Raw genomic sequence first — 243793 nt, forward strand, 5'->3', positions numbered from 1 at the left:
TTGAAATCTGCTGAGGGTGTTTGTGTCATAGCACACAGCAGATATTAATATTTAATAAACATAAATTATACCTCCACAGGGAATTAGACGTCAGACAGCACACAAAAGCATTTATTTGCAAATGGTGTTTGTTAGATTGTGATGGCAAATCTTGGTGATACCTTGCTGAGTATCGTGGGACATACAGTTCAAGAGCTCCGGCAAAGCAAAAATTAGCCATCTCTGCGTTCATTTATAAGCTGCCCACTGGAGCCAAAATACTTTGAGTTTCTTCAATGGAATGAATTGCAACATAAACTCTGATGTAAAACTTTGCCTCCTTTTATAGCACTTTAACCCCATTAGTGATTGAGGCTTTTTCAAAATATTCAATTTTTTTTGTCATAATATGTCTGTGACAGTGACAGTGTGTTCGTGACTTTTTGGGCACTTTATGTTTTTGTTTCATTGTGCCTTCCTGCTTTTCCATTAGGTGAGCCCATACATGTAATTTACCATTTTTAAAGGACAGATATTGCTTACCTGTCTAGTATCCTATATGTTTACACAACAAATACGAATAATATTTATACTTATAATATAACTATATAATTATTAATAATGCTAATAATGTTGATGCACATTTTAATTTCCAGTGCAAATAAAGTAAAATAAATCAGATTCACTTATACGTCTTAATTGTTAATATACCCAAAATGTCTAAGATTTCAATACATTTTCTGGAAGTTATAGGACAAGTATCGCAAGGTGTGATTTACAGTTTAAAGCTAAACCTTTAAAAAAAATTGGCCTACACAGACTATAACTCTAATGGAATCTTAAACTACTACAAAAAAGTAAATATTTTAACTCTAAATAAATTAGATTGCCCAGGGTATTTAACTTTTATTTAAAGGAGAGCTATGCTTTTATATAATAATCTTTTCATCATGTTTTGATTGGAAATGTATACTTTGTTAAGTATATACACATAAAATGAAAAAAAAAAAACAACAACAAAAAAAAACTCCCTATCCTTAGCATATGACAGGGTCATTCAGCTATATACATCCACCTTGGGGCAGACATTGTTTGAATATGACAGCTTGAATTTGATGATGTCACTGCACTGTGCAGGAGGGAGTGAAACAGGGAAGACAATAGAGACTATACAGAGAGGTTTTCAAACACTCTCATCAAACACTCTACAAAATAAATAAATAAATAAATACAAATGAAAACTTGAATGCATTTAATTATGCTTTTTTCCCTTGGAGATATCTCTAAAATTTACTTGTAAAACCAGCAGTTTTCTTGTCTGCTGCCTTTGCAAGCCCTCCCCTTCTAAACCTGCCCAGACATTCTGCTGCTGTCCAATCACAGACTTTCTAATGTAGCTCAGTGAGAAGCCTTTGCAAGGCAGGTGCTCTGAGTAGTTGTTGCACTTGAGTTTAATTCCACTGAGCTTACCAAACCAGGAAGTAACATGACCTGTTGTCTGCTTGAAAGCCAATGAGGTGTAACCAGGTTAATTCATAAAAGTGTCAATTAGTACACACTCTTAACATATAAAGCTTTTGAGCTTGATAAGGTGCTTTGGAGCTTTTTCCTTTTCAAGCCCTCTCTAACCCTCTCTAACTGGAGCCAAAATACTTTGAGTTTCTTCAATGGAATGAATTGCAACATAAACTCTGATGTAAAACTTTGCCTCCTTTTATAGCACTTTAACCCCATTAGTGATTGAGGCTTTTTCAAAATATTCAATTTTTTTTGTCATAATATGTCTGTGACAGTGACAGTGTGTTCGTGACTTTTTGGGCACTTTATGTTTTTGTTTCATTGTGCCTTCCTGCTTTTCCATTAGGTGAGCCCATACATGTAATTTACCATTTTTAAAGGACAGATATTGCTTACCTGTCTAGTATCCTATATGTTTACACAACAAATACGAATAATATTTATACTTATAGTATAACTATATAATTATTAATAATGCTAATAATGTTGATGCACATTTTAATTTCCAGTGCAAATAAAGTAAAATAAATCAGATTCACTTATACGTCTTAATTGTTAATATACCCAAAATGTCTAAGATTTCAATACATTTTCTGGAAGTTATAGGACAAGTATCGCAAGGTGTGATTTACAGTTTAAAGCTAAACCTTTAAAAAAAATTGGCCTACACAGACTATAACTCTAATGGAATCTTAAACTACTACAAAAAAGTAAATATTTTAACTCTAAATAAATCAGATTGCCCAGGGTATTTAACTTTTATTTAAAGGAGAGCTATGCTTTTATATAATAATCTTTTCATCATGTTTTGATTGGAAATGTATACTTTGTTAAGTATATACACATAAAATGAAAAAAATAAAAACAACAACAACAAAAAACTCCCTATCCTTAGCATATGACAGGGTCATTCAGCTATATACATCCACCTTGGGGCAGACATTGTTTGAATATGACAGCTTGAATTTGATGATGTCACTGCACTGTGCAGGAGGGAGTGAAACAGGGAAGACAATAGAGACTATACAGAGAGGTTTTCAAACACTCTCATCAAACACTCTACAAAATAAATAAATAAATAAATACAAATGAAAACTTGAATGCATTTAATTATGCTTTTTTCCCTTGGAGATATCTCTAAAATTTACTTGTAAAACCAGCAGTTTTCTTGTCTGCTGCCTTTGCAAGCCCTCCCCTTCTAAACCTGCCCAGAAATTCTGCTGCTGTCCAATCACAGACTTTCTAATGTAGCTCAGTGAGAAGCCTTTGCAAGGCAGGTGCTCTGAGTAGTTGTTGCACTTGAGTTTAATTCCACTGAGCTTACCAAACCAGGAAGTAACATGACCTGTTGTCTGCTTGAAAGCCAATGAGGTGTAACCAGGTTAATTCATAAAAGTGTCAATTAGTACACACTCTTAACATATAAAGCTTTTGAGCTTGATAAGGTGCTTTGGAGCTTTTTCCTTTTCAAGCCCTCTCTAACCCTAGTTAACTGTAGCTAAACTAATCTCACCTTAAAACTAAAAATAGCCCAATCTTGACAATCCCAGCAAAACAGGTTTTCTGACAGCACTTAAATGGCTGTCATTCGTGGTATGGTGTGCATAAGTGGTGCATGTCTGTCACCACAATAAAATTAACAAAAAAAAAATTCTTCCAGTTTCCCATATTTTTCTTACTACGGTATTCTTGACGCCTTTATATCCAGTTTGTGGAGTAGGCTCAGTGAAAATATAGATTATTGTCTCTAGTGGAGCTCCCTGTACCCCGGCTGGGAACCTCCGCCAAGGATCACTTACTAGCTGGAACCAGGGAACCCTCAGCATTTCTGACCCAGTCATCGTTGCTTGACTGGGGTCCTCCTAGAGCCTCTCCTTTCTGGAAAAGGGAACCAGCTCTATTGCCCCCCAGGAACTGGTCGATACACAGTCCTGGGAGCTATAGTCCTTACAAGGATGTTCCACACTGAATCCTCTACGAGCTTGAACAAGACACTGAGTAGTGAATAGTCCTTTCCACTCCCAGTAACTGGGTGACCCACCATTCTGAGAGTACAACTAACTTTATTGAGCCAAACTCAGCCTTTTATACACATACCCCAGCATGGGGTCTCCATACAATAGAGTGTAAACCCTGCCCAGGTGTCTCTGTGTCTGGAAGATAGAGTCAAGGACCGGTAAGATAATTATCTCCCAGATACAGAGAGCCACACACAAAAAACAGAAAAGCACCCCAAAACATAAGTAACACATACAGAAACCCCAATGTTCTACATCCCTAAATATCTGAGCTCCCAAGCTATCCAAATAGCGCTCAGATCCAGGCAGTATAGGGGAATCGCCAGCGAGGTAAAGTTCTGAACGGCTGCACACATGGTCCATGCCCAAAATAGTTCCAGAGTTATTAGTGCTTTGGTCGGTCAACTTTCAGGGTCTCCTGCAGCCAAAATACAAGGTGCTTTTCCTGGCTCTAAGGGCACCTTTCCTCCAAAAAGCACTCTCCTGGCGGGTCTCAAGTTGTTCAGAACACCGAAACAAGATGACTGGGAACCACAAAGTCCTTTAGCCAAAAATAGATCTATAGCTGCCGTGGCTAAGTACTGATGAGGACCGTTTGCGGGTTAGTTTGTGTGAACAACCGCCAGGAAGCGAGCCTTCGGTTCAATTCGGGAGAGGGAAAGTGCCGAACCACGGGCACAATGGATAAGGCTCTGAGGGAAGCAAGGCAGGCTAACTCCTGAATGGGGTCTCCAGACCTGGACCATAGTCTGTGGACAGGAGGCCAGATTTCACACTCCTCCAGGAGTGGCAAACATTCATGGAAAGGAGCGTTTGTCACATTCACTTTTGTCTGTGAACATTAGTTGAGAAAACAGACAATACAATTATTTAAATGTCTAAAATTCATACCGACCCACGGCACAACTTGCCAACTTGCTACTAGAAGTGCACTATCCAGAAAAACAAGCAACTTTTGCCAGCAAACAGTTAAAAAATGATATATAAAAAAAGAAAGTTTTAAAGAAAATCAAGTGGTAACCCAAATGATGTATCCATATCCCCCAGACTACGAGGATCAGTGTGGGGGCCAAAAAAGTGAGTATCTCACAGAAAAGGAAAATAACAATATGATTCAAAATTCCACACTTAGTAGATTCTTTTTTAATGAAGTAATTTCCCCTGGAGCACACGTAAACGTGAACATACGTACATCTCATTTGCACCTGTGGAGTAACCATGAATGTGGTTTTTACATGTGTGCATTCCATGTGGGGTATAACGGGAAAAAATACAGAGGTGAACAGAAACTTTAAAAATAAGGAAAAACACAATAATAAAATTGAGAACGCAAGAGTAGTCTGTAAATACAGTGTACCACTTTTATAAAGACACAAAACAAACAAATAAATGTTATTTTCAGGACACGAAGATTTGAGAAGGGAACATAATTTACGTACAGATAACAGGATGCGAAAGGAGGAGGACAGCTGTGTAACAGAATAAGAAAATATTGATGAAGTAAAAGTAATCAGGAATATTTATTGTTGTCTGTGTCCCTTGTATTTTGACTTTTTGTCCTGTTTTTCATATATGCAGATGCTGATGCAGTGGAATGAGAAATGTAGAGGATGGGGACAGATATACCTGAATGTTTAGCCTATCGACATTCTCTCATTCTAAGAAATTTAGAAAACTGAATAAAATTGGGAGAAAAATTGTTAAGAGTTCAAATTTGGTACCAGTGATTGTATTTGAACTACAGTAACACACACTGTCACAGAGGGTGCCTTGCCATTAATTCATGACTCCCAGCGGCATGACCACTCTAGTGTTTTGGAGTAGTCATGGTGCTTGGAGTCTGTATGTGCAGCATTTCAGGAGTTACAGGCTGTCTAATGTTAATTCTGTGCATATTTGGCGTCTACATAGCATACTGGTGACCGGTGATTGATGGGGGCACAGGCCCCTCTTTCCCAGACATACCTCCCACTGCAGGGGGAGTGATGTCACTAGAGGAGAATCAGGCTGAGAAAGAACTTGGTCTCTGAGCTGGATAGAAGGTAATTCTAGATATTCAAAACTGACAATCTCAGTCAGGGTTACAGAGAGGGAGCATGGAGACCAGCGTACCACGGAATGGAAGTTAAGTAAATCTTACCTGGTTGGGCACCTACATAAGGGACACCTAGAGGAACACTGTTGTGTTAGGAATACATGTTTGTATTCTTAATTCTATTGTGTTCCTGCAAACAGTGAATGGGCTTTATATATAGATGTTTTATAAAAAGGGTAAGTGTTTGGATAAACATTGATGTCATTTTCGGCTTCTAGTATCTTGGATTATTCTGTCAGCTTGTACTCCCCTACCAGAGTGAAACTTACCACCCCGTAGTTGTTATATCTGCAACAATCCCAGACCTCGTAGGACAATCCTGATTTGGGAACCGCATTTTGCTATTCTACTACCCATTCATGGGCACGTCAGACTTGCTTTCTGCGTCCCCTTCAGATAAGCGGGACTTCAAACTATTACATATGGTTTTTATTTGATATGGTACTCAGTGACAGGTGCCACACAGCTTGTGGCTATCATAGAAGAGATCTCTTACAATTCTGCTGATGCAGCTAGACAATATCAAGAGTTACTGGTTTTGTGAGAAAAACAAACAAAAACAAACAAAAAACACTCAAAACAAACACTGTTTACTTTAAAAACGGAACCTTCTTGCAAAGGTAAAAGTGGGATTCTACCCGCAGTTTCCCTATTGTATAGCTTGCTTGTGAGCAGGTGTCTTTGACCTTTTTATAAATAACTAAACAAGTGAGTTGTATCTTCAAACATGGGCTGTGTTTACATAATAGAAATACTCTCTAAGGTTGTAATAACTATTATAGCACAGAAACATCACCATTATGTTAATGAACATACATTCAAATGTAAAACATGCTGTATGTATAGCAAACATAAACATATTTTAGAAAACATGCATTAGAAACTTAAAGGACCAGTCTACACCTAGAAAGCAATTCAGCTTGCTGAAATGCTTTATGGGTGAGAAGTATCCTATTTTTACTCCAGTCTATAACATTTCTGATTTCTATGAGAAATCAGCACTTTTATAAATAAGCTACTGAACACCCTGTCAATCAAACACCCTGGGAGGTCTGCTGCCTCCTTCAATTAGCTCCCCATAGCCAACGGAACTAACAGGTATGCTCTACTTGAGTATGCCTGCCTCCTCCCACACAGACATCAGATCAGATTCTCGAGCATGAGCCAGTGCGTGTTCACAAGCCAGTGTCAATGAGAAGCCTCTGATTGGCTCATTCCTCAAGAAGAGAGTCTCTTCCAGGCAAAAAGGAGAGGACTTGCAAAGGCGGCAGTGCATAAGAACTGAAACATTTGCAAGCTCTTTTAAGATCTAGCCCCCCCACCCCACCCCCCCCCCCCATGAGTACATGCATGAAAAATGCATGCATGTATTTACTGGGGGTATATCTACTAAATATTGAATATAAGTTTAATATTGCAATTCAGTTTGGAGTGGCCCTTTAAATTTTACTATATAACAATCACAATCACAATGCACAGTGTGACCGAAACTGTACCTTAATTTCAGGGCACCTTTAGTTTTAGTTGTAGATGTAGTTTTCCTGGCCTGCCTGAGATTTGTGGGAATTACACTCCATTGTATCTGCTTCTATTTGCAGCTACCATAATTAGTTGAGCCCCCCGCCCTTCCCTCCTGAGTCTCCTACGCAAGGAAAAGGGCTTAGTTTGGGGTCTTGTTGACTACGCTGGCACCTCTTGCTGTTCTGATTTCTCTATGTTATAATTTATCACTGTGACTTTAGCAGAATGCTTAAATCAAACTGACCTTGATTTTATTTTCTCACTTCTATATACTCATTGAAGTTGAAATAGTGAGTTGTGCTGTGATTTATTTCAAATTCCGATATTTTGACCTAAATTTATATTATCGATTATCCAACCACAATAATTCTCATAAAAAAAACAACCTACAATATGTCAATATGTAGTGATGATAGATAAAACAACTTTAAAAGTTTTTGACCATATGTTCTTTTATTATACCTCAAAGTAGGTAAATTCTTTCAGGGGATTTATAAAAGTAATCGGAAAAAGTTTCCTATATTTTTCACTGTTTTTCTTCTGTTCACAATTACTCTAAAAATGGTCTAAAAAGTAAATGCTTTATGGTACCTAAATGTTGCCATTTTTCTTAGAGATGTGCATTTCAGAAAAGGCCACTAAATGTAAAGTAGTAGAAAAAAGAGACGTGAAACAAAACACTTTCTTGGTTAAAAAAAAATGACAGAAAGACTGATAAATCCATTGTGTCGCAGAAAGAAAAATGGACAAATATGAAGCAACAGATGCCAAAAACTGACGGATGTCAGAGACACCAGAAATATTACAAAAGAAGTGCAGAGATGCTTGCAACAAATTGATACACCTCTCCATTGTTGTTTGTTCGTCCACCGATTCAGTCAGGGGAGGGCTGGCAGCCTTAGGCCTGGGGGGCAAAACCAGTCAAGTGGCCCATTGCGCCACCAAATCAGTTCACCATAAATGCCCACCTTTTCCTGGTTTTATAACGGATATTGATGTTATGCTAATCAGTAGCTCTTTGCCATACCCACTCCTTCACGGCTCTGACTTTCAATGTTGTCAGAGCGCAGGCTGAGAATCTCTGAGCCTGTGCTCTGACTCACTAACTGAGCGCTGGAACCACGAGGGAGAGGATATGATCTGACTGCACCTACTGCTGGTGCGCACCAGTGGACCACCAGCGAATCGTTTAAATTAAATATGCTGGTGTACCCAACTTGTGAGCTGTGTTGGCCGCCGGGTGCCTCTGTTGTCATGGCACCCTGCGTGACCGCACAGCTTGCCCACCCCAACGGCTGGCCCTGCTGACACACACTGACGTTACTACTTAGACATCCCTCAATATTAATACAGACATCAGAGTAAACACCAATAAACTGTGGAAACAGAGCTGATCCCCCAAATTTATAAAGGTTTGCTTAGAGGATGTATTGTAAGATTAAATCATGCCTCCTCCTCTCTCTCCCCCCATGCGCTGCTCTGTAGGCTGGGAGGAAGTGAAGAGTAATCACAGTCTCCCAGCACAACGCCACCTGTGGCTGCATGGGGAACAGCTGTTTAATGTAATGCTTGCAGGACGGCCAGCTGCCGCAGAACCTCTTTGTTTACGTCTCTGCAAAGGGCTCCAGGCACTGCTTGTTGTGAGTGTGAGCCACTGTAAATTAGGGGCAGAGGGCAGAGGGCACTTGCACTGCGGTCAAGACGGGTCTGGGCAGGAGGAGAGTGCAGTGCAATCAGTGAACTCCCCTCCTGTGGGTCACCAGTAGACTGGTGCACCTGCCCAGGATCAGAGCCGGTGCAAGGATTTTTGCCGCCCTAGACAAAATATAAATTTGCCGCCCCCCCATGTGACATCACAATGCCCCACCCATATGATCTGCCATATGAACTAACGCCAGTGCTGCACACAGTGTGTGTTTACATTAAAAAGCCTGCAGGGACCAGCTATAGACACCACAACCACTTCATTAAGCTATAGTGTCCCTTTAATGTGAGGTAAATTATAGATTAGTGTCACTAATAATATACTAGATTGCCTACTTACAATTAGATGAGGATGATGATGAGCTGCAGTTTGGCTCCACTGGTCTGGTGTAGAACAGGATCTCTGGAGGCTGTTTGCAACTGTGGTCACAAAATTCAATGTTCTGGGAGAATTAGAAGCAGCTCCATTTTTTGGGGGCCTCTTACACAGCTCAAGGTCTGGGCCCCAGAGCCTGACGGTGAGTATGCCCATAAGGCCCACTCATAAGTCCACTTATATGTTCCACCCACCCATGAGTTCGCTCACAGGGAGTGGAGTGTGTAGGGGATGTGTTATGAGTTATTGTAGAGGATCTAATATGTGTGCTTATGGTATGTAGTTTATAGGGATACCAGTTTGTGCAGGTGATGCAGTGTGTTTGTGTGTAGTGGAAGCAGTGTGTATTTGTGTATAAGGGATGTATTATGTGTTTCTGGTTGTGTGTAAGGGATGCATTGTGTGAATCTGTGTTTGTATGCATAAGGGATGCAAGGTGTGTGTCTGTATGTGTGTGCATTGAGTGTAAGAGATGCATTGTGTTTCTGTGTGTATGTAAGAAAAGCAGTGTGTGTGTGTTTGCATTGTCTGTTTCTGTGTATGTGTGCAAAGGTTGCATTGTGTGTGTGTGTAATGGATGCATTGTGTGTTTCTCTGTGTGTAAGGGAAGCATGTTGTGTTTCTGTGTATGTATAGGGATGCATTGTGTGTTTCTGTGTATGTATAGGGATGCATTGTGTGTGTGTGTGCACATAGTGTGCCCTGTCTTGTCCTCTGTCCTATAGAGCTGTCCCTTCTGTCCCTTAGAGCTTCTTAACCCTCCTACTTCTTCTTACTCCCCCTTCTTCTTCTTACTCCCCCTTCTTCTTACTCCCCCCTCTTATTCTTACTCCCCCTTCTTCTTCTTCTTATCTCCCCTCCTTCTTATTCCCCCTCTCCCTCTTCTTACTCCCCCTCCCCTTCCTCCCTCTTTTTCTTATCTCCCCTCCTTCTTATTCCCCCTCTCCCTCTTCTTACTCCCACTCCCCTTCCCCCCTCTTTTTCTTATCGCCCCTCCTTCTTACTCCCCCCTCTTCTTACTCCCCTTCCCCCTCTTCTTCTTACTTCCCCTTCTTCTTCTTACCCCCCTCGTTTTCTTATCTCCCCTCCTTCTTACTCCTCCCTCTTCTTACTCACCCCCTTCTTTTTCTTATCTCCCCTCCTTCTTACTCCCCCTCCCCCTCTTCTTATTCCCCCTCCCCCTCTTCTTCCCCACTTTTTCTTATCCCCCTCCTTCTTACTGCCCCCTCTTCTTACTCCCCCCTCCCCCTCTCCCTACTCCCCCTCCCTCTTTTCTTACTCCCCCGCCCTCTCTTCTTCTTACTCCCCCCTCCCTCTCTTCTTACCCCCCTCCCCTCTTACTCCCCCCTCCCTCTCTTCTTACCCCCCTCCCCTCTTACTCCCCCCTCCCCTCTTCTTACTCCCCCCTCCCCTCTTCTTACTTCCCCCTCCCTCTCCTTACTCCCCCCTCCCCTCTTCTTACTCCCCCCTCCCCTCTTACTCCCCCCTCACTCTCCCCCTCTTCTTACTCTCCCCCTCCCCTCCTCTTACTCTCCACCCTCCCCTCCTCTTACGCCCCCCTCCCCTCTTACTCCCCCTCACTCTCCCCCTCCCCTCTTCTTACTCCCCCCTCTTCTTATTCCCCCACCTCCCCTCTTACTCCCCCATCCCCTCTTCTTACTCCCCCTCCCCTCTTCTTACTCCCCACCTCCCTCTCCACCTCCCCTCTAACTCCCCCTTCCCCTCTTACTCTCCCCCTCCGCTCTTCTTACTCCCCACCCCTTCTTCTTACTCCCCCTCCCCTCTTCTTACTTCCCCTCCCTCTCCTCTTCTTACTCCCCCTCCCTCTTCTTACTCCCCCTCCCTCTCCTTACTCCCCCTCCCTCTCCCCCTCTTCTTACTCTCCCTCTCCCCCTCCTCTTACTCTCCCCCCTCCCCTCCTCTTACTCTCCCCCCTCCCCTCCTCTTACTCCCCCCTCCCCTCTTACTCCCCCCTCACTCTCCCCCTCTTCTTACTCTCCCCCCACCCCTCCCCTCTTCTTACTCCCCCACCTCCCCTCTTACTCCCCTACCTCCCCTCTTACACCCCCTCCCCTCTTCTTATTCCCCCCTCCCCTCTTACTCCCTCTCCCCTCTTCTTATTCCCCCCTCCCCTCTTACTCCCCCCACCCCTCTTCTTATTCCCCCCTCCCCTCTTCTTATTCCCCCCTCCCCTTTTCTTATTCCCCCCTCTTCTTATTTCCCCCCTCCTCTCTTCTTATTCCCCCCCTCTCCCCTATTCTTATTCCCCCCTCTCCCCTCTTCTTATCCCCCCTCCCCTCTTCTTGTTCACCCCCTCTCCCCTCTTCTTATCCCCCCCTCCCCTCTTCTTATCCCCCCCTCCCCTCTTCTTATCCCCCCCTCCCCTCTTCTTATCCCCCCTCCCCTCTTCTTATCCCCCCTCTCCTCTTCTTATCCCCCCTCTCCTCTTCTTATCCCCCCTCTCCCCTCTTCTTATCCCCCCTCTCCCCTCTTCTTATCCCCCACACTCCCCTCTTCTTATCCCCCACACTCCCCTCTTCTTATCCCCCCTCTCCCCTCTTCTTATCCCCCCTCCCCTCTTCTTATTCCCCCCACCCTCTCCCCTCTTCTTATTCCCCCCACCCTCTCCCCTCTTCTTATTCCCCCCACCCTCTTCTTATTCCCCCCCTCTCCCCTCTTCTTATCCCCCTCCCCTCTTCTTATCCCCCCTCCCCTCTTCTTATCCTCCCCTCTCCCCTCTTCTTATGCCCCCCCTCTCCCCTCTTCTTATTCCCCCCTCTGCCCTCTTCTTATTCCCCCCTCTCCTTATTCCCCCCTCTCCCCTCTTCTTATCCCCCCTCTCCCCTCTTCTTATCCCCCCTCTCCCCTCTTCTTATCCCCCCCTCTCCCCTCTTATTCCCCCCACCCTCTCCCCTCTTCTTATTCCCCCTCCCCTCGTCTTATTCCCCCCCTCTTCTTATTCCCCCCCTCCCCTCTTCTTATTCCCCCCCCTCCCCTCTTCTTATTCCCCCCTTCCCCTCTTCTTATTCCCCCCCCCCTTCCCCTCTTCTTATTCCCCCCCTCCCCTCTTCTTATTCCCCCCCCTCCCCTCTTCTTATTCCCCCCCCTCCCCTCTTCTTATTCCCCCCCTCCCCTCTTCTTATTCCCCCCCTCCCCTCTTCTTACCCCCTCCCCTGTAGCTGGCCGAGCCGGTCTCCAGTCCGCGGTCCCGGCCGGAGTGATGGGAAGGTGCACGCTCAGTGTGCACTTCCTGTCAGTCCGGCCGGTTACAGGAAACAGAAACTCCGCGCGGAACACGAGTTTCTGTTTCCTGTAACCGGCCGGACTGACAGGAAGTGCACACTCAGTGTGCACCTTCCCATCACTCCGGCCGGGACCGCGGACCGGAGACCGGCTCGGCCAGCTACAGGGGAGGGGAGAAGCTGCTGCAGCCGTCTGAGCGCTCTTTACAGAGCGCTCAGGCGGCTGCAGCATTTAAAGGGCCGGCCCACCGCGGCCAGTCCTAAAAGAATTTCGGGCGGCCTGGGGGGCAATTGCCTCCCTGCCCCCCGGCCCAGCCCGCCCCTGGATTCAGTAGTTCGACAATAGCCACAGTAATTATCATGATAACATTGCAGAAAACCCTTATAGTTTGCCGAGGACGCATTCTGAATTTACAGATGGCTCATAGTTGGGCTCTTCAAACAAGTCCGAGATACTCAATAGATTCTTTTTCGCTGCCGAGGTGTCTGCCCTAAATCACAAAATTCTGGCCTGTTAATAAGTCCTGTCCCAATGAAAGGTTTGACGAACACTGTTCTAATAAGGGTTTACACTGTTGTTATTCTTTTCAAATTTTTTTTGCAAGAGATAATATATGGTACGGCACAACAAGGTAATGAAATTATTGTTCTGTTGGTTCTACATCACCTACTTTTATGGTGGCCTTCCAAAGGCTTTGTAAGTGCTCTTATGTACCTTCCTCGCGATAATTAAAGAGCAACGTGGCTACTATTATTACACCATCAATGGGTGCCTCAAATCATATATATCTTTACAGATTATGCTGCCTATTTTTTGGAAACCTATATAGTGAACAAGGACTTCTAAAAGAGATGGGGCTTTTTTAGATGAAGCATATGGTATCATACATTATAGGTTCCCCTTGACCAGAAGTCACTTCCTGTACTATCTGCTGGGCAGTCCAAGCATTGTGTGTAATGAATACTTGGTGGAAGGATATTAATTTTTGACCTGGATTAGGAGACTGTTCGGAGAATGACTGCTGTCAACTATAAAGTTCATCGTACATCCAATTACTATTGCCCTAAAAACAGATGTAACTACCCCGTTACCTAAATAATGTTCAGTAGAGCTGTAGAGTACAAGGCCCATTACGCACAGCTATTGCAATAAAGGATTATTACCCTTTTTACTTTGTATTTTATTCACTGTCTGCTGAGCACATATAATCCCACCACAAGCAGTAAAAAAAAAAATTAGCAGACATAAAGAAGGCCATTATCAGTGGTCACAAATATTTAAACATTTACCATTTACCTTCTCTGTGATCTCAGAAAATGCCAAAGTTCTGGACACCAAGCACATTTTCACACTGTTGATTCCAGACGGGAGATTGTGTTTTGTGCATTACTGCTGAGAGATTTTCCCACCCTTCTGATTAAATTGATTAGTAATTAGCCCCCTGATGTACTCAAAGAAGCTTTTAGTGCAGCTGAAGCATCGATCAGCAAGTTTGCATATCCCTAGGGACACTTAGCACAGGGGACAACACACACTCTCTTAACACTGTCAGCGACCCCTATCTATCATACGCATTACCGAATTGAACAGCAGAGTACGGATGACGTTACCTTTTATTTAAAAAAAAAAAAAAATTCTACAGCTCTTTCCTTGGTAATCTATAAAATATTTTTTTAGATACACAATTCAACATGAGCTACCAAAATAATATCATTAACAACAAATTAATAATAGTCCTTTAAAGCCTTTACAACATCAATACATTTAACCTCTTCTAGGTAGCAATGGAGCAGACGCTGGGCAGCGAAGTTATGAACGTTGTCCCATTGCCAAAGTTGTCACTATCATTTTTTATTTTTTTTTCCATTAACCTGCTTGCACTTTGCAATATATGCGCTTACTTAGTGTGTTTGGAACTGAGAGTAAATTATTCTAAATTTAAGCAGTCAATGCTCTGTGCATCTTGATTGAAAAGGGGTTTTGGTTGGTTTGTCGAAAAGCAAAACCGGCTTCAGATAGGTTTGGAATTTCTCATAGTCTATAATGTATGTTATTCTTGGGAACTCCTGTTTGCTCAACTACTAGTTCACTGGGGAGTGGAGTTTCCAGTTTACCTAGTAGCTGGCGAGACACCAGTTTCGTGTTTACGGAGTCCGTTAGAAATCCCCAGTGACCTTTATGTGAGAACCTGCCTATATTCTAAAGTAGGAATATTTAACAATATAATATTTTACAAAAATAAGATAAAAAAATATGGTTCAGAAAATTCACTGTATGAAACGAAGCACCTCTGAAATACTATTTGCTCAGAGAGAAGATTTACTAAGCAGTGATACGTTGGAGACATTTAACTCTAGGGAACCTTTCTTTGTTATTGTAAATGTCCTCATTTTCGTGTTGATGAGAAGATTCCATAGAGCAGGATAGACGTAGGGATGGACATAAAAAATGTCCTCTTAGTTCAAAACGGTGGAAAAACAGCTTTCTTCGCCTCAGTGACTGCCGCACGCAAACAGTACTATTTTTCCACTTTGGGGAACATGTGCGCAGTGTGTGTATATTATTCAGTATATAATAAAATGTATTGAAGATATACAGACAAGATTATACACCATGCATGTGCAACTTATTGGGCTATTAACCCACACACCATTTGCTGTTGAGTGACAACCTTGCCCGAAATTATAAAGAAAGTGAAAGAAAAAAAATGAAATCTCTATCAGTTTACTTTTGCCCCTAAATGATTGGTGCAAACCAGCATGGTGCAAAAAAAACCCAAAACAAACAAAAAAAAACACTACCTTTTTCTCAATCTTGCCGCAGGACTATTAACAAATTCACCAACAGGCTTATTTACTAAAGAGACAACTATGGAATTCTGAGTGAAATTAAAATTTAAATCCAAAGCAGACACACTGGAAGCATAGCAGTTCAGATATTTTGGCCTTAAATTTGAAAATCACTTTGAATTCACTTTCAATTCAGGTCAATTCTCTCTTTAGTGAATAACGTTGCAACTCTTCAATATTTAGCAAATTTTTTGCTACGTTTGCTGAACATACGACTCTTAGGATTTCATATTCAGTTGTTGTGTTAGGGCTGACTGCACACAGAACAGGTCCCAAGCAGCCTCTAGATGCCTGGAAACTATGTAACGCTTATTATATATTTATGTTTGTTTTTGATTTATTTATTTTTTGCAATGTTTTGAACGAAGCATGAACATCTGAAACATATGCAGCTTTTCACTGTTATAAACAGCCTTTAATGTTGTTGCATAGTTTTTGTTTTGTTTTCTCAAAACAGTAGCAGTTGTAAATACATTTTTTTTTTCAGGTCATTATCTCATTTTTGAGCTACGGAGTAATCCAGGACTAAGGGAATTGGGGCCAGATCCAACATTCCCACCATGCAAAAATAAAACAGGCAACTGCACAATAATTGGTAGTTTTGGCATTCAACACAACACATAAAAATGCATTAGCTGTAGCTAAAAACACACAACGACCTATATTGAAAAAAATAAAAATTAGACAAAATGAAACAACAACATTTCAGTGGGATTTGCTCTGGTTTTGAGGGGAGTTTTGAGGGGTGGCACATTTCCCATCGCATTTCACACCAGCTTCTTGTCCAGAGCAGGTCTATGCTCCTCTTAGACCCAAACATATACAGACGCAAATACAAAAAATCCACATTTCTGTGTTTTTGAACAAAATTCAGCTAATATTAAACAATTTAACTCTCTTGATGCCAGATGATAATGGTACCACATTACCAATGTGCACCCTATTCACACATAGATCAGATTAAGGAATATACATAAAATTAACATATATGCAGAAATAGCCCACTCCGCAGTGGCACATGCCTTCTGTAACAAACAGTCCCTGTCTTGGCACCATGCACCTCACATCTATTTCTGCCTGGTACTACCCAGTAGCAACCAACAACTGAGAACAACCTCCTTTACAACTATTGCCACACCATTATCTCATCGGGTACCATATTTATCATGTGTTTCCTAATGCCCAGCAATGGGTCATGGTGGTACAAGTGGTGTAGGCTAGTATGTAGAGTATGTTTATGATACTTCATGATGAACCATCTACCCATCCATCAATTGCTAAGCTGGGGAAGATGCTACGGCTGGAGCAGTGGTGGAGGTTTATCAAAGTGTTATGATCTGAAAAGTGGTTCCAATGGTTTCCACGGTGATTGCCCCACTTTTAGTATTTTGTACCATTTTCCATCACTTTGTTAGATGCGGTCGTATAATCCTAGCCAAAACAAAGTTCTAATGACTGGCAACCACTCTCCTTGTATTGCCCTCACAAGCTGGCTGTCTCATCTGTTTCTTCACCTGTGCATGGGGTGGTTCTCTGTCCCACTTCACTGTTTTTCTGTTTATGTAGTAATTGTGAAATGCATCAACATGAGATGATGCTTTGTTGCAAGGTTCGCTTCCTCCATTACTAGTTCTGTCACATGATCTATCAACAATTCACGCATATACGCTAAACAAGACAAGGTGTCAGACCTTCCGGCATTCGCTAACCGTGGACTTCCGGGTTCTCGGAGCGCGGCCACTCCCCCTCCTATGACGTGGTCGTTCCCAGGGTTCATAGAGAGACCGCGTCAACACCACAGTGCTGGATCAACTCGAAAGCTCCCGCGAACTTCAAACTGAATATTTACTTCTACTGTGTATCGGACCCGGACTGTTTAATCGTTTACCCTCCTTCTCCTCTCCTACGACCTCGGACTGTTTTTGGATATTCTCTTGCCTGCTGCAACCTCGATTCTCTGTGGAATCTCTATCACCAATTTGGATTATCGCTCCTTCATAAGTTAAGTAAACCAGATTGGCTCAAGCTTAATATATAACCATCCTAATTCTAAGTGGTTCGCTATCTGCTCCACATCAACTCCTAACCTTGTTTTCAACACCTACTTATTAATTATCTGCATCCTAATTTAGAACTTCTCGCTGGTTGTGTTAAATTTACCTCATCTTAAAACAACTTCAACACCGCTGCTGTTTATAACCTGCCAGGAATTAAAGAGACAGTTCAATTTGATTATCTTTTTTTTATTTAAAGCAATAAACATTATCAAACTCAGAAATCTGCAGTTGTTTCCATCTTATCAACAATTGAGCATTACAGATTGATCCAGCCTAATTAATGGATACAGCAGATCTCACTTCTGAAATCACCAGATTAAACCAAAGAGTGGATACTCTTACTCAAGGCATGCAAGATCTACAGATCACCAATGAAAGAATCCTTACTTATGTAAGGGACTTGCAAACCCATACTCCTCACACAGTTACACACTCGGCTAGTGACCCTGCTGTCTCCAACCCCGAAAAATTCTCTGGAGACAGGTCCCAATACCGAGAGTTCATCAATTCTTGCAAGTTGTTGATTGCATTAAAACCCCGATCATATCCCACTGAAAGATCTAAAGTTTGTTCTGTTATTTCATTTTTGAGAGGTGAACCCATGGCCTGGGCTCATTCCTTTCTTGAGAATGATGATCCCATATTGGATTCTCTGGATGAATTCTTTGAAGCCATGTCTCTTCTTTACGAAGACCCAAACAAACAAGCGACTGCAGATTTAACCATTAGAACACTGCAGCAAAGAAACCGGCCTGTCGAAGATTACATTGCTGAATTCAAACGATGGGCACCAGAAACTCAGTGGAATGACATAACTCTACGTAACCAGTTCCGTATTGGGTTATCTGAAGCTGTCAAAGATGAGCTCTCCAGAACTGAACTACCTACTACACTAAATACACTTATTCAACTGTCAATCAGTATCGACAGAAGACTTAGGGAAAGAAAAGCTGAGAAATCACTCACTAGCTCTCTATGGAAAAAACCCTTCACCTCTTCAAAGGCACCGGAGAAACCTATAACTCCCGCTGAACCTATGGAAATAGGGGTTGTGAGAAGTCCTCTTACTCCAGAAGAGAGAACCAGAAGAAGACAACTGAACCTCTGCATGTACTGTGCTTCGCAAGAACATGTGGTACCAGACTGTCCCCTATTGAAACGTCCAAGAGGCGGTAAGCATGGTTCTACCACGACTGTAATGAGTGTACTTCCTTCTAAACCAACCTCTCATTTCTCCTCTGTCTCTCTCATATTACAGTGGGACAAAGAAAGAATTACGACTAAGGCCATTATTGATTCCGGTGCTAATGGGGTGTTCCTGGACTCATCCTTTGTTACAAAAAATAAAATTCCTTGTGTTCAAAAACGTAATTCCGTCTCTGTCAGAGTTATTGATGGCTCCTTAATCTCCTCGGGGCCCATTCGCCTTGAAACTGTCCCTTTAAGGACTACTACTAATTATGTCCATTCTGAATTTCTTGTTTTTGATGTCATAAATTCTCCTCTTTATCCAATAATATTAGGGATAGACTGGTTACGGACTCACAACCCACTTATTACATGGGCTCCTTTCTCTCTCACGTTTAACTCTGCATATTGCCAGGGAACATGTCTACAACACATCCCCATTTTGCATGTTACTAGGGAATCCACTATACCTTCCAGCTATTCAGAGTTCGCTGATGTGTTCAGTAAAAAGGAAGCAGAGACACTTCCTCCTCATCGACCCTATGATTGTCCGATTGACCTTGTTCCTGGTGCTCCTATCCCTTTTGGACATATTTATCCTCTCTCTGAATCAGAGCTAAAAACCCTCAAGGAATACCTAGATGAAAACCTCCGTAAGGGGTTCATTAGACCTTCCTGTTCACCAGCCGCTTCCAGCATGTTTTTTGTAAGAAACAAGGACCAGACTATTCGGCCAATCATCGATTACAGGTCTTTAAATAAAATAACTATCAAGAATCGTTACCCTCTTCCCCTGATCAATGAGTTGATTGAAAGATTAAGAACAGCTACCATCTACACTAAACTTGACCTTCGTGGGGCATATAACCTTGTTAGAATCAAGGCCAATGATGAATGGAAAACGGCGTTCAGAACCCGATATGGTCTTTACGAATATCTTGTCATGCCCTTCGGGCTATGTAACGCCCCTGCAACCTTTCAGCATTTCATTAACGATATCTTCCGAGATCTCCTAGATGTTTGTGTCATCATTTACTTAGATGATATTCTCATCTACTCCAACAACCTTGAAGAACACAGAAAACACGTGAGATGGGTATTATCCAGATTAAGAACACACAAATTATACGCAAAACCAGAAAAATGTATATTTGAAGTCAATGAAATCACTTTTTTGGGATATGTTATCTCCCCTCATTCAATAAGTATGGATACCTCCAAAATAGATTGCATTGTCAACTGGTCTACTCCTACTAATACTAAAGACTTACAACGTTTTCTGGGATTTGCCAACTTCTATAGGAAGTTCATTAAAAATTACTCCAAGGTTGCTCATCCCCTCAACCTGCTCAATAGCAGTAAACGGTCCTTTGCTTGGAACGAAGAGGCTCAAGCAGCCTTTGATGAATTAAAACGGAGATTCACAAGTGCTCCCATTCTTCAACTACCTAATCCTGCTTTTCTCTACGTCATGGAAACGGATGCTTCTGACACAGCTATCGGGGCTGTCCTCTCTCAACACCAAACGCCTCAAGATCCTCTCCATCCAGTAGCTTTTTTTTCACGATCTTTGTCTCCTGCTGAACGAAATTATCCTGTAGGAGAAAAAGAATTATTAAGTATTAAAGCTGCATTCGAAAACTGGCGTCACATACTTGAAGACACACGCACTCCTGTAATTGTTTATACCGACCACAGGAACCTTGAATATCTTCATTCCAACAAAACACTCTCTGCCAGACAAGTACGCTGGAATCTTTTCTTTTCCCGTTTCAATTTTCAAATCATTTACAGACCTGGATCCAGAAACAAAAAGGCAGATGCCCTGTCCAGAATTCACCAAGATCTTCCTGTAACCGAAACTCAACCTCCTAAAATCATAGGTATTATTTCGTCATTAATTGATGATATTAAACATCTTAAAGAAGAAGATCTTGAACTTCCCAAACAAGGCAATCTATCAAAAAAGGACGGTATGTACTACTTCAAAGACAGGTTATACATTCCTCCCTTGCTTAGGAATAAAATACTCTCCTTGATTCATGATTCCCCTCTGGCTGGTCATCCTGGTACAAGGAAAACACTGGAGCTGTCTAAAAGATATTACTGGTGGCCTCGCCAGGACAGAACCATAGAATCTTATGTCAAAAACTGCCCAACCTGTCTGAGATCAAAATCTGACCATCATCCACCATTCGGTCAATTACTGAGCCTACCTGTTCCAGAAAGACCTTGGCAGTCCATCTCAATGGATTTCTTGGTAGAACTCCCTCCTTCGCAACATCATACCACCATTCTGGTAGTGGTAGACCGTTTCACCAAGATGTCCCATTTTATTCCTTTAAAGAAATTACCCTCTTCATCTGAACTTGCAAAAGTATTCATCAACAACATCGTGAAACTCCATGGTCTTCCTGAAGAAATCATATCAGACAGAGGAACACAGTTCACCTCCAAATTCTGGAATGAGATGTGTTCCTCCCTCAACATTCAACGTAAATTATCTTCAGCCTATCATCCCCAAACCAACGGACAAACAGAGAGAGTTAATCAATGTGTTGAACAATACTTGCGGTGTTATTGCTCTCATTTACAAGATGATTGGATCACGTGGTTACCAATGGCAGAGTTCTCATACAACAACTCGGTACACACTAGTAGCAAAATGACTCCATTCTTCTCAAATTTTGGATTCCATCCTTCTTCATTCCCCGATCAAGGACTTCCTTCTTCTAATCCATACGTCTCCAACCATAACTCGTTCATGTCTGCCCTCTTCCTCAGGTTACGTGATAACCTTAAAAATGCATCATCTGCTCAGAAAAAGTTTTTCGATACTGGTAGACGACCTTCCCCTACCTACAAGGTTGGTGATCTAGTATGGCTCTCTTCAAAAAACATTGTCACCAACCGTCCCTCAAAGAAACTGAGTTCACTCTTCCTTGGCCCTTTTCGTATATTGTCGCTCATCAACGAAAACGTGGTTAGATTGAAACTTCCACCTACCATGAAACTACATCCAGTCTTCCATGTGTCATTGCTTAAACCACACCACTCCGACCCTTTCATGAGGGATGTTCTTACCACTCCTGATCCCATTCTGGTACAAGGTGAAGAGGAATACGAGGTCCAGAGGATTCTCGACTCACGAATCCATCGTGGTTCCTTACAATATCTTGTCCGATGGAAGGGCTACGGAGTTGACGAAGATTCATGGGTGTCGTCCTCCGCGGTGCATGCTCGTCGACTTATCAATGCGTACCATGCTCGCTACCCATCCAGACCTCGTTGACAGCATCCGGTGGCTGCTTCTTATGAGGGGGGTTCTGTCAGACCTTCCGGCATTCGCTAACCGTGGACTTCCGGGTTCTCGGAGCGCGGCCACTCCCCCTCCTATGACGTGGTCGTTCCCAGGGTTCATAGAGAGACCGCGTCAACACCACAGTGCTGGATCAACTCGAAAGCTCCCGCGAACTTCAAACTGAATATTTACTTCTACTGTGTATCGGACCCGGACTGTTTAATCGTTTACCCTCCTTCTCCTCTCCTACGACCTCGGACTGTTTTTGGATATTCTCTTGCCTGCTGCAACCTCGATTCTCTGTGGAATCTCTATCACCAATTTGGATTATCGCTCCTTCATAAGTTAAGTAAACCAGATTGGCTCAAGCTTAATATATAACCATCCTAATTCTAAGTGGTTCGCTATCTGCTCCACATCAACTCCTAACCTTGTTTTCAACACCTACTTATTAATTATCTGCATCCTAATTTAGAACTTCTCGCTGGTTGTGTTAAATTTACCTCATCTTAAAACAACTTCAACACCGCTGCTGTTTATAACCTGCCAGGAATTAAAGAGACAGTTCAATTTGATTATCTTTTTTTTATTTAAAGCAATAAACATTATCAAACTCAGAAATCTGCAGTTGTTTCCATCTTATCAACAATTGAGCATTACACAAGGTATACATTTTCCTCTTTATATATATATTCAGTAATTTGGCTGATTTTTAAACGTGTATGTTCTGCTTTGACCATTCAGTGCTGCCTTACTGAATCACACATTTGTTAGGAAGAGCAGTTTGCAATTGTCACTGATAATAGCCATTGGCAACATTGGTGCTGTAGCGACCTCAGCCAATGCAACTGCAGTCTGGGTTGTTGCAAAAAGAACAAAAAAGAGGTTGTCAATTTGCTTTATATTGTAAGCTTGTTTGGTCAGGGTCCCCTTCACCTTCTGTTCCCGGATGTCATACATGTTTTGTTAAAACCAAATGTTTGTCTTGTTTCCTATTTACAATATGTTGATGCTACATAAAGACTTGTGATTGTAATTGAAACAAAAAAAATATTGCCAGTTTTAATGGCACACAAAGACACTGGCCCAAAAATCGACACGTTTTTCTGTAAAGAAAGAAAATACTTTTTTAGTCACATCGCTGTGTCAGTATTCTGTAAATAAAGATTTATAACATGTTACAAAATTACACACACCTATCTGCAGCTCTGTACTCATTTCTCTGCATTATACACAGTTTATTACCTAAAGTATCCCCCCCCCCCACCCACCTTGTTCTTGTTCTCCATCTGCCCTTTTCACTGGCAATCTTCCCTTCACCACAGTGAGGTGATGCTGGTCAATTAAATACACAATACTAGTTACCTTTTTATAACCCTTTCATCCTGTTATATATCTCTCATCCTGTTATGGGCAGGATGAAAGGTATTTTAAAACTATCGCTAAATACGTTTTCATTTGTCCTTTCCAATACGTTAAAGTAGATATTTTTTATAAATCATGTTGCACATGCAATGTACAGCTATGCTGAAGGCAAAGGAGGGTCTTTTTCCTCTGCATAAGACCACTCTCAGTCTCTTAATTTGCTTATGTCTAGAACTACTACTGCCCACTCCCCCCTCCCTTATTAAAATCTTATCCAGATCGTTCAGTGGTCTGGAATCCTCCCCTCGCTCCAGCATTTGCTGGTGGAATGGCTAAGGCCAGTACCCTGCAATGGGCCCCCAGCACTTGCTGGCAGGTCTGCACTGCTCCGATCAGTACAGATAGTGCTTCAGAGAGGGAGAGAAATAGAGAGAGAGAGAAAAAAATGAGAGGAGGGGATCAAGGAAGCGAGCGGAGGGTGAGAAGTGAAAGGGGGAAAAAAAAAGGATGGAGGAAAAAACGAGAGAGCGGAATAAAAAGGGATATGAAGAGGAGTAAGCAACCTCTGGTGTGCTACAGCTAGGACTGCAACACACATAATTCTCAGCCAGGCATAGCATGGTGGATGCGGGAGTCCATGAGGTTTCAAGGGGCAGCATATAATGAAAAAAAGAAAAGAAGATAAAATGCCAACGAAAGATACTTCAATAAAAATAGACAAATAAAATACGTAAAATATTCTATAAAAATGTATAAAATATTTCTTGTTTGGATAAACTTTCAGAAGTCAGTCTATCTATCTGTCTATCTATCTAGTTCTTTCAGGAGGCTTAGTTTCACAAGATAACAGCAAGACGTTTGTTGGCCTTAAAGAATAATTCACAGGTGGATCGATAATAAAAAGGTAGGTAGGAAGGTATACAAAGTGGAAATGGATAGAGCTAAGAAAGGCTCTGGGCCAGAGGATAACAAATAGTGAACGTTTTAGTATATCAATTTGGAAGAATAACGAATCGTGTTCTTAAATTAGCCCGGGCTTGTCAGCAGACAGTTGTCAGTCAGTGGCTGTGCTCCAATCACATTTTTATCACCTGAATGATGGATGCTTCTAAGAACTCATGGGCCAATGAAGTTAAAGTTGCACCCAGATCTAAAAGACATGAATTAGATTTACCTCACAAAGGAGGAATTTTGTGGTTTGTTAGGGGTGTTGGATATCTTTGTTATTTTTACAATCTTGCTGACAGGCCCATTAAATCCTTTTCTGGACTTGAAATCCTCTAAATGTAACAAAACAGCCAAAAAAAAAAAAAAAAAATGTGTTCGCTTTCTACATAAATGGATTTAGAGTAAACTCATTAATGTGACTTTTTATTTCAGAAAAATGCGTATTTATACGGCCTACATCATAGGAAGAAAAACACTCATTAAATTCCTTGCAGTAGTTTTTTAAATCAAAGAGGCCAACTTTTAGCCGGTTTGTAATGCCACACGACAACCTATTAGGCTCTACCGATAGGAAACTACACCATGGCTACCATCCAGGTAGGCATTTATCAAGTTTACTGGCCTTTCCTGAAACTGCTACTGAACAGCACCATCTACAGTTGGGGTAGCCAAAAAATAAATTTTAAAGTTTTGAGCAGTTATATCTTCCATGATGCTTTACCTACTACAGTCTACATCAAAGTAAAAGTGATTTTACAAGAAATGTTTAGTGAACCTTATGCGATCACTCAACGCCACAAACACGTAAGACATACGTACAAGTAGGTTGTTCTCAAGTCATTTCAAGTCTGAGTCACAAAATTGTAAGGTAAATATCTACCTTGTATCCAACCCCTGCAAAATGTGGGAGATGGGTTCATCGACATAGAGGTACCGAATTTCAAACTATGTGATAGTTTGGGATACAATTGCGATTTATGTGTATATGCACAGATCAGGTCTATTTGTTAGTTTAAGTTCATATGTCTGACAGATGATCAGTAAGCCAGGAACTAGTTCCTAGAACTTGGAGAAAGAGATTTATCTTTTGTAAGATACACTTTCAGATATAAATAGTTCACGTTACAGTGAAAAAGATTGCCATGTTATGGAGTGCTAAAATGCACAGGATTACATAAAAGAGAACAAAATAAATCATTCATAGTCATCATGTGTCCAGGGAGCCAACATTTTATTCTAGTCTTTACAATTATTTAATACGTGTATTTTTCTATTGTAAAAAGGTCAACATTGCAAACCGCATATTGGCAAGAAACCCCTCTCGGAACAGGGGATTTAATGTCATGTTGACCTAACTTTTCTTTTTTCATTTTATTATTGGGTGCAGTGAGCTAATGCGACCCAGACATAAATTCGTTTTCTGATGCAGGTCGAGATTGCACTTATTTTTATTATGGTTGTTAACATGTACTACAGGGGAGAACAAGCATTATATAATAAGTGATGGGGGTGGGGATTGTGGGCATGTGCCTTGAATGTATGGCATGCAATGAAAAAAACACAATTCCATTTTGATGCAATATGTATCATAATGTTGCACACACAATATGCGCCCTGCCTTTCTCTACTTTCTCTTACAACAGGGTAATCCCTAAATCCTGAACTGTAAGGGGGTACTTGAGAACTGGGTTGGGAACCACTGCTCTAGAGCATAGTTAGATGGGCACTTTTGAGAGAGAGGATCATAGGAGTTGAAGTTAATAAGCGACTGGAGAGTTGTAGATTATTTGCTCTGAAGAACATGGCTTCAAAGCGCTGGTCTTAGGACTGGATAGCTAGATAGATTAGGCCAGAAGCTCTTCTGCAATGCAATGGAGAGAGGCGATGTCATGCATGACATCATCAGGAAGCCGGTGCAGAAGCCTGGCACCAAACATTAGACTCTGCTTCCTGGAAACAGTAGATGTTATTTAATAAAAAAAAGAGAGAGAGAGAGAGGTAGACTGAGCCCCGGAATGTTAAAGTGCTAAATCGTACAGCATACAAGATCTCACTGCAATACAAAGTTATCCATGCCCGGTATATCTTGTAGTGCACTGCAATAGCATAAAGAAATTCATAGTGAAGTGCAGGCATAGGCAACCTTTGGCACTCCAGATGTTTTGGACTACACCTCCCATGATGCTTTGCCAGCATTGTGTGTGTGTAAGAGCATTATGGGAGATGTAGTCCATAACATCTGGAGTGTCGAAGGTTGCCTGTCTCTGGTGTAGTGTATGGGTGAATAATCAGCCTTATTGTTAATGATAGAGTGATGATAGTGGTTAAGGATACAGTTAGGGTAGTATAGAGGTTAATGTTAGTAAAGTGGTTATTGTATGTGTAGGAGTTAAGGGTTGGAGATGATATAATTGTTATGGGGGTATGGATGTTGAAGAGTTAGGTCAGTTGGCGTGTTAGGGTAGAGAAGGAGCTTAAGGTTAGTGATAATGCAGTTTAGTGTAATGTAGGGGTTAGGTATTACTGTACTGTTAGAGCAGCATACATGCATTTAATTGCCTGCAGTTGCTGCTTTGGAGTGTAAATCACAGGAATCTCAGGCAGACTGGTTGCAGGTTGTAAGTGCCAATTCATCCTGAGGATAGATCTTCAGAACTGCACAGAAGCAGATGTTATCACGTCACCAAACTTCAGTAAGGAGTTAGAGAAAATGTGCCTATATTTAAAAAAAAAAAAAAAAAAGATAATAATAATGATAATAATAATATATATATATATACATTAAAATAAATATAGCATATATATATTCTAGTGGCCCTGACTTGTGCCTGTAACACAGCACAGGATTTGCATGTCACACTTCGAGACACTAGCCCTATGATAATCTTCAGACGCATGTCTGGTACCCATTTAGTGTAAGTTCTACTGTTCCCATGATGTCACCTGCACTCAGCTCACACTAGACACTGGCTATGCTTTCCCATGCTGTTATTACAGTGATAAATAATCAGATAGGTATGATGGAAAGAAATGCATTTAGTCTCGTGCAAACTGTGAGGTCCTTGCAGACAGCACTAGCTGGTTAAGGAGTGTGATAGTCAAATACACTGTACTGCCTATTGCAGTGAATGTTAACCTCTGGGTCGGGACGGACCCAGAATTTGGTTCTCATGCTAGTTCAGTGGAGCCGGGAATGGCTGGGGCAGAAACTTCATGTTAATCAGGCAACTGACTACAATAAGTTGGTTAATGTTGCAGCACTGCCTTCCCAAGTGTAATGAGACCCCTCTGACGATGGGAAGAGTCCACTGAAGGGTTTTTCATTATTCATTGTATTATATTTTATATAAAAGATGTAGAAAGGATTGCATAGGACATTTTACAACTGAAGATCGGGTAGCCAAACTAAAGCCATTATTAAATTGTGATCCCAGTCATAACAAGGTGAATCTATACAATTAGTTGTAATCGTGTGATATTTTTACTGGGTCCCCATTGGTTTAATCAGTCTACTGCTGTCCACTATCACCCACTTACTATTACATGCAAAACAAAACCTATTTGACACTGTGATGAGTAAGTACGGTGTGATGTAGACTTTATTTTAGTATTTATACTCTTACAGTTAAAGAATGAGTCACTGAACTAATGCTGCAGTTAAAGAATTGAATCACTAGGCTGATTCTATGTTCATAATTGTAGTGGAATGGATGTCCTAGCTACACTTTTATTTCCTTTTGTTCAGCTGTCCGTACACCCCCCGTTCATTTACCAAACCAACTATGTGTGGGTCCCCAGATTCCTTTTATATTTTGGTCACCCTGTGCCCATTATTGGTGCAGGATATGTTGAATGTATTGCTTGTCTGTTCCTCTCCCCCTCCCCCTTTTCCTGTCCTGTTGTTTCCCCAGCAGGGCGTTGTCCCAGGGACACTGCCAGACCAGTTTAAACTAGCTGCTTTGTCCCTCCTCAATTCCTTGTACTATAGTACTCTATGTACACTATTGTATGTAAATGAGGCTGTTGGGGGCTTAAACAATGTGAGCTATGTCTATTAAAGTTAGTTGCTGTTTTAACCTTAACCAAGTGTCGTCTTTTGTTTGGGGAAATGGATATAATCTGCTGATGGAAAAGGTGTCCAGGGCTGTAAGCACATTAGCCTGGTCCAGGGTGGAAAAGGCCCTCAGTCATCCCAGACAAGCCTCGGTGACTGGATATGAAGTGCTCAAATGTCCCTGGTATAAGGAAGCAGACTTGGCAGAGGTACTCGGTCGGAGAACTTGAGCTCCGTCACAATAATGTTAGTCCCTTTCAGAAAAAAGTTCAAAACTATCTCTATACCTAAATAGATTTACAGGAGTAATCCTTCTCTGAACCAGAAGTGGTTACATTCAATTAACACTTCTGTACACCAAAACCAGATACTTAATAATACAGGTAAAAATGTGAAATGAGAACCTGTGTACATTGGGAATTCTGATCACGACCTTCCTCTTTTTGTGAAGAAACGCTTTGGTCCTTTGCGCTGAATAGGCAGGATAGCCCCCAAAAGTAAGCTTGTTTTATATAAAGGGGAGATGACCATGTAAGGTGGACAGAGATTACTATATAATGATGTACTTGGCAGAGATAAAAAAACCCATGCACATAAATGCTATACCCCATGGGCCATGCAATTAGCTTTCATACATCATAGAGTTGAAGTCTAGGATTCAAATAGTGACTTAAGACAAACAGTTGATGGGCATCTACCTGCCACCAGAGATTGCCAACCTATCTTTAGAAAATCCCACTGTGAGATTATGCAGTGTTGGAGAGGTAAACATATAATTGTAGTACTGTCCAATTCGGAATTAAGCAAACCTGTCTATGGATATGCAAGGTAGACTCAGACACAAGCAAAACAGAAACAAAGGTAGACCATACTTACTTTTACTTGGGTTGGTTGTGTCTCCATCAAACACAAACACAGAATCAGTAGACACGGCATCAGGAGCTGCATCAGGTCCAAATCACAATAAACCCTATAACAAGCTTTGAGAGTATGGGATCTTGCATTCCTTGTAGTTATTAAAGGGTATATTTAGGTTCTTTCCTGGAGCAAAGTTCACTCGCAAGTCTATAACAGATACTAGAATTACAGAATCTTGAGAACTTTAAGGGTTTGCACAGTTCAAGTTAGGATACAAAGATGCTAAGCATGACCTAACATGTTAGACTTTGCATGGATGCAAGCAAGTCCTCCAAATGGAGTTGATGAGGACAGCTGAATTTTCAAAAAACAAAGGTAATGCAAGGTGCGAATGATAAACATAGAAGGGGATTCTTACATTATATACATTTCAAGATGTGTTCACTGGGTTGATTAATTAATACATTATTTGACCAGGGCTTGGAGCCTCTCGACTTTATGGGTAACAGTTGAAGCGATGGTGAGCTTATCTATTTTTACTTGGCTATGGCAGAGATTATGGCTATGGCTATGAGATTGAAGTACTGGGGTTAATGTATATAGGGACCAGGGCACCAGGTATTCCATGGTTCTCTTATAGGTATACCAGGGAGGCTTTTTCAACATGAGGTTATTTGGTTGTCCTATGGTCACCATTACATCCATCTTCATTGTTTGTGCAAAAAGAATCACCATAAATAGTTAAGGCAGCAAAGTTGTGTTTATTTTCTTTAAAGTTACATTTACTGCACATTTGTGTTCCCATCACCTGCGTATCTCCATAGTATTCATTACGTAAAAAAAAATTCAACATCTTCGCAAGTGGCCCTCAAAATGATTTTTTACATGTGATCTCCATTTGGCCACAGCAGTGGTGGTAACCACTACCACATGAGAAATTTACTCACAATTACTTTAACATTATGCTTTCCGTATGTAAACATTTCATGGTCGTGGCTGGAATGGATAAGGCCTGTGGCTATGTGTGGCCATATTGAAAAAACATCTTCTACGTGACTTGCACTTTAGGGAATAATTAACCTGCATGTTTACTTTCTATTTTATTATTGTTTGTGTTTTTAAAAGTAGCATTTTTATTAAGACTACATAATGAATCTGTTGCCAAAAAGCGTGTTTTACATTATAAAATTATAACCGCATCAGCTACCTACATGTGGCTACGTTAAATTTTAAATTAAACAAACATCTGTCAAATACATTTTTCAGTGTGTAAATATTTGATTTATAATCTCAAATGTGCTGAGATTTTTAGCAGAAGAGCAAGGCTAGACCACAGCATTAAATCAATAGGTTAGTAAATAGATTTCAGCACTCTCCACTTTTCATTTTTTTTATTTTTTTTATTTGTTTATTTATTTTAATAATTCAAGCTGCCAGAGTAATACGAAAACAATTAGGGATGGATTACCAGAAGAGAGCGGAGAATTATGATAGTCTAAGGAAGGAGACATTGCAAGCAGCATTAGAGAGGGTAAATAAAGATGGTGTTTGGTTATTTCTAAAGGGAACACAGATAAATATGCTGATGTAAAATCTAATGCCGAATCGAGATATCAGCGTTCAGTCAAACTTTTTTTTTTTTTTTTAAAGGAAATAAGGTAAGCAATTTATGATCAATACATGAGTGTCAAAAATAAAGCCTTCACAGAGGGAGGGGGGGGGGGGGGTGATGAGAAATGTAGGGTATTGGTGGGCAGGCTTATGATGTAAGAGCTAAATTACTACATGAAGAAAACACTGACATGGTTCAACATTTTTTTGTTGTTCACTTTGGGCTGCCAAAATTTGAAGTGAAGAGTGGTGAGCTCAGGAATGAAAGAGAGAGAGAGAGGGAAGGGGGTGGAGAAATAGACAGAGAGAAATAGAAGTCACAGTGAGAGAACAGACTATACAAGCCAGTGGTCTTGATGTGCAGCGATAAAACTTGTAATGAATGGATTACTAGCAACAACTAAAGGAAAAGAGCTCTGCTGGAGGACACTGTGCCAATCTAGGTAATGTAAGCGCTTGCAGTACTAGGTATAAGCATGGTGATGATTTTATGAATGAGGTGCTGTGCGTTTTTCATGCAGCTGACTGTCTGACTATGTCTGTGAACTGGTGACCCTGCATCTATCTTCTGTCTCTCATTTCCAGCTCACCACTTTATACAATTGTTTTGTTTTTTTCTGCTCAGTTTGGCTTACTTTTATCCACTTAATCCCCATATTTCCCCTCTCTATTTTTTACTACCTATCTTATTTTTTTTATTTTTTTTCCCCTTTTTACATTTTTTTTTTCTCTCTAAAAAACAACTGTCATGAACATTTGAGATCCAGGCGTTCGGCTCCTGACTTGACCTTAGACAAACCGTTATAAACTTTTTTTTTTCCCAGTCCATGCCAAAAATTAGATAGTAAGCTTTTAGGCTCATAGAGTGATCTGTTTTTACTTTTAAACACAAATGTTAAAATCAGTGAACTTGGCGGCAGTCGAAACATACTCTATTCTAATTTTGAAGTCACTTAAGCTTTCTTTAAAAAAAAAAATAACTAAAATAATTTATTTTTAAAAGTATGTAGTTAAGCTGCTTTTGTTGTTTTTTTGTTATTTTTTTTTTTTACCAGCAAGTCAGCAAAAATGTATAATAATTACAAAAATAGTTTTATTTTCTGTCCTTTGAACAGTTTGTGCATTGCCCCATGCTTTAAAGTTTTAATTTTAATTTTGTTTCATTAACTGCATTTATCATATCTAGATTTACACGTGTGTGTCTTTTAAAGTAGAATTTATTCTACCTGTTTTTTAAAGCAGATTGAATAAAGTAGTACAGTATAAGTAATCCTGAATCAGAGCTTAGTGTGAGGGTCTGCAGAGGGGCAAAGAGATTTTGTTTTAAACATTACTGTTTGATGTCCTTGAAAGGGCAGGCAGGTGTAAAAACAGACACGTTCTTTTAGATCTACATGCAGCAAAACAAGGTCACTGTAAAATACTCTCCCCCTGTGCCTCTTGTAGACAGATATAGGGAGAGGGAGGCTGATTCTCCTTGCAATGTGCAATTGCCCACCTGAATAAGGACCTGCTGTTGAGAGGGGGGTTTCACAGAAACAAGCAAGGAGTTTTAAAGAGAAATGGAAAGGGGGACAAAAGGAAAAAGAGGAGCTTTAGAGCATGAATAAGAGGAAGGGGTACTAAAAAGGGTGGCCAAATAGGGGGGCAGATAGGCGAAGAAGAGGGGAGATCATTATCAGAAGATACCGAGGTGTGGGTTACGAGAATAGAGAAATAAAAATAGCATGTTTGTAATAGATGATATAGAAACAGTTACAGGTAGGTCAGTAGACAGATGGAACGTGTGTGCAACATGATGCTGAAACCGATACAAATCCAACTAAATTAGATGCGCTCACTGTCGGGTCATTTTCCAGATGATGCGAACCAATAGTGCTTATTAATGTGTAGCCAGCATTTGGATCCCTGGTACTCACCGAAATGTTAAATGTTAGAGACACCTGAGGGTTACAGGGTCCAGTGCAAAGAACCTCACAGGTAGGTAGACAAGCGGTCCAGTAAGTTGTGGTGGCAGACAGACAGCTAGGCATAGAGATAATGGAAAAATATAATCAAAACTGATTCATTATATGTTGTAAAGAAAATATACATTGTACAGAATATTTTAGATTGATGTCTAGATAAATTAAATATGTTGTAAATGTATGTTTTAAACATACAAAGAGACCAGTTCCTAACTGAAATGAAAGTTTGCACCTTTGCAAATATACACGCAATACAAACTGAATGTATTAAACTTAAACAAATTTTAACCTCATTGGCACCCTGAAAATCAATGTATGTATTGAAGACAAAACCATGTCCATGTGTTAGAGAACATACGTAGGCAAACTTACGATTTAATAACAGATAAGAGTCACTCAGCTTATCTAGTATACTCATGTCTATCTTAATCGCCCAGACTACACATCTGATCTCATTTCCTACTTAGTCAGGAGAACATTATGTTATATGGTAAATATTCAAGGAGCCAAAAGCCTGTCATAAAACAGATATGGTACTTATATCAAGCTGTCAGAAAATAAATTACACACTAGTGGCATTAAAATTAATAGTGAGGAGTCTGAGGAATATATTTTGATTAAATGTATTATTTCAAAGTTTTATCTTCGGATTTATAAAGAAAGAAGACTGTCACAAGCTTAACCATTCTCTGTAGAAAGATGAATAAATAAAGATCACAGTGTCATGTGAACGCGGTGTGAGAATTTGATACAATGCCACAAAAATGTTACTGTGCAAATTGGAAAAGGTTGGGGTATTGAAAAGATGATGTAATTGGCTTGAAAGGTGGCTTGAAGATTGAGTACAGAGAGTTGATCAATGTTATTCAATTGGGGAAAGTTGGTGAGGCTTGTACCTCAGGGTCTAAGTCTTCTTTTCTTTGATCTGTTTATTAATGATTTCGGAAGGGCATTGTGAGAAACATTTCAGTGTTTGAGATGACAGAAAATTAGAGGGACACTAAAACATTGCTGTGTTGTAGGGACTGACATGTTTGGTTAAACACAGCAACTAGACCACTAGAGATCCCTATGGGAAAGCATTTAATTGGCTGAGATTATCAAGATTGATGATCTAAGCTTAGGAGGTGGGGGAGCAATGATGAGACCAGCATACTGTGAGATATAAGGTAAGTAAATGTTAACTTTTGAATCTTTTTAAAGTGACATTATAGGCACCCAGACCACTTAATCTCATTGAAGTTGTCTAGGTGCAGCGTTCCTGCCCGCCTTAGCCTTGCAATGTAAAACATTACAGTTTTAGAGAGACTGCAATCTTTACCTTGCAGGCTTAAGACTGCCTATAGTGGCTGTCTATCAGATAGCCTCTGGAGGTGCTTCCTACAGTTTCACCAAGTTTGACTCCATAAAATGACGCTGGATGAAGACATCCAGCATCAAACAAAACTCCATAGGAAATCATTGATCCAATTCTTTCCTATAAAATGCACGTACACTAGCCGCACCTGTGCGGCATTGGCTGACGTTGGCGGAGGAAAAGCGTCACCCAGATCTCAGGGACATCGTCGCTGGAATAAGGTAAGTGAATTAAAAAGTGTTTTAACCCTTTTATGAATGAAGGGTGGAGTTCCTTTAAACCCATGTGTTCCTTTAAACCCTTGTGAGGTGAGGGCAACTATAGCATCATCAATACATGTTTGTATTCCCAACACTATAGTGTTCTTTTAAGTAATATAATATAGTCTCAGTGGATGTTACTTCTCTTTGAGCAGTTTTCAATTAATTGGAGGACTATACAAGTTATCTGTAATATAGATATATGCAAATGTAAAGTTATGTATTTTGGGAAGAAATATATGCTGGCAAATTTTATTCTAAATATGTCTCAATTAGAGAAACAATTAAATTAGAATAAATTATTGCTTACAGTAGTCATAGCTGTGCAAAATACACTGTGTCTGTGCTTAGGATTTCACTTGAATATTCTATACTATTATGAATACCACTTCTCAAAACATACACTATGACACTAGACAAAATATAGGTGTGGGCTACAATAGTATTGGAAACTTAAGATTAATTATATTTATAAAATGGGAGAGTTCTAGTGCAGGTTTTTAAAATTCTATGTTGGCACGCCCCCTTGTAAAACACAAAAATAGGACCAGGTGCTCAGAAATTGTGTCTAGCTGTCTGTCAAGAGTTTGACAGAATTCTCCTGACTAGCTCCCCAAACACATGCTTGCTGTTCAATTATTCCCCTTCTGATCCTAGGTTCTTCTAACCCAATAAGATATGCGAGGCCTGTACTTTAATACTCGGTACTAACGGGGAATTCAGGCTGGCTCTTCATTATGTAATAGCAAAGGAAGCCTTTTCTTCCTCCCGTGCACTGCCGGGTAGAAGTTTGCAGTCACCTCATGTAGATGACCACCCATATCCTTCCTCCATTTTTATAAAGTTGAGCAACTCCAAGTAAATAATCAAAATAAAGCTCTGTGTCTATGTAAATTTATGTATATGTATGTAAACTATAGAGAAATTTGTCAAGCTCTGCCCTAGAGGTTTAGAATCTACTTTTCATTCGAAGCCTCTATCGCGTTATGATTTAAAATTGTTGCTCAAACACTTTATTAAAGTTCTGTTATTTATATATTTAATGCCTTGTGAGCCTTATCCATAAGGTCCCCCTCTTTAAAATAAACAGTAAAATGAAGTATAACTTACCTTAAATTAGCTTACAGCGCGAGTTTTCACTTGCTGTATCACAGAGAAGCATTTGATAGGATAGTGTAACTTGTTTAGAGCACATGGAAGGAAGGAAGTGGGGAGGGAGGGAATAGAAGAAAATATAATGCAGGGTATAGAGAAGTGGGAGGGTTTAACTGAAAGAGGGAGGGGAGACAAATTCTTACCCTTTCAGGCAGTGCGGAAAGCTGATTAAATCTGATGCGATGCCAGTGACAATACATGTGAATTTTGCACAGAACTCACATTGGGCACCACGTTGGTCTCCTTGTGGCTGGCCCCACCCCCCTCCTTGGTTGAGATCATCACATTTGACGATCACAGCCAATCCAATTATTTCTCATAGGATAGCATGGCCAATCAGGATCTCCTCATAGAGATGCAGAGAATCAATGCATCTCTATGAGTCACATTCAGTGCCTTCATGCAGAGCGTGGAGACACTGAACGTCAGTGCTACACACTGTGAAGCACTGACCCAGAAAGCACCTCTAGTGGCTGTCTGACTGACTGCCACTAGAGGTGTTTTCTCTGAAAAGACAGTATTTATATTAAATAGCCTGCAGGGACAGGCTGTAGACACCGGAACAACTACATTAAGCTGTAGTTGTTCTGGAAACTATTGGGTCCCTTTAACTCATCATCCGTTTGGTTTCAGTTTTGGTTTGCGTTTCAAAAACAAAATAAAATCGAAATAATTAAAGTTCCACTTACCTTCACCTTTGGTTCTCTGCTGACCATCACCCAGTGGAGAAATTAAATTTTTCTGCCTAATGCAGATGCAGTGTAAAAGATGTCCTAAAAATGTAAAAGGTCACATTCTCAGAGCAAGTTGGGAATCTGCAGTCAAGAAAATACCTAAAGGTATTGGCGTTTGACAATTTGCATTCTAGTTTTACATCTACTGTATATATTATGAAATTCCTGTTTGTCTTTCTACGCTATTTCTTGTAACCTGCAAGATCTCTTGCAGGATAAAGGATACAAAACGATACTGAAACATGTAAGGCTTTATAACCCTTCAATATTTCAGCAAAATATGTAAAAAAAAAAAAAAAAAAAAAAATGATGCACATTGACAAATTCCAATTTTTCAATTTTAGGGTATCCACGAAAAACCTGCAAACAAAATACATATATTGTTCTAAGATAATAGGCTAGCTATGTATAATTGCTACACATGTTATATTATCTTTTTCTAAAAAAAAAAATGATGTCGCCAGTGAGGGGGTTAAATTGGGTATCTAGGAGCTGTCAGTTTGGTTGTGTAAAGTAAACTGAATAGTGAGTCTCCTTGGGGAGAAGAGCAATATACAGCTAGACTAATATACTTAACCCTTTAGTGCCCGCAGACATGCCTTGCTCACTGCTTTTAAATGCTACATTTTAAGGAGGAATCAGTATCTTCTCATTTTAACCTCATCTTTGATCCTCGCTTAAGACCAGTCCACTTTTCTCTTCACTGTTGTTTAACAATCAAAACTGCGTCTTATCGCAATCCTTTAGCTTTCACTCCTGAAGACATTAGGTTGATTTACTCCTAAACCAGTGGACCGAAGCCCACTCATGCTGCTTTATCGGATAATTTCTGTTATGTTTAGATTGCATAGGGTGATACACTTGAAAACAGAGCCCTGTGACGCTGTACACAGAGCTACTGTCAGCCTAGAGTGTTTAGATGGAGACACAGTGGTAGCGCACTTGAATTCTGAGATACAGAGATGTCAAACATGTTCCGGGCTTGAAACACGGTAACAAAACTTTGCAGTATAGCACAAAGGGCTACTCTCTATCAGGCCTGCACTGCAGGAGCAGAGACACATGCAGAGGTGTACTGATATACTGCACACAGGCTAACCCCTAACTGCAGGGGATGAGACACTGTGAAGCAAAGTCCTGTATTGTAGCAGGAAATGCTATTACCGCTAAGGCTAGATTGCAGGTTATTATACGCTATTATAGATTACTGTCATGTGGATACCAGAGCTACTCATGCTGTGTGGTGGGGTCAGTTTAACTCTGTACTTTAGCAATCATAACGCCCAACATTCCACATGGACAGCGCAGGGACGGTCAGTGAAATTTTAAGATGGTGGGGTGCCAGATTTCTCCCCCAGAAATTTGCTCCTCCCTATACAGTACAGAGATACTCACATAATACAGAGAGCTGAGCAGTGGCGTAGCTAAAGCTTTTGCCGCCCAGGGCTGCCCCTGAGTTTGCCGCCCCTATCTCGACCCACATTATGTCCGGTGCAGTTGCTACCGTCCGTGGCTGCATCAGACATACCTCTTTTAAGTACTCAATGCCTAGCCCAAAACAACATTGTAACGGATCGCCTGGCACCCACGACTGAGTACCTCCGTTAATGGATGCTCCTAGTGCTTCCTGAGGACTCCAAGCACTCTGGCAGACACCACAATCACCGAATCCGAGAAACCTTTAAATTCTCCCAAGCATATGAATGCTGCAGACCATTGAATAGGAACCATACGAATAGGCTTGTACTCCTAGCAGTCAACTGGAACAGCATGCAATAAATCCTTCCCCCAATAATGAGACGACACATCACTTTGAGGGTAAAACAGGAACTCTGGACTGGCTCATCCAGCCTGGCTTTTATTTCCAACTCACACATACAGGCCACACCCAGGGGGAGGCATAAAAGAACCAATAACATAGATGTTACCTCCCACACATCCCCTCCCCTTAGTGTGACACATAATCCCATTATGCATACAGTGTAAAATATACTTTTACACAACTTTCATAACTTTAAAACCATACATCACATTCACATAAAAATACATATCCACAATCAATCCATTCAGGGGAACAACATATTAAAAAATGGCATGAATCCGACCAGGGGTTCAAAAGTTACTAAAAGTATCTTTTGTTCCTTTCTGGCTGGCAGAAAAACATCCCCACAATGCACCCTGGTTTCCTCCCTTCTGCCCTGGAGTTAATTGGAGAAGTAATCCAATTACCCAGGACTAAAGGCAGACTCCATTAACCACATGGTTGCAAAACAACATAAAACACTTTAAAATACATAAAGTCACATTTACACATAACACACAGACATTTCACCTATCCCCAGATAGCTGGGATCTGCACGCACAAAACTACCGAATAGCGCGCAGATCCTACTCACACAGTACAATTGCCATGGAGCTAAAGTCTTTCCCATAGTCTTTCATTATATGAATAGGCTCCATGGTATGGCTATCTGGGGTATCACATTCCCATAAAGTCTGGTCCATAGTCCAAAGGCAAGAGGCGGGCAATCAGCCCCCTCCAAGGACACGTGGCGAGGTCGGTTTCGCCACAAACATTTTCAAGCTTTAAATTTAAATTTTATATACACATTTAAAAAATATATATACTTTTATTTTTTGGCAGGGAGGGAGGGTGTGTGTGGAGGGGTTCTGATGAAGGTGTAAGGACGGAGTGAGATCTGTGCAGGGAGGGAGGGGGACGGTGCAGGGGAGAGAGGGTTACTGTCAGGGTGCAGGGGAGGGAGGGGGAGAGGGGATATTTGCAGGGGAAGGAGGCGGAGATGGGATCTGTGCAGGGAGGAGGGGGAGAGGGGATCTGAGCAGGGAAGAGGGGATCTGTGCAGGGGAGGCAGGGGGAGAGGGGATCTGTGCAGGGGAGGCAGGAGGGGATGGGAACAGTGCAGGGGAGGGAAGGGGACTGTCAGGGAGGGAGCAGGAGAGAGGATTTATGCAGAGAGTGGGATTGTCAAGGAGGCAGGTGGAGAGTGGATCTATCTAGAAAGGTGGACTGTCAGGGAGGCAGGTGGATCTGTGCAGGGGAGAGGGAAGCTGTGCAGGGAGACGGGGGCTGTCAGGGAGACGGGGGAGAGGGAAGCTGTGCAGGGAGACGGGGGAGAGGGGGCTGTCAGGGAGGCAGAGGAGGAAGGGGTAGAGGGGACTGTCAGGGAGACAGGAGGCGAGGGGGGCTGTCAGGGAGGCAGGGTTAGAGGGGACTGTCAGGGAGGCAGGGTTAGAGGGGACTGTCAGGGAGACAGCGGGAGAGGGGGCTGTTCAGTGAGACAGGGGGCTGTCAGGGAGACAGAGGAGGGAGGGGTAGAGGGGACTGTCAGGGAGACAGGGGGAGAGGGGAGCTGTGCAGGGAGACATGGTATGAGGGGGGCTGTCAGGGAGGCAGGGTTAGAGGGGACTGTCAGGGGGAGAGGGGGATGTGCAGTGAGGAGGAGGCTGGGAAGAGCTTACATGATGTCTCTGCCAGGCTGCTCTTCCTCCTCACTCGCAGGACAGGAGGCAGAGGAAGTGACCTCACTTCCCATGCCTCCTGCCCTGCTTCTTCCCCTCACTCACTGGACCGCACAGAGGAGACCTGGCAAGCAGAGAAGGATCGCTGCCAGGTCTCACTCAGAGGGTGGGAGGAAGTATGGGAGTAAGCAGGGACCTTGCCGCCCCCCAGAAAATGCCACCTGGGGTGGAACCTCCCCCCCACCATCCCTTGCTACACCACTGGAGCTGAGCATGATACAGAAATACTCATACTATAACACAGTACATGTTTCTGTAAAATGCTTTAACTCCATCTCTCTATCGTCCTTGCCCTCCCTTACGTGATATCATCTTCAGCTGTGCACCTGCAATGCAAACTTTAGCTTACTATTGAATATCGCTGCTGTTATGAAACAGTTCAGCCTTTCCATTACAGCATTAAGTTACTGATAGACTCCAACCATGTCAGCTACTCCTGACTCTCTATTAGCTATAAGTACACAGTGTACACATGTGTAAAGCAGGGGGGCTGATAGACTCCTTATTAGCTTTGCAGCTGGCTGTATAATTAATCTACATTGGTAATAAGCCAATAAGTAGCTGACATGGTAAACAGAATCAACAATTATTGCAGATTAAAACAGACTGAAATCAGAATCAGACCAGTCCTCAGAGTCACAGTCCCAGTCCTGCAGTTTGAACCATCACAACTTTTTAAATAGCCGCAGCATCAGTGTCTCCGGTCTCAGCTGTAGAGTGACAAAGCACTGCAAAAAAAGATGGTGGGTATATGCAGTAGGAGTTATTAAAGCTGTTAGTGACAAGCAGCACAGTGACCTGTGTCAGAAATCTCCCCCTCCCCTTGTTACCACTGGGGTTCCCGGGCTTAAAATATATTTATATAATTATATATTTGAGTAATGGCCCTTGCTTACTCAGCCTTCAGGCAGTCACTAGAGCTATTGCGGGAGAGAAATAGATAATAGTATAAACATACATTTGCCTAGAGCCATGAGCTGCTGCTGTGCTCTCCCTTTGCTGTTCCAAAAATGTCTTCTTGCTTCTCTCTTCTGTAGGCACTGTAACCCCACCCCCTGGTGCTATCAGCCAACAATGGAACCTGAATAGAGAGGCCAACAGTATGCTTCCACTCACGGGCAACTGTCTTTGCTGCCTGAATAGCAGCACAATGGAAATTCCTGAAACCTATTACAGAATTAAATATACACTATTTTTCCTACCATATTTTTTGTCATGCCACCCTCCCCTCCTGAACAACAACAAAAAAATATTTTAGTGCTTCTCAACTACTGCAAATATTTTTTCCCCACATAAATACTGGTGGGGTGCTGCCACAATTGTCCCTATGGATGAACCTCCACTGGGACAACAGTTTATGTAACTAAAATGTCATTTAGAACAAGAACAATGTATCTTATTTATACAATCAAAAAAGAGAAGGTAGTGAGGAAAGCTCCTCGTGGATGCGGGGTACTTCACCTCACAACCACTACCCCCAGTCTGAATATCAAACAGTTAAAACTAAAAATAACAAAAACTTTAATGAAACACGAATGATCAAATACATACACCCTATAATCTCACCCCAAATCGTGAGGATTAAAAGAAAAATGAAAAAGAGGGACTGTAATTATAAACTGGCAAAACAGTACGGCAAAGATCCTTATAGGGATCTATAAGCTTGGTGTATATCGACTTCATAAGAACAAAGAGGAACCCCCTGGACGTCCAATCGTCTCGGGTGTGGATAATCTCACACAGAATGGCAGTTTGTATGTAGATAAAATCCTGAGACCTCTTGTGGAGGCCCTGCCTTCATACATTAGGGACACAAAACAAGCCCTAAACAGACTATCAGACCTCAAATTTCCATCTACAGCGAGTCTCTGTAGTCTGGATGTAGAATCCCTCTATTCCTCCATTCCTCACGATAGGGGGATTGAACACGTAGGATTCTATCTCGACCAGAGATCCTGTAGAGATGACTCTCATACAACTTTTGTTCTACGTTTGTTGGGATTTATTCTGTCACATAACTATTTTTTGTTCAATTCCAAGTTCTACCACCAGGTGAGGGGTACCGCTATGGGCACGGCGTGTGCCCCATCATACGCGAACCTTCACCTGGGATGGTGGGAACGTTGGATATTTACCTCTGACAATGTGACAGAATATATACCCAAGATCTTGTGGTGGGGTCGCTACATTGACGATGTTCTAATCGTCTGGCAGGGGACCCCTCAAGAATTTTCTGATCTGGTGACCCTCCTCAATCAGAATGAGGAGAACCTTAGATTCACGTTTGAATATGGGGGACGCTCTATTAACTTCTTAGATGTGACCATTACCATGGATGAGGGAGGCACATTCCAATCCACACTCTTTAAAAAACCAACTGCTACAAACTCGCTTCTCCACTGGGGTAGTTACCACCCGAGACCACTGAAGGAAGGCATTCCCACGGGCCAATACCTCCGTCTTCGCAGAAACTGTAGCGATATCTCAGATTTTAAACTTAAAGCACAACAGCTTAGAGCCCACTTCAAAGATAAAGGTTATCCGAATCGCTGCCTGAAGAAGGCATACAAAAGGGCACTAGGGACCCAGAGAAGTGCACTCCTCAGTGACAACCCTGACAACGAAACCACTAGGGAAGCAGGCAAGATACGTATGATTGCGACATACGACGCAGGCTGGCCCGAAGTTAGAAGGTCCCTGGACAGATTTTGGCCTTTATTATTAAATGATGTCCATCTTAAACATGTCCTGGGTCCACATATTGATATTACGGCCAGACGGGGACGGAACATTCGCGACATGCTGGTACCAAGCCACTTCTCTACCCCAATACAACCGAGAGCCACCTGGCTAGGCACTCCACCCTGTGCCTCATACGGCTGTGGCAGGTGTGTAGCCTGTAGATACATCTCTAAAGGTTCAAAAACTGTAAGTGACAGTACAGGCGAAGATTCCATAAAGATAAAATACTTTTTTAACTGTAACAGTGTATCTTTTATCGTGTTCCTGCGGACAGAAGTATGTGGGCAAGACCTTTAGGGCCTTCAAAGAGAGAATCTTGGAACATGTAAGGTCCCCAAGGAATCGCCTAGAAACACCTGTATCTAGACACTTAAAAGAACATCACCATGGTGATCCCAATAACCTCAGGTTCTGTGGCCTTGAATTAGTAAGGAGGAACCAAAGACGTGGAGATTTTGACAGAACCCTTAGACAGAGAGAATCCAAATGGATATATAGACTAAAGACACTCCAACCAAGAGGTCTAAATGAGGGCTTTTCTTTTGCCCCATTTATCTGATTAGTGATGTTTCTATATACCCAGCTCTCCAAGGATATGGACCAAGTGCTTAGGTCCTTCCTTTTTTGAACCATGCCTCTTCTTCTTGTATATACCACTCTATCATTGTACATAAAAACTTTGCTCATAACATTTGATCGAACTATTTTATTTTATTATTTTTTTGATACATAATTTACTGATGATTATTAATTTTGCCTCTTCTCTCCTATTTGCTTGCCACCACTAGATATGAACACATGATACTAGGATTAACAATCTATCTATCATATCCATCATCCCCTCTTTGTAAAGAATCTTCGGGGTGACGGATGAGACTAGGATTATATATGTAGTTTATACTCTATTATGATGGAGACCGATCCTAGACGTTTAATAGGAGATAAGAATTGTCCTGTTAGATCCCGATTTAGGGATTATAGCCCTGCACCCAAGCTTCTAAAGGCTGTCACATTCAACTTCCTTTAAGTTGCAGAGCTTTTTCCACTCCCTAAATGAAGCGGATCAGTCTCTTCTAGTGGTTCAACCGCTTCGTCCGAATATTAAGTCTAGGCGCATGCGCCTACAAATGGAGACATACATTAACGAATATAAAGTCCCCGCGCATGCGCTAGAAACTAGACACGGACATGCGCATACCTCTCGCATCGGCCAGCTGTAATCAAGAGCACTCGGCTGGCGGGCACTTTTGAACTCCTCCCTCTAATTGACAGGTAGGGAGTTCTGGGTATTTAGGGCACGGAGGGAGAGGTTTAGTTTGCACTACTTGCCCTTGAGAAAGGCGGTTAGACCGCCGAAACGCGCGTTGGGCAGCTTACTTTGACACATGTTATTAAGATTTAAATGATCCTGTAACTGGACTACTGTTTTCACTGACTGTTCTGACAGCTTGCTGGATACCCTGCATTTAGAGATCTAGGTGTGATTGATCCCGTTTTTTACTATAGGGACCACTGTTACTTGAGCTAGGATATAGGAGCTGGTATGGGGACAGAGCCCCCCTCTTAGCTCTGTCTAGATTCAGCTCTTTTCCACACTTTGTTTCCTCTACATCTGATCTCTCTATCCTTTCGATTTATTTCCTTTTGGTAACACTAGACATATCAGGTCTTTGATAATTGGAAACGTATAACCACATGTACCATAGGAACTTCTGAAGTCGATACAGGGAAACCTAGAACCTGTTTTTTCCTAGGACTGCCTAGTATGGGATAATCCTTTTTTTCGCTGTCTCCTGGCTTGAATGAAATACAGATAGGCTGAATCTCCTTGGGAGGTTGTTTCCAGTAACTAGGTTTTTTTACAGTTGCAACTTTGTTTAGACGTTTCACACACTAGTTGCATATATGTGACCACTGTTGCTGTTTGCTCTCCCTATAAGGATCTTTGCCGTACTGTTTTGCCAGTTTATAATTACAGTCCCTCTTTTTCATTTTTCTTTTAATCCTCACGATTCGGGGTGAGATTATAGGGTGTATGTATTTGATAATTCGTGTTTCATTAAAGTTTTTGTTATTTTTAGTTTTAACTGTTTGATATTCAGACTGGGGGTAGTGGTTGTGAGGTGAAGTACCCCGCATCCACGAGGAGCTTTCCTCACTACCTTCTCTTTTTTGATTGCTACATATACCTAGGGTTAAGCCCTATACTACCCCTGTAACCCTTCCTCAGCTACTGGTCAGAGTTTTTTCTCTGACTGATAGTCTATTTGATCTTATTTATACAGACTGATTTCTAAACACATCTATTGCAGTGTTAAGACACATTATTATGAGTATTATTGCTGTGGAGCCCTGTTATACACTCAGGCACATCAACAATATGGAGCTATTAGAAAAGAGGCACTTGATAACAGAAGAGAGGAGAAGAGGGATTTGGGCCCAAAATAGGGACTGTCCCTTCTAAATAGGGACACTTGGAAGGTATGCTGCATGCAGAACTGCTCCTGTCATAATAAGGTTGTAAAGTGTGTGAAACCGTAATAAAATCTTGTTACTCTAAATGCATGGCAGCTCTTGGAGCAAACTCTCAAAACCCTCCCATTTTCATGCTGCACTCAGCCAGCATCCTTCCCTTGCGCAGCTTCAATCTACTGGGGAGAAGCCGGGACATGTTCGTTGTGGACGGAAAGGAAGAAGGTTCATAATCCTGTGGGTGGGAGAGCCTATCTGTAGGAAGGAGGGGGTGGAGATGTTTATGAATACTTAGAAGAATGATGTAACCAGTCTGCTGAAATATGATCACGATAAACATAATAGTAAAAAGGGAAAAGATTAGAACCTTACATATAGGGCCTGTTTTCTAATAAGTGAATTGTGGTTTAGTAAAAAAAATAATAATAAAAAAAAAATAGATGAGCTATACACAAAACTGGGAATTATTGAGAATTGACAATGGAATTGCAAATGTTAAATAATTCTAGCCATGCTGGAATAAAGTCTTACACCTAGATTTCGATGTCTATCACAATCATTTAGCGACAAGCTGTTAATCGTTTAAAATTATTGTTTTTATTATTAGAGATTACCAGCTGTTTATATGCTACCAACATTAAATGTTTAATGACTGGTAATTAGCAGCTGCTTATAGTTTTAAATAGACTCTCCACTATTTAAATACAAAAAAAAAATAATTATATAAATAAATATATAAAATCACTGCTAAGCAGATATACCCCCAATGAAACATGCATGCATGTCACTGTTTATTTTTTCATTGTTGGTATATTTAAAAACAGCTTGCGACAGATCTCTTGTCAGCAGCCTTTGTAAGCCCTCCCCTACTTACCAAACTAGATTTTCTGTGGTTGTCAAATCACAGACTTCCCAATGCAGCTCAATGAGAACTCTGTGCAAGGCAGGTGCTCTGGGCAATTGCTGCCTCCTGAGTTTAACTCCACTAAGCTAACAAAACCAGGAAGTAACATGACCTGTTATCTGATTGACAATCAGGGGGTGTAACAAGGCTAATTTCTAAAAGTATCAATTTGTATTGCAATCTGCACTTTTTGTAAAATGAGAAAGCTAAAGTGCTTTAGGTGTGTGGAGTGTCACTTCAATGGATTCCATATAACATAACAGATAGGTATACAATATACACCATGTATTCCTGGACACATTTCACATATACACGTTGATGGGCAGCATATGGAAAGTGCTGTCCTATACGTGAAGTCAAATTCTGTTGACAGTAAGTCTGGTGATCAATAATACTACATGGTCCATTTTCATGTGCTGCCATTCAACAAGTTGAAACTATGTGTCCATGAAAACATGGTGGATAGGGCAACACAATCAACAGGAGTTGCTCAAGACCAAAGACCACCTGATTCTCAGGATAGAAAATAAAAACGACCACCTATCACTATTTGACTGAAATAGTCAAATGTTGCCTCATATAGGTGTATAGAGGGATAGACAAGTTAAAAAATGCAAATTCTCAATACCAGAATGCAACACGTTTAAAGGGACACTATAGTCACCTGAACAACTTTAGCTGAATGAAGCAGTTTTGGTGTATAGAACATGCCCCATGCAGCCTCACTGCTCAATCCTCTGCCATTTAGGAGTTAAATCCCTTTGTTTATGAACCCTAGTCACACCTCCCTGCATGTGACTTGCACAGCCTTCCATAAACACTTCCTGTAAAGAGAGCCCTATTTAGGCTTTCTTTATTGCAAGTTCTGTTTAATTAAGATTTTCTTATCCCCTGCTGTGTTAATAGCTTGCTAGACCCTGCAAGAGCCTCCTGTATGTGATTAAAGTTCAATTTAGAGATTGAGATACAATTATTTAAGGTAAATTACATCTGTTGGAAAGTGAAACCAGTTTTTTATTCATGCAGGCTCTGTCAATCATAGCCAGGGGAGGTGTGGCTAGGGCTGCATAAACAGAAACAAAGTGATTTAACTCCTAAATGACAGTGAATTGAGCAGTGAAATTGCAGGGGAATGATCTATACACTAAAACGGCTTTATTAAGCTAGAGTAATTTAGGTGACTATAGTGTTCCTTTAAATTTAAGCTGATCGGGAGTTAAATCGAATTCCAAAATTCCGTGCTGTAATATACCCAAATTACAGACTGACTGAACTGCACAATCAATTCCGAACTATTTTCGGGGGAAGGGATGTTAATATTCTGAATTCTGCTTTTAGCACCAAAAAAAGAGATGATTAATGGGAAATAAAGATGATTGATGGCTATGTGACAATCACCAAATGTTGATGATGTTGTAACAAGTCAGCAATACAGGTAAATATGATCTGCTGAAGACTTACGTCTATCTTCTGTCCGTACTCCCACCTCTGATGCTCGCCTTCAAGATTTCTCGAGGGCTGCACCGTTCCTGTGGAACTCGCTTCCCTCCTCCGTTAGATGCCCACCCAGTCTCCACTCCTTCAAAAAATCGTTAAAAACCCACTTCTTCATAAAAGCGTATCAATTAAACTGTTAATAGCTCCCGACTGATTCCTCTTCTGCAACTGTCACTAGTCTAATACTATCCTTACCTTTTTGTGTCATTTTACCCCACTCCCTCTAGCATGTAAGCTCATTGAGCAGGGCCCTCAACCCCTCTGTTCCTGTGTGTCCAACTTGTCTGGTTACAACTACATGTCTGTTCGTCCACCCATTGTAAAGGGCTGCGGAATTTGATGGCGCTATATAAATAACATAATAGTAATAATAATAATAATAGTAATAATAAATACAGGGGGAGCAGTTAAAAAAGACATATGTTTTTATTTATATATATATTACATGTTTAGTAAATATGTAGTATATAAATATATATATATATTTTTATTTCTCCTCCAGTTTTTCCTTATATTAGTTAAAGGGACACTATAGGCACCCAGAGCACTTCAGCTCATTGAAGTGGCCTGGGTGCATAGTCCTAGGTCCCTTAACCCTGGAAAGGTAATTATTGCAGTTTTTAATTAACTGCAATAATTACCTTTATGGGTTAACTTCTCCTCTAGTGACTGTCTACCACACAGATGGACTTCCGGGCTCGAAGGCGACTTTTGGTCGCCTTACTGACACTGGATTTCCTCACGCTTTGCATTAGGATATCTAGCATCACCGAAAACCCCACAGGAAAGCATTGTAAAATGCTTTCCAATGGGGCTGTTCTAATGCAAGCGTGGCCATTGCCTGCACATGAGCATTAGATCTCTCCCACTGATGTCAGCTGAAGGCGGACCCCTGAGCCATTGCAGAGGGACATCTGTGCTGGACTTAGGTAAGTGACAGAAGGGTTCTGCACCACGGAGGTACGGGGGCACTATAGGGAGCTATAGTGCCAGGAAAACAACTTTGTTTTCCTGACACTATAGTGTTCCTTTAATTTTCCTCACTTCATCTGAGGACCAAATAGCGGGAACATGCTCCTATTATTGCACTGCCAAGTAAATAAAATGCAAATATGATGCTGCTTATGAACAAAACTATAAAAAAAACATTATATTTGTCAGGAAAAGTGTTACAGAGGTAATATGAAATCATTGCACAAACATAAAACGAGCAAATACAAAATGATCTTTCTGGTCCTATTCATTAACAGGACTGTACAAATGTTTCAGAAAAGGTCTCGTATCGTAACTACAATGGCTTCTTCACCTTAATAAAAATACAGATTGCAGAGTTTATGTAATCAAGCTCAATAGAAGTTTTTTTTAAAAAGTGAATAATTTTAGAATGGCTGGCTATACAAGGTTATAAAACTTAATATAGATGTTATTAATAATAGGTTGTTAAGAAATCCTTTTGCCAGTTTGGAATTGGAAATTCTTCAGCATGGGTTTTTGCCTTCTTTTGGCTCAACAGAAGCGGCATAAATGCATGAAAAGTTAAGCTGTATTTTTTATTCAATTTAAAATACTATTTTGTGCTTTGCTACTGTGCTACCCTCAAATTATCCCAGGCTAACTTGTACTTGTTTTATTTTTTATTTTTAACCACCACCACTTCTACTAGAAAGTTGTTCTAAACTAATGAAGGCATTACGTACTTAAATGCATTCATGTTTATAGTAATATTGTAGCTCCACCCAATATTCATTCCGATTTTGAATTATTTAAAATAATTTTGGTGGCCCTAACAAAGCTTAAGGCCTGGGTCCCCAGGGCTTGCTCCAGAGTTTGCCTACATAGCCAACCCCTCAGTCTGCCAATAGGATCCACCCTTGAGTCCACCCACAATGATAAGTAAGGTTGATGCAGTATGAGTGTGTGTGTATCTGTAAATTGTGGGAGAGCTGTATGTGTGTGTGTGTGTGTATAGCGCATGCAAACTGTGTGTATGTGTATTGTAGATGCAGAGTCTGTGTGTGTATTGATGCAGAGAGATGAAAGTGTGGGGAAAGTAGATGCAGTGTGTGTCTAGTGGATACAGTGTGTGTATGTAGTGGATGCAGAGAGAGAAAAGTGGATGCAGTGTGTGTATAGTGGATGCAGTGTGTGTGTGTATAGTGGATACAATGTGTGTGTGTGTGAGTGTGTGTATAGTGGATGCAGAGTATGTGTGTATAGCGAATGCAGAGAGGAAAGTGTGGGGAAAGTAGATGCAGTGTGTGTCTAGTGGATACAGTGTGTGTATGTAGTGGATGCAGAGAGAGAAAAGTGGATGCAGTGTGTGTATAGTGGATGCAGTGTGTGTGTGTATAGTGGATACAATGTGTGCGTGTGTGAGTGTGTGTATAGTGGATGCAGAGTATGTGTGTATAGCGAATGCAGAGAGGAAAGTGTGGGGAAAGTAGATGCAGTGTGTGTCTAGTGGATACAGTGTGTGTATGTAGTGGATGCAGAGAGAGAAAAGTGGATGCAGTGTGTATAGTGGATGCAGTGTGTGTGTGTGTGTGTACAGTGGAAGTAATGTGTGTGTGTGTGTGTGTATAGTGGATGCAGTGTGTGTGCGTATAGTGGACGCTGTGTGTACAGTGTAAGTAATTTGTGTGTGTATAGTGGATGCTGAGTGTGTGTATAGTGGATGCAAGGTGTGTGTATGTGTATAATAGATGCAGAGTGTATGTGTGTGTATAGTGGATACAGTGTGTGTATATAGTGGATGCAGAGAGAGGAAAGTGGATGCAGTGTGTGTATTGTGGATGCAGTGTTTGTACAGTGGAAGTAATGTGTGTGTGTATAGTGGATGCTGAGTGTGTGTACAGTGGAAGTAATGTGTGTGTGTGGGTGTGTGTATAGTGAATGCAGTGTGTGTGTACAGTGGAAGTAATGTGTGTGCATAGTGGATGCTGAGTGTGTGTACAGTGGAAGTAATGTGTGTGTGTGTATAGTGAATGCAGTGTGTGTGTGTGTACAGTGGAAGTAATGTGTGTGTATAGTGGATGCTGAGTGTTTGTACAGTGGATGCAAGGTGTGTATGTGTATAGTAGATGCAGAGTGTATGTGTGTTTATAGTGAATGCAGAGAGAAGAAAGTGGATATAGTGTGCATATAGTGAAGCAGTGTGTATGTGTGTGTAAAGTGGATTCAGAAGTAAAGGAACCCGGGCTATACCATGTAAACTTACCATGTAGAGTAGAGAATGTACTAAATTAAAAGTTTGTTTATTGATTACAAGCTGTTCACTTTTATTTCCTTTATTTTTCCCTTACAAACATTTACACTCAAGAGCATTAAAGCCCTCTTCATTCACAGGCAAACGTTGCTTAGTAATTAATTAGTATAACACAGCAAGATTATTATTGAATTATATTTGATAAAATCACAATGCATTGCATATGAATAGGAAATATTTTAATCAGATCGGTAACAATATAAAATATAGGTAAAGCCTATTCAAATCCATAAATGGGAGATACATAGTTATCTACAATTATATAAATCTATGGGACTTTAAATTGCACATATAACTTCACCTTTACTTGCAAATTATTGTGAAATTGTGGATATTATTTAGTGTGGCCATTTTTCTGTGTGAGCTTCTTTCTATGTGGGCTGCTTTCTGCGTGGACAATTTTCGGAGTGGGCAATTTTCCATTTGGGCATTTTTCAGTGTGAGCAATTATCTGTGTGGACATTTCTGAGTTTTTTTTTTCATGTGAGTTTTTTTTTCTGATCACTTTATAGTGTATGCAGTGTGAATAGTAGATGCAGTATGTTTATAGTGGATGTAGTGTGTAGTGTGGATGCAGTGCGCATAATGCATCTAGAGTGTGTAGTGGATGCATTGCCTGCAGCCAGACAGCAGGCCCTCTGCTTCACTGCCGGAGGTGGAACTAGTGATCGCAGTCCTTCCCTCCACACATTAGCCGAGATACGACCTGCCTGTTTTATGACGGCTTAAACTTACGACCAGCTCTCTAGCGTGGGGATTCAAGGGATTCCCCACGTTAGAGAGCTGATCTATGTTAGGGGAATTTTCCCCGAACATAGATTAGAGGAATTTTGTGAGGATCCAAATCTTAATTTTCGGTACTTTATTCCTTTCATTTAAGTGTATATCAGCAGTGCCTATGTTTTACCACTAGTGGCCTCCTTAGTCACTAGTCTATCTATCTAAACTCACTCTCACCTGCATAGCATGATGAATATATCTGCTATAAAAAGGCCACACCCGACTAAACCAAACTGCCTTTACATTGATTGAGGTTGTGGTTCTGGACATGACTTGACTTCTGTTCCTGCCTTATACTGAGACACCTGCTCAACTCCAAATACATTTGGACCATCTTGATCTATTGAACCAACCTGCTTGTTTCCAGACTGCTCTTTTCTTAGAGGCTTGGTAACAAATCCTGATTTCCAATTCCAACCTGCTTTATTTCATATTGGACTTTATTATCTTTTTACCTTGTTTGCACACCAACTTTATAACCACTGGAGTCAACTCAACCAACTTGCTTTATTCATACTGGACTTTGTTGCCTGTTTACTTTTGTTGCAAACCCTTTTTACTCCAACCCCTTCTACTTCAACACAACCTTCCTGGATAATATTGACTTCCCTAATTATTTGCATCAATCCTGCATAACCCTACTGCAATTATCTGATGACCGCATTACTGCCTCCAACTAAAAGACTCTGAATAACTAAACGTCTATTTAACCTGAATTCATTTTATCTTCATATTCTGTTTATCTCTGTCTCATTATGTGTGCCAGGAACCTAATTTCTCTTGTATGTTTTGCCTCTCTTAATTTACCTGTTATTTGATAACCTGTTTGAGGCATATTGCCTAAACGCTTATGTTCTTTTTCCAAAGCTATAATTCCGCTTATAGGTTCTCCTTCTTCCTCCAAACCTATAATTCCATTCTATAGGTTCTCCTTACCTGTAATTCTGTTTAATGGTTCTCCTCTCTGTTCCCTTAATTCTACCTATAATTCCGTTTTTAGGTTCTACTTCTCCATAACCTGTCCAGGGCTTATTGTCTAACCCTTTAATCTGTAAAACCTCATTATTCTTCCCTGTAATTTCATTTATAGGTTCAACACACTCCCTTTGTAGTTGTTCCTTTAAGTCCTAATACACTTGTTATTTCAAGTTTAAAAACTGTCTAACAATTCCAATAAAGAACCTAAACTTAACCCCGGGATAAGTCTCTTAACTGACCTAAGCAGAACCATGACAGATTCCCTGCTCTGGTGCGTATGTCTACGTTTGGGTACATTTCGCCAAACATACACAAGCGCACCAAAGCAGGGAATCCCTCTAATCTATGTTTGGGGAAATTTCCCCGAACATAGAAAAATGCACGTTCCCCAAACATAGATTAGAGGGATTCCCTGCTCTGGTGCACTTGTCTATGTTCGGGGAAATTTCCCCAAACATAGACCTGCACTGGTGCGCATCCTCACTTACCATCCAATTAGTTTTACAAACGGTTTGTAAGAACGGAACGCGTTCGGTAAGTGAGGACTAGCTGTATACAGAACTATAGTATCCCGTTAAACAATTCAAAAACAGTTTGGCTATATGTAAAGGGGAGATGGCCTAGCACTGCCGGCACTGTAAACACAAGAACTACTAGTTAATACAACAAATAATAGTTGACCAATAGCGAAGTCATCATGTAATTAAAATATCAACTTCCAATGGTGTCTGGGTAGAAAGTCTTGTGAGCTAGTAGTAAAAGCTTAATGACTGAGGCAGACATTTTTGGAGAGTGGCCTGTATTAGCTAACAAAGTTTGGTGTAAATATCAGTTTCTTTGATGGAAAATTGTTTTTTTGTTTTAGAGATCGGTCAGATGAATTGATGAAAAGTTGATGAAAAATTGGGGAAAAAATATTCTTGGCTTATTTGTCTTTTTGGTTGCACGTTTCCAACCAATCCGTGTAGAATGTATGCTTTAGAATTCAATAAAACAAGACCTGGTTAAAGGGTCAGGTTATATCCAGTTTTGCATTATACACTTGCACCTTCACTATTCAGAAGTAAGGTTCAGAACTGCAGCCCAAACCCCTCTTGCCAGCTGTCCCATGATAGTGGCCCTGTGGGCAAATGCATCCCTGCACTCCTTACCAGCCTTCCCATGCTTCTCTTTGTCAATACATATATTGCTTATAATTTCACTAGTTCTCCTCTTCCCCCTTTTGACTAAGTCATTAGATCGCTCTCTGTCTCCCCTCCCTTCCCAGTTTTGTGTGGGTGTTTTTTTTGTTTTTGTTTTTTTTTCTCATTTTCCTCCTATTTTTCCACCTTTGCCAATTTGGGAGGCCTCATCCCTGGAGTCTAGTGGAATGTGAAGTAGAGAGTACATCTGCCAGCGCACACTACTTCACAGCTCCCTCATGATCTTTAATGCTTTCAGGATGCAGGGTACCGGTATAAAATGCAGCATTACATTCTGGCAAGCTGCATCATTATGACGGGAGGGTCCTGTGCAAACCTGTGTGGCAGACACATTATAGTAGCAGATGTTTATTCATGCTGACAGAAGCTCTCATTCTCGATCATAGCAGGTGCTACCATGAGGCAGATTAGGCATTTTGCTTGTTCCCAGGTTGGTGGGGAGATCCCATATCTGACACACCTCCCTTCACATGTAGTCCCCATGATCACACAGCATCCATCATACATGGTAGAGGTTAAGGAAGGAAACTGGTGGAGACACAGTGGAAGAGCTTGTGAAAGGTGTTAAAAGTAGAAAATAGTGAAGTAAAACATGTAAGAGACTGTTGGAGTGGGGAAATAGTTTGGCAGCGAAATATTTGGAAGGATAATTTGGGGAATAGAGATTGAGGGGAGAAGAAGGAACAGGCAGCAAAAGGACAGAGGCAATAGAGATGGAGAAAAGAGACCAGGGGTAGAGGTGGGTTACACAAAAGGACAATAAAAATTCTCGAACTGGTTCTACTGACACCCTCCATTGTAACCTTTTAAGAACGCTGTGGCGTCTTACCTGGTGTTCACTGGGAGCCGCTCACTTCCTCCACTACTTACAACAGAGAGCCAGAAGCGCTCTGTTTTAGCCAAACCAGGTAGTGCAGGGCTTTGCTCATTGGCTCAATCAGTTGATGCTCTCAATAAATAAGCTAGTGTTTCATTGTAGGGCTTTTGCATTGGAGATTCAGACTCTCTGACGGAGGTAATGTAAACAAGTGATGGTGCCCAGCAAACCCCAGGTAAAGGGGCACTATAGTCACTAAAGCAACTTTAGCATAATAAAGCTGTTATTGTGTGTATATATCATGCCCCTGCAGTTTTACTGCTCAATTCTCTGTCATTTAGGAGTTAAATCACTTTGTTTATGCAGCCCTAGTCACACCTCCCTTGGCCGTGACTGACATAGCCTGTATAAAATAAATTGTTTAATTTTTTTAATCAGATGTTAACCTACTTCAGATGTTCTTAGCTCCTGCTCTGTACATTGAACTTTAATCACGTACAGAAGGCTCCTGCAGGGTCTAGCAAGCTATTAACAGAGCAGGAGATAAATGAAACAAAATTTACAATAAAGGAAGTGTAAACATTAGATGGCTCTTTACAGGAAGTGTTTAGGCAGAATGTGCAAATCACATGCAGGGAGGGATGCATAAACAAAGTGATTTAACTCCTAAATGGCAGATAATTGAACAGGGAGACTGCAGGAACATACTCCAAAACTGCTTAATTAAGCTAAAGTTGTATTGCTGTCTTAAACTATTTGACAACTTACAGTAGAGGGCCTGGGAGAATCAGAGCACTCCTGGCTCGGCACTATTGTAGCAGTTATGAAACTTGGGGAGTTTCTTTAGACTTTCTTTAGACACAATATAATTCAAAACACAGTGCACTAGTAATTGTACTTGTGATTATGTCTAGTTTGATCATGGGTAACTGCATACAGATGTATCGCAGCAACTACTTTCCATCAGGATGATATGCTTTTCAGTCCATACAACGCCAGGGACTCTGCAGCACACGCTATAAACCACATACTAAGCTACATTGTCACCACATATTGTAAGGATATTAGAGTCCCTTTTAGTGAAATCTTAAACCAGCAGTAATGGATTCGAATGACATCTTGTATTTCCAATTAGTACGTTTCTATTTTTACTGGAATATTAGCTCAGAATGCTTTTTGGAAATGACTGACTATATATTGCCTTGTTGGATGATTCCCATAACATTCAAGCACTTTACAATTTCCTGGGTGAACTAAACAGAATGATTCAGATATACATTGAAAAACCTAAAAATGATACCAATAGCAAAGTAAAAAGACTATTAAATGCCCCTTTACTAGTTCATGAAGTTGTCTTTGTAAGCATCTTAAAAAACCCACAAATGAAAAAAAGGCAAATAAAAGGTATGTGTATATATACAATTTTTTTTTTAAATGAAATTAATCCAATTCATGATTTTATTTAGCTAAATGAAACCGATGTTGTATATTTACATTTCTTTCTCACTATCTGACAATGACACAAACTAATACATACACACACGCTGAACCAGGTTTGCTGGTTCACGCACTCCTCCACACAGTGCTGAATTTGAAGATTCATGTACTTGGAGTTGAAATTGACGCTGCGCTTGAATACAAAATTGGAGTTTGTGGTCTCACGCACGTGCTTTCAATTAGACTTTGTCGGAATAAATAAAACCACCCCTACAATTAGGCTGAGCCACATATAAATAGCTGGGAAAGGAAGGAGTACGTAACAGCCTGTCCTACGTGTCATGGGGCACAGGGGCTTCTATCATACGGGCCATGGGGCACAAAGAATCCATCCTGCTGGTAATGGGCCAGGAATCTTTGTGAGAACAGACAAACAAATAACCACCAGGTAGCTTGGCCCTGCTCCAGTAGCCCCTGATGTTAATCAGGCTCTTCCAAGTCAAACAGACTTAAAGCCAGAGGTCACCAAGGGCAGAGTTTAACTCAGTGTGTGGCAGAGGTTATCACTATTTGCAACAGGTGGCAAGAGACTTTACAGACATTGGAATCAGCTCTCCATGTGGCAAGATCTATCACGGGTTGTACAATGATCTGTAGAAGGTTACTGAGAAGTGGTTATGGTGTTAGCTGCTCATGCACCATAATGCTATTCATGATGTGCTATGTTTGGTTAAATAGCTGAAGGATGGCACTACAGACATCAAAGCAGAGGAAAAGAGGCATCTTTATATCAGGAATAACAACTTTTTTGTTTTTGTTTTAAGTTTTAAAAGCTATTCTTCTGTCTCTTGAAATATGCCACCCCTGGCTTAGTTTGCCCACATTTATTAACATTTTATTATTTATTTTTCTGAATAAAACTGCCTCTCAGTGCTGAAATGCATATCTAGTATTATTATTATTATTGTCATTTATATAGCGCCAACAGATTCCATAGCGCTTTACAATATTATGAGAGGGGGGATTTAACTTTAAATAGGACAATTACAAGAAAACTTACAGGAACGATAGGTTGAAGAGGACCCTGCTCAAACGAGCTTACAGTCTATAGGAAATAGTTGGTGCGCTAGAAATGTTTACTTTATGATGTGTTACACTGCACATGCTGAAAATTCTAGAGATTTGCAGCAAGTGCAATAATTTTAATGGCGAATGTCTTCTTACATTGTAATATTTTTATTTTGAGTTTTGAATTTTTTTATTTTTTTTTTGTTAAAGCGGCCATATCACCTTCAGGGGTCTTAGCATATTTTGAAAAGACACCTAAAGGTAATATCCCTATTCAGTGTGCAGAGGTTAGTGGGTGTAAGCAGAGGTTAGTGGGTGTAAGCAGTGGTGAGTTACACTTACCCGAAGCTCTGTCATAATCTTTTTTCTGCTTCTGCTAGCTAGTGCTGGTTGCAGTAATTGACAAATGTGGTGATAGAAGCTACGCCTTTTGCAATATTTTGTCAACTTTAGGCTTGCCCAAAGATAAACTAGTCCCTTCTTTGTCTAATGATATATTTTGACTAATATGGGATTTAATTGAAAGCAGTATGCATATACCATACAAATGACATGTTTTTGACACACGCATGAATTTTATTATAGTGACAGAGCCTATTTAACATCTCCCACATTTAAACTTTTGGATTTTTTTCATCTGATACCACTGCAACCTCTATTTGTGTTATGTTTTTTTTTGTTTGTTTGTTTGCTTTAAAACACAATTAATACAAAAAAAAGAGAAATGCTGTGAAACATATTGAGTAAAGTGTGAGGTTAATTTATACAATTACTGACAAGAGACAAGAAGAAAGTCACTGGGCTGCAAAAGCAAACCACTGAACTTGTCTTGTTGAACAGAATTTTGAGAACTGAAATATTGAACAGTAGATAGGATGGTCATTACTAAACACCTGGACTGGTGTGAGTTTATGCTGAACAAATTGAGATAGGAAACATTAACAGGAATATTTACTAACGTGGGAATTGTTAGGAATTCCACGTGCATTTAAAGTGAAATTTAAACTTAGGGCTAGATGAACTGAAATCACAGCTGACTTGGACAATTTATCAGTTTTCACGGTTTTGGACTAAACTTTGAAATTAATTTTTAATACACTTTGAATTCCCAGCGATTCTCACTTTGTAAATAACTGAGTTATGAAAAAACTTCAATATATCTTTAAAACATAAAAGATTATTATTTAAGTATTTTGGAACCAAGGAGACAAAAGGTTGATCATCTCAAGTTATCCCAAGAAGTATCACTAAGATATGCACTTCAATCTATGGTACTTATTGTCCTATGGGATAATGGGGCAGTGCAGGCTTCATATTCCTCTTTTTTATGAGTCTGTTCTTAAAAGCTCTCGTGTTTAGTTATATTTGTAACAAATGTCTCGTTGTATTTTCCTGGAAAAAGCCTACATTAAATTATGCAATGCAGAATGTAATTTGAATGAAATGTATTGTGTTTCATACAGAAACTGTCAGAACAGAGAGTCCAGAATCTTATTACAATCTAAAGGCTCATAGATCCTGTATTGACAGAAGCAGTGACAGATAGCAGCACTATGTTCAAGTTGTTTCTTAAATGAGCTACTCCTATGTCTGTCCCCTGACCATTCTTTTGTTCCTTGCAGGTTTTCCGAGATTTCCAGATCTAAATGAGAACACATCAATGTGGGAACAATCAGAAGGAATGTAACTGACTGTCATCTGCCATCTAGCCTTTGCAAAAATATCCTTTGTTTATCTGGAAACTAATTATAAAAGCAAAGGGACATGGATCTATAACAACCATGACTCAAACCATGCAATATCATCTTTAAAGCTGCTGTACTCCAATAACAAATTTGTTGCACAAAGAAAAACTCCAGAATATTATAGATCATTCTTCTAAAATAGCAATATTTGTTTACACGCATTAAGGAACATACTGATTTGGAAGGGCTGTGACTACACCCATTGCTTTTCTTTGATTCTTTGTGTTTCTGCTGCCTTACTCTTTAGAAAAGTTTACTTTTCTAAAAGCAATTTTTTTGTCGTGCTTAAATACATTGACCTGTATATGCAACATGTGACTATTATCTTGTCGTCTTGGTTGACCGCCTGCTTGATACATCTTTCACTGTTGTTCATTGTAGTTCCCATCTTTGTTGTCAAAAGAACTAAGGTGTCTTTGGATCATCTTCACTCTTCTTCTTCTTCTTCTTCTTCTTCCATCTCTTTCTTGCTCAATTTGTGTTTCATACTACATTCATAAATCACTCTTCCACCTTCTTCCTGGCAAGTTTATTCAGTGGGACCTCTTGTGCTTCCTTCTCATACTCTTACAAGTGTAGAGTCAGTGGCCACCTATGAAAATGGGCAGGTAGTAATATCAGGGAGGAAAATATTAAAGGAGAATATGTGACATTTGCAAGGTGGAAAAAATGGCAGCAAATATCATGTGGTAAGCATATGTTACACATGTGCTAGCTTAACATCTGGCTAAGAACATATGTTAAGAATCCTTTGGGGGCTGTAACATCACACATTCAACAATCGGGATTCTTCACCCCATAGCTCCTGCAATACGCAGAGAAAACGGACCATTTTAGTATTTCTCAGTACAGACGGTAAAGACTACGATCTACTCGGAACAATTACCTAGTTAGAAAAAGAAAGAAATCAGGGTGTTTTTTTGTTTTGTTTTTTTTGGATCTGGCAAAAGGTTAAAAAAACATAAGCAAAAAAATTAAAAGATTAAGGCAAAATTACATATGAGAGAATTATGTGAGTTATACATGTCCGAGACTCAGAAACTGAGACAAGAAATAAGAAGAACCCAAGAAATGAAAGCCCGAGTTCACAGACATGAAGTAAAATGATTTTCCTATCATACACGAGAAGAAGGGAAGAAAACATTAAGTAAAATAGACAGCTATAGACAGTAAAAGAGGCCTTATATCTTCATGCTGCAATTATCTGAGTGGTTGAGACTAATTTAGGTTTGTTAGGATCACCTGCAATTGTGCTAATTATTTGGGCCACCTGTGTGTGATGTACCTTGGGCAAATCAAGATGCAATGTTTGAGCTTAGCTCTTCTGACTATTTTCCTCCTTTCCTGTTGTGGTAGATCCCACAAAGAAGACCCCACTCTTCAGCGTAAGCGGGAAATGCTGCTAAAAGCTGAATATTGGAGGGTAAAGTCACTGAAAGAACCTTGCTTGTTGGGTAGAGACGCAAAGCCTGGAATCACTCCCCAAAACCATCCTTATGGAGCCTACTCTATGCAACACAGCTACACTTCTGGAAAAATTAAATTAAGTTGCAAGGTCCATGGATCAGAATCATGTGATGTGGACACTTTCAAAAGAAAAAAGGAAGACCTCAGACAGAGTGTAGGTGCAATAAATAAATTACAAAATAGCACTGCCTGGAATACAAGGCATCAATATAGGAACAATACCTTGCAAAATAGAAGTATTGCCAAAAAAAATAGCAAACATAAGACAAGCACTAGGAGAGCAATCAAAGTATTATCTCAAGCAACAAGAAGGGGAAGACACCCTCGAGATGCTGAGTTTAATGGCTCAAAATGGATGTTGACTAATTTCTCTATACCGGTCATACCTCAAAAGGGGTCCATTGAGGGCTCCCTATATTTTTCTGGTGTACGTAGTCAGATGGTGTTAAGTCCAGATGCAGAGCTGCGAATCCCTCGTGAATGGTTCACTGTGGAAGTGTGGGTGAAACCTGACGGAGGACAAAACAATCCGGCAGTCATATCAAGTAAGAACTGAGCCAATGTCCATGTTTGTGTTAATGTTCTGTGTTTTAGCAGTTTGGTTGCCATCTGTTAATGTTTAGAACTGATCGTTCCAGGAACAACTCATTCTTTTCATTATCTTAAGGTTGTTATTGTGTGTCATAAATTATTGTCACGAATTATCTAATTCTCCTCAGATACATCAATTTTGAAAATAAACTATATGCAGGGACAATGCCCAAACAGACAGATTGCTTACAGCCTTTCCATATGTATATCTTCTCTCTTTAAAAAAAAAAAAAATGTTATACCTTGGCCATTTTTGTCTAAAAGTCACAAGTTTAAATTAAGATTACCCTTTTAATAGATTGATGCATCTTAATTTTTGAATTACTTTGTGAAATCACCAAAATATATAATATACAAAGTAGAAACACAAATATTGAAGAATCCACAAGTCACTCTTAATGCTATTGAGAATGCCCTTATTTGCATTTTCTTTTCAACTTAGAATTGTACATCTGGTTGGCGTTTAGAAGAGCAGAAATGTGATACCACCGGGTAACTATAGTTCGTCTAGTGACAACCTCTGTAGCTTATTCAATAAATTGTAAACTGTCAGGGAGTTTCTAATTTTAGGCCAAAATAACTATGCTGGATGCATTACTGAGTTGGAGTCTTCTTTTTTTCAATTCAATTTTTTTGGCCAAAAAACTATCTAAAAAGCAAGTATGACCACAGTGCATGCTCTATCTTTTCCTGAATCCAGGAACAGTGACGAAATTACTTTGTAACACTCACAATTTCTCCTCTTGCTAACTCCACTATTCAAGCAGTGGCTAATTTGTGGTATGCTGACCTTAGTTGTGCAAGGCACCAGGGCAAAAATGTCACATTCCATTGGCGTCAGGCACCAGGGGACACAGAGCAGACAACCCTTAAAGGATCAAAAGAGAGGAGAGCAGTCACAAGGTGTGCTCCCAAAATCTTGTAAATTGTAACCATACTATAGAACTGAATTTTTTTTTTAACTTGGCTACTTTAAAACTGTATTGTCTACTCAACGCAATTCTACCAAACATATGCCACTATAATAATATAAAAATTTAAAAGTTAAATACATTGAACACTTGGGATCTCATGTTTCGAATTCCATTGTTTGATGTTTGCAGTGTGAGGGTGTATAAACTTATAGAATCTGATATTTTACATTAAGGACACCTACCTACCACAAGGTTGGTCGAACATTGCTACATTATTTTTCAATAAAAGCAGGCTGATATGATGAGTGTGATGGAGCTCCAGTACTCTAGGTGAGTACATCCGTCAAAGTTCCCAGTCACTAGACCAGAAAGTGCTGAAGTGACTACAGACCTGGCCCCAAACACAAAATAACACTTGGTGAAGGGGTAAAACAACAACACTTTATTGGGACAAAGGCACATATTTATAGGGACAATCACAATGGAGATAGGGGATGGGGTGTAATATAAGGTGAAAATAGAGTCCCTCCCTGGTGCTGTCTGGGGAATAACTCCATTAACTGGGAATAATTGTATTAACTTCCAGAAAACAAGGCATCTTACAACAGTAACCCAAAAACAAAACTTTCTCCAACAGTATATCAACAACCTATACATCTTCAGACAGAGCTAATTCCCATGAGCAAAGTGTCCAAAAAAACATCAAGGGAAGTTTAACTGGGCCATGGCCATATTTAGATCTCGCGTAGAGTTCCAGGATGCCACCAACTAAGGACCATTCCCCAAAAAAGTCTCCCCCTGGTTATCAGTGTGCTTCGATTGTTCATGATCTTCCCCATCTCCTCTCCAATTAGCTCTCTGGTGCCTAAGGAGTTCATGGAATATGAGAAAGAGACAAGGAGAATTATTATTCTCTTTTAAGGGGAGTTACACTCTGAGTCCTGCACCACTTGAAGCATGATTGGAGCAGGCTCCATCACAATGAGTGTTGGCAGGACCAGAAAATGATTACATGCAAGCCCTTTCCCTGCCCAATTTTGTGTAGTGCTGACAGGTTTTGGCTTGGCAATTAGTGATGTCGCGAACACAAAATTTTCGGTTCGCGAACGGCGGACGCGAACTTCCGCAAACGTTCGCGAACCGGGCGAACCGCCATAAACTTCAATGGGCAGGCGAATTTTAAAACCCACAGGGACTCTTTCTGGCCACAATAGTGATGGAAAAGTTGTTTCAAGGGGACTAACACCTGGACTGTGGCATGCCGGAGGGGGATCCATGGCAAAACTCCCATGGAAAATTACACAGTTGATGCAGAGTCTGGTTTTAATCCATAAAGGGCATAAATCACCTAACATTCCTAAATCACAATGGATATGGATTGACACCTGACATATGACATATTGACACCTTGACATATGGATTGACACCTGTCCTCAGAGACCCTGATACACACTGACACAGAGCAGAATAGGGACTGTTCCCCCTACATAGGGTCACTTGGCAGATATGGATTGACACCTATCCTAAGGATCCCTGATACACACTGACACAGAGCAGAATAGGGACTGTTCCCCCTACATAGGGTCACTTGGCAGATATGGATTGACACCTATCCTAAGGATCCCTGATACACACTGACACAGAGCAGAATAGGGACTGTTCCCCCTACATAGGGTTACTTGGCAGATATGGATTGACACCTATCCTAAGGATCCCTGATACACACTGACACAGAGCAGAATAGGGACTGTTCCCCCTACATAGGGTCACTGAAAAAAAAATAATAAACTGAAAAAATAAAATAAAATGGTTGCAGCTTCCGAATGAATCTAAAATGGATGCTGTCCAGTAAGTGGGAGGGTCTGCTAGGGAGGGTGTGCTGCTGATTGGCTGGAATGTGTCTGCTGATTGTGAGGTACAGGGTCAAAGTTTACTCAATGATAAAGAATAGGGGGCGGACCGAACATCGCATGTGTTCGCCCACGGTGGCGAACGCGAACATGCTATGTTCGCCAAGAACTATTCGCCAGCGAACCGTTCGGGACATCACTATTGGCAATCAGCAGTTAGCATGGGGCCCATTGGATATATCCAAGGCCAGAGGTAGGCAACCTTTGGCACTCTAGATGTGGTGGACTACATTCTACATTTTGGCAGCAATATTGTTGAAGAGCATTGTGGGAGATGTAGTCCACACCCTTTTTAGTACCAAAGGTTTCTAGTACCAAAGGTCGCCTACCCTTGTCCTAGACCAGCATCCGATTATTCCATTAGTTCAATTGTGTAGCACTACAATTCACCCTACTCCTCATTACACAGCAGTGATATGGAATATACCCATACACAATTATAAACTAAATCAAGAATAGCCATCAATTTGACATTTTAGGCCAAGCCAACACTCTCCATCCCAGATTTTTTTCCCCAGCTTGTCTATTTTGACAAATATATAAATTTGATTTCAGTTATGAGCCTGTTCCTATCCATGCAGAAATAGTGTAAGTGGGTAATTTATTAAACTGTAGACTGGAAAATAGAATAGCTAAAGCCTTTCCCCCTTCCCTATTTTTAGGGGAACTAACTACTACATCTAACTACAGTGAACTAATTCTTTGGTGTGAATTTGTGCACAGAATAATGCATGGAGCCATCAATAAGTATGGTGAAATGTGCAGTACAATGTGACCTGACATCACAGCTAAGGGAATACCAAATTCTGTACAATGACTATAATCCACAACATTCCAAAATGCAAAACTGGTATACTTTAAATGAAGAGGTGTGGCTGGAGGATTGGTCAAGGTATCGGACATTTTAGGTGATTTTATATTCATTAGAGGGTGGTTGTAACTAGGTGCCGGTTTAATTTGGTGCCACAGGGGGCAGCAGAAAGCTGATGCACAATAGCACATACATGCAGAGGCGAGAACCTGCCAGCATCATAGAGCTGTCGCACTATGAAGCCTCAAGTCGTTTTAAATCAGACAAAACGTTTTGATGAAGCTCACAAACTCTAAATGATATGGGCCCAGGGAGTAATTGCCCCCTGTTTTGTCAACCCTCCCCTACAAGCACACTGCACAGTACTGCAGTTTTATTGCCGTGGAGCTCTTTGATACACTTATATACCCTGCCCTTTCTGTTCTGATTTTCTTTATAATCAGTGCCTCAAATATGTCTGAATCCTATACTCATCTCTGGCTACACATCCAGGGGCAAATTTATCAAGTCAAAAAGAGGTAATATTTGTGGCCAATTATTTATTTATTTATAAAATATTTTACAAGGACGTATACATTGAGATTTCTCTCGTTTTCAAGTATGTCCTGGAACCACAAGACTGCCTTGTTAGACTAAGGTACAATAATATTACACAAAAGGAAAACAAATTTAAAATGTATATACACTGAACAAAATTATAAACGCAACACTTTTGTTTTTGCCCCCATTTTTCATGAGCTGAACTCAAACATATAAGACTTGTTCTATGTACACAAAAGGCCTGTTTCACTCAAATTTTGTTCACAAATCTGTATAAATCTATGTTAGTGAGCACTTCTCCTTTGCCGTGATAATCCATCCACCTCACAGGTGTGGCATATCAAGATGCTAAATAGATAGCATGATTGTTGCAAAGGTGAGCCTTAGGCTGGCCACAATAAAAGGCCACACCAAAATGTGCAGTTTTATCACACAGCACAATGCCACAGATGTCGCAAGTTTTGAGGGAGTGTGCAATTGACATGCTGACTGCAGAAATGTCCACCAGAGCAGTTGCCCGTGAATTGAATGTTCATTTCTCTACCATAAGCCGTCTCCAAAGGCATTTCAGAGAATTTGGCAGTACATCCAACCGGCCTCACAAACATAGACTACGTGTAACTACTCCAGCCCAACCCAGACCTCCACATCCAGCATCTTCACCTCCAAGATCGTCTAAGACCAGCCACCCGGACAGCTTTGCATAACCAAAGAATTTCTGCACAAACAATCAGAAACCATCTCAGGGCGTGAAGTTTGTCAAATGAATAATCCAATAGATTTAATATGGAACACTAAATATTGTAATTTCTCTAATTCCTTTATATGGAAACAAATATCTCCTATATGGAATAAAATCACTAGGAGATTAGGACTATGAAACAAAATGTTTGATTTTCAAAATGTGACAGTGACTGAGAGGATTATGACGTTAAACACAAGGAAATCCAGAAATATAACCTAGATTCTAATACAAGAATTCCACCTGACCGTTACTGAAACTTTCACATACATAAGAGTTAAACATTTTTTAGAAAGAGTTGAAATTACTTCAGGTGGAATTATTTACAAATTTATGAAAGGATTGTTACAGGAGAATAAATAAAAAATATATATTTGTCACGATGCATAAAACTCATAGAAGTGAGTAAAACCTCTACAATAATTCCAGCCATTAAAAGATGGGAGAAAGATTTAAAGATTACGATAAGAGAATGGATGTCCTCAAGTTCCAAAAACTACAGATATGTTCATTCACTCTCACTTATGGAAACTCACTTTAAAATGATTAAGCTATGGTATTTGACCCCAGTAAGACTATCTAAGTTTGTTTCAGATTCAAGTGAAAAATGTTGGAATTATGGAGTAGCAACTGGAAATTATGTTCACACGTGGAGGGCTTGTACTAAGGTTTTATGACAATGGACTCAAAATGTTATATTCAGATTAAGTGAGGTCAAATTTCCAAAAACCCTTGTAACAATGTTACTACAATTACATTGGCCAAAATTGAAGCAAATAGATAAATTTTTGATAAATCACTGTTTGATTGACACTAAAAAATTAATAGCAAAAAATTTGGAAAGGAAAGAATGATTTCACAATTTCTCAGTTAAGTGCTCAGATTTTATTTTAGTTAAAAATGGATACAAATGTATAGAGGAATCTTCCGATTTATGGAAGAAATGGGATACAACATTGAATAAGGTGATTAAAGATGGTAAGCTGGACAGTTGATTTCTGTTGGTTCTTCCTACTCTTTACTTCTCGTGAGCAGATTGGACTGGGGACTCTCGCTAACAGGACAGTGTAATGGCCAACGATGGCCATTGGTATGTTTGTAGGTTGAATGTTGTCATTATAATATTTATGTTATTTAAATATATTGTTGTATAGTAATGTCTCATTTCTTGTTGTTTGCTGAATATACAAAAAAAAAATTAAAAAATAAGAAACCGTCTCAGGGAAGCTCACCTGCATGCTTGTTGTCCTCATCGGGGTCTCGACCCGACTGCAGTTCGTCGTTGTAACCGACTTGAGTGTGCAAATGTTCACATTCGATGGCATCTGGCACTTTGGAGAGGTGTTCTCTTCAAGGATAAATCCCAGTTTTCACTGTACAGGGCAGATGGCAGACAGTGTGTATGTTGTGTAGGTGAGCGGTTTGCTGATGTCAAAGTTGTGGATCGAGTGGCGATGGGGTTATAGTATGGGCAGGCGTATGTTATGGACAACAAACACAGGTGCATTTTATTGGCATTTTGAATGCACAGAGAAAACAATGTGGCCCATTGTTGTGCCATTCATCCACGACCATTACCTCATGTTGCAGCATGATAATGCATGGCCCCATGTTGCAAGGATCTTTACACAATTCCTGGAAGCTGAAAACATCCCAGTTCTTGCATGGCCAGCATACTCACCGGACATGTCACCCATTGAGCATGTTTGGGATGCTCTGGATCGGCGTATATGACAGTGTGTTCCAGGTCCTGCCAATATCCAGCAACTTCGCACGGCCATTGAAGAGGAGTGGACCAACATTCCACAGGCCACAATCAACAACCTGGTCAACTATATGCAAAGGAGATGTGTTGCACTGCGTGAGGCAAATGGTGGCCACACCAGATACTGACTGGTTTCGGACCCCACCAATACAGTAAAACTGCACATTTTAGTGTTGCCTTTTAATGTGGCCAGCCTAAGGCACACCTGTGCAGTAATCATGCTGTCTAATCAGCATCTTGATATGCCACACCTGTGAGGTGGATGGATTAACTCGACAAAGGAGAAGTGCTCACTAACACAGATTTAGACATATTTGTGAACAATATTTGAGAGAAATAGGCCATTTGTGCACATAGAAAAAGTCTTAGATCTTTGAGTTCAGCTCATAAAAAATGGGGGCAAAAACAAAAGTGTTGTGCTTTAAGACTTGCTTTTCGAACAGAAATCTCACTTTAACAGTGTGCTCACTACTGCAAGGGATACTGGGTAGGCGTATGCAAATGAGCTCAACAAAGAACCACATTTTTGTCTCATAATTCCACTTTATATATGGATCCCTTGGAGTATATGTCTGCTGTATACAACAGCTTTGAAACACAACTCAGGAAGGGAAAAAAGTGTGGATGAAAACCCCTTCCACCTGAAGTAAGTGGATAGTTAATACATTTCTAAAGCTGTCCATGAGTGGTTCACTGGCTTTGCTCCTCTTCCTGAGTTGTGTTTCAAAGCTGCTGTATATAGCAGACACATACTCCAAGAAATCCATGTATAAAGTGGACTTATGAGGCAAACATACGCCTACCCAGAAACACCTGGGGACATCATTCTACTCATAAACTGCAATATTTACATTGCGGGGTTAACTCCTCCTCTAGTGGCAGTCTACTAGACAGCCACTAGAGGGCACTTCCTGGTTTATAGCACAGATTTTCTGTGCTATAGCGTCGCTGGACGTCCTCACACTACATGAGGACCTCCAGCGTAGCTGAAATCCCCATAGGCAAGCATTGAAAGCATTTTCAATGCTTTCCTATGGGGAGCTCTAATGCACATGTGCATTAGGTCTCGCCCGTCGCCGGCCGTGCATGCGTAATAGGTCTCCCCCGCTGGATGACGTCTGCGGGGGAGGAGCGTGGGCAGACCCTGAACCAGCGCAGAGGGATATCAGCGCTGGACTCCGGTTAGTCACTGAAGGGGTTTTAACCCCTTTAGCAACTTGGGATTGGGGGTGGGAGGGAGAAGGGACCTGCAGTGCCAGGAAAAATGATTGTTTTCCTGGCACTGGAGAGTCCCTTTAAACATAAGGCTGGAAAGATAAAGAGTGTGTCAGCGACAGTCTGGTTATCTCTTTTAATATGTTATAATGGTGGACCAAGTAATTACATTTTAATACAAAGAGACAGAAGGAGTTATAAAATATAGTAAGTTTATGATGGTGGGTTTGGGATGCAGGTGCATACACCACATCCCCATATTCAGTGACCGGCATTAGCATTTGTTGGCCAATCTGTTTCCTTACTTTAGGGATTAGGCAGGATTTGTTTCTGTACAGGGCACCAAGTTTTTGATAACATTTTGCAGCTATTTTTTCAATGTGAAGGCCAAAAGATAGATTGGGAACCAGCAACATATGTAGATACAGACTGCTGTCAGTGTGCTAGTTGAATTTGTTCTGATATATAGTTGTTGATGTTGTAGTTTATGTAATTTAGGTACAGTTACAAAGACCATTGTAACAGTTTTGTGAGTGTTTAGAAAGAGTTTGTTAACCACAATCCACTTTTCTACCTCTGTGAACTGGTCTTGGAGCATGGCCTCAAGCTGCGGTAGATTGGGTTTACTAGCGTAGATTACAGTGTCGTATGCATACATGTGTACAGTACCAATGAGCTGAGAATGGAGAAATCACCATGGAAAAAAATAGAATGCCTCTCAACATATAGCAGATTACACCCAGAATAGCACCTGTTTTGCCTTGATAAATCTCCTCCGCATTTGAATGGTATATGCTTAAATGGGAAAATTTCAGGATTCAGTGTTCCACATTCTAAAACCTTATCCTTACCTTAACTGTTACCTTAATTAAAAATATTGAATGGTATATATGGAAGTCTAACTCCAATGAAATTGTTTTATTGCACTTATATGACAATGCCTGTAATACAACAGTGGAAACAATACCATCTTGGATAACAAGAAAGGTCAGAAAGGCCCAGAGAAGATATAAAAGAATCCTATGGCAGAAAATAACATTACTTACGAATAAAATAACTGTTCCTAAAAATAAGCACTGTATTGAATATTCAGTATCGCAGCACCAGAGTGGTAAATAAGACGTTGTTATATGTTAAAAAATGTTGTTAAATTTTACTTGCAACTGCTGATACTGGGCAAGATATTGGCATTATTTACTAAAATGCCACTTAAAACAGTGGTACGCAAGATAACTAGACACCAAAGTATGTAAACATATATATGTATAGCTCACAATTTATTTAGGCAGTTACTAAAAGCAAAAGTGTCAATAAGGCGGTCAGAAAGAGCATACTAAAGGCAAATATAAATGGATTGTAAAATAGCAAACTCCTAGATCAGGAGATATAAAAAAAAACAATTATCACTCAAGTGTGTCTGGCTGCCCAGATGTTCCATGTGTGCTTAAGCCTCAGTGGGCATCAAATATAATCTGGTTTCAAATTCTTTGTTCTGTGGACAGCTTACTAAGAATGATAGACAAGGTGTGAGTACACATGGAACATACGTGCAGCTAGATTGTGGCAAGATACCAGAATCAGACATGAAGTAACTACATTTTTAACATAGCTACTAATCTATTCATTTGCTAGCTGTCTAGCTAGCATGATTCATATATAAAATTATTAGCGGGTAAAAAATAACAGTTTCACTGTATGCATTCCATAGACTCTATAAAGTGTTTCAAAACAAAGGCGTAGCATGCTATTAAGGTTTAAAAGAAGACATCTTACTGAGGTTTAAATGAAGACATATGTAGCTAATTTTTATATTTCTTTAGTTATGTTGCTCAATGCACACACAGCAGGGTATATTATCGGCATTTAAATAGCGCAAACATATGCTACAGCGCATTGCAGCTACAGAAAAGGGCTATTTAAGAGCGAAAGGGGGCCTTGCGCAAAGAAGCTTGCAATCTATCAGGATTTGAGGTGAGCAGATATATATAGTATTGTTAGATGTATTGACCAGGAACATTTGCTGGTGAGGTGGTCTGACTGGGATTTATATATTATAGCCTTATGCCTATTCCATGCATGCTTAAACCCCTTCACTGTGTTAACCTCTACCACTTCAGCTGGAAGGCTATTCCATGCATCCACTACCTTCTCAGTAAAGTAATACTTCCTGATATTATTTGTAAACCTTTGCCCCTCTAATTTAAGACTATGTCCTTTTGTTGTGGTAGTTTTTGTTCTTTTAACCCCTTAAGGACACATGACATGTGTGACATGTCATGATTCCCTTATATTCCAGAAGTTTGGTCCTTAAGGGGTTAAATATAGTTTCCTCCTCTACTGTGTTGATTCCCTTTATGTATTTAAATGTTTTTATCATATCTCCCTGTCTCATCTTTCCTCCAAGCTATACATGTTAAGTTCCTTTAACCTTTCCTGGTAAGTTTTATCCTGTAATCCATGAACCAGTTTAGTAGCCCTTCTCTGAACTCTCTCTAAAGTATCAATATCCTTCTGGAGATACGGTCTCCAGTACTGCGTACAATACTCCAAGTGAGGCCTCACCAGTGTTCTGTACAATGGCATGAACACTTCCCTCTTTCTACTTCCCTCTTTCTCCCTATACAACCAAGCATTCTGCTAGCATTTCCTGCTGCTCTATTACATTGTCTGCCTACCTTTAAGTCATCTGAAATAATTACCCCTAAATCCCTTTCCTCAGAAGTTGAGGTTAGGACTCTATCAAGTATTATGCACTCTACCTTGGGTTTTTACATCCAAGATGCATTATCTTGCACTTATCCCCATTAAATGTCAGCTGCCACAACTATTTTTCAAGTTTACCAAAATAATTTGCCATTTGGCTTATCCCTCCTGGAACATCAACCCTGTTACATATCTTAGTATCATCAGCAAAAATACATACCTTACCATTAAGACCTTCTGCAGTATAACTAATACAAATATTAAAGAGAATGGGTCCAAGTACAGATCCCTGAGGTACCCCACTGGTGACAAGACCATGCTTTGAATATACTTCATTGACTACAACCCTCTGTTGCCTGTCACTAAGCCACTGCCTTCCCCATTCTACAATATTGGAATCCAATTTAAAGATTGCAGTTTATTGATTAGTTTTATCTGCAACAGTGTCAAAAGCCTTACTGAAATCTAGGTAAGCAATGTCTACTGCACCATCCTAATCTATCATTTTAGTAACCCAATCAAAAAAATCATTAAGATTAGTTTGGCATGATCTCCTTGAAATAAACCCATGTTGTCTCTGATCTTGAAAACTTTGGGTGTATCACATCAGGTCCCATTGACTTATTTGTCTTTACTTTTGACAGTTGAAATAGAACCTCTTCCTCTGTAAATTCACATGTAACAAATGACTAATTTGTACTTTTTCCTAACTGAGGCCTCTTTCCTTCATTTTCATCTGTAAATACTGAACAAAAATATTCACTGAGGCAGTCAGCTAGACCTTTATCCACTTCTAAATTCCTTCATTCTTTTGTTTTTAATTTAACTAATCCTTGTTTTACTTTCCTTTTCTCATTTATGTATCTAAAAAAAATGTGGCCCCTATTTTAGTGACTGTGCTTTTTTCTCTTCTGTGTGTGATTTGGAAGTTCTTATAACTTGCTTAGCCTCTTTCTACCTAATCTTAGAGATCTATCTATCTTCCTCGCTCTGTTTTTTTTTTTATAATTACTAACCTTTTGTTTTTTTACTATTTTGGCCACATCTGTGGAGTGCCAGAGTGGTTTCTTAATTGTTTTGCTTTTACTGACAAGTCTAATGCAATTTTCTGTTGCCTTCAGCAGTGCAACTTTTAAATAATTCCATTTCTCTTGGACTCCATTTAAACTGCTCCAGTCTGATAATGACTCCTTTACACATATTCTAATTTTAGAAAAATCTGTTTTTCTAAAGTCTAAAACTTTTGTTTTTGTGTGGTGTGACTCAGTCACTGTTCTTATATTAAACCACACTGACTGATTATTACTGGATCCTAAACTTTTACCTACAGTAATATCTGATACCAAATCTCCATTAGTTAACACTAAATCTAGAATGGCTTCTTTACGAGTTTGCTCCTCCACGACTTGTTTTAGAGACAATCCCAGCAGGGAGTTTAGAATATGTGTGCTCCTGGTACAAGCAGCTATTTTTGTTGTCCAGTTCACATCAGGAAGATTAAGGTCCCCCATGATTATAACTTCCCCCTTTATTGTCATTTTAGCTATTTCCTCAACTAGTAGATTATCTAACTCTTCTATTTGTCCTGTGGGCCTATAAATCACATCTACACGAGTTACTGTGCGATTACCAAACTCTAACGTAACCCAAACGGACGCTATGTTCGCCTAACTAACTTTTATTAGGCTAGATTTTATGGCCACCCCTCCCCCTTTCTTGCCTTCCCTGTCTTTTCTATATAAAGAGTACCCTGGTATTGCTACATTCCAGTAATTTTTCTCATTATACTATGTCTCAGTAACAGCGACCAAATCTAAATGATCAGTTGCCATTATTGCCACAAGTTCTTGGATCTTATTCCCTAAACTGTGAGCATTTGTAGACATGACTCTAAGTTTATCATTTTTAACACACTTGCTATTCTGTCCTTGTTTTGGGAGACAATTGGATTGATGTTTTATCACCCTCCCCACCCCCCCCCCCCCAGTTTAAATACATCCTAGCAAAACCTCTGAACTGCTAACATTTGTTCACTTTTGAGAAAGATGCAAACCATCTTTTTTGTACAGTTTATTTACATTCCAAACAGAGCTACCATGAGAAATGAAGCCAAATCTTTGCTCCCGACACCCTTCACCAAGCCACAAGTTAAAGTCCTTAATACGCATCCGCCTGTTATGCACAGGCAGAACTTCATAGAATGACAGTGTAGGAGCAACTTGCCGTATATCATTGTCAAAAACACAATCTCTTGCCGCAATATAGAAAACTGTCTACAGAATAGACAGCATCCAAATCTCCAAAAAGCAGAACTTGAAACAAATGCATAACAACTATTACACTGAACTAAGTCTGCCATTTTAATGAGATGAGTAATTTAAATCAAACAAATCTTAATTTTTTTTTGTCTTCTTGTATACCTCAGATTACCTTCAGTTTATCTCCAGAATATCTTCAAGCACACACTTTGAAGCAGCAACCAAGCTATATTAGCCAAGCTAATGACCACAACCCTTATAAAACTCCTAAAGGCACCACCCACTAGGAATGTTTAACACCTGGGTAGACCTATGCTTATTTGCAAACAACAATTAACCAACAATCAATCAATAGCAAGCACCTAGCTAATCAAATTAAACGACTTACCAATTACCAACAGGAAATCAAACCTTGTGCAATCAGTAACCTTTTCCTATAGATGAATCTTACCTGTAACAGTAGAAAGAAAAATCTTAGCAAGATCTTAGAGTTGAAGAATCGGTAAAACTCTCCACAATATCTCCAAGCACACACTTTGAAGCAGCACTTAGAAATTGCAACCAAGCTACATTGGATCTTTAAAATGTCACATTGTTCCTCTTAATGTTAACCATTTAATGTATAGCTTTAATGTTCAAACTGTAAAGTTTCAGTTAAGCGCATGCTGATTACAAAGATACCATCATATTTATTTCCAAGCTTTCAGCTAAGATATATTCAATAGAACATCAAAGAAATAGAAAATGCTATTTAAAACATTGATCTTTTCAGTATTGGCATTAACAAACCTTCCCATTTCATACTTCAATAGGACCGTCATACTAATAGCTCTATTTCTTGCCATTTGTGTTCGCCTTTTCAATTTGTCTTGCACTCTTTGGTAATTAATTTTTCATTCACTCATTACAATAATCTACTGTAATGTAGTTTTTATTGAGTTGGCGGTTTTCTAGACAACACAATGATGGCTAAAGCAGTGGTGATCAAGAGGTAAACACATGTTTTGAGAAAAGCCCAAGAAATTATCAGGATCAAATGCATATGAAATAGAAGAAGAAAAATAAAAGAATAAATAAACTACACAAGGCTTAAAATTGCTAGTCCTACGATATTAGCCAGGCCATAAAAAGGACTCAACACTGCAATTTTGAGCCCTCAATATAGCATAAACATTTATTGATTGAACTTCTCAACCATAGATGGTCAACAGTTTGTCACCTTCTCAACAGGTCTATGATAATTATTTTGGAGTTAATGGCACTGATGCCTCACGTTTGAGTCAGTTTGGGTTAACATTGCTAAAATTATAGAGACAAGCATATTTGTGTCATTGGCTACCTCAGTAGTTCCCAACCCAGTTCTCAACTACTCCCTAACATTCCAAGATTTATGGATTACCCAGTTGTGTCCAAGGTGCTTTTATAAAGAAAAGAAAAACACTTTTGACACAGGGTAATCCCTAAATCCTGGACTGGTTGCGGGTACTTGAGGACTGGGTTGGGAACCGCTGGGCTACATTGTTCCAGATCATGCTGTAAGATTTTCTAATTTGAATTTATTTAAAATGTATTGCTTTATCTGAGAGAAGAAAGTTTTGTTGCTTTAGCTGAGAGAGAGAGAAGTTAAGGTATTGGTTGTACTCCCACCAATATCTGTCCCATGGTCAATGTGGATCCTCAGATAAAATATCTTCTAAAATCTTTTTTTTTTTTTTTTACTTTTTCCACCAGCAGGCGGGCTGCCTGTCAGTTCAGGCAGTCCCCCTGCTGGCAGCACTGTGGACACCTATTGCAGCCATGTGACCGCTCTTTTAGCCCCTGGAGGTCCTAAAGTGGAGAGGGGGGACTGTCTGGGCCGAGCCCAGACAGTCCCCCCTAAGCAGAAGACAAGTAACATAGGAGAGGGAGGGTAGGGGTTAAATGAAAGAAATAATTTTTTTAACTATTTTTGTTCTTTAATTTTTTTTATATTTACTGAGCGTCTGATGCACTAAATTCAATATATATATATATATATATATATATATATATATATTTTTATATATATATATATATATATATATATATATATATATATATAAAGAGTCTGCCATTAAATGCCTAATTAGCGTGTAGGAGTTTGTGTTTGTGGATGTTTGATTGTGTGTTCTGAAGAAACATAGAGACATAGTCTGCCAATCTAGTCTGCCCAATTTTCTAAATAATCTCATTAGTCCCTGGCCTTATCTTATAGCTAGGATAGCCTTATGCCTATCTTACAAATACTTAAACTCCTTCACTGTGTTAACCTCTACCACTTCAACTGGAAGGCTATTCCATGCATCCACTGCTCTCTCAGTAAAGTAATACTTCCTGATAGCATTTTTTAAACCTTTGCCCTTCTAATTTAAGACTATGTCCTCTTGTTGTGTTAGTTTTTCTTCTTTTAAATAGTCACTGTCAGGATTACAATTGATCCAACACGCAGTATTAGTATCACACCTAGGAATAAGGATAACGTCTAACCAGACCTTAGAATGGCCGGACTTAACAAAGCCAAAGTCAATAACCAAAGAAATACAATCAGGAACACACTCTCGGATAACCAGCAAAGGAAAACCATGACAGGACAATGATTAGAAGAAATGAGTGAGTTTAATGCCTTAAGGACACATGACGGAAATATTCCGTCATGATTCCCTTTTATTTCAGAAGTTGTGTCCTTAAGGGGTTAAATATCCCTTATGTGAATCCGATTGGCAGTATCCAGTCTTTGAACCCAAAATGTGCGCGCGCGTCCTCTGTGTGACGTCATCCGTACGTCGACGTAGCTACCATCGTGAACAGACATGGGGCTACATGACAGTGTGGATCCACAGCGGCCGGCGTCCACTGGCATGTCGCAAAAGCCTGGTCTTATGGCATAGGATTCACCGAGCAGCACTTCTCCTATTCCTGGAAAGGTGATTTTTGTTGTGCATAGCATATGTAGAGGATGTAAACGTGACAGTCACCTCCTTTACTGTGTTGATTCCTTTTATGTATTTAATTGTTTCTATCATATCCCCCCTGTCTCCGTCTTTCCTCCAAGCTATACATGTTAAGATCCTTTAACCTTTCCTGGTAAGTTTTATCCTGCAATCCGTGAACCAGCTTAGTAGCTCTTCTCTGAACTCTAACCAAAGTAGAAGGGAACAGATTAGTGGCTTCATTTTGAGTTGAGCATTTTAAACCCAGATGTTTGAGAGTATACAGCAAGCAAAGCACATACAATGTATTGAGGATAGTGGAATATCATCTATAGCAAATGTATATCTTTCAATGTGATTTCTCTAAATTAAATGTATTATTTTATTCTCTTCTGAAGCATTAATTCTTATTAAAAGCCATATTAATTAATATATAGAATAATTTGGCATTATATATATATATGTTTTTTTTTTTTTTGTACATGACAGCAAGGTATCCTTGATCATTTGACACAAAGTCAATTTTGTTATCCATAAGGATCCGTGAATCATATTTAATGAATGAAGCTGTTATTTAGTAGAGGACTGCTACTGTTAGGTGAGCCGGTGTCCTTTTATTCCAATTAAATTCTGGGTAATTAAATGGGATCTGTCACCTTTCAGGTTTTACTCTCATTTATCTTCTGAAGCCTACCATTATTGTGTGTGGGTATGTTTACGTATTCTGTGAAAGCTTTTGGTGTTTTATTCTGGGTGAAGGAGTTTGCTATTATGCCGTGGAGAATTAGCAAAATGCATGCATTAGTCAGTACGTAAAAATTAAGAACAAAATCAGGAATACTTGATACTTGATACTTGAAATGGGGTGCTCTAACAGCTGTAAGATACAACGTGTTAATTAGGTTACATGTAGATGTGCTTGGTGTGTTCCGTGTTTTTTAATTTCCTGTTTTTAGTTTTCTTTTTTAATAATAAACAGTATTGTTCCATAAGTTCACCATCCCATACTGCAGTGTTCCAATTTTCTTCAATTAAGAAACTGTATGTTGTGCCATAACTTCAGGAGTTTTCTTTCTGTAGTAGGCTGCCACAATCCCTTGCTGTGCCCATAAAGAATGGCTGTGCAGAGATTAATGGGATAAGGTTAGGACTCATAGAAAGTCAACATTATTACTAGCTGATCCAGAGAGCAGAACTGTGTTTGTACACAAATCAGTAAATGTTGGTGACTTGAAAATTCACATTATAAATTTTAAGTTTCTCTTTGCCACTGCATTACAATCTACGGAAGGAGCCAATCTGAATAATTTGTTCTGCATAGGATTGACAAGCACAACTGTCGCTTTACAGAATTTTTCCAACTCATCTATACGTCCAACAATTCATTAAAGGCAAACAATTATTGAATTAACCCCAAGTGACATACTCCATGAGTCAAGGATCTACTTTCATGATAAGGTAGTATTATTTAGATGATTTTCCTTGGAACGAATCACCTATATATACTGATTCATTTTCCCTGTTGTCCTTAAACCTAAACTAAATGTTGTGTGTGTATACATAGAAAAAATGTATGCACTCATAACTCAACACCTGAAAATCATGTTGGAACATGCATCCTTAGAATCTTTAGTGCTGATTTCTTTTATACCGTGTGATGAGCGACAACATAGTATCAAAGTAATATAAAAATACTTTAAATGTTATTTTAAAGACGTTCTTATTTATATAGAATACTAACGAAGAAATCTTACTGTTATGTTAGCATGTATGTATCTTCACACCTTTGTCAAGAAATCACTGTAAAAAGTAAGTGCCGGTTTAATCATTATTAAAATAATACAAGTAGAACTATGTACATCCTGGTGCATTGTTGTACTTGTATTCATTTGATTTTCACTTAAAAATTAGGAGTTGGGGACCCTCTAAGTCATAACCTACTGCATTCTTTTTTGGGGTTAAGTGCCGGGACTACCTGTCTTTTTTAAATCACTGTTAAATCTAAATCTTTATTTTCATTTTTCTGCCATTTTTGAAACAGTTAAAGGAACACTATAGGGTCAGGAACACAAACATGTATTCCTGAGTCTATAGTGTTAAAACCACCATCTTGCCCCCCTGGGCCCCTCATGCCTCTTTAAATATAGCAAAATCTTGTATTCAAGCCTGAAGCTGTAGCTCTGTATGCTGTTTGTCTCAGAAAGACAAGCTGTCTGCTGACATCATCAGAAGTGGTGGCCTGATCCAATCACAGCGCTTCCCCATAGGATTGGCTGAGATTGACAAGGAGGCAGATCAGGGGCAGAGCCAGCACAATTCAAACACAGCCCTGGCCAATCAGCATCTCCTCAGAGAGATGAATTTAATCAATGAATCTCTATGAGGAAAGTTCAGTGTCTGCATCCAGAGGGTGGAGACACTGAATGTTTGGATGCATTTTACGCAGCCATGACCCAGGAAGGATCTCTAATAGCTATCTGAGGAATTACATTTACTTTCTGTTTCTGCCTGAAAAATGAGACAACTGTCTCATTCAAGGTTAAGGCTTGTGTATGGAACAATTGTTATCCACACAGTTATCCATGTCCCTTTAATTAATTAGAGCCCCACCTAACACCAGTGGTTGCGGGCTAGGGGACACACTAGGTTCTCCTCCCCTTTAATATTAATATTAGGCCCCCCCATCTGTCGCCCACAGGTGGGAGTCGGGGGGGGAGGACATTAGGTCCTCCACCTAAATATTATAATTGCTCCCAATTGCTTACTACATGTGTTGGTGGAAGCAGGGGAGGGGGCATAAGGGCGCCTCTTCATTTATATTATTAAATATCCCCACTCACCGGGTGGACACTTATCTGTCCATCCCCCATTACTTATTGAAATGTCCCACACCCAATGCTACTATATGCCCTGTTATTTCACAGGCCACATCCTCATGGGATGGGGCCTTTTCTAGTGACTGGACAGCAATGGCTTTCCAGTTACTAGTTCAATATACCCCCACCTGCTGTTTAAAATTTTCTTTATTGTAATATTGTGGGGCTTTTTATTTAGTAATTGTAATTTTTTTTTTTAGCATTGGCATGCTGCCACATAATAAACCCTTGTTCCGCTGTGCTTTTTCAAATTATTTGCCTGCTGCTAGTAGGCAAATTGTTCAGATTTTTTTCAGTCTGGGCTTCAATCATCTTTGGTGTTCGGTCCAGATGAAATCCAATCCTAATTCAGGCCAGTTGGAGGCCTGAATGACTGGTGTACCCTGTGTATAATTTCCTTTCTTTGATTTAAATGTAGTTAGGTAACTGGTGTTATGCACTTGAAGAATTAAGACTTTACATATTTGGCATTTTTGTGTATGTGGCATTCCTGTGTGCACGTTTTGGGGTTATACTCTAATAGTATTCGCTATTGTATACTTTTAGTTTGTTTTTTGAATTTTGTTTATGTAGAAATATTTTTTTTTTTAAAAAAGCATTATTTAGAAAAGAATTCATGTCTGGATAATGTAAGATAGAAAGTTATGTTGGACAGTGTGGGTGTATTTAGGGGTTTCTCAACTCTCAAAAAAATATATGGTATACTATTACTAAATGTTTGTCAAATTCCAAGGTGGTTTAAAGGAAGAAAAAAACAGTCAAATTCCAATTATTCTTGCTACAAAAAAACAATTGAAAAGAAATGATTTTGGGATTATTTACTAAAGTAGGAATGTTGAAAATTGACAAGGGAATTTTAGTTTAATCTAGCCAAACTGGAGAAAAAAAAATCCCACTCAGCTATTTTTTTCAAACATGGCTAGATTGGCCACAAAATTCTCAGTTCTCTACAGTTCTGTTTTAGTGAAAACTGGATCCTGGCAAACTGTACAAAATAATAATTCTTCTAGAAATGTCTTTTGAGATTGTGTGATTATTAAAACACACAGGCATACATCTGTACAAATCGTATTTGTAAAGAGTCTCAAATAGGTTTGTTATGTAATCTTTTTGTATTCTATTTTAGAATTCATAAATAAGGACAGTTTATTTATATTTGTATAAGTTAAAAACATGATTTTCCTGGTTTAACCTTGCGTTGCACAGGTTGCCATCTTTAAAGGGTCACTATAGTTATTGTAATTGTTTCATCAAATTGAAGTAGTTATAGTGTCTGGTGTCCACCAGCGCCATCTTTCCATTCAATGTTAAAATTATTTTATTGCTGCAATGCTTAAAGTGCCAAGAAAAAGCAGTCCCATCTGTGCTGCTTTGGTCAAGGAGGAAGCATTAGTTAGAGCCGCAATGTGATTGGCTGAGATTGTCAACAAACTGCTTTCAGCCTATCACGACACCCATTGTTCATGTGAATTGATACGGCTAGAAGGAAGTGTGTAATCTCTGCCTTAGCCATACTTCCAGTGGGGGCGGAGCTTTTGGAAGCCAGGAACCAATCAGGAATCAATCAGTGTTAAACTAATTGAAAATGGTTTAACATTTAATGGTGGGACAGTGCCAGAGGATTCCACTATTTACTACAACCAATTCAATGAGTTGAAATCGTTATAGTGCCTAAAGTGTCCCTTTCATTCTGTTTGGTCAAATTACATTTTTCTGTTCATGGAGGACACAAGCGAATAGGAAGTGCATTTCTCACTGTGTATAAATATATCTAAAAAGGGGCAAAAAAAAATCCAATTTGTTGTCATGGGAAGCACCCGTAGTAGAAAGACTGTAATAAGCAGCTTCTTATTCTGCGTCTGGCAAAACCAGACCTGTGGGCTTGCACAAGATACCAGGATTCATGAACTAGCATTAGCTTTTGATTACCTGCAAAATGTTTGGTCAGATAAATGCTTCGGACCAAAGAGGATTTAAAGATGTCTACCCTGCAGATGCAGTGAGATTTTTTTTTTTAACCATACTTAGATATGTGCATAAATGTTATATTACTTTGTTTTTAATTTTACATAATTAAAACAAAATATCACAGTTTTCCTTTTAATTTACATCGCACTTAGTGCACATGGATTCCCTATAAGGCTGTGCGGCAAGTTCCTGTATACAAAGGTATAGGACGTTTTTTTTAATAGATTGCTGCCTGCAAGCACACCTTAGCATCTTCTAGCCACTTGATTGGTTTAACCCATTTTATCCTATGAGAAAAACCTGCATCCGCTTAATGCGCTTTGTTACCATCTAGATAACATGCCAAAAAATTTAAAGTAATAGTCTGCCTTGAGTCTGTGTTAATATGCTCTATTCTTCTCCTGGCCTCTTACTTCAAGCATCATAACCTGTACAGCCCACTGTAGTGGTCATGAAGGCTGGGCTACCGGGGCACCATTCCCTGGCAATGGGGCAACTTAGTTTGCAACAGTTTACTCTCTTACTTGGATCCTGCTAGGTGCTGGGTCTCCTATGCAGCGGGATAATGACATCCAGTTTCTGCAGAGCTGCAAAAGCTCAATGCTGATCCTGCAGCTTATTCACTGTCTGAGAGTGTCAATTGATTGCTCTCAGCCTATGACTGGGTGTCTGTACAATGGATACGCACGGAATCGGCATTACTCAGTCCGTAATTCTTGTTCCAGGCTGGTAACTGATGTACGAAGTACACTGACAAAGATGGAGTTACATCCCCAGTGGCATCATTAAATATCTCTGTGCGTTCAGTGTCTCAAACCGAAAGCACCATAACCACTTCAAATCCCCAAAATGGTCATGGTGCTTTGAGTATGTGTAGCATAGAGAAACCAACCAATTCAGTTTGCAAGGAGGGGCAAGACACATCTCTCTGTTGCAGGATTTAAATAAACATACATAAATAAAAGTATAATAAAAAGAGTGTCATTACCAGTTAGCAAGCACTTGGATCCCCCAAAAATCAATAGTGTCCACTTCCTAAAGACAAACTCTTAATCCCAGGATTTGTAAGTTATCGAGGCTTCCTTTTTGACTTTAGGTTCATCCTCTCCCCCCCCCCCCACCATTTTAAATATTAAAAGAAAACTTAAAAATAAAAATTTAATTTACCTGCAATCCAGCCCCAGGGCAGTCTCCTCTCTACAGCTGGTTCTGCCAGTGAGAGATCATCATGATTGAGGACCTCTGTCCAATCCCAATGATTTTCCTAGAAAAGCTTAAAAGATTAAGGGGGTTGGGGGGGAGGAGAGGTCATGCATTGCAGCCACTACATTCCACCAATCTGATATATCTCTCTTTGAGAAGATTTATGTGTCATCACCATGCTGCGTGTGATGGTACAGATTGTAAAAACCTTACATTTTTGAAGGTCTAAGAGATGAAAGGCTTTTAGTGACTGTAGGTCTGATAACGACTAGAGGTGCATTCTTGGACAAATGGAAACGTTGTTTCTCAGAAGTAGGAATAATTTACATTGTCTGAGAAAAAGGGGCAACTTTTATGTATAAAAAAACACTGCATTAAGCTACAGTAGTTTTGGTGTTCAGAGTGTCCATATAGCAAATATATGTTTGTGAGGTCTGAATAATAGCATTAAATTGAGAAATCCATCCTTTGCTGTTGATCCCTATCCCAGAACTGCTCTGTGGCATCTCTTTGCTCCCTGCCAATCATTGTTCAATGCTTTGCAATTTGCACCTGTCAGTCAGAACAATGAGAGCATAGACAGAGAAGGCGAAGCAGAAACGCTGTGGGGGAATTATCAGAGTTTTACAGACAGTTTTGCGTTTCCATTTGCATGCTTTTGAGTTATGTATTCACTTTTTTTTTTTTTTAGCTGTTCCAACTTTTGAGCCCTAACTCTAATTTTTAACTTTGTGCCACTTTTTGGTGGTTGAAGACTTTTAACACTCTTTCTCTCACTTTTCCTGTCATAGAAGTGGATTGTTTTAGCTTCTTCTTTTTTTTTTTTTTTTTGCACGCCACTTTTTTTTAGGAGTTTGCTTTGTTCAACACATCAGCATATTGTGCTGACAAGTCATGGAACATTCACTGAACTTGTTACATGCTTGTTAACTTGCCACCTCTCTCTTAATTTTATAATTAACTGTGGGCACAGTGAAAGTCCTTCCATTTTTTTTACACTAAAGGCAAACACTGTCCATATTATTTCACAAAAGAAGACTTCCGGCACAAATACGCCATGGGGTGATAGTGAGCGACCGTAGAATCTACTTGGAGTAAACACAGGACAATCCCAAACTACAAAATAATCCTTTGTTAGATCAGATTATGTATTGTAATACATATGAACAGATTAAAAAAACTAAAATAATAAAAACATTACATATATATATTTTTTTCAGATAATTTTGAAAAATATTCCCAACTGTTTGTGTTTCTCTTTATGCAATGCAATGCAATGCGTTCCTTGGCTGTGCCTGAACTGAACAGAATTGTGACTTAAATTGCTAAATCTTTTTTATTTTTTTTAAATAATCTTTATTAAAAAAAAGTGTTTACCTTTAATACAGAACATAAAAGTCATGTGACATAATCCATTCACTTATATTTGTGCAGATAAGCATTACATCAGACATACTTTTATACATATTACCTAAGGCATTTATATATCTGATGTATGCAAAGACGTGTCTTACCAGGGCATCATATTTGTTAACATACCTACATATAGACATAGACCATTACTTACAAAAAAAATAAAAAAAATAACACAAATACTCATTGCATATAACTTAGTTACCGGGATAGAGAGGGAGATACTAGTTGTCAAAATGTTGTGACTTAACTATTATATTAAAAAAACAAAAACAAAAAAAAAGACAAAAAAAAACTTGCTAAATCTTAAATATCCATTGCATGCATGAAACAAATGTAACATAAGTTATTTTCAATGTCTAATTTAATAGTCTAATTTCCAGAGAAGGGACTGTTTAAAGTGTGTTTATCAGTGCATTTCATTTAAAGTGCCCACCTGCACTTAAATTAAAGGACAATAATGTAGAAGTTTTAGGTTCACATACTAAATACAGTGTTTGACTCATCACAAGGAATACTGCTTGGAAATAACATTATATATCTGAAGTTAGCGTTGCTCTATTCTATATAGTTACATAGTTGCACAGTTACATAGATGAAAAGAGACATGCGTCCATCAAGAACAGCCTTTCTCACATCTGTTATTGCTGCTGATCCAAAAGAAGACAAAAACCCAGTTTGAAGCACTTTCAACTTTTACAACAAACTAGGAAAACATTCCTTCTTGATACCAGAATGACAGTCAGATATATCATTGGATCAAGAAGCTATCGCCCCACTAATGAAAAATGATATCCCAGAATATAATGTTTTTTTTGCAAATATTCATCCAGTTGCTGTTTAAACATCTGTACAGACTGTGATAGAATCACCTCTTCAGGCAAAGGATTGTACATCCTTGTTTGGTATCAGGTAATGCTGTAGGTTAAAGTTTAGGATCCAGTGATCACCAGTCAGTGTGGCTTAATATAAGAACAGTGACTGAGTCACACCACACAAAAAGAAAGGTTTTAGACTATAGAAAAACAGTCTTTTCTAAAATTAGAATGTGTAAATGAGTCATTCTCAGACTGGAGCAGCTTAAATTGAGTCCAAGAGAAATGGGATTATTTAAAAGTTGCACTTCTGAAGGCAACAGAAAATTGCATTAGGCTTGTCAGTAAAAGCAAAACATTTAAGAAACCACTGTGGTACTCTGCAGATGTGGCCAAAATAGTAAACAAACCAAAGTTAGCATTTAGTAATTATAAAAATAAAAAAACCAGTGAGGAAGATAGACAGATCTATAAGATTAGGCAGAAAGAGGCTAAGCAAGTTATAAGAGCTTCCCAATCACACACAGAAGAGAAAATAGCATAGTTAGTAAAAAAAAAAAGGGGACAAAAATTTTTTTAGATACATAAATGCGAAAAGGAAAGTAAAACAAGGATTAGTTAGATTAAAAACAAAAGAAGGAAGGTATGTAGAAGAGGATACAAGTCTAGTTGACTGCCTCAATGAATATTTGTGTTTAGTATTTACCGATGAAAACGAAAAAAATGGATCTCAGTTAGGAAAAAGGACAAATTAGTAATTTCTTAGATGTGAGTTTATAGAGGAAGAGGTTCTATTTTAACTGTCAAAAGTAAAGACAAATAAGTCAATGGGACCTGATGGAATACACCCTAAGTTATTAAAATAGCTTAGTGGTGTACTAGCAAAACCATTAACAAATTTATTTAACCAATCATTGTTAACAGGAGTAGTCCCAAAAGATTGGAAATTAGCAAATGTTGTGCCCATTCACAAGAAATGTAGTAGGGAGGAGTCTGGCAACTATAGTCCAATAAGCCTTAGTTCAGTAGTGGGGAAAGTAATGGAAAGTAATGGAAATCATGTTAAAGGATAGGATTGTTGAACATCTAAAATCACATGGATTTCGGGGGGGCGGGGCCGGGCCGCCATGCTGAGCGGACGCACAGAGGAAGAGCTCCTGGAAGTTTACCTGATTTTAGCCCCTAAAACCCGACAAAACACTTACCCGACAACGGGGAACTATACACCGGTGCGAGAAGCAACCCTGGTCCCGAGGAGAGGCTTGCCATGAGGTTCTAGTCCCTCGGCGGGGCGATCCCCTTAACGTAAAATGGGGACCGCTTGGGCGGTGAGCGGGGTGGACGGCCGCTGCCCAGCTATCCTGCCCACCAGCGGTACGGCAGAACCGTGAAGCTGGGGGGCCCGGCCCTGTTCCCCCCCCCCCTGGGCCGGCGGGGGTGATCCCGGCCCCCACCTTGTGACCCACCGGAGTGCCACGAAGCCAGCGAAGGCCCACTCCCAAAATGGCGGAGACCGCATGGAGAACTAACCTGGCGCGCTCAGAACAAACCTGAGCAGTCGGGAGCACCCTCCTCTCCTGATACTGCAGGACCCGAGGATCAAGTGCCAAAACCCCGTACACGAGGGAAGAGCAACACCAACACCCATAAAGCCAGAGGGTACCGACCCCAAAACAGAATAAAGCACTCAGGCCTTGGAATACCCTACCATGACGCTCAGCCTCCCACGGAGGGCAGAAACTAAAGGACTGACGCCTTAAAGCCACCATGCTGGGACTTTCCCCTCGTCCGAAACGGGCACCAGGGAGGACAGCAAACCCCATTGCCTCACTATAAGGACACCCACCGGGACTTTAACTAGTACCAGAGTCATCTAACCTTTCGTCCCGTTGAGGCAAGCAGACCTACACACAGACGGACCGCCCGACATGCCGCCATGGACCATCGCCCGGCGCATATGGGACATTATGGAGTGGAAATTTTAAACAAGTTAAGCATGATACCAATGTGGACACTACTGTTCAGCTCTGCTCTACACGCTCAAACTACCCACACTTTATAGCTAACACGATATCGATATGTATAACGATATAGTATAACTTAGCCTATCTTCACACAGTGTAAGAACCATGCTATTGTATTTCATGTCTAATCGCTAACACTTTTGGTTCTCTTAGCAATCTTACATCTGAAATTGTGTGGTTTTAATCTCATGCTGTAATACACTTATACAAAAATTTATGCTCATCTAAACTACTATACTGTCAAGATGTTCATAGACATGTTAAGCTACGTTTAAACTAATTAACTAAAAATGTGCAAGCAACCCTGTATACCCCATTGTTATAATTGGTGACAAACAGCATGAGGAATGCCGTCGGGGTACCTCGTGCATATTGTGATATCTCTTTGCACAATAAAATAAAGAATTTAAAATAAAAAAATAAAATCACATGGATTTCAATATCAGAGACAACATGGGTTTACTTCAGGAAGATCATGCCAAACTAATCTTATTGTTTTTTTTTTGGGGGGGGGGGGGGGGGGGATAACTAAAATAATAGATCAGGGTGGTGCAGTAGACATTGCTTACCTAGATTTCAGTAAGGCTTTTGACACTGTTGCACATAGAAGGCTTATCAATAAACTGCAATCTTTAAGTTTGGATTCCAATATTGTTGAATGGGTAAGGCAGTGACTGAGTGACCGCCAACAGAGGGTTGTAGTCAATGGAGTATGTTAGAAGCATGGGCTTGTCATCAGTGGGGTATCTCAGGGATCTGTACTTGGACCCATTTTCTTTAATATTTTTATTATTGATATTGAAGAAGGTCTTGATGGTAAGGTATGTCTTTTTGCTGATGATGCTAAGATATGTAATAGGGTTGATGTTCCAGGAGGGATATGCCAAATGGCAAATGATTTAGGTAAACTAGAAAAATGGTTGTTGTGGCAGCTGACATTTTTTTTATTTTTTACAATTCTTTATTTTTGAGTGCATAGATATACAGAGAGACTTGCTCAGCCACAATTGCCTGTGCAAGCACAGATTGTCACATAAGGCACATTTACATGACATTTATAAAGTTGCACATTTTTGAATAGTTAGTGTAATACAGGCTAGATATGTATGTCCTGGTAGTTAAACTGCACTTGGATTGCTAAGTTAGATAGATAAACTGGACATGAGGAATATGTTAAGTAAAAGAGTAATCACAAGTAATAGAACATGAGTAGTACCACTGGGTGAGGAATTGCTTAAGGATGTGGTTTGCAAAAGTAAACATCAGAAGCAAAAGAAACTTAGAGCCATCTACAGAAGATTAGGAGGCAGTAGCTACAGGGACAGTGGGATATATTGGAGAAATCCGCCAATGCCCAGCATGTTTTGTATGCATCCCTGGAACCCCTGGTGACTCAAGCCCCACTTAACATTTCCCCATTGGCCCCTGGCCTGTATTCAGATCACAGCGCTAGTCTCATGTGTCCCAGCGTGGTACACGTCCAGGACACGGTCTCGAGGCCCTTCAATATGCTGCGCCTTTTGAGCAACGGATTGCCTAGGGGGTGAGTTGTGCGCAGGGTATTTCCCCAATTTGGACCATGGTCCAAGAGGACGGTGGTTGTCAGTAGTACGGAATTTCCGGCAACTTCGTGTATTCCGAGGTTACCACCTCTCTCTCTCCAGCACAGGTGTGGGATGACGGCTTCTATCAGCTGGTCTTTGTATGTGAGCTTTATCAGGAAGATCAGGCTGGTTTGCAGGAGTGGCTCATTGCTGGATTCTGAGGCAGAATTGCTCCCAAATGCAATCAAAGGCTTTAGTGAGTCGCTCCTCATCTGATGCCCATACCGTGGACTTCGCTGGAGCCGAGAATTTCCCATCAGCTGTCATCTTAGCATGCCATGTGAGCTCCGCGGGAATCGCAGAATTCAGCACAGGTGAGTGGGTAGCACTCCAGAGGGGACCGTGATCCCCCCCGCCGGTCCAAGGGGGGAGAGGGGTAACAGGGTACTTGCACAGGATTGATGACACCCGGGCTCTGGTTCAGGGGATCAGCCGACTCCCACTCCAGGGACCCATTAGGCCTCATTTGCCGCATTTGAGCCACCTAACTTTGATCGAGTCGCTGATCACTTTCCCTTGTGTCAGGTTAGTCAGGTAGCAAAGACTGCTATAATCTAGTCAAGTTTTTCAGCTGTAAAATGCTTGTTATATCGAGGTTGTGGAGGAGCTCATGCAAGATGCGTCTTTCCTCCGTGGCAGTTAGGGCCCGCCCCTGGCAGCTGACATTTAATGTGGGTAAGTGCAAGATAATGCATCTTGGACGTAAAAACCCAAGGGCAGAGTACAGAATATTTGATAGAGTCCTAAACTCAACATCTGAGGAAAGGGATTTAGGGGTGATTATTTCAGATGATTTAAAGATAGGCAGGCAATGTAATAGAGCAGCAGGAAATGCTAGCAGAATGCTTGGTTGTATAGGGAGAGGTATTAGCAGTAGAAAGAGGAAAGTGCTCAAGCCAGTCTACAGAACAGTTGTGAGACCTCACTTGGAGTATTGTACACAGTACTGGAGACCGTATCATCAGAAAGATATTGATACTTTAGAGAGAGTTCAGAGAAGGTCTACTAAACCGGTTCATGGATTGCAGGATAAAACTTACAAGAAAAGGTTAAAGGGTCTTAACATGTATAGCTTGGAGGAAAGACGAGACAGGGGGTATATGATAGGACATTTAAAAACATAAAGGGAATCAACACAGTAAAGGAGGAGACTATATTTAAAAGAAGAAAAACTACCACAACAAGAGGACATAGTCTTAAATTAGAGGGGCAAAGGTTTAAAGTTAATTTCAGGAAGTACTACTTTACTGAGAGACTGGTGGATGCATGGAATAACCTTCCAGCTGAAGTGGTAGAGATTAACACAGTGAAGGAGTTTAAGCATGCGTGGGATAGGCATAAGGCTATCCTAGCTATAAGACAAGGCCAGGAACTAATGAAAGTATTTATAAAATTGAGCAGACTAGATGGGCTGAGTGGTTCTTATCTGCCGTCACATTCTATTGTTCATACTGTAAAAAACCCTTTCTTTTGCCCTAGACTAAACCTCATTTCTTCCAGTCTAGATGTGTTTAGTCCTGTTTATAAATAGATTACCAGACAATGGATTGTATTGGCCACGAGTATATTTGCATAAAGCATAAAGCTATCATATCCCTCTAAGGCACCGATTTTCTAAACTAATAAGATTTAAATTTGTCAACCTTTCTTCATATGAAAAAAGTTTCATTCATTTTATTAATTTCGTAGCTCAACTCTGCACTTTTTTTTAGTGCCATCATATCGTTCTTTAGAACATGTGCCCAAAATTGCACAGTATATTCAAGATGTGGCCTTACCATTGGTTTATTAAAGTGGCAAAATTATATTTTCATCTTGAGAATTAATGCCCCTTTTTATATATGAAAATACCTCACTTGCCTTATAAACTGCTGGTGGACATTGCACACTCTTGCCTAGTTTGCTGCCAATAACATTTCCCAAATCCTTTGTGTGTGTTGTTATCCCTAATGCACTTCCGTTTAGGGTGTGAGTTGCTTGTGCATTCTTTACAATGAAGTGATATAACTTTGCATTTTTCTGCATTAAATTTCATCTGCCATTTGAATGCCTAAATCTATCTAAATCCCTCTGCAGCAAAGTGATATCCTGCTCACATTTTATTACGGTATATTACTTTACATAGTTGTGTGTCATCTGCATACACTGAAACATGACTTTCAATGCCTATTTCAAGATAATTTATAAATATGTTAAATAGAAGCGGTACCAGAATAGAGCTTTGGGGAAAACCACTTACAACTTTTTTCAATCTCGAAAATTTACTATTAATGACAATTCTCTGTGCTCTATCTTTAAGCCAATGTTCTACTCAAGAACAATAATTTTCATCTAGACAAATTTCTTTTAGTTTGAACACTAACCTATTGTGTAGAAACATATCAAGAACTTGGCTAAGTAGATCACATCCACTGCAACACCCTGATCAATACTTCTACTTAATTTTTCATAGAATGTTCAAAGTTAGTTTGACATGACCTATGTTTCATAAAAACATACCGATTTTTGATAATAACAATTTTTTTCACAAAGAATTTCTGGCTTTTATCCCTTAAGAACCCTTTAATACTTTTCCAGTCACAGAAGTTAAGGCAGTTTCAAGGCAAATACTTTTTTTGAATACAGGAACCACATCTGCCTCTCTCCTATCCTCTGGTACAATTCCACACTTTTTCCACACTTAGCTCATTAAGTACTCATGGGTGAATACAATCAGGCCCGGAACATTAACTTCCTTAGTTGTCTTAAGTCATCCAGTCACAATGTTTCTGCAAGTTTTTTTGCAGCAATCATTTGCATATTTATTGCCATAGGTTCATCCTTAATAAATACTGAGGAAAAATTGTTATTTAAAATTTCTGCCTTTTCCTGGTCTTCATTAACTAACACACCTATCTCTGTTTTCAGTGTACTTACACTTACATTAAGTTTTTTAGAATGTATGTACTTTAAAAAAAATGGGGGTTGATTTTGCTCTCTGGCCTTCACTTTTTCATTTTATAGTTTAGCCAATCAAATCACCTTTGCATGCATTAATGGCTTCCTTATATCTTATTTAGGATGTCTCTGATTTAAATGCTTCAAATACCCTTTTAGACAAACTGTCCCTCAGAACAGCAGACCCTCTTCAGTTTAGGTGCAATCCATGATGGCTGTAAAGATTGTACCCAAGTGCAAAATAAGCACAGTGCTCAAAAAGCAAAAAAACTCCTGCCTACACCATGACTTTATCAATGTTTTAGTCTCCCTAATCTCCCACTGCCTTTCCAATGCAGTGTGTGGCACAGGTAATATTTCTGGAAATACTGTTTTGAAGGTCCTTTTCTTCATTTTACTTTCTAATTCCCTAAACTCATTCTTTAGGACCTTCCCTTTTCTTCTGACTTTGTCATTGGTATCAATATGGACCATTATAGCTGGGTCATCCACAGCCCCTCCCAATAATCCATCAAAGCACGTTTTGGTGACGAAGGGTTTATTTTAAACTACGCACAAAGGTGTTTACATTTTTTTATCACTCTGTTTACTAAATTATCGCGCTTAACCCACCAGCCTTTTGATTCTGTAATCACCGTTCTGCGTTTGGGCCCGACATAATTGCCAGGCTGTTGTCTTTTTCTAAAATGTTCTTGTTGTGTGCATTATGTTGCAATTCTTCATACTGTTTTAAATGAAACTATAAGTGAAATCCAATTTCTTCTCATTCTGAAAGAACATTTTGTGACTTTTCCAAATATGCATGTAAATGTTTCCATACCTTGATAAATCCGAGATATTTCAAATTACATTGCTGTTTTCCAGCAGTATTGGATGGGGTCAATTTTCCTTTGCACTTGTTCTTAACATCACTTCCTGATCAAGGGGCCACTGGAAGATTCAACTGGAAAAGAAGACCATAAAAGAAAACAGCTTTCTGTGAGTTGCTGAATGACAGCAGCGTAACTTCAGAAATCTTGTCCGCTCATGCATAGAATTTCTAACATATGTATTCTGCGAATTTCACAAAATGTTCTTTCACACAGTAGAAACTACTGTAATATGCATTTGTTCCCATCAATGTTATGGTTATACCCACCATCTCTAAGTTATATATTATCGCCTGGGATGGAACATTTCAAGCAAGTCTATCATTGTTGCAAGATTTAGGATTCTTCCAGTCTTCTATTAACTCTTCATGGCCCAGAAAAACCTGATGCACTTATAATCTGTTTTTAAGGATCCCATTCCAAAAATAATGTATTTTTCAAAAAGTGGCATCAGCCTGTATAGCATACTCTACTTCTACTTACCTCCAATACACACCTCACCCCAGAGAGTACTCTAATACTGTTAAAGGAACATTATCAGAAAATATATTTATGTTATAACACATCATCTCATTTATTTTTTTAAAGGTAGGTTTATGGAAATGCTGCCTACCTTTCCCACTTTCTCTTTCTGCCGTGCATTTTTGTACCTTCGGTCAAATTGTTATCTGGCCCAATGCATTCAATTTCTTTAAAAGTGTCAATATACATGTACATGAATTAAAAATATTAAGATGGTATATTATATCATTATATTAACATAGTGTTCCTTGAAATGGAACTGTCACCAGGAAAAGCCAATTTTTATCTATGTTTGCTTGTAGAAAAGATTTGATTGTTCTTATTATTTTGCAACAACAAAAAACAGAAGATATAAAAACATATACTTGTCAATTAACAGAAACAGCTTGCCACTGAACACCTCCCAAATAGTGTTCTGTCTTAACAAGCCAACAAATCTAATACACATGGGATTCAGCTGATATACAGAGTCACTGTCTGAGTTCTGCATGGTTCCTGATACTGGGAGACAGTGTCACTGTCGGAGTCCTGCATGGTTCCTGATACTGGGAGACAGTGTCACTGTCAGAGTCCTGCATGGTTCCTGATACTGGGAGACAGTGTCACTGTCAGAGTCCTGCATGGTTCCTGATACTGGGGGACAGTGTCACTGTCGGAGTCCTGCATGGTTCCTGATACTGGGAGACAGTGTCACTGTCAGAGTCCTGCATGGTTCCTGATACTGGGGGACAGTGTCACTGTCAGAGTCCTGCATGGTTCCTGATACTGGGAGACAGTGTCACTGTCAGAGTCCTGCATGGTTCCTGATACTGGGGGACAGTGTCACTGTCAGAGTCCTGCATGGTTCCTGATACTGTGAGACAGTGTCACTGTCAGAGTCCTGCATGGTTCCTGATACTGGGGGAAAGTGTCACTGTCAGAGTCTTGCATGGTCTCTGATGAAATACTATTATAGCTTTCAGTGCTATACGATGTACAGATACAATCTCATTATTAGCATAAAGACATCTACAGATATTAATTACTGTTAGTGATGTCCCGAACCGTTCGGAAACGAATAGCTCGTGGCGAACATCGCATGTTCGCGTCGCGTTCGCCACGGACGGTGAACATGTGCAATGTTCGGTCCGCCCCCTATTCGTCATCATTGAGTAAACTTTGACCATGTACCTCACTGTCAGCAGACACATTCCAGCCAATCAGCAGCAGACCCTCCCTTCCAGACCCTCCCACCTCCTAGACAGCATACAATTTAGATTAATTCTGAAGCTGCATTCTTTTTTTTTTGTATTATTATTTCTTTTTTTTTGTGTTTATTATACATTATCCTCCATAGCCAGTAACCTGTGATTATTATACATTATCCCCCATAGCCAGTAACCTGTGTTTATTATACATTATCCCCCAATAGCCAGTAACCTGTGTTTATTATACATTATCCCCCCATAGCCAGTAACCTGTGTTTATTATACATTATCCCCCCATAGCCAGTAACCTGTGTTTATTATACATTATCCTCCCATAGCCAGTAACCTGTGTTTATTATACATTATCCTTCCACAGCCAGTAACCTGTGTTTATTATACATTATCCTCCCATAGCCAGTAACCTGTGTTTATTATACATTATCCCCCCATAGCCAGTAACCTGTGCTTATTATACATTATCTCCCCCATAGCCAGTAACCTGTGTTTATTCTACATTATCCCCCACAACCAGTAACCTGTGTTTATTATACAGTATCCCCTCATAGCCAGTAACCTGTGTTTATTATACATTATCCTCCCCATAGCCAGTAACCTGTGTTTATTATACATTATCCCCCCATAGCCAGTAACATGTGTTTATTATACATTATCCCCCCCATAGCCAGTAACCTGTGTTTATTATACATTATCCTCCCATAGCCAGTAACCTGTGTTTATTATACATTATCCTCCCTATAGCCAGTAACCTGAGTTTATTATACATTATCCTCAAATAGTCAGTAACCTGAGTTTATTATACATTATCCTCCCATAGCCAGTAACCTGTGTTTATTATACATTATCCTCCCATAGCCAGTAACCTGTGTTTATTATACATTATCCTCCCATAGCCAGTAACCTGTGTTTATTATACATTATCCCCCCCATAGCCAGTAACCTGTGCTTATTATACATTATCTCCCCCATAGCCAGTAACCTGTGTTTATTATACATTATCCTCCCATAGCCAGTAACCTGTGTTTATTATACATTATCCTCCCATAGCCAGTAACCTGTGTTTATTATACATTATCCTCCCCATAGCCAGTAACCTATGTTTATTATACATTATCCCCCCATAGCCAGTAACCTGTGTTTATTATACATTATCTCCCCCATAGCCAGTAACCTGTGTTTATTATACATTATCCTCCCATAGCCAGTAACCTGTGTTTATTATACATTATCCTCCCATAGCCAGTAACCTGTGTTTATTATACATTATCCCCCCATAGCCAGTAACCTGTGTTTATTATACATTATCCCCCCATAGCCAGTAACCTGTGCTTATTATACATTATCTCCCCCATAGCCAGTAACCTGTGTTTATTATACATTATCCCCCACAACCAGTAACCTGTGTTTATTATACATTATCCCCCCATAGCCAGTAACTTGTGTTTATTATACATTATCCTCCCCATAGCCAGTAACCTATGTTTATTATACATTATCCCCCCATAGCAGTAACCTGTGTTTATTATACATTATCCCCCCATAGCCAGTAACCTGTGTTTATTATACATTATCCTCCCATAGCCAGTAACCTGTGTTTATTATACATTATCCTCCCTATAGCCAGTAACCTGTGTTTATTATACATTATCCTCCCATAGCCAGTAACCTGTGTTTATTATAGATTATCCTCCCATAGCCAGTAACCTGTGTTTATTAGACATTATCCTCCCCATAGCCAGTAACCTGTGTTTATTATACATTATCCTCCCATAGCCAGTAACCTGTGTTTATTATACATTATCCTCCCTATAGCCAGTAACCTGTGTTTATTATACATTAACCTCCCATAGCCAGTAACCTGTGTTTATTATACATTATCCCTCCATAGCCAGTAACCTGTGTTTATTATACATTATCCCCCATAGCCAGTAACCTGTGTTTATTATACATTATCCCCCCGTAGCCAGTAACCTGTGTTTATTATACATTATCCCTCCCCATAGCCAGTAACCTGTGTTTATTATACATTATCCCTCCCATAGCCAGTAACCTGTGTTTATTATACATTATCCCCCCATAGCCAGTAACCTGTGTTTATTATACATTATCCTCCCATAGCCAGTAACCTGTGTTTATTATACATTATCCCTCCATAGCCAGTAACCTGTGTTTATTATACATTATCCCCCATAGCCAGTAACCTGTGTTTATTATACATTATCCCCCCCGTAGCCAGTAACCTGTGTTTATTATACATTATCCCTCCCATAGCCAGTAACCTGTGTTTATTATACATTATCCCCCCATAGCCAGTAAGCTGTGTTTATTATACATTATCCTCCCATAGCCAGTAAGCTGTGTTTATTATACATTATCCTCCCATAGCCAGTAACCTGTGTTTATTATACATTATCCTCCCCATAGCCAGCAACCTGTGTTTATTATACATTGTCCTCCCATAGCCAGTAACCTGTGTTTATTATACATTATCCCCCCATAGCCAGTAACCTGTGTTTATTATACATTATCCTCCCCATAGCCAGCAACCTGTGTTTATTATACATTGTCCTCCCATAGCCAGTAACCTGTGTTTATTATACATTATCCCCCATAGCCAGTAACCTGTGTTTATTATACATTATCCTCCCATAGCCAGTAACCTGTGTTTATTATACATTATCCCTCCCATAGCCAGTAACCTGTGTTTATTATACATTATCCTCCCATAGCCAGTAACCTGTGTTTATTATACATTAGCCTCCCCATAGCCAGTAACCTGTGTTTATTATACATCATCTCCCCCATAGCCAGTAACCTGTATTTATTATACATTATCCCCCCATAGCCAGTAACCTGTGTTTATTATACATTATCCCTCCCATAGCCAGTTACCTGTGTTTATTATACATTATCCTCCCATAGCCAGTAACCTGTGTTTATTATACATTATCCCCCATAGTCATTTAGTGTTGGACCTAGGCAGCATGATGTCTTAGGCCGGCCCAGAGAGTGAGTGAGTGAATAATATAATATATATTTAACATTATACATTTATATTATCTGAAATAAGCCTCGTTTTTGATATTAATTTATATTAATCTGTTTGTAATAGTAATATCTATTTACATGTACCTTTGTTTTTCTATTTTATGAAGTTTGTAACAATGTTTTAACTTAAGTGTTTTTTGACTGGTTGATCAGTTTTTGGCGCCAATTTTGACATTTACATTCTCCTATATATAATGTATCTTGCCAGGTATATTGCTATACTACCATTTTGATAAAGCCTTTTAGGTGAACGCGTTAATGGTTTTAAATTGTGTATTTTAATAATAAAAGTGATTTTGGTTACCTTTTTATAGGACCAACTCCTACTTTATTACACCCTATATACAATTTTATTTTATATATTATTCCTGGCATCTTTTTATCTTATTTTTAAATCACTCGTATCCTGAGTCAAGAAATCCTAGGTGGGGATCATTCCACCAGCGCTGTATTAATAGAGCAGTATTTCCTGCTCTATACTTGTAAGTATATTTTATTTTATTTATTTAAAATTGTTTCCCATATATTTCGGAGTACCAAGGTTGGATTGACGGACGCATTCTTCCAGTATATCCTGTAGCGGGGATCATACCGCTAAACGCCCAAAAGTCTAGAGCTGGTTCAAGCTCTTGTAAATGTGAGTGTATTATCCTATTTTCTATTTTTCATTTTATCCTTGGAGTCGCAATACTTCACTATTGGCAGTTTGTCGTGTTTCTTATTTTGTCTCCACATATACGGATTATCCTACAACCCGGGCGGATCAACTCCTGAGAACTGTACAGATATCCCACCAAGTTATATTAGTGAGACTTTTTATTTTATTTCATTTTATCTTTTATACTATATTTTTATCACTCCAAAGGGATCTTTTTATATATTTTTATACATTTTTATCTAGAGACTTATTTTTGTCGTTACCATCTCATTGTGACCATTTGGTCTGGTTTATATTGTCTTTTACCACTGTATTGAAGCTTTTAGCGCAGCCCTTACCCCCTTTTTTCTATAATATATATGTTCAGAAACATATTAGTAATATATGTAAATCGGGTTCATGCAAAGAGGGTGAAAAGGTATTAAAGAAAAACACACTTATTGCATCAAATTTACAAAGCCAAACTTTTAAAAGCTTTCCTCATTTCTTTCTCGGGATGAGGAATATATCGGTTGTAGACTGAGGATTTCCATCTGCCCAATTTTTTAATAATATGCACTGGAGTGTCAGTGTTGAAGGAGACCGAAGCTGCCCCTATTCAAAATGAAAGACCCGAGACATGGATACAACCTAATCTGAGGAGTAGTGTTCTGATGTAGAAGATGAATTTAGCCATAGTCAGAGGGATTCAGTGAGAGTAGTGGTGAAATGTGTGTGGCATGACTGAGTTTGGGTAAGTAAGAGTCAAGTATTTTAACTGGGCACTAGTTCTAGGTGGGATAAAGTGGTATAGCGGATGGATGAGTAGTTTGGTTCGTTTTAGAAGTTTGTAGAGAGAGTATATAGTGATCATGATTTTTAGTGATATCCAATATTTTTAAGGTGGTCCCAGTGCCACCACTCATATCTGGTGTCACAATAGCTTGCATTTAATATAATAGCAGTCAGTTCGCACATGTGCGTTTCAGGGCCTGCCAGGGCACAGTATCACACCAGTGCAACTCATATCTGGTGTAACAGTAGTGTACATTAAAAAAAAAAAAAAAATACAGGGGGCTTGTTGTCACCTTTCGGGGACCCTTGGTGTTGTACGTGGCTGGGTGGAGGAAGAGACCTTCAATGACATCAGTGAGGACAAGGAACGGGACATGACTAGCTTGGTATCCAACCTTGTGCAAATGGGGAGTTTGTGGTTGTGCAAATGGACTGTTTGCGGTTGTTTGCGGTGCGTTAAACGGGGAGTTTGGTCTGTCACTGTGAAGCAGGCGTAACCCTTACACTACCTGATCGATACAACATCATCCCTGATGTTTTAAAGCACGTTATTCCGAACAATTTAGGAATGTTAGGTGATTTATGCCCTTTATGGATTAAAACCAGACTCTGCATCAACTATGTAATTTTCCATGGGAGTTTTGCCATGGATCCCCCCTCCGGCATGCCACAGTCAAGGTGTTAGTCCCCCTGAAACAAATTTTCCATCACTATTGTGGCCAGAAAGAGTCCCTGTGGGTTTTAAAATTCGCCTGCCTATTGAAGTCTATGGCGATTTGCCAGGTTCGCCCGTTCACGAACATTTGCGAAAGTTCGCGTTCGCCGTCCGCGAACGGAAAATTTCATGTTCGCGACATCACTAATTACTGTACATTAAAATGTAGCAAAATTAAATTCAGATGGCAGCATTTAGGCTAAACTTGGCATTAGAGGGACACTATAGGCACCCATACCACGTCAGCTCATTGAAGTGGTTTGGGTGCATATTTCAATGTCCATTAACCCTGGAAAGGTCATTATTGCAGTTTTTTTAATTAACTGCACTAATTAACTTTCTGGGTTATCTTCATCTCTAGTGGCTGCTACTATACAGCACAAAGTCTCCCCTTGCAAAACATGGACATTCTAATCCATTTTGGATTACAGGACAACCTTGATCCTTACTGAGAAATCTCTTCTCTTCTATGTCGTGGAAACCCACCAAAAAGCCTATTGTATAATCCCTTTGAAACCTGTATCATGCAACATGTCATTATCCAAACCTAGAAGGAGCAATGAGATAATCTGAATGATCAACATGTATTTTAATAAGGAGGTGACACATCTTTACACTTTAAAGACACGATCAAAATAACTTTTATCTAGCACCGTAAACTATAGTGCTTTTTAAAATGTAGTCATGCAAAAAGCTTTTCCTTCTGTCTAAAATAATGTTTTTAAAACATCTAAAAAAATCATCTTGCCTTTCAAAATATTGTCTTTGAAGATCTATTGTCAGTGACAGCATGTAGCCTTTAAAACACCATGATGTGAAACTGAAAAGAGAAACCTTTGCAATTCGTGAGTAATATCTTCAAAAAAGTAAAAAAAAATAAAATAAAAAAAAGAGACTTTCAATGAATTAGAGAAACAACCAAAATATAAATAACAAAACTAACTGGCTTATTGACAAAAAGGAAGCTGCTTGAACTTAAAAATAAGGCCTTAAAAATAAGGCCTCGATTTAATAAGCTTCCTAAATAAATCGATATCGTCATAAAACCTTTTCAAATGATTTATCTACAAAAGGCCCTGTAAATTTTAATGGTGACTTCTGTAGATAAATCCTTTGCAAAGTTTTTTTCTAATAGTATTGAATAATTTGCAAAACTTGCAATATCAAGGCCAAGGTTGGATGTTTTTCAACTATTTTACAAAATCCTGAAACCGCAGTACTTGAAACTGATAATGGACATCATTCATTCACGAGGTGTCAATTGAGTTTTGGCTCACTTAGACCATTTGCATATGCCATTTGCTTCTTAGATTGATCCAGCCTGGACTGGACCAAACCAATATGCCAGGTTGGCCCACAATGCACTGTGATTCAGCCACCCTAGATGATAGAATCCTGCACTTAATTATCTACGGGGCAATTCTGTCTGGAGGTCATCTCTTCCCCCTTTTTTAATGAAATTGGGAATAATTCATAAAAAATAAACTAATAATTAAACATATACATACGTTGAATGTCTGCAAATTCCCAAAAGACCTGTAGAATCTGTAGTGATGACTGTATGGGCCAGGACGTTGCATAGGTCACTTTTCTTGCACGAAAAAAAAAAAGAATGAAAAACATTTAGATAATTGAATAGATTAAAGGAGCTTCCATTCACTTGTGTACGTGGCTCAAACTAATTTCTGCTTAGTAATAGTAAGCATCCAGATGGTAAGTGTCTGGATAAGCAAGCAAGCTGTACTACAACTATAAAACTAGTAGGAGAGGTTTGCGTCTCGGAAACCCTACCGGGCAAACATTTTTGGAAAAATTTTAAAAATTTGTACATTCCCCTGCAAGTCTCCCTCTTTTTGAAGAGGTAAAATGGTAAATCTAACCTGCTGGTGAAAAAGGACAGATATTCAAGATTTATACATATTAATCTGACATTAACTAAAAATAGAAAGATTTTTTTTCCCATAAGCTCTGTCAAATGCCTTTTTGCACCTCTGAGGCCTGGAGTGTCCCTTTAATTATAATTGAATGAGGCATCTCTCGACGGATTAAGTGTCATTATTATATTCAGCATCCAATCTATATTTAAAACATTTTAATCATTAATACTCTTTCTCCATGTTAAGGCAACTGTACGGTCCCCAGGGTACCAGCAATGCATTGCTATTCAAAAACCATCAAATTATAACATGCCAGAAACACTTCCTTTAACCCCTTAAGGACCAAACTTCTGGAATAAAAGAGAATCATGACATGTCACACATGTCATGTGTCCTTAAGGGGTTAAAATCATTCCATTTACAAATGCACCCTGGTAAACTAAACATTATTCTACTGGAAGTATTGTGATAGGAAAATATTCCAGTATCATGTTATTCCTTCCAACATCTTGACTATTCATGTTCATTCATTACATTCTTGAACACAGGAACTGTTTTCCCTGTTTCAGGGAAATGCTACTAAAATATCTCACTTCGTAAATGCTAAACTTAAGCATCAGCTGAACAATGTTTTCTGAACATACAAAGCAATTTTCGGAAAGGCCTAATTTTGTTTAGCTCAGCAGAATTTTATTATGGGAAAACTAGAACTAGAACGAGTCAGACAAAGCAAAAGAGTGCAATGCTTGGCCAATCAGTGTCCTGCAAAATGTATACATAGTATAAAACAATATTGTGCAGAACACTGATAGGAGCATTTTCCTGCCTAAAAGTAACCAATAGAATAAAAAACATGAGGAACAGTAAAAATATATAAATCTATATTTATATTATAATAAATAAACTTATACATTTAGATTTGTTTTACTTCTCCTCCTTTTTTCTCTATGTTTGTCATTTCTCATTTGATCTGTGAATAAAATCAACATTTAGTGACTGTGCCTTAGCCATCAATCATCTTTTTTCCCATCAATCATTTTGTGATTGACGCAGCAGGCGGAATTCAGAATCACGAATAAAAACGAACATGCTCGCCCATTGCGCATTGCAGTTGGTTCATGATTTTGGCTACATTGTGGCTCAGAGTTCGGGTATCTGAAAGGCCCATGGAAGGTAGGAGAGTGACCATGTCATCTCTTGTGTAGAGGGCCATGTGTGCATGCCAAACCTGATGGAACAAGTTGGGTACCAGTAACCCACATAAAGCTTTATGCCACTCTTAACCCAAGTAACATTGTTCATCTTCCAACCATATCATGTTTAGTTAAAGACCCTGAGTTTGAACATTTGTGAGATTTGTACGTAATCTGTCATAATCCACTGAGGTTTTCAAAGAACACATTGGCCAAGATGGAGAAATCAGAATCAGATGAGCCAGACCACAGAGTAACATGATAGACAGGCCAAAGTGAGTGCAGACAGTGAACTAGCAAAACACTAAAATATAATGAGAAAAACCTTATCAGTCACTAGAAGAACAGAATGTATAGCCATGGAATTATAACCCGTAAGTGTCAATTTTTTATAGGAATGGATTTAAAGGCATTAAATATTGGTACGGTAGTTTGTTGGGTCATGACAGCACAGTTTTACGTGTGAATTCAGTGACCAGATTGTTTGTCTCAGTGTAAATTTGATCTGTTCCAGTTAACCTTTTCATCTGCACATTTGGCTTTTTGAATTGCCTGTACTAGGAAATATAAGAGGTCTGGCATGCTCATATCATGGGTCCAGTTGTAAACCAGGCATGATAACGACAGATATTTGGATTTAGAATGTTGGTTTATATTGTTGTTTTTTTTCTTGACCTCAGATATTAGCAATATCTTGTTATCTTGATTACTCCCTTTTTTCCCTGCCTCTAAAGAAAAAGGAAATATGGAGTGGTTCATGCTAATATAGTGGATGTAAGATATGCTGCTTATTGGAAAAAAGGCAATATATGTCCGAGATCAGAATTCTGTTGAAGCAGATTAGTGGTTATCCTGTCTAAGAGGGGTATTGGGTGACCTTTTGATCTTTTGTCCTTCTGTTGGTCCTATACTCCAAAATATATCGATATATACAGTAACACTGCTTCTGTATTCTGCTCATTGACAGTGGCTTCTCATCTATCACATCTCAATATGTATCACTTAGATTTAATGCATTCCTTTCCAGACATTTGATGTGTTACTAATGATTCTAAACATGGTGCAATAGCTAATAAAACATAAACAGAATGTTATTGTTTTATTAATTCATTTCCACCAACCTTAGATGCTATATATATATAGCTTGCCTTTCACAGAAATGCATTCATTTTCACCTTTCTGCTATATTGTCTTCATCCAATTCGATATCTGCTCAAACACCGAGCTTCGCAATCTAACCTCCTGCCACTGCAGATAATAGCATAGGATTAATTGTAGATCTGTGCATTGTCGGTTTGTGCTGTAAAATGGGATACACAGACGCTTTGAAACACATTTTGCCCTCCTTGACACTTTTGTAACAAGTGAATGGTACTGGTTATTTCAATTAACCCTTGCCTGTTAGTAGTACCCAATTTTCGCCACTAGAGGGGATGGTTGTTTCAAGAAACATATTTAATGCACTACACAATTTATAGGAATTTAAAAGGAAAGAATGTTTGTGCTAATAATAAAATAAATGGAATTTTTTAACGAGCATCTTTGTTGCTCTACTGTGACCTTTTTTCTTTACCAGTTATAAAAGTATTTAATTTTTACAATGAAGTTATGTTTTACTAAACAGTAAACACTCACATCTCAGAAGCTGTTACTGAAGTCTATCTAGAACTGTAATAGCTAACTGTAGCATCCCATATATTTGCAAACGAGTATTCGGGTGATGCTCACGCCTTAGGTTTGGCTGAGCATCAAGTGAAACATCTGAGGTACCATTGTTAATCATCTCTGGTTTAGAATCTTGCGGAAAAAAGAATTCCGTAGCCTTGTTTGTAGAATTTTAATGTATCTTTATTACAGTTGACTGGCAATGCGTTGACCTTTTGGGCCTTTGTCATGCCCTGGTCTAAACTGGTCTAGAATCTAAAACGGCAATTATCATAAAAAATATTTTTTGATATGCCGTGACATATGTTAAAATATTCGCACCAAGCCGAGACTATTACTTTAAAACATATGGATTTTATTCCATCTTCCTGTCTCTCCTCTGTCGGTGAGCAAAGGTCAGTGACCCAGAAAAAAGCTGCAGTTGGTCGCCTTTTGCTTGAGTAACCCACTGCTTCCACATTGTAATATCTAATATACACATATCCATTATTCACTGCTTCTCACCACCATCTGTATAAGAACTGACAGGACAAGCAGAAGTTGAGCACACTGTATCCCGACCGGAATTCAAATCCAACTAAGTAGTTCTCAACGTTCGTTTGCTTTGTCAGGTTTGCATCATTATCCCTTCAACTGGACATTTTGTCTTCAATGTTAAGTTTACTTTCAGAAAACAGTAAGCAAGGAGGGGGCATAGAAAGAAAAAAAAGGGTGCGATGGGGGTATGGGAGAAACCATAGGAAATAAAGATATACACTGTATATTTGTACAACACAAGACTGATGTCCTGTGTTGGACAGTATCCCAATATATTGGGTTACCGAGAGAAGAATAATATTGGTTAATTCTTTATCATCCTTTATCAGACTCCTAAACCCTGTAGCCCAGTGAGAATTAAAAATGGGTCTCTGTGCTATTTCTGTGGATCCCCAGTGGCTAGAAAAGACTCATTGTATTCATCATGCTCCAGAATAAATTGTTAACTGTTAACAGAAACTCCTCTGAAATTATGAAGACTCTAATTAAGATCTTGAGCTAAATCTATTTTAAAGTTAATTATATTAAACTACAAGAATAGTTCATTGAGTTAACAGAACACTCCGCTTTCGAAACAAATAAAAACTTTTTTTTAAAAATCACTATTTAATAGATATAACTCCAATGAAAACATGCATGCATTTATTTTTGCATTTTTCATTGGAGGTTTATCTAAAAAACATCTTGAAAAAGCCCTCCAATTTTCTCAAGCACAGAGTGAAAGTTCTATCAATACTCTAATCACAGGCTTCTCATTGAGAAGCCTCTGTGCTATAGTACAGCTCGTTGAGAAGAAGGGATAACTGGTGCATGCCAGCACAGCGCCCCTTTTAAAAATGTAAGGCATTAGACACCAAACATACTACCTAGATAATCTAGATAAAAAAAAAAAAAATTGGAAAAAATGGCTATTACGTAAAATAGTATATTTTTAATAATACTTATATATATATATATATATATATATATATATATATATATATATATATATATATATATATATATATATATTACTTGTGCTTTTCTAAAATAATTATATTCTGTGATTGCAACAGCCAAGATCACTGCTACCCCCGTTGATAGACAGACAACACTTGAACCTTCTTTCATTATAGCTCTTGTCTTATTCCCATTCCTTAAATATATTTTAGCATAGATCATTCTTGTTAGAGCAATTGTGAGTCTTCCACACCTGTGTCTGCCAAATACAGAACTTGTTGATTAATCTTTGGATTAGACACCTAGAAATTGTGCAATGCGAGAAAGTTCCGTCAATTCTTTTACCTTCTGCATGCAAGAAAAACTTATTCTAGGAATATCAATAATGAGATATCTGCACTCTGCTGCTCGAAAATCAATCTTTACCTTTGCCAAAGGGCTATTTAGAGCAGGGAACATGGAGAGTTGACAGTGAAATTTAATGTTTTAGGCCAAATTGGAAACATTTTCTAACTCAGCAATTTATTTAAACTATCCACAATTCCTAATTAATTTAAAGGGACACTATAGTCACCTGAACAACTTCAGCTTAATGAGGTTGTTCAGGTGTGAACTATAACTCCCTGCAGCCTCTCATGTAAACACTGTATTTTCTGATAAAATACAGTGTTTACATTGAAAGCTAGGAACACCTCCAGTTGCAGTCACTCAGAGTGAACCAGAGGGACTTCGGAGTTGATGGAGGCATAATATGCCTCCATCCACTCAGATCTGCTATCAGCAGAGCACAGGGCAGCACTGTGCACAGCATCCTGTGATTCAGTATCTCCTCCCTCTGCATGTAGACACTGAACTTTCCTCATATAGATTCATTGATTCAATTCATCTCTATGAGGAGATGCTGATTGGCCAGGGCTGTGTTTGAATCATGCTGGCTCTGCCCCTGATTTGCCTCTTTGTCAATATCAGCCAATCCTATGGGGAAGCACTGTGATTGGATCAAGCTACCACATGTCAGCAGACTGCTTGTTTTTCTGAGTCTAACAGCATGCAGAGTTACAGCTTCAGGCTTGAATAAAGTAAGATTTTGCTATATTTATGGAGGCATGAAGGGCCCAGGGGGGCTAGATGGTGGTGTTAACACTATAGGGTCAGGAATACATGTTTGTGTTCCTGAGCCTATAGTGTTCCTTTAATAAACCCTTAATATAAAGTAGGTCTGGTATCAAACTAACTTTTATAAATTATAAACACAACAACATTAAAAGCAGAAACATGGACTTCCGGTGAGAGCGGTCGCATGGATTAGGAGCTCCGCCGTCATCCCGACCTAAAAGCGACTTTATTCACAGCGTTTAGCGACTCAAACACCTTACTTGTCCCTGAGAGTTGGAAAGGCATATAATGCCTCCATCAAAGCAACTAAAGCTGTCTGAAACGGCCAAATTAAAGAAATCTGAGCGCCGCAAAGATATCCAAGATGGCGACGATACGCCTAACTTTTCAGACGGTCAGACTGATTACAAATCGAGCTCCTTCAAATATTCAGAAGCTCCCATAACAGAACACAGCCTTCATAAGATGCTGCAAGAGCTCCGAGCGACCATAACCGCAGATTTTCACCGTATTAATGGAGATTTACGGAAAGAAATTTCCAATATTGGTGATAGAACTAGCCACTTTGAAAACAAGACCGACAAATTATGTGTAGCCCACAATGAAGTGGTGGACAAACTTCAGAAGCTATCGGAAGAAAACTCACTACTAAAAACTAAACTAGCTGACATAGAAGACAGATCAAGAAGACAAAATGTCTGATTTAGAGGCATTCTGGATGATGTAACCCGCGACGCGCTGCCAGCCTACATTCTCTCTATATGCAAGTCCCTAGTCCCGGGCCTACCTGATTCCACGTGGGCTTATGACCGCATGCACAGATTACCACATGCTGCTCCTTTGTCCACTGAAGTCTCAAAGGATGTTATCGTTAAGTTTCACTATTATGCACACAAGGAAACCTTCTAGCAGCGAGGAAAGCCTCATCGCTTCCAGAACCCCACCAATGGGTTGCTTTGTTCGCAGATTTGTCAGCGACCACGATGGCAAAGAGAAAGGAATTCATCACAATCACTAAGACTTTACGAAACAATAATGTAGTCTACAGATGGGGATACCCTACCAAATTGATTATATGGCGACAAGGGAGGAACTATGTGGCGAATGATCCGGCGGAAGGTATGCAGCTAATCACAACATGGGGCCTATGGACCGGTTCGCCTACTCATCAAGAAACGACCGAAGGCGCATCCCCAAGAAGACTCCAAGCGGAATGGCAAATGGCAAAATCACCAGCCGAGATTCCTTGAACTTTCTCGTTATGCATGTCTACAAGAAGGTCGTGTTGGTACATATATATGTTTTGTTGACCTTTACTTTGGTTGTGTTAACTGCTATGATTGTTTATAAGCTCTGTATAGATGTCTATTTATAACAGTATATCCCAGGATATCTCTGTCGCCTATTTTTATACTCAAGACACCTGGAAGTTTCTTACTGCCTTGATCACAGAGTTCATTCTCTACTTAGTGCTGACATCTTACTCTGTTATTTAACGTTGCCATACTTATCCTGCATTAGAGTCCATGTGTGTCAGTACTGGTAGAGGGTATGTCTATTGGCGTAAAATACTCGATGTCTCAGCAACATATAGCTAGCAACATCTCTCCCACAATTGCATAGTCTATTACAACATCTACTATAGCCCAGGCGTCTATCCCTATTTATGTCACACTCTATTTCTAATTAGAGGGCAACCTCACCGTATCTTATTATACTAAGCACATATTTGCCTCTTACGTCATAATATTCCACCTATTTGTGACCTACGACACCATTATTATGTTAAGACAACCCAAATGGTGCGATCAGCTACTGTGCTATCTGTCGTTAACACTATGCAGCACAGAAAAATTTAGATTTTTTTTTAACAGTTATTTATGGAGTGATAACAAGTTTCCAACAATTTACTCCGGTTTGCCCAAAGATCACGACACGCTCAAAGTAATGATCCAACCACAGTTCGGAGGTTATATGCGAACAGGTGGCCTAATGTTTTAAATTTTCAATTACCTCGATTAGGCGTATGCAACGAGGCATTCAAATGTGCTCCGTGATTCTTAGATATCACGGTCATGAGTGGACGAAGTTATGTCCCAACATTTTTATTCCCATGAGATGATTATAAACAACTTCAGCTAATTTTATTTTACTTATTTTATTTTACTCGTTGTATTGTGTAATGTTGATGATGCATATCATAGGTCGGGGAGAGCCTCAAAGACCCTTCCTGAGTCACTTATGGGTTTAACTCTCTATGCCCTAAAGCTGACTGATTTCGATAACCCTAGCAAGGGTTCTGTATGTACATACTTTCGTTATTGTTGTACCCCCTCCTCCGTTTTTTGCTCTCCCCCCCCTCTTGTTTTACACCTTGATGTCTCCCAATAAGCCCCACTGCCCAAGGATTACAAGCGCCACCGCAATACCACAGTAAATCTTTATGAAGTAATCGACTTCATACTGCCAGACAGGCCAACACTCTACATGGCTAAAGGTACTCATAGATCACAATACATACTACATTGCAAGATGCTATCTCCTAGCCTTATTACCAAACAACAGATATGTCCTCTCAATCACTAAAAATTATTTACCTTAACGCCAAAGGCCTTAATAGTCCCTATAAAAGAAAGCAACTATTGCAGGAAATGCATAAGGCCGAGGCAGCTATAGTATGTATACAAGAAACCCATTTTGCAAAGAAAAACCCTCCCCAGATACGCTCACCAAAATACCCTATAGCATACTTTGCGTACTCCCCGAATAAATCTAAGGGGGTAGCAATAATTTTTCACACTGACTGGGTGTTCACGCTGCGCAAACAATATACCGATCAAGCTGGTAGACTACTTATACTAGTAGGCGAACTAAATGGCATACTGGTGACAGTAGCTTCCATCCACCGCCAAAAAAACTATTTATCTCGTAAGACTCCACACTCCGCCAAAAACTTCTCACATTAGAAAATTCCAATAAAAAATCTCCCTCTAAATCTATATCTCGCCAAATTGCTAAGTTGCAGGGAGTAATCCAAAATCTCCATGCCCAAATATATACCAAACAAGTAATTAGAAATCAACAAACATACTACATTAAAGGCAATAAAGCAGGCAAATTGTTAGCCAACCAGCTAAAAATAAAATACTTGCAAACAAAAATCCCATATATCTCCTCCAAAGAAAACATCAGAATTTATAACCCCAAAAACATTGTAGACAACCTGTCCCATTACTGTGAAGATTTTTACAACCTTGACACTAACAAAGACATATATATACCGAATTCTTTAGAGATATCACACTACCTCTCCCAAGTCCGCTCCCACAAACCATGAAACCTCAAAACGATCTTCTGGATGCATTACCAAATTGTTTAATGAGATCAGATTGGTAGGCAGATTCTTGCGAGAGATGTTAGAAGCTTACATAATTACATTGCCTAAACCGAATAAACCACCGACGATTTGTAGCAATCTAAGACCAATTTCATTACTTAATGCAGATGTGAAATTATATGCTAAACTGATCGCAAATAGACTCAAACCTCTCTTGAATACCCTAGTATCAGAAGAGCAAGCAGGCTTTGTCCCTGGGAAACAAGTGGGTGACAATACCAGATATTGCATGGATTTAATTGACTGGGCCAATAGCCAAAATAAAAGTGGCGTCTTAATGGCGTTAGATGAGGAAAAGGCTTTTGATCGCCTAAATTGGGCCTATATGGCTGCAACGCTGACAGCCTTCGGTTTCTCACAAACCTTTATAACCAGCGTTATGGCCCTATACTCTGCTCCCTTTGCAAAAGTATTCAACTCTGGCTTTACCTCCAGGAGCTTCCAAATCTCAAACGGAACGAGGCAATGGTGCCCCTTGTCACCCTTGATCTTCATTTCGTGCTTGGAGCCTCTGATTAAAAACATAAAATTAGATACAGAACTGCCTGGACTTGTTACCCCAGCAGGAGAGAAAAAGATTGCTCTATTTGCCGATGATGTTGTTCTCTTCCTTGCCAATCCGACTGATTCTATTCCACATCTTTTACTTACTTTGACTAAATATGGCTCTATCTCTTATTATAAAAACAACATTAGCAAAACTCAGATACTCCCCATACGACTCGGTATGCAAACAATAAAAGATTTGAAAGATAAATACCCTTTTGAATGGAAATCCACAGCAATCTCCTACTTAGGTATAAAACTAACGCACTCCAGAACACTGACCATAAAAGAAAATCTTATAGCTGTTCTAACTAATATCTCTAAACAAATGAACGCTTGGGACAAACTCTACACATCCTGGTTTGGTAGAATAAACTCTGTAAAAATGATGATCCTACCCCATATACTCTATCTGTTTAGAACACTGCCCATTGCTTTACCAAATTCTCTTATCAAACGTTTTCAATCGGCAATCAATGCTCATATTTGGAAAAAAAAAACACCAAGAGTAGCTTTTCGCTCTCTATGGCGTCCATTCAAAAAAAGGTGGGCTCAAACATCTCACACTATTATAGAGCAACATTAATGGCACAAGGCCTCAAAATCCTGTCAGGTAAATCCAATCCGGTGTGGGCCAACCTTGAAGCCGCGTGCAGGGGTTTACATTCCCTCTCTAATACCCTGTGGTCATCATCCTCCCCGACAATTCCCTCCACGCTCCCAGCTAATTTTTTTTATTAAAATCTTGGTTAACATGGAGCAAAACATTGTGGTCCAAAGAAGAATCACTTTACCTTGCACCTCTGTCAGCCCTTTCCAGCATCTCCCGTGATCTCCCAACACACCAGTGGATAAATTTAGGCTTAACACATGTACATAAGTTATTCAATAAGGATAGTATACGCCCGTTCCCAGATTTACAGGCAACATATAATTTACCACCCAGAGATATCTTCTTGTATATACGAATGAAACATATATTACTTTCCAAATCGATTGAGTTTATCAATCCGCTGTCACTCAGCAAATTAGGTATTAAATGGTACAATGCGAAATTAACTCACCCATCTTGCAAATTTCTCTCCTTATGTTATTCAGCACAAGCAGACTTACATGACTCCACTAAACTGCCCTATATGCTTAAATGGGAGAAAAATCTGTGAATAACCCCCACTCTGAGCGATTGGGAACAAACCATTACCTATACTAAAAAGTCATCTAACTGTGTCACACTTTGGGAAGCATACTTTAAAATGATGATGAGATGGTACATGGTCCCGAGCAGAATTCACAAAATTTATCCTGACTCGTCCTCGTTATGTTGGAGATGCAATAAAGAGAAAGGCTCTATAGAACATATATTTTGGTACTGTGACAAAATACAAGATTTCTGGCGTAGTATACAAAGAACCATTCACACATTCTGCAAACTGAAGCTCCCATTTACACCAGAGAATTACTTGCTTCATCTCATTGCAGACTTGAAAGATTTGCCAGCTAGAGATGCGGTGCTTAACATACTTTTAGCAACAAAAATCAGTATTGCAGCCCACTGGAAAAGTGCCACTTGTCCTACACTGTCAGAGGTACTCCGCAGAATGGACTCCACATACCACCATGAAAAAGAATGGGCAAAAAGAAGCCACTTGGCCAATTTCCTAGACAAATGACAACATTGGGAAGCATTTATGGCAACAGCTTTATCATAATAGGGATAACCCACTCCAGGTTACTCCATGCTCCCAAATAAGACAATCTTGTCCATTTAGCCGATAGCCGTAGCTTAACGTTGAACGGTCACATAACCCTTCATGAGCATTTATTATTGCCACGACAATGGTGCAATATTCTCCCCTCCATACCCCCTCCCTCCCTCTTCTTCCACATACCCAAGCCCACTTTGTACATCTCCCCTTTTATTCTTAACCTTTGTTTTATAGTTATTACTTTAGCATCCAGAGCCGCAAGTCTTGCAATCACTGGTATGAAAATGTTCCCTATGTCTATGGTACAAGATTGCAAAATGTATTATAGTTAGGTAGATTGTACAATATTACTGAACCAACAGAAATAAAAATCGCTATAGTACTGAATCGCAGACACACATGCATCTTGTAACATATACATTCTGCTACATAACCCTCATAGAAGAACGAGGAAAGGAGTGTTGAGAATACCATGCAGACCAACTCCTACTATTTGTATCTCCCATATCGAACAAATCTTGGATGCAAATGTCAAATCTTTATATAACGCGACAGATATATTGTATTGTCTGCTATAGCTGAAACAAATTCCATTGTCCAAAATTTCCAATCCATGCCATGTACTACCTTGGATGATGTATCATTGTATCATTTTATCTTTTGTACTTGAACTTCGTTATTTCGTGCACAAAATCAATAAAAACTATATATTGAAAAAAAAGCAGAAACATCACTTTTGCGTTTTCATAAACTCTTTGTATTGGAGGAACAGCAATCAGACGGAATGGAGGTTAACTTGTTTGATAAGTGCACCTGACAATGTCAAAACATGACAAAAGGAGGGACTTTGATTGAGCTGTTCTCCATTAGCCATCACTGTATATGGTCAATACCTTCTATTTATCTCAATTTGACCCATACTCTGCTCCCCTAGGGGAGTTCATGTGTAAAGAGACAATGTGTCTCCTGGTAGCTTCATCTGCTAGATTCAGAAGCAGGACTGAGGATGGAGCGCTTCAGGTAAGTGTATCTGTCCTTTACCTCTTATCCCGACCAGGTCAAATCATGAAGCAGACATATCACACATCGCCAAAGAGTAAAGCGACAAGAGCAAAAAATGCAATGACAAAAAAAATTGACAGTAGCTTTTTAAAAGTCTTGAAATAATATATAATACACATTGCACAAAAAAAAATACAGTGTCTTCCCTTATTTATTCCAAAACTGTCTGTTGACACTGACGTGTGGGAGGAGGTCTTGCAAATTCCTATGTAAATGAAAGATATTATCATGTTTCTTTAATTTGATTGATGATAAATCTCTCTGTTCTTTCTGATGTACGTTCCTTCAAAAGTTCCATAAAACAAAATGAAAAATTCCATAACATTTTATAAAGCTTACTAATATATGTAAATCAGTTAAACGTGAGAGAAAGGTGTTCCAAAGGTTCATTTGTGATCTTCCTTTAATAGTGCTGGATGACATTGTGTAACTGGATATGAAGCAAGGCAGAACAACTTTGGGTTGTGTTCACTAAACATAAAATTGCAATTACTGACTTGCAAATTTTATCTCAAGATAGCAAATTCGATAATAATCCCAATTCAGCAGAACTGGAGATTTTGTTTCACAAAGTGGACCTCATGTCACACTAATTCACTGTTCAGAAAATAAAACTCATGGTACCCAGTACCCACTAAGGAGAAGACAGATGGTGAAGTCTGAGTTTGTTTCAATATCATGGTTTATCAGGGTTGTATGATGTAAGTATGAATTTCTGTAAGTCGAATTTACAGGTTTATGACTGTCTGAAGTAATGGGGACATTTCTTGAACATGAGTCATTAATTATAGTATACTAGTCAATTGCTTAACTACTAAAGCATCTTAGAAAAATGGGTTTTATATTTTGTCCACCTGGAAACCTTTCTTACATTACCTGACACCAAATCCATCACTTGTGCAATTAGAGTGCAACGTCAACTGAAATGCACACAATTTATTAATCCTCCCAACCTGCCATTGTTATTGACTAAATGGAAAACTTCTCCATGTCAGCTATGTTCCCATCTTGACAACTGCACTTCATTAATTCTGAAAGTTCCCAGTTAAGGGAATAAACTTGTGGGAGGTAAGAAAAAGGTATAGGATGAGCACGACCAACAATTATGAAGACGCAATTTTTTAGCATTCGTAGAAATGCCCGAGAAATGTCACACATGACCATGATTGAGCTGATATTTCTGGGGCATCCTCTGGCATGTCTATAAAGCAGGATGTCCAGAAGAATCTCAGGACATCAGGACATGCATCCCAAAGTGATGTCCAGTCAGATATAGGACATTTGCTGGTATGCAATTAGAGGTGCGTGCTGGAAATGGTATGTTTACAGAAACACTTTTTGTTGACTTAAAGTTACATTTCGGAATGGTAATTTTACATTTTTAAATATGGTCAGCCCATGTAATAGCATTTATTTCTGGGACAATGTATCAGTAATTAATGTTTTCCTCTTTGCTGATGCCATTTACAGATTCCTTGCTCGTTTACTCCATTTCCCCATCTCCTTTTCCTCTCTTTAATATTTCTGCTAAATGGCTTGTAAAATTGCATTTGTTTGTATAACTAAAGATTGTTGAACGCTGTAAATTTGCCTAAATTGCATTAAAAAAGGCAGTAAGGAACTGCAGGGCTGTGGGAAAATGCATAAAGAATGTCCAATTTCATGCTGTTTGGACATGCAAAGAAAAGATTTATTAAAACCAACAGAATGGAATAGCCTTTTTTCTTTTACTCCACAAATGTTTTTTTTTTTTTTAATAGTTTGTTGATTAGGTCCTTATGGGACTTTTGATACAATGAAATGTGGAATATGACTGTGACTGCATGATAATTGACAGAGTGGCTGTGTTATCTTGTACTAATGCCTCTACGCAAAATGATGGCTTTCTATAATTGTAGAAGGAATCTTTTCTTTTGGTACTGGGTTAAAAGTCAAATTATTTTGCTGCAATGCTGGTTTGTTTGTGCTCAAGAAAAGCTTATATTCTGAAATAAATTTTCCTCTACTGTGGCATTTAAAGAGATGTGACAAATAAAGGTTTGTGTTTTTGTAGAATATAAGGGTATATTGTCATGAGACATTTTGTATTATGTGATTTAACTTTAAGAACAGTCCAAATTGATATTAACTTTGTTTACAGTATTCATATTGCACTCTATAAATATTGAAAGTTGGTTCTCCAATTTGCGTGTTTAAATGTATTTCTATTATTTCACTTTGCTGTGAAAATAACATTGAAACCTTATCTCTTATGCTGAAACAAAGTCCAATACGTTACATTCTTTGCCAATACATTATGTTTATGAGACAATTATCCAACCTGCCTGGCTCATTGACATCTATTTAAACTCTCCGAGGTCATAAAATAAGATCTTACACTTGCTTTTAGCAAAGTAGCAGAGTCCTACACACAAGCACGTCGAAAACAATGAGAATAAAATAAAAATCATTCAACACATTACATTTGTAAGCAAATGTATTTCAATGTCTCCTTAAACCTTTGTTAGGATAATTTACCTTAAGCATAAATCCTTCAGCACACGCCATTTGCATATACAGATGCTAATTAGTCCTGTAAACTAGAATCTGAGAGCCCTAAGTAGCCTAATTAACAGAGGATTCTGCTGGTTCCATCTAGTCTTACCAAAGGGTGAAAACAGAAATACCACCAAAGTATTATTTGTTTAAGATGTGCCCCATCTGCTAATATGGGAGTACTGTAGACTGGTAATTCATAACCAAGTTCTCATAGCACATCCACCCAAGCCCATGATTTAGTCATTTCTTAGTTTTGTTCCAAATGGGAAACCGACAAAAGTTGAACCATTGGTGGATCTTGAGAACTTCTGCTGAAGACCATCAATACATGTAAGTCTTAGTTTGTCTTAATGAAGAAAGAGCTGGCCACTGATAGTTGAATCTATTTGAGGTAGCTGGATTTTTTTTCCTTGTTACCAAGGAACCATCAGTGGAATAAGTTATCACTTTGTGCAACGTTTTATTGTGCATTAGTGATCCTCGCAATTGGTCTTGAACCCAAGTAGCTTTACATTAAATCAAGTAAGAGAGATTAATTGTAACTGTCAAAAAGCATTGATGGAGTTTTAACCGTTCGCCTGAACTTAAAGTAATAATTCGGAAATAAATACTAAATTAAAATCTTCTGTAAAAAATTAAATAAAAAAGTAATCGATTAATTTTCTTGCTCTCTGGCATAACACAGCACATTTTCAAAGACAACATTTTGTCACTCGCCAATTCAGGAATTTCAGTAACAGTATACACAGGACACAACAGGAGACCCTTGCCCTATCTATTTGTCTATCTCTTATTTATTGCTACGTATGTTATTGTTTTTATATGTAATTATTTAATACTCCTGTGTTTTTTTTTTCTAACTACAACCACTTTGTTTGGAATGTCCATCTTCAACTCCTGAAAAATAAAATATTTGAAATGTATTCGATCATGTATGCAAAGCTTTTTATTTAATTTTTCTTTGTGTTCCATAACAGGTATGTTTGACAATTGCTCACACGTTATAAGCGACCGTGGATGGTCTCTTGGAATACGTCTAGCAGATGGTAATGCAAAGAAAGGTGCACGCTTCTACTTTTCCCTACGCACTGACCGTGCTCACAATGCTACCATCGTGATGTCTCCACATCGATACAAACCAAATATGTGGACCCACGTAGCTGCCAGCTATGATGGTCATACCATTTTACTCTATATAAATGGTATTCAGGTTTCAAAGGTACATGGCCAAATGGGTTCTCTCCACAGCCCCTTCATCTCTTCATGCAGATGTCTCATGCTTGGAGGTGATAACTCAGAAAATGGTAATTTTTTTCGTGGCCATCTCTCCTCCTTTCATCTTTGGCCAGAACCTAGAAGTCAGAATCAGTTAAGAGCAGAAGCTCTAAGTAAGATTTCATACAGAGAGTGGGAAAAAGGACCATTAAATTCCATTCTGCCAGAAAATATTTGGGCTCCTTATAAAGATGGGGGACTTACAGAAGTTAGAAAAGATGTTATACCAGAAATGGACCTAATGTCTCCCTTCCTACTTCCTCCTTGTGGGAGGACCTCTTGTGATTTGCCTGATGTCTCTTCTGGCTATAGCCGACCTGGGATAAAATGGGAAAGAGAGGTGCATTATCGTGTTGTTAATATATTTGAAAATGATGGCTCCAGGCCACTTGTTAGTACTGAACAAATCTCCAGGCAACATCAAGCCCTGACAGAGGCATACAGTGCTCATGGCATTCACTGGAAACTGAATGTGCACCAGATACATAATTCTACGTTGCGGAATCGAGTTGTGCTACCAGGGTGTGAACCAGGAAGGGTAGGGAATGATTTGTGTGACCCTGAGTGTAGACACCCACTTACTGGTTATGATGGGGGAGACTGTAAAAGCTTTAGACCCTGTAGCCCCCGAAAGAAGGGTGATGGTGTATGTCATTTGGAGTGCAATACAGCCAGAGATGATTATGATGATGGAGACTGTTGTCCACAAGAAGCTGGTGCAAGTTCAAAGACTTGTTTTGATCCTGAGGCAAAGGGAAGGTAAGATATGTTTATACAAACTTCTTTTATTTCTAATTATATCTGATGCTGTAGTTTACGTCAGAACTAATATTTTTGTAGATTTTATTTCTACTAAATATGTTCAACTGAGAAAGAATATTCTTGTGTAACCTCAACCACCATCTCAGTATTTACTTGTCTACACCCTCCTATCACTGATCTATCTAAAGTCAATTTAAATTTCAATACTCTAACTGCCTAACTTATAAATTAATGTACAGATCTCATCCCTATCTATCCAAAAATAAACTCCTCATCCATATGTTTTGTGGGTGAGAGATCCAGTCTAATATGTGTATATTTAAGTTTTATAGAATATATTTTTAATTTAAATTATGTGTATTTTTTATATATTTGTATACATATATGTGTATGTAAATACACAAAACTAACTAGATATAAACAACTATTTTTATTGCTAATTTGTGCATAATGTAACTTAACTTCAATCAAGCATGAAATGAATGTATTCTGTGAATATGCTGATGGCTGGGTTTTCCTTTTCACACCAGATGCAATGTTACACACTTTATATATTTATTAAATGTAAGGCATTTTGAAATTTAGCTGAACCAGGAAAATGATTAATCAAGTCAGCAGTCGTTTCCAGCCAATTGCAGTGAACTCGATGCGTTCTGAATCACAATGGGATTGTTGGGTAAGGTTTGGAGGTTAGGTTCAGGGGACACTATCTGGTTTACAGGTAGTTGGCCTGAATGCACTCCGTTACCTTAAAATTAAATCCGTATAAAAATATTACATTTAGATTTATATTGGATTTACCCAACCTAGTTATGGAATATTTAGCTGGGAGGCTCAAGGTGGAGTGTTTCATATACAAGTATGAAGAATTCCATTAATAAATGGGACAATCCTTAACAGGGTTATTCAGTAAAGTGAGAATTCTCAGTGGATTCAAAGTGAATATCAAATTTAAGGCTATAGTATCTGAACCAAAAGTGTAACTCACCTAGATATTTTTTCTAGTTCAGCTAGTTTGACCTTATATATTAAAATGTAATTTGAATTAATCTTGAATTCTAACTTGACGAAATAACCCTGTTAATGTCCAACACGAAAAATCCAAATACAACAAATAATACTTCATAATGTAGTATGTATATAAAATAGTAATAAATTAAAAGTGCTCCCGATTGGACCTTTCACAATTTGGAGAACCTAATGATCTGGCCGAGGTTCTGATGGCTAGTATCCTTTAATATAAGTTCCTTAAATATATTATTGGGTGATAACAAAAATGGCAAATTACACAAGATGGTGCCAACACACAATCAAAAACTGGAATTTCCTTATGATACCACATGTAAGTAAATTCATATTGGTTGAAATATTTTAATACATTTAAATATAAAAATAATAAAAATAATAATAATAAAATTGAAAAAAAATTTTTATATTTTAACAACTATTAGGCAGAAAAGATAAGGTTTACTTCAAGTCAGTCTCTATTTTCTGTAAGCACCAATAGCAAATAATAATCCACAATATTTGAATAGTTGCATTTGGTTGGATACTTTAGTTACTTTATTGTATGTATAGTATGTAGAACTAGGATAATTTTATTTTCTCTTCTTTTCTGTTATGCCATTGCAGAGCGTATATGAGTGTGAAAGAGCTGAGAGATGCTTTACAACTGAACGGCACTGTTTTCCTGAATGTCTATTTTGCTGGCTCTGCAGGGGAGGAGCTAGCTGGAGCCGCTACATGGCCTTGGGACAAAGAGGCGCTTACCCACCAAGGTAAGCTATAGAGATTGGTAAATTCTGTGTTTTTTTTACTAATACAACTTGTGTTATTATAGTGCTAAGGTTTGTCTAATTTTAATTTGTCTGAAAGTTAATCTATTAACATATCAGTAAAATAATGTATGATGGCATCTATCTATCTATCTATCTATCTATCTATCTATCTATCTATCTATCTATCTATCTATATAAAAGGGTTGTAGTCAGTAGCACTCAAGGTCTTGTTAAAATGATTACTTTATTATTCAAAAACAAAAAACAAAAAACTATTAGGCAGAAAAGATAAGTGTGGGGGCACCCTCAGGGCACTATAATGTTTTCCTGGCACTATAGTGGTCCTTTAATATATAAATGAATACAATGGAATGGTGAAGATCAAAGGTTCCCATCCCAGTCCTCGAGGTACATCAGTAACTCAGGTTTTAGGCATTTTTTTAATTATGTTCCTGTGGAAATACTGACAAAGCCCATAGGCGTGCGCAGCCTATTGCATTAGGGTGTGCACCCTCAAGCACAAGCACACGCGACGTGTATATATATATATATATATATATATATATATATATATATATATATGTATGTATATATATACACATACTTTATACAAAAAAACGTCTGACCGCAATACAGTGCTACACGCCACTAGTTTCCATCCAGGTGCACTTAAGAGATCCCTCCCGATCTCCCAGTTCCTTAGGGTACTACGGAACAATTCAGATCCAGAGAACATCAAACACCAGATGGAAACTATGCGACAAGCGTTCCTACAGAGGGGGTACTCGCCCCACACACTTAAACGATCATTACAGAGAGCTACTGAGATCTTCCATCAATCTCTGCCACAAACTGGCACAGATCCACAAGACCCCGCAACTATTACACTACCATTTTTATACCACACAGCCAGCGATCGGATCGCCAAGGCGATTCGAAATAGATGGGACCTACTGTCCGCAGACCCTACACTACATCCCAAATTTTCTCACCCTCCCCGGATTGCTTTCAGACGCAACCGCAATTTGAGGGACATTTTGGTTAAAAGTGATTATACCAACCAATATGAGACCAGAATAGGACACACGAAGATGGGTTGCTTTAAATGCACGAATTGTGTCACATGTGGACATATGCTTGCAGGACCATCATTTGTTCACCCTCACTCAGGTAAACGATACCTTATCAGACATCACATCACCTGCCTGACGGACCACGTTGTTTACTTAATCTCATGTCCCTGCGGCCTCTACTACGTGGGGAAGACGGACCTTACATTACGAGACAGAATGAGGGGACACCGCTCAGGCATTATGACTGCTTTTAGAGACAGCAAAACGGAGAAACCGGTGGCCAAACACTTTCTTGAAGCTAACCATCGACTCCCGACGTTGAAGTTTATTGCCATCGACCATATCCCCCCACTGTCCAGAGGTGGCGATCGTTCCAAAAGCCTGCTCCAACGCGAAACGTACTGGATAAAGACTCTGGACACAGTCCACCCCAGAGGCCTTAACGAATATATTTCATTTCATTCTTTTCTGGACAATCGCTAAATACTGTCTCTCCTATCTAGCCATAAGAAAAATAAGAAAGAATAATCTCTATTGTTTATTACTGTTCGCTTTACCATTTTTTTTGTATCCTCATATTCATCCTCATTATATACATAGCGCTATACATTGATCCATAGCCTATACCTGCTTGTTATACTATGCATCTTTACAGATGGTTCACACCCATGGGCCCGAGTCCTTCACACGCTGTACATATGTATATACATCCACCATCACGGGGCACACTATATATATTTTTTCACCCTCTCCGGGATCACCCAATGGGATTTCTCTTTCACTCACACTGCTTACGTTCTTAGGCTTTACACTTGTTAGGTCCCTATATACATTTATTCTCCACACATCGTCCTTTCCCCCTTCCTGTACCTTTAAGATTCTCACCACTTTCACTATGATCACATTCCCCAGATTTATTACCACTCGTACACATCTTTGATCCACCTTGGATCATACCTCCTTAATCCCTCCTCTTGTACATACACATCACACTTCTCTAGACCCCTCTGAGTTTCACTCATCTCTTTATGCAGGCACACGCCATACTGGTTCCCATTACTACAAAACGCTATTTCATAACCTCTAGTAGCGGCATATATGCCACGTTAACCATTAGACATGGATATGCAGTTTAAACTTAGATTATTCAATAACTTCTGCATCTATGCGTTTTCTTATTAATATTTGTTAAAATGTCTTCCTTGATTTTAATTGCTTTTTGTTTTATTGATCTACGCATGCGCACGAAGTAGGTGGTTGTCATAGATACACAACGCTCTCTTCGTATTCTTTATTGGGCACATATAATCTACGTCATCACGGCGCGTCTCTCCGCGCCATACGTGTTCACGCATGCGCCCGTAATGATAGTCACCACACACACATGATACCTTTTCACTATTCTCATTGGACACACACCGCTTACGTCATCACTGGGCCACGCACGCCACTGGCCACAGCTTAATCATTACACAACGGCTACACATGGTGATGGGGCACCACGGTCGCACTGGGGTAAGTAATTTCTTGTTAATTACCATTGTTATTTAAGAACACTTGTTTGCATGTTATGTTATCTTGATAAAGACCTGCGGGTCGAAACGTCGATCTTTCCACACAGATAAAGTATTTTTTCACTAAGCCCTTTGGAGTGCTCTGATTCTTCATTTTCTATATAACAACGCTCTGCAGCACCAAGGCATTTTTTTGAAGAGAAAAACAAGCAAGGTAGAGTGCCAGATTTCGAATTTGTTTATATATACACATATATACACACACACAAAGCTGTGTGTGTGCTGTGTGAGGGTGCTGTTAGTGTGATGTGTGTGTGCTGGTAGTGTACTATGTGGGTGAGGGTGTTTGTGTGTGCGTGCTTGTGAGGGTTCTGTGAATGTACTGTGTGTCAGGGTGCTGTTTGTGTGTGTGTGTGTGTGCACTTGTGAGGGTGCTGTAAATGTACTGTGTGTCAGGGTGCTGTTTGTGTGTGAGGGTACTGGTAGTGTTTTGTGTGTGTGTTAGGGTCCTGTTTGTGTTTGTGAGGGTGCTGTGTGTGTGGGTGCTGTATGTGTGTGTGGGTGCTGTATGTGTGTGTGGGTGCTGTATGTGTGTGGGTGCTGTATGTGTGTGGGTGCTGTGTGTCTGTGGGTGCTGTGTGTCTGTGGGTGCTGTATGTGTGTGGGTGCTGTATGTCTGTGGGTGCTGTGTGTGTGGGTGCTGTGTGTCTGTGGGTGCTGTGTGTCTGTGGGTGCTGTATGTGTGTGGGTGCTGTGTGTCTGTCGGTGCTGTGTGTCTGTGGGTGCTGTATGTGTGTAGGTGCTGTATGTGTGTGGGTGCTGTGTATGTCTGTGGGTGCTGTGTATGTCTGTGGGTGCTGTGTATGTCTGTGGGTGTGCTGTGTATGTGTGTGGGTGTGCTGTGTATGTCTGTGGGTGTGCTGTGTATGTCTGTGGGTGCTGTGTATGTCTGTGGGTGCTGTGTATGTCTGTGGGTGCTGTGTATGTCTGTGGGTGTGCTGTGTATGTGTGTGGGTGTGCTGTGTATGTCTGTGGGTGTGCTGTGTATGTCTGTGGGTGCTGTGTATGTGTGTGGGTGCTGTGTATGTCTGTGGGTGCTGTGTGTGGGTGCTGTGTATGTCTGTGTGTGCTGTGTATGTGTGTGGGTGCTGTGTATGTCTGTGGGTGCTGTGTATGTGTGTGTGTGTGCTGTGTATGTGTGTGTGTGTGCTGTGTATGTGTGTGGGTGATTGTGGGGGTTCTGTGAATGTACTGTGTGTCAGGGTGCTGTTTGTGTGTGTGTGTGTGTGCACTTGTGAGGGTGCTGTAAATGTACTGTGTGTCAGGGTGCTGTTTGTGTGTGAGGGTACTGGTAGTGTTTTGTGTGTGTGTTAGGGTCCTGTTTGTGTTTGTGAGGGTGCTGTGTGTGTGGGTGCTGTATGTGTGTGTGGGTGCTGTATGTGTGTGTGGGTGCTGTATGTGTGTGGGTGCTGTATGTGTGTGGGTGCTGTGTGTCTGTGGGTGCTGTGTGTCTGTGGGTGCTGTATGTGTGTGGGTGCTGTATGTCTGTGGGTGCTGTGTGTGTGGGTGCTGTGTGTCTGTGGGTGCTGTGTGTCTGTGGGTGCTGTATGTGTGTGGGTGCTGTGTGTCTGTCGGTGCTGTGTGTCTGTGGGTGCTGTATGTGTGTAGGTGCTGTATGTGTGTGGGTGCTGTGTATGTCTGTGGGTGCTGTGTATGTCTGTGGGTGCTGTGTATGTCTGTGGGTGTGCTGTGTATGTGTGTGGGTGTGCTGTGTATGTCTGTGGGTGTGCTGTGTATGTCTGTGGGTGCTGTGTATGTCTGTGGGTGCTGTGTATGTCTGTGGGTGCTGTGTATGTCTGTGGGTGTGCTGTGTATGTGTGTGGGTGTGCTGTGTATGTCTGTGGGTGTGCTGTGTATGTCTGTGGGTGCTGTGTATGTGTGTGGGTGCTGTGTATGTCTGTGGGTGCTGTGTGTGGGTGCTGTGTATGTCTGTGTGTGCTGTGTATGTGTGTGGGTGCTGTGTATGTCTGTGGGTGCTGTGTATGTGTGTGTGTGTGCTGTGTATGTGTGTGTGTGTGCTGTGTATGTGTGTGGGTGATTGTGGGGGGTGGAGGTGGGGGTACATTATTTAATATCCCCCCTCCCTTCTTACTTTATGTGGGGAGGGGGGATTCTTGTTCCTTGTCCCTGGTGGTCCAGTGGAGGTGGAGGCAGATCAGTTATCCCCCCTCCCTTCTTACCTTATGCCTGGGAGGGGGGATCCTGCTGCGGCTGCCATCCATCATCCCTGGTGGTCCAGTGGAGAGTGAACTCTAGCCCCGCAGGCCTAGAGTTCACTCACGCGAGATCTGAGCGTTGCCGCGGCAAAGCTCAGATCTCGCGAGAGGAACCCGGCGGAGCTGCTGGCAATAGCTCCGCCGGTCCTCTCCTGCCTCCCTCCCTGCATGTGAGCCGGGGAGGGAAGGCTGAGAGCAGAGCCGGCGCTCGGATAGCGCCGGCTCTGCATGAGCCGGCAGGGGGGATCCTGAGATCTCCCCTGCCGGTCTCAATACATAGGCGTGCCGCGGGGATTAGGGTGTGCCCAGGCACACCCGGCACACCCCATGCGCACGCCTATGACAAAGCCTGTATCTTTCCCTCTAGCTGCCTTCCCTAAAAGTGCCCCTCTAGACAATTACTGACAAGATCATCAGACTAGCAGAACATTTGAAGGAGACTTTTTAAAAACATTCTTGTTGTTTGCTCACACCGACATCTACCACATGTCCACTTAATCATGTGCTGGTCTTTGGTCGATTAACTGAGAGGGCCAGAAGCTGTGCAGAAGATGCTTCAACCAATGGAGATACAAATATCTGCCCCTTTCCATTCCAGACCTCATGGATTGACCAAAAAATGGCTCATCCTTGCCAAACATTGCAAATGTCCAAAATGGCAGAAACTAGCAAAGGCGGACATAGACCTTAAGACTTTTTCTTTTTTGTCATTTCAATTGTCAATTTAGTAGAGGCTCGCACAATATTCAGCTACCACTTTCACTAGACCTCTATATTTTAGCTTTAGGTATTAGCGCTTACAAAGACACCTATAACAATGAACCTTTATTCTTTAGCTGGATTCATTTTCAAATGTCCCCGTTCAAGTCACATCCACTCTATTTCATTTCTTTTTTTTCAAGTCATTGCAATCTGACTCTGCTGTAATTATGACTGCTTGAAAGGAACTTACTGGAATATGACCAGATCAGCGGACAGTGCAGATAAAATTTAATTACATCAACAGAGAAATGCTGAAACATTAATCATTTTATTTGTGTGCTCAAAAACACTTTACCTGGTAATATATGATAATGTTACATAGGGATAAAATGCCTTGTAATGTATTTTTCATTGTTACTAGAAATTAGTTATGAAACACAGGTCGCATAGTTTTTAATGCTTTACTGGTAGAAACAGCATTCTCATATGAACTAAGAATTATAAATAGATTGATAGACAGATGGACAAATTGACCCATCAGATGCATGTCTTATAGAATATCATGTGTAAACCTGTGGTTACTAATATAGAAAAAAAATACTCTTAAGGAATAAAAAGGAACTTTCACTTCTCAACTCAGTAGCCACTATTGAAGCATTTAAACCGTACTATCCTCCAAGGCTAATATTGGAAAGTGCAATATGGAAGCATGCAAAATTGGACATTCTTACCATAATGTCATACCCTGGCACCATGGGGGTTAAAGATATTTACATTTTTCTGGATCATGGTATAAATAAAACAATATATAGTTTTATAAAAATAAACAACATGTAGGTAATGTTTAATTAGTTATTCAGATAAGGAACAATTATACAAGTGACAGTTCCATATTATGTAACTTTGAACTAAAAATATGGCGTGCTAAATCATAGCATTTGAAGTTTTTTAAAAAAGGTCCAAAATATCCACAGGAATTACCGTACTTAAAAAGAAAATAATATTTACAATCATTGCAACATATGTATAAGTATTGCTTGTTTTATTTTGTATTTATCTGATAAACCTACTACATTCTTGCCCTCATAATATAAAATGCTTACTACAATATTTCTTTAACACACTGAGAAAATTAACCAGATTATTACTTATGTTTTAGTTAAAAGGAACACTCCAAGCAGAATAGCTACTACAGCTTGCTGTAGTGGTTATGTTCCCAGGAGTTCACTGTCACCATCCATTGTAAGTTTGACTTCTTACTAGACTTGGGTGCTGCCAAAATTTTCATTTTGTCTAAATACATTCGAACAAAAAAAAAATAAAATACAGTTTCATCCGAACCAAGTTTTGTCTGTTTGTTCATTAATTTTTGGATGAAATTTGGTAATTTTTTTTTTTTTCAGAATTTCATTTAAACAAATGAAATTCCTATCCATGCTGCATATTGCGGTCGTTTAGTAGATAACTACCTACATTGGTACCCACTGTGTGATTGCCATATTTAAAGGAACAAAATTATTGAGCTGTTTAGTAGATAGCTCCCTTGTGGTATCCTTATGGCAATCCCACAAGGATTAGGGAGTTATTTACTAAAAAGCTGAAAGACCAATATTACAAAAAACTTTCAGACAACTATACTAAAACTAACTAAAACAAAATACTTAAGGAGAGAAAAAACAGATAGCAAGAGAGGTGAGAACAGACAACAGCTTGATTAGTCTGCTCTTCGGTGGGTCTCCGCTCAGATCTCAAGCTGGTTTTAGCTCCACTTGTGCCATTACTTAGAGAACATATCTGAAACATATCAGACTGGCCCTGCCCTTACAGGCAGTCCAGATCCGAAATGCCAGCAAGTTCTCACCTCTCACCTGAGTAGCTCTCTCCTTGTAATAAATAGAAGGAAACTGCGAATTGAACAGATGGAATTCCATCCAATAAGCAATTCGGTCTTCATTTTATTAATCGTTATTTCTATTTATCCATTCGTTTTTCAGACAAATGGGCTAATGGTCGAAATTTTGACGAAAACATGTTTATTCGAAAAACGAATACCCATGTCTACTTCTTACCTCGGTACAGCTGGGCGCTGCTCCCTTTTTTATGAGCTTTGCCCGGTATTGGCTGAAATATGTAGTGGTTATAGCACTTGGAGTGATCATGTAATAGTTTGCATGTACAGGTAGGAAGTTTGATTCAGATCTTAATGTCACCCGTAGATGTCAATACCTGTTTGTTCAATCGGACATCCGCTGTCAAGCAGGTAGAAATACGTTCTGCACTGAGCGATTCAGTCAGCTTTACTTATTTCAGTGCAAAACTACAGTTCTGCCATGGCGACATGCTCATTCATTAAGCAACAATTTATCAATTTTAGTTGCCTAATAGAGAATGAAAAACTCTAGGAAATTAGATTTGACTCCTACAGGCCAAATTGAAGTCTGAAATAATCTTACATCCTCTATTAAAATTAAAAATTGCAAAATGTAGCCGAAAGAATAATCTGGTTTTACAGTAGCTTCTCCTAGTGCTAATGAAATATTATGTTAAATGCTTCATATCTCATGTAGTAAAAGTATTAGATTTGTCAGATTAACAGCACATATCTAGATAAGTTCACAGAAATAGATATCAATGTTGCACCATACTCTTTCTTATAAGGAACACTATTAGACATATAAATGTGTTCCTAACGCTATATATTTTTTTTCATACATGTCGGGTGCGTGAAATAAAAAATAAGAAGCTTTAATTACATTTTTTCCCTCGCTGCACTGGTCCCCATGCAGCTACATTCCTCATTGGCTGAGATATTCAATCTTGATTATCTCAGCCAATCCAATGCTTCCCCATAGGATAAAGGGCCATGATGCACCAATCAGCATCTCCTCATACAGATTCACTGATTCAGTGCACATATATGGGGAGAGCCACTAAAGCTGATGTTAGGTGTTTACACTGTTAGGTGTTTACACTTCTGACCATGCCTGGACAGGTTATATGCCCCAGAAACACTCCAATAAGCTGTAGTGGTTCTGGTGACTATAGTATCCCTTTAATTAATTACTTCATAAAGGCTATTTCATTTTTTTTCTTTAAAACACCAGTGCTGGATGTATTTAGCTGCATTATGGAATAACCACGTTCTGATTTCACATACATACGTGTGTTTCAGCTGTTCCATATTTTCTTCTTGTTTACCATCTGTGCTGCAGACAGTTGATATATTTGTCACAAACCATACCTAACCTTTTGCTAACCCAGTGCCATTGAGTCCATCCTCTCGTGCTTATTTCCCTGAACAACATTTCTTTAAAGCCTCTGTTAGTGGTATATTGCAATGAACCTACCGAGCCGTCTTTAAGAATGCTTAACAGTCTGGATACTGACCTCCGAAAGAGGTAATCCTGAACAGAATGTTTTCACACAAACGTGGTATTAGCACTTCATGTTTCAATGCTGAAACACTGTCAGCACCATGGACAGCACTTGAGACTTGCAAGATTGTTTGCAATGACAGCTACAGGGTGTCCCACAGGGGGCATGGGTGTAGTAAGGTAGTATACACAGCTTTCTGCTAACAAAGGCCATGCACATTAGTACACAAAACATCATAGAACAAAGAGTGCTTAATATTTGGAATAGAAATCACCATGCAATATGTCATAAAAACAAACTAGTGGGAAAAGAAAATCATTTAAAGGGCATTTGTTTTCAAGGATTCTTAACAGGTTATATTAAAAAATCAAAAAAATTATAATATTAGGCAATAGAATGATTTTCTAAAACCTTGTCTTGCAGGTGGAATTCTTCTGAACCCTGCTTATTATGGAATGCCTGGTCATACCAACACCATGATTCATGAGGTGGGGCATGCCTTGGGTCTTTATCATGTATTTAAAGGTGTAAGTGAGCGGGAGTCATGTGATGACCCCTGCAGTGAGATAGAACCTTCCATGGAGACAGGAGATCTGTGTGCGGACACTGCACCAACACCCAAAAACAAGCTCTGCAGAGACCCAGACCCAATGAATGACACATGTGGGACGATGTCTTACACTGGAACCCCCTACAACAATTACATGAGCTACACAGGTACTTTCTTGCTCCCCCTCATAACACTTTGGAATAAGAAAAATGCTTATTTGAAATTAAAATGAACAGAAAAAAAAGATGACATTGATCAAGGATGTGCATAATGCAATTATGTATACCTTCTTAAAACAATGACATTTCAATATATATTTCAGTGTTTAACACCAAAATAAATTTATAGAGGCGGTATGACCAGTAATGTTTAGGAAATGTAAATAAAGTTGTTGTTCTTCCTTCTAATTACACAGTTTTTTTTCTTTAAAACAATTATTTGCTACTGCTTATCAGAATTAGGCTCTTATTGCAATTAAACACTAGTCCCATTTTGGGGATTACTAACTAAATTGGCATTTGTGGTAAATAGACATTTAGTTCAACATGGCATGCTGGAAACAGAACCCAGTTAAGTGAAGAAAGTTCAGTGTCTCCATGCAGAGGGTGGAGACACTGAATGGCAGTGCTGCATATTGTGCAGCACTGCCCCAGGACGCACCTCTAGCAGCCATCTGAGGAGTGGCCAGTATCACTAAGCTCTAATGTAAACACTGCATTTTCTGTGACAGTGGCTACTGCAAAAATATTGAAGGGAATGATTATACTCACCAGAACAAATACAATAAGCTGTAGTTGTTCTGGTGACTATAGTGTCCCTTTAACATTTGTGGATACACTTTTTAAATTACTTTATATTTTTGGATAAACATTTAAAATTAGATTTATTTAAAAAAAAACTTTTAATATTCTGATTTTTTTAATATATATTTTAATATTTTGATTTTTTTTTTTTAAATAATGTATTTAAAACATGAAATCATTTGAAAAGCTTAGTCACAAATATTAAATCCAGACCTTTATAGGAACCAGTTTGGAATACTGAGTCACATTTATTTTATTAAGAAAAATAACAGAATATTGCAGTCACCAAATCTTCTCACTTTAGTAGATAACGTAATTATGAGTACATATAATATCACTTCATATTTAAAGTGGATTATTTCATAGTATGATATGCTATATTTAGAAGAAATAGTTACAGTCAACAGAAGCCATTGTCAGAACTGTTATGAGAGTCCTCACCTTTGAAGTGATTATATTTTCTTTATAAGGCATATAAATATCAGTACATATCAGTGTCAGAGTACTTTGAAGACAGATTTTCTTCGTTGTATGAAAAACATGTTTTGCTTTTCACTTTGTCAAGAGTACTTTTTTCCAAGACGCTGCACAGGAATATGCTATTAGTTTTGAAAACATTATTTGGCAAGATATGTGATAACTAAAGAATACGTAACCTTAGCCATGATTTAGTAGGGTAGGTAATTAATTCCTTACGGGTAGTTTTCACATTTGTTTCCAAACTTAGTTTGAATGTGACATCCAAGTGAAAATCCAAGAAGAACAGCTAATTTTATTGGGAACAACATTACAAAGCAAAAATCTCACTATTAAGCTGTGAATGTTTCTAATGTGAAATTAACCAGGAAATGTCCTGAAATGTCAGGAGATCGCTTAAAGAAACACTCCAAGCACCATAGCCACTACTGGGCGCTGTAGTGATTGGGGTGCCAGTTGTGCCCTGTTATCTCCTCAATGTAAGGAGTCAAACTGTATATCAACAGTATGACTTCTTACCTGGAGTTTTCTGGAGTATGATCCTCACCTCCTCTCTGGAAGCTGGGAGCAGTGCAGGGCTAAGCTCATAGTAATTATTAAAATAAAAAGGAAGTGTCACTGAGTCCAGGATAAACTTGGACTTAGAACAGTGAGGTCAGTGAGGGTGGTACCAGGGTCATTTTGTCTCCTCACTTTTGAGCACTTTTAGCACTATGCACTCAATATCACTTTAGTTTTAGGTTTGGTATTTTAGTCTTGGTAGGACTCGGAGGGAAGGACGAATCGCTAGTGTGGGTTAGCTTTCTAACTTAGAACACCCACAAAGGTGTTGTTTAGGAGCTGAAGCCCTATTTGAATTTGAAGGTGTCTAGATAACAGTGTAGTTTCACCACTATAGCATAGAACACCCACGAAGGTGTTTACCTAACAGCTGCAGATCATTGAACTATTAAATAGATAGATACTGGTTATGCTTAGACCACTGTAGCTTCAACACCCAGGAAGATATATCCTAGGAGCTGTTCTGTATATACTCTTGAGTGGGATAGACAGGAATCTTTATGTGTACATTGGTAGTGACCACCTGTCATTTCTCTTTTTGAGATCTCTCTTTACATCTCCCCCATATGTATCCTATCCCTATACCTATCTGCCCTCCACCTCCACTTTGTGCAGCTTTCCTCTTAGTGGATGCTACTCAGTGCACTGTTTAGTGAATAATTCCCCTGTGATACTTTGTTCCTGGTTAAGCAGCAACAATTGGATGCATTGCTGAGGATCCATAGGATATACAGTGTTCAGGATAGCAGTTAGGTGTAAATTACCCACATACTTAGAGGCAATTGCTTACCACTCCCAAGCTGGGAATCTCAGAACAATTGTATTGTGTTTTCTTTTATTTCTATGGACCATATTAAAGGTTAACTTCATATTTGTATGCATTGTCCTTAACTAGTTCCCAGAAGGGTATGTGGTTGTTTATCCTACCACGTTACTGTAGATATATTGGTTATTATTATTATTTATTATTTTTGCCATTTATATAGCGCCAACAGATTCCGTAGCGCTTTACAATATTATGAGAGGGGGATTTAACTAGAAATAGGACAATTACAAAAAACTTACAGGAACAATAGGTTGAGGAGGACCCTGCTCAATCCAGCTTACATTCTATAGGAGGTGGGGTGAAAAGCACTTTAGGACAGGAATTTGCAGTCAAATAAGGGGGGCTGCCCTTTAGGAGAGAGCAAGAGACAGGTATGTGAGGTAGAGGTTAGTCTTGGAGGCCATAAGCTTTCCTAAAGAGATGGGTTTTAAGGCACTTCTTAAAATATGCAAGACTAGGGACCATAGGAATAGAGCCGCCCGCGAGAAGTCCTGCAAGCGGGAGTTGGCCGTACGTAGTTCTCTTTTACTTATTATTGACTTTTCAATTAATCTACCAGTCTGAAATCCCTCACTCTTGCTGGGTTTGGGATTCATGCCTTTTTCATATATTCTAAGTCCATAGTACTTGAGAGTACCCAACCGATACTCTCGGCTATTGCGCTAGCTGTGCACCACATGGCTTAGCTCAGTCACGTAAGGTCCTAAGCAGGAGCTTCCAGGTTTGATTTTGCAGTGAGAAGGTCAGGCAGTAATGCCTGGTAGATCCCAAGTGAAAGTCAAAGCATTACTAAAAGGTTTTAGTCCTTACATTGTGAGCGTTCCACGGCACTCTTGACATCATAACCACAACAGCACGCTTTAGTGGTTAAGAAGCTTGGACTGTTCCACTTCCTTTAGATTTCTTCATCTAAGTGTTGCTTCTAAGTGTGTGTGGTTGGAGATATTCTGGAGAGTTTTACAGAAGCTTCAACTGTCTAAGAGTTTTCTTTTTTACTGTTACAGGTAAGATTCATCTGTAGGAAAAGGTTACTGATTGCACAAGGTTTGATTTCCTGTTGGTAATTATAAGGCATTTGATTTGATTAGTTAGCTACTTGCTATTGATTGCTGTTTAAATTAGCTATTGTTTGCAAATAAGCAGAGGCCTACCCAGGTGTTAAACATTCCTAGTGGGTGGTGATTTTAGGAGTATATAAGGGATGTTGTCATTAGCTTGGCTAATATAGCTTGGTTGCTTCATCTAAGTGTTGCTTTCAAGTTTGTGTGGTTGGAGATATTCTGGAGAGAGTTGCTTCTAAGTGTGTGTGGTTGGAGATATTCTGGAGATAAACTGGAGGTAATCTGAGGTATTCAGGAGGATAAATAAAAAGTTAAGATTTGTTTGATTTAAATTATTTACCTCATTGGAATGGCAGACTTAGTTCAGTGTAATAGTTGCTATGCATTTGTTTCGCGTTCCACTTTTTGGAGGTTTGGTTGTTGTCTAATCTGTAGACAGTTCTCTATCTTGCGGCAGGAGATTGTATTTTTGAAGTCTGAGATTTGTAAATTATCTGGTAAACAAACTCAGGCTGGAACTGCAGCAAAGCCACTGCCGCAGAGACATACTAGGAATGGCAGATGGATTACTGTAGGATCTGGTAGACTTAGAGTTGTGGATAAAAGGCATATTGCACAGTCTGTTGCTCTACATAATTCATTTTCTGCACTTTCAGAGTGTAATGGTGTCATGGAGACAGGCACTATGGGTATTGGTGTTGTGCAGAGAGGCACTGAGGCTAGTGGTGTTGTGGAGAGAGGCATTGAGGCTAGTGGTGTTGTGCAGAGAGGCTTGAAGACTATGGTGAGGCCTAATAGAAAGCAGTTGTTGTTGGGGGATTCCATCATAAGAGGTGTGGAGATGGACAATGGTGGTCTTGTGAGGTGTCTTCCCGGAGCTACTGCTCACAGAGACAGGAGACGTATCTGTAATATTGTTAAGCAAGCAAAGCAGGAAGGGGAATTGGATGTACTTGTCCATTTAGGGACAAATGACTTGGCTTGCAATGAGGTTTCAGAGGTTAAGGAAGTTTTTAGTGTTTTTGCCAATGATATACGGCAGGTTGCTTCCACACTGTCATTCTCTGAAGTTCTGCCTGTGCATAACACTCAGAATGACAGGCGGATACGTATTAGGGACTTGAACTTGTGGCTTGGTGAATGGTGTCGGGAGCAAGGATTTGGCTTTAATTCTCATGGTAGCTCTGTTTGGAATGGAAATAAACTGTACAAAAAAGATGGTTTGCATCTTTCTCAAAAGGGAACAAATGTTCTCAGTGAGCAGTTCAGAGGTTTTGTTAGGATGTATTTAAACTAGGAGGGGGGGGGAGCAAAAGGGTGATAAAACATCAATCCAATTGTCCCCCAAAACAAGGACAGAAGGTGTCTGTAGCAAGTGTGTTAAAAAATGATAAGCTTAGAGTCATGTCTACAAATGCTCGCAGTTTAGGGAATAAGATCCATGAACCTGTGGCAATAATGGCAACTGATAGTGTAGATTTATCGCTGTTGACATGGTATAATGAGAAAAATGACTGGGACATAGCAATACCAGGGTACTCTTTATATAAAAAGGCGAGAAATGGGGAGGGGTGGCCCTGTATGTGAAGGATAGCATAAAATCTAGCCTAATAAAGGTTAGTGAGGCGAACATAGAGTCCGTTTGGGTTACGTTAGAATTTGGTAATCACACAGTAACTCGTGTAGGTGTGATTTATAGGCCCCCAGGACAAATTGAAGAGTTAGATAGTCTACTAGCTGAAGAAATAGCTAAAATGACAATGAAGGGGAAAGTTATCATCATGGGTGACTTTAATCTTCCTGATGTGAATTGGAAAACAAAAATAGCTACTTGTGCCAGGAGCACACATATTCTAAACTCCCTACTAGGATTGTCTCTAAAACAAGTCGTTGAGGAGCCAACTCGTAAAGAGGCCATACTAGATTTAGTGTTAACAAATGGAGATTTGGTATCAGATATTATTGTAGGTGAAAGTTTAGGATCCAGTGATCATCAGTCAGTGTGGTTTAATATAAGAACAGTGACTGAGTCACACCACACAAAAACAAAAGTTTTAGACTTTAGAAAAACAGACTTTTCTAAAATTAGAATATGTGTAAAGGAGTCATTATCAGACTGGAGCAATTTAAATGGAGTCCAAGAGAAATGGGATTATTTAAAAGTTGCACTACGGAAGGCAGAGAATTGCATTAGGCTTGTCAGTAAAAGCAAAAAAAAGAAACCACTGTGGTACTCCGCAGATGTGGCCAAAATAGTAAAAAAGTTAGCATTTAGTAATTATAAAAAAACCCAGAGTGAGGAAGATAGAATGACCTATAAGATTAGGCAGAAAGAGGCTAAGCAAGTTATAAGAGCTTCCAAATCACACACAGAAGAGAAAATAGCACAGTCAGTAAAAAGGGGGACAAAACTTTTTTTAGATACATAAATGAGAAAATAAAAATAAAACAAGGATTAGTTAGATTAAAAACAAAAGAAGGAAGGTATGTAGATGAGGATAAAGGTCTAGCTGACTGCCTCGATGAATATTTTTGTTCGGTATTTACAGATGAAAATGAAGGAAAGGGACCTGAGTTAAGAAAAAGGATAAATGAGTCATTTATTACACGTGAGTTTACAGAGGAAGAGGTTCTATTTCAACTGTCAAAAGTAAGGACAAATAAGTCAATGGGACCTGATGGAATACACCCAAAGCTATTAAAATAACTTAGTGGTGTACTAGCAAAACCATTAACAGATTTATTAAACCAATCATTGTTAACAGGAGTAGTCCCAGAAGATTGGAAGTTAGCGAATGTTGTGCCCATTCACAAGAAAGGTAACAGGGAGGAGTCGGGCAACTATAGGCCAGTAAGCCTTACTTCAGTAGTGGGGAAAGTGATGGAAACCATCTTAAAGGAGAGGATTGTTGAACATCTAAAAACACATGGATTTCAAGATCAGAGGCAACATGGGTTTACTACAGGGAGATCATGCCAAACTAATCTTATTGATTTTTTTGATTGGGTAACTAAAATTATAGATCAGGGTGGTGCAGTAGACATTGCTTACCTAGATTTCAGTAAGGCTTTTGACACTGTTGCACATATAAGGCTTATCAATAAACTGCAATCTTTGAGTTTGGATTCCAATATTGTTGAATGGGTAAGGCAGTGGCTGAGTGACAGGCAACAGAGGGTTGTAGTCAATGGAGTCTATTTGAAGCTTGGGATTGTCACCAGTGGGGTACCTCAGGGATCTGTACTTGGACCCATTCTCTTTAATATTTTTGTTAGTGATATTGCAGAAGGTCTTGATGGTAAGGTGTGTCTTTTTGCGGATGATACTAAGATATGTAACAGGGTTGATGTTCCAGGCGGGATAAGCCAAATGGCAAATGATTTAGGTAAACTAGAAAAATGGTCAGAGTTGTGGCAACTGACATATAATGTGGATAAGTGCAAGATAATGCATATTGGACGTAAAAACCCAAGGGCAGAGTACAGAATATTTGGTAGAGTCCTAACCTCAACATCTGAGGAAAGGGATTTAGGGGTGATTATTTCTGATGACTTAAAGGTAGGCAGACAATGTAATAGAGCAGCAGGAAATGCTAGCAGAATGCTTGGTTGTATAGGGAGAGGTATTAGCAGTAGAAAGAGGGAAGTGCTCATGCCATTGTACAGAACACTGGTGAGACCTCACTTGGAGTACTGTACACAGTACTGAAGACCATATCTTCAGAAGGATATTGATACCTTAGAGAGAGTTCAAAGAAGGGCTACTAATCTGGTTCATGGATTGCAGGATAAAACTTACCAGGAAAGGTTAAAGGATCTTAACATGTATAGCTTGGAGGAAAGACGAGACAGGGGGGATATGATAGAAACATTTAAATACATAAAGGGAATCAACACAGTAAAGGAGGAGACTATATTTAAAAGAAGAAAAACTACCACAGCAAGAGGACATAGTCTTAAATTAGAGGGACAAAGGTTTAAAAATAATATCAGGAAGTATTACTTTACTGAGAGGGTAGTGGATGCATGGAATAGCATTCCAGCTGAAGTGGTAGATGTTAACACAGTAAAGGAGTTTAAGCATGTGTGGGATAGACATAAGGCTATCCAAACTATAAGATAAGGCCAGGGACTAATGAAAGTATTTAGAAAATTGGGCAGACTAGATGGGCCGAATGGTTCTTATCTGCCGTCACTTTCTATGTTTCTATGTTTCTATGTTTCTATGTTTCTACTGTAATTGGCTTTGAGGTCTGCTCAAAACCTGCAACATATCAAACTGTATTAAAGAACAGGAGATGTCATGTGCCTACATTCTAAATGCTTCTCATTTTCAAATAAATGTGTGGACAGGTATTATAAAAGTCCTAACCACATCTTAGTCCATTAACAACCTACTAAAACATGCTTACACTTTTGAGTGTTGTCTAATGACTGATCTCAATAGAACAAATATTAACTTCTGCTCATGGAAATAGGCATCTAAAATAATTCTTAAAGCCTAGAAAACAAGTGAAGAAAAAAAACCAAAAAACTTTAATAATTATTATTGGAATTAGTAAAATAAAAAAAGTGACTGGAAAAATGAAACATATTATAGACTTGCATTTCCCAAATGTGTTTTTTTTTATTACCTTGCAGATGATGATTGTGCTAACAGCTTCACCCCAAATCAAGTGGCCCGAATGCACTGTTACCTTGATCTGAAATATCAAGGATGGGCTCGAAGTCTGAAGCCATCAACTATTCCACTCCCACCTTTAATAACTCAACAAACCATGGATTCTCTCACCATACACTGGTTGCCTCCGTTAAGTGGAGAACTGTATGAAAGGTAACAGAAGCAGACACTTTCAGAGTTATACACTTCTACTCAAGAGGGAATTCACATTAAGAGTACCCCCACTGACTGCTGAGTCGTCAAGAGAACACCTGCAATTTTCTAATAAATTGAATTTTCAGTCTATTTCAATTCAAATCAAAAATTCGGTTTGGCCCTAACCCTACCCCCACCCCTAACGCTTACCCATACCTTTAACCCTACCTCTACCCCTACCTCTACCCCCAGCCCTACCCCCAGCCCTACCCCTAACCCTACCCCTAACCCTACCCCTAACCCTACCCCTAACCCTATCCCTAACCCTATCCCTAACCTTACCCCGAACCCTAACCCCTAACCACCACAACCACTTACACATCTAGGGTTCGGGACTTTGGCAATTCGGGACTTCGGCACTTCCCTACCACTAACCCTACCCCTACCCCTAACCCTACCCCTACCCCTACCCCAAACCATACCCCTATCCCTAACTCTACCCCTACCCCTTACCTTAACCCTTAACATTAAACCTAACCCCTAACCACCACAACCACTTACACATCTAGGGTTAGGGATAAGGTTAGGGATAGGGTTAGGGTTGGATTCCTGTCAATATTCACTTAATTTTCCCTCCCTCTCTTGTTTTGCCACTTTTCAGAAATCCAAAGCACTTCGGCACTTCTGAAATTTGACACTTCGGCAATTCGGTAATTCAGCAATTTGACACTTTGGCAATTCGGTTCGGTTCGCTTCGGAAATGGGGCACTTCGGAAATTCGACAATTGGCCAAGTCGCCAATTTGGACATTCGGAAGCATCCAAATTTCTGAATTGCCGAAATACATCTGACTTTACATTTGGAATTAAACAAATTGCATATGTCTAATTTATGACTCTAATATACGAACTTAGGCAAACAAGCCTCTAAAATATGATTTAATTAGTGAAACCTTGGAAACTACTCTTTTTGTAAGCTGAGTTTTATTTCAAAAGACTAAAACACAAAAGACAGAGTAACATAGAAGATGGGGATGACACATAGTAGAGACAATATGTAAACTAATATAAACAAAGAACGAAGGCCAATTTTACTAGAACAAGACAGAGGAGGAGAAACGAGCAAACTACACAATTTTAGAAAAAAGGAAAGTAGGATGGGTGAATAAGTGAAACATTTATTATAGAAAGAAAGAAAGTGTGTCAGACAAGGAATTAGGTATTCTTATTGTATTTAAAACACGGGAAGCGATAGATGAACCATGAAAATTCTCCAAGGACCTAGGAGGTACAAAAGACTTCTCTCTGTGTATTTGTCCCTGGTCCTTGTAGATTGTAGCTCAATTGATTGCCTATTGTACAGTGCAGCAAAATATGTAAGCACTATATAAATAGTTTTACTTGTAAGCAAGAAGAAGGTGACCTTCGTTTATATATGCAGGCTTGCATTCAACGCGGTAGACAGGCTTCATATTCCCACTTTACCTTGTCATCACAAGAACCACGGACACCTGAAAATCACGTTTATCATCAGTTACTGCCAAATGTACATCTGCAGTAATTTATCTTTTATTTTACTCAGGGAACCAGGATCTGTTTGTGGTTCTTGTGCTGCAGATGGATCATTTCTCCAGTATGCGTATCAGGCATCCTCCAACCGTCTTTGTGGTTATTCTGGATACTGGGCTCCTGAAGAAGCAGTGGGTATGTATTTTTGAGGGGGGGGAATTACTACCTTTGAGAGATTTGAATGGTTTAAATTCTATGTTGGCAATCCTTCAGGCAAATTAAATGAAATCAATAATGTTATTGAGACCTTACACCTGTTGTTCACGCTTAACATAGTTGTGGTCTTTATAAACCATATCATTTGAGCTATGTACATACACTGATTGCCTAGCAACTGCAATGGAAGCTTTGCAAATAACAATGTACTGCTATAGTACTTGAAATCAGTAAACAGTTAATGTATTGTTAAATATACTGTAGTGCATTGTTTAGAGTGGAGCTCCTTTTCATTCAGGTTGTTAAATTTCTCAGCCAAACAGTGGCGGAATCATTGGGGGCACAAAGGTTGCGACCCTGGAGTTCCATCAGGTCAGGTGGGCCCATCAAGGATAGCGGAGTCAATCCCGGCAGCAGCATAAAACTTACTTTACTCTTTCCATGCTTCTTTCAGTACTGGACCCCATTCCTCCAGCCAGGACTCAATGAATAGTGCAAGTTCATTTTTATTTAAATGGAAACTATAGTGTCATAGTGTTATAAAAAAACACAAGTTTTTTCCTGGCACTATAGCTCCCCCTTTCCACCCCCCAGTACAGAATGGGTTAAAAAAACCTTTTATCACTTAAATCAGTCCAGAGCCAATGTCCCTTGGCGCTGGCTTGGGTCCGCCTTCGCCCTTCAATGGCCACGCTCGCATTAAGATTTCTCCATTGGAAAGCATTATACGCTTCCCATTCGATTTTTGAATGGCACTGTATATCAAAATTCAGTATATAAAAAAATATCTAAATGTTAAACTATTTTCCAAAATGTTAAATCCTTTTAAAAGTTTATCCAAAAATATTAAATCATTTGAAAAGCCTATTAAAAAAAAATATCAAATGGACGCAAAAAGATGGAAAAACAATATTTTCTGCATTTTTTTTTAAAAGATCGCACAATATTGTGCAACATCAAAATGTGTGGTAGTAATTTGTTTGAGTCTACAAGATAATGTCATAAAGATCACAGAGCCAGCATTTTTCTCTTGTGACCTTTGCATATCTTTGCAAATTGCTAGCAGAATGTACACAATGTGTACAAATACAGCCAGAAAAAAATGCTCGCAATGTCTAGTTTTATCAAAATGGTTCTACACAAAAAATGTACTTTATGTATGAAATCATACGGAACACGGCAGAACTCACTGTTTATGACATTTGTTGATATTGTTTTCTGATTTCCTGAGTTGGTTCAAAATGTAAACGCAAATCCCAACCTATTTTCCAGTTTATTGAGTCCAGTTTATGGAGTTTGCCCATACTGAGTAAAACATCTACATGTAAAGTATTATATGAATAAATGACTTAGGTTCTAAAGTCTTCGGATAAAGTACGTATAGTCTCTGTGTTGTAAACCACATATTTTTGGTACAATGTATAGTAGCTATGCTAACATCCATTTATGTTACAAAGATATTTTTCTATATGCAGGACCTCCTGATGTGGATCGACCTTGTGAACCCAGTCTACAAGCCTGGAGTCCTGAACTCCACCTGTTCCATACCAACGTGATTGTTCCATGCCCTGAAACTGAAGGGTGCATGCTGCAGCTCAATTTCCAAAAGCCAGTTTTGCCACAGTCTATCATTATATGGATAACATTCCTCTCCCACAATTTATCCAATTCACTATCAGACATAGAGGTTTTGCTGGAGCATGGGGAGACAATTCACTTGGGACCTATGGAGGTATTCTGTGACATGCCCTTAACCGTCAGGTTAACTACTGAGCACAAGGTTTCTGGAATTCGCATATTTACTTTTGATGAGCTAATGGAGATAGATGCAGCTCTTCTGGTGTCAATGCCACATAGTCCACACTGCACATCATGCAAGCCTGTGAGATACAGGGTGTACAGGGACCCGCCTTTCTCAAAAGAGTGTCATGGAAAATGGACTCAGAACCATCGTTTCTTTACAGACAGGTGAGTACATAGCAGACGTGCTACATGGTACTACTGTATGGACAATATATTTTACATTAGACACTTATGAGTGGGTGAGTGGGAGTCTAAAAGATGGCTTGCCCCAACAAGCTCATTGCTACTAGCATTCATTAAAGGTTCCCCCCCCCCCAAAAAAAACCCTGAAACATCGAAATAAAAAAAGCAGAGAATGTTGTTAACCTTGAAATGAAACATGTTATACGATCTTTGATATGTGGAAATTCCTTTTTAGACCTATAGGCCCAAGTACTCCAAATTAGAAAATCTCAATCATCCCTTACCTCATCCTACTCCATCTTTTACTAAACTTAACTTGCCTAGCCTTAATCTTTTCAACATACAGCATACATAACATCACATACATAACCCTCCTAAGGTCGGGCTTGGGCATGATGATCTCCTACATTTTCTCAAAGTTACTTGGATTGGAGCTCACTACCACCATGCGTAGAAGTGTATTATGGAATATAACTATGTTTGAATTAGAATTTTGATACAGAATGAGACTGATGTATCATAAGTTGTTTACATGTGCAACATATGACATAGAGTAATGTGTATTACTTCTTAAAGTGAGTAATGTGTCTGGGTTTGAAATATAGACCAGAACACAGTGGGTGAAGAAGGAGGATGAAAATAATATGTCATTATCACTGGTATTAATGAGCCATAATGGATGTGGGCGGTTTTGTTTTTAACAAATTCAGTGATTAATTTTACTCTAGCCCATAACTGATATTTATGTAAATAATGCTGTTAATTACTGTTCTTGAATAATAAAATCCTAAAATTTCACGAGAATCTGGGAAATCTAGACGTTAAATGCTCAAAATGTGTTTTATTTTGGTTTGTTTTCATAGAAGTTTCTTATAGAAGCATGATCAATAGTACACCAAAGATAAAACAAGCACTGATAGACTAAAACAAAATATCAAAGGACAATGTCATGAATCTTTTAGTCGTATTCCTGGACACATTTATCTCTTTTCTTAAACAGGTCGCTTGTGTGTGGCTTACAATAAACATGTTTTTGCTTTCTTTCTATATTTACTCTAATTTGGATTTTTTCATACATTTGTATTTTATTTAAGTCCAGCAGTGGATGTTTTACCCATTGTTCAGCCACAGAGAAGTGGTCTGTATTGATCTCACATTTATTAAACTTCTGTGAACATTCAAAGATCACACTTTATTCTCTAGTACAGGTGTTAATATAAAATAAATATGTGTATTATGATCTATTATTAGCCCATTGTAAGTTACAGTTACAGAGATTAATCAGTGAGACAAGATTAAGCCATTCTCTACCATCTGGATTTAAATGTTAACCCAAGTCTCACTTTTTTCAAAGCTTACTGTCAGAGTGCTCCTATTTGTTGGCTTACTATTTGGTGCCTGGTTTACAAAATGTCCTGATTTTGCGTTCCGAATGGCCCCGTACAGCAGCAAATGGTTTTGCAACATTTGGTATGGGGACATTCAGACGTTAGTGAAAAATTGCCAGTGTTTCATCAGCATTTAGTAGGGTGAAGGAATGAGGTACTCTGCTTCAATACATAGGAAGTCAGTGGGATGGATCAGAGTAGGAGACCAGGGATCATGAGTCAATCACGGGTCATTGTTGCTTCAAAGAGAACCTCTCATAAATAAAATGCAGAATTTCTTGTTTTTACAACGCTCTAATGCAATAATCATTCACAATTTCAGCTAATTGTGTGGAATGGTCTTATGTGGATGTATCCACACAAAGGGGAACATCCATTAAAAATGTACTTTTGATATAGTGTAGCTTATATTAATAATACAAAGTCATAAAGTGAAATCATTTTTGTGCAAAAAAATATTTGGTCATTTATTGCCTTCTTGAGTTTCTCTTGATGACCTCACTAAACAAAAAAAAAAGAAATCAGTGAACACAGGTCCGTGCCCTCCTCTAAGCAGAGCATATGGGGCCAATGCTAGTGTTTCATATTGTCACATGGACTGCTGTCTGTGGTATATTCTATAAACACTGTATATTTTACTGAAGAAAAGGGAATTTAACCAGTGGCACCCCCCACCCCCATCTTCCAATTCTTTAAATGTAATAATTATGGCTATTACAATAGAACAGCATACAGATATTAATATATGATACAACATAGCAAAACATTTTCTTTAAGGTTTATAAAGGTATCATCAATGGAATGCTAAATTGTTGCGTAACTAGAAAAGTTGGTGACATTTCTATATTCAATTATCCAGCCAATGTTCTAGCCAACTACAAATTATTTCAATTAGCACTCTATCATATCATTTAAACCTTAACCCCTGAAATGGCACTAAACCAAAACCCCTATAGCAAATAAAGTAGATCACGCATTCTGACACCTTAGTATTTGCTCTCCAGTTTTAGTAATAACTAAAATAAACACTTTTTTTTTGCCTTCTATTAGTCATAAAACCACACTGACTCCCACTAATGTTGTCGTTGTAAAAAAACATATCCTTGAAGAATATCCTTTAATAATAACCTTTACAGCAACTTTCCTATTATATGTTATTATTCACGTCTCTAATTTCCACTCTGAGATGCTGCTCATGATTTTTGAATTACAGCCCACATCTGCTTTCTGTCAATCCAGTGGATTTCTCCAGATGAAAGAGAATCCCTGATTGACAATTAAAAATAGTGGCCTGGCTATCATTGAACTAAGCTCCTTAATTACCCGTGGGTCTCTGCTGTCTGCTTCGGGAACCATTTTAATGTAACTGCACTAAATCACTTTTGGACACTGTCCGGTGTCAGCCAAGGACATGCTGAATGCTTGATTTCTTTGTATGTTTTTAAGACATTTATTATACTTGATATACTATGAATAAAATTATGAGAGCAGTTTGTTTTTCTTAATGAACACACCGTATTTAGAATCATTTTTCTGTCTATAGTCCACTATCATTTTTTATTTCCCTTTTTAAAAAAGTATTTCATAACATCTTGTGGTTCTATGCTACTTTGTAATCTGGCATTGTAAATAAATCTGGTTGTTTTTTTGCTAAATGTTGCATGAATAATCCTGTTTATATTGCTAATTGTATGAAATTTCAAGATTTTCAGAAAAAGTAAAAAGAGAAGAACAACACAACTTTAAACATACCAATGCATCACACAAACACACACACACACACACACGTTGCCCATGAGAACTCTATTTGAAGTGGGAAACACTGAGAAACATAGTTTTTATTAAGGAGAGCAAAAAATGGGTCGCAAGAGTATTCTGAGAACGGACAGCAGCTGAAATAGCCTGCCCTTCGGTGGGTCCCCACTCAGAACTCAAGCTGGTTTTAGCTCATCTTGTGCCGTTACAGAGAGAACATATCTGAAGCTTATCAGACTGGCCCCACCCATACGGGCAGTCCAGATCCGAAATGCCAGCAAGTTCTCTCTGCACGAGAGATACAGCAACCCCAGACGATCGTTTCAGCCTTGTTAGGCATCATCAGTGAGGCATAGCTGATATCTCTCTAAGCACCATGAGCAAGGGGTCCACGTCTGGATTACCCTTTAAACTTACTGAGAGCAAAAACCGTGTCGCAAGAGTATTCTGAGAACGGACAGCAGCTGAAATAGCCTGCCCTTCGGTGGGTCCCCGCTCAGAACTCAAGCTGGTTTTAGCTCATCTTGTGCCATTACAGAGAGAACATATCTGAAGCATATCAGACTGGTCCCACCCATACGGGCAGTCCAGATCCGAAATGCCAGCAAGTTCTCTCTGCACGAGAGATACAGCAACCCCAGACAATCGTTTCAGCCTTGTTAGGCATCATCAGTGAGGCATAGCTGATATCTCTCTAAGCACCATGAGCAAGGGGTCCACGTCTGGATTACCCTTTAAACTTATGGAGAGCAAAAAACGGGTCGCAAGAGTATTCTGAGTTTTATTAAAATTGGCTACAGTGGGAGGGGGGGTATGTAACTGAAGATGGTAGTTTGTAACTGAAGCTCCTCAAGGAAACCATATTCCTGAACCTAAGCTTAAAGATAGGTGTTATACTTTTGGCACAAACCCCCTTAAACCTACTGAGGAACACCCAGAGAGAAACTTGACCTGCTTTGCTATGACTCTGGGGGTTGGGCACAGACCAAAGAATGCCTCTTTGCGGCCTATCAACTCACCCATGGTGGGGGAGGCAGTCGACCCCCTGTCCGGGCCTGAAACTCATCGACTTCTGAGCCCTGTTTCCACACCCTCTGGACTGGTGAGGGTTATCCTGGTGCCAAATGGCATTCATCTGGGTCACACTATCAGCATTGTAACCTAAAGCGAATCCCGAGATCAGGACCTTCCTAATCCCCAAGATGGCCGCTGCACAACAGCCTGCTGCCCTGCCGACCACTCCGCAACCGCTTACCAGTGATGACACATTTCTGCAGGCCTTTTACAGAATATGTGCCCAATTCTGGGCAAAACTGAATGTCTGCGTACTCACCACTCCCACTTGCCAGGGTAACGTCTCTCAGATTCGACCCGAGAACCGACAACACGTGGCGGGAACCCACCCATAAGGCCACCACAAGATGTCGAGAAGGGGGAGGCCAAAGCCACCAATGCCTCCAACATGTGACCACCAACGCCGGATGGTAAAGAGGAGAAGGCCTGGGATGCAGAAGACACAGGCTCACAGCATGCAGAAGACACAGGCTTGCAGCACACTGAACATAGCTGCCCACCACCGCGCCTCTGCATTCAGTCGCAGTCGGAGAGTTCCCACTCAGCGAGATCTAACGCGTGCATCAACCTGGCATCAAAGCTCTGTCAAGTTGACGAACCCTGATTGTCCTCACGACGGCACAAAACGAGACTGCATCCATGCTCGGAGCTGTAGGGGCTCTTCTCCGCAACACTGGATCTTCACTCAAGAAGAGACCCGTGCAACTAGAGAGCTGGACTGTATGGGGGCCTGGGGCTGGTGGGGAGTAGATAAATGAGATATGAGTCATTACTTTTATCTTGGTAGCCACCAATAGTAGGCTGAGCCCTTTAACTAATTTTGTCATGTCTATAGCCACAGCATTTTAACTTCCTGCAGGCAGTAATCCATGATGCTTTCTCAGTTTTACCCTGTACACCAATCCCCCAAGCAATTGGCACCCAGTGGCACTACTTAGTTAACAGGTATTCACCATGTCTAGTAGTTATTCTCTGTTTGAATGCGTTGTTTCTGTAATTACTGGGACATTTCCGTTTAACATTATAATTACAATATAAAATTGTGCTTCCTCATCGGTAAGCCACTTAATGCAAAATTACTCACAGTAAAATTACATTCAATCTGTTTATCTATGTCAAGTATTGTTGCTCTCGTACATGTTGTTGTGGCTTCACGAGACTCTCTGTATTATCATGCACCGCAAAAAAAAAAAATTGGTTACAGTGGAAATATTAATTAATGCAATATAGCTATTGTTTGAAAATTGTGGGATCCAGATCTATGGTATATTTCTATATCTGTTCTATTTATTTTTCATGTGTAAGCACTTGATCTCCCTTAACCGCCCTAGACCCTCCCATTGAAGGTGCAGGAAGAAGGAACATGAAAAGAGAACTTTAGCATTAGTAAATATTAAGTCTATTAATAATAATGAATAAAGTTCTTGATTTTCAAGGGCAGGAATACTGTTAATGTAGATGGGGTCATGGTAGACAAAGGTCCTCACCTGGCTAACTTTAGAATACTTTAATATCTGATAACCTCTCTTTTCACTATTTGAGAAAGAAAGTGTTTGATTTCATTTAATGCCCTTTGGGCACAATTTAGGATAAAGCAAAAGTGGAAGAAGGAATTCCAGCATAGTGTCCTCATTTTACTGGTCTCTACCTATACCTGTTTAAATTATGCCACAAACTATATTAATTAACTGAATAAACATATTTGAATAAATGGTGCTAAAATAATAATAAAGGCATGTACTTTATACACAGCAGAACACCAGGAGGATCAAGCCCTAGAGATCGTTAGACGACAGAATTGCCAGAATCCAGCAGTTAAAAAAGCTTTAATTCAAACCAGAATTAATACAAAAAACAGCCAAGTGGAGGGTATGAAGTCCTTTGTGAAATTAATAATATCTAACAAGTAAAATGCTGCTCAGTAACATGCCTGCCACCGTGTATCCAATGCAGACTTTAATGCGTGTGGACAGACCATTTCTAGCTGCCAGAGACTAACGTCACAACTAGTTTTGCCCCTCCTCCTGGGGCTTTCTCTAGTGTAACAATGGTCTTCAAATACCGCTTGCAATATTATATGTCAATGTCACATTATTACCTTTAGATTGTAAGATCATGGGCAGGTTGTTCTGTTTTGTACCAGTATATGTTCTTTAGTTGTCTGTATTGCCTCTCTTGATGCGGAATATATTGTGGCTATATAAATACATAATAATAATAATAATAATAATAATAATAATAATAATAATGAATAGTCAGGCAGTGCATTGTACTTAGGAATATTAACATCCTATCTATAAGAAGAAGATACCCAATAGTTAAAGGTTGCTGGAGAGGAGAATGAATCCAACCTCCAACCCACGTTAACCAGAGGTGTGCCCATACAAAATAGTATATAGCTCATTTGCCATGGTAAACCATAGAAAAAATATATGTATGAATAAAACAAAAAAACTTTAATAAATCATTACATAGAGGTAAACAGACGAGAATAAAAACTGGGAAATACAGTGCTACCCTCTGTGGGTCTAGGTTGTAGATGGAGTCTAGATGTTATTGTGCAGATAAATACAGGAGAGCTTTGAGCAACTTTCTGGTGTAAAAATAATACGGATAATATAGGGATAATCCCAGTTCTCAGGTAGAGAGTTGCTCCTCAAGGTAGTGGAGACAGAGACAGTACGGGATGTCTACTTATAGGTAGAGTGCAACTGAAAAGAACAGGTGCTGCCAGTAGTGGGGGCAACCCTGAGATAGTGTATGAGACACGATGCTTATGTCTCAAAGTTAAATACGTCTATAGTGAGCCTCTAATCTAAGCTGTATACTTAAACATGCTATCCCACAAGCAGTCGGGTCAGATAGAGGAGGCAACCCTAGATTAATAATATGTTAATAAACCAGTTAACTCTTAATCTAGAGTGCATACAGTCTTACAACTGAGAAGCATATACTTATGGCCACAGTGGCAATAGTAGACAAACTAACTGGTAAATATAGTAGACAACAAAACCGTATAGTATGGTCAGGCAAAGAAGGCAACTCCAAATCGAGGAAATATATACATATTGAAGGTTTAAATTAAATTAAATTAAATTAAACTCTTGGTAAAGGAGTGCCAGGTTCCTTATACCTGTCTGAAGTTTATAACAGTCAGCTACTCGTGCCCTAAAGACCACCTTTGTACAGAGTGGCTAGTATGGGCAACCAGTTAGTAGTACCTTGGTAGCCACCCTTGTAGAAAGTGGCTATAAAGTGAGAGTTAAATTAAGTTAGCTTAGAATTAATAGAGGTTCGCCTTAGGTGAACAGGCTTGTAGAATCCCTAAATCTCCTGTCTCATAAATCCCCTGTCTAGTGGTAAATCTGCTAGAAATCGATCATGCCAAATAAGGACTGACTAGACAATCCATCTTATTCCCCAAACCCATGAGAGGAAAAACCCCAAACGTGAAACGAAAAAGTAAATGAAATAAAGTAAAACGGCTAACTAAGAGCCTAGAAGTGGCATCATAGATTAGTGCAGCCTAAAATCTGGCGTCCTTGCTTAATGCGCGTTTCGGCGCTATGTGGCGCCTTTATCAAAAGCCTACATCCTATCTATCTATCTATCTAATCTGTCATGATCAGTCACGACATTAAAACCGCCTGCCTTGTATCATGTAAATCCCCCTCATGCTGCGAAAACACTTTTGATGCAACGAGGCATGGACTCAACAAGACCTCTGCATGTGTCCTGTGGTATCTGCCACCAAGACATTAGCAGCAGATTCTTTAAGTCCTGCAAGTTGCAAAGTGGGACCTCCATGGATCAGATTTGTTGTTTCAGCACATCCCACATCTGGGAAATCTGAAAGCCCAGGCAACATCTTGAACTTTTTGTCATGTTCCTCAAACCATTCCTGAACAGTTTTTGCAGTGTGGCAGGGTTCATTTTACTGTTGAAAGAGGCCACTACCATCAGGGAATGCCATTGCTATGATTGGGTGCACGTGGTCTGCAACAATCTCTAGGCAGGTGTAATGAGTCAAAGTTACATGCCAGGACACAAGGTGTCCCAGTAGAACATTGCCCAGAGCATAGCACTGCCTCTGCTGGCTGCCTGCCTTCTTCCTGTATTACATTGTGCTGTCATCTCTTGCCCAGGTAAACGATGCACCCGCACCCAGCTATCCACCTGACCTAAAAGAAAACATGATTCAGGAGGCCACACAACCTTATTCCATTGCCCCATGGTCCAGTTTTCATGCTCACGTCACCATTGAAGGTGGTGGACTGGAGTCTTCATGGGCACTCTGACCTGTCTATGACTGCTCAGTTCCATACACAGCAAATTGCGACATACTGTGTGCTCTGACACCTTTCTATCATAGGTACCATTAAATTGTTAAGCAATATGACCTATAATAGCTCTTCTGTGTGATCAGATCAGACAGGCTAACCTCCACTCCTTGGACGCCGCTGACCCTGATCCCTGTTCACCGATTGTCTTTCCTTACTAACCACTACATTTCAGGAAAACCCCACAAGACTCTCTGTTTTGGCCTTTGTCAAAGTCACTCAGATCTTTTTTTCTTACTGCTTCCAGCAATGAAATTCAAGAACTGACTGTTCACTTGCAACCTAATATATCCCACCCCTTGACAGTTGTCGATGTAACAATATAATCTGTTTCATTCACTTCTCTTGTTAGTGGCTGATCAGTGTATCTGTCTGTCCGTCCATTTGTCTGTCTGTCTGTCTATTTCAATTTTTATGTAGAAAGTATCACAAATGTTGTGGTGAGTGCAAACATCTTATGCATTAGCATTGTAGTTCCATTAGTTTTGAGGAACTATTTCATACATACCTACACAACCACATTACTCTAACAGTTTTCTTGCTACAAAATTTTAATTTCACTCATACACACCATTAAACACACCATCCTACACACCACTTATTATTATGTTTTATTGTTATAGAACCCCATGTTATTGTTGTGGAATTTGCAATACTCACACATGCTGCACAAGTACTGTGAGATTTATTTGTTGCTATAGGAAACATAGAAACATAGAAACATAGAATGTGATGGCAGATAAGAACCATTCGGCCCATCTAGTCTGCCCAATTTTCTAAATACTTTCATTAGTCCCTGGCCTTATCTTATAGTTAGGATAGCCTTATGCCTATCCGACGCATGCTTAAACTCCTTTACTGTGTTAACCTCTACCACTTCACTACAATTTTGTGGTTAATAGAAAAAAAAAGATGGACATGAATAGCACAGAGAGATGGGGATCTTGATTGAAAACAAAGATTGCTTTCCTGGAAAAGGGAATTTCAAGGGCGTGCATTTTAATATACAGGGTGGGCCAAAACTCAGGGCAGGGTTTGACAAGTCAATAACTTTTTTATTTATGAACCAATATCAATGACATTACATACAATGAATGCTTAATGTATGGAGACTTGTTTGACTAGGTAAGAAGAGTACATATTTTAAATAAGCAGTGTTTGCCTTCTCGGAAAGTCGGGCTCCTTCGATTGAAATGCGTTCACAACATTAGTTAATGTTTTTGGCTCTAGCGCTCAAATTTCTACACAGATATTCTCCTTGTGCTGCTCAATTGTACACATACACCTACTCCTACTTCATATATCCTCAAAGGAGTTAATCAGAAGCTGAAAGGTCGATCAAATTAATCTGGGACTTTCTTGAAATTATCCATTCGCCCAACAGTTGTCATTCTGAAAATAAAATTTTTACTCATTGTTCCTTTATGAAATTACACATGATGCATCTCCCAAGACTCAACAAAAAGAATGGAACTACTCGCAAATAATATTATTTATGAGTCAAATCCTTCTCTGAATTTTGGCCCACCCTGTATTATTTATATAGATTAACATAGGAATGAAAGAGGTTGTTTTCCACAAGTGTATGTTTTATTAGTTATGCATCATTTTTTCTGTTTATTATTAATTCCCCAAACATTTTTCTCTACCAACAAAGCGCTGTGTCTTTTATTTTTTTATCTTCGACAATTCGCATTTGAGCACAATTTTAATTACAGGCAAAATATATTAAAAACCTGCACATATCTGGTATCCGCTTCCTTAGAGGGAACAGTGAGGAGTTTGCAGTTAAAATGTGTAATAAAGTTTACTGTAGATATCTCGGATAAAACAATGGAATACAGCAGCATTTTCATTTGTAATCACATTTATGAAATTGTATCTCAAATAAATCATGTATAATTCACACAAATAAAAAGACCAACTTGCGGAGGAAACAAAACAAAACAAGAAACAACAAGCCATCAACTACAAAAAGCAATATAAAATTTGCATAGTGTTTTTTGGGGGGGGATTTTTTATTTTTTAAGGGAATAATAAATGGAGTGGAACATCGTAAAAACTTTTTGTAGCTGCATGCAGAAATAGAAATATTAACCCTAATCTTGCCAAATGTACATGATCTCTGTGTCTGGGCAAATTAACCTCTAAGTATCATATCTGCCATTGTAGGAATTCGTATATGGAGGTCATACTATGTCTTGGATGATAAAGTCTATATAGCACGGAGAGTGGGAGATTTTTTTTCTTTATTTTTGTCCTACTATTGCCACTTTAACAGAATGCTTATTATTGAATAGTAATAAAAATGCCTTTTTGTAGAGTAGCTCTAATCTGTCACTTTCTAGCCCAGGGGTAGGTTACATAAATATATGTTTATGCGCTTAGTGAACCTGAATCAGTATTCTGGGGTAACACTAATACTGTTATAGTCCGTTATAGTGAGAGTTCATGGTGCTTTATCCACCATCACAGTGGTGGTCTGTGTACAGGGGAGTCGGGTAATAAATAGCCAATATTCAATGTATCTAACTATCAATAGGATTTTTGTATCGAGTGAATTGTATACACTTCTAGTGCCTTAAAAGATAAAGAAAATGGATATAGTGTAATACTGCAAATTGTATTATTATCACAAAACCCTTTCCCCTTCATGGAACTCTTACACAATATAATTGTGGTTGTTGTCTCCAATAACCACAAAAAGCGCACAGTACAGCACAGAAGTGTTCAAGGTTATATTATCACTTTACCGGTACACTCGATAAAACCAGTCTCCTGAGTAAAAGCTGGAATGAGTGATTCACGATCCAGAAAAGTGCAACAGCCACACAGCGTGGGATGATCTGTGACAGCTGAGATGCACGCAGGCCACGCTCCACATCAATGAGTTTCACCCACTCACTACAGGGTTTTTAAGACAAAGAGGAGGCGGAACTTGGCATCATTTATATACACCTTATGTAGAGAATATTCTTGGGAATATTCTTGATGTGTATAGCTGCGGAATTAACTATTGAGTAATGTTGCGTTTAAGTGTATCATATAATTTTTGTGCTCTTTTGTGTATTTTTGTTGCAGGGGTCAGAATACTGGCATACTTCTTCAATTGACTATTTGATTGGCTTTTGGTTGTTGAATACACTAGACAAGTGGTATACAACTTGATGTTGTGGACTATATCTCCTATAATGCTCTATTAGTTATAATGCTGACCTAAGAGTCAGCATCAGGGGAGTTATAGTCTAGAGCAGGGATAGGCAACCTTTGGCACTCCAGATGTTTTGGACTACATCTCCCACAATCCTCTTACAGCCACAATGCTGTTAAAGCATCATGGAACATGTAGTCCACACCATCTGGAGTGCCGAATGTTGTTTGTCCCTGGTCTAGAGTGCCAAGGACTTCCTACCCCTGTTCCAGGTTTTAAATATTGTATTTACTTATCCTCTTTATTTAACAATTAGGTATTTGTGAGTTATAAAACAAGGAATTAATTGTAGAATTCCACACTTCTTAACCCAGTAAAGAGTTCCGTCTGAGTTCCGCGTCTATCATTGCTATAAGCTCTGTCTTTTGCACCTGGCAGTCAGCATAGATAACACACACAGAGAAGGAGAAATTTGCAATGTTTGTCCTTGCTCTGCCTTGTCTGAATTGAATTATGATGTAATTTGCCAAATCTTGAATATAAATCTAAAAAAAAAAAAGAAGCATTTTCTGTAAAATACTTTAACACAAGGTATAGATAATTTTTTAATGTTTTATACAATGGTGTAAATTCCAGAGAAGTGACAATTCCCTTTTAAGGAAACTCAAAGAGCTTAGCGACAGCTTGTGGACAGAACCTAATTGTCAGCTGATTAATAGCTTTTACTATATAGCAGTCGGTGCACTCAAAACTTCAAATATATTACCATGTTGTTTGATATTGCTACGGAAGCTTCAAATGATTTATGAGGTTGTTTGATATTACTATAGAAATAAGCAAATGACTTTTGATATTTTTCATTCACTGTATTTGATAAACCTCTTTGCTTTATAAGAGTCTCTGATACAGTCAGTTTAGCTTAGCAGTAGCGTAATAGGACAAGTTTTTTTTTTTTTTTTTTTTATTGTATCAAGTGGGTAAAGGACACTTATTCTTGGGAAAATTTCAACCTTTTCCGGTAAAAGAAAATTATAGTTCCCTTATAATTTGTGTTGAATCACTTCTACCACAGAATTACATCCCTCATCGGATGTAACCAGGACGCAGTTTAATGTGGTTGTATTCTAAATAGCTGATCATATAGTATAATAATGTTAAATTAAATTAAATTAAATGAAATGCATGTTTTGTTCTACTGACATTAATACATTGCTTTGCTTCCCATGTTTTAGCCGAATTACACAGTAAGTAAAAGCTATTTAACTGAGCTGATATCTTCTTTATATTAAACTTCGTAGAAAAAAAAAATATTAAAAAAATAAGCTAAATAATACTAAATAAAAAAATAATCAAATATGCAATTATTTGCGAAGTCCCCACATTTGCAGCAAGTAACAGCATTTGCAGCGTCTGTAAGGAGCGCTCATCAAACAAGGAAGTGGCTCAGATGCTCGATTTCCAGATTGTTGAATGTGATTGCTAAAAATGTCTGCCTTTCAAAGCTTTAAAGGCACAGTGAAATTTATTGTCACAGAGTGTTGCACTTTGGCTGTTGTATTTTATTAAAAGGATAGAACAGCTGCATTGATTTCGAGGGATATCCAGGAAGGGATGGCTTATGGAGCAATGCTAATATTTAAAGAAAAAAAAAAAAATTATAAAATCCCTACTTGAAAAACTAAATGTAGCCTTACCTGTCCAGTCTACCTAACGTATATTTTATGGACTATTAGGTAAATATGACTTAGGGCTGGGTGACAATTAAAATATTACATTATATATTACATTTTATCCATGTGCTAGTACCTGGGTATATAGTCTCACTTTATGCCAATTCAATGCAACTCCTGCGAGAACTTTTACCGCTGTCAAAATTGCATTAAACACATTTTTTAGGCTATGGTGGGAATATTTCCAGTTCAATATTGGAAAAAAGAAATTACAAGAAATAAAGAAATAAAAAAAAAAAAATCATTTTTATGCTTCTTGAGAGATTTAATCTTTGTGTACAGTAGTGATCCTATTGCAGGGCAAAGGAATATAAAATTTTAAAGTATATCATAAAAACACATAATGGAATGGACAGTGTCAGGGCGCAAGAGAATCGAAAAATAGCAGACAGAGAGGAAATTTTCTGATTTCAAGCATTCACTGTTCGTGCTGTTGCAGCTAATGATTTAACAGTATAATATTTTTTTCAAGTGTTTTCAAAACAACATTTATTTTTGGTAAAAAAAAAAAAAAATACAAAAACAAATGTTTATTTTTAATATTAAGAAATTGAAAGCAGGTGTTGAAAAGGCTCCTAATTTTTTATTACGTGATAATAACAAATATAATTCAGCAGGTGCAGGTACTCACGTGCCGTTTTCTGTTTATAAGTATCAAGATTCCTTTAACGAAGCTTGTTTGTCTTGTCTTGTCTGTGCAGAGATGTCACGCCAGGGCAGACATACCAGTATCAGGTGCAAGTGGCTGCTGGGGTTTTCATGGGAGAACCATCCCCCCCTCTGATCCATGTTCACGGAGCACCATTTTGCGGAGATGGAAAGGTTAATAAGTAAGTTGTAAGGATTTAGAAATCTTTTTTTCTTTAGCAACTGTTCTAAAACATATATACTGCATAGAATGCATTTGCTTTATTAACTAACTTTAAGCTGTCTCATACTATAGACCAGTTTTAAGTGAAAGAACGTAAGAGCCAAATCAACTTTAACTTTTAATGAAGCGGTTTTGGTGTATAGGTAACGCCCTTGCATTCCCACTGCTCAATTTTTAGCCATTTAATATTTTTTTTTATGCAGTCCTTACCATGCCAACCCTTGCTGTAACTCATACATCATCTTAGAGCAATATAGTTTCATTTTTAACCCGATCTTACAACACAGTATGTTTACTTTAGAAGTTATTACCTTCTTCTTACCTACCTTACCTGTTAATTGAAATCTAATCACACACAGGAGGCTCCTGCAGGTTGTAGAATGCTGTTCTTTGAGCAGGACATAAGAAAACATTATGGTTTTGTGTAGGTCACAGGTTTATGTGGTTAGTGCAACATAAACAAAGTGATTTAACTCTGAAATGGCAGAGAATGAAGCAGTGAGACTGCAGGGGCATGGCGTTCACACCAAAACACTCTATTAAGCTAAAGCTGTGTTGGTGCTCAGAGTGTCATTTTTGTTAATATAATTGTAATATTGAAAGGGAACATCCACAATACAGCAGCATATTTTTATCTAAGGTACTGCGTTTTCTTTTATCCAGCACATTGATTGTTAAAGGTACTTTATCATAACGCAGTTCTTTATTTAAACATTTTCTGAATGATCACATTATCATGCTAAAACATGATCTATTAAGACAGCAAATGTGAAACATCTCTTGAATGGTTTACAATCCTGGTATGTGGATAATATTTTCTATGGTTATCATAATTCACAGTGTACATACTAATTCAATGGTAAAAGTTATGCAATGTTTTTGTAACCTGAGGAATCTCTCAGTTGGTGAATTCACTTGCCTAAAACGTAAGCACTTTTCATGACACCTACCATGGAGTACCTGTATGGGGAGGGGGGAGGTACTCCCCAAAGCCTGGTACAAGGCTATTATATATACAAAACATTATATGGGACACATCGATAATATATCTTACTAGGCACTATAAGTTTTGCATCTTATTGAATTGGTTATAGTATCTAAAGTCCCTAGCGCTGTCCATCTATTTTATATTAAACCATTTCAAGCAGTTTAATACTGAATCAGGGTGCCATCCACAGCCCTGCCCACACTAGACGTGTGGCTAAACAAGGATTATACACTTCCTTCTCGCCATACAGATTCATAACAGCAATGGGCACTATCATAGGCTGAAAGCAGTCAGCCGACACTCTCAGCCAATCACAGCTGCCCATTGCTCCTCAGGCTAATGCTTCCTCATGCAGTGCTCTTGTTTAGCATTAAAACAGTAAAAAAACAGTTTAATGTTGAGTGTATTGACAGAGCCAGGGGACTCAAGATACCATAACCACTTAAGTGCGATGAAGTAGTTACAATGCATGCTTTCACTATCCCTTCAATAGAAGGGATTTTAAGCGGCTGCGGGAACTTTTAATGTGAGCATCTTTTACATTGTTTTTACATTATTGTGCATTATCTTTATTATCAATATTTTATGCATTAAAATCTATTTTGTAACATTGGATACCTTGTTAAAGTCAATGCAACTTTTTTTTTTACTTCTTTCTGAAGGCACATTTTAAAAATGTACAATATTTAAAAAAAATCATTCACCAATTAATAGCAGTGAGCACGCTATTCTTTTTTAAAATTATACATATATACATGTTTGCCCTTTAGATGATCCCAGTCATTAAATTACCTGAATGACTGAACAGTGTCACTATTTTTTAGAATCTTGTTTAAATGTATATACATTATATTATAAATATGATGTGAATGTCCCTTTCTCCACAAGTGACATTGTAAGTGATAGCTGTCTAACCATTTTGCTCATAATTTCCAAAACTACGAAAACTGCCAAGTCTGCTAAAGCTTCATTTAAACATCTAGATTTATTACTGAAATGTATTTATAAAGCACCCATATATTTCTGAGTCAAGTACAATGGGATGATGCATGGTTCGAATGTCGCATAGTGTCACACTCTGTATTAATGGAAAGAGAGGTAGGGTGCAGTAATAAAATGGATTAGGCGGGCTTGGGTAACTATGGAGCTAAGCCTGACATCAGACTGAATCTCTTATCATAATTTAAGGATTAGGATTTTAGAAGTTGCAGTTCATTGAAAGCTTAAGGGCTGTTAGTTAATATAAAAGTAAGCAGTTTTACATGTAAGTTTTAAAGCATGTATGGAACATGTCTAGTGCAGGGGTAGGCAACCTTTGGAACTCTACATGTTGTGGACTACAACTACCCTGATGCTTTGCCAGCATTATGGCTGTTATATCCTTATGTGAGATGTAGTCCACAGCATCTAGAGTGACTAATGTTGCCTACCCCATGTCTAGTGTATTGCAAAGCCAATTAAATAGTCAAGCGATGAAGCGTGTCGCACAGGTGCTATCATTCTTATGTTGATAATAGACACAAGGGATTATGTTTGAAAAGAATTTATGGGAAATAATTTAACATTCAGAATGGGCATTCCATTGGTTCCTGTGTTGATTACCCTGCATTTAGAAGATCACCCCAACGTTATAGATAACCCCATTAAATTATAGATGCTTAGGTAGAGCATAGATATCACTTAAAGGCCTCCAGTTAATGTTGTTGCATATGCTTTTAAAATTATTTAATATTTTTGCATGGACTTTTCAGATTATTTAACATTATTATGTTAATTTTTTTTTTTTTTTATATTTATTATATATTGATATTATACACAGTCCTGCACTCACATTTGAGTCTTTAGTGCCACGGTGCTCCTTGAGCCTACTAACATAAATATCCATGAATAAATACTGGTCTTATTAATCAAATAAGTGTGTCTTAATGTAGCACAGTTAGCTTAAATCAGATCAACGTTTCAGCCCGTACCAGTACTTTCATCAGGTTGATGTGATTTAACCTAATCATGGTAAATAAAGATAAGAACTAATAAGACCATTGAGTGCCTTTGTTCGTGGATATTTTTCTGTTTATATATTGATATATTTTTTGATGTTTTAATATGTTGAAAAGATTACTTTTCAAAGTTTATCCAAAAATATTAAATACATTTGAAAGCTTAGTCCACAATATTGAATTGAGACCAAATTAAGACACACAGTTTGGCGTTAAAAGGTAGATAGCATCAAACAGAATTCTTAGAAATTTTTGAAAAATATATGGCCTTCATTTATACATACAGTTTAATGATCAATTATTTCATATTTATGCTGTGTCACAGGGAGCGTGTAGAGGAGTGTGATGATGGAGCGCTGCATGATGGTGATGGCTGTTCCCAAAAATGTTTACGGGAGCCAAACTACATTTGCCATGGTGAGTGTCTGATGTACAAGATGATAAGTTACAATAGCAGTAGTTGAACTATGACAGGGATGTGGAATTTATGTTGCCAAACTCCCAGGACATGCAGTTCTGAGCGATGAGCAGGTAGATCGTTTAATTCTTTTAGCCATGCCTTGGGGGCGGGTTGATGCCGGGCAGGGATTTCATCTTTGGCAGGAGAAGAGCTGGACTGTCCTACGCAGAAATGCCTTACCAGTATGTTGCAGCTCACTATTGGCTCACATGGAGTTGTGAAGAGTGGCAGTAGCCAAAAGCTTCTCATGATGCTCAGGAACAATTGCCACCTGGATTCAGAGTGATTTTATATCCTGGCAGCCAACATGCTGTTTCTGGGCAAAGACAGCATTTTGGCAGGCTTCAGCTTGTAATCAGTGCTGTGCATGCGTGTGTGTCATAGCAAGTTTGTGTGTGCGTGTCAGTCAGTGAATGAGCCTGTGTTAGTGGATGTTTGTGGCAGTGTGCAGTGTGTTCGTGTATGGGTCAGTGAGTGTGTGTTAGTAGATATGTGTGCAGTGTGTTTGTGTATGGGTCAGTATATACACCTCCCCAGTGCAGTTATAACAAGTTAGGTAATATTACCATATGTAAAATTAAGTGGGAAGTCTTCACTATGGAAAAGTATCTAGAGAATAACATTACCCCATTACCCCTAGGGGCCTACGGTTTTTAAAAACCCCACATTCAATAGAGAAGATGTGGAATTTATTGAAATTTGGAATTCAGCATTAGAATCAATACAGTTCACCATATGGTAATATTACCTAACTTGTTATAACTGCACTGGGGAGGTGTATATACTGATATATTGTATATGTGATTTGTTTTCTGTGTTTGGTATATATGGGAAGCACCATCATATCAGTTATACTACCCGCATAGTATCTCAGCTACGCAACAAATTGACACCAAGATTGTGAAGCGCCTACACACTATTGTTTTTTATTGTGTGTCTCAGTATGCAGTTTGTTTGTGCATGGGTCAGTCTCTGTGTGTATAAGTCTGCATTCTGTCTGTTTATGGGTCAATGTGTGTGTGTGTCAGTGTGTTTGTGTATGGGTCAATGAGTGTGTGTTGGTGGATGTGTGTGTCAGTGTGCACTGCAGTGTGTTTGTGTATGGGTCAATGATTGTATGTTGGTGGATGTGTGTGTCAGTGTGCAGTGTGTTTGTGCATGGATCAGTGTGTCAGTATTTTTCAGTATATCACAACCACATACAGCCAGCACACATCACATACACATCACATACATCCTGCACACGTCATTTGCCTCAAGCAAAAGTGCTCACCACACGCACATGACAGAACCAGCACACACATTACACAAAGCAAGAACACTCCACACACACATGACACACAGCCAGCAATCACTGTACATACATGACACACAGCAAGCACACACCACACACTATGAAAAAGGAGGAGACTATGGGAGTGCAGAGTGTAATTCACAAGACCCCGGATTTTTCCCAAATAAATCCAAATAGCAAAACTGAGGCCAAAGTGTTGCATGATACGGGCTCTGTTTTCCAGTGGAAAAGGTGTTCATGTAGATTTGAATGTATTGAGCTGTGAGGTGTTTGTAACAGCTGGCATGGCTGCTTGGATTTTATTAGTATGGACATGGTCTGATTTTCTTGGCAGGGGAGCCTAGTCTGTGCTATTTACAGAATGAAGACTATACCACTGAATCTCGTGACAACAGCATGGAACTATCAGCCAACTATGCTGCTCAACCATTAAAAGGATACATTGAGCAATGGGCTTCCAAAGCTTTTGCTTCCCACCAAGATGCCAACAAATGCCCGGTTTCTGCAGTAACTCAAGAGCCAGCCAGGAAGGTAATTTGATGTCTGCTTATTGTTTGTGTTACTTTTTTTATAATGCTTTCCCAATGATCTATTCCATTGCTTTTTATTGTTTCGAAAAAGAAGATAAATGTTTTATTTCTGTCACGCTCGTTGTTCAGATAATTGTTCTCCTTAATCTAGGACAATAAAGTGATTCCATAAATAATAACAAGAGCCATATATAAAGAGATTTCAAGTTCACTAAATGCATTGATGATAATTGTCTGCCTGTTACTGTTTGTCTATGGTCATAGTTACCTTTCATTTGTCTTACGCAATACTATAGTAAGTGGTGGACGAGCCAAGTCTATATTTGAAGTGTTTGTTCTATTTCCCCTTAATTCTAGAGCTGTTACCCTTTTGTTTTACCATCTTTCATCAACAATCTATTGGCGTGGTTTCCCTGTGCAGGGATAGGAAGCCTACCTCAGGAAGAACACGTATGGCTCAAGGTACCATTATCATACCATATTTTTTACAAGGGAATGTGTGTGGTTCAGGTTGTTGACAGATTAAAATATCCATGGATAACCATCTGGCAGTAGATGATGGACCCTAGTATGGTCATAGCTGAAGGGTCATAATGTATCTACTGATCCACCAACATAATTAAACATAAACAAAACAGCTTTTCCAAGGGATCTGTGAAACAGTATCAAGTAGGATTCCCAATCACACCCAAAAGAGGTGTAAAAGATGCTCAGCACAATTAGCAACTTTTTCATTGCCAGGATGCTTACAAGGACGTGCTTAAAAGGAACAATAATTGTAACTACATAACTGATTTATGGAATTCTACCAGCAGAGCAAGAACTGACAACAAGCTTTTCTTTAGGTGAGCTTTGACAAACCAAGTCTAGCGGATTCATTCCTTGTCTACCTGGCAGCTGATGGAGCCATTCTTGGTAGTTCGCAGAAATCGATGGTTACGGCTCATCTGACAGACATCAAGGGACAAAACCACACGCTTGGTGAGTTCTTTATTTCTGATACTGTTCCGCAATGCTCTCTGTGAGCATCAAGATTATTTGTTTTTTAATCGTAAAGAGAAAAAAAACATGTTTACAACTATTAATTTTATTTATTTAACACCAACAGATGCTTAGTAGTATGTATATAATACAACCAAGTTAGGCTGAAAAAGATAAACATATAAAGCTTATGCTCCGGAGAACCAACAAAATGATATATTTGCACGTCACAACTAAAGCAATATTTCAGCAGTAAGCATGCCCAGCATACCAAACTAGTGCGTGAAAACACAAAAAAAGTAGTTTTTTTTTGTATAGATAAAAGTTAAATATTTAATGAAACCTTCTTTATAAAGTACATTTATATTCCTTAAACAAAGAAACTTAAAGCAACACTAAGCTTTTTGCCAAGCCCTGCTCTAAGCTACATACCACCCAACATTGGTGTCCAGTGAATCAGAGAGTGGGGAAAAGGGACCAGGCCAGTCATACAAAATTGCTTCACTGGCACCACCCAAATGGGTAAAACCTCAGAAAATGGGAGAAAACTAACAAGTCAGCCTGATGTGAATGAGGGCAGACTGTTTCAGTGCTCTTTGCATTGTCCTACTGTCCTTAGCATATTCCTACTTCCTTGGTTGCCCTTAGTTTCTTGGTGGCCCCAAAAGCGGGACAACCGTTTGACTCCGTACAGGGGAAGGGTTCCATAGAAATTCTAATATCATAACCATATCTGAAACAGAACATACTAAATTTTTCCAAAAGTGATAACCAGGATTACAGCCATTTGTTATTATTTATCTTCAACCAAATAAGGAGTTAACCAAAACTGACCCAAAAGGAGGTTAAATGGGGGCAGTAAGGACAATCTAAACCTGCCTTCTGTCCATGCATGGGAACACCTGACACATTCCTTGTGCATACCTACTGTTTCATACATTAAAAGACAATAATCACATATAATACATTTGGTGATGTGATATATACGGATAGATTAGAACTTTAAATCATGGTGATAGTTATAGCTGAAGAGTCACAATGTATCTACTTCTGATTCCCCAACATAAATAAACATAAACCATTTTTCACAGTGATCATTCAGATAATCTCACTAACACCTATCAGTATGTGCGTACACAAAATACACAAAAGTAACATGTTAAAATTAATATAGAGACTGCAAACAGAGCTAAGCAAAGCCAAAGAACAATATATAGAAAAAAATGCAAAATCTCTTGTCCATTCTTAACTATCACTTTAATTCTCTCTTTTTTTAACTAATACTTAACAAGAAATATTACCATAAAAAAGAATAACAAGTGATTTATTTGTTAATAGAACAAAAATGGTACTCATGTAACATCACCTGTACACAGCTATAAGAAGGTAGAAGATCTGCTCCTAATAATGTTGTTTTTATGATTTACTCAAATCTAAGAAGACAATGATGACAACTGGATGCGAACAGGTGGTGGAAAAGACAATACTCATTTTTTTAAACACGATTGTACGCTACTTATTATTATGTTTATACTTTCGTTTAAGTTCAGTCATATAGTCAACAAGCAGCATATATATTGACTGATCCTACAAAAACAAAAATCATAAATATGTACATCTGAAATGTACATAAAAAGCCTTAGTATGGTTAATATGATTTTAATCTATCTATCTATCTATCTATCTATCTATCATCTGTCTGTCTATCTCTCTCTGTCTGTCTGTCTATCTGTCTCTCTCTCTCTGTCTGCCTGTCTGTCTATCTGTCTCTCTCTCTCTCTCTCTCTCTCTCTCTCTCTCTCTCTATATATATATATATTTATATTCATATCTCTCTCTGTCTGTCTATCAGTATGTCTGTCTGTCAAACATATAAAGGCTAACTTTAGTATTAACTCTAGCATTAGGAATACATGTTTGTATTTGTATTTCTTTTCAAATATTTTTTATTAGAGGTTTTATATTTTTACATCAATATATGCCATACTTTTATATTGAATACATAGAAGACAAATTGCATATGGAGATACATACATCACATGTACAAGAACAAAAAGAGTACAAACAAAACAACAAAAAATGTTATAGTTACAACAACACAATTACTTCTTATATGATTTTTTCCTTGTGTAGTAAACAATTAACTTTGTTTGTATTTCTAATGCTATAGTGTTACTTTAGATGGCAGAGCATTGTGCAGTGAGCATGATATATGTACCAAAACCACTTCATTAACCTTAAGTGGTTTAGGTGCTTAGACTGTCCTCTTAACATTGTGTTTACTTACCACCTCCATTTTTGTTCCCTGCCAATCATTGTTATAAATTCTGCCCATTGTACCTGGCCAGCATACAAAAAGATGGGCGATAAAACAACATTTCTTATTCTTCTCTCCATTTGCAATATGTCCCTTGGCTGTGCTTGGATTAAACTGGTTTGTAATATAATATGCTAAATCTTCATATCAATTTAAAAGAAAATTAAGTAATGCGTGAAAAAGTTTGCACAATGTGATTTTCCATACTTCATTCTGATAAATGAGGACTCCCCATTAAGACCTGATTAGTAAAAGGTTCTCCGGAAGAAAATTAACAAGCGCAATTGAACTACTTACTTGTAAACCTTACTAATTTTAATTCACTTTATTAAACCATCTGCTGAAGCTGTTTGTGGCTGAGTTTTGTTACAATAACCTAAGAATGTTGTAGAAAGCTCTCATATATATTATAGCAATAAAACTTTGTCATTTTGTGAAGATATCAGGAAACATCTGTTCTGTCTACAGTAATGTGATTCTTAATGCTGAAAATCACGTATAGTTGAAGAAAAAAAAAGATTTTTGTATAGTCTGTGTGGTATTTATAGGTTACATCCTGAAGTTATTAGTGACAGCAGTATGACTATATAAAATGATGACATAAATGAATTATTAGTTTGATAACTGATTTGATATTCTGATTTATTAATTGACTCACAGAATTAAATACAGTGGCCTCCACTGATATTAGCACTCTTGGTTAATATAAGCAAAGAAGGCTGTGGAAAAGTGTCCTTATTTCTTAACCTTTGACCTTTTATTTGAAAAATACACAAAAATACTCTGTTTTCATGTTTATCAAATAATTGCAAACACCACACAGATTTACCCCCCACAATTGAATCTTTGTTAAGTATATGTGTGGCACAACTATTGGCACCACTATGAATTAATATAAGAAGCATATATTTGAAGTATATTCCCAGTGACATTTTAAAAATTTAGTACACCTGGGCAACTAGAAACAGGAAATTGTTCAACCATGACTTCCTGTTTCTCAGGAGTATAAATATGAAGTAACACATAGTCCAAAGTCCTCAGAATACCCTACACTTGTGGTTACCAGACACAACACAGCCTTACACAACAAATTAAATATTTTTTAAATATATGTGTGGCACAATTATTGGCACTCCTATGAATTAATGTAAGAAAAATATATTTGAAGTATACTCCCACTGACATTTAAAAAATGTATTACACCTGGGTGACTAGGAACAGGAAACTGTTTAACCATGACTTCCTGTTCATCAGAGGTATAAATATTAAGTAACACATAGGCCAAATTCCCTTTGTCATCCAACCCAATGGATAAGACCAAAGAATATTCCAGAACTCGAGATACAGCTGAATCATAAATAATATGAATCTCCTTTTGATTTGTGATTCTGAATGATGACTAATAGTTAAGATAATTATTTTATTTACAGCTCAAGTGAGAAGTGACCAATAGAGTAAAAAAAGCGAGAAACAGTAAAATAATTATATATGTATGTAGATTGAATTAATATATAATATATGAATATAGATTTTGTTTACTGTTCCTTTGTTGGTTACTTTTCCCACTTGATCTGTGAACCAAATGGTGGGAAATGTTTCTGTTCCTATACTGCAATATATATACATATTATGTGTATATTTTGCAGTACACTGCTTGGACCATTTTTGATCCCTGTTGGTTCATGCAAATAATTTCTGACTATGGTTTTAATACCAAAATTCAGCCAACGTGAACTGTCATGTGGCCAACATTTGTGAGACTTGAAATATTTTCCATTATCGTTAAAAAATGACTTTGCTGAACTGAATTTTCTAGCTGTACACAAGTCTAAAGGATACAGGTAGTGCCAAAATAAATACAATATTGTGGTAAGTACCGTATATACTCGAGTATAAGCCGACCTGAATACAAACTGGGAAAACGTATTGACTCGAGTATAAGACTATGGTGGGAAATGCAGCAGCTACTGGTAAATTTCTAAATAAAATTAGATCCTAAAAAAATTATATTAATTGAATATTTATTTACAGTGTGTGTATATAATGAATGCAGTGTATGTATATGAGTGCAGTGTGTATATGAGTGCAGTGTGTGTATGAATGCAGTGTGTGTATATGAGTGCGTGTGTATGAATGCAGTGTGTGTGTATGAGTGCAGTGTGTGTGTATGAATGCAGTGTGTGTATGAGTGCATTGTGTGTATGAATGCAGTGTGTGTGTATGAGTGCAGTGTGTGTATGAGTGCAGTGTGTGTGTATGAATGCAGTGTGTGTGTGTGAGTGCAGTGTGTGTATGAGTGCAGTGTGTGTATGAATGCAGTGTGTGTATGAGTGCAGTGTGTGTATGAGTGTAGTGTGTGTGTATGAGTGCAGTGTGTGTGTGTGAGTGCAGTGTGTGTATGAGTGCAGTGTGTGTGTATGAGTGCAGTGTGTGTGTATGAGTGCATTGTGTGTGTGAGTGCAGTGTGTATGAGTGCAGTGTGTGTGTGTATGAGTGCAGTATCTGTATGAGAGCAGTGTGTGTGTATGAGTGCAGTGTGTGTATGAATGCAGTGTGTGTGTGTTGCAGAGCCTTGGTGGGGGGTGGGCATTTTTATTATTATGATGACCTATTTATGGAGAGCACTATGGGCCTTCTTTTTCTTTAATTGCATGCAAACTACACTACAACTACCGTTGTTGAGAGATATCCTACAAGTGGGGAGTTGAAATACCTCTGTAAGCTGTTTTACCGAGAGCTGGTTATAGCGCTGAAAAATGTGAGTTGGCAATTTTTAGTTCTACATTGTCTATAGTCCATAGACTTACAATACTGCACTACTGGTCTCCTATTCTCTCTTTTGCATATCCCATTGATGTGTGATACCACTCCTGAGACATCTTATTCAACATTTGAAGACTTTTATAACCTCGAAAGGACATTTTTATCTTTTACTTGGTACCTTTTTGCTTATTTTTTTTTTTTTATTCTTTATTTTTGTTATGCAAAAAAGGATCACAAATTGGCTTGCACTGCTACAACAGCCAGTGTGAGCCCACAATTGGTAAACATTTGAAAAACAGGCATATAGCAGGTGAGTAACATTGCACATTTTTTTTTTTTATAACAATAAACTTAGCTAGGTAGCGGAGCATGCCTGGACATCAATTTAAGTAATGGTATCGAGTGCCAGAGGTGTATCAATGCTGTGGGCGGGACATTACTATTGTGAAGGTAGAGACCAAAGCAGGTCTATTATTGGATGTCCTGTGGGAAAACCTATATTGAGAGACAGTGGGTCCTAAGCTACGTCTGCTCCTTGTTGTTTGAAGTTAAGTATTCTAGTTGAGTATTCTATTGGGGCCCCATGAGTTTCATCCCAGTGGTTTGCTTGTCTTATGGGATATTTGGTAGTTTCCCAGTGTGGACTTTGAGCTAAACGCGAGGTTGCTATGAAGACACCTATCTGCAGGTGACTTTGTACCCTACCGGGCTCTGGTGAGTAAGTTCACCTATTGGTTCCCTTGCGGGGGTATGGTAGGGGGGGGAAGGTATGAGTAGGCCAGTTGGGATATACTAGGTCTGAGGATTGTGAGCGGACTAGTACAGGGGTACATTCAAGGTAGTGTGATAAGTAGTCGGTGAGGACATGGTGACAGTTACTGGTGCATCTGTGCCGTGTAGAGACGGCGGTGTATTTAGAAAACATAAAACATTTAAAGTATAACACGAAAACATTAATAGAGAGGAACGAGAGAGAGTTCTCTTAAATGCCTGGCAGGCAGCAATCAGTCCAGCACATCAGTTGGACCTCTATGCGGACAAACCAGCTCCGGCTCGGGCTTCACGGTGGCAGTCAGGTCGGCATCGCATTCCGGGTCGGTCTTGGATTAAAGTCCGCTATGTGTGCAGGGTTTATGTGGAGCAGAGTCCCGCTTGCCCCGCTCTGGGGGGTGGTAAGACTAATTGATTGCAGATGCGCTTCCAATTCTTGTAGGCTACGTGCCTTGTAGGTATTCCCCCCATGGGTGAAGATCAGTGCTCGAGGGGTGCCCCATCGGTATGCTATGTTCTTGGCGCAGAGGTGTTGAAGCTGCGGCTGTAGTGATTTCCTCCAGGATAGGGTACTTTTGGTAACGTCCGGAAAGACTAGGAGCGTGGCTCCTTCAAAGGTTAAGGGGGTTTTCCCTCTTGTCGCTGCTGAGAAGGTGTTCTTGTCCTGGAGGTTTTGGAAGCAGAGGATGAGGTCCGCCGGTGCTGCTTGTGGTACCTGTGCAGGCTTGGGAAGCCGGAACATCCCGTCTAACTTTATGGCTTTGGCCTGTTTGGGTGTCAGCAAAGCTTCAAACAGGCGTCTGATAAAGTGGGGTAATTCCTTGAGGTCTCCGGTCTCCGGTATGCCTCTAAGTTTTAGATTGTATCGCCGTCTTTGGTCTTCGAGTGTGTTCACTCGGTTTTCAGCAGCTAGTTGCCTGTCTTGGAGGTCTGCCACTGATTTCTCTACCATCGTGAGTCGGGTGTCATGGACACTGGAGTTGGCTTCGAGTTGTGTGGTTATGGCCTGGATGCCTTCTATGGCGGTTTTATAGTGGGCCCTGTCCGCAGCCAGGTCTTTTCGCAGGTCCGCGAACATGGCTTTGAGCAGGTCCGCCGTCACCGGTTCCCCGGCCTGCAAGGGTTTGTCAGCCCTTTTCTGCGGTGGGTCATAAGAGGCTCCCTCCTCGAGATCTATGGAGGCCTCGTCGGATGAGTACGATAACTCGTCCCTGAGCGCCATCTTGGCCCATGCGGCCTGCTGCGAGCTGCGTAGCATTTCTCCAATATCTTTGCTTATCGGGCACTTGTCAGCTCGGGGCTTTTTAGTTTTCCTGCCCATCGCCTTCTTTTGTGTTGCAGGTACGGTTTGGGGTCAGTTTGGGCTGAAAACGCCTGTTGTGCCACGGTTTCAGCAAAGTAGGGCTTGGAGCTCAGAGAGTTGCGTCCGCGCCACCTTTTTGCTTAATTACCACAATATTGTATTTATTTTGGCACTACCTGTATCGTTTGTTTTGTTTGTTCAATTTATCCTTGAAGGTTTTGAGAGTTACCTTCCTATTCAGGTGTGCAGCCCCCTTGTGATCAGTTATTGTAGCGCTGTTCCACTCTTGTTTTTTGTGTGCACAAGTCTAGTTGTAAGAAGGTACATGGTAGTAATTAGGTAGCTGATACTTTACATTGTGAGATTTGGTACTTAAAGGGGCAATCTAAGCACCATCTGTATCAAACTGTTATCAAGCAGTGCCCCGGAGTACTGGTCAAACCGCTTTAAAAATGGTTTGACTCACAGAGTGAATTAAAGGGACACTATAGTCACCTGAACAACTTTAGCTTAATGAAGCAGTTTTGGTGTATAGAACATGCCACTGCAGCCTCACTGCTCAATCGTCTGCCATTTAGGAGTTAAATCCCTTTGTTTATGAACCCTACTCACACCTCCCTGCATATGACTTGCACAGCCTTCTATTAACACTTCCTGTAAAGAGAGCCCTATTTAGGCTTTCTTTATTGCAAGTTCTGTTTAATTAAGATTTTCGTATCCCCTGCTATGTTAATAGCTTGCTAGACCCTGCAAGAGCCTCCTGTATGTGATTAAAGTTCAATTTATAGATTGAGATACAATTATTTAAGGTAAATTACATCTGTTTGAAAGTGAAACCAGTCTTTTTTTCATGCAGGCTCTGTCAATCATAGCCAGGGGAGGTGTGGCTAGGGCTGCATAAACAGAAACAAAGTGATTTACCTCCTAAATGACAGTGAATTGAGCAGGGGAATGATCTATACACTAAAACTGCTTTATTTAGCTAAAGTAATTTAGGTGACTATAGTGTTCCTTTAAAGTATTGAATTTTCTTAACTAAATATGTAAAATGTAATTTTCTGATATTTTTTATATTTATGTTCTAAGAAAACGGTGACTTTGCTCCCGTGTTACATATTTTTTCCCATCAAATCCCTTTACCTGATATTTAAGCTTCTATTAAAATGTACTGGTACTTTGATTTCTTGTATTTATATAGGTCCAATATTTGAAATGTTTTTAGCACAACAGAAATCCATGTAAAGCCTTAGCTGTTTCTTTGTGAGAAAATAAGAGGATTTTTAAAAGAGCTAACCAGAAATCTCTTCTGTTTTTAGGAACCCACATCCTTTCTTGCCAAAAGAACCCTCTAGTTCTAAACGGTTTAAATGGCCCTGAGGGCCCTATGCACATTGCTGTGTCACTCACACTTCTTTTCTCTACCACATTGGTGGGAATTTCTGGTATAGCAATGAGGGTCCCTGCCTCTGGCGGCCATTCATGCACAGGGATCAACTGGCTAAAAGCAGGACACCGATGCAGGTATGAACTATAGTGCTTTAAATAGAAATGCAATGTTCCTATTTTAACCACAACTTCCGTTTCAAGGAAGAATCTAGCATTAAAAATAGATATTTTTACTTTTAAAGTTTGAGGGTTTGTAAAGGTTTTAAAATGTAGTTAAACTTTCCTGTAATGAGTGCCAAGACAGACTCCTCTACTGCCCAAAACACTTCATGTAGGATCGCCAATCAATATGGGCAATTGGAATCATTCTGCTGTACACGATGACATCAAATGGGAACAACTTTGCAAATTTAAGTTTTAAAGGTGGAACTACCTCATTGCCATTTCTCAGAAACAAACTGAGAAGAAGGACAATATCTATGCATTAAGGTGGTTTTGTTGCATACAGTATCACTTTAAGAAATGCGTGTTTTAGCCTTCTTAAAATATTACAGAATTTATTTCTTTACAAATACGTGTGACTCTTCTTTTATTAATTTGTTTCCATGTTGCTATGTTGTCTTGAAGGATCTGTTTATATGAAAACCCCAAGTTAGGAGGGAATTTGGCTATGTTTACCTGTCACAATGTAAGCTGCCAGGAAGTTAGCTTAAAGTTGAGAGATGTTGGGTCATCACCAATTATATCTTTGAAATTTTATTTCATTTATATGTTGGCATCTTCAAAATAGTTTGCGTCCATTACTAAAATGTTTTCTTTCTTCTAAAATCTTATTTTTTCAGCCCCAAAAAAGGCCAAATAAATATCCATAATAGCCGCCGCAATAAAAATAAAAATTAAAAAACAAGCGCAAAAAAAAATAATCCATCTTCACCCGGTGAGCTCTGCAGGGTGGGGGAAGGCTTATAAAGCCTTGCCCCGCCGTGCAATTAGGCTCAGAGCGCTCTGATTGGTGGGTTTAAGCCATCCAATCAGAATGCTCTGACAGGTAAATGAAGAGACTGACAGGTAAGTCTCTACATTTACCTGTCACAGCACTCTGATTGGTTGGTTTGAAATCCACCAATCAGAGTGCTCTGTGCCATTTTACACAGCGTGGGAAAGTTCTTTGGAATGTTCCCACACTGTGTAATTTGACTCATAACTCTCTGATTGGTTCGCCGGCGAACCGTTCGGGACATCACTATAGATGGCACATAAATTAGATATTGCACCGCCAAAGATTTTTTTTTTCAGAATATATGCGCTCTCGATGCTAGCCCAGTCAGCAGGCAAACAATGCTGATTATTTTTTTGTTTGTTTGTTTGCAAAAAGCAGGTAAATGATAATCTGCAAATGTGCATCTTACCGGATGCATTCAGCCTTGATTTTCTCTCAAATTTGTGCTTTAGAAATGTCCAGACACCTTGCTTTATATAAGCACTTGAAGCGCACTGATTTTACACTTTTGCACTGATTTATGATTACACTTGGCCAAATGGGGCAGATTTGCAATGACAACCATTCAGCCAATTTTGGCTTTAATAAATATGAAGGATGTCAACTGCAATTTGGTCATTTTTACTGAATTGTCTCTGTCTTGTGTTTAGTAAATAAAGCTCAGGGATTTTACTACAGTACCATGGACAGCATTGGGCATGATATTACAAAGTAACTGTGGCATTTATTGTGTATACACAAAGCAATTTAAAGCAATTAACCCCAGAGTTTCTATGGATAGACAGATATATATATTCCAACCTTTTAAGAATACATGCTATTAAATATTAATTAATTAATATAAATTAATATTAATATTAATTAATGGTGGCTATTAACAAATGCTCGTTTTATGTATGATAACATTCTTTGTATGTTTACATTTTAATATGCAAAATAATGATCACCACATTGAGTGATACATGTAGCTGGCACCCCACGGTATTCAAAAACGACTAAACAATTTTCTCTTTGTCTTCCAAACAGCTCGTGTCCCCCTTTAAATATCCCTCATGGCTCGGCTCACTGCTCTTTAGATGTGGATGGAGACACTCGGTGCTCAGTCATGTGCGATGAAGGATATGCTGTACTTGCTGCCAGCAAGAGGGGATCTAGTTTCATGCAGGTAGGGGAGAAACACATGGCATTAAAAAAACATATAACACATCTGTCATATGTTTGTGTCTTATTAATCAGTTGAGGAAATTAGAGATAATGTTTAAGCTCAATAATATTTGCATAAATAACAGCAGGTGGGATGCAAAGTGTTTATGAGATGATGGATACAAAAATAACTGGAAGTGTTCCTTACTGCCCGTAGGTGTCACTAGGCTGGAATGAGAGATAGGGGTTTATGTCCTATCTTTTCCCATTAACATATAATTTCCTGAAATATACATGTGATCTACGACTAATAGTCACAGCATCCAGTGATGGCGAGAGCTAAATAGCACAGTTATACGCATGGAAGTTAAACTTGTATTATATGCCGATTTTTGTTTTATTTTCCTAAACAAGTTCACCTGTGCTAGTGCTGCATTGTTGGAACAGGCGTGTGTTATGTACGTGTCTGTTTTTTCATTTTATTAATGACTAGAATTCACATCCACATAAAGTTGTCCTTTTAAACGTGGAAAGAATAGATATTTAGTATTTCACAATGTATTGCAATGTTTCTATCAGAGATTCCAGATCAAAACATGTACAACACAAAAACAAAAAAACAAACAAACAAAAAACAACAGAACAAAGCTTAAAGGAACACTTTAGAATGTGACGGCAGATAAGAACCATTCAGCCCATCTAGTCTGCCCAATTTTCTTAATACTTTCATTAGTCCCTGGCCTTGTCTTATATCTGGAATATCCTTATGCCTATTCCACGAATGCTTAAACTCTTTTACTGTGTTAACCTCTACCACTTCAGCTAGAAGGCTATTCCATGCATCCACTACCCTCTCGATAAAGTAATACTTCCTGATATTATTTTTAAACCTTTGTCCCTCTAATTTAAGACTATGTCCTCTTGTTGTCGTAGTTTTTCTTCTTTTTAATATAGTCTCCTCCTTTACTGTGTTGATTCCCTTTATGTATTTAAATGTTTCTATCATATCCCCCCTGTCTCGTCTTTCCTCCAAGCTATACATGTTAAGATCCTTTAACCTTTCCTGGTAAGTTTTATCCTGCAATCCATGAACCAGTTTAGTAGTCCTTCTCTGAACTCTCTATAAAGCAGGGGTAGTCAACCTTTTTCTACCTACTGCTCACTAATGCATCTTTCTTGATGGAAAAATTTCCTTACCGCCCACCAGTTTTCGCGCAAGTGCAGATTATTTTTTAGAAAGGAGTGCGTTTTCAAAAATAAAATAAACGTACATTTATCCTTTTATTTCTACTTTATTCATGTTTATAATGTTTTTAACTTTATAAAGTTTAATGAGAAAACAATAAAGTAAATTAAAATTACCTTTACTAGTGATTAATGAGGTCTTTGAGGTTGATGCTGCGAGACTAAATATTATCTGGTTCGATTTTCGGAAGGTGGATGGGGGGGCTGTGAGGTGGGTAGGTGTTCTGTAAGCTGGGTAGGGGGGCTGTATGGTGGGTAGGGGGACTGTGAGTTAGTATGGGGGCTGTGAGGTGAGTAGAGGGGCTGTTAGGTGGGTACGGGGACTGTGAGGTGGACAGAAGGACTGTGGGTGGATAGGGGGGATATATAGTGGGTAGGGGGACTGTGAGGTAAATAGGGGGGCTGTATAGTGGGTAGGTGGACTGTGAGGTGGGTAGGGGGCAGTATAGTGGGTAGGGGAGCTGTGAGGTGGGTAGGGGGGCTGTATAGTGGGTAGGGGGGCTGTATAGTGGGTAGGGGGGCTGTGAGGTGGGTAGGGGGCTGTATAGTGGGTATGGGGGCTCTATAGTGGGTAGTGGGTATGTATAGTGGGTAGGGGGCTGTGAGGTGGGTAGGGGGCTGTATAGTGGGTAGGGGGCTCTATAGTGGGTAGGGGGGCTGTATAGTGGGTAGGGGGACTGTAAGGTGAATAGGGGGCTGTATAGTGGTTAGGGAGCTGTGAGGTGGGTAGGGGGCAGTATAGTGGGTAGGGGGCAGTATAGGGGGTAGGGGAGCTGTATAGTGGATAGGGGGACTGTGAGGTGGATAGGGGGCTGTATAGTGGGTAGGGGGGCAGTATAGTGGGTAGGGGAGTTGTGAGGTGGGTAGGGTGGCTGTATAGTGGGTAGGGGGGCTCTATAGTGGGTAGGGGGGCTGTGAGGTGGGTAGGGGGCTGTATAGTGGGTAGGGGAGCTGTGAGGTGGGTAGGGCGGCTGTATAGTGGGCAGGGGGGCTGTGAGGTGGGTAGGGGGCTGTATAGTGGGTAGGGGGGCTGTATAGTGGGTAGGGGTACTGTGAGGTAAATAGGAGGGCTGTATAGTGGTTAGGGAGGCTGTGAGGTGGGTAGGGGGGCAGTATAGTGGGTAGGGGGCAGTATAGTGGGTAGGGGAGCTGTATAGTGGATAGGGGCAGTATAGTGGGTAGGGGAGCTCTATAGTGGATAGGGGGACTGTGAGGTGGATAGGGGGCTGTATAGTGGGTAGGCGGTCTGTGAGGTGAATAGGGGGGCTGTATAGTGGGTAGGGGGACTGTGAGGTGCGTAGGGGGGCAGTATAGTGGGTAGGGGAGCTGTGAGGTGGGTAGGGGGGCTGTATAGTGGGTAGGGGGGCTCTATAGTGGGTAGGGGGCTGTGAGGTGGGTAGGGCACTGTATAGTGGATAGGGGAGCTGTGAGGTGGGTAGGGGGGCTGTATAGTGGGTAGGGGGCTGTATAGTGGGTAGGGGGACTGTGAGGTGAATAGGGGGGCTGAATAGTGGTTAGGGAGGCTGTGAGGTGGGTAGGGGGGCAGTATAGTGGGTAGGGGGGCTGTGAGGTGGGTAGGGGGCAGTATAGTGGGTAGGGGGCATTATAGTGGGTAGGGGAGCTGTATAGTGGGTAGGGGGCCCCTTAGTGGGTAGGGGGCTGTGCGGTGGGTAGAAGGGCTGTATAGTGGGTAGGGGGCTCTGAGGTGGGTAGGGGGCTGTATAGTGGGTAGGGGGCTGTGAGGTGGGTAGGGGGGCTGTGAGGTGGGTAGGGGGGCAGTATAGCGGGTAGGGGAGCTGTATAGTGGGTAGGGGAGCTCTATAGTGGGAAGGGGGCTGTGAGGTGGGTAGGGGGGCTGTATAGTGGGTAGGAGCAGTGAGGTGGGTAGGGGGGCTGTGAGGTGGGTAGGAGGCTGTGAGGTGAGTAGGGGGCTCTATAGTGGGTAGGGGCTGTGAGGTGGGTAGGGGGCTGTATAGTGGGTAGGGGGCTGTGAGGTGGGTAGGGGGTCTGTGAGGTGGGTAGGGGGGCAATATAGCGGGTAGGGGAGCTGTATAGTGGGTAGGGGAGCTCTATAGTGGGAAGGGGGCTGTGAGGTGGGTAGGGGGGCTGTATAGTGGGTAGGAGCAGTGAGGTGGGTAGGGGGGCTGTGAGGTGGGTAGGAGGCTGTGAGGTGGGTAGGGGGCTCTATAGTGGGTAGGGGGCTGTGAGGTGGGTAGGGGGCTGTATTGTGGGTAGAGGGACTGTCTGTGAGGTGGGGGGGCGTTTGAATGGTGGAAGGGGGCTGTAAAAAGGTAAATACCTTTCAGTGACCTCTTGGTCCAGTTGCAGCTCTCCAGAAATGTGTGGGGGGTGGAGCTTGTTTGCGGGAGGCAGAGCTTCTGTTAGGAGGTGGGGCATGTGGCCGAAATGATTTTAAATTGTGCAGGGAGACTGACAGGTCTCCCTGCAGCTGCTGGCAGCCACACCAGCTTCCAGCTCCTCCCTCCTCCCTCCCCTCAGACTGTCAGGCTGGCACAGTCCGAGGGGAGGATTAATCAGAATGATCATTAGGGCTGTCAGCCCAACCCCAGCTTGCTGTGTCCGGCCCAGCCACCCACTCTCTCAAACGGAGGATTTAGCCGCCGATATCCCTACCGCCCACCTGGAATCCTGAAACGCCCACTAGTGGGCAGTAGGGACCAGGTTGACGACCCATGCTCTAAAGTATCAATATCCTTCTGAAGATACAGTCTCCAGTACTGCGTACAATACTCCAAGTGAGGTCTCACCAGTGTTCTGTACAATGGCATGAGCACTTCTCTCTTTCTACTGCTAATACCTCTCCCTATACAACCAAGCATTCTGCTAGCATTTCCTGCTGCTCTAAGCTTTAAGCACCACAACAACTTTAGCTTAATAAAGCAGTTTGGGTGTATAGATTATGCCCCTACCGAATCGGTGACAGATTCTTTGCCATTTAGGAAATAAAACTGCTCTGTCATGAAATATGTATATAAATGTTTTGCAGTTCCTAAAGAAATGTTTATAAAGACTGAGTTGGAATGTCATTGAAATCCCAAAGCAGTCAAAGTAGGGACAAGATTGTCTTATAAACAAGCTGACAAAACTTTACAGAAGTTGGAGCTTTCATCAAGTGCTGTCAATTCCCCCAGCCGTTGCTAGAGATGATTGTGGGAATAAGGCATTGTTGCACTAAATGAAAGACAATATTTATGGGGGTGGTCCCCATAAATCCAGTGGTCTTGCAGGACCTTTTATTGAAATCAGTGTTGTACTCGAGCTGAAGATAAAGGACTGCGGTGCCCTTATGGGGGGCATCATCAGGTAAGTATAACTAATCCATGTTGTCAGTATAGAACTCATCCATGTAATACGTATAACTTATCCATATGGCACCTCACGGTCACTGCAGCCCAAAATATGCAAAGACCTGAAAAGGGGACAGGGTTGCTTTAAAGCAGGAGTCCTCAAACTCCGACCCCCCAGATGTTGCTGAACTACAACCCCCATGATTCTCTGGCTATCTATGTAATTCAAAGAATCATGGGAGTTGTAGTTCAGCAACATCTAGGGGGCCGGAGTTTGAGGACCCCTGCTTTAAAGACTCACTCCAAGCTTAATACTCTACTTGTTAAATGTCTCATTTGTAATTCTTCTTTTGCTCCTGTTTTTTGAAACATGATAAAAGTTGCATAATTTTCTTTTGTTTATTGCAAAGTACTGTAAAATGTTGCATTTCTTAAAAAGTTTTTAAAGCAAAAAACAAAACAAATCTATCATTGTGAATGCTAAAAGACTCTATTAAATGCAAAACACAAACAATGTGTATGTAACTATATATGGAAGGAATAAAAAATAAAACACAAAATAACTATTGTACTTTGTATACGTGTTGCTGAAAACGGTATGTCTTAAACCAGTGCTCCCCAACCTTTTTATCGCCGCGGACCGGTAAACATTTGATAATTTTTCCGTGGCCCACTTGTTTTGATTTAATAAGACAAAAAAAAAACAGTCACATATATTAAAAAAACACGCAGACACATACATAGTAAGATAATCACAAACACAGTCACATAAAGACATAGATTCAAAATTGAGTGTATGTGTGTGTGAGCGGTGCAGTGTGTATGTGAGGGTGGCAGTGTGTGTGAGAGTTGCAGTGTGTGTGTGTTTGGGGCGGTGTGTGTATGGGGGGCAGTGTTTGCGGGGCAGTGTGTGTAGTGTGTGTATGGGGCAGTGTTTGGGGGCAGTGTGTGTAGTGTGTTTATGGGGCAGTGTTTGTGGGGCAGTGTGTGTAGTGTGTGTATGGGGCAGTGTTTGCAGTGTGTGTATGGGGCAGTGTTTGGGGGCAGTGTGTGTATGGGGGCAGTGTGTGTAGTGTGTGTATGGGGGCAGTGTTTGGGGGCAGTGTGTGTAGTGTGTGTATGGGGGAGTGTTTGTGGGGCAGTGTGTGTAGTGTGTGTATGGGGCAGTGTTTGTGGGGCAGTGTGTGTAGTGTGTGTATGGGGGCAGTGTTTGCGGGGCAGTGTGTGTAGTGTGTTTGTGGGGCAGTGTGTGTAGTGTGTGTATGGGGCAGTGTTTGTGGGGCTGGGTGTGTAGTGTGTGTATGGGGGCAGTGTGTGTAGTGCGTGTATGGGGCAGTGTTTATGGGGCAGTGTTTGTGGGGCAGTGTGTGTAGTGTGTGTATGGGGCAGTGTTTGTGGGGCTGTGTATGTAGTGTGTGTATGGGGCAGTGTTTGTGGGGCAGTGTGTGTAGTGTGTGTATGGGGCAGTGTTTGGGGGCAGTGTGTGTAGTGTGTGTATGGGGGCAGTGTGTGTAGTGTGTATGGGGCAGTGTTTGTGGGGCTGTGTGTGTAGTGTGTGTATGGGGCAGTGTTTGGGGGCAGTGTGTGTAGTGTGTGTATGGGGGCAGTGTGTGTAGTGTGTGTATGGGGCAGTGTTTGTGGGGCTGTGTGTGTAGTGTGTGTATGGGGCAGTGTTTGTGGGGCTGTGTGTGTAGTGTGTGTATGGGGCAGTGTTTGTGGGGCAGTGTGTGTAGGGCTGTGTGTGTATGGGGCAGTGTGTGTAGTGTGTGTATGGGGCAGTGTTTGTGGGGCAGTGTGTGTAGGGCTGTGTGTGTAGTGTGTGTATGGGGCAGTGTGTGTATGGGGGCAGTGTGTGTATGGGGAGTAAGGAGGGTAGGGAGGCTTTTTTTATTTATTTAATTAAATATAATATATTGATGTCCCCCCTCCCTTCTTACCTTTACTGGGAGGAGGGGGGACATTTCTTAGTCCCTGGTGGTCCGGTGGGGATTCCCTGGTGGTCCGGTGGTGGTGAGATGAACTCTAGCCCAGTTACAGGGCTAGAGTTCACTCTCGCGAGATTTGGAGCGTTGCCGTGGTTACCGCGGCAACGCTCCAAATCTCGCGAGAGGAGGACCCGGAGGAGCTGCAGGTAAGAGCTCCTGGGTCCTCTCTCCCTCCCCTGCCGGCTGCCAGCACCGTGCCTGCGGACCGGGGAGGGAGATCTCTGATCTCCCCTCCGGTCCGCAGGCACATTGCAGGGCTGGCACTTGGACAATGCCAGCCCTGCATTAGCCGGCAGGCTCGCACACCCCTGGGCGGCCCGGTACCATTTGATCCACGGACCACGGACGGTACCGGTCCGCGGCCCGGGGGTTGGGGAACACTGTCTTGAACTATGTACTACATCATATGTGGAATGCAAACACTATGATTCTTAAAGTTCAAAGCTTTCAACTCGAAATTCTGCTGAGAAGTTTATGTATTTCTTTAACTTTTTTTAAACTTTTTTTTAACTTCTTCCCCCAGCAGGGGGGCTGCCCGTCAGTTCAGACAATCCCCCTGCTGGCAGCACTGTGGACACCTATTGCGGCAAATGTGACCGCTCTTTTAGAGTGGTCACATGGCCCCTGGGGGTCCTAAATTGCAGAGTCCAGACAGTCCCCCTCAGAAGAAGACTGATCGGAAGGAGGATAGGGGTTAATTTAAAAAAAAAAAAAATAGTTATTTTTAAAATGTATTTATTTATTTTATTTTTACTGAGTGCCTCGACCCCTCGAGGCACTAAGTACAGGCAGGGCATTGGAAGCCTGTCTGATGGCTTCCCATGCTCTGCTCTACACTGCCGGGCACCATGTGCAGCAATCCAGAAGTGATTGCTCTGGGGGGAACGATCACTCGGGTGCCCGGCAGTGAGGGAGGGGGTACGATTCCTCAACATCTAGGCATTGTGCAATACCCATAGAGCAACTGGAAGCGATCATGATCGCTTCCATCACTCAAATTAGTATGAGGTACGTCTGCGGTCCTTAAGGACCATTTTTGACGGACATACCTAATACGTCCGCGGTCCTTTAGGGGTTAAAAGGGTAGAATGAGTTGTTAATTACAAATTATAGCTTTAACTCTAAATCAGGGATAGGCAATCTTTGGCTCTCCAGATATGGACTACATCTCCCTTAATGCTCTTGCAGCCATATTGCTAGCATACATCAGGGGAGATGTAGTCCACAACATTTGAAGTGCTGAGGTTTTCCTACCACTGCTCTAAATGATATTGATTCTTTATTTTTAATAGTATATTTTGCATTGTTGTAACAGAGTGCAGTCTTAAAATGCTCTGCTGGGCACTGGAACCAATCTGTGACGTGTGAACTTGTCGATTGCGGTCAGCCCCTTCCATCGCTTGTGTTCCATGCCAGCTTTTCATGTCCGGAAGGGACAGAGCTAGGGAAAAGCTGCTCCATTCAATGCCTTCCTCCTGCAAAATTTCAAGGTAATTGAATATAATTTTTAGATATAAATACTGTATATGAAACAAAGAAACAGGAAAAAAAGTAGAAAATACAAATAAATGCAAATTGCTTGTGCAATTATACAAACATATTTCACGGATGGGTCTCCAGCATTTTGTGGTTGGTTAATTAAGGTCTCCAGTTAGCATTTCTGATAATTCCAAGATCAAGATTTCTGAATTAAAATATTTGCTAAAGGAGTCACCTACTGAAAAAAATAAAACATAATGAGTTGAGCTGAGCTGGGAACAGTCAGCTGATACAGTGACTCCCCATTCATAAAACTGACTTGAAAGGAAACCTACTTTTTAGAAGCCAATTTCATGAATTGGGAATCACTGATTGGCTGAGAGCATCAGCTGACCGCTGTCAGACAACCAACAGCACCCCTTCACAGCGTCACTTTGCGCTTCCAGAAACTGAGATCCAGAAACTGAGATTGGGGGATCTTGGGGGACGTGAGGATCAGCGCTGAGGGCTCACTTTGGGGTGCATCCTGGCACCATAACAACTTTATTTAAATGACTATGTTATATTGAACGGAGTGCCCCTTTAATGTTTCAAGTTTCTAATCACTGAACTATTATCTGTCCTATCGGTTGCCCTAACAGGAATGAATGAAATGGTGACTTGTTTGTGGGATGGTCTGTGGTCACTTCCGGAGGGATACTGCAAGTTAGAATGCGACGCACCTACTGGCATTACACATGCAAAACTACTCACTCCCCGGTGTCTTCTGGGTAACCATGATGTGGGATCTGTCTGCAGATACAGATGTAAACCTGGCTACTATGTGGCAGAAACCAGTGAGCGAAGAACAAGGAGGTTAGTAAAATAGTATGCCCTTCTTTTTTATATCTATAAATAGGTTCATACGTTTTCACAAAACATATACAATTCATTTGCTTTGATAATTGTGTTCCTAAGTGTTTATGTTTATATTCTCTTTTTGACTTTTACTTGCTTTCCCTTTTTACCTGAGGAATTTTCTCAAAAAGAAAAAAATGTTAACGCGTAGATATTAGCATGTACATATCGAGAAACAAAATGGTTCCCATGCTCAACAATAAACTAAACATAAAAACATTACACTCAAAAAAACCTAAATCTTTATTAAGGTTTATAAAAGATGAGGTTGGAATGGAAAAGGACAACACCTGAGTGAGTGGGTTGGAATTATTGGTGATCGTTTGATCAGCAGGGAGAAAGACAAAGAAGGTGTGGTGTTTGACGAAGGAAACATACAATGTTTACTTTTGAAAAGACTGAGTTTTAGAAAGTGCACTTTAATACCAAAGTAAGAGTAATGGCTTAATAATGTTAGACACAAACAGACACATTACTATTTGAAGAGAAATATTTCACACCCATCTAGCATTCTTCTACCTATATTAATACTAAAAGCATTATTTCCCAGATAACTCGCTAAATTTAGAATTACTTCTGAATATATAAATATTCCCTTCCTATTATTTCACCCTCATTTTCTTCACTTCTCCTTGTATATACATATATGCAAATTATAGAATATGAATTTACATGTGAATGAATAAAAACACCTAAAAAAATAAAAGTATACAGAAAATACAGACACAGCAGTTATAGAAACACCACTTAGATGGCTGAACATAATGGTAAATAGGTATTAGCATGGCTAACCTTTGGTACTGTAGTTGTAATGGACTACATCCCCTTTGATATTCATCCAGTCTTCGTCAAGTTAACATTTTGTAACGAGTATATACCCCTACACGCAGGATCCAGCCTAACAGAAGACAGTACAGAGGAGAGATACGTCTACCGGACCTTAGAGTGGCCGGACTCGACGTAATAGGATAAAACAGAGTCAGGAACGATCCGAGGTCAAGGGCACAAAGAGACAGCGTAAACGAAAACTAGCCGGGGACTGGTACACAGGAATCAGCAAGCCGGCAAACAGTACAGAATAGGATAAAGCGAAAACGAAGTCAGAATACAAAGCCAAGGTCAAATACGGAGAAACACAACTGAACACAACAAGCACTAAAGGGAACTGTAGCAGAAACCACGATAGGGCAACGAACTAAGGGAAAAGGGTAAGTATAAGTAGCCTTCAAACTAATGTGATTGGCTCCTGTCACTTCCACTCCCCCAACAGGTAAGTGTATGGGGTGATTGGCATGACAGGAGCCAATGGGAGCCTTTTTGCAATTTAGGCTCCCACTGTCTCTTTAAGAGCGCGCCCGAGATTCGCGGCGCGCTCTTAGCTGCAGGCGGGACACGTGACCGCTTCTCGCGGTCACTGCCCGCCTTCCTGTCTGAACAGTCGGACGAGCCGCGCGCGGCTCGTGCAGCCGCAGGACCGCGCGCGGCTTGAAGAGAGGACCGCGTCCGGCCCCCGGATAAGGTAAGTACCGCTACAGTACCCCCCCCTGAGGACACGCCCTCCGGGCGGGCAGGACCAGGCCTGGCAGGAAAACGCGAATGGAAAGAACGTACAAGGCGGGGAGCATGAACAGCATCCGCAGAAATCCAACTGCGCTCCTCAGGCCCATAACCCTTCCAATGTACCAAGTACTGAAGCCGACCCCTAAGAAAACGAGAGTCAATAACAGCAGATACTTCGAACTCCTCATGACCCTCCACAGAGACAGGAGGGGGAGGGGGAGTATGCCGGGTATAGCGGTTGCGTACGTAAGGCTTCAACAAAGAGGTGTGAAATACATTGGGTATACGCAGATTCTTAGGCAGACCCAAGGCATAAGAAACGGGATTAACCTTATGTATAATGCGATAAGGACCAATGAAGCGGGGAGCCAATTTCATAGAAGGCACCCGGAGGCGAATATTCCGTGTGGAAAGCAAAACCCTGTCCCCCACAACATAGGAAGGAGCCGCTCTGCGATGCTTGTCAGCCTGAGCCTTCTGGCGGGCAGCAGAGTCCACCAAAGAACGCTGAACCTGCTCCCAAGTATTACGCAAACCAGCCAAATGCTCATCCAGAACTGGCATGCCCTGAGAGGAGAATGCAGCCGGAAGAACAACGGGATGCTGGCCATAGACAACGTAAAAAGGGCTTTTGCCGGAAGAATCATGAGTAACAAAATAAAAAAGTCGAGGCACTCCAAGGTACAAATCAGGCAATTTTATTGAACCCACTCCATCGCAACGTTTCGACCTACACGGTCTTTGTGAGCTTGACAAAGACCGTGTAGGTCGAAACGTTGCGATGGAGTGGGTTCAATAAAATTGCCTGATTTGTACCTTGGAGTGCCTCGACTTTTTTATTTTGTTATTCAGCATTTTGGTCTCTGGTACTGAGACTGTCTGAGTTGCACCCAGCTACATACTGCTTAAAGGGATAGAGTGCAGTTCCACACCCTACCATAACTACGGAAGAATCATGAGTGGCATTATTCCGAGCAAATTCAGCCCAAGGAAGCAGGTCAGACCAATTGTCCTGATGGTGAGACACAAAACAACGGAGGTACTGCTCAAGAGACTGGTTGGCACGTTCAGCAGCTCCATTAGACTGGGGATGGTAAGCGGAAGAAAATGAGAGGGAAATACCCATCTCCGAACAAAAGGCTTTCCAGAACCTGGAAATAAATTGGCTACCCCTATCGGATACAATAGATAAGGGAATACCATGTAATCGAAACACTTCTCTAGCGAAGATAAGAGCCAATTCCTTGGAAGTGGGCAACTTGCGAAGAGACACAAAGTGAGCCATTTTGGAAAACCGATCTACTATCATTAGGATGACTGTGTTACCATTCGAAGGGGGTAATTCAACAATAAAATCCATTGATAGATTAGACCAAGGTCTCTCGGGAACGGGCAATGGATGCAACAGCCCACAAGGAACTCTACGAGAGGTTTTCATACATGCACAAGTAGTACAAGCACTTATATAGTCACTAACATCCTTACGTAAGGTATCCCACCAGAAATACCGAGAAACGGCTGACACTGTTTTGGAAATACCAGGATGTCCAGCAGTCTTAGTATCGTGATAAAGTGACAGAATATCCCGTCTCTCGGGAATGTCAACGAACAATTTATCATTAGGCCTCTCGCTGGGTGCCATGCCTTGTTTGGCTTGTATGGCCTGCAAGAGGGACGAGGAAATAGACAATATAGTAGTTGCTATTATCCTGTCTGGGGGAATGACAGGAGTGACATCAATCTCCTGTTTGTCAATAGTCTCGAATTGTCTGGACAGAGCGTCCGCTTTGGTGTTCCGGTCACCTGGCCTATAGGTGATTATATAATTAAAATGAGACAAGAACAGTGACCACCTAGCCTGCCTTGAAGACAATATTTTAGCTTCGCTAAGGTAGGATAGGTTCTTATGATCTGTAAATATGAGAATAGGATCCTTAGTTCCTTCTAGCAAATGTCTCCATTCTTTGAGTGCTAAAATGATAGCAAGGAGTTCGCGATTACCCACATCATAATTCCTCTCTGCCTTGGACATTTGTTTAGAAAAGAAGCCACAAGGATGCAATGGCTTGTCAGGAGACTCTCTTTGGGATAAGACAGCACCTACCCCTATATCGGAAGCATCAACCTCAAGTATATATGGCAATGAGGGGACAGGATGCTGTAAAATAGGGGCAGAGGCGAACGTAGTTTTAAGAAAGTCAAAAGCCTGAAGTGCCTCAGTAGACCAGACACGTGTATTGCCATCCTTTTTAGTCATACGAGTAATAGGCGCTACTATAGACGAAAAACCTTTGATAAAACGTCTATAATAATTAGAGAAACCCAGAAAACGCTGGATGGCTTTCAGACCTTGCGGCAGAGGCCATTCTATGACTGCAGCGAGCTTCTGGGGATCCATCCGAAAACCCTCGGCGGAAATCAAATACCCTAAAAACTGGACCTCGGACTGGTCGAATAGACATTTTTCTAATTTGCAATAAAGACCATTAGCAAGAAGGGTCTTCAGAACTGTTGTAACATGTCTGTGATGAGCGTGAATGTCAGTAGAATATATTAAAATGTCATCCAAGTACACAATAACAAATGAGTGAATAAAGTCCCTTAAGACATCATTAATAAATTCTTGGAACACTGCTGGGGCATTGCAAAGCCCAAATGGCATGACGGTATACTCATAATGACCTGACCGAGTGTTAAAGGCTGTCTTCCATTCGTGGTCCTTTTTAATACGTATCAAATTGTATGCTCCTCTAAGATCTAATTTGGTGAATACCGTAGCATGTTTGAGCCTGTCAAACAATTCTGTTATTAGAGGTATAGGGTAAGCATTTTTGATGGTGATCTTGTTAAGACCTCTATAATCAATGCAAGGTCTTAAATCACCTTCTTTCTTTGATACAAAGAAGAACCCCGCTCCAGCCGGAGAAGAGGATCTTCTAATAAATCCCTTGTCTAATGACTCTTTAATGTACTCCTCCATGACACGGTTTTCTTGAACCGATAGGGGGTACACCCTGCCCTTAGGAGGTATAGTACCAGGCAACAAATCAATAGCACAATCGTAGGGTCTGTGAGGCGGTAATTTGTCAGCCTCTCTTTTATCAAAGACAGTCTTTAAAGTTAAATACTGAGAGGGTATTGTCGTAGATAAAGGAGGAACAGTAGGAACGTTAATAGAATTCACAGGCGTGACTTCAATAGTACATGACTCATGGCAGGCTTCACTCCATGATTTTATCTGCCCTGTCTCCCAGTCAAAAATGGGATTGTGGGCACGTAACCATGGATACCCTAACACCAACTGTGAAGAGGGAGAGGTGATGACCTGGAACCGAATGGTTTCATAGTGTAGAACCCCTGTGTACATGTGTAGCGGTGCAGTCTCGTGAGTAACAACAGGAGATATCAATGGTCTACCATCTATGGCCTCAACGGCCAAGGGTATCTCCTTCTCTCTGATGGGAATATTGTTTCTCTTTACAAAACCAGAGTCTATAAAGTTCTCGGCTGCCCCAGAATCAACCAGGGCGTCTATGTTTTCAACTATACAACTCTCTCCCATATGTAAAGAAACAGGGAGAAGCAGTCGGTTAGGAGGCAATGTAGGAGACTTAGAAATCACACCCAAGGCCAGTCCCCTATAAGGTCTTAGGTGCGAGAGTTTTCCGGGAGCAGAGGACACTCCTTTACCATATGGTCTCTCTTACCACAATATAGGCAGAGTCCCTCCCTTCTCCTATGTAATTTCTCAGTATCTGAGAGTTTGGCAACCCCTAATTGCATAGGTTCCTCTTCAGATACTTTAACACTCTCCGGTATATTAACTCTGGGTTGAATAGGTGTAACAAAACGTCTATTCCTGTTCTTAGTATAGAGCCTGTCACGAATCCTATTATCTATATCGATGAGGTAGTCAATAAGGTCCTCTAAGGCAATAGGAAGCTCCTTAGCTGCTACCTCATCCAATATAGAGTCTGATAAACCTTCCATGAAGGCCGTAGTTAACCCATTATTGGTCCAATCGACCTGTGAGGCAAGGGTACGAAACTGTATAGCGTAATCAGCCACAGACCTAGAACCCTGTTTAACCCTCATTAATGCTCTAGCGGCATTCTTAGACCTTTTCATAGTATCAAAAGTTCTGCGAAAAGCTGTTAGGAAACTGTGAAAGTTATGCACCATAGGTCCATTAGCCTCCCAAATAGGGTTTGCCCATTCAAGTGCTTTGTCGGTAAGTTGGTGCATAAAGAACCCAACTTTAGACCTCTCTGTGGGAAATGAACGTGGATACATTTCAAAATGAAACTCTATTTGGTTAATGAACCCTCTGCATGTCTTAGAATCCCCTCCATACCTAGGAGGAGGCGTTAAATGTGCTGTAGCGTTAGGCATAGTCGATGCTTCAGGAAGCAGGGGTGCAGGAGGGTTAGGTGCGGTTGCTGGAATGGTTCTAGCTAAGAGCGTCTGGAGAGCCTGAGCTATTTGATCCATACGGTGATCCTGCTCTACAAATCTAGCCTCATGGGTCGCCATCTGTTGAGCTAAATCTGCGGGTTCCATGGCCCTATCGTAATGTAACGAGTATATACCCCTACACGCAGGATCCAGCCTAACAGAAGACAGTACAGAGGAGAGATACGTCTACCGGACCTTAGAGTGGCCGGACTCGACGTAATAGGATAAAACAGAGTCAGGAACGATCCGAGGTCAAGGGCACAAAGAGACAGCGTAAACGAAAACTAGCCGGGGACTGGTACACAGGAATCAGCAAGCCGGCAAACAGTACAGAATAGGATAAAGCGAAAACGAAGTCAGAATACAAAGCCAAGGTCAAATACGGAGAAACACAACTGAACACAACAAGCACTAAAGGGAACTGTAGCAGAAACCACGATAGGGCAACGAACTAAGGGAAAAGGGTAAGTATAAGTAGCCTTCAAACTAATGTGATTGGCTCCTGTCACTTCCACTCCCCCAACAGGTAAGTGTATGGGGTGATTGGCATGACAGGAGCCAATAGGAGCCTTTTTGCAATTTAGGCTCCCACTGTCTCTTTAAGAGCGCGCCCGAGATTCGCGGCGCGCTCTTAGCTGCAGGCGGGACACGTGACCGCTTCTCGCGGTCACTGCCCGCCTTCCTGTCTGAACAGTCGGACGAGCCGCGCGCGGCTCGTGCAGCCGCAGGACCGCGCGCGGCTTGAAGAGAGGACCGCGTCCGGCCCCCGGATAAGGTAAGTACCGCTACACATTTCTGATAATTCCAAGATTGAGATTTCTGAATCAGAATATTTGCCAAAGGAGTCACGTCAACAGTTGATAACTGTGATCGAACTGTGATCTAAAATATGACGCTTTAATAATAGTGACCCTATCCTAAAAATCAATAGTTATTCAATAAATATTGCAGTTGAGATTCTTTCTTAGCCAATGGAATCCCTGAAGTGTACCTTTTTCGCAACTATGTTATCTGGGGGAGTGCAACATCAAATATAAAGGATTGTTTATGTAGCACTCCAAATGTTCGGAGCAGGGAACTGGTTTCCATATTAATGGGGCCATGGGATTCTACTTTTAATAGAACATTCTTACTCTGTAGAAGAATTGAAAATTAGATCAGTAAAGTTGCCTACGGCACCGTAGCTTATAAAAGCTGTAGTACGAAGAGGCAAAGAGTTCTAAGTAAAGTATATTGGAATGAGGAGACATTGATGTGTCATTGCAGGAGGTACAAAGAAAAGTAATTTATTCCATGTAGACGCATCTTTTGTCGCTGGGTTACACTAGGTGAAATTACCTCTGAGCCCATAATAAAGACAATTACAATGCAGAATAGCAATAAAACAACATGACACAGAACAGACAGTAATGGAATTTCAAAGCAGAAATGGGAAGGCACTGACTGGCAACAAGTAGTAACAATTTTCAATTAGTTCTAAAGGCTACATTGTGAAAGAGGATATCACTTTTTTCTTTTTTGCTTCAGTTTGTTGTAATTTTCGTTTTAAGTAATTTCTTTCATCTTCCTAGAAATGTTGATGCAGTACTTTAACAACTTTCAATTCCTATAATATAGAGAGCTGAACGTCTTGCTTTCCCTAATGGACAGAGTTACTTCCTGGCTGAAACTATCATAGAGTAGCCTTAGAAAGGATCCTCAGATTAACTGTTGTGATAATATCTATTTTGCCCTTAGCTCTGTCTTTACCATTCACCACTAAATTTCATTGGTGTAGGATAATATGGAGAACCAAAAAATGCTCTCAACTGTGTGTTGAGTTGTGTATGCATAGTTATGGGAGTATTACCTAGAAATCCAGGTCAACTTCTATTCTGATCAATGGATGCAGATAGCCTAATTTGATGCATCTTGCTTGTCCTACTTATTTAAATCTGTAGTTCAAAACTCTTACATGCACTGAGCTGGTATGACTTGGTATAATATACCACATTGACCTTTTATTACGCGGTCACCAATCTAACGTTATCAAAGTCCTCCTGGGGCTCAAATACTAGAGGCAACATGCCTAATGTAGAAGGAAGACCTAAACATTTAATATGAGAGTCCACAATAGGAGACTTAATTTGTGTTAACATTTCAAATCCCAGGACAACATTTGCTAAAATTATATTAAATGGTAAAATATAGATCTGCCTGGAGCTCATTCTAGAGAATATGGATTTTACCTGTACAAAATGTAATAACGACTGGAATGAGGTTGGTTATCACAAAAAAGTGATAGTGTTAATAAAGAAAGAGTGTGCCCTTCATGAGGACACTCATGAGGACACCCCATCTGAACTAAGGAGCATAGACATAGTTCCATAGTGCTTCGTTGGATATACAGCAGGACACATCATACCCTATAGAACTTGTCCATCCCTATTTCTTCTTGCGTACCTTCATTATTGCCAGGGTGCCAAGAGATTATATAACAGGAGACACCAGAAGATAACAATACCTGCATGACAAATAGCTTCTCAAGCAGCCACAAAAACATAGCAAGAGGATTTACAGAAAAACGCTGATTTAGAAGAGATATAAGAGAAGTCACAAATGACCAGATGACATGTCTAAAATGGTGGGACACATGCATTCAGTCATGGTGGACCACTACTAGTGACACTGAATAGAAAATCTCGGAAATAAACAGATTGTTTAGTCTGTGATTGAGCTATTTATATAACGCAAAACATTAATAAAGCACTCCACCTACCAAAAGCAGGCGGTACACTGGTATCATCCTCCAGAGTCACAAGAAAAACACAAAATTTGGCTACCCTTCTCTCCGTTTTGGTTTTTAATAAACACTGTTAAACTGAGACATGTATGTGCCACCTTTCTAATTGTAAGGTATCCGTTGCTGGTTTATTATTCTCTAATACAGCTTTAGGAAATTCTCTATACTGCAGCACACATTACTTTCACATTTATCATACTTTTCTGATTTCTATAGAACTATTGCTGTGTGTTGTTGCTGTGCACTTTGCATATAGCAGTATGTAAGTATGTGCATTTGTTACATGATCCTGGTAGTACTTGCTCCACATTACTTTATGATCCAGTGCATATCTTTGTTATACAACGCACACTATCATAAATAGAAGTCAGAGGTAGGCGAGCAACTTGTGACTTTTCATTATATATATAAAGGAGAAAATAATTGGGAGATGATATGTAGTATAATGAATCTTACGGTAGCTTGTATATAGAACCAGCCTCTATTTTTTTGCAGAGAGAGTAATTCTCTGAGGTTACTACCAAACCTCATAGATCTTTCAGAATTCAGTTATGCAATTTTCCTACCAGCTATTCTTTTTTTTTTATTTTTATTTTTTTACATTTTTGTCAATCTTTATTCTCAATCGGCATAAAATAAAGGCAATACACAGTCAAAGAATCAAAAACATAGTACAAAACAACAGTAGCTTGTGTGACAGAGTGCAAGGCATTGTTATGGATGGCGGGTATATTTCTCCAAAAGTATTGGAATATGTGAATTAATAGCCCCATAAAGAAGGTCTGTCTGTTTTAGTCACAGCAATTTTGTAATTTAATATGGGTTCCTGGGGTGGAGCATTTGGAGTGAAGGGAGGGCCAGTGCTCCATTCCACAGTTTACATACAGCACAGCAGGTGAACAATCCAATCCAGAAGTTCTAGATCACCCAGATAGTTGCTCACCTTTTGGCAATAATTAGACTGCTATACAATTTCCCTGTCAGGGATTCATAGGGAGAAGGAAGTGTGTGAGACTGCATTTCTTGCTACAGGCGTCTTCATATTCTGAAGGAGAAAGGAAACATTTATTTGAAAAAGCCGTCCAACAGCAGTTAGAGGAAAAACTGTCAGTTAGTGCTCAGAAGAGCAAGGCTTTTTGTTTGTTTTATTTTTGTTTAAATTTCCAGACCTTTTAAAAAAGAAAAAGACTGCATTTACAAGAAATAAGATTTGTGTGGTGTTCCTATCATTAGGACTATGTGGTTATATGGTCCCAGGTCACACTTGCCATGAGTATCAATAGTAAAAACAGCTGGATTAAGGGTTTTATGTTGAAGAAGAAAGGAGAACATGAGTTGCGATAACTGGGTCTGCTACACCTGAAGGGATTATCATATGCCAGAATGTAGCTGGTTATGGGCCTCTCTTTACAATAAAGAGGTTGTCTGGTGTATACACCTTAGAAACTGGGCAAGAGGCTACCACCCACTTTGCTAGGTCTAGAGGAGAAGCTCAAAGCTTATGTAAATGGGTAAAGGGGGAGTACGGGGGATAAACCCCCAAGCCAGTGGATAGTATAGAAATGGGACGCACCACAGTCAACATGGTATATTTTTTGTAGTGAAATTAAACAAAAGAAAAAAAAGACTAGGAGATATACATATTAAAACAAAACAATAATGGTGTAGGTGCAGGTGGGTTGTTCATGATATCGCTGCCGATGCAGAATGTCCCCATTGGGCAGCAGGTACAAATGTCTGGACACTAGCGGGATCCTAGGTAGTCGGCTGCCGTGGGTACACTGGGGGTAGTGGTCCCTCAGATGTGATTGACAACCCGAGCTTATGTAGTGTGCATGCTAATTTACAAGTCCCCAAAATCCCAGGATCGCAGGTATCAGGAGGCATCATGGAGCACCCCACTTATATGGTTCCTTGTTGTTAGCAAGTTCCGCAGTTAATGGTCACAAGGACCTATGCCAGTCCAGTGTTGCTCTTGATAGTTCTGGGAAGAATATCAGTGAGTGTTATGGCAATTTGGTGATTTGTTTGTGAATTGCCATTATGAATGCTTCTTTATCAGAACCATGTTGAAATCAGATCATCACATCCATGTTCACCCCTGAGGTGCTTCTCAGAGGTGTTGTAAGCCAATACAGGCATCCAAGGCCATAGGTTTGGCCTGCTTAGCAGGAGAATAGATGTGCAAGTGGCCACCACATTAAGGGAGAAATTAGTGTAATCTAAGCCACACATTTTCAAATCTTTCAGCCGTCCACAGTCTTCTAAAGCCTGGTCTTCCATCCATTTGGGCACAGTCATGTTTTAGTGCATTCAGCTTGAGTTCCATGCTAGTGAAATGGACTTCATGGGCAGCATTGTTAATCTCCATATTATGGAGGCACACTGACACTCCGCTGATCTCCTTAAGCAAATTGATGTTGGCTGCAATGCAGTGGCAGAGTTCATCCAGAAGGGTCTTCGGTGTGTACCAGTGGACCCCTTGCTGATAAGCCTGTTTCCAAACATTTTGACAGCAGTGCATCAACTGTATAGACCTATGTAAGGGATACCGGCAGATCCCCATGGCTGAGGAGGCTATTCCCAAGTTTCCGTTCGGCTTATACCAATTTCGAGTTATGCCGTTTGGGATGAAGAATGCCCCAGCGACCTTCCAAAGGATGGTAGAAAGACTCCTCGATGACCTCCAGGACTTTACGTGCGCATACGTGGATGACATTGAGGTTTTTAGTGATACCCGGAAGGAACACAAGCCATGTAGGGATGGTCCTGGATAAAACTAAATTAACATTAAAACTGGACAAGTGTCACACAGGCATGGCGGAGGTCCAGTATCTAGGACAGCGGGTTCGGTGCAGAAAGCAGCGGCCAGAGCCTGCAAAGATCGAAGCTGTTGCTAACTGGCACACCCCTCGGACTTGACAAAAAAAAGAATCTTCCTAGACAGGTAATGTGGTCTCCCGAGTGCGAACATGCTTTCCAGTTCCTCAAGAATTCACTATTTCATGCCCTCGTCTTGGCCGCCACAGATCCTAACAAACATTTCATTGTCCACACAGATGCCTCCATGTTTGGACTGGGGGCTCTTCTGAGCCAGGTCGGGAAGGACAAAGGAGAGAACCCCATAGCCTACAGGCTGCTCAGCCTACACCCTGGGAAGTTAGCTACACTGTGGTGGAAAAAGAGTGTTTGGCCCTTGTCTGGGCTCTAAAGAAACTTAACCCCAACCTCTACGGATGCTCCTTCACTATCATCACTGAACACAACCCGTTGGTGTGGCTGAACCGGGTCGCAGGAGACAATGCATGGTTGCTAAGGTGGAGTTTGGCCCTGCAACCGTATGACTTTACCATTTATTACCGACCCGGTAAGCAGAACGGGAACTGGTTGTCCCTGCAGACCGAGCTTGTCACCCAGGACTGAGACTAACTGGACATCCCCAAGTTGACCTGACAAGGGTCAAACTGTGTCTGCCGTAATGGTCAAGGGGGAGCAGTGTGACGGGACACACAATTAGCATCTTGCTAACAGCCTGCCCTAACCACTGAGATATAGTGAGCATGACCGGGAAATCTTATTCAGCCTGCTGGAACTCTGTGCCGGATCAGGGGCTAGCCACGTCCCGATGAACTTTGGACTTCCACCTAATTCGGGCTAGCAATATCCAATCTAGGTGCTTTTCATATACAATGGGCACCTCAGATAGACCTTTCTGGGGATGAATGGCATGTGGGGGTTCCTATATGTTTTATATGTGTTTTTGATGTTTTATATTTTTATGCTTAGTCATGCTGACACAAGAGATTCATGGGCATGTTGTGATAGTGTTCTGGGCGTGGTTGACTGCACTCTTGCTGTGTATATAAGTGGGCCATCTGGCCATAATAAAACCAGTCTTCTTCACCCTTCACTAAGTCTCGACTAGTGTTTGGGTGATAGCGCGGTAACCTGTGCAAGAAGCTATAATCACTCTGGAGCTGATCACAACTGGAAGAGGCGACCTAGGCGGTTGTAAACCATCTTCGGGAGGTAATTCTGTCACAGTAGGTTAATATAGTTTACCTTTGCATTAGTTATTATATATATTTTACTTTTTGTCCCTGTCTCCCTTTGCTTCTATGGATTTTTTCCACCTTTTCCTCTCTAGTATGTAGGTTTACCTTCTGCTTTATGGTGCACTGGGTTAGCCATAGGGATGTCAGGGTACCTGCGGTCTCTACCTCCGAAAGAGGTAGAGACTTAGCTGTTCCTCCATCCAGACGGCCTGATGGCTCCCTTCCCCAAGGTCTATCCGGTCATGCAAGGCCGGCCGCGAGGGAGTGACTGCCTTTTACAGCATCTAGGCAGGAAGTTGTCATCAGGACACTCCTCCGGAACGACCTGTCACTCAATTGCTGCAGGACCAATCAGGACGCCTCGGAGGCGTGGTTACTGCTCTGAACAGGGTATTTAACAGAGCTTCGTTCATTAGCTCATTGCCCTGTCGTGGTTCTAGCTTGTTCTAGTCACTCAGTGCTTGTGTATTCTATTATCTCTTTTGGTTTTGACCCGGCTTGTTTACCTTACTCTGCTTATCTCTGTTACCCTTGATTCGGCTTGTCTCTCGCTTACCTGTCTTCTGTTACCCTCGACCTCGGCTTGTCTTTGACCATTCTATACTGTACTACTTACGTTAGTCCGGCCATTCTAAGGTCCGGTATACGTATCTGGCTACTGTTTGTACTCTGCGTGTTGGATCCCTGTCCCGATCCTGACATTACGACAGGGCCAATGGATCCTGCAAGTACAAACAGTCAGCTTGCTTCTCCTGATCCTAGGTTTGAAGCCATGGATCACAGAATGGATCAGATGGCGCTTGCGCTACAGGCTCTATTATCTCGTGCCAATAACCCACCAGAGGAGATACGTAATACCCCTGTTTCTCCTGTCGGTTCAGGTCTAGAGGTAGCCACAGTGGGTGCTTCTTCTCGCATTACCCCCCCCCCCCCCAGTACGCTATGGTGGGGCTCCTGAGAAGTGTCGTGGTTTCTTAAACCAAATTAGTATCCATTTTGAATTGCAACCTCGCTCTTATCCTACAGATAGGGCAAAGGTAGGATTTATTATCACCCTACTTATTGAGAAAGCTCTGAGATGGGCCAACCCATTATGGGAGAACGATAACCCATTAGTTTATAACTATAACGCCTTTGTAGCTGCTTTTAGAAGAACATTTGACCCTCCAGGTAGAAAGGTTAATGCAGCCAGATTACTGTTGCGTCTGAAACAGGAGAACCGAACACTGGTGGATTATGCAGAGTTCAGGTCTCTGGCGTCAGAGGTCAAGTGGAATGAGCAGGCGTATATGGATGTATTTTTGAATGGCTTATCTGAAGTAATCCTTGATGAGGTTGCTACCAGAGAACTCCCTGAGAATTTAGAGGATTTAATTTCGTTCATCTCTCGTATAGATGAACGTTTAAGAGAGAGACAGAACACTCGAGAGAGGAACCGGAGACCTTCTTTTAGGTTAGCCCCCGCTTTTCCAAGTCCTGACTCCACGGTATCTTTGCTTCCTGAACCTATGCAGATAGGGTATACCCGCCTCTCTGAGGAGGAAAGACAGTACAGGAGAAGAGAGGGTTTGTGTATGTATTGTGGAGCTAAGGGTCATTTACTCTCAAACTGTTCTAACCGCCCGGGAAACGCTCGCACCTAAGTCTCTCTAGAGGACAGGCCTTGGGTGTTTCTATTTTGTCCTCTACTCCTAATTATAAAGATCACATGCTTCTGCTACCAGTTTCCTTAACTTGCGGGAGGGAAGTAGTAAGGGCTATGGCTTTGATAGATTCCGGTGCTGCTGAGAATTTTATCGACCAAGCCTTTGCTAGTAAAAACAATTTCCCATCCCAGCTAAGGGAGACACCCTTGGCCGTTGAGGCCATAGATGGTAGACCACTACTAGACCCTGTTATCTTTCGTGAGACCATACCCATTGAGTTAAATGTTGGTATCCTACACGTGGAGAATTTATCTCTTCTGCTCATTTCGTCTCCTTCCGTTCCCATAGTTCTGGGGTACTCATGGTTGAAAGAACATAACCCTATTATTGATTGGGAGTTAGGGGAGATACTCTCGTGGGGCCAGGGCTGCCAGGATCGGTGTTTGTGCAAGGTTTCTCCATTAGCTAATATTAACATACAGGAGAATCCTACTCAGTCCACAGAAAGACAAATACCAGACCTTTACCTAGACTTAAGGGCAGTGTTTGACAAGAAGAATGCCGATTCTTTGCCGCCACACAGGTCATTTGACTGTAAAATTAAGCTTCTACCCAGGACTATGCCTCCGAGGGGCCATGTATATCCTTTGTCTGTTCAGGAAAACTCGGTTCTAGAGGAGTATATTCAGGAGAATTTAGAAAAGGGATTCATCAGGAGGTCTTCTTCTCCGGCCGGGGCGGGGTTCTTTTTCATTAAAAAGAAAGATGGCACGCTGAGACCTTGTATCGATTACCGAGGCTTGAATAAAATAACTGTCAGAAATGCCTATCCCATCCCACTGATTACCGAGTTATTTGATCGTCTTAAGGGCTCCAAAATCTTCACCAAGTTAGATCTCAGAGGGGCTTACAATTTGGTGAGAATCCAGCAAGGTCACGAGTGGATGACGGCATTCAATACCCGGTATGGCCATTACGAGTACACTGTTATGCCATTTGGACTATGAAATGCTCCTGCAGTATTTCAAGAGTTGATTAATGAGGTACTTAGGGAGTTTCAGCATGATTGTGTTATTGTTTACCTGGACGACATACTAATACACTCTAAGGAGATTGAGACTCACCATAGACAGGTCAGAAAGGTGTTACACAAACTTCTGCAACATGGTCTATACTGCAAATTGGAGAAGTGCAGTTTTGATCAGTCTCAGGTAGACTTTCTTGGATACGTGATTCCTGGGGAAGGTTTTAAAATGGATCGTGGTAACCTCCAATCTATTTTAAACTGGACTTTGCACAAAGGACTCAAGGCTATCCAAAGGTTTATTGGTTTTTCCAACTACTATAGGCGCTTCATTAAGGGTTACTCCTCTATCATTGCGCCTATTACCAATATGACGAAACAAGGGGCTGATACTAAGTTCTGGTCTGAGGAAGCTCTTGGTGCTTTTAAGACTCTCAAGGAACTTTTTGCCTCAGCTCCCATTCTAGTTCATCCTGATACGACTCTGCCTTTCTTGCTCGAGGTCGATGCTTCTGAGACAGGAGTTGGGGCTGTTCTGTCTCAAAGGTTAGGGGTGGATAAACCGTTACACCCTTGTGGTTTCTTCTCTAAAAAAATTTCTGGGCCTGAGAGCAGATATGACATCGGGGAGAGGGAACTGTTAGCGGTCATTAAGGCTTTAAAGGAGTGGAGACATTTACTGGAAGGGACACTACACCCTGTTACTATCCTAACGGATCATAAGAACTTGTCTTATATTGGGGAGGCTAAGCGCTTGTCCGCCAGGCAGGCTCGCTGGGCTTTGTTCCTCACTCACTTTAATTATGTACTTACGTATAGACCTGGTTCTAAGAACTCTAAAGCCAATGCTTTGTCTCGTCAATATGAACCATCCACTATAACTGAACCACTTCTGTCCTCCATAGTTCCTAAGGGGAATATCATCGCGAACACGAATCTCAGGATTCACTCTCCATTGCTTTCTGAGATCATGAAGTTTCAGCATTTGGCACCCAAACAGACTCCTGGGGATCGACACTTCGTTCCTGCCGCTCTCCAACTGGAGGTGCTACGCTGTCTCCATAACAGCAAGGTGGCTGGGCATCCTGGTATCCGCAAGACTTATGCGCTGGTCTCTAAAGATTTTTGGTGGCCTGACTTACGCAAGGATATTAAAGAATTCATCGGGGCATGTGAAGTTTGTACCAAGACCAAGCTACCCCATTCGCTTCCATGCAGATTTCTGCACCCTTTAGAGGTTCCTGAAAAGCCTTGGTCCTGTCTGGCAATGGACTTCATTGTTGATTTGCCTATCTCTAAAAAGCAGACTGTCATCCTCACTGTGGTAGACAGATTTACTAAAATGGCTCACTTCATTCCCTTACCTAAACTCCCATCTTCGCCCGAATTAGCGGAGATATTCGCCAGGGAGATTTTCCGGTTGCATGGGATACCTTCCCAAATTGTCTCTGACAGAGGCTCCCAATTTGTTTCCCGTTTTTGGAGATCATTCTGCTCCCAACTAGGCATCAAATTGAATTTCTCCTCTGCCTATCATCCTCAGTCCAATGGAGCTGCTGAACGCACTAACCAAAAAGTTGAACAATATTTACGTTGTTTCGTTTCAGAACACCAGGACGATTGGGTCGGTTTGATTCCTTAGGCGGAGTTTGCACATAACAATCTCATTTGTGATTCTACGCATTCTAGACCTTTTTTCTTGAATTATGGCTTTCATCCTTCCATCCTTCCTTCGGAGTCTTCTTCTCAAGGGATACCGTCGGTGGATGTTCATGTTGCCAATTTAAGAGAGTTGTGGGATCAAACTCGACAAATCCTTCTGCACAATTCTACGCTGGTTAAAAAACACGCTGACAAACGTAGAAGGGCAGCACCGGTGTTTGTTCCAGGCGATAGAGTATGGTTAAGTACTAGAAACATTCGGTTAAAAGTGCCGTCCATGAAGTTTGCTCCTCGATATATTGGACCTTACAGGGTACTGTCTCAAATTAACCCAGTTGCGTATCGTTTAGCGTTGCCTAATGCCTTACGCATTCCTAATTCATTTCATGTTTCCTTGCTAAAACCATTAATATGTAACAGGTTCTCCTCCACGATCGCCCCTCCCCGCTCAGTTCAGGTGGAGGGTCAGGAGGAGTATGAGGTCAATTCCATCGTTGATTCTCGAATCTCCCGGGGGAAACTGCAATATCTGGTCGATTGGAAGGGTTATGGTCCTGAGGAGAGAAGTTGGGTACCTCAGGAGGAGGTGCATGCTCCCCGTCTCCGCAGGGCGTTTCACTCTCGATTCCCTTCTCGCCCTGGTGTATTCCGCCCGGTGGGCGTATCTGAGAGGGGGGGTACTGTCAGGGTACCTGCGGTCTCTACCTCCGAAAGAGGTAGAGACTTAGCTGTTCCTCCATCCAGACGGCCTGATGGCTCCCTTCCCCAAGGTCTATCCGGTCATGCAAGGCCGGCCGCGAGGGAGTGACTGCCTTTTACAGCATCTAGGCAGGAAGTTGTCATCAGGACACTCCTCCGGAACGACCTGTCACTCAATTGCTGCAGGACCAATCAGGACGCCTCGGAGGCGTGGTTACTGCTCTGAACAGGGTATTTAACAGAGCTTCGTTCATTAGCTCATTGCCCTGTCGTGGTTCTAGCTTGTTCTAGTCACTCAGTGCTTGTGTATTCTATTATCTCTTTTGGTTTTGACCCGGCTTGTTTACCTTACTCTGCTTATCTCTGTTACCCTTGATTCGGCTTGTCTCTCGCTTACCTGTCTTCTGTTACCCTCGACCTCGGCTTGACCATTCTATACTGTACTACTTACGTTAGTCCGGCCATTCTAAGGTCCGGTATACGTATCTGGCTACTGTTTGTACTCTGCGTGTTGGATCCCTGTCCCGATCCTGACAAGGGACTTGTTTTATGTAGCCATCTTCCTGTATAACTTTAAGAGTAATGGGATTATTCTCCACCCACAGGTTTTTGTAGGTAAACATAGCTTACCTTGGCATTAGTTATAATATATATAGTTTTAATTTTGCTGTTCGTCATTGTCCTCCTTTGTTTTTAGGAATATTTCCACCTGTGTCTCTCTGGTATGTAGGTGAAACCTCTGTTTTATGGTGCGCTGAGTTAGCCACAGGGACCTGCTTTAGGTAACTTTTCCCTGTATACCTTTTAAGAGTAGTGAGATTATTCCCCACCTATAGGTATCTGTAGATAGTACATGAAGTAGCTATTCCATCATATACAACCAAGAGAAGTGGCATTATTCTGCACCCAGGAATATTTGTAGTTTAACATAGTTTTTCTTTTGCATTACTTGTTAATATACAGCTAGATAGGTTTGTATGTGCACCCTCTGCCTTTGACACACCAAGGTAGTCATGGGGACTTCTTTAGGGTAGTCGTTACTCCCCGGTATAGCTTCAAAAGTAGTGGGATTATTTCCCACCCATTGGCATCTGTAGGTGAATATAGCTTACCTTCATATTAGCTGTAAGTTTATATTCCCCATCATGTTTTCACTTCTGTAGTTAAGTGAGTGGTTAGGAGGGTGAACCAACTGGGTTTTAGTCTTGCTATCTAATATTTTAGGTCCTAATACTTGTGCCAAAAGGTTTTGCCTCCTTTCATTTAGCCCACAGCCACCTCCATTTACCACTCATGTTTGTCAGTCAACAGTTTACTCACCTTTTCTTGTGTATATGCAGATAATCCTATATGTCTATACCTTTTATTTTTCGTTTGATATACCTTTAATAAAGTTATTTTCAATCTTGTCTCGTACAAGGTTTCAAGCTCAATCCTTTAGATTTAGTAACTGCCGTCCGGTAATTTTATGTACTAAACGCCCTTACTGTACCTAGTGAATTGGAACTATATTGTGTATTTTCATGATTTTCTATTGGATTTTTTGCAGAGTATTTATTTTTCTGGCAAAAGACACAACTAAGCTTTCTAATAAATTGTATTCTAAGTGTAAGTATTCAGTTCTCTTGTGTGACTTCACTTTGTAAATAGTATCCATAGATAACATACATAGTTATACACACTAAACCATTTACCTAAAATCTTGCAATATAACTAACAGGAAAATTAGAACATTTTGATGAAAAACATCATATAACTCACAGATCGGTGGTCTATTGAAATGCACAAAAGCAAAGAGGAGAATATAAAAATTTGAGGAATAATACAAACACACTCCAGCTTTTATCTATGTGTGAGTCATTACCGTAAATGATAGCTGGAATGTTTACAATGCCACAAACATGCTACAAAACAGACAAAAAACGAACCAATAATTGACAGTGACAACAAAGGAACGCGATGAACATGAACTTTGAGTGAAAGAAATAACTTTAATCAACCTGCTGTTTTTCTCAATCCATTATTTCTCCAATTCTGTTTACTTTTTTATTCTGTCTCATTAAACAAAAATAACCTATTTTTATATCTCTAGCTGTATTTTTTTGTTGTAGTATCTTGTTTTTTTTTTTATTACAATGTGTGGCCATTTGTCACATGTAGTCTTAAAAGCAAACGTCAGTAGTATGTAACATTTGTTTTTATAAAAGTTTAGTTTTTTAATTGAATCTATGTTATTTTATTCACTCCAACCACATAACCATTTTAGAACTCTGTAGTGGTTATGGTGACTGGAATGCCCTGGTGCCCTCCCTTTTGAAATTAGTCAAACTGTTTTAGAACGGGTTGACTTCTTACCTGGCATCCACCAGGCGCCGCTCTCTGCTTTCACTACAGTCGACAGGGTGCCGGAAGTGCACTATAGTAGCTATTGGGCATGGAGTGTTCCTTTAAGGAATGTATACACACAGTTAGAAAACCTGAGACAGCCTGAAATGCTCTACAACAGAGCACACCTACCTGGTGATGACCTACGTGAATATCAAGCTGGCAGAAGAGAGTAACCTTCTCGTTAGTAGCACTACTTGTGACTGAAAACATGTAGAATGGTAGTGCTAGGTGGGAAAAATTCAGACCTCATATAAGAAAATATATACACACCCCTAAAATGACATTACAGGCACCAAAACAACTTTAATTTAGTGAAGCAGTTTTGGTGTATAGATCATGTCCAGGTTGTCTCACTGCTCAATTATCTACCATTTAGGAGCTAAATAACTTTACTAATTCTGCCCTAGTCACACCTCCCTGCATGTAACTTGCACAGCCTTCCTAAACACTTCCTGGAAAGAGACATCTAATGTTTAAACTTTCTTTATTGCAAATTCCATTTAATTTAGAGTTTATTATATCCAGCTCTGTTAGTAGCTTGCTAGACCTTACAGGAACCTCCAGTGTGGGATTAAAGTTAAATTTACAAAGCAGGAGCTAAAAATAACATCTAAAGCAAGTTAACATCTGATTGAAAATTAAACCTTTTTTTCATGCAAGATGTGTGAGTCACAACCAGGGAGGCTACATAAACAGAAACAAAAGTGATTTAACTCCTAAATGGAAGATAATTGAGCATTGATACTTCACAGGCATGATCTATACACAAAAATTGCTTTATTAAGCTAAAATTATGTTAATGCCTATAGTGTCCCTTGAAACAAATTAATGGACACAGACTCAAATGATCAACTTAAAAAAAATAAATAAATACCGATAATGCTATATTTTAATGACAGTTTTCAATTACAGAAGAATTACTACTCACTAATCATATAAATAACGAGTCAGCTTCAGTTATCTAAACACATTTAATCTGTCAAATTTCTCAGCATATATATATATTAAAATATACACTTACCTGGAGATCACTTCTTTAACCCCTTAAGGACCAAACTTCTGGAATAAAAGGGAATCATGACGTGTCAGACACGTCATGTGTCCTTAAGGGGTTAACCTCTCTAACATCAATTACGACAAAATACCATGCATTAAAAAATATTTTTCATTAATATGTTTACTTCTGGTTGCAGCAATGAAAAGATATAAACTGGTATTGCAGTTAGATGAAGGTGTAAGCATCCCTATTTTACTTTTGTCCCTTCCACCCAGCCAGATGTATCTTCTTCTTCAGCTCTGATGAAGGGATCACCCACATAGCCCCTTCAATTATATTTTAATTTGTCAAAAACATTCATCTAGGTGCACTATCAGACGAGCCGATTCTACCTGAGATTGCTATTGTTTTTCACCCCATTACTTAACCTAGCATTTATCTTCCAAGTTATTTGAGGACAACACGGCTTCCCAAATGATGTCATTGGTCGTTCGGTCATATGTGTCCTATAAGTCAATTAGAGGATATGGGTTATGTCATTAAGGCCACTCCACTTAGTGAAAATGCATTACATTACACAAGGGAAAAGATGAGGGACATTAGATACAGCAGCATCAAGGGTACAATTTAATACATTTTTAATAATACTATCTTTATGGCAGAGTTAAGTGGGGTTTATTTTTTACTTCCTACTAAAAAAGAAATGTGAACATGTGTTTCCACTTTAAAATATGGCTTGATACTTATCCTTAAATCCCCTACCTATGAATTACATTTTTTTTTTTTACTAATAAATAAGATAGAATACGTGAGTCTTCAGCCTAAAAGGTACAGAGAAATGAACTGTGATTACGAATCAGCATTTTTATCATTTATTTATTTGAAATATTTTACAGAAAGTTCCTGAAAATACAGTGTCTGCAGACTGGTCTTTGGGCTATGAGTCGCTGTGTTCCTGTAATGTGCAGTCCTCTACCACCTATCCTGCATGGGATGTACAACTGCACCCGAGGCCTGGAAGTGGACAGCAAATGTACCCTGTACTGCGGATCTCACACGGTATAGTACATAGAGATTATCACCATGTTTCAGCAAACCTGTCATTCTAAATAATGAGATTTCAGTTTTTAGAAGAGATACAAATAGATGTAACCCTACGACACATGTACTTTCACAACAGTCCAAAATAGAATGTTGCTCCGGGTAATAGGACATATGTTCCCATATCACTTTAACAGGATTTGCCCTTTAGTGATATTGTGTGTTCCATCTACTTTGTCATCTTTTAGTTTGCTTGTGCCCCCTGCATCCTACCCCCTGCCAGACATACTAACACACATACACAAATACATACTCTGACAGACATACTGACACTGACAGACTTAAACACATACTGACACACACAGCACATACACTGACAGACATACTAACTCAGACACACATTGACAGACATACTGACACACATACAAAGAGACATATACTGACAGACATAATGATACAGACAGACACATACACTGACAAAGATACTGACACACACAGACACATACACTGACAGACATACTGGCACACACACACACACATACACTCATAAACACATACTGAAAGACATGCTGACACACATGCAGACACATACATTGACAGACATACGGACACACACACATTGACAGACATACTCACACACATACAGAGAGACATACACTGACAGACCTACTGACACACACAGAAATAAAGCCTGACAGACATACTAACACACACCCCGACAGACATACTAACATACACATACACTGACAGACATACTGACATACACAGACATACAGACATACACACTGACACAAACAGACCCATACACCGACAAACATACTGACAGACATACTGATACAGACACAGATACATACACTGGCAGACATACTGACACAGATACAGATACATACATTGGTAGACATACTGACACAGATACATACATTGACAGACATAATGACACAGACATATACACTGACAGACATACTGACATATACACACACACAGCCATACTAATATAAATTTACACTTTAAACCCACTCTCCAGTTTCCTACCTTGGAGGGAGGTTTCCAGCCTGGAGGCTGAGGCTGTTGGGAGTCGGGGTCTGACTCTTCCGGCCCAGCCCCCCTTATCCCTGCCTCCTCCATCTCTCAGGCAGGCTCCTTTCCTTAGTGGGAGGAAGTGACTTGCGGCTGTCACTTCCTCCCAGTACTGCCAAAAAGCAAGGGGCCCGAACCCCTGCTTACAAATGGGGGGCCTTCTTAGTGTGCGGGTCGCCTATTGGGGAAAAAAGTAGTTAAGGGCAGCGGAGCTCCTAGCTGCTTTGGGACCCCTAAGAGTAACTTGGCCCAGGGCAGCTGCTCCGTTTTCTCCGTGTTAAAGACGGCCCCATCTGTCACCATCCAGAGTCTTTGCATAGTTTGCAAAGACCCTCATCAGTGACTGTTCAACATGGTGTCTAGTGGTCGTGTCGTGCAGGGAAAGGTGAGGTATACTTGCCTAATGCAATCTTCCTGCTTGTCTTCTTCAGCTACTGGAGCCCACATCAGTGTTGTCCTCTTGTGCATGCGTGAGAGTACAACACTGAGGTCTAGAGAGTTTCTAGCTAGACTGCTCGATCCTCTATACACAGAGCCTTTTCCCCTACAGCTATGACAAAGTATCCCTACTCTGTCTTGGCATAACTTTGGACTGCGTGGCACAGTTAATGTGAGTTTTTCATAAAGTTTTTATCTTTAAGAAACACTCATTTTAAGAGGGGTGACCGTGCTGCTTAAATCTGGCAGAGTGTTACGCCTACCTCCCAACATTTGGAGGAATGGTATCGGGACTGGTTGGGCTGGCCCTAGGATGGCATCACCAGTATCCCAGCTGGTGACAGGTGGGCCTGCCCAGAAAGCCGGCTCTGTGAATAAGCATGCGTGACGCCAGTTTAATACAAAGCCATGCAGAATGTACTTCTAAAGCTCTCTCTGCAAAGTCCTTGTTGCCCAATGTATAGCTCGAGTGTGTCTAATGATGTGCTTGCACTGTGCAGCAGGGGGAGCCTTACTTGATGTACCAGGATGTGGGAAAACAGGAAATACTTTTATGATGCCACAGCGCATTTATTTATTATGTCTACTACAAAGGCAATCTATAATAGGTTATGAGACGAGTCTGTTATATTATTATCTCAATTAGGTAGGTTGCTGTTTAGACAAGCTGAGCATCATGGGAAACCTAGCCATCAAACATATAGTACCAAGGTAGGTCACCAATAGCCTATAATTTCCACTAAGTTATGCCACCTCAACAAATAGCTATATTTGTCTGCCACAGCAGCGTGTCTCAGATATCTTTTCAGACAGATTTGCTACAGGGTAATCTTCAGTGAAAATGTTTTTTTTTCTCTTGACAAAATAGCTCCGCTCTATTCAAATGATAGTCTAACCTTCTCAACTTATTTAATATTCGCACCTATCTCATGAGCTGGCGTTTAAGTTTTATGAGCTAATCTAAACGGCCCCTGGGTTTTGCAATTCTGCAGGTGCAGAAAATATAATAATACAGAAAAAAAATGTGTTATTTTCCTGAATTGCTCATCTAGCACAAAATATTACTTCTTCATATTTGGAAAATGATACTTTAGCATATCCTCGATGCTGAGAACAATTTAAAAATAGCATATGCAAAACTTGATATTCCCGTACTCCGGTGAAATGGGTGATTTTGATTGTGTGCTGTTATAGTCACATTTCATTTTAACAGTGAAACATAATTAACACCTAATTAAGTTGATTACCTGTGACAATGATGAGACTGTTGGAATAAATTAGTTTTTCACACCTTTGGTAAAAGTGCTTAGCTCACAATGTGCCAAACGAGAATTTTAATTGAACTTTGTGTCCCTTGCCTGTTTTGAAGCAATCAGTCATTTAAATCTTTAAATTGGATTACAAAAACATGTTATTCACAAGGGAAACTAGAACATACAACCTGGTACATGATGCTTATTAGATTTCAAGCAAAATGTATCAATTCCCTCCCCCCCCCCCAAAAAAAAAATTGGGTACTTGAAAATAATGCTAGATTAAGGAAAAGTATGATAATATTTTGTAACTAAAACCCAATTATTTTAAAGTTAAATATTTGTAGTATTATTAATAATTAGCTTTAAATGAACACTGTAGTGTCATGGTGGATATGATGCAAAGAGTTTTTGAGTGTTCCCGGGTTTATTCAAACCATGAGAGTTTTGACAAACAAAATAGAGCTTTTCTTGCACCTAAAGCCCACCCCTTACCTACTGCTTAGATAGTGATGATGTCTCTCTATTTTATTTATTTCCCCTTGGAAAGAAATGAGACTTGAGGGCAGATTAAAACTCTGTTTTGGTTTTGGTTTGCTAGTGGTGTGTGGTGTTATGCCACCACCTTATGCATGTTCCTAACTAGACAAAAATATGTGGGAAGCCCCCGAACCCCATGATTAACCAGGGTTGGACTTGTGAATGATCTCCTCTTACTTGTTCCTATGTGCGGTATGATAGGTGAAGTCAAATACTGGGGAGGGTCCAGCAAACAGTGTCCATCATAGCTCCACTTAGTGTTCAAAGGGATGAAGGGTGATAGCCAGTCACTTAGGGGACCAGCTTGCAAAAGCTGATCTATTAAAATATATCTCAAAGCAAATTCCACTCTTGCAAGAACTGCCTGGTAATTTCATTATATATACACCAGGTAAACAGTACCAAAAAATATTCCCCTAGACAACTAACCTACTGAACCCCATCTCTGAAACAATGACTTTCTGCTGATCCATTCTACTGAACCTGTTGAAAGGTTGTTATTGAGTTTCCCCAGTGGAGATGGTTTACAGTAGGGAATTTGAGTAAAGGATGCATTATACAAAATAATTTTGCATACGGTTTGTAAAACAGGTGTTAAAACCCTTTCACCATATCATGTTCAGAGAGCACACAATGTATCCATGCTTACACACTTTCCAAAAACAAGCTGTAAAATTTACTTAACAAATCATCAGATTAAAGAATTTAAAACTTGGCCAAGTTTTCAATGAATCTAGGAGATCCAGGATAGACTTTTTCTACATGTTCCTAAACACATTTGGTCTAATTATAATATACCCTACACATGCTGTATGCAGGGTAACATGATTTAGGTTGCAAGGACTGTTCGACTTTACTATGTTATTATTAGACATAGATACCAGAGCAGAATTAGCCACAATGTAAACCTACACAAATCCTGGATCCCCAGAATCATGAACTTACTTATACCCGTTAACCATTCCTATACGAAGAATGAAGGAGGACTCAAACTGCTACTTGCCTATGGTCCCTTTGGACCTCAATCCTTTTATAATAGTTACTTTTCATCCTTTTCTAATTTTCTTTTCTTTTTAGTATATTTTTCTCCCTCGCTCTTACATCCTTCTTTTCCTGAAGTTCTTTCTTGCTTTCCATGTCTATTTGAACCTGCTCGGTATATTCCCCTTTTCCCCTCCCCTCCTTTTTGCTTTCTGTTGCCGTCTTTCTCTGGAGATGTCAGTCATTGCCTCTCTCCTAACCACGCATTATCCTCTCTGTCCCCTGCCCTCGCCATTATTAGCAATCACTAACTGGAAACTGACTTCTTTCGAAATGTAATAGAATGTTTATGAGAGTAATGCCAATGTCTCTTTCAATACCAGCAGATTTCAATTTATTTTGTCCACTTTCCTTATTACTAAAATATTCACATTTCATTTTGTATTTCTGATAAGACCAAAGTAATAATATAGACTACAGATGTTTAACCTTGATACATCACAACAAACATTTAGGGACTAAATTTCTCATGATATGGAGCTAGTCTAAAGAAGATCTGCCCAAAAAAAAAAAAACAACCTAACAAAGAACACTATCTAGTACCCTATCTGTGACTTGGCAATATAATTATGTGGAACAACATAGACAAGTTGCTATATTCCCTGTAATAATTCAGATTTTAAGGTTAACCAATACTGCGCACACACACACACACACACACACAGCAAGCACAAAAAATAAAGTTAATCTTTTTTAAGGTTACATATTCCCTGTTACTCTTTCAGATGCCTCTGCATTGTGCGAGCTACACCTGTTGGCTGTCCAGCTGTCATATTCTGTGATATCATTTATGTGATATGGGCCACTTAATAACAGCAGGAGGGAGGGGTCCAAATGGATGGGATTTTAATATAACATTTTTAGCACTTATATGTCACCACTGTTAGACATATCTGAGCTGCTAGATAATTTAGTGCCATTTTATCATCTTGTCATGGAAGGAGAAGTGAGGGTTATACAAAATGATGTTTATAGTAACTCGATCTTTGCTGTGACATAAATGATATTACTGAAGAGACAATGTGGCAGACCCACATTCTACTACGTTAAACACTCATAAAATGTATTCTAATGAGTGTTTAACGTAAAAGAGATCAAACAAGGTATAAAACAAACATTCTTCGCTTTTCCATCTGAATTTCCTGCATTAAAATCAAGGTCAAAAAACAAGGTAACATGCAATTATGTTTACTTTTATGGTAACTGCTAAAAATGATATAATGTGAACTACATTGTTGCAGTGGGTAGGTTCACTTCAAAGGGACACTGTAGACCCCCAGACTGCTTCAGCTCATTGAAGTGGTTTGAGTGGGTGCATAGTCCCATTTCCCTTAACCCTGCAAAGGTAATTATTCAATTTTTTCAATAAACTGCAATAATTAACTTGGTGAATTTACTCCACCTCTAGTGGCTGTCTACCAGACAGCCACTAAAGGGACTTCCAGGGTCATTAGGCAACTTTTGATTTCCTAACTAACGCTGGACATATTCACGCTATGCATGAAGACAACCAGCATCAGTTTAAACCTAATAGGAAAGCATTATACAATGCTTTCCTATGGGGGAAATACTAATATGAGTGCTGGCATTGACACATGCACAATAGGACCCAGGAGGACCCCGAGGGACATTGGCACTGGACTCAAGTAAGTGACAGAAGGGGTTCTTAACCCTTCACCATAGGGGTGGGGGGTTAAAACGGAGAGGATAGGGAGCTATGGTGCCATTAAAACAACTCAGAGTAATAATTTTAAATAAATAATAATCTCCTTTCAGTCATTCGCATCACCATGATTTGAGTTTCATGGTTTTAACACTTGATTGAAAGGCAAATCTTACCCATAACGTCAGAGTGAATTTATATGTAAACAGAGAAACATGTATATCAATATATGGTGATCTTTATAAAGTACATATATCTGTTCTCATGTGTTGACATCATCCATACAAAATTATTTGTACAACCATTTCAGAATGTCCGTTATCTCAACACTATATGCACAGTATCTTGACTACAACCCCCAGCACCTTTAGCTAAGCTCAGGCAACTTAAGGGTCATTGGTGTTAAAGTTCACCAATGAAATGAGGGCCCAGGTTGCTCGATACTCATGTTAACCTCAATTAAATATACAGCAGGTTTTGCATTCTTGACAACTGTGTACATTGAGTGTCAAGCGTGATGCTGAGACTCTATCTTTCTTTATTCAAGGCAACCACAGTCTGCAGTAAGGATGGTACCTGGACGGAAAAGCTAAGTCTCTGTCAGGGTCTACACGGGACCTGCAACCCACCCCCAGAAATCAATGGCATACATTATACTTGTAATGATGGACACAACATAGGTGAGATATATCTAAAGTCAGCATTGTCTCTTGGTTAAATGAATGCTATTACGCACAATGTCTATTGCCATTCCAGCCATGATAAAATACTTTCAATTCTATTTTCTGATTTATTCTTAGAATGTACTGATTAATATATTAAGATCATATTACAGACCCTTATAGAAAACTGGATTTAAAATGATTAAATGTAGGGTAACAACTGCTTGAACCAAGGATACATCTGACTGCCATTCTGGGGTCAAGAAGGAATTTTTTTCCCCTAGCTTGTTGCAAAATTGGAAGTGCTTAAAACTGGCTTTTTTGCCTTCTTTTGGATCAACAGCAAAAAACAAATGTGAGGAAGGCTGAACTTGATGGACGCAAGTCTCTTTTCAGCTATGTAACTATCTAACATATAAATCGAAGCATTACCTTCCATGGAGCTAGATAAACTTGAGAATACTCTTTCTAAAGAGTTCCAAAGGACACACAAAGATTTTAAATGTTACCCTACAGCAGGGGAGGCCAACATGTAGCCCATCTCCGGCTGTTGTAGTAATGAAAACTACCATGATGCTTTGGGAGCTTTAAGCTTGGCAAAGCATCATGGCATTTATAGTTCATTAACAGCTGAGGTTTGCTTTTTTGGCCACCTGCAATCTGCAGTGAAGCCTGCAAGAAAGTGAAATGTCTGTTTGTGCTATTTCTCTACAGGCACTGTGTGTACACCGCTGTGCGTGTATCCCCCCAGCGATCCAGTAGTTCTGGCTGAGAACATTACCGCAGAAACCATGGAACACTGGATGATCCCAACCAAAGTGCAGGTACAGGGGTGGCAGTCTATAAAATGTAATAATGTAAACATATACATGGAATAATGGCCTATAATAGTCATCTGACATTCTTAAAGAAAAAGGTGTTTGACTATCATTATTACATATTTTTTTATTATTTTTATTATAAAAACATATATGGTCTTATGGAGTGCCTAAAGCGGCAGCATTTTCAAGATGTCAGTTTGATATACTATGTTACAGCATTCTCTTGACTTGAAAATTGCCAGCTCATGTCTAACCGTTGAAAATAAAAACAACAAAACAAAACAAACAAACCAATTTTTTTTTTGCAATGTTTCATATTTCTGTCCAGGGTATCGTGTGCACAGGGACCCTAAAGTGGCACCCAGATCCAAGAACCCTCCATTGCATCCTTTCTTGTGAGGTAAGACTGCATTCTCATAACAATTTCATGTAAAATAAATCTTTAAAAGCACATTCAGCTACTTTTTCCTTGTTTTTTTTTCCTTGTATGGTATGTATTTATTACATATTTTATTAAATGTATTAAAATTATTATTACATTCTCCATTGGTTACTTATACATTGGAGCTTTACATATACATACAAGCACAAATACTAAATCTTAATATTTAACAGCATGGTAAGGTCAATAAATGTCAAAGTTAGGTAGTCATATAATACTTTTTTTTTTAAATGAATTATTCCATTTAAATTACAAATTCAAGCAAATTATTTGAGACATATTTTCACTTAAAAATACTCCATGTATATTTGTTTTATTACTGTATTTTAATCTATTGTTTGTGTATCTCTGTCTGCCAGCCTGTCTGTCCATCTATCATTGTATGTTGTTTAGACAAATGTAAATTTTCTATAAATTGAGTGTCACAGTATTCTAAGGCAGATAAAGCCAAAACTATCAATGCTGACAAAGACGAGACTTTTTGGCAGGCTTACAGCCTTGTAACAGTGCAGCCATATGTCAACAGAACTGACGGGTTTATAAGCACATGTGCTGGAATTTACTCAGTGTCAATGACTTTGGTGCCAATTTATGTCCAAATTGGGGTGTGATATTTCTCATTAGTGCCTAGATGATCTGCTACGGAGAGTGACACACTTTATTAATGAGATCAAACATTTAAAATTTATATATATATATATATATATATATATATATATATAAAAAATAAACATACTTTTTTTTTCAATAAATAATGTGTTCAATTCTAAATTATAGATTATTATTTATCATTAATTATTTATTAAATGTAAATAAACTAAAACAGAATTTCAGACACCTACAAGAGCATTTCAGAACCAAAATCTCAGCAAGTGGAGTATGCATTGAAGACACAGTAACCAAAGACAATTACGGTACTTCATGTTTATTTAGGTTTCATGAATGCCATGTCCCAGATACCTCTTTAGGCACAGAGAACAAGGGGTTCACTGATAGATTACTATTTTTTTTTTTTTAGGGTGTTCCTAATCATAAGCAGATAAGCTAAAACAAACATAGTGAGAACAGACAAAAACTCAGTAATTTATTTAATCCCTGCAAAGGTCATTAACTACATTTTACCTAGAATTTTAAGTATATTAATTAGTCAACCATGTATAACATTTAATACCAAAATAAACTGAAAAGATTCACATCAAATAATCTGAATATTTCTTATAGTTGAAATGAATAAAATGCACCAATGTCAATGTTCAGTCAATGTTCTCTAATCTAAATGAGAGATCTGTGAGCACTTTTTAGGAACACTCTAACCACTACCTTGCATTAATGGTTTGAAAAGTTCCCTGTGGTCCACCAGTCACTTCCTCTATGAAAGCCGATGATCTGGTTTAGTTAACGGAGGTTTGGTGCGGGAGCTTTCGACTCTCAATGGAGGAAGTGACCAACATCTGGCAAACCCTAGATAAGAGTTTTTCGATCACTTAATGAATACGATCAAAATCATAATTTAACCGCCACTTTTCAGAACACTTCAGAACGCTTTGATTATTAAAAAAAAAAAAAAAACAATAAAAACACTAAGGAACACCATCACAAGTTTTAAGACTGAGCAGGGTAGAACAACTGTTTTCATAGTTTAACTCTGTTTGCAAAGTCTACACTCTACTCGGGTCTACCGCCACAATACCACCAGTTAAGTTTTATTATTTTGCAAGTTGGGAAAAAGGAGCTTTTACCAAGGAAATGCCATAGCAACTCATTAAGAACATTATAAAAGTTTTGATCAGAGCATGTGCACTTCACCTGTGATTGCCTGTGTTTTCTATGTACCTGACTCCACACTTGGCAGGTATTTAATGATAACTACATACATCACACTTTAGTGTTCAAATGTAGCTAAATAATGACAGTATCTATAAAATATAGGATGATGTATTGAGAGTTTGCAGCTATTAACTTTTCTTCCTTCTTTGCAATTAGTATTTTCTACTGTCTAGAAATGTAAGATATGTGTTACTAACCAGGTGTTTAGCATCTCCTATTATTCTCCATGGGAGACATTACACCTCACAGCAGCCACTAATTACCTGTTAATAACATTCAAGTTTTGTAGCATGGAGGACAAATGGCAAGTACTGTAAGTGCTTAATGTTAGCGACAGCAATTTTAGCAATTATTGAATTGTCAGTAACTGTTTGCAACAAGTGGGAAAACTAGCCCAGAGTTGGCAGCAAGGAATGGAAGTAGCCAAACTACAATAAATGTCCTGACTGGTATATTATACACACAGCAAATCTAAACAAAGAATGTAAAAATATTTTGTCTCCAATATAATTTTTTATTTTATTTTTAAATAATGTGGGATGGTACTGATAGGAACAAAATTGGGTCAGGCATAAACTATTAAAGGAATAATAAAAACAGACTGATTAAAAACAAAAAAATAAACTATAATATAACAGAAATAGTGATGTCCCGAACAGTTCGCCGCGAACACGCGCGATGTTCAGTCCTCCCCCTGTACCTCACAGTCAGCAGACACATTCCAGCCAATCAGCAGCAGACCCTCCCTCCCAGACCCTTCCACCTCCATGACGAATAGGGGGTGGACCGAACATCGCGCGTGTTCCCGGCGAACTGTTCGGGACATCACTAAACAGAAATACTAAGGAACGTCATCACAAGCATCAGAGAGAGCAGGGCAGAGCGAGATTGGTGCCACACAACACAGATCTCCCTTTTCCCTAGATAGAGCACCAACTATCGATGAGAATGATGAGGTTGCATAGATAATCACTCAGCAGAGACTAAAAGTCTTGGTCACAGGTGCACGACTGCTGCCAAACGTCAAAAGTAATTTGAACAATGAAATGAACTAATTTTAATCTGTACAGTTTCCTTCTGTGTCCTAAGAGTTGTAGTGTGTTGAACAAAAGATTTCCTGGATAACTTTAATTGGCAGCTTACAGCGCTGGGAAAATCATTTCAGAGAATGTTTAGCTACAGTGGCTTCAATTTTGTTGTCCAGGTATCAATTCACTATAACTCACAGTACAGTAAACACAGCCATAACAGGGTTGTTCAATAAATTGTGAATTGTTTAGCAATGATAGGGAAATATAATTTTAAGGCTCAAAATAGCAGGATTTGATACATCTTCCAGCTAGCCTTCTTCGTTTGATCTGAAATTGGCAAATGCTTTGGTAAGAAGCAATAAAGAGCACAGGCATGGTACACTATGGAAATCAGATAATGGGACAATGACAAGGCTGAGTGTAAACTTTTAGCCCCCTATTAGTTCTATTGAAGAGCGCACATCTATACCCTCTCAAACTCTGGAAGAGGAGACTGTCACAGAGCCCTTTTTTATTCTTTAATCATCTCTAATACAGTAACACCAATACATTACAGCTATACTAGTATGCCGAATCGAATTTTAACCCCTTAAGGACACATGACGTGTGTGACACGTCATGATTCCCTTTTATTCCAGAAGTTTGGTCCTTAAGGGGTTAAAATAAGAGTAGAAATGTTATCAGCGGGCCAAGATCTAGCGATTTATATGCAGGATTGCATCTGAAATAAAAGGGATTTTAAATTGTACTCGGTAATGCCGTAGAGATTATTTACAGGGTGAATTTGTTGTGCTACAACACCTTCCAACACATGAAAATGTAAACATGTGCTCAATCAACTACTCAAGTAGCAAAAAAAATGAAGAAAATATAAAAATGGGAATGCAGCATCATTTAATTCATTTGCAAGTGTAGTCTAGCAATTTACTGGTTCAACGATTTAACAGGTATTTACTGATTGTGTGATTCTTAGCTGTTATTTACCAGTTATTTGCCCTTTTGTTTTGCATTTATTAGTTAGTAGGGGTAACTCATGCTTATATAACACTGACAAAAATAATAATAGTTATAATAAGTGAAAAGAAAATGTGACGTGTGTACCTGCAAAGAGATAGAAAAAGTAGCATTAGCCCAAATAGCAAATAAAGCATCCAATTTATGTATTTGCAAGGTTTGTGTAATGTTGAAACTGAAGAGATTCCTGATGTCCTGGTATCTCTTTCATACAATACAAATCAAACACAGGAGATAAATACGACAAACATGAACATAGCAACCGGTACCTAAAATTTGCATTAGCACATTCAATGGGAAATTAAAAGTACAGTATTTCAGAAAAGCAAAATGCAAGGTATAGGAGAGGTGATGGTAGGTATAGGTATGTAATCAACAGGAGAAGTCTTGTCTGTGTCTTTGAGGTTTTATGTATACCTATGTGTGTATGTCAATGTTATATGTTTGAGTGTGTGTATATATATATCTATATTTAAAAGGTAAAACATTTTTTTACTATAAATGTCAAGCCAGCCCTTGGGAAGGTCTGCCTTAGGCACAAAAAGTTTGATAAATCCTTTCCCCCCTAGAATACCTTGTTTGATATGCAAATGAGCACTAACAGGCACTAACAGGCATCATGTTTCAGACTTTATTCAATGACCAAAAACCGACCATGGACTTTACAGTTTTGACCTTTGGTTTAGGAGTTGAAATCTTTCTACCAGCATACAGCTAAGTATTGAAAAAAAAATGATAGAGAGATAAGCCTAGAGATATATGTAGGGAGAGAGAGAGAAATTTAGTGAAATAGATCGATACATAGACTTGTCCGAAAATTTGTTTTTTATCCATAAATGAAAAAATGTGTTTCAGAATGGAATAATTCGATCAGATGAGGATTTAAAGGCTTTTGATTCATATGAATTGACCTGTTTATGGTCAAAATAATTTTAGCACAAGTCTAATTATATAGATGGATGGACGGACAGATTAATGAATGATTGATAGATGGATGTGAGCAAGATATTACTTTGCTGCAGAGGGATTTAGATAAACTGGGGGACTGGGCACTCAAATGTCAGATGAAATTTAATGTGGAAAAATGCAAAGTTATGCACTTCGGCGTAAAGAATACACAAGCAACGTATACCCTTAATGGAAGCGAATTAGGGATAACAACACACGAAAAGGACTTGGGAATTGTTATAGACAACAAACTATGCAACAATGTGCAATGTCAATCAGCAGTGGCCAAGGCCAGTAAGGTATTGTCATGCATTAAAAAGGGCATTCATTCTCGGGACGAGACTATCATTTTGCCTCTTTATAAATCACTGGTAAGACCACATATTGAATATGCTGTGCAATTTTGGGCACCTGTTCTAAAGAAGGATATTATGGCACTAGAAAAAGTGCAGAGGCGGGCTACAAAATTAATAAAAGGAATGGAACATATCAGCTATGAAGAATGGTTAACAAATTTAAAACTATTTAGTTTAGAAAAATGTTGCCTAAGAGGGGATATGATAACATTATACAGAAATATTCAGGGCCAATACAAACCATTGTGTGGAAATCTATTCACAAACCGGACTTTACATAGGACACGAGGCCATGCGTTTAGACTGGAAGAAAGAAGATTTCGTCTAAGGCAAAGGAAAGGTTTTTTTTTTTACTGTAAGAACAATCAGGATGTGGAATTCTCTGTCTGAAGAAGTGGTTTTATCAGAGTCCATACAGATGTTCAAACAGCTACTAGATGCATACTTGCAAAAACAGAATATTCAAGGATATAATCTTTTAATGTAGAGTAATAACTGCTTGATCCAAGGATAAATCTGACTGCCATTATGGGGTCAAGAAGGAATTTTTTTCCCAGCTTGTTGCAAAATTGTGCTTCAAACTGTTTTTTTTTTGCCTTCTTTTGGATCAACAGCAAAAAACAAATGTGAGGAAGGCGGAACTTGATGGACGCAAGTCTCTTTCCAGCTATGTAACTATGTAACTATGGATGGAAAGACAGAATCTTGATAGAGAGATATTTTGATATATTGAAAATGTTCTGGGTACGTGATGAGTCATACTTGTGTATTGTATATAAACTTTGGTTATTGCAGGAATTGCAGGACCGCTATTAAATAACGTGTTCTGGGTGTGCCCCTACATAGTGCATTTTTTGTTTTTTTCAAAATAAGAGCAGGCTGGCACATGAAAACCCTGGTGCTGCCCAAAGAAAGCCACATTTTGGTGGCAGCATAACATTACTTGAACACCATGTAATACATTCAGGTGAACAAAGACAGAGTGGGGCAAGGGTTGAGCTGCAATAAGTCTTTTTGATATTAAGTTTTACACCATCCTGAACTCTGAAACTAACAGGGTTGTTTGGTTTTAATCTTTCGTGCTTGGCAAGGTCGTTTAAACCACATTTGACATAAACAAGTATCTTCCATAGATTATTCTATTATGTGTTCAAATTTAAAATCAACACAGACAAAGGAGAAATTGGGGGCATACCCACATGCATTTCTAAGTAGTGATGCTGCCGTTAAGACTAGAATTTTAACCCATTCTGCCATGTAATCAATAGGCTGTTACCATGTGGCAACCCCAGGCGGCCTTGAGATATGGCACACTGTTTTCAATTACTTGTGAGTCATATTCCAAGATGGCACAGCTCCAGGCGATGGCAGAAGCACTGCTAGAGACAGCCGTTGGTGATTAACACTGCACTGTCAGTTGAAACAACGTTACTTTGTCATTAAAGAAACAATTCGAATTCAGATAATAACTTGAATCAGGGAAAATGTTTTATTTATTCATCAAAGCTCCATTTCTGGATTAAACATTGTATCTTCTTAATGTCTGATTACATTTGCAGACAGAACAAGAATGGAATGCTAACAGTTTACACGTCTAGGTGCAGAACATCTGAAGTTTGTGATTGCTGTTTGAGTAACCCGGTTTTGTATGACTCTGCCAATCACAAACCGCAGCTTTCCGTCCGCCAGTGCGGTTTATCAGATCTATTCACTTTGAGTTGTCAGGAGTGTACATACCATACAAAGCAGCAAGCATTTCATTTCTACAATTTCCAGCAACGGTGTGGGGGAAAATAACCTGTTCTATATACCCTTTGTGTCAAAGCTTTAACCCCTTAAGGACCAAACTTCTGGAATAAAAGGGAATCATGACATGTCACACATGTCATGTGTCCTTAAGGGGTTAAAGGTTGCAGACTGTGTATTGATTTCCTTGGTGTATTGTGGTAAGTGACTCTGTGTTCCTCTGCAGCCTTTTCTAGCAGATGGCTGGTGTGACACCATTAATAACCGAGCCTATTGTCAGTATGATGGAGGAGATTGCTGTGCTTCTACCCTGTCCTCTCATAAGGTAAGGAAAATAATGTACTATGCAAGAAAAGTAACTATTATCGGAATGGAATCCTTCCCATTCCAGTATGTGGCCATCATTATGTGATTAAAAGTCCCCATTTCGGTGTCCGCAGGCAGGTCACCCACATTTTATAAACACTGTGCCCTGGTGCTGTCAGAAGCCATCCGCTGGTTCTCATGGACTTGTAAAAAAGTAATTTAGAATAGTTTTCAAAAATTTATTTGTAAACATTTTTAATATAGAAATATTTCAGAATGGTTAACCTGTGGCATGCACATCTATGTATATCTATATTTAGTTTATATTTGTTTATTTCAATAATGGAAGTTTGGAGATTTTTTTTTTTATTATTATGTTTTTCTGAAAACTAGCATGTTGTTTGTGTTTATACAAAGAGAAAGGAGTTTTCATAACAGTGGGTTGTGTATTATGGGTTAATGCCATATAGGGATCTGGAGAGCTCATAGTAAACCGAAGGTTGAATGGTTTATAAATGTCTCCAGAATGCTTCATCATTTTCCCTTAATACACCCTTCTATATTATATTTTTATATTGACCTTGGTTAGGATTAGTCTTAACGGACGTGTTAAAATAGTGTAGCAGTTAATAGTTAGTGTTAGGGTAATATAGGGGCTAATAATTAGTAAAGTGTTGGTTTTACGAGTAGAACTTTATTGTTGGTGAGATTAGTGAGAGTTATAGTCTTAGGCTCTCTCTATCAAGCTAAAAAAGCTTGAATAAAAAAAAAATTCCAGTTCAGCAATAGCCATGGCTTGGCTAGATTAGCATAGGTTCTGAAATTTTTTTTTTTTTTAATACTCAATAATTCAAATCCCAAGGGATGAGCTACAATCAGTACATTTTTTTCACTTCTTCGGAATGTGAATGCTGTAGAATTCTGGTAGTGCTTTGCATGCACAACCCCACATCATGAGATACAAACGGACATGTCTCAAAATCACAGTGATCTATCAACCCGAAATTCATATATTGTCCTACTTTTTTTTTAACAGAATTTTCAAAAAAATTGTATTTTGACAAAAAAAATCTAGTACATTTTCCAAACATGTTATGTGGTAGATGTACTTATTACCAATTGTATTGGCTAGTAGCGTCTGCATGGAGACACTAAACTTTCCTCATAGAGCTATATTGATCCAATTGGCCAGGGCTCTGCACCTGATCTTCCTCCTTGACTGTCTAAGCCAATCCTATGGGAAAGCATTGTAATTAGCTCACATAATCACTACTGATGATGTTAGCCAAGCAGGCAGATCAGGGGCAGAGGCAGCAGCTGCAGACTTGAATATAAGTATTTTACTATATTTAGGGAGGCAAGGGGCGTATGAGAGGGGGAGAGGGGCTAGATGCTGGTTTTAACACTATAAGGTCAGGAATACATGTTTGTGTTCCTGACCCTATAGTGCTCCTTTAAATTTAAAATTTACTTTTCATTCTTGAGTTTAGTGCAAAGCCCTGTGTGAATTTAAGAAAAGAACATTATGGTAGTTTCTCAGTAATCTTTCATGAGTTGATATAAATATATTAAGTGTACACATAACTGTGACCTGTATGTGGAAGCAGGTCCAGAAATGTCCATCTGTGCATCATGCACACCACGTATGTGCTAATTAGCTAAGAGGTTATCAATTGCAGTGTTTTTCTAATTTGCATATAAACATTACAAAAATGGATTTGCTAACTCATCAACATAATCCAGTGTGAATTTGAGAACACACAAACGGGCAGACATAATGAATTTTATTTGCTAATAGACTAATTACCTATAAACTTTAAATAACTGTCATAATGTAACAGCAGACTTTTATTTTATTTACTTTTTTGCATGCATTAATGTTTTTTTTATTTTATTAGGTATGTGAAAGCTGACAGATTAGTAAAATTAAATATTGCTTTATTTAATAAAAATGTAAAAATGAATAGTACATATATTATATGCAATCAGCGATCCTTGTAAACACATTATTCATGAGACAAAGCAGTAAAACAGCAAATTGGATTGTATAACATCCCCACCCTGCAATTTCCATAGAAGCTGATGATTCTAAAGACATACAAGAGATTCCTGTGTTAACTGTCTCAATGTTGATTGGCACACAAGAGGCTTAAAGAGAATGATGTATCACTATTTAGAACCAATCTGGAATCAGGACTAGCATTCACCCCAGTTACCTCAATGACAGAGGCACTATGTAAATAATAATCGTTTTATGTTATAACCTAGACTGCAGGGATAGGCAACCTTCGGCTCTGCAGATGTTTTGGACTACACCTCCCATGATGCTTTGCCAGCATTATCTGTGTAAGAGCATTATGGGGGATGTAGTCCACAACATCTGGAGATCCGAAGGTTGCCTATCCCTGACCTAGAGGAACAAAAGCTCAATGGTTTATCAGATGTTCTGGAAATTTTAGAAGGACAAAATCAAAATGTCACAAAGAGCTATTTACAAGTAACAATTGCAGGGAATTCAACATTAAAGGGACACTATAGGCATCAAAGCAACTTTAACTTAATAAAGCAATTTTTGTGTATAGATCATGCATTTGAAGTACCACTGCTCAATTCTATGCCATTTAACCCCTTAACGCCGTTACGGCGTTCCATGCCGTCGCGCTTTAAATGGGCTTTAAAGCCGTTGCGGCGGCATGGAACGCCGTAACGGTTTAAGCCCCCAGGAGCCAGCAACTACTCACCTCCGCCGCGATCCTCTTCTGGGAGGCTGCCTGACAGCCCAGGCAGCCCCCCTCCGGCAAATGAGGCCCCCGGGGGCCATGTGATCGCTCTCAAAGAGCGATCACATGGCCCCCTATAGCTGGCTATGGATCTGCCAGCAGGGGGACTGTTTGAAATATCAGACAGTCCCCCTGCTGGTAGGAGGTGTAAAAAAAAAAAAAATAAACATGTTTAAAAATAAATTAAATATATTTTAATATATATATAATATGTATATATATTATATATATAATATATATACATATTATATATATGTAACGTCATGCAAAGTGTATTTTAATATTAATATAAGTATATAAATTAATATTAAAATACACTTAGAATGACGTTACATATATATAATATGTATATATATTATATATATAATAGATGTACATATATATATTATATATAAATACGTATAATTAAAATAATAAATAAATAAAATAATAAAATAAATAAATAAAATATTGAAACAAAATTTAATATAAATTATATATGCATATGTAATTTCATTCTAACTGTATTTTGTTATTAATATATATATATCGGTAACAAAATACACTTAGAATGACATTCTATATATATCTATCTATGTATAAAATACAAATAACCGCAAATATATATATATAGATAAATACATATAATTACATAAAAGATTACATTAGTATACACGTAGAATTTAAATACCTATAAATGCATATATATTAAAATTCTACGTGTATATTTAAATAATCTTTTAACGTAATTATGTGATTTGATCAATTAAAATTTGATTGACATGCCTGACAACACAGGGAGAAAGTGCAGAGAATTTAATTTGCAAGCACTATATTTGACCCTGTAACTCTCCAAGACACCATAAAATCTGTACATAGGGGGTACTGTTTTACTCGGGAGACTTCACTGAACTCAAATATTAGTGTTTCAAACTGGTAAATTGTATTACAACAATGATATTTTAAGTAAAAGTGATGTTTTTCGCATTTTTTACAAGCGAACGGCACTTTTATGGTCTATATTATTGTTGTAATATGTTTTACGGTTTTAAAACACTAATATTTGTGTTTAGTGAAGTCTCCCGAGAATAACAGTACCCCCCATGTACAGGTTTTATGGTGTTTTGGAAAGTTAGAGAGTCACATATAAGGCTTGCATTTCATTTTTTTCACATTGAAATTTGCCAGATTGGCTATGTTGCCTTTGAGAGCGTATGGTAGCCCAGGAATGAGAATTACCCCCATGATGGCATACCATTTGCAAAAGTAGACAACCTGAGGTATTGCAAGTGGGGTATGTCCAGTCTTTCTTAGTAGCCACTTAGTCACAAACACTGGCCAAATATTAGTTTTTTGCTTTTTTCACACAAAAACAAATATGAACGCTAATTTTGGCCAGTGTTTGTGACTGAGTGGCTACTAAAAAAGACTAAACATACCCCACTTTCAATACCTTGGCTTGTCTAATTTTTCAAATGGTATGCCATTATGGGGGTAATTCTCTTTCCTGGGCTACCACACCGTCTCAAAGGTAACATTACTAATCTGGAAAATTTCAATTTGAAAATGGAACGTTCTATATTTGACCCTGTAACTTTCCAAAACACCATAAAACCTGTTAATGGGGGGTACTGTTGTACTCGTGAGACATCGCTGATTACAAATATGTGCATTTTTTTGCAGTAAAACGTAACAGTATTATGACATTCACAGCTAAAATGGCAGACGGAAATACAAATTTAAAAAAAAATCTTATTTTCTCACCTTTTTTTTATTTTATTCATAATAAATTATGTTCCATATATGAATAGTTAATGATAGATTAAAGCCCTGTTTCTCCTGAACAAAATGATATATAATAAGTGTGGGTGCATATAATTTGAAAGAGGGGAACTACGGTTGAACAGACATATAGCGCAAATTCCAGTTTTTGTTTACATTTTGTTTTGATCAGAACGTGCACTATTGACTCCGTCCTGAAGGGGTTAAGATTTAAATCACTTTGTTTCTGTTTATGCAGCTCTAGCCACACCTCCCCTGGTTGTGACTGACACAGACTCCATGAAAGCAACATTTTTTTTTTCAATCAGATGTAACTAACTTTAAATGGTTTTAACTCTTGCTCTGTATTTTGAACTGTAATTATATACAGGATGTTCCTGCAGGGTCTACAAAGTTATTAACAGAACAGGAGATAAGACATTTTAAATTACCGTATAAACTCGAGTAGAGAACGAGTTTTTCAGCACATTTTTTTGTGCTGAAAACCCCCCACTCGTCTTATACTCGAGTTAATGTCTGTATTATGGCAATTTACATTGCCATAATACAGAACAGGACCACCGGGCTCATTACAAGCCCGGCAGTCCTGTTGGGGGCTGGCAGGAAGCTGTAACTTACCTTCACAGCAGCTCCTGTCAGCTCCCTTCTCTCTCCTCCGGTCAGCTCCCTCTGCAAGTCTCGCGAGAGCCGCGGGGTCAGAGCGTTGATACGGGTTACCGTGGCAATGCTCCGCGGGGCCGCGAGACTTACAGTGGGAGCTGACCGGAGGAGAGAGACGGGAGCTGACACGAGCTGCTGTGAAGGTAAGTTACAGCTTCCTGCCAGCCCCCCTACAGCCCATCCACTGGACCAACAGGGAATGAGAGCCCCCTCCCTGGTCAGCTAACAAGCAGGGAGGGGGGACGAAAAAATTATAAATAAAAATTTAAATAAAATAAAAATAATAAATTAATAACAGTAAAAATAATAATAATAATCTAAAAATAAAATATTATATATAAAAAAATAATAATGTAATATTAAAATAATAATAATAATGAAAAAAATAAGAAGAAGAATGCCCACCCCCCACCAAGGCTCTGCATCAGACACACAAACACACTCTGCATCACACACACTGCATTCATACACACACACTGCATTCATACACACCCACACTGCATTCATATACACCCACACTGCATTCATATACACACACACTACATTCATACACACACTGCATCCATACACACACTGCATTCATACACACACACACTGCATTCATACACACACACACACACTGCATTCATACACACTACACACACTGCATTCACACACACACACTGCATTATATACACACACACACTACGCACACTGCATTCATACACACACTGCATTCATACACACACACTGCATTATATACACACACTACGCACACTGCATTCATACACACACTGCATTCATATACACACACACACACACACTGCATTCATACACACACACACTGCACTCGTACACACACTGCATTCATACAAACACACACACACTGCATTCATCATATACACACACTGTAAATAAATATTCAATTAATGTAATTTTGGGGGGATATAATTTTATTTAGAAATTTACCAGTAGCTGCTGCATTTCCCACCCTAGTCTTATACCTGAGTCAATAAGTTTTCCCAGTTTTTTGGGGTAAAATTAGGGGTCTCGACTTATATTCGGGTCGACTTATACTCGAGTATATACGGCAAGCAGAATTTGCAGTAAAGGAAATGTAAACATAAGCTGACTCTCTTTAAAGGAAGTGTTTAGGAAGGCTGAGTAAGTCACATGCAGGGAGGTGTGCCTAGGGCTACATAAACAAAGTGATTTAACTCCTAAATGGCAGAGAATTGAGCAATAAGACTGCAGGGAAATGGTCTATACACCAAAACCGCTTCATTAAGCGAAAGTTGTTTTGGCGTCTATAGTGTCCCTTTAAATTTGAAATTCACTTTCAGTTAACCTAAAATTCCAAATAATTCTCACATTAGTGAATACCTCTGTAAGCAGACAAAACCATAGCAGTGATTCAATAATAGTACTCTTGATGTTTCTTTTCTTTGCAATACAGGGTCAGGTAGTACCATTTGCCTCTGAGTGTGAAGACGATGAATGCACATGTCGTGACCCAGATGCAGAGGAGAACAGGCCTCAACGAAGAGATCTGCACTGACTTCCACCTGCAGAGGAGAGTATTTCTTAACAACCTCCTGGGAAACATGTATGAACGTGATGACGCACACATGTCTGGCAGCCTTGCTGCAGCCAATTGCAAAGGGAGGTCTTTGGGAATTTTACCTATGAAACAGAACTATGAACTAAGTAACATGGATTGAACACCACTTTAAATCATGAAAATGGAAACATGAAAAAAGTGCTCTGGGGCCTACCTCGGACAGTGACGGAATACTGTATATCAGATTTATACACCCAAGCTTAAGTGAAATGTTGATAATGTCACGTTATCATTGTCTCTTGGTAACCAAATGGAATTGAGATTCCAAAGCACCTTTATTGTTTGTATTGTAGATGTATTCAGTGCTCCAATACAATACAAAATAAGGTACCGTATTCAAATACAGGGTTTATGCTGTATGTCACTCATCGTCTGTCCTGCCAAAATGCATGATCACAGTGTTGTGAGTGTAATGGGATTGTATAGAATTAGCACCTTGTCTGTATCAACCCGATTCAATGTATTTTATAAGATTATAATATATTAATAAATACCAGGGATAAAGGTAACATATATAGTGTCTGTCATAATATAATAATTGTCTTTTACTGATTTTCCATAAAAAAAAACATGGGACATCTATCTATCCGTCTATCTTTCTGTCTGTCTACCTATCTATCTATACAGATCTGCACGTCCGTGTTCTAAATTAGAACAATGTACAGTCAGTGAAAGATTAGCAGGACAGAGATTCAGATATCTATTCACTGATCAGTGTATTTTCCCATCAACTCACCATAATACATTATTAAGTGAATATACCTCCAACTCTGATTATCTGCATACATGTACCAAAAGCTTATTTTCTGTTTGTTCCTAGTTATTTTTGTACACACCATTAAAACAAATCTGTTGATGACAGGTTACATTTGGCAGCGTATAGAACTATATGTATGTTGATTGATGTATATATGTATGTGTGTATCTTTTTGATGTTATGTTTTCTAATGTTGCTGTGATCCGTTGTATGAATTTCCACATTATTCTTATATTGTATTCCTTTTGATTTTGTATCTGATCTTTGCCACGTTAGCTAGCGTAGAGGTCTTATAATTGTCCTAATTAAAGTGGACATACATGACAGCTCTATGGCTGAACTCTGAATATCACACACACATAGCTAGCACTGTTTGATTAAAAAGCTTATAATGATGTGGCTTGAATGAATAATACTCATTTCTGTACTCCTCATTAATGTTGTACTGTTAAATATATTGTATTGCATAATATGGTTATTATTTTATTCTTAAATAACTAAACTCAACCAGATCAAAAAATATCGAGAGTAATATTCCTGATGAGTGGTAAATAATATTTCACACAAGTTCTCTAACATATATATATATATATATATATATATTTCTAAATGTAAACAAAAAAGAACATTTTAGATCTAATTAGACAGAAAGGCAGACAGAAATATACTAGATAGATAATAGATACTAGATTATTAGAGATATATGTCCTTGGATGTCAAAGCTCATTTGCCTAATTTCTTCCTGTGTTTACCAAGCATCTACTTGCTGTTTGCTTCTGTACAGTTTCCCAATACCAATCCTACTTGTGAAAAAGGCATTGGAAAACTAGATGAGGTTTAGCCTTGTGTGAGAAGTCGAGAAGTGTGGTTGTGTGGGTGGGTAGTACAGAGTATTTAGGAATACTAGTTTTTTTCATTGAAAAATATTGAGGTATTTGAATGTAAATAAGGTTGCGTCTTGATGGACTAAAATTTGGATGAATTGTATTTTGAAATGAATTAAACCTAACACACCTGGATGTTTGTGAATGAAAACTTGGGAATATATGGTAGATGTCTGTAGATAGATAGATATAGATACAGATACAGACAGACAGACAGACAGACAGATTGACAGATAGATAGATTGACAGAGAGATAGATTGACCGATCGACAGATAGGTAGGTAGATAAATAGATAGAGTTTATTTGTATTGTGTGTGGTCTAAGATTGTTTAGCTAAATTTGAGAAAGTAAGACATTGGTTAGTGTGGATAAAGGGACACATTAGATAAGTGGAGTCATGGGAATTAAAGATGGTGAAGGAAATAACATAATGAAGGAAAGCATAAGAATTCAAAACTGGAAAAGTTAAATTATATCCACATGCAAATTGGGGCACCACGAGCAGAGGCAATCTCAGGACTTAATTATGTCCCCTATTGTGGGTCTAGAATTTCATCTTCACACTATATCAGCTACAAAGTCGCATTGCAGCATGAATGTAGGACATTAAGCAATCTAAATATGAACAACAAGCAAATGCACAGACAAAGGAGAGTATCGATACACTAACATCAAAACATTACAAAGCAAACCTGCTGGTTTTCATTACTAACTTGTGTTTTAGCTGCATAAACTCGTTTACAAACACTTTTATTTAATTCTGATACGTGTACTTACTGTAAATATTAATAATAATTGAAAGTTGTTTTAAAAATATTTTTAAAGTTAAATAAAATGGTACTCAGGCCACATTCATCTTGTTCTGTATGACCAAGTGTGTATTAGATGTTCTTAGAACACTGTAAATAATTATCTCTAGACATTCAGACTAACAGCAATGATCTGATGAAAACATTCCCCACAATTCAGTAGTTATAAATCTACCTCTTCTTGAAGGAGCATTTCTTTGACAAGTGAAGCAATGACCAGCAACATTCCACTGGTTTCCATGGTAACTGCACAACTTTTAGAATCTTTTTGTATCACACATTTTCTTTTCCTTCTATTGTCCCTATGTACAAACCTTTCAATATGTTCATGCATACGAAATCACACATTGGAACCATATATTTCATATCCAAAGATAGGTTGTTGTTTTTTTGAAAGTTTTATTAAATTGGACGAGTTTTTGTTAAAATGTCTATTTATTGTAACCTTTAACATCCTTTAGGAGAGAGCTGTGGATTGGTTTTGAAAGGTGCAACTTTTTAGTTGCCGTACTTCGTACAACACTAAGCCACTCCTATTAGCACATGATGGGGAACAGGGATTGTAGTTATTTAGTTACACATTTAGGTTGCAAGTCCCTCAAATTCAATTCAGAATTCTCTAGCCTCCTAATAGATAACTATATCAGAATCCTTTTTCTTAATGGAATTAATACAATTGTGGATCTGGGACTAGGTATATTTTATATAACTACAAATACCATCCCATATGGAAACATAATCTGCAAATTTGTGGTTAAAAGGACTCTCCTGACCCCTAAAGCACTTCAGCTTACTGAAGTACATTGTGTGTGAAGAGTGTGTTAACTTTTTCCATTTTACAAAAGTGCTAATTTCAGTATAAACTGGCACTTTTATAAATTAACTTTGTTACACCCTCTTGGCTGTCAATCAGACAACTGGTCATTTTACTTCCTGTCTGCTTAGCTCAGTAGAGCTAAACTCAAGAGCTCAAGAGTCAGCCCAGAGCACCTGCCTTACAAAGGCTTCTTATTGCACTGCATTGGTAGGTCTGTAATTGAACAGCCACAGAACGTCTGAGCTGGGCTAGAAGAGGACTTGCAAATGTTGCAGAAAAGAGATCTGAAGCATTTGCAAGCTGTTTTTAGATATACCCCTAATCAAATAATGCACAGTTAAATGCTTTCATGTTTTTATTGGCAGTATATCTCCAAAACTGATTTTTTTTTCAATTGGGCAGTGCAGTGTCTTTTAAAAACTATTGTAAGAATGGGCAGTACTAGGGTAGCATTTAGATATAAGTATGGATACGGGTTGTGAAAAGTGATTTAGTGTGTTCTGTAATCTTTTTAATGTGTGAGTTAGTATGTAACAACCCCCGGATGATTCCTTTGTCACTGAACCATCCTTTTGATATTTTCTCTGTTGTTTCATTATCAGGCCCCAAAGCTCGGATGTCTTCAATTTCCAGTAAACAGCCACAAACATTGAAGCAATTTATTGCTGGTGAATGTGAATATACACCAGAGATTCTAACGGTTTATCACTTTAAATATTCAGAAGGGCAAGAAGTATCCAGAGATATATTTACAAGTCAGCAAATATACAATTATATCATCCACTTTTATAGAGTATACATTAAACAATCAAGATTATAGAAATGATATAATAGGCTTACAGTTCGTAAACATTTTAAACAATTGAACATTAGAAAGAAAACACAAAAGAGATTTTTATTGAAAGAGTTTTCTTTTAACATACATCTGCAATTAACTATCATTAATTTCATAATTGTCCTCATACAATATATAAAAACATAATATCAATTATACAGGTTTAGAAATTTGTCTACACTTTTTTTTTTTTTTTTTAAGTGTTTTTTATGACAGCACCACATTCTGATGAGATAATAAATGAAAAAAAAAAAAAAAGCTTTATCGGATTATGTCCTTCACAGTACATCAAGTTTCTTTTGCAGATATTTGCTTATAATATCGATATAAATAAAATGATCATGCAAACTGTATCTATTTGAGAGAGAATAAAAGAAATGTCAGTTTGACTGGTCTCTGTGTGTACGTCAAGGCATATACATTACTATGTACAAATGCAAATGCATGTCATTTAAATATTAATACATTGCTTTTAAAGACACCTGCTATGTTCCAGATATTTTACGATTTGGGGTGAATATAATTTAAGTGTGATCAATGTTCACATGAAATTTTTTAAGAGTTTAAGGGGAACCGTCACTATTCTTGAACTCAAACCATCAAATAAAACATTTAAAATCACTTACAACTTCTATTAACTTTTTTCCCATTTTTTTTTACTTTTTTTCCCTCATGTTATGCTCTGTTGTCTTTAAATGTATTTTAAAGATTGAGCAAATTACATCAAAATCCAGTTCAGTCCAGGCACATCTAGTGCACCTATTGTATTGTTTTGGGAAAGCAATTTTGGACAAACCAAAATGCTGGTCAATCAGTTTACTGCAAAATGTAAATAGTTTGTGTATATTTTGCAGTACACAGATAGGTGCATTTTTTCTTCATTTGGTTCACAGTTCAAGTAAGAAGAAGTAACACACAAAGAAAACAAAAGAGGGGAATCAGTAAAAGAAAAAAATTTATATTTATACATTATATTTTTATGAAATTTTAAAATGCCGATTTTTTTTTACTACTCCTGCTTTTTGTTTCGCTCTGTTCATCACCTCTCACTTAATCTGTGAATAAAATCAACACTTAGTGGCTATCCCCTAGTCATCCGTCATCTTTTTTTCCATCAATCAACTTTAAATAACACAAATTCCACCATGGACAGAACTCCGAATCACAAAACAAACCAAATGACTCGTTCATTACTCATTTTGATTGTTTTGTGATTTGGCGTTTTGGAGTTCGGACGACTCACCGTTAGCCCAAAATCTGGACAAATCGCAATTTGTTTGTGCAGTCTAGTAGACACCTCCTTTCTCTGTACTAACTGACATATGCAGAGAAGAGAAATTATAAAAATTGACAGGGAGCCAAGATGGAGCTGCTTATGTCCAGGACATACCTAAATACAGTAAGAAAAATTAAGGAACTGCACTCATTCAAAAGAGCAACAATTGAGTGTGACCAAACCAGAGACTAGCACAATCCCCACATGATATTGTATTCAGGAAAGAGAAAAAAAAGGTCCAGGCACTCCAAAGCTTAGTAAGGCAAATATATTGGAACCAAGTACAGAGCAACATTTCAACCCTACAATGGGTCTTTGCCAACCTTGACAAATACCCATTGTAGGGGAACCAAGTACACACCACGTTTCAAAACTACAATGGGTCTGCATCAAGCTTGACAAAGACCAACTGTAGGGGAACCAAGTACATAGCAATATATCAAGTCTACAATGGGTCTTCATCAAGCTTGACAAAGGCCCATTGTAAGGGAACTAAGTACACAGCAATGTTTCGACCCCACAATGGGTCTTTGTCAAGCTTGACAAATACCCATTGTAGGAGAACCAAGTAGATGCCATGTTTCAAAACTACAATGGGTCTTCATCAAGTTTGACAAAGACCAACTGTAGGGGAACCAAGTACATAGCAATGTATCAAGTCTACAAAGGGTCTTTGTAACGGATCACCTGGCACACCGACTTGGTACCTCCGTTAATGGATGCTCCTAGCGTTTCCTGAGGACTCCAAGCACTCTGGCAGACACCACAATCACCGAATCAGAGAAGCATATGAATCCTCTCAAGCCTCTGAATGCTGTAGACAGTTGAATAGGAACCATACGAATAGGTTTGCAATCCTAGCAGTCAAACTGGAACAGCATGCAATAAATCCTTCCCCCCCCAATAATGAGACGACACATCACTTTGAGGGTAAAACAGGAACTCTGGACTGGCTCATCCAGCCTGGCTTTTATTACACTAATCCACATACAGGCCACACCCAGGGGGAGGCATAAAATAACCAATCACATACATGGTTCAGCCCACACATCCCCTCCCCTCAGATAACATTAAACTCAATTATCCGGTACACTTTTTCAGCCAAGTTCTGGATGTACCCCAAAACCCGGGGGTACACCTTTAAATCCAGCATCGCTGGATAGCCCTTATTCAGGGGGACAACATATCCAAAATTCAAGTAATTCGGATGAATGGTTCGTGAGATATGGGGTTCCAAAGATTTGACCGACCGCATGGGTAAAGTATCCGAAAACAGTTCCATGCATTTTGGCCCTGCGGTCGGTCACAAACAAGGGAATGAAAACAGGCGAATTGCCTGTGTTATAGAGCCTGGAGAGGGTTTGAATGAATTCCCTTGTTTATGGGGTTCTTTCTACCGAACGGCGGGTCATTCGGTAGTTTCCATACGAATTTCTGGAAGTATGGAGGTCTCAGCGGTGTTTGCCTAGTCAAGTGTCCGATTTTAGTTCCAGACACTCGACGGCAAAACACCGCTGTTCGGTAGTTTAAGATGGCCGCCGCCACGTGTTTGTTTCCCGAATGGCGGCCACCCAGAGGACAAAGAATACATTACATAGATTGCCAATTACCCGTTTGCAACATTGTTGCAAACTGTAATTGGAGGCACACTTATTCCTGGGTGGTCTGGTTGTTCGGTAGTTTCACTCAATATAATAAATGGAGTGATTCTACCGAACAATCAGATGAATGCTGCATACATATCCCAGGTTAAACTTAATACACATATAATATTACAGGCAGTACACTAGAATATGTATCACAGTCTTAAAGGGACAGTAGTCCCAAAAGTCCCAATATGTCCATAGATGCTGTTAAAAGGGCCAGTAGCAGCAATATACAGTACAATATGCCCCAAATAACCCAGGGGCCATAGTCAGCAGGTAGGAGGCTAGCAAACAGGCTTCTCCAGGGCCCAGTGGCGAGGTTGGTTTCGCCACAGTCTTCATCAAGCTTGACAAAGGCCCATTGTAAGGGAACTAAGTACACAGCAATGTTTCGACCCCACAATGGGTCTTTGTCAAGCTTGACAAATACCCATTGTAGGAGAACCAAGTAGATGCCATGTTTCAAAACTACAATGGGTCTTCATCAAGTTTGACAAAGACCAACTGTAGGGGAACCAAGTACATAGCAATGTATCAAGTCTACAAAGGGTCTTCATCAAGCTTGACAAAGACTCATTGTAAGGGAACTAAGTACACAGCAACTTTTTGACCCCACAATGGGTCTTTGTCAAGTTTGACAAAGACACATTGTAGGGGAACCAAGTACACACCACATTTCAAAACTACAAGCTTGACAAAGACCAATTATAGGGTCAAAACATTGCTGTGTACTTGGTTTAATTAAATTTGCCTTGCTGAGGTTTGAAATACGTGGACTTTTTTTTTTTAATCTTTCCTGAATACATCTACATATAGTGGCATGGATTTCTAAATGTAATTTTATTTTACAGACCTTATAAACATATAATAGTTAAATGAAGGGGATTAGTAAACACTCTATTAAAAAAAACCTGGGCAGTGACAGCTCCCCTTTAACCAAGAGGAAAACAACAATGGATTGTATGTAAGGAATTTATTGCAAAGTTAATAAAATAATCTGAATAACCTTCATATGTTCATTGACCTTGTATGACTTACAATAATAATCAACTGCAGAGTTCTCATAATATCCATGAACAATTACAATAATTAATGCATTTAGCCAATGAAGGCAACTGATTTCTCAAACGTCAATTAATAGCTATTTTTTTTCATGTTTTTGTTAGCTTGAGTTCTTTGTGTAAATATAACAGTGAAGCATGTTTATTCTCAATACTTTTACACAGGTCAAGTTTTCTAGAGGTTTACTAATGCATCTTTTGAATGTAAGAAATTATATAATGCAAATTGCTATAGCAAAATTTTGACATGTTTGTGTTTGTTACAAATAAGAGCTTAGACCTGTATTCTGTTGATATTGCAATATACAATACAAACATATATACCACAGCAGTGGGCTCGATGAGGTTTAGTGAAAAAATGCAAAAATGCCATTTGCCTTGATTTTTGGAGTCAAGCCAAGTGCCTTATGGGAGTGTGCAAGGCACTCATAAATTATGTTAGAAGCCGAGGAAGAAATGATTATATAAAAGCAGAATTTAATTGATGTAGGTACAATTAAAATAGCACACTCTGGAGATTATATTTGACATCTGTTAATTATAAGAATATGAGAATACCAGTCACTTGTTATGACAATGATAATAGTTGTCCTGACTGGTGGGACTATAATTAACTAGTACCTTATATTTTATTGCTTATCAGAAATGGACCTCGTCATACACGTGTGGATCTCAACATACACACCTTTTTGTAAATAATGAACTTTTTTTTTTTAAATAGAAAATGAGCAACCAATCAAAATATGTTTTCGCTCTTTGTTGGTAAGTATTATGGGTATGTATATCACATAGGAAAGATTGACAAAACGTATTAAAGACTACTAACTGCCCAATGGGGTAGTTTTCCCGGAGTTAGGTGTAGTGTGACAGAAGTTTAATTTAAAGGGAAAAAAATTATATAAAAGCACACAGCATAAATAAAAAAATAAAAAACCAAAATAAAGTGAAAAATACATTCAATATTTCTGAAGCTTTTGCACTTTCAAATTGAAAATGCCCGGCCCGGCAACCACCATATCAATAACAGGCTTTCCTGGTCAGGAGCCTCTCTTTGTGGTCTAAGATTTGTCTTTTTTTCCATAAAAAAAAAATTAGAGGTTAATAATCATAATAAATTGTTAGCAGCCATGCAGCAGCCATGCTACTCTGCACACAATGAACCAGGCTGCCTGCAGCGTTCTTCTAATAAGCTGCTTGTGTACAGGAATAGCTCGGCCTACCACCAGAGCAGGAGAAAGGAGGGAAATGTGTGCTCTGCGTGTGCCTGCCCAAAGTGAATGCACAAACTGGACAGGTCCCGGACAGCAGAGAAGGTAAAATTCCTTCTTTAACATCACTAACACATGGGACAGTTTTTTGGACGCAGCAACTTTTACAAGTCATTATGTGGAATGACACAGTAACAGGGAGCTCTGTGCATCATGATCTATTAACACTTCATTTCATACAATGTTTGCCTATTGAAATGAAAGATGTATCAACTGAAATTCCTGATTTGCTGATAATATTTAGAACATGTCAAAGTTATCCTTTTGCATGCTCTGTTTATTGCTGCTTATGTGTTTTCTGGACTGGAATCCAGTGAATGATATTTCTCATTAAACTGTCATCGCTGTTCTTTTACTACTAATAGTAGACTGACAGTGATGCATATAGTGCAGGTAAAATTCACCATAAAGCATTTACGGTACTTAAAATATGTTTTCCATTTAGCACTTCTATATAGTGTGGTGAATGTCAATACGTTACTGGGAGAATTTGTATCACGTGGACTGCGCTTAGAACTCCACAGATAGGACTGGACTTAAGTACAAAGAATGATCTGGGGGGAAATCTCGAAAAGTAGAAGACTCTATAACCAATGATTACACTTTAATAATTACATTATTATTTTAAATTATAAATAGCCTGTTAAAGAGAAAATTTTAGCTCAGGAATGTGTTAAGGTAAGTGGGTTATATTTACGGCAGCATGATAAGTTAGTTTAGCATGAACCTCTGATCTAGCAAAGTGAGGACACAGTGCACCAGTCTTTTTTACATATATAGATATATACAAACCTATCTAACAAATACATTCTTGTTTGTGTGTATATACACAGTGCTATTTCTAACCTTGGTCAGAGAACTAGTTGCTATGACCTCTAGGTAATATCATTCTGTTTTGAGCAGATGAATGTTCTTCATGGGCTTTCCCTCAACCTACAGATGCTACCCAACCGATGGATCAACAACAAAAACATATGTGAGGAAGGCTGAATTTGATGGACGCAAGTCTCTTTTCAGCTATGTAACTATGTAACTATGTAACCTACAGATGCTATCCAACCTGCTGATGCTATCCAAACTACAGATGCTACCCAACCTGCAGATGCTACCCAACCTGCAGATGCTACCCAAACTGCAAATGCTATTCATTTTAATAAATCCACATTTGGTGCAGTGACTGCCCCTTTCTTCCTCTGCCTGCTTCCTCTCATAATATTAACAAGAAGGAGGAACGTAGATCTCAAAGCAAGCAGAAATTAAATATATACAAATATGGTTGTATTTCATAAAAATATACTAAACATGATTGATGGATGGATGGATGGATAAATGGATGATGGATGGATAAATGGATGGATGATGGATGGATGAATGGATGGATAGATGGACAATTAGCTAGACAGAGTGAATCTGAATGCCTACTGAGTTGTGGATGCATTTGATAGTTATAAGTGTGGATTTATACTTTCTGATTGTTAACCTGTATTTCCCTTTCCAGCAATTACTGCACCTGCTCCTTTATACAGTGAAGGGAAAAAAGTATTTGATCCCCTGCTGATTTTGAACGTTTACCCACTAACAAAGAAATGATCAGTCTATAATTTTAATGGTAGGAGTATTTTAACAGTAAGAGACAGAATAACAAAACAAAAAAAAATCCAGAAAAATGCATGTCAAAAAAGTTATACATTTATTTGCATTTCAATGAGTGAAATAATTATTTGATTCCCTATCAATCAGCAAGATTTCTGGCTCCCAGGTGTCTTTTTTATAGGTAACAAACTGAGATTAGGAGCACTCTCTCAGCTCATTACCTGTATAAAAGACACCTGTCCACAGAAGCAATCAATCAATCAGATTCCAAACTCTCCACCATGGCCAAGACCAAAGAGGTGTCCAAGGATGTCAGGGACAAGATTGTAGACCTACACAAGGCTGGAATGGGCTGCAAGATCATCGCAAAGCAGCTTGGTGAGAAGGTGACAACAGTTGGTGCGATTATTCGCAAATGGAAGAAACACAAAATAACTATCAGTGTCCCTCAGTCTGGTGCTCCATGCAAGATCTCACCTTGTGAAGTTTCAATGATTATGGGAATGGTGAGGAATCAGTCCAGAACTACATGGGAGGATCTTGTTTATGATCTCAAGGCAGCTGGGACCACAGTCACCAAGAAAACAATTGGTAACACACTATGCCGTGAAGGACTGAAATCCTGCAGTGCCTGCAAGGTCCCCCAGCTCAAGAAAGAACATGTACAGGCCCGTCTGAAGTTTGCCAATGAACATCTGAATGATTCAAAGGAGAACTGGATCAAAGAGTTGTGGTCAGATGAGACCAAAATCAAGCTCCTTGGCATCAACTTAACTCGCTGTGTTTTGAGGAGGAGGAATTCTGCCTGTGATGCCAAGAACACTATTCTCACCGTCAAACATGGAGGTGGAAACATTATGCTTTGGGGGTGTTTTTCTGCCAAGGGGACAGATCAACTGGACCGCATCAAAAGGATAATGGACGGAGCCATGTACCGTCAAATCTTGGGTGAGAACCTCCTTCCCTCATGGAAAAGGAGTCTTGGATGGGTATTCCAGCATGACAATGACCCAAAACACACAGCAAAGGCAACAAAGGAGTGTCTCAAAAGGCCTAACCAGTCTCCAGACCTTAATCCCATAGAAAATATGTGGAGGGAGCTGAAGGTTCAAGTTGCCAAATGTCAGCCTCAAAACCTTAATGACTTGGAGAGGATCTGCAAAGAGGAGTGGGACAAAATCCCTCCTGAGATGTGTGCAAACCTGGTGGCCAACTACAAGAAATGTCTGACCTCTGTAATTGCCAATAAGGGTTTTGCCACCAAGTACTAAGTCGAAGGGGTCAAATACTTATTTCACTCATTGACATACAAATCAATTTATAACTTTTTTGACATGCATTTTTCTGGATTTTTTTTGTTATTCTGTGTCTCCCTGTTATAATACACCTACCATTAAAATTATAGACTGATCATTTCTTTGTCAGCGGGCAAACGTTTAAAATCAGCAGGGGATCAAATACTTTTTTCCCATACTGTAACAGCACAGCTCAGAGTGTGGGTATATGAAAATACATAAGTAAGTTAAATGCTGTCTTTGCAAAATGTCCCAATCTGTTATGTCGCACCTCTTCTATCATATAATAAACAAAAACCATACAGTAAGTGTCAGTGTATATTGGCTGTTCAAAATCAGGCTGTAAAATGTATTTAAAAAATAAAATTAAAAAATTAGCATGCCAGGCCAGATAACTTACAGTTGGCATGGCTTCGTGTACATTTAGGTGATTCGGGGGTAGACACCTTATAAATGTAGAATTACATTTTATTAGAAGATTGGATTAATTCAAATTAATTATTTACATTACCTTAATATTGAAAATAATTTAGATGTTAATATTAATGCCTCTTTAAACTATATTCCTTCTTTTCCCTTTCAGCTAAAAAAAAAAAAAAAAAGAAGAATGCAGTAGCTTTTTATTATAGCTTATGAAAATGCGGGGGAAATGAGATGGATCACTAATGATAATTAGTTTTAAATGGTTTTACGAAACGCAATTTCTTTCAGCCATTTTGTATTACTGCCAAAAAAGCCACAAAAAAAGAAAAAGAAAATCCACAGCAGGAGGTTTGCCCATCTTTTGCTATAATAGCTGTCACAGCTTATTATTCTAGCCCTTAACTGAGCCAACATCATAACAGCCAACCTTGCATTAATATCTTCACGACGTGCCCATTTAAAGCAACAGACGCAGTATTATTTTAAGGGCCATGTTAGGATCAGGATGTGTTCTTTTAAGAAAAACATCTGGAAAATCGGTGCAAAGACACTAACGTTGCATCATCTCCTGATGATAAATCTCTTGCACTCTAACTTGTAAAAAGTCATGGGACTGCCACTGACCCAGCAAGATGTATGCTATGTCAATACGAGCCAAGTGTGTTCTGCTTGGAATAACATGCTTTGACAGCGAATTTATGGGATTTTAGTATGAGTTCATACAAATTACCAGCATCACTTGCTCAATTGTATTATTCAAAGCCCTTAATCTTGCCATAATACAGTTTACTAGCATTGCTCCTGAAAAGCCCACTGTAATGAAGGACATCATGGGCAGATAATATTGCAGTTGAATAAATTTGTGCTTAGCAGCTGCTAAGAGAGCTCAGACCTAAAAAAGACGATGATGAACTGGGGAAAATAATTTCCAAGCAACAGTCCCCACCCAGCCACTGGAACCATTACAAGTAGAACTCGCGTTGTCATATTGCATGGAACCCTTTTGCCAACATTGCTTTTTTTGCTTAGTGGTTGTGGTGGATACAAAGTCATGTCATTAAATGTTAAAATATCCGCTCACATCCATTATTTTTTTGCCCAAGTTACCTCCCATACATTCTCGGTGATGCTAGCCCACATGAAACTGGGCTACTATCACCAGTCAACAGACAACATTGAGGTAAATATATAAAATCAGTAAAACGTCTCTTACGTTTCAACCTGTCAAACTCCCACTCTTGGGATGCAGCAAGGCTGTAGTATTCAGCCTCAATGCATAAATAAAACAAAACTAAAATCATAGATTGCCAATGAATGATATACCCTTTAACATAAAGATTGTTTACAAATGTACCTGCTTTCTTTACCAAATACTGATGCACATTTAAATAACAAGTCAAGGTGGTTAGCAGCACAGAAACTGCCATTAGAATGCAAGCTCACGTGTAAAGAAAAAAAAAAATCTAATTTAGCTCAGTGTACTTTGTGGATTTCAGTATTTTCCATTCTTGCTCTCTCTGACCGGTAACCAGTCATGGATTCTCTAATAGATTGGCTTCTGCTAAATTTGTAAACAAAATAATTGCCTACACTTAGATATTGCTTTTTTTACAAGTGAAAAATATAAACAGTAACAATTTAGCATTGTGTAAAAACCTTTTTAAACATGGGCTTGGACATGCACAGTCTTAGGTTATAGACATATTGTATTAAAAAACGGCAACTGCAAAAGCATATAAATGACTCTAAAATGCAACAATCATCAACATTTAAGAAAAAATGCTGCTGATTTAGGGACACTTTATGCAACAGAACTACTACAGCTTAATGTAGTGGTTAAGGGTCAAATATACTACAGTCTCTGCAGTGTAAACAATGCCCTTCTCAAAGAAAAGGCATTGTATACATTCCCTTCTGTGTCCACTTTAAGTTACTGGCACTCTGACCAGGTTTCAGTCCTGCAAAGATTGCAAGACCAGCGTTCGGCATCTTCATAATCTGAATGGAAACAACAAACAGCCATAGAGATGTACAGTCAATGCATCTCTATGAGAGGTTTCTTATAGGTGCGTCATGGCGATTGCGACCATGTGCACTAGCCTCACAATGCTTCTTTAAAAGGAAGCATTGAATTGGCTAGATCATCAGTAATGCTGATCTTAGCCAGTGGAAGAGCAGCAATTTTGGTAAAACTGGCATGCCAGAGGATATAACGCCAGTCAATCGCTTTAGGGGGTCCAATTATCTAACTGGTGCAGTAGAAAAGTCTAACGCAGGCCTGCACAACCTGCGCTACCCCCACCCCCAGATGTTTTTGACGCTCATGATTCTTTGGATAAAACAGATAGCCAATGCCCAAGGTTCATTTAATAAAACAGCGAACGCCCAGTTTTTTTTTTTTTTTTTAAATGAAACAGATAGCTAGGGAATCATGGCTGGTAGGTAGTAAATCATGGGAGTTGTAGTTCAAAACATCTGGGGGGTGGGGTGGGCAACAATATATATCAATGATGGTAGCCAGATGTTTGGCTGAGCATTATGGGTAATCCAGTTGCCCATGATTCTTACTTAACATCAAAAAACAGAAAAAAAAAGGCAAATCCTCTTTAACATTGACAATCACTGTGATACACTGCGTATTGTTTTGGAATCTTGCATCTCCTGTGGCACTCAGTGACTGCTATTTGACATCCGTGTACTGTTCCTGAAGAAAAAACATCCAAACGTCGTAATACCAGATGTACCACATGGAACTAAACTGTGAAAGGCTTATGTAAAAAAAAAAGAAAAAAGGCAATATATTAATAGATTCCAGGAATTTATTTGAAGTCTGGCTCACATTTTCTATAATTAGTTCACTAAAAAAATTTTCCTAGAACATTTTATTTTATTTGATCCAAATTATATCAGCATTTGTGTTTTGTGAAAACTCCCACGGCAACAATTAACCATTTCATTATTGGAAATACTCAAGGCACTCATATATTCGTAGCATGCTACAAAGGGAAGAATTAATAGTGAGGAATTATTTGATCTCTTTAAAACTCTACCTTGTGCCCGCTGATAGGGGTGACGTTGCACAGCCTAAAATAACTAGTGAGTGATTATTTTAAAAAAGGGCCTGCTGCTACAATTGATCTTACAAGAACATGTGCATTCGGGTTTCTGAACAACATCACCTCTGCACTGCAGTTGCTGAGAGTGTGTTTATTATATGTCATAGCGTATAAAAGCTTTTTGAATACAATAGGCATAGGCTGGATTTCTGTACAGACAAGTCAGCTGTTGCACCTTTTCTCCACTAGGTGGAGCACTTTGTTTTTTTATTATGCGATAATGTTTGTTATGTGAAGTATTACGGGCAGTGATGTGTATGTTGGATACGGGAGGTTAGACTGGCATGTGCCTCTATGGTCAGATAAAGGGAATTTTGAGGTATGTATGCAGTATATAATAGCTATAAAGTACTTACAGTTGGTTTGAACATAAAAAATTGTATTGGTTAAAATATTTTAACTATAGGGTAAACACAACATCTCCAAAGCTGAACAATTCTTTTTGTATACTGTACATACAGACTAAACAACCAATATAAAATTCTATGGTCTACCTTATCTAACTGATGGCTAAACCGGGCATTCGAGTAAGATGGATACATTTACTTTTCACCTTTCACTAGTTGTAGATAATATTATCCAATAATTGTATTCATTCGAGCAATCTCAGAAGTGTGAAAAACTAAAATGAATTAAACGTATATGTGGAAAATCCTGTGATTGAAGTAATAAACAATGAGTTTATCCCAGCAGTTTATGTTTGTGAAATAAATTCCCCATGATGCACAGCCATCTGTCTTTAGGTTGAGAAATGTAATCCACAAATAAAATCTGAGCGTAAACGGGGAGCCATTGTGGTTTTTGAGGAGACCTGATGACAGCAGGGTTTGCTGTGATTCTACCTTTGTAGACAAGGGGGGAGATTTACTAAGGCAAAATTAGGTGGTATTCTGGGAAAAATACTTGATAAGGAGCAGTCGCCGTGGAGACCTGGAAAATGTCTGTCATCGTTCAGCACATTGCTCAAGAGTTGTTTTTTTCTTCATTAATCTCCCTGATAAACTACAGATTCAGACTTTAGTCTAGTGTTCGGCGGTGAATGTTCAAAAACTGATCTTTGGATGCCATGGGCTTGACAGCAGGAAAAACAATATAAGGTGTTTATAAAGGGAAAAAAAAAAAAAAAAAAAAAGCTCTACTGAGAGCCAAGAAAATAATGTTTTTGACCAGACAAAAGTGACAATTTGGCAGACTTCCTCTGCTTTATAACATATGACGCATGCACCTATAACTGGATTATTATCTAAGCGCAACACAGTTGACTTTAACGCACAGAAAGCACAGACAAAGCCGGGTTTGTTTCATGATTAGACGACTAGGTGCTCAGAGACGTTGGGTCACACGTATACTATAGGGGATTAAGACCTTAGGAACTGGGGAATCTCTTGTCCGTTTACTCTAAGTGTGGAGTCTAAAATACTGTATAGTGTACATACTATTCACACCTGTTAATTTTTGGGATATTATGTCAACCCATAAAATAGGTATCCTTTCTAAAATATATAATATTACTTTTTTTCTGTGTTTGTTCTGCTTTGGCAGTATATATATATATATATACATACACTTTGCTGCTCTCCAATACAGCACTAAAAGGGACTTGAAGACTTTCGACACTTTTACTGAGCATTTACTGTTTATTGGATGTGAGTTTAGCACCCTAAATAAGTGTTTTTAGGGGGTTAACATGGACTCCGGGCAGGTGATAACTTTTATAACTGCATTTTACACGTGTTTATCTTCTGTAATGTAACACATGAAATTGCTGTTAGATTTATCTAGACGCAACAGGTGTTTTGTGAGTGCACTAATGCTAGCAAGGAGCATCAAATGGAAAGAGAAATACCTATAACTTTGTAATTAAGAGGATGTTTTATCCTCCAGCAGGACATACTACGTGCTAACCTGACAAAACATGCCTAAGAATTAAATACATTTTCACTTATATGCCGAATGAGAACGTTGAATATTCACGAACACCAGTGCTCATATTGTTAAAGGTAAACAAAATAGAGCATTTAAAAAAAAAAAAAATGTTTCAGAATTACACACTTCGATATTATTTAAGATGTTGGAAAATTGCATTACTTCGTCAAACCTGCAGGAAAGCAGCAATTTTCTCCTGCACTGAAGCACTATCTGTGCAGGAGACTACTATAAGACACAGTATGAAGTGGACCATGCGGAAGAGATTTGCCGCCAGCATCCTGCTGTAAAACAGTGGTGTAATTTCAAGGATTCTATGATCGCGGCATTGAAACTTTTACATCTTTTGCGAATTTTGCAAAACGCATCTTGGGAGCATAAATTAACAATAGATTTTGCTTAATTTCTCTGCTCTACCCA

General features: G+C 39.5%; 1 protein-coding gene across 1 annotated transcript; it reads left to right on the forward strand.

Annotated features, from left to right (window-relative positions):
• The first annotated feature begins 59580 nt into the window (after positions 1-59580).
• PAPPA2 (pappalysin 2) lies at positions 59581-226175 on the forward strand. The gene is made up of 22 exons (XM_063428239.1): positions 59581-60617; positions 116654-117710; positions 119346-119491; positions 128855-129148; positions 137351-137543; positions 139107-139228; positions 140725-141217; positions 155375-155503; positions 158855-158946; positions 160618-160814; positions 161171-161275; positions 161659-161794; positions 170265-170469; positions 172361-172499; positions 180331-180505; positions 181136-181349; positions 203556-203718; positions 210260-210392; positions 211089-211198; positions 211524-211595; positions 218786-218884; positions 225502-226175. The coding sequence occupies exons 1-22, from the start codon at positions 59885-59887 to the stop codon at positions 225601-225603; spliced, it is 5109 nt and encodes a 1702-aa protein (XP_063284309.1). The 5' UTR covers positions 59581-59884; the 3' UTR covers positions 225604-226175.
• The last annotated feature ends 17618 nt before the right edge of the window (positions 226176-243793 follow it).

The sequence above is a fragment of the Pelobates fuscus genome, chromosome 7, assembly GCF_036172605.1.
Source record: "Pelobates fuscus isolate aPelFus1 chromosome 7, aPelFus1.pri, whole genome shotgun sequence".
Classification (NCBI taxonomy): domain Eukaryota; kingdom Metazoa; phylum Chordata; class Amphibia; order Anura; family Pelobatidae; genus Pelobates; species Pelobates fuscus.

What these genes read in the sequence shown, in the direction of transcription:
- PAPPA2 (XM_063428239.1), top strand. Translation starts at nt 59,885, where the DNA reads ATGTACCTTGGGCAAATCAAGATGCAATGTTTGAGCTTAGCTCTTCTG. An exon ending in CAATTACATGAGCTACACAG is followed by an intron (nt 129,149 to 137,350) that starts GTACTTTCTTGC and finishes ATTACCTTGCAG; the next exon opens with ATGATGATTGTGCTAACAGC. An exon ending in GGGGATCTAGTTTCATGCAG is followed by an intron (nt 172,500 to 180,330) that starts GTAGGGGAGAAA and finishes TTGTTGTAACAG; the next exon opens with AGTGCAGTCTTAAAATGCTC.